This window comes from Poeciliopsis prolifica, unplaced genomic scaffold, assembly GCF_027474105.1.
Source record: "Poeciliopsis prolifica strain line A6 unplaced genomic scaffold, Auburn_PproV2 SCAFFOLD091, whole genome shotgun sequence".
Classification (NCBI taxonomy): Eukaryota; Metazoa; Chordata; class Actinopteri; order Cyprinodontiformes; family Poeciliidae; genus Poeciliopsis; species Poeciliopsis prolifica.
In genome coordinates, this window is record NW_026562466.1 from 818,252 (window position 1) to 1,102,473 (window position 284,222).

A 284,222-nucleotide genomic window follows, 5' to 3' on the forward strand; every position below is an offset into this window, starting at 1 on the left:
GAGTAAATTGTGTTAATATAAATGGAGGAGAGGAAGTTTATTCATTTCAATGAATTTGGTTTGGAAAACAGTGAAATCAAAAGAATCACCTTCACTCAGTTTTTGTTCCAGAAAACAATAAAAACCTGATGGTTGTCATTAAAGGCTTTGCAGGATGAATCAGTTTTACTGCAGTTTGATGCAGTAAAGCTGATTTCTGTAACAGATCAGGAGTTGAAAGGTCGTGTTTGAGTTTTTGATTTGGAGCCTAATTGTTGTAATTAAAAGCCAAAGTTAAAAAGACACGGTCAGGTCAGAGTCGTCCGTCTTTATCTCCGACTCCCATTAGCAGGAAGCGCCTCAGATTCCGGCTTTTCATGGGTCTGACATGTTTCCAGTGATGCAGAAAGGCTGGCAGGCGGAGAGACGGAGCGTGATCAGGTCTGAGGGAGATCTGCAGCAGCATCATCCTTAATGTGGTCACTGATGCTCCTCTGATCTGAGACCAGCTCTGCCTCCAAGACGTTCGGCTCCTCTTCCTCGGCTCCTCTTCCTCAGGACCTTGTTGTTGTTTTGTTTCTCTTGGGGGGAGAATCGCTCGGAGGTGAGCGGAGAAGCGGGTGTTCTCCACTTCAAACCCGATAAGATCTCTGATTCGCCTCAGAGTCCGACTTCAAACTGGCAGCGAGTCTTTGAGAGCAGATCTTGTTGTCGGCGCTACAGGCCAGTTTCATGTCTGCTTGTGCGTCCAGGATGTTGTTTTCCCCGACTTCCTCACACACAGAGGTCAGCAGGCGCCACAAACCGCTCCACATACTTTTAATATGAGAAGGATTTGGTTTGAAGAGAGTGGATAGTTCAAAATTACCTGATTTATTGGATCAGGCTGTTTGTCTCCTCAGAAAGATGTTGAGAAAACGCAAAAGAAAACAGAGATAAAGAAGAAAAACATAATTAACAAAATAAAAAATAATATCTGCTAAAAGAGGCAAATTAACAAAACTTAAACATGGCTGCAAAAAAGATCAAATTGATACAAAACCAAACAAAGTGATGCTTTTAATGGCACAAAATAGGCTTAAAAAGAGAAAAATTACTATAAAAATAAGAAAATTAGTAATCAAACTGCCTTTGAAAACATCCAGCAGGTCCACGAAGTGTAAAAATAAAAGAGGAAACATAAAAATAAACAAAAAAACAGAATAAAACACAAAAACTGCAGAAACACAGAATAGCAAGAGAAGAACAGAAAGTACAAAAATAATTTGTGAAAATACAGGAAAGGAGTAAAACAGAGAGAAAGAAATCTGCAACAAGGCAACAAATTGACAACAGAAAGACACAAAAACTACAGATTAGAAGCAGATGCAAAGTGATAAAATGTCACAAAGACAGAAAATCCCTAAAAGAAGACACTAACTGGCTTCAAAGGTTAGAGAGACACTGATAAACATGGTGATTAAAAAGGAAACCGTGTTAAACAGGCAGAAAATGACAGGAAAGACTCGGGTAAGGAAGATGAAACGTCTTCAAAATATATGAAAAAAGACGAGAAAAGTTGAAACAAATAAAACATCAAGGATTCAGAAAAACAACCAGAGGAAAAAAATAATAAACGACCATAAAAAGATTAATTTATATTAATGTTTTCAGAGAAAAACACAAAAATATTTAACACACAAGCAGTTTTAAAACTAATAACTGATTCTAAGTAAATTAAATTTAAAATATCTCTGAGCATCGGAGGATTTTCATCTTATGTACTGTATGTACACTATAAAAACTCAAAATCTAGTGTTTTACAAAAATATTGATGTTGATATTAATTATCTGAGGTATACTAATAAATTCATATCCAGTGGCATTGGATACAGAAAAGATTAGTTTGTTTTTTTCACGTAAATGTTTTAAATCAGAGGAAAATCCATAAAAAAAATCCAATTGAATCATCAATTCACTGATTAAAATTGAATTTAGAGCCAATAAAACTAATGTTTAGAGTATTAGCATAATCTTTCTGTTCAGACGATGCAATGAAGGTAGAAATGCTTCATCTTTAATCTTACCAAATGTTTTTGGTGTTTCTCTTAAGATAAGACTAAACTAACGTACAAGTTTATTCAAAGTCAATATTTCCTTGATATTTGTGAAAAGATTGTAGATTACATTAATAAAAGAAGAAAAATGTTCTGTTGAAGTGAAATAATCTTTATTTTCCGGTATCATCGACTCGTATCTGTTGTGTTTTTGCAGTGTAAAGTTTAGCAGCAGAGTTTGCGCCGCCGCCGCCTGCGGAAACGCCGCCGCCTGCGGAAACGCCGCCGCCTGCGGAAACGCCGCGGCGCTTTGGGGAAAGCCCAAAGTCGGCCATCTTCTCTGTTTTGGCCTTTCGACTTTGCAGAACACGCGACCCGATCTGTTTGCTCCTGTTTGTCCGCCGCGGTGAAACTAGGTTAGACTTTGCTGTTGGGACATTTCTGTGACCCCTGGCCCGCATCCCGCTCCCCTCCTCCCCTCTCTGGGAGCGGGGTCAAAGTTCACAGGCAGCCCGGAGAAGCTATCACATGGTGGCAACACTCAAACCGCTGCCTGCGTTTCCCCAGAACGCCGTGGCGCCGCAGTCGCCGCCGTCCCGGTTCTGTCGCAGCGAATGAGCGGGTTCTCCCCTGGGATCGGCCCGGTGTCATGTTGACAAACAGAACGGCGGCCATGTTTATGCAAACCGGGCTGGAGACGCTCCGGATGAAGACGCTGCAGGTCCAGAGTGACAGGAAGGCGGTTCGGGCTGAGCGCTCATTATCTCATGTTTTCTAACACGTCAACAAACTCGTCCGGATTAAAAGTTTGTTTTTCTGCTCTTTAAAACCTCTGATTTCTGCAAAACATCCCATAATTCCAGCATAATTCCAGCTGAGTTTTTATTAGGAATATTTCACTGAGAAAAGAGAAATTTAGTTCATAAGATCTCTTCAACAAAGTGTTATTATTCCAAAAACACAAAATATTACTAAATATTTTAGTGAAGTTTCTAATGCAAATATCTGAGTTCATTTAAATAAAAGAAAAGTGACTTAAAAATACATTTTCAGAATTTTGTTTTATGCTAATAAATCCATAATATTGATAAAAAAAATTATTAGTTCACTGCTTGATTTCTTCTCTGTTGTATGTGAAATAATCTGATAGTCGAACAGCAACTTTTCCATCAATATTAAGAAATGATTCACTTAAATGAAGCTCTTATGTCTAGATAAATATATTTATTTTTGCTTTAGATTCAGTGTAGAAAAATATTTGCATTAGAAACTGGAACAAACATTTTTGGGTTTTCTATTTCTACCTTCCACCGAATTTTCTTGTTTATGTTTCAGTTTGAATATTGATGAAACAGAACAATACTGAAAGTTATTGACTTTACTGTCATTTAACAATTATTCCACATATTTAAAACACTGAAGTGTTGAAAAACAAAGAGAATAATTTGAGTTGAGCTCCTATATTTTGGTGAAAAGTTTCTTCTGAGTTTAATGTTTTTGAAATCTTTGCAATAGTAAGTAGACCCAAGTACTTGGTAAAAAGTAAAGTTTTGCAGTGTACATGCACTCAAAGTGCAATAATTTCCTATAAAATAAGAGAAAAATCCTCAGAAGACTCAAAAAGATGAAGTTTATGTGGTAAATTTGACTGTTTAAATGTTTATGTTTGTTCTTTTTTCCCATATAAGGGAATGTTTTCTGTAAGGGGAAATGATTTTTTAATGCTACTGTACATGAATGTGTAATTAATCCCTGAGCCTTTGGTCTCATTTTAAAACCATTTGCAGCTTTAAGCGCAAAAACCTGCGGATCTCTGAGGCCTGCAGTAAAGTGCAGTAAAGTGCAGTAAAGTGCAGTTGGGCTCCTGAGCATCTTGAGGTCAGAGGAGCGTCAGGGAGCCGTTGGACAGAAAGTTGACTCGTTTATAGGAGTCGCAGCGATTGGAGCCAGAACACAGGACTGTTTAGTCAGATGGCGTACACAAAGCACTCGAGGGGTCGCGTCGCCGGGTCGTCCGACGGTTTTAAGAGGCTGGTTCTGGGTTGAAAACAATGAGCAGTAAAATTGTTTTAAAAAGCCTCGCTGGAGAAAAATAGCCGCTTTCAGCGCCGCTCCCGGGGCGAGTGTTTACACGAGCTCAGCTGGATCCGCCGGACCCCACGCCGCCGCCGCCGACCTGCGCCACGGCTGCAGATAAACAGGAAGGCCGCAGGCGCTTGGACCCGGTCCACGCTCATAAGTCACAAAGAGCCGCGCGGTTCCGAGGCCGCGGGGACGCGTTGCCGCAGCCGTCGGAGCGGCGCCGGTCGCTTCCGAGCGTTTGAGAAGCGGCCCAGGTGAGCCGTTGGTTTGGAGGAGAACCGTTTAACTGCAGATGCTGTGGAGGCAGCAAGGATGGAGCTGGCGTCCCTCAGGGCTCCTCCACCGGCCCCTGCTGGCTTCATGCACCGTAGTTTTGGATGCGTTGACGGAAATTAGTGATATTTATTCCTTAAAGGGGTCTAATGTAGAAAGTTGTCATCTTTATGCTTCCATTTGTGTTTCTACTGCAGCCCAGCACTAAAAAACCAGGAAAATCTCCCAGATGTTTAATTTGCAGAACTTTGATGTTTTTTGGTGTCTGGAAAATGAGCCGTTTCTAAACGATTTGAAGGATTTTGATTAAAAATCAAAATATAGAATGTTGATTTCATTTGCCTTTGGGATCAATGAAGTTTTTTTGAATTTTAAAATCTCCCATCACATGTCACAGCTGTACCGTTACCTTGGTGGTCGTGCAGGAGGCTCCACTTATGCTTCTCAAAGGTGTACACTAGTATAACCGTCCATCTGTTTGGATTTAAAGTGAATGGAGCCCCTAAAACGTGTCACTCTGAGACAGAGCCGACTGAAATCTCATTATCTAATGAGGATTCGGTTCCAAATAATACAATTAAAATGTTTTGTGTAAAACATTTGGCTTTTAAATTTACATTTTGCACTTTTGGTGACGTCTTCCACTGAAAACACGTTTTTCAACACATTCCCATTAAATCCTTCATGTTTCAACCCAACTTTATGGAAATATTAGCTGGTATTTGTAAGAAAATACACATTTTTAGATTTTTTTTGGTTCTAAAACTCTTTAATGTTTATAATTTCTGGAACATATAAGTTGCATTAGTTAAGAAATAAAAACCAAACCCCACATAAATCACACCACCAGTGAATCTATAAAGAAACTCATTAAAAAGTATCTCTTACTGTATTTTTGACATTTTTAAAGTATAAATATGGAAGCAGCTCTGATAGGCAGAAAGTGTTCAGTGTGAAACAATAGCAGCAAATTGGCTCCAACGCCGCCGTTTTCCAGGCTCTTCAAGCCGACTGACTCCCAGTTTTCTATGTTTCTGCCACAAAAATAATAAAAAACGCGTCCGGATCTCTTTCTGCGGCTCTTAAACGCTCAGATGTGCGCAGCCAACATGAAAAGCCATCTTCAAAAGCATCTTTATCCCCTCCGCAGCTTCAAGTGCCCAAATTAAAGTTGCATACGGACGGCGCTCTGGGAGATTAACGACAGCGCCGATCGGGACGCGATAATCTGAAATTGCCTCCTTTCACAGATCTCTAAATCCCGACGGGGCGACAGCGGAGAGTCGCTGCGGCGACGTCGGGCGGTCAGTGCTGCTGCAGACGCTGATCCGCCACGCCAGTCAGCATCAGCGGCGAGTCAAAGGCCGGGAAGTTAATCTGAAGTTGAGGAGTTGATTCCTGGTAGATTAGAGGTTGTTAGATTATCTGTGGAAAAGCTTTAAGGGTTTAGATTTGTGTGGGAAGCTTTTTATTTAAGGTTTTAGAGATTTACTGAACTGCTTCTCAGTTTAAACTTGGATTAGCTCCGGGTCTGGACCAGTTCACAGACCAGCAGCTACTGGGATTGATACATTCTCCCTTTATGGAGCTTTATGAGCTCTGATCAGTCGGATCGAACACAGGAATACCTGGATTTACAGATCCTTAAAATCTCTTTAATTCATTAGGAAAAATGTAATTTGGCCTTAAAGACCTGAATCAAAAACTTTAACTTCACTATTTGATTTTGTACATTTTCTTATTTTTCTTCTTGGACTTTCCTGTTAGCCAAAGGTTTGAGTCATTACAAACTTATTGAAATGTATTGCGACTACCGCTAACTCGCTGCTATTGAACACTAGCTAGCTAGCTAGCTAGCGTACGTGCAAAGAAGCTTTGCATAATAATATAATATTTTCAATTTCTTTTCTTAATTTCTGTCTTTCTATAGGTCTTAAATGTCATTCATGGTTTCATAAAAGGTCTTAAAAAGTCTTAAATTCCAGTTAATGAAACACAGAACAATAATTATTTTTTTATGCTTTTCTTCCTCATTATATTTGTTAGTTTTTGATCTTAAAAGTAAGATTAGATGCTTTCAAGAGCCATGAACCCAAACACTAAAGGTGGAGGCTGAATTAGGACATACCAGCCTCCACAGGAAATATTTCCTGATTAAATACGCAGCAGGATGGCGGTAAAGGGCTTACAAAATGCACCTCTTTTGCAATATAAACAGGGTTTTAATCTAAATTGTGTACACAGTGGCGATAGTTCAGCTGGAGAGCCTCAGGTCTTAGCTCACTAATATGGCAAACAGCTTCGATGCAGATATCACTCACAGGAGCCCAAAGTAAATACAGCTCTGCGATTCTTCCAAGGTAACAATCGAGCTTGTGTACGACATGATGGAGCGCACAATCCCCCGCCATTAGACACTAGTTCAAATATTTAGATTTCCCCACGGTGTAAATATAACAGAAAGTTTCACAGTTCTGGCATTGTTTGGAAGGCCGAGGAACACGTTTGAGTTATAAATGAGCGGCCGGTGACAGGTGGCCACGCAGAAATGAAGAGCGTCGAGGGCCTGAAGGTAAACAGAGCGCCGCAACAATACGGGCTGACGTGTTTGGGTCCAGAATGCCGGTTCCTTCTCTCCACATACCAAAGGACACAGTTTCAAAACGTTCCCTTTTTCTGCTCTGGATGCAAACGGCTCCTGCTGGCTTTCACCAACTCCTACATTCACCCACAAGTGCTAGTCAGAGTCGCATCGGCAATAGCATCTAGATTTCATGATTATGGCTCTTCAGTGGAGAATGTTGTTTAAAACTGATGGTTTTTGATTGCAGAAATAGATCAATAAGTCTACATGGAAGGGAAACACTTTATTCTTAATACAAGAATCATTTGTCAGTAGAGAGATAGGCAACGCTAACTACAACGCTAGCCATGCTAACCCTAAAAAACTAACCCTAAACATTAGCTTAACAATAGCTAAAGCATATTATTAGCAGAGGATAATGTAAAATCACTATGCCAACATTGTATGTAGCATAGGCTAATGCTAAAGCGCTATAGCAACTTGGTCTGATCAGATGCTAATTACAAAGAGCTATGCTAACATTATATTTAGCAAAGGCTAATGCTAAAGCTCTATGCTATCATTGTCTTGATTGTATTTTGATGCTTAAGTGCTCATTTTTATGAACTGATTCCAGTTGGATGAAGGAATCGGTGAGGTATCTCAGTCGGGTTTTAGGAACCTGCCAGCATAAAACCAAACCGGGCCTAAACGCGATGTGACCCGATGTAACCCGATGTGACCCGATGTAACCCGATGTGACCCGATGTGACCAGATGTGACCTGATGTGACCCGATGTGACCCGATGTGACCCGATGTGACCCGATGTAACCCGATGTGACCCGATGTGACCTGATGTGACCTGATGTGACCCGATGTGACCTGATGTGACCTGATGTGACCCGATGTGACCCGATGTGACCCGATGTACCCGATGTGACCAGATGTGACCCGATGTACCCGATGTGACCCCTCCAGAGGCCTCGGCGAGCGTCTCCTGCTCTGAAACTTCAACCAGCAGCAGAATCCACTTCTCTCAAAGAAGCAGAGGTTTGTTACAGTCTGATGTGAATGCGCCTCATTTGTAATGCAAACCTTGAATACTCCTGACTGAGGAGGCCTGACATGCTGAGGTGTAATGTCAGCTATCGATTGATCGGCGGTCGGGTGTCTCGGTGTCAGGCCCCATTGACATTCTCTCATCTTACGATGAAGGGAACTTGTTATATCTGTTTACGGCCACACGGACGTGCCAGGAAGCGGTCGTCTCAGCGGCCGCTCGCTCCTCCGTCGGCCTGCTTTCTGGGAAGACATCGTAACGGATCTCGCAGCGTGTCGGCCGCGGCTCGGCCGTTGACTGTAAGTGCCAAGACAATTGATCACCTTCCTCCTCCTCCTCCGACACAAACTCCCATTGATAATCTGAGATCCGCATCGGTTTGAGTTGCAGGGGCAGCGTTTAATCTAAATATAAGTTTTTACACATAATAGGGCTGTTTAAATAGATTTCTAATAAAAAGTGAAACCCGGTATGGAACCCCCACAATGCCACAAATAGTTAAAAATTGAACCTAAATATAATCAAGCAGCTCTAAGCATTCCTTGCAAAGAAATGGTTTAAAAATGTGCATTTTATATGGAGCCTATTGTGTGCCATGTTTGTGTGACATTATGCAAAGATCAAAAAGTTTTTAAAAAAATTTATGTTTGCTCTACATAAAGTTCAACTCTGTATGGAATGGCAAAAAAATCTTTAATCAAAGTTTAATCCAAATATAAAGAAGCAGATTTAGATATTCCTGAAAAATATAAATAAAAAATATGCATTTTGTATGGAACTACAATTTTCTTGAAAATATTCATGTTTTTCTTCAAAATACATAAATTTTAGTAGGTGTTAATATACTTTAAAAAGTGTTTTCTTGTGTTTATGAAGTAAAACTTACAACTCTGTACGGAATCCTCACAATGCCACCAATATTATTTCAAAGATATATAAATCTAAACAAGCAGATTTAAGAATTTCTTCTTTAGAAAAGCTATTTAAACATGTTTGTTTTGTACGAAACCACTTGTGTGCCAATGTTTGTGTGGCATTCTACAAATTATATCATTTTATAATATTTATTCAATAAAAAGTACAACCCTGTATGGAACTCCCACAATGCCAGATTTATGATTGAAAGTTGAATCTAAATATGAATCCCTCAAGGTCGTGTGCTCGGCCCCATACTGTTCACATTAACATATAGTTGTACATAAACACATGGAGAAAAACTGCAGTTATTTTCCAGATTGTAATTCAGTTTATTGATAATTGTAACAAATTGTCATTTGTAGTTTTTTTTCCAGGCCTTTGAGAATTTTTTTTCCATTTTTCTCTTTTCAGATATTCTTATTATGTGTGATTTTATTTTATCTTCTATCCTGTTGCGTTTTGTTCTTCCTGCTTCTTTGTTCATCGATTGATTTGTTTCACGCCTCAGGGCCGACATCGTTTTACCTCGCAGCTTTCCTTCTTTTTATCCAAAATCAAACTCCATCCTTCCGCTCAGCTGCTTCCTCTTATTGTTTTATCCGTCCTCCTCCCTCTCTCTCATCGCTGACCTGCAGTTTATCTCATCGCGCATCACACCTCCAGAGCTCGCTCTTCATGCATGCATGCACTCCTGCACACGCCGCATATGTATTTTCTCAAAACAAACACACCAACACCCGGAGCCAGCATGTGTTGTTAGGTGACAAGTCGGCCCCCCCCCCCCTTCCAGCGCCGCTATAAAAATAAAAGCAGAGAGGAGGTGCGCGCCCCGCGCTCCGTCCCTCTTAGCGGGAGTTATCGATTGTGACGTGCGCTCGCAGTGCACCTTCCCAGTCGCCTGTCAGCCAGATGCGTCCTGGCAGGTCCGCCCCCTGACAGCTCCGTTGCGGCGGCGAGGTTCCAGGGGTGCCAGTGGTGTCAGAGGAGGTTGGGTGGGGGCAGAGAGACAGAGGCAGCTGGCGGGGCCCTGGCCCTCGTTTCTGTCCCTCAGCCCGCAGAAGGTGAACCTCGACCCCCATCCGGTTTGCTGCTCAGCTGTCGTCGCTACAAGGTGAGCGCAGCTGCCTGCGCCGGTTAGGCTCCATGTGACGATGTCCCGGTTTGTCGTTCTCACCCCCAGAAGACCCTCAGGAGGAGAACGAACCGCTTCGGTTTGCTTTTCAGCACCGCGTTTAGCAGAACAAACTCCCCCCCCAACCTCCACCTGTTTAATGCCAGCGCCTCCAGAAGGTGCATCCTGTGCCGGCGCAGACAGGTAATGAGTTAGCTCGGGGGATGACTGCACGCCTGTGAGAGTGTGAAATTACCTGACACGGCTTTCATCGGCGTCTGCGTGTGTCGGCGGCCATGGGATTTCTGCACACATGTTCACACAGAGAGAGAGAAAACGCAACATATGCTGCTCAGTGAACGCCTCAGTCCAATGCCTGTTTTCACGGCAGCAAAGAGACGCTGTAACCGCGGAGCGAAAAACTTTGATTTCATACTCAAGTGTTTCCAAGAATCAAGAGATGTCTCTGAAATTACAGGTCAATAAGTTTATGTACAAAATAAGAGCATTCAGCTTCTCTGCTCCACAAATCAGGAACAAGCTTCCAGAAAACTGCAAAACGCCCGAAACACAGACGGTTAGAGAACACTTTGTATTTACCATATAATGAAGCAGTTTAGACAGAACTACGTCATCCTAGCAGCAAAATGCTTGCATGGAAAAGAGTTTATTAATGAATGGAGTGTATTTCCACATGGGGTAAGTGATCGTTCATTAGCAGTGAACATCCTGAGCAGTGAGATTAATAACCAGGATGGATCAGAACAACCCAGAAACGCCAAATGCTTCATAAATAATAATCAGCCGAGAGTTCAGAGGATAACCTCCATCCTCTCCTCGATATCTCCGTCCATTCGTCTTGGAAAAGGAAATTACTGGATCCAATACAGTTTGATAGAAATCAGTGTCGGGGTGTTAACGCTGCCCGATACAGGCGGCGGTTTCCGGCCATCCGTCATCCCGGGGTCGCTCTGCTGGTCAAGCTGTCGGACGCGCTGAAAGATGGCCGCTCCGCGCCGCCATCCGTTAGCGGGCGAGGTTAGCAAGTTGTTAAAAGTCAAAGAAGCGATTTGTATCTGTACTGTGGTTCAGATCACAGTATTTAGTAGTTTGTTTGAGAAACAAACGGCGTCTAAAAGCTTTTAATGGACAATTTTATGAACAGAAACACAAAATTCAATCAAAGAGTCAACAAACATTTAAATCCAATCCTTAGGAAACAGTTTATGAGATGAGTTGGTTTTAGTTTTTATATGGAGGAATGGATGCTCTGCTGATGTCTGAGCCATAGTATCTGAGTCATGACCTCTGGATGCTAGGTCATGACCTCTGGATGCTAGGTCATGATCTGTGGATGCTAGGTCATGATCTGTGGATGCTAGGTCATGATCTGTGGATGCTAGGTCATGATCTCTGGATGCTAGGTTATGACCTCTGGATGCTAGGTCATGACCTCTGGATCCTAGGTCATGATCTGTGGACGCTAGGTCATGATCTGTGGATGCTAGGTCATGATCTGTGGATGCTAGGTCATGATCTGTGGATGCTAGGTCATGATCTGTGGATGCTAGGTCATGATCTCTGGATGCTAGGTCATGACCTCTGGATGCTAGGTTATGACCATGTTGTGTGTTTCCTTCTCCAGTTTCATCCCAACATCAGAATCTGATTCACAGTGAACCATTTAGTTTCTGTCTGTGGTTCTTCTGATCAGAGGGATCAATCCTCGAGGACGGGTGAGATCTCTGTGGTCCGACCTGAGCGGCGTCTGCAAACCGTAAAATGTTCTGGTGTGGATCGGACCCGGCTTCAGAGAACTCTTCCTCTCAGACTTGTTGACGTTTTTCCTCCTGGTTCAGGATTTCATGCATTTTTAATTCCATCTGAAGGCGAACGAGGAGCCGGAGGGTTTCTGTGATCACTGCCACGTTTTGACAGACCTGACCTCCCCTGCTCGGGTCGGGGGGGGATTACCGGGAACAAAAGTTGGCCCGGGCGTCGCCGCGCCGACGCTTACAGCGCCGCGGACACGGATTAGCAGGAAATCTTCCACCGCCATCAGGAAATGGTGAGCAGACATAATGAAGACGCTTTCATGAAGCAGGGATCATAAATCTTTAGTAATGCAGATTTCTGGATGTTTGTCTCTCTCCCTCTTAAAGCAGGTCAAAGGTCACCGGCGTCTGGGTGCTTTTCTGCTCTTTGCAGTTTGTTGCTCAGTTTTCCATTTTATTATCCAAGAGAGACTCGTGTCAACACAACCTGGACGGACGGACGGATGATGGATCATCAATCTTCAGTAATGTAGATTTCTTTCTCCTAAAGGAGGTCAAAGGTCGCTGTCGTGTTGTTCCAGCCTTTCTTTGCTCTGTTTGTTGCTCATTTTTCCGTCTTATTATCCCGCTCAGCCTCATGTCACCTCATCCTGCTCTCAATTAGCTCCCAGTGCTCCCAGTTAATGGAGCTTTTGATTGGGGGAACTCCAGTTTCCCGGTTGACGGGTTGCTGACCCTCCTTCTTATCTGCCGTTGCAGGAAGACGAGTTGCTGTGTTGCTTATTGCAGCCAAGCTCTACAGTCTCTGCATTTCCCCTCACGGCAACCTGCTGCTGAAGTTGTCAGTTGCCATCTGTTGTAGCAACAACGACGTTTCTGTGTGTTTTATGTTGGCAATAGTAGAAGTTGCCGGACATGTTGACCAACAAACTTTATTTGTGTTGCACGTTTGAGCAACAAGGCAGTTGCAGTTGCTTAGCATCATAGAAACACCAATAACAGAATGGTCACTTTGAAATCCCATGTTGGGAAATGGTCCAGTTGGTAAATGTAAGTCGTTGGGGTTTTAATGGCGGTTTGCGGTGTGGCGGTTGCCCAGGGCGGCATAAGAAAAGGGTTTCAAAACCAAAAGCATCTTCAGTTTCCTGCACAAATGATCAACATGGAGAGGAGGAAGTTTCCCTTATTGCTGAATGTGGCAACTTATTTCTGCTACCAGAAGTCAGAGAATGTCCAGGATTTTAATTGGTTGGACTGTGGAGGGGGAGGGGCTTATGGAGACGCCATCACTGCATCCAACCATCCGTCCAACCATCGCCCGCCGGGCCTCCATTTGGACACAGTCACAGACGTCTCAACTCCTTCAGAGTGAGGAAGAGTTCTTCCTCTTCCTCAGGTCAGAGGTCAGTGAGTCTCTACTCATGAATCCTCAGCCTCGCAGGCATCTTCCTCCTCCTCCTCTTCCTCTGCTGCTTGTCGGCAGCCATGTTGGAGGCAAAACATGAGAATCATTTCTGTAGTTTCCAAAGAGCGGCTGCAGGTGGAATCGTCCTGCAGTGGGGGATGATGCTGCCACTTCTTCTTCTTCTCCTGCGTTTCCTGAACGCTCTGGCGAGGAGGAGGGAAACAGGAGTGGAGTAAACAGAAGACAAACAGCGAAGAAATGCGCCCTGACAATCTCTCCTTCCCTGCGGCGGCCGGATGCCAGAAAGGAGTTTGTTTCCTTCTGAGAGTCGTTTCCCTGGAGATGCCAGGAAAAGAGAGAGAGAGAGAGAGAGAGAGAGAGAGAGAGAGAGAGAGAGAGAGAGAGAGAGAGAGAGAGAGAGAGAGAGAGAGAGAAAATGAGAGAGAGAGAGAGAGAGGTCATGAGACACTCGTACATAAACTGGTCAGAATCACCAGACATCACTAATCTCTATTATTCTGTGTTTCTGTGTTACTTTGTTAGTGGAAATCCTTAAAACAGAAACAAATCTGGCAACCAGTTCCACTGATCAAAACGAGTGGAAAGAAATGTAAAGGGATCAGAGCTTTTATTGATTATCACCATTGTAGAATCAGAGGAAACTAAAATGAACTTTCAGTGAAAATAATTGAATAAAAAATGAAATCAGTGGAAATTCAAATCAGAAATCTTCTAGAAAAAAAATCAATAAATAGTGAGTGTTAAAATAGTGAAAGGATTCAATCATTGTTTTCAGTGCATCAGTCAAATTAGAAGCTAACTTGTTATCACAGTTCCTCCTTCCACAGAATTTTCCATGTAAATTCTAACATATAAGAGTGTTTGTGTTTGCAGCTCTTCCTTCTTGGTGAGGGTTACAGTTACTGTTTTCTGCATCACTTTCCAATCCTCTTTCATAGTGTTGTATATGAATTAATGACCCACCATACTTTTTCCTTCCACTGAATTTTCCATGCAAGTGATAGAATACAGTACATACATCACTCACTTATTATTTAGGTGCCAGGCTTCATTAGAAAGGATGCACTTACTGTTTACTGGAAAACTCTGAGATACCTTTCAATAGTCTTAGTTGGCCTCCTACAGGTTTTCCTTCCACTCAGCTTTCCAGCTATGTGTTATTGTAAACTTTTAATTCTTTGTAGTTTACCTATTTATTCATTTGCAACCACATTTTTTCTTCCACCAAATGTTCTCTAGAAATGCTGAAAACGCAGCCTCCTCTACCGTTTGTTCCTGTCGCTCTTCTTGTTTGAGCTCTCAAATGTAATTGCAGTTTTTTCTTTCAATTAGAGTTATTCCCTCCACTCAACTTTCCATTCAAATGGTCAACCTATCTGCTGTGGAAACAGGACAGCTGCTTGCTCCTTTTATGTACTGTTATTTCTGTCCAGCTATGTTTTTCTTCCACTGAACTTTCTATGGAACTACAGCATCTTTCTCTCCTGTTTGTTGCTGAATCTTGTCATGTTGTATTTCATCTTGCGATTGTTGGATTTAGTAATATGGTGATAGAAATCTATATAGGAGAGCAGCTGGTTTTCATGTGTTTGAATCCAATAATGGATATTTTCTCCATTCATTTATATGAAATGATCTCAACTTGTTGGCAGGTTTGTGTGAGTTTTCTGGATTCTCTCTGTGATCTGCATCTTTATGTCCTTTAAGATGTTTTTGCTTGTAGAAATGTGAAGACCTTCTGCCATGTTTTCCTCTGGAGGACCAACTCTGATGTTCCTTAGTTTCCCTCAAACATTTTGACGTAAAAAGGAATCGTCCCGAAGTTTCCTGTCGTCGTCGTCTCTGCGCTCGGCCCGCTCTGAATAATTCAGCGTCCGTCTGCTGCAACGCAAACAAACGGAATAAAACATGGAGGCAAAAGCGAACAAACGGCATCCCAAAGAAACAGAGAAGAAGAAGAAGAAGAAGAAGAAACAGAGAAGAAGAAGAAACCCAGATCGCCTGGCGTTCTGCAGCGACAGTGTTTGAGTGGCTGGACCAGACATCTTCCTCCTCCTCCTCCTCTTCCTCAGCGGCGATGAAGCCAAATTACATTCAGGACTACAAAGCTGCAAAACAATAACTGGGATTCAGCAGCAGCAGCAGCAAATTGCAGTAAAATCTGAGTCTGTTTGTGTGAATTATTGATGAGGAACAAACCTAAAAAGACAAAAGCAGATATGAGCGTCGGAGGAAACCCTAAAACCGTAATTACACCAGAGAAGAAGAGGCAGAAACTGGAGCTGTGAGCGCCATGCTGGGAGAAGTTTGATCAGGTTAGCAGAATAAGATGGAGACACTGAAAAAACACCAAATCATTCACTGTAAATATATGCAGAATCACAGTGAACTTTGTAGCAACACAGATGAGCTTCAATTCAGGCCATAAATCCTGAATCTTAAAGGTCAAAGAGTCTTTAAAATGCATTTAAAAACAGGTGATTTGCTGTTAGCTTCTATGTTAGATTTCTCTCATTTCAAGTATAATAAGATATTAGGACCCAAAATAGATAAAAATGGAAAAAAAGTAATGATTGTTTTTGCAGTGTAGTAATTATTGCATTTCTATAGTTAACCATAAATGCCAATAGTCTAATGAGGTTCATCTTTACCAGAAGAGCAAATCTTAGTGTGGCTTTTCTTTAAATAAAGTAAAAGAAACATAAAAGTAAGATTTAGGAGCAGATAGTTTTATGGTAATAAAATGATTGATGTTTAAGAATTATCTTATTAATAATGTGAGCAGAAGTTTAGTAAAAAATGAAACGCTTCAGCAACGATGTTCTTCACTCAGGCTGCTGTTTATCCTGCAACAATTGAATCTGCAAGATGTTTGCAGTCAGTTGTAGATAAAGTACTTGCTTTGATGTTTGCTTTAGTTATTGTAGTAGTTAGAAAATGTTCAGGAATGTTTCTCCATATTGTATGTATTGAAACAGAGATTTTAATGCAAGTAGTTAGAAGGTAGAAAAGTTTCACCTTTACTTTTTCCAAAAAAGAATCAAAGCAAGAAGTTTAATAGCAAATATTTTAATATCCTTTAAATACAAGAAACTTTAGCAAGAAACGGCGGAGTTTAAAGTGAATAAAATGAAATCATCTGCTTGCAGATAATGGTAGTAAAAAGATTTAGAAAAGAAGTAAAGAAAAGAAATAATGTGCCAGCTCCTGTATGTAGCAGAAACCTTATTTCCAATGCTCTGTTTTTTCAAGTGTGCTAAGATGATAGCATGAATCTGTAGATAGATTGTTTTGTTAATTGTTTGTGTTTTTACAGTGTAGCTTCTGGCTTCGTCACGTCGGTTCTGGAAGGAATCGGGCTGAAAATGTTCAGAACCAACACGGAGGCGCTTCAGCAAACGGCTCAGCATGTGAAAGGTTGGGAAAAAAAGAATAAATGATGAAGTATGGAAGGAAATAGGTGGAAAAAATCCCCACCTCATTATAAATGGGAGCAATCAAAGCAAATCACTCAATGAAATAACAGTAGAAATGTGTAGGAAAGAGGAAATCAGATGTAATTTGATGGATGAATGAAAAGTCAGTTGTTTCTGTAAATGTTTGTCTTGGTTTCATCTTTTAGGCTTCAGAATCTCCCATATTGAATGATCAGAGAAAGTAGAAAGAGCAGAAGGATTTCAATGTGTAAAAGAAAGTTTTTCTCTTGTTGTTACGTCAGGATCGGTTTCCAGCCTCACAGAAAGGAAATGTTGTATCAGTGGAGAAATCCAACAAACAATTAATGAGAGACAGTTTCATAGATCAGCAAAAGATCAATAAGTGTTTGGAAAATAGTCTTCTGCATATCTGTAAGTATATTTAGTAAAAATTGCTTAGTAATCTATGTAATGGTTATTGTCAGTATAGAAGTAAATCAAATCTTAGAAATCAATAGTATAGAAAAGTCATGAAATATTCAGAGAAGCTGTAATTGAATAGAAAGTGTCAATGAAATGAGTGGGATTAATCCAAGTTGTTGCACAATTGTAGTAATCAGAAGTATTTATTTGTCACTTTGAGGAAATATTTATCATATTTAGGAAAACTCAACTGTCATGTAACGTAAAGATTTATTTCCACAAGCTGTGAAGTGTGAGAAGAAGTGAAATGTAGTGATGATGACATCATGCAGGTGTTGCAGCAGGTATTGAAAACAGGATCCTTTAGTTTCTTCTGAGAGTTAAATGTTGTGAACTAAACGGCTGATAGAGATGTTAGAGATCTGTCTAGAAACAATAGTTTGATTTTTAAACTGGTGTTGTTGTTGCTCCAGCATTAAGAGAAAATGTTGTGATGTAAATGAAAGTAAATAAGTTGTGATGTAACATGAGATCAGAAGTCATGTATTGATCAGCAGTTGGTTTCTGATCAAAGTCAACATGTTGTTCAAAGTGTAAAGATGAATTTATCATGTATGCTAACAAAAACAAGAGAATTACAATTAGAGATATGAATGTTAGTAACTTTCAGCAACTTAAAGCATTTCAACTGTTTTTATGTGTTTCTAGTCAGTAATGAAAACGGAAGCAGCAGGAAAGTGGAGCAAAAAACTGAAAAGCAAATCATTATTGTTGACAAGAATTCAAAAGGTTTTACAAGTTGTTTAATGTGTAGAGATTCTTTTCATTTTTTCATGACTTGCTAAAGTTGTTGGTGACATGGAGACACACACACACACACCGTGTGGCCCGGTTCTGCTCACAGCAGGAAGCGGTGTCCCTCAGGGATCCAGAACCGACCAGAGAGCCGACGGTGGAGGAGTGTGTGGGCCTCAGTCTGTGTGTGTGTCTGTGTGTATGTGTGTGTGTGTGTTTCTCTGTGTTTCTGCGTGTGTGTGTGTTTGTGTGTTTGAGAAAGACGATGGTGAAACCAGGTGGATCAGCTGAGCTGCAGACTCGGTCGTGTGTTTCCTCCATTTCCTCAGTGATGTGATGGTGGATCAGTGGTTACAGGTGTGTCATCTGGTCCGGGTTCTGGTTCTGGTTCAGGTCCTGGTTTCTTCCTCAGTTGAACAATAAGAATGTATTTTCAGTTGATGTTAAAGAAATGCAAATGGCGGCTGGTATTTGTGTGTCCAGTAGATGAAGGAGGTCAGAATCATCTCTGCTGCAGGGTTAGTGATTCATGTTTTACCTGATTTGACTCCTTTGAAGTGTTTCTAGTAGAGGTTAAAGGTCACAGTGATGGTTGCTGTTTGATGGATGCTGCTGCTACTGCTGCTTGTTTCCTGGTGTTATTCTGGCCTCTAGTGGTGGATTTGAGGAAATGCAACATAATGTGATTTCCTAAGTAAAGGTTTTTCTTAAATGTTTGTACTTATTAGTGATATAAATTGTCTGTCATTTTGTATAGCATGTAGTCACCACAGATAGTATCTGTGATGCTTTTTAGGCATGAAATTCAAGTTGTGTTTATTCAATCAAATGTTATTGGTATAGCACACTTGAGCAGGAAGGCATTTTGAAGTGCTTGACATCCTAACAAACACAAAAGCACAAAGTCATGTAACAACACATGAAGTCAAGTTTGATCCTGATATGTTTATTTGATTATGTTAGAAATTCAATTCTAAACAGGTGTTGAGATTGTAAGGTTTCAGCTGTTTAACATTTTTCTGGAAGTTTGTTCCCAATTTTTGGTGCATAGATGCTGAAAGCTGCTTCTCCTGTCTTGGTTCTGGGGATGCAGAGCAGAACCAGAACCTGAGAGTCTGGTAGGTTGATACAACAGCATCAGATCTTTGATGTATTGTGGTTCTGAACCATTCAGTGATTATTCCGATTAATCCTCTGATTTGTTGAATTTTCTCTGAAAAGAGGCTGGAAATTGTGCGACAGGCAGCAGTAGATTGGAGTTGAGGTGGTAACGTCACAGGAGGGTTTGTGAGCCAGTCAACTGTAGCCAATAAAGTTCCAGCTGTGTTCATGTTTTAGTTTATGATGTCAGCAAGGAATGCCTTTCTTGCATCTCTTAGTGTTGCGTGACAGTTACGTAGTGTGTCTTTGTAGATGTCACTGTGAACATGAGCAGGTATTCTGTGAGGTCACCGCTATGCAGTGGGTCTATCAGAGAAACAATGAAGAGGGAAATCTGTGCAGCAGTTGTGGTGAAGTTCAGGCTGATGTGACATTAGAGATGATGAAGTTTCAGCACTCTTGTAGTTTATCTGTTGTTCTTTTTGTTAAGATGATGATGAAGGTGTTTTGTTTCCTGTTTGTGTCATTCAGTTGTTTCTTGGTGGTCAGTCAAAGCCCGGTGAATCAAAGCCTGGTGCTTTGTGTTGGTGGAGGTTGGGAGGAAACCGGTGAAGAATAGAATAGAATAGCATTTATTGTCATTGAACAGGATTCAACGAAATTTCTATTGAAACTCCCGTGCAAAAAGTCAAAAATACAATATTAAATAAACACACACAATAATAATAATAATATATACAACTAAAATTAACTAAAGGCACTCAACCACACCAAAGAAGAAGCAGCAGGTCCAATTATGGTAAAGTGCAGATGATGTGACAGTGCAAGTGCAGAACAATATGGCTGTGGGGGGGGTGGGGGGTGTATGTGAGGTTATGATATGTGTGGGAGGGGGCGGCAGGGAGTAATGGCTCTGACGGCTGTGGGGAAGAAACTGTTTCTCAGTCTGTTTGTTGTAGTCCGTATATTCCTGTACCGCTTGCCTGATGGCAGCGGCACAAACAGACTGTGGCCCGGGTGGCTGGAATCCATGGCTATGGATCCAGCTCTCTTCTTGACCCGGCCCATGTAAATAGAGTCCAGGTCCGGGAGGGGGCATCCCACAATGCCTTGTGCTGTTCTCACCACCCGTGTCAGTTGTTTCCTCTCCAGTGATGTGCAGCCACCATACCACACAGTCACGTTGAGGCAGAGGACGCTCTCGATCGTCGCCCTGTAAAAGTTCACGAGCAGCCGTGAGGAAAGTCCAGCCCGTCTCAGTTTCCTGAGGAAGAAGAGCCTTTGTTGTGCTTTCTTCACCAGGTGGGAGGTGTTGGTATTCCAGGAGAGGTCAGAGGTGATGTGGAGGCCCAGGAACTTGATGTTGTCCACACGCTCCACCTCTTCTCCATCTATGAGAAGGGGAGAGTGACCCGTCCTCCTGGACCTTCTGTAGTCCACAATGACCTCCTTGGTTTTCCCTGTGTTCAGCACCAAGTCCATGTTTGTGAGGAATCAGACAAGAAGCGGTGGATGGAAACCCAGAGCGCTTGTCAGAACCACAACATGTCAGAGATTCATGGCCTTCATGGCTGTATAGTTATGGTGTTATCATGAAACATCTCATCATCAGCTTTATGTAAGGTAAAGCTTGATATGTACTTTGTTTTCTCCACTGTCATCAAAAGGTCATAGGTCGAACTGTACTTCCAACCAACCGAGTCACCCAGCAGTCATCCAGTCCAGCGTCTTATTGGCTGTTTGTCCTCTGCGTCTGACTTGTGATGGATGTTGCAGTGGAGTTGTAGTGAGAGCTTTGGCTGATCTTCTTTCCTGTAGGTTTTCATGCATCTGTTGTTGTCCAGCAGCAGACACGGTGTGATCTGTAGGGAGCTGTGAGATGGGAAAGAGGAAGAGGAGCTGCAGACTGTTGCTACTTCAGGTGATGATGAGAGCAGAATGTGTTGGATGTGGGAAGCTGAGACCTCTGTGTTGTTTAACAGGTGTTTGTTTGTGGAGCTCCAGGAGAAAGGCTGCAGCTGCAGCTGTGAGGAGATGCTGTGGTGGTGACACAAAGCCAAGCGGTGAGTCATGAAGACAAGTCAAGATCCAGGTCAATTTAAAGTGCACATTAGTGATGTGTTGTAAATGATGTTTGATGATCTGTGAATAGAAGTCTCTTTGAAAGGAAAGATTGCTCTATATGTATTGGATTGCAATGAGGAGACAGTAAGTCATTAATGTTTGTGGCTAAAGTACTAGAAGCACATCTGTAAATGTTGCAGTATCAAAGTGTTTCTAGTTAATGAGCTCAATCTTATATTTTCTTGGTATCTTTATGTTGGTTCTCAGCAGCATTGAAATGTATCTTAGTGAGGTCAGCAGCACCAAGTGACCCAAACAGCACAGCAGTGTTTTTCTCTGTAGAATCCATAGAGGTTCTGTAAATATCCTGCAAAGTCATTGATGTCTTTTATTGTTATTTCAGGATGTGAGGTGATGCAGCCGTTATCATGGTTATCATCCCCTTATTCCCTTATCCCCTTATCCCCTTATCCCCTTATCCCCTTATCCCCTTATCCCCTTATCCCCTTATCCCCTTATCCCCTTATCCCCTTATCCCCTTATCCCCTTATCCCCTTATCCCCTTATCCCCTTATCCCCTTATCCCTTATCCCCTTATCCCCTTATCCCCTTATCCCCTTATCCCCTTATCCCCTTATCCCCTTATCCCCTTATCCCCTTATCCCCTTATCCCCTTATCCCCTTATCCCTTATCCCCTTATCCCCTTATCCCCTTATCCCCTTATCCCCTTATCCCCTTATCCCCTTATCCCCTTATCCCCTTATCCCTTATCCCCTTATCCCTTATCCCCTTATCCCCTTATCCCCTTATCCCCTTATCCCCTTATCCCCTTATCCCCTTATCCCCTTATCCCCTTATCCCCTTATCCCCTTATCCCCTTATCCCCTTATCCCTTATCCCCTTATCCCCTTATCCCCTTATCCCCTTATCCCCTTATCCCCTTATCCCCTTATCCCCTTATCCCCTTATCCCCTTATCCCCTTATCCCCTTATCCCCTTATCCCCTTATCCCTTATCCCCTTATCCCCTTATCCCCTTATCCCCTTATCCCCTTATCCCCTTATCCCCTTATCCCCTTATCCCCTTATCCCCTTATCCCCTTATCCCCTTATCCCCTTATCCCCTTATCCCCTTATCCCCTTATCCCCTTATCCCCTATCCCCTTATCCCCTTATCCCCTTATCCCCTTATCCCCTTATCCCCTTATCCCCTTATCCCCTTATCCCCTTATCCCCTTATCCCCTTATCCCCTTATCCCTTATCCCCTTATCCCCTTATCCCCTTATCCCCTTATCCCCTTATCCCCTTATCCCCTTATCCCCTTATCCCCTTATCCCCTTATCCCCTTATCCCCTTATCCCCTTATCCCCTTATCCCCTTATCCCCTTATCCCCTTATCCCCTTATCCCCTTATCCCCTTATCCCCTTATCCCCACCGGTTTAAGAGAGGAAAGCAGTAGAATTATATATATACTAAGTGTTGAAGGTAGTTTTGAAGGAAGCAGAGGAGAGAGAAGGAAGGGAAGGAAGGAAGGAGAGTAGAGGAAAGGTTGGAAGAAGAAGAGTTTAAGTTCAAAGACTACCAACAACAACAAGTGATTGAAACCTCGAGTGTTAGTCTTTACTCGAGGTTTCAATCACTTGTTGTTGTTGGTAGTCTTTGAACTTAAACTCTTCTTCTTCCAACCTTTCCTCTACTCTCCTTCCTTCCTTCCCTTCCTTCTCTCTCCTCTGCTTCCTTCAAAACTACCTTCAACACTTAGTATATATATAATTCTACTGCTTTCCTCTCTTAAACCGGTGGTCATAAGAGCTGCATCACAAACTGACCTTGTTTGAACTTACCTTACTGTGTTGATAATAAAGATGAGTTGGAAAATCAAAGCTGGTTCTCTTGTGCTTCCTTTCTCTCTGCTCCTGACATTAATTTTTCTTTATTGCACTGCCAACCTGAAATAAAGGTCATGACTTTACAAACAACACAACTCACCATACAAGATGTAGCATTGCTCTTGGGGAATTCAGGCCTCTAGCTCCTGAAAAGAGAAGACAAAACACCTGACATAGCACAGCTAAAGACCTGGGTCAACACATGAACTCACCTGCAAGCCAAGGAAGATTTGGGTGCCACTGGTGGAGAGAAGACATTGACATTTATGGTTTAACATTTCACAACAAATGATACACTGACACATATATAAGGAGTATGATGGCTCCATCCTAGAAATACCCACCTCCATGCTGATCTGATGCAGCTGCCTTCATGGTTGATTGCAAACCTTCTGGTGAGATGCAAGGGAATCCTTCGCAGTTCCTTTGGATGATGTCAAAACCTTTAGACTGCAAGACATGAACTCAACTACTCACATTTGAGGTCTTTATTTGCTGTGTTTTACAAATAGACTTCAGTCTGTCCAAATACTTCCTACCTCTTAACTGAGTAGAAACTCACACTTCCAATCATTACCTGCCCCAAAATGAGAACATTGCTTCTTACCTTGTCTGATAAAGCCCATTTGTGGCAAGCACATCATGAGCTGAACACCAGATCTCACTGCTAAACTAACGAGTGATGCAGCTTTGAGAAAGAAAGTTCTGCAAACTCCCACTACTTCCATTGGCAACAGCCAACAGAAATAAAAGTAGTGAAGAGCAACTGCAAGGCTTTCCAACTACATACCTGATAGCAGCACAAAGGCCTTCCAAGAAAACTCACCATGATGTCCAAATGCTCTTCATCCCTTGAGTTGGAGTGAATCACTGCTGACCTGCAAAAGACAACAACTTTCAGCTCCTTACCTGCTTCCAGGAACAGCAGGACCAACTGCCACCAACAGCAGCCAGCCAACTACTGACCTTCCTGAGCCTCCTGTGGCCTTTTATCCCCTTCGACACAGCTGACTCCAATGACCACTGATTACTTCCTCAACAACAGGGACTCAGCTGCACCAACACTTGATGATGTCATCGCCTAAACGAGGCTCACATCCACAGAGATTAGCAACACAATGTGTATCCCATGCTGAAGAACTCACTCATGAAAATAAAACACTACTTTTCTCCATATAAGATGCATTTATTACCACCAGCACATGTCATACATTCATTACCTTACATAACAGATAGAGGCTTGGGATTCTCACATCCCAGCTTGAAACACCTGGCAAGCTACATATCTACAGTTTGAGAGGAAAGAGAAAAACTTCATCACATCTCATCTACTGAAATTGATTCTGAATCAAGACTGGAGTACATGTTTCCTACTTACAGTAAACATCCCTCGTTCATCTTGGTTAGGAAAACTCTATGGAGTAAGTGCTCCATCTTCAGTTACTCAACAGTGGTTCAGTACAACAGCAGAACCTTCTGAAGATCCAGTGATAACGTCTACAACATGTACAAAATGTCAGATTGAAACTCATCCAAACACTTTCACTGAAACTTCATTATGCTGCTCACAGAGATCAGAACATGATTTCTACCTGTCAGGTGAAAAACCATTGCCATTTACTATTAGTTCTTTTACTACCACTCACTTCCTACATTCATAACATTCTTTGCACTTTGGATGAACAACAGTTGCAGTTCTGATTCTTTACTGTTACACAAACATCAAGTTGCACCCATTCCAGGAAACCTCTCATGATGCAGAGTACAATTACACTTTAAACCACAGATTCCACTCTAGATCTTCTGCACTTATATTAAAGTGAATTAGCTCATGTTACAAATGCCTCTTCAGAGTTTTCTAGATTTAAATCAATACATTGATCTCTCACCGTGACTTCATGGAACATTAAAGAACTTTGAATCTTTTCTGTCTCTAATGGATCTTATGTTGAGCTGCACACATGCCTTACTACTTCTACAAACATCTGCACAGTGAAATCCAACAACACTGTCACAAAACACTGGGAATCTGAAATGACTACAGTTACAAATTAAACTGTGATTTGGCTTTCATACACCTAAACACCAATGTTTGATTAAATCGATATAAATGCACACATATCAGAATCACTGTGTTATGTATTAAACATTATACAAATGCAACATACCAAAATAAAAATTATGTTGTTATTGATTTAATCTTCCCAAGAAAATAGGAACAATTTACTGATCTCCGTCTGACTAAAATGACAGACTTAGTGGAATGCTTCTTCTGGATGACTGACACATCATCCTGACCTGCTCATTACATTCCTTATATAAATGCAACACAAATCAATACGACAGAAGCAAGAACTGATCACCACCCACTGGAGATTCACTGTCATGTGAGAACCACACATCACAATGTCCCACACTGCTACTGCATGTCTGCTCAAACAATCATCACCTGTTCAGGGTCCAAATGGGTGAGGAACTAAACATTTACCAAACATTTACCAAACACATTTGTCTCTGAGAAACTTCTTACCTTTTGGTGCCTAAAACAGCAGATTAGACCAACAAGGCCTTGAACTGCAGTCATTCCTCTTGCTAGATCTTCACAGCCCTCCTCCATCCTGGATCAGACTCATCGGAAGAGATTCAATGAGTTTGTCATGTTGTGATCCTGCATCACCTGGTTGGAGAGCAGATTCACATCAACTCCTCTATGTCCACACAGACAGGAGAGCTTACATTGAATCTTTACTGAAACCGGTTGGAAAACACTAACACTGACACATCTCTACAAAAACTTTCACTACATTGTAGCAAAGACTACAACACTTACAAGTACAGCACATTGGATCCACAGAACAGATTTAGCTGAAGGCTGAAAAGGAGAAAATAAGGATTGCTTTTTAAAAATGCCTGATCTCTCCTTAGTGACCTAAATGTCCTCAGCAGATTGTCAAACATACCAACTGTGCATAGAAACACCCACTGAAATGAAGTTAAAGGATTATTGATAGAAAACCAAACCTTGTCTTCTCCTGCCTGGTCTGCTTCTTATGACATCATCAAAAACAGCTGGCTCTTATCTGTAGTACCTCCATTCCGCCACTAGATGGAAACAACTCAGCACTTCTACACTATGAAGCTGTGCAATGTCAACAAACTGATATACAAAGGAACAAAAATGACTAATCTGCTATATGGTTACCATCACTTAGAAAATATCTAGCAAATTATTATTCACATCACATTATGGGGATCATATGAACTACATCTTCTATCACTTTACATTAAACTTCATAGTCTCTAACAACTGCACAGCTCATCATACCTCGACTCAACATTTAGTACAATATATGCTCAACTAAAATCTTCCAACTTACACAAAACCTACAGCACAACATAGACACTTACATAAAAGATAAAGAATCTCCTGGAATAACCACACAGCATCACTTTACATATCCTATTGAAAGTATTTACTTTGGTTTGGGATTCATACTCAGCTTTTTCTTTACTACTGTAACTTCTAAGAAAACAAAGGGAAAAACATGACTTGCCACATTACAATGCTACAACTCCTATATCAGACTTGATGGATCACAGCTACATGTTCACTGCTTTGAGCTGATCGACATAAACACAATGACAATAAACACTGTCACACATCATCAATCAACAACTCTGCTTCCCCTCAATGATGTATAAGCAATATATGTAGAATTACTTATAGATATACTTTCATATATGTATAAGTAATTCTACATATACACTTTCATTATTGAATAACAAACAGATGATTCATGAAGAACTGCTGTGAGGAAAGAAAGACTGGAAAGAAGACCTGTAAAAAAACAAAGACTGATCATTCCACTTCCCCATGATGGACATTAACACCAAATAAAGTTACCTTTACAATTAGTCACACGAGTGAAATCTAGACCCAACAGTAGACCCAGACTGCAATAAAATAAATCTGGCTGTGTTTTGTTTTGTCTCCTGTTAACTTTCATTTTATTATCATTATTTTTAAAGCTAATCATAACAAATCATAGAGAGAGAAAGAACAGATTTCATTAAAAAAGAGGAAAAAAGTTTCCACCTTGCAGTTGTCTAAAAATAGAAAAACAGTTTGAAAGGATGACATTTCAACATTTGGAGGAATTACACTTGTGGGAAAACTTACAAGTAAAACAAGTCACTGTAACTTTGATATGAAATAATAATAAAAATAATCACTTGTGGTTGTCTAACAATTATAAATTCCTATTAAATCAAAGACACTAAAAGGAGTATGCTTGTCATTTTGACATTGAACTTGAAATGGTGTAAAACATTTAACTGCTATTAAAGATCACTGATGATGTGTTGGAGGTACATAGCAGGTGAAAGGTCAGGGGTCAAATGGGGACTAAAGGGAAAGTAGAGATGAACAACACCTTATTAGGACATAGATTGTTGAACAACTTAAACGTGTCAGAGAAAAGACATGGGAGGAACATTGAGCAACCCTGAGACATTAGCAAAGACATCAGGAGAAAACCTCAAACACCTTTCAACCTGACAGATGATACAAGTCCTTCTGTCCAAACAAGGAAGCACAGCAACAGTATTAGCAAATAAAAATGCTCCCAAATCGAGTATGAACCCTAGGTAAAGGGAGAGCAAAAGAGGAATCTTTGGTTGGATCCTCCAGGCAGCTTCAACTCATGAAGAAGAGCCGGGGCCACAGAGCCAAAGACTGTCCTGGTCATGGGGTTCAACCCGTCAGCCCAAACACCAAACTCTGTTCGTCTCTCAAAAAGGTTCCCTTTTTAGTTCTTAGTATCACCGATAGGGAAAGATAGGCTAGATCAGTGCTTCTCAATTATTTTCCGTTACGCCCCCCCTAGCAAGAAGAAAACTATTCGCGCCCCCCACTCCCCACCGTGACTATCCATCTCTGCATAACATTTTTTCCTTATTAACATTTTTTTCGCTGAAAAAACTCTAGCGGCTTATCGGCGTGATTGGGATGTAACGTATTTAAGTGACGCGCTAATTTATTTGGCTTCATGCTGTCCGCTGCGAGCATTTTTAGACACAGCAAACACACCGGTCTTTCCTCTTCTCCAACTGTAGTCACAGTGAAGCCAAGCGCTAAATACGCTTCGTCGTATTTCCTCTTCTTAGCTTTCGGTTGACTTTCTGTTGTCTCATTATCTTTGTCTCTCTCCGCTTTTCTTTTCATCCCTGTGAAAAACTTTTTCATGTTGGGGGTTGTTGAATAACGGACGCCATAGACTGAACGCAGTCGGAGCTTTTTGTTGACTTAACACTGCTAACCAAGGCAAACCTGTTGTCTTGTAAGTCGTAAAATGTTGCATTGTCGCAAACGTGACAGAAGTAACAATGAGAGCGCCACTGCTGCCTACTGTGCGCAATTACACTTTATACTAGTACGGCCAAAAAAAAGCCTGTTCCCCAGGATCACACGCCCCCCCAGGTATCGCACCGCGCCCCCCAAAGGGGGCCCGCCCCACTATTTGAGAAGCACATAGCTAGATGATTGATTAAACTAATTTGATTATTTCTGCTACTTAATTCAGCTGTACTGACTCTTACAAAACTGCTTTACTAATAAAATATTTAGCATAAAGAAATTCTAAAACATGTTGTGGACATTCAATTAATGAGTCGCCTCAAAGTTCTTGGATGGCAGTAAAATAGCTGTGATGTTTGATTCTGGGGAAGAAAACTAGGTCGTGTTTTATAGGTTGCTTTAGCCCAAATCTAAACTACTAAAACCAACCTGACTCAGTTACGAGTGCTAGTTGTAATAAAGAGAAGGAGCGACCGTTAACAGATGTGCTCTGTGGAACTAGTTGGCTGCTCAGTCTGGCTGAATCACAGGGGGAAGAAGGACGACAGATCTGGATGGAGGTTGTAAAAGTCTGGCAAATACTTTCTCGAAACCAACTGAAACAGAGTTTCCTTCAGTTCTGGACAGGGTAAATCACAGCACATTTGGGGAAACTCAATTGACCCATTAGATGGAGAGCTGGTAGCACATCTCCCCTCTCAGAAGAGGAAGTAGTGACTGAGAGAGGAGAGAGTGAAAGAAGGGGGCAGGGGGGTCACAGAAACAACACACCAAACCTCATTACATCCAAGTCAAGCTGCTTTTCTACTTTATTCTAGATTGCCTTCATGATTCCATTACCAAAAACAATGAACACAACACTGAAGATTCATCTATCATGAAAACATGACTAAAGAAGAAAAGACGAACCGATACAAATAAATTACAAAAACATAAACACCCCAGTGCTGAAACTATCCCAACATTAGCAGGAATTGTCCTGAGGAAAGACTTTTACCCTGTTGGCTTTTATTTTGCTGTTGTTAAATACATTATAAGAGCAAGCTTGAAACTAGCAAATCCATTTACCTTCACTACTTTCATTCTCTACTAGACCTTCATCCCTCACTTATCTCTTGTGCCCTACTAGAGTGATTAACATACATTTGGACCTGAAAACACCCCGAACTACATGATACACACAACCTATCCATTGATTTCTGCTAATATGTGAAAACTATTTACAAACATTTCTGATTCCATCTATTGTGGACTCTCTAATGGCTACAGCAACACATTTCAGCTTTCAAAGATTAGAAACGTTCATTTTGACATAAAGAGAGACTTATGCTAGAGAAACACCTCTTAAATATACACATTTTACTGACAAACATTGTGTTATGTGTACAACATGTATAGGCCCTACAGATCTTTCATTAAACATCAATCAAAGCTTTGGTTAGTATTGTGTAATAATTTCATTTTCCCACAAGATGGCGCCTATTCACTCTTATGTGCATCTGAGACGCAAGAAAATGGATATTAGATTCTTCACTGGAAACCTGATGGTGAACATCAATGCAGCAAATGCAACATGAGATAATGAATGGATCAGCTGTACGTTATGAAACATGTAGGCTGACATTATGCTTACCTGCTCATTATATTCCACTGGACAGTAAAAACTGACTGTAAATACATATACAGCAGCAGCACTAACCCACCGCCACTACCACAGTTGTTTCACTGTAATATCGGAAGAGAAACTCCGTCTTTGCCAGAAGCAATGAGTGTCCCACACTAATACTGCATCTCTATGAAACACAGCCGAAATCTATGATCAAATGTTACTGGTGAAAATGGGTACAAATACATAATTTCTACAAAAAATGAAGAAATTTGACAATCTAAACTTACAAATTGAGTTAATGAAATTACTAATTACATTGTAACATCTTACCTTTACTTTTTCCTTTCTAAGCAAACTGTTTGGATGAAGAATCCAGAATTTCATGTGAAGCACTAATTCCTCTTCCATGAATCCAATTCCTTTAGACGAATCCTCCAACCTGGACTGGATCATTTCTGATACATTTAATGAGTGAAAAAAAACCTTCTGATAGTTTATAAGATCATTTCAACATGACTTTATGTAGGAACATCAAATGTCTCCATATAATATCCACTACATTGTCTAACAAGTTCATAGCTGATCATTGCTCTGCTGACTTTTGATTACATATATTGACATAAACAATGTGTGATAATACAAAACCTATAACACAAAGATATTCTCCTAAATATTTAGAGTACATGAAACACTTTTTGTACGTTACTTAAAGTTTTTACTATTCCTCTTATTTTTTACATACATTCAGCATGTTTCTCATTAATCATGCCTATTAGAGAAGTATGTGCTAAACGCCATTTTCACACATTACAAGGACACGACTCCTATATCAACCATTATGCATAATAGCTACATTGAACTGCTTGCAGCTATATGATATAGACGTGATGGAAGCTACATACAGTCAAACATTTGCCGATCCACTACAACTATGTTTTCCCACTAATGTGCTGCTACTGGATGGTTCCTCAAACATCTGGATAAACACTGCCATGACACAAGTACTTATTAAACTTTAATGACAAATACCTCATACAAAACTACATAAACCCATTGCACATACAAGCAGGAACAGCACAAAACAGAAAAGTGATCCTGGGAAACAGAAAAAAGGCAAACAGGGAACTAACAGAATTTAACTGGAAAAACCAGAAAAGAAAGTGGAGGAGAAATTCATGAAGAAAACCTGGAGTTACTGTTCAAACTTATTGGGTCTTTTCTTATTGAAATAGTGGATCTGTTGATGTTTAGGTACCATTATTTACATATATTTCATGTGACTAATTTGATCGTGTTTTACTGTCAATGACTTCAATTTGTACTTTGTATGTTTTCAAGCTTGATTTGCCAGTTGGACATTTAGGAACATGAGGTGTACCGTGCTGGAGCATCAACAAAGGAAAGGCAAGAAAGAACAGAAGCCACTGCAAGTAACAGAAACAGAACCACATGATCTGTTTGGTGGAAATTATCTAGGATTCAATTGCTCTTGTAAAGCATCACAGAGACACAACATGGAATACATTTTGTTTGCCTTCTTTACATTACAGCATTGTGAAAGTTTCTTGTTTCCTCTTCAAACACACAAATTCCAATCAGCAAGGAAAACATAATGATTTATTCTTAGCCCAAATATCCCATGCAAACTACACTGAGGACTAGTAACTCCATTTGCAGGTACCACTCCACCCATACAGAGAGAGTTTTGTATTACGCCTTAGAGACAAACATCCTGTTAGGACCAAGTGACTGCAAACTGCTTCACCAGATGTCAAACATCTTGTTGCCCTTAAAAGGACTTTTGTTCATGATGTTGTTGTTGTTCAGTCTAGAAAAAGAGCAAAGCAGAAACCAGATCTTAATCTTTGACAAACAACACCATGGATTGATCTGCTGTAAGGATCAACTCCTCCACTGAAGGAGCAATGTTTGCTCACCTCACTGAATGAATGTTGGGGTTCAAGAAGAACATGTGGAGTAAAGAATCAATGGAGAGATCAGTGATAAGATTGTGACTCAGACTGAAAAACACAGAAAACAGAGAACATTATGTAAACATGTTGATGATTTACACATAGATCTGAAACACTATAGAAAAGAGAACAATACTACTGACTTTGCTTGATCTGCCTGTACTTTTTACATTACAAACAATACAACACTTCGTAATGACCCATTCCCCAGCAGCTGAAACAATAATATCCTACTCTGACCTCTCTGTTCAATGCCTGGAACCAGCTTTTACCTCACATGGTGAGATTTCAAAGTACATCTGTGCCTCATCTACATATTGATGGAAGATAATCTTATATTCTCAAGTGAGAAAATGGACATCTTTCATAAAACAAGTCCCATAATTGAACATATGGGTACCCCATAGAACTTCTGTCTACTCTGATGATATGTTGTCTCTTGACTAAAAGTACCAATTCATAAAGTCATAATGAAAAAACATTTCTGCACCAGAGCGTCAGAGAAACTCTCCAGTCACTTCAACGATATGTGATATTGAAATCATAACCAATGATGCACTGATAGCCAATGAACATCTGCACTGCAGTCGTTCCACAGTCTGTATTCATGTACATGTGAGAAACAACTTGGAGAAGCTCTGTCTCAGAACTGTGGTGAACACCAACACCAGACTGAAACCAGTAGGTCATCTCTGTTCAACTGTCACCAACTGTTCACTGTTGCATGTAAATAGTGTTGTTTGCATGTCCTGGGGGAAGGAGGTGGATAGGATCCCTTTCTTGAGATGGAGTGACTCAGATCTTGATTGGGTGATGCTTGTACCTGGGTTGACATTGCAGTAGCCTAACAATCACCTTCCTACTCACTGCCACTCAATTCTAGTCTCACTACAACAACTGACTAGTGACAAAACATTAATTCAGCAACATCAAAGCAGTTACCTATAATTTCTCAGAGCTTTGAAAACAGAGACCACACTGAATAATCAACTGAAAAACTGGAAGGACATAGGAAGAATCAGAGGACAGGAGATTGATTCCTAATGACTCTGTTATCATAACCTTACAGAGACTGTGCTGAGAGAAGGCTAACGTGATTCACATAATAGAGCAAGGGAGCTAATGTTGGGAGGTACTCCCATGATGCACTTGAATCCATGACATAAGACTCAAAGAAACAAGTAGGATCCCCCATAGCTGAAGCCCAAACACACAGACTGAGCCGAGAGTCCAGTGGACAAAATAAAAGAGGACATGGCCTACACAGGCTAATTGGGGAAGAAAAAGGAAGAAAGAAAGCGATGCTGGATAGAGCAGTCAGCTCCACCAGCCCTGACACATTACCAATAACTGCTTTTATAACCTGGACACTCCGAGGCCCAGCACATCCTGGATGACATTACTTCCAGTGTGCCTGAAAATGACAAGACTCCACGTAAAGGGAACGTTACAAGTGCCCAGCTTCACAAGGGGAATCTGATGAGTGATACTTGAAAAGCTGAACATAATGGTGAGTACAGCTGTACATGGGGTTGGAAATGGGTTAACCTGTGATGAAATCCAGTGGGGAAAAGGCAGAAGGCAGAGAAACCCTTCCTCAAGATGGAAAGCTGGGAACAAACCGAGGAGTCTAAGACTAATTCCTGGAAATTCCCGGTCATGTTTCTCTACCAGGGTATGACTTGACCATCGTCAGAGTTTCTACACCACTGGAATGACTAAGCAATCTGAGAAATGTAAAACCTCAACAGAGTCCGTGCCTCTGATATAATTCATCTGAATAAAGAAAGGTTTAGAATAAACTGCTGGTTTTCACCGAGCTAATGTTGCACTGGCAGCATGCAGGTTTCTCCATCACTACAGTTCTCCCTGTAGTGATGGACCTGGAGCTTCATACTTGAGGAAACCTTTCCATGACTTCCTCCTTTCTCCCTTTGGCCCTGGAGGCCGAGGCAGTGGCTCAGTTTCCACACACACTTTTCCCCTATTGGAAAATCTCAGAGAAACCTAAAATATTTACTTCACACATCAATATACACACAGGTGTTTGACGTCAGGCGTCTTCAGATTCGGTCTGGTTGCCGCTACATAGATCTTCTATTAACTTGTAACTTGTTGTTTTCTTATGCTGTTTATCACTATTGTTTCTGTTTTATTGTTTTTCTCTTTCTGCAGGTGAGAAGGAGACGTATAAAATGTTGCCCACTATCCTCTCTATTATTCTGTCTCTCCCCTACTCTTATCTCTTCTCTCCCTTTGAACCTCACTCCTTTCTTTCTTTAACTCGTTAAATACATTTTAAAGAAACCTGATTAAGTTGAGCATCATAGCAAAAGCCAAAACGCTCGAATAGTAAAAATAAATCTGTTGGGTCTCACTTTGATTCTGACAGATTTCTCAGTACCAACCCCCACAGAAGAAAACAATGTGCATTATCTACGTCAGAAAAATGATAGGCTCTGCATAACTTACTCCAGGATGTGGACTTTGTGCAGATGTGCGCTGAGTTGCAGCAGCAGCTGGTCTGTCAGCTGGCAGTGACTGAGGTCCAGCTCTCTTACGTCTTCACAGTAGTCCAGCAGCAGAGCCACAGCTCCACAGAGCCTCTGATCCAGTGGACAGTGACTCAGGTCCACTTCTCCTCCCAGGGCTCTGCACAGGGACGCCGCCCGTCTCGCCGTGTCCCTCTGATTGTTCACGGCCAGCAGAGACAGAAGCTGGACCAGGACCGTCTTATTGACTCTAAACAGGAACAGCAGAGCAAACCACATCGACGTCAACGTCTACAAACTTCTCACTGCTTCGGCTTCCTCGGCTCTATCGCCCACCTGAGTCGGACTCTGTCCAGGACAGGAAACAGCAGGTCCAGCCCGCTGTCCTCCACCTCACAGTCTCTCAGGTCCAGCTGTGTGTCCCCGCCGCTGCTGAGACTCAGGACGGTGGAGACGGCCCTGCAGTCGGCGGCCGTCAACCTCAGAGGCTCCGTCTGATCCTCCTCCTCTGGTAGCTCCACGCAGGAGGAGCAGGAAAGATCCAACCTGTGCTTTAGAGTCCTCAGCAGACCTGATGCTGCCCCCTGCAGGCTGTCAGAGGCAGCGCAGCAGTGGAGGAACCTCAGCAGGACATTCCTGTCCACACTGGTGGAAACACAGAACAAAGAAAACCAGCCAGGTGATGAACAGGAGGGAATGTTTCATCGTAGGAAGGAGGCCTGAGGAGCAGGATCTGATATCTGACCTGAGATCAGAAACTGTGTGCAGCATATAAAGGATGGACTGGATTCCCTCTGCTGGGATGGAGCTCCACACCAGCTTCAGTCTCAGTTTCCTGTCGCTGTATCTGAGGATGAACAGCAGAGCATCACAGTCCCTTGAGTCCAGCTCAGTGCAGTTCAGGTTGATCACATGATCCAGTGACCTCAGCAACCAGGGTATCGTGTTACTGGGGTGAGTCCTGAAGATCTCCCTGATGGACGTCCTGACAAAACTCGGACTGGGCCTGGAAGCAGAGAGAGGATTCACCACAACGCCGTTAGTTCCAGGAACCACAAGCTGCTGATGGAATATCAGAGCAACTATTGATTAGAAAACTAAACCTCCACCTTAGAATCAGCAGCCTGTGCAGGAAGAGCAGCAGCTGAGCAGCTCTCTCCTCTAAGAATTGGTTCTTCCTCAGGTTCACGGTGATGATCTGGGCTGTCGGCTGCTGCAGCAGGAAGTGAAGAAGCTCCCAGCTCAACCGGCAGGAGCTCAGGTCTCCGCCGACCTTGTTCAAGAGGGACAACGTCAGGTTCTGGTCCTGGACCTCGTGGAGGACACCCAGAAGCTGCTGGAGTTTCTCTTCCCTCAGTCTGCAGAGATCACAGGTTCAACTCTGACTGTGGTTCTGATCCGTTTACTTTCTGACAGACATGATGAAGACGTTCACCTGAGTCTGAGAGGAGCATCGTGAAGCAGCAGGCTGAACAGGCTCTGAGCGGGGAGTCCGGACTCGGTCAGGTCAACCGGTAACCGTCCCAAGACCGCAGCAGAGACGCCAAACTGCTGCCCACCTTCAACAAGACTCTCTGTGGCTGAGCTTTGGTGGAAACCACAGAAAGCTCTTCCAGGACCAGAGGAGAGGTCACTCTGCCTCTTCTCACCCACTGAGACAGGAACAGGACCAGACTGTTGGAGAGTCTGGATCAGAGACAAGATCAGAGACGACGGACATCAAGAACTGATGGTTCAACAGCAGATAAGTGATGAGAAAGAGACTTTGTTCTTCAATTTCCTGCCTCAGACTGTTGTGTGGTAGATCTAAAGAGGAGAGCAGCTCCTCTGGCGGACATCCGGCTGTCTGTGAGGATCAGATCCACTTTAGATGCACAGAGAGGGAGAACTTTTCCCACAGAGCTGCAGGTTTTCCTGGGTAAAACTCCAGTTAGCTGCAGATTGAAGGTCAGAAGATGCAGGAGAGAAACCAGCTGCTGAATCTCCTCTCTGGATCTCACAGATAGAGACGAACAAACACTCTGGAAAAACCCTGGAGGAACGCTGGAAGAGAGAAGTAAGAAAACATCAATTCAGAAATACAAACAGCTAAAAATTCTATGAGAGCATCCGACTGTACCTGAGATGAGAGATAAAAGGCAGACACTGCAGGAAACTCCTCACTTCACTCTCTCCATGTGAGCAGTCTGTCAGCTCCACTGGTTTCTTCTCTGGTTGGAGTTTCATCACTTCCAGGAGGATGGAGGTCTTTCTCTCTGAGAGCTTTATGGTCCACAATAAAGGAGCTGATTGGAAAACTGACTGTAATGATGGAAGGAGACTCAGACCTGATTTAGTCTCTCTGTCCTTCAGCTGGGAGTACAGATCCAGCAGGAAGTCACTTCTATATTCACTTATATATTCATAATCAGCGTCTATGTCATCAAAAGGGAATGTTTGATATCTACAGACTGATGTTAACATGTCCAGCATCTTCTCTCCTGTCTGCTGTTCTCTCTCTGCTGCTGCACTGAACAGATTCACTAAGAACCTGGTTTGTTCATGAAGATCTGAGATCTGAGATCAAACCTGGAACAACAAGAAGGAAACATTTAGTGATGATTTGATCTGAGCTGAATCAATACAACCACACACTGATGGACTCCATCTTGTCTCTCCTCTATGTGATGAAATCACATCTTCTACATGTCTGATCAGAGCAGCTGTTACTGACTCTCAACTCAAACTCTGATCCTGTGCTTCACATCTCTCAGTTATCATCCTCTCTGGGATTTTAGGATTTTCAATTAAAACATCCAAACTAAAACCAAACATGAGAGAATCGACCAAAACTTCTCTTCATCTCATGAACAACAGCAGCTAAAGCTTCACCTTGATCCTCATTTCACATATAAATCTCAGTTCTGCTGCTCAACATCTGCAGCTGGAGACACAAAGTGATGAAGACTCCTTGGTGTGTCTCATCCTAATGTGTTGTTCTCTATGAAGCTGCTAGGATCTTCATCACTCTCAGTAAAGTTCACTGCAGTCACAAGTTCAAATGCAGCTCAATGTTACATCGTCTGTTTTCCTCATGTTGAGTTTAAAAGCTGTTCAGTGAAACTGAAATATATTCTTCTTCCAGCCAGCATGCAAGCAAGCTTGCGAGGGAGGAGTTAGAGAGGATGGACTGGAGGATGAACCTCAAAACATTGAACCTTCATTCAGACTGGAGTCGGTTCTGTTGAAGCAGGAAGAAAATGAATAACCTGAAGCTGAACTAACAACATCTAGAAACTCATAAACATGAGATCACATCCTGGTGGTTTACTGGGAAATAAAACGAAAGTGCAGTGAACTGAACTCCTGTCAGAAACTTGAAACTCAAAGATAATCAGAAAATAAAACTGTCAAATTAATATATTTATGTCAAGAGATTAGATTTTCCTCTGAACTATGAAGGAGATTCAAACTCTGTGTGACAATATGGAAAACATTAGTCATATTGGACAGCCAAATTAGAGCTGTGGTTAAGTCCAGTTTTTATCATTTAAGGCAATTGGCAACAGTAAAATCTTTTCTTTCCAGGCAGCATTTTGAAACAGTGATCCACGCTTTTATTTCGACTCGACTGGATTACTTTGACTCTCTATATCTGGGAGTCAGTCAGTCACTGCTTTCACGTCTGCAACTGGTTCAGAATGCGGCTGCACGACTTTTGACAGGAACTGGAAAGAGAGAGCATGTAACCCCTGTCTTGGCATCACTTCACTGGCTGCCTGTTTATTTTAGGATCCATTTTAAAATTCTCTTGTGTTTTAAATCACTGCATGATCTTGCCCCGGCTTACCTTTCGGAGCTTCTTCACCCTTACATACCTTATCGGTCTCTTAGATCTGCAGATCAGTTGCTCTTGGAGGAACCGAGATCTAGAAGGAAGCTCAGAGGGGACAGAGCTTTGTCTGTCGGGGTCCTAAGCTATGGATGACCTGCCTTTGTAAGTCAGAGAGGCCCTTTCACTGTCCACTTTCAAAGCTTGTCTTAAAACCCATTTATTTCACTTGTCTTTCAATTCCAGCGAGATCTAGTTTTATATTGTAAGTTTGTTGTTTTAAACTGTATTTGTTTTTATCTATTTTATGTACAGCACTTTGTTTCAGCTGTGGTTGTTTTAAAGTGCTTTATAAATAAAGTTGGTATGGTATGGTATGGTATCAGATAACTAAGAAGAGATAAGTGTTCATTTTATTGTTGCTACGAAATGAAAATAAATCCAAAGTTTTAAACATTTAGACTTGTTTTTTATGCCAGTAATATGTAATATAATGACTGTACCTGAGCTGAGAGATAAAAGGCAGACACTGCAGGAAACTCCTCACTTCACTCTCTCCATGTGAGCAGTCTGTCAGCTCCACTGGTTTCTTCTCTGGTTGGAGTTTCATCACTTCCAGGAGGATGGAGGTCTTTCTCTCTGAGAGCTTTATGGTCCAGACTTCAGGAGCTGATTGGAAAACTGACTGTAATGATGGAAGGAGACTCAGACCTGATTTAGTCTCTCTGTCCTTCATCTGGGAGTACAGATCCAGCAGGAAGTCACTTCTATATTCACTTATATATTCATAATCAGCGTCTATGTCATCAAAAGGGAATGTTTGATATCTACAGACTGATGTTAACGTTTCCAGCATCTTCTCTCCTGTCTGCTGTTCTCTCTCTGCTGCTGCACAGAACAGATTCACTAAGAACCTGGTTTGTTCATCAGGATCTGAGCTCCAAGGATCAAACCTGGAACAACAAGAAGGAAACATTTAGTGATGATTTGATCTGAGCTGAATCAATACAACCACACTGCTGATGGACTCCATCTTGTCTCTCCTCTATGTGATGAATCACATCTTCTACATGTCTGATCAGAGCAGCTGTTACTGACTCTCAACTCAAACTCTGATCCTGTGCTTCACATCTCTCAGTTATCATCCTCTCTGGGATTTTAGGATTTTCAACTAAAAACATTCAAAATAAAACCAAACATGAGAGAATCGACCAAAACTTCTCTTCATCTCATGAACAACAGCAGCTAAAGCTTCACCTTGATCCTCATTTCACATATAAATCTCAGTTCTGCTGCTCAAACATCTGCAGCTGGAGACACAAAGTGATGAAGACTCCTTGGTGTCTCATCCTAATGTGTTGTTCTCTATGAAGCTGCTAGGATCTTCATCACTCTCAGTAAAGTTCACTGCAGTCACAAGTTCAAATGCAGCTCAATGTTACATCGTCTGTTTTCCTCATGTTGAGTTTAAAAGCTGTTCAGTGAAACTGAAATATATTCTTCTTCCAGCCAGCATGCAAGCAAGCTTGCGAGGGAGGAGTTAGAGAGGATGGACTGGAAGAGGAACCTGAAAACACTCAACCTTCATTCAGACTGGAGTCGGTTCTGCTAAAGCAGGAAGAAAATGAATAACCTGAAGCTGAACTAACATCATCTAGAAACTCATAAACATGAGATCACATCCTGGTGGTTTACTGGGAAATAAAACGAAAGTGCAGTGAACAGAACTCCTGGACAGAAAGACGAAACTCAAAGATAATCAGTGAATAAAACTGTCAAATTAATATATTTATGTCAAGAGATTAGATTTTCCTCTGAACTATGAAGGAGATTCAAACTCTGTGTGACAATATGGAAAACATTAGTCATATCAGATAACTAAGAAGAGATAAGTGTTCATTTTATTGTTGCTACGAAATGAAAATAAATCCAAAGTTTTAAACATTTAGACTTGTTTTTTATGCCAGTAATATGAACATAATGTCTGTACCTGAGCTGAGAGATAAAAGGCAGACACTGCAGGAAACTCCTCACTTCTCTCTCCATGTGAGCAGTCTGTCAGCTTCACTGGTTTCTTCTCTGGTTGGAGTTTCAGCACTTCCAGGAGGATGGAGGTCTTTCTCTCTGAGAGCTTTATGGTCCAGACTTCAGGAGCTGATTGGAAAACTGACTGTAATGGAAGGAGACTCAGACCTGATTTAGTCTCTCTGTCCTTCAGCTGGGAGTACAGATCTAGCAGGAAGTCACTTCTATATTCACTTATATATTCATAATCAGCGTCTATGTCATCAAAAGGGAATGTTTGATATCTACAGACTGATGTTAACGTTTCCAATCATCTCTCTCCTGTTGCTTCTCTCTCTCTGCTCTTCATTAAGAACTCATCACGATATGAGCTCTTGATGTTCAAAACCTGGAACAACAAGAAGGAAACATTTAGTGATGATTTGATCTCAGCTGCATCAATACAACCACACACTGCTGATGGACTCCATCTTGTCTCTCCTCTATGTGATGAAATCACATCTTCTACATGTTTGATTATAATTATCTGATCTTCCAGACTCAACCGTCTAAACTAAAAGTGTGGAGCTGCTCATGTGAACACAATCAGTTTTTACAATCACACCAACAACCAGATGAAACGTCTGAAACTAAATGTTCAAACTCAGATTAAGACAGAAAAATATAATCCAGAGAGCAGCAAGTAGGATTAAAATGGTCACTTGGTTCATTAACAGACTTAGAAACAACTTACAGAGATAATAACACATCCAGGTTTATATATGTATACAGAAAGGTCACTGAGAAAACTTAGTGTGACTGTTGAACTTTGACCTTTCATCATAGTCAACATTCTAAACCTCGGCTGGAATAAAATGACCTGTTTGGATTCTGATTCAGAGAAAATCTCCAGTAGGATGATGATAATCTGAGCAACCAAAGGTTTTCAGTTTCTCTCTGTGAATTGATCTCCTGATCAGAATCCAATCAGCCTGTAGTCATGGCGATGGAGCATCTGGATCCAGGATCCGGTTCTGTTCAGAGTTAAAAGCGTCGGGTCACATGAAGCCCGACTTCCATGCTTGTGTCTTCTCCTGAAAGTCACCTGGCCAACAAACGATGCCTCGCGTCACATTGGACACGCCACTGCTTCAAAGTCGCTTTTCAAAATAAAAGCATCACCAGCCGTACTGCTTTCTGGGTCGTTGGAGGTACTTTGGTACCGACCTTTGAGAAGAGTATTTTTCATCAGCAGATGCTGACATGGAACCGACAAAACAGAACAAATCTCCCCAAACTGGGAGAACTCTGAAATGATGCCAACCATCACTGCACTTCTAAGATACTAAAACTATTATCTTTATAGTCAACTCAGTGCAGAAGATCAAAGAAAACACAAGCTCAGCTCACAGCCGACTGCAGGATGATTCAGCTCAGTTAAATTGGGTTCAATATGTCAGATAGATGAAAACGTTATTGTGAGATACTCACAGTATAACCAACTATGTAATAATATGTGTAGTGGCGATTGTTTGTCAAACCAAACATCCAATAAAAAGTTCCATCAGCCACTATGAGGCACTGGGGTCCAGATTCTTAACACAGGCAAAAGAATCCCAAGGTCCAAACTTGTTGATTTTTGTTGCTTTTATTTTCCTTTTATGCAAGCAATTACAATTATCAAACTTTTCTTTGTTCTCTGGCACTGCTCTCTCTCTCTGATCTCTTGCACTGATCTCTTGCACTGGTAAAAACCATAGGCCCAAACCCAAATGCCTGTTGGTCCTTTACCAGGCCCCTACATTTATAGAAGGTGGACTGACCCGCCTCACTTCCTGTCTAGCTTACAAATGATAAAAAATAGGAAAAAATAAGAAAACAAAACAAAATATAAAATCAATTATTAACCTGCAAATAAACTCTGTAAATAATGCAAAAAATAGAAGTTTAAGAATAAACTAACAAAATTCAAATAGATAAAGAAATAAAAATAAATAGCTCCAACAATATGTTTGGAAATATGATTTGAGTGAGAAGATCGTCACAGTTACAGTGAAACAGCAGATGTCACTAGTGAGAAATGAATGAAACAACAACAAACAGCTCAGTATCCTAAGAGTTTTCTCCTGAAATGGATCCATTCATAATGAAACTGGATTAAAACTCCAAGTGAATAAAGTCTCAATGTGTGAATATAACAGGGAATAGATATAATAGCATAAAAACATCCCCATGTTGAGGATGATTTTTAAATATTGAAGATATTTTGTGACAACTAAAAGGTTATTGAAGAAGTAAATCAGTAATATGAACATAATGTCTGTACCTGAGATGAGAGATAAAAGGCAGACACTGCAGGAAACTCCTCACTTCACTCTCTCCATGTGAGCAGTCTGTCAGCTTCACTGGTTTCTTCTTGGTTGGAGTTTCAGCACTTCCAGGAGGATGGAGGTCTTTCTCTCTGAGAGCTTTATGATCCAGACTTCAGGAGCTGATTGGAAAACTGACTGTAATGATGGAAGGAGACTCAGACCTGATTTAGTCTCTCTGTCCTTCAGCTGGGAGTACAGATCCAGCAGGAAGTCACTCTGAGATTTTGCACTAGAATATGAAGGGAATGTTTCATATCTACAGACTGATGTTAACATGTCCAGTATCTTCTCTCCTGTCTGCTGTTCTCTCTCTGCTGCTGCACAGAACAGATTCACTAAGAACCTGGTTTGGTCATCAGGATCTGAGCTCCAAAGATTAAACCTGGAACAACAAGAAGGAAACATTTAGTGATGATTTGATCTGAGCTGCATCAATACAACCACACACTGCTGATGGACTCCATCTTGTCTCTCCTCTATGTGATGAAATTACATCTTCAACATGCTCAAACATCTAAACTAAAAGTGTGGAGCTGCTCATGTGAACACAATCAAGTTTTACAATCAGATATAACTTAGTTCATCCCCCCTTCATGAAGCGACACACCAAGAGGTCCTGCCCCACAGGTTTGCAACCAAATCCCACATGATAAACTGGGATTTTCATGAGAAAAACCTTGTCTGTTGAAAACACTTTGCCCTTTTCAAACCAGCTCTGCAAAAGCCTAACAATCTCCACCACCAAAAAGCATTGGCCCGTCTTTCCTCACATCATTCCTCTACAACTCGCCATGTGCCACTGTGAACTGAGCGAGTTGATGAAGCTCCTGCGTCCTGGATGAAGTGAATCACTTCTGCATGGAGGCCTGTTGCAGATTTGATCTTCTGGCTCTTTGGGCCTCATAAATCATCAAACCCCCTCAGAAATCACCAGCTGCTTCATTGTAGCTGTTTACTTATTGGTCTATGTGCATGATGGCTCACATCAATGAGCAATTATTCTTCTTTTATTGTCACATTAGGAGAAATTAGTACTTTATGCATTTCCTTTTACTTTGCGTCAGCTTGAATCCAAATAAATTTAAACAAACACTGCTTATTAGTTTCCTATGTGTCATCAGATCAAGAGAGAAACATTTCAGTTCTAAACATTTGTTTCTTGTTTTGATACATGAGCTGTTAGGAGCTGCTTAATCTGGATTAATATAAATGAAATGTTTTCAGGACAATGTTGGAGATCCTCTCTTGTTTTTCACATACTGCTGAAAAACAGCAGTATGTGACTTAATAAGCTAGTTTCCACACTAACCAAGGACACTTGGTCTTCTGGGGTTTTCTGAAGAACTTTCTTCCACAGACAAACGATAAAACATTCAACTATTTTTACTCTTCCTGTTCTTCTGAACCATGAACATTCCAGGTCCATGTTGACCCAACTTGTTCTATAAGACCCAGAAGGAACAAGCTGGAATTGATGAACGTTCCTACGAATAGTTCTCATGATTCATTTTAACAAAAGTCATCGCTCTGAGGCCGTAAATTATTCTTTGATAAACTGCATTTTTTCAGGTTTCTACAATAAACTGTATCTCTGTTTAACAAAGCGACTATAGATTTATAATTACTTCATGATGATAATCCAGAAACTGAACTCATCTGAAACAAACCTGAAACACAATGACAACAATGATTTTTCCTGAAATGTCACCAATTAGGAAGTAACCGGAAGATGAATCCATGTTCATAAAGTCTAAATGTGTTCATAAAATATTTAGTAAATATCAAAGTATGATATACACAAAATAACCCTGTTGATGATATTTATGAATATTCAAGACTTTTGATACGAACTCAAATGTTCTTCAATATTTACATCTAGAAAATGAAATATAATGTCTGTACCTGAGCTGTGAGATAAAAGGCAGACACTGCAGGAAACTCCTCACTTCACTCTCTCCATGTGAGCAGTCTGTCAGCTCCACTGGTTTCTTCTCTGGTTGGAGTTTCATCACTTCCAGGAGGATGGAGGTCTTTCTCTCTGAGAGGTCTATGATCCAGACTTTAGGAGCTGATTGGAAAACTGACTGTAATGATGGAAGGAGACTCAGACCTGATTTAGTCTCCCTGTCCTTCAGCTGGGAGTACAGATCCAGCAGGAAGTCAACCTGATCTTTACCACCGTAACATAAGGGGAATGTTTTATATCTGCAGACTGATGTTAACGTGTCCAGCATCTTCTCTCCTGTCTGCTGTTCTCTCTCTGCTGCTGCACAGAACAGATTCACTAAGAACCTGGTTTGTTCATCACGATATGAGCTCTGAAGATCAAACCTGGAACAACAAGAAGGAAACATTTAGTGATGATTTGATCTCAGCTGCATCAATACAACCACACACTGCTGATGGACTCCATCTTGTCTCTCCTCTATGTGATGAAATCACATCTTCTACATGTTTGATTATAATTATCTGATCTTCCAGACTCAACCGTCTAAACTAAAAGTGTGGAGCTGCTCATGTGAACACAATCAGTTTTTACAATCACACCAACAACCAGATGAAACGTCTGAAACTAAATGTTCAAACTCAGATTAAGACAGAAAAATATAATCCACAGAGCAGCAAGACAGATTAAAATGTTCACTTGGTTCATTAACAGACTTACAAACAACTTACAGAGATAATAACACATCCAGGTTTATATATGTATATATGAAAGGTCACTGAGAAAACTAAGAATGACTGTTGAACTTTGACCTTTCATCATAGTCAACATTCTAAACCTCGGCTGGAATAAAATGACCTGTTTGGATTCTGACTCAGAGAAAATCTCCAGTAGGATGATGATAATCTGAGCAACCAAAGGTTTTCAGTTTCTCTCTGTGAATTGATCTCCTGATCAGAATCCAATCAGCCTGTAGTCATGGCGATGGAGCATCTGGATCCAGGATCCGGTTCTGTTCAGAGTTAAAAGCGTCGGGTCACATGAAGCCCGACTTCCATGCTTGTGTCTTCTCCTGAAAGTCACCTGGCCAACAAACGATGCCTCGCGTCACATTGGACACGCCACTGCTTCAAAGTCGCTTTTCAAAATAAAAGCCTCATCTGATCTCTGGGTCGTTGGAGGTTCTTTGGTACCGACCTTTGAGAAGAGTATTTTTCATCAGCAGATGCTGACATGGAACCGACAAAACAGAACAAATCTCCCCAAACTGGGAGAACTCTGAAATGATGCCAACCATCACTGCACTTCTAAGATACTAAAACTATTATCTTTATAGTCAACTCAGTGCAGAAGATCAAAGAAAACACAAGCTCAGCTCACAGCCGACTGCAGGATGATTCAGCTCAGTTAAATTGGGTGCAAAGGACCAAATGTCAGATAGATGAAAACGTTATTGTGAGATACTCACAATATAACCAACTATGTAATAATATGTTTGGAAATAGGATTTGAGTGAGAAGATTGTCACAGTTACAGTGAAACAGCAGATGTCACTAGTGAGAAATGAATGAAACAACAACAAACAGCTGAGTATCCTAAGAGTTTTCTCCACAAATGGATCCATTCATAATGAAACTGGATTAAAACTCCAAGTGAATAAAGTCTCAATGTGTGAATATAACAGGGAATAGATATAATAGCATAAAAACATCCCCATGTTGAGGATGATTTTTAAATATTGAAGATATTTAGTGAAAACTAAAAGGTTATTGAATAAGTAAATCAGTAATATGAACATAATGTCTGTACCTGAGCTGAGAGATAAAAGGCAGACACTGCAGGAAACTCCTCACTTCACTCTCTCCATGTGAGCAGTCTGTCAGCTCCACTGGTTTCTTCTCTGGTTGGAGTTTCAGCACTTCCAGGAGGATGGAGGTCTTTCTCTCTGAGAGCTTTATGATCCAGACTTCAGGAGCTGATTGGAAAACTGACTGTAATGATGGAAGGAGACTCAGACCTGATTTAGTCTCTCTGTCCTTCAGCTGGGAGTACAGATCCAACAGGAAGCCTCTCTGAGATTTAGTACTATAATATGAAGGGAATGTTTGATATCTACAGACTGATGTTAACGTTTCCAGCATCTTCTCTCCTGTCTGCTGTTCTCTCTCTGCTGCTGCACAGAACAGATTCACTAAGAACCTGGTTTGTTCATCACGATATGAGCTCTGATGATCAAACCTGGAACAACAAGAAGGAAACATTTAGTGATGATTTGATCTGAGCTGCATCAATACAACCACACACTGCTGATGGACTCCATCTTGTCTCTCCTCTATGTGATGAAATCACATCTTCTACATGTTTGATTATAATTATCTGATCTTCCAGACTCAACCGTCTAAACTAAAAGTGTGGAGCTGCTCATGTGAACACAATCAGTTTTTACAATCAGACCAACAACCAGATGAAACGTCTGAAACTAAATGTTCAAACTCAGATTAAGACAGAAAAATATAATCCAGAGAGCAGCAAGTAGGATTAACATGTTCACTTGGTTTTATTAACAGACCTACAAACAACTTACAGAGATAATGACACATTCAGGTTTATATATGTATACAGAAAGGTCACTGAGAAAACTAAGAATGACTGTTGAACTTTGACCTTTCATCATAGTCAACATTCTAAACCTCGGCTGGAATAAAATGACCTGTTTGGATTCTGATTCAGAGAAAATCTCCAGTAGGATGATGATAATCTGAGCAACCAAAGGTTTTCAGTTTCTCTCTGTGAATTGATCTCCTGATCAGAATCCAATCAGCCTGTAGTCATGGCGATGGAGCATCTGGATCCAGGATCCGGTTCTGTTCAGAGTTAAAAGCGTCGGGTCACATGAAGCCCGACTTCCATGCTTGTGTCTTCTCCTGAAAGTCACCTGGCCAACAAACGATGCCTCGCGTCACATTGGACACGCCACTGCTTCAAAGTCGCTTTTCAAAATAAAAGCATCACCAGCCGTACTGCTTTCTGGGTCGTTGGAGGTACTTTGGTACCGACCTTTGAGAAGAGTATTTTTCATCAGCAGATGCTGACATGGAACCGACAAAACAGAACAAATCTCCCCAAACTGGGAGAACTCTGAAATGATGCCAACCATCACTGCACTTCTAAGATACTAAAACTATTATCTTTATAGTCAACTCAGTGCAGAAGATCAAAGAAAACACAAGCTCAGCTCACAGCCGACTGCAGGATGATTCAGCTCAGTTAAATTGGGTTCAATGGACCAAATGTCAGATAGATGAAAACGTTATTGTTAGATACTGCAGGCCCAACTACAGTCATATGAAAAAGTTTGGGCACCCCTATTAATCTAAATTATTTTCATCTCTAAATATTTGGATGTTTGCAATAACTATTTCAGTTTGATATAACCAATGACTTATAGACACAGTAAAATTTGAATATTGAAATGAGGTTTATTGGACTACAAGAAAATGTGCAGTACACATAAACACAAAATTTGACAGGTGCACCTCAACAGAAAAGCGACATTAATATTTAGTAGATCCTCCTTTTGCAACAATAACAGCCTCTAGTCGCTTCCGGTAGCTTCTAATGAGTTCCTGGATCCTGGATGAAGGGATTTTTGACCATTCTTCTTTGCAAAACAATTCCAGTTCAGTTAAGTTTCATGGTCACCGAGCATGGACAGCCCGCTTCAAATCATCCCACAGATGTTCAATAATATTCAGGTCTGGGGATTGGGATGGCCATTCCAGAACATTGTAATTGTTTTTCTGCATGAATGCCTGAGTAGATTTGGAGCGGTGTTTTGGATCATTGTCTTGCTGAAATATCCATCCCCGGCGTAGCTTCAACTTCATAACTGATTCTTGAACATTACTCTCAAGAATCTGTTGATATTGAGTGGAATCCATGCGACCCTCAATTTTAACAATATTCCCAGTACCAGCATTGGCCACACAGCCCCAAAGCATGATGGAACCTCCACCAAATTTCACAGTGGGTAGCAAGTGTTTTTCCTGGAACGCTGTGTTTTTTTGCCGCCATGCATAACGCCTTTTTTTATGACCAAACAACTTAATCTTTGTTTCATCAGTCCACAGGACCTTATTCCAAAATGAAGCTGGCTTGTCCAAATGTGCTTTTGCAGAGCTCAAGCGACTCCATTTGTGGCGTGCTTGCAGAAAAGGCTTCCGTCGCATCACTCTCCCATACAACTTCTCTTTGTGCAAAGTGCGCTGAATTGTTGAACGATACACAGTGACACCATCTGCAGCAAGATGATGCTGCAGGTCTTTGGAGGTGGTCTGTGGGTTGTCCTCCACAGTTCTCACCATTCTTCTTCTCTGCCTCTCTGATATTTTTCTTGGCCTGCCACAGAATGGGTTTAACATGTACTGTCCCTGTGGTCTTCCATTTCCTCACAGTGGAAACTGACAGTTTAAATCTCTGAGATAACTTTTTGTATCTTTCCCCTAAACAACTTTGTTGAACAATCTTTGTTTTTAGATCATTTGAGAGTTGTTTTGATGTGCCCATGATGCCACTCTTCATAGGAGATCCAGACTGGAGAACAACTTGCAATCGGCCACCTTAAATACCTTTTCTCATGATTGGATACACCTGGCTATGAAGTTCAAAGCTTAATGAGGTTGCCAAACCAATTTTGTGTTTCAGTAAGTCAGTGAAAAGTAGTTAGGAGTATTCAAATCAATTAAATGATAAGGGTACTCAAAATTTTGCACCTGTCACATTTTGTTTTTATGCATATTGCCCATTTTCTATTAGTACAATAAACCTCATTTCAGTACTGAAATATAACTGTGTACATCAGTTATTAGATATATCAAACTGAGATAGCTGTTGCAAACACCCAAATATTTAGAAATAAAAATAATAAAGATTAATGAGGGTGCCCAAACTTTTTCATATGACTGTATGTAATAATATGTTTTGAAGAATGATTTGAGTGAGAAGATCCTCACAGCAGAAGTCACTCGTGAGAAATGAATGAAACAACAACAACAAACAGCTGAGTATCCTAAGAGTTTTCTACAACAATGGATCCATTTATAATGAAACTGGATTAAAACTCCAAGTGAATAAAGTCTAAATGTGTGAATATAACAGGGAAAATATATAATAGCATAAAAACATCCCCATGTTGATGATGATTTTTCAATTTTCAAGATATTTAGTGAAAACTAAAAGGTTATTGAATAAGTAAATCAGTAAAATGAAATATAATGTCTGTACCAGAGCTGAGAGATAAAAGGCAGACACTGCAGGAAACTCCTCACTTCACTCTCTCCATGTGAGCAGTCTGTCAGCTCCACTGGTTTCTTCTCTGGTTGGAGTTTCATCACTTCCAGGAGGATGGAGGTCTTTCTCTCTGAGAGCTTTATGGTCCACAATAAAGGAGCTGATTGGAAAACTGACTTTAATGATGGAAGGAGACTCAGACCTGATTTAGTCTCTCTGTCCTTCATCTGGGAGTACAGATCCAGCAGGAAGTCAAGGCGACATTTTAAACTGTCATCATCATCATCATCATCATAACCTGTTAATTCATCTTCACAGATGTTAACATGTCCAGCATCTTCTCTCCTGTCTGCTGTTCTCTCTCTGCTGCTGCACAGAACAGATTCACTAAGAACCTGGTTTGTTCATCAGGATCTGAGCTCCAAAGATCAAACCTGGAACAACAAGAAGGAAACATTTAGTGATGATTTGATCTGAGCTGCATCAATACAACCACACACTGCTGATGGACTCCATCTTGTCTCTCCTCTATGTGATGAAATCACATCTTCTACATGTTTGATCAGAGCAGCTGTTACTGACTCTCAACTCAAACTCTGATCCTGTGCTTCACATCTCTCAGTTATCATCCTCTCTGGGATTTCAGGATTTTCAACTAAAACATTCAAAATAAAACCAAACATGAGAGAATCGACCAAAACTTCTCTTCATCTCATGAACAACAGCAGCTAAAGCTTCACCTTGATCCTCATTTCACATATAAATCTCAGTTCTGCTGCTCAACATCTGCAGCTGGAGACACAAAGTGATGAAGACTCCTTGGTGTGTCTCATCCTAATGTGTTGTTCTCTATGAAGCTGCTAGGATCTTCATCACTCTCAGTAAAGTTCACTGCAGTCACAAGTTCAAATGCAGCTCAATGTTACATCGTCTGTTTTCCTCATGTTGAGTTTAAAAGCTGTTCAGTGAAACTGAAATATATTCTTCTTCCAGCCAGCATGCAAGCAAGCTTGCGAGGGAGGAGTTAGAGAGGATGGACTGGAAGAGGAACCTGAAAACACTCAACCTTCATTCAGACTGGAGTCGGTTCTGCTAAAGCAGGAAGAAAATGAATAACCTGAAGCTGAACTAACAACATCTAGAAACTCATAAACATGAGATCACATCCTGGTGGTTTACTGGGAAATAAAACGAAAGTGCAGTGAACAGAACTCCTGGACAGAAAGACGAAACTCAAAGATAATCAGTGAATAAAACTATCAAACAAATATATTGATGTCAACAGATTACATTTTCCTCTAAACTATGAAGGAGATTTAAAGAATGTGTGAAAATGTAGAGAAAATTCATATCAAACATGGAAGAATCATGGCTGCTAAATTTTTTGTTGCTAAAATTAAAAGTTTTACAGATTAACAGTACTATATTATTTATTTTCTATGATAGTAAAAAAGTGACTGTACCAGAGCTGAGAGATAAAAGGCAGACACTGCAGGAAACTCCTCACTTCACTCTCTCCATGTGAGCAGTCTGTCAGCATCACTGCTACCTTCTCTGGTTGGAGTTTCAGCACTTCCAGGAGGATGGAGGTCTTTCTCTCTGAGAGCTTTATGATCCAGACTTCAGGAGCTGATTGGAAAACTGACTGTAATGATGGAAGGAGACTCAGACCTGATTTAGTCTCTCTGTCCTTCAGCTGAGAGTACAGATCCAGCAGGAAGTCAAGGCGACATTTTAAACTGTCATCATCATCATCATCATAACCTGTTAATTCATCTCCACAGACTGATGTTAACGTTTCCAGCATCTTCTCTCCTGTCTGCTGTTCTCTCTCTGCTGCTGCACTGAACAGATTCACTAAGAACCTGGTTTGTTCATCAGGATCTGAGCTCCAAAGATCAAACCTGGAACAACAAGAAGGAAACATTTAGTGATGATTTGATCTCAGCTGCATCAATACAACCACACACTGCTGATGGACTCCATCTTGTCTCTCCTCTATGTGATGAAATCACATCTTCTACATGTTTGATTATAATTATCTGATCTTCCAGACTCAACCGTCTAAACTAAAAGTGTGGAGCTGCTCATGTGAACACAATCAGTTTTTACAATCAGACCAACAACCAGATGAAACGTCTGAAACTAAATGTTCAAACTCAGATTAAGACAGAAAAATATAATCCACAGAGCAGCAAGACAGATTAAAATGTTCACTTGGTTCATTAACAGACTTACAAACAACTTACAGAGATAATAACACATCCAGGTTTATATATGTATATATGAAAGGTCACTGAGAAAACTAAGAATGACTGTTGAACTTTGACCTTTCATCATGGTCAACATTCTAAACCTCGGCTGGAATAAAATGACCTGTTTGGATTCTGACTCAGAGAAAATCTCCAGTAGGATGATGATAATCTGAGCAACCAAAGGTTTTCAGTTTCTCTCTGTGAATTGATCTCCTGATCAGAATCCAATCAGCCTGTAGTCATGGCGATGGAGCATCTGGATCCAGGATCCGGTTCTGTTCAGAGTTAAAAGCGTCGGGTCACATGAAGCCCGACTTCCATGCTTGTGTCTTCTCCTGAAAGTCACCTGGCCAACAAACGATGCCTCGCGTCACATTGGACACGCCACTGCTTCAAAGTCGCTTTTCAAAATAAAAGCCTCATCTGATCTCTGGGTCGTTGGAGGTTCTTTGGTACCGACCTTTGAGAAGAGTATTTTTCATCAGCAGATGCTGACATGGAACCGACAAAACAGAACAAATCTCCCAAACTGGGAGAACTCTGAAATGATGCCAACCATCACTGCACTTCTAAGATACTAAAACTTGTCATGACTTCAGCGTTTCTGCTCCACCTTCTGCGCTGATTGCTCATCACTCTTACCTGCACTGTGCTGCTCCCTATTTATACAGCTGATTTTCTCCGGCTCAGTGCGAGATCGTCTGTTGCCCTTGTCACAGCTTTCAAGCCATTGTTTCATGTCCCAAGGAGTTTTCTGGTTTACTGATCCTGCCTGTTTTTTGACCTTAGATTCTGCCTTGTCCTTCGGCTACTGAAAGTACTCTGATCTCCTGTTAAAGAACCCTGCCTGTCGCCGACCCTGCCTCCTGCTTGCTGTTTGCTGGATTATCTGTGCCTGTTGCTCTCCTGTGCATGACCCTGGATCGTCTCTCTACTCCGTCTCTGGTTTGTGGACTTTGCCCCTGTGGTCTGTTTGTTCTCTGAGCCCCCAAGACTGTCTGTTGTCCTGTCATCCTACTTCGTCCCACCCCCGGCTGGATCCCTGTCCCCTGGGGACCCCTCCTCCCTTATCTGCTCATTTTTTCCCACCCCGTTCAGTCCCATCGAAATTATTATTTTTTGTCATTAAAACTTCTGATTTAACTTTCTCCTGTGTTGGCTGTGTTTTGGGTTCTGGCTTAGTTTGCTTACCATTACAAAAACTATTAACTATATAGTCAACTCAGTGCAGAAGATCAAAGAAAACACAAGCTGGGCTCACAGCCGACTGCAGGATGATTCAGCTCAGTTAAATTGGGTTCAATATGTCAGATAGATGAAAACGTTATTGTGAGATACTCACAGTATAACCAACTATGTAATAATATGTTTGGAAATATGATTTGTGAAGTAGATTTTTCTTTCCAGAGAAAATCTTTTATTTGCATCATACAGTAGCATAGTCAGTATGTTTTTTTCGTGCAGCTGCAGAAGGTGTACAAACTAAATGAACAAGATGTGTCTGTTGAAGTTCCCCAGACGGGTTATTTGGGAACTTGCTGTTTTTCCCTGCATGGAGATGGAGTGTTTAGTTTTCACATCCAGTAGACATGATAGTGAATGAGTGTGTCAGGTTGAACTGTTCCATCTGTTTGCCTTTGTTTCTTTTGTTTGGTCTTCAAAGATTGAGTCCCCGCCTCTGTTAGCAGAGAAAGGTGAATAAAGCAACTCTAAAACTCTGAGTTTGTTAGAGCAGAATGATTTTCGCCTAATGTATTTTTGCTCTCCATCTGCAGATGTATTAAAGATCTTTTTGCTCCCTGACATTTGTCTGGACCTCAGTCTTGGAATTTTGTACTTCACAGATTTGAGTGAGAAGATCCTCACAGCAGATGTCACTCGTGAGAAATGAATGAAACAACAACAACAAACAGCTGAGTATCCTAAGAGTTTTCTACAACAATGGATCCATTTATAATGAAACTGGATTAAAACTCCAAGTGAATAAAGTCTAAATGTGTGAATATAACATGGAATATATATAACAGCATAAAAACATCCCCATGTTGAGGATGATTTTTAAATATTGAAGATATTTAGTGAAAACTAAAAGGTTATTGAATAAGTAAATCAGTAATATGAACATAATGTCTGTACCTGAGCTGAGAGATAAAAGGCAGACACTGCAGGAAACTCCTCACTTCACTCTCTCCATGTGAGCAGTCTGTCAGCTCCACTGGTTTCTTCTCTGGTTGGAGTTTCAGCACTTCCAGGAGGATGGAGGTCTTTCTCTCTGAGAGCTTTATGATCCAGACTTCAGGAGCTGATTGGAAAACTGACTGTAATGATGGAAGGAGACTCAGACCTGATTTAGTCTCTCTGTCCTTCAGCTGGGAGTACAGATCCAGCAGGAAGTCACTCTGAGATTTATTATTATAACCGAAAATAGTTTGATATCTACAGACTGATGTTAACGTGTCCAGCATCTTCTCTCCTGTCTGCTGTTCTCTCTCTGCTGCTGCACAGAACAGATTCACTAAGAACCTGGTTTGTTCATCACGATATGAGCTCTGACGATCAAACCTGGAACAACAAGAAGGAAACATTTAGTGATGATTTGATCTCAGCTACATATATTTTCTGACCTTTTTATGTTCCTGACTCTCATGTTGCCAACTTCCTACCCCAACAGATGATTACAAAAGAGAATGAATTCTCAACAGACATCTAGAAAACATGCAGCATTTGGTTGCAAACACTAAAGGACCTAAGCTTTGTCAATAATAACGGTTTCCCTTTGTTGTCTTGTTGATGAATTGATTGTTGCATCTGCAGTTCAGTCTGTTGTGAACATCAAGATATTTATTTTCCCCAATCATCTCCAGTAATTTTGCCATGGAAATTGGGGTTGTCTTGCTCCTGTTTCTTTTTGATTGTACTATCTTATTTGTCTTTCTATTTAGATGGATGTTTCCCGTTGTGATTGTTTGAGCTCAATCAATTTTTTCATGTGTACTTTAATTACAAATTGCATAACTTAGACATAAAATTATTGGCCTTCTGACTAATTGAGTAAAGTAAGGCCCAATGTCAAAAGGCTTCCCTTAATGTTATCTGCTTTTCTCTTGAAGCATTGGCTGCAGTTTGTTTTTCTTCATACCAGCAGTACAACTATAATTACATAGAACTGTATATGCACTGATTTTTACATCTGTATTAAAATGTCTGTTTCTGATCATTATTAGCATTATTTAATTATTATAATAATAACTGAACAATAGGTTCACGTTCATGTTTTTATTTATTGTACCACACTTTATTCTGGTAACATGGTCAGAGAGCTGGCCAAAGAAACAGACTTTTCCTTTGCTCGTTCCACAAAGCTGTTTGCAATATTTTGCTGCTCTGCATATTTTGCTGCTCTGCATTTGGTCTTCCTGTTCTTCCACACTCTCAGACCCGACCCTGAACTCACCTGATTGGTCCGCTGTTCAAGCTGCTTCCTTTTCTGTTTGCAAAGATGGCAGTTTCCCTCTACACCGTGAAACAGCAACAACTACCAGCTTTGTTCTTTGTAATTTCTGTACAGTAAAACTATTAATCTATAAATCAATGTAAAGGTCTATTAAAAAATATCATCCATATTTCTATATTGTATGGCATTAAAAGGATCTGGAACTTTTGTTTTTCCACTGAAATGTTATGGACGATACTCTGATGTCCACCTGCCCCTGACTTCCCATAGGATCCATCACTCTGCGTTTCTGAGGTCTGAGGCCGGGGACCAGATATTATCTTTACACCTGTCTCCATCCAGAATGTGTCTGGCCCCCGGGTTCTGCAGAACAGGACATTACCTGTCCGGATCACTACAAGAGAATTTACAAAAACCAGAAATATGAAATACAGCGGTCCTAATTCAAACCTCAGACTGATCCCCTGCCTAAAGGAACCTCAGACTGAAAATCTTTTGGCCTCCAAGCCACTTAAAGTAGCTCTTTTAAATATCAGATCACTCTGTGCTAAAGCTTCATTAATTGATGATTTCATCACTGAGTATAATGTTGATGTTATGTTTCTGACAGAAACATGGTTGAATGACGATAATGACCAAATTGATAATGACTAATTGAATCAGTGCCTCTTGACTACAATTTTTTAAGTGAGAATAGAAAACATAAAAAAGGAGGAGGCGTGGCTTCTATATTTAAGAAAACCATTAATTGTAGTAAAATCTCTTTGGGTCATTTCACATCTTTTGAGTATCTTGGAATTCAAGTTAAAGGCTACAAACGAACTTTGACACTAACTTTATACAAAACACCAGCATATGTGAAAAATTTCTTTACTGACTTGAATGATCTTCTTTCTCTCATATGCATTGATTATGATTGTTTAATAATTGTTGGTGATTTCAACATTCATGTGGACAAACCCCAAGACAGAGGAGCAAAAAAGCTCTCTGATATTTTAGAAAATTTTGGTTTAACACAACATGTTAAACAGGCAACACACACTCAAGGACACACACTGGACCTGGTTATCAGTAAGTGTGTGAATATTGTCTCTGTAATTGATGTCGCCCTGTCGGATCACTTCGCTGTTATCTTTGAAGGTTCTTTATTCTTTGACCCACTTGGACAAACAGCTACTGTCACAAAACGTTCTTTCACAGAAAACACAGCAGAAACATTTAATCAAACTATTCTTCCTCCTCACCCTTAAGCTGTAATGATGTAGATCAGTTGTTAGATGATTTTCAGTCTATAGTTTCATATATCATTGATTCTATTGCTCCAATTAAAGTAAAGGTTGTGTCTGGTAGGAAGAAATCTCCATGGAGAAAAGCACAAACAGTTCGTTCTGCAAGACAACTCTGTCTCAGAGCAGAACAAATGTGGCGTAAAACTCAACTTCACGTTCATCACGACATCTACAAAGAAAAACTACGTAACTATCACTTAACACTAAAACATGCAAGGGAGGCTTTCTTTGCAGATGTCATAAACAAAAACATGAACAATGCTCGAACTTTATTTGCAACAGTTGACAGGCTCACAAACCCTCCTGTGACGTTACCACCTGAACTCCAATCTAATGCTGCCTGCAACAAGTTTTCCAGCTTCTTTTCAGAGAAAATTCAAAAAATCAGAGGATTAATCTGCACATCAACTCTAAAGCCAGAACCATTGCTGTACCAAAACAAAACAAATACAGGAAAAATGACCCATTTTCAACTAGTTAATTATAAAACCCTAGAAGAAATTAGTTCAAGCTCCTGCTGTCTGGATGTCCTTCCCACACATTTCTTTAAGAAAGTCCTGCCTGTTATTGCTACTGATCTGATCCAAATTGTAAACTCATCACTTACATCAGGAGTTTTCCCCCAGGCCTTAAAAACAGCAGTTATTAAACCACTGTTAAAAAAGAAAAACCTGGACAAATCACTACTGCAGAATTACAAACCAACCTCTGACCTTTGACCTCCCATTTATCAGCAAAGTTATTGAAAAAACAGTGTGTAAACAATTACATAGTTTCCTCATGATGACCAACTGCTTTGACTCCTTCCAGTCTGGTTTTCAGGCTCACCACAGCACGGAGACTGGCCTAGTCCAAGTATTCAATGATATCCATATAAATATGGACTGTGGGAGAACCACGGTGCTGGTTCTGTTGGACCTCAGTGTTGACCGTGACATATTACTGAATCGACTGGAGAGTTGGGTTGGACTCTCTGGTTCGGTGCTCGACTGGTTTGAATCTTACATAAAGAGCAGGGATTTCTTTGTTTCAATTGGAAACGTCTCATCAAAGAGGTCAAAGGTCACATGTGGGGTACCCCAAGGTTCAATCCTAGGACCCCTCTTATTTAATATTTATATTCTCCCACTAGCTGAGGTTATAACAGGAAATAATATTAATTACCACAACTATGCGGATGACACACAGCTCTACATTATGATGTCACCAGGTGACCTTTGACCCTATTCAATCACTGAATAAATGTTTAGAAAAGATAAATGTGTGGATGTGCCAAAACTTTCTCCAGCTAAACAGAAACAAAACTGAAGTCATTATTTTTGGACCTAAAGAGGAACGATCTAAAGTCAATGCACAGCTAGGCCTATCACGATAACAGATTTTGCTGGGCGATAAATTGTCTCAAAAAATTATTGCGATAAGCGATAATATTGTTTGAAGACCTTTTCACATTGATTTAATGGAAATTATGTAATAATACATGCGATTTCCTGCCAAAGATAGATACACTTTACTTTCAAAAGAACACTTAACACTGGGACTGATACACAAAATAAATAAAACAACCAAAAATAAAATAGATTCTTAGTCTCCATTACCAATAAATGCACTTGCTACCGGCGTTGAGCCCTGGCTTCCGCTCAGCCGTGCTGCCTGGCCGCGGACTCTGTTGACTGTGTTTTTGTGGACTTGTTTTCATTAAATATTCACTACTCACTTTACCTGGGTCTCCAGCGTGCTGCCTCACCACCGCCACCACACCACTTTATGACAGCCAATGCTTCAACATGATCTACAAGGAACCTGAATAATACATCGAGAGGTGCTGGGCCAATAAAGGTTGATGAACTCTGCTCTAGATCATGATGCAGCATCAACTACAGCCACCTTCCTGCAAGCATTGCATCCCATACAGGAACTACTAAAATTAAATCCAGAGGTTGTCTAATGCCATGTTGTATGGGAGCTTTTGTCTGCCTTGAGAAGATAAGAAAAGAATTAGAGACCAGTTTCATGTGCAAACCAAACACATGATGGTGTTTTAACCCCATCAAAGCAATAAAAGGCCTGGTTTATCAGTTAAAACATGAGCTGCTGAAGAACCAAAACGCCATCAACTTTGTCCCCACCCATTTACAATGGTCAGTTAGTTATCCTCCCAGGTTTACCTCCCTCTCTCTGAATGTATTCATTGACTCTTGAGTCAATGGGTTACTGGTCAGGTGTTGTTACCACTAACGATCCAAACGAATCCCTAAAAATGTTACCTCCCCCCCCTTTATTTTACATGAAAATAATTTACCTTTCCCAGAGCAGCTGACCTCAGGTTACGCCTTGCTAACACCCATAGTGCAGCCCTGACGCTCCATTTCACAGAGTCTCACACCCTGAGACATGTAAACAAAGCAGCGCACATCTTGGTGTCATTGAGGACTTGTTAGGATCATCAGAGTCAACAGAACTAACAGGGAATTGAATAGAGGTTTTAGAGCCAGATCCATGGAACCTTGATCGTCTCAATAGTGATTATAATGGCTTTGTTAGTGACCTATATTGCTTTATCAGAGTGAATGTTTGTGATGATACTATATTACCCTGATATTTTCAAAACAACTGTCAGAACTGAAGACGTCCATAAGATAAGAGGTGAAATGTCTTCAAGATAACAGAAAAAGTACATTTCTCCTCATTTAAAATACCAAACATCTGCTTGGACAGAATACTAAAGAAATACTGTTTCTTACCTGAGATGATGTGTGTATGGCAGCACCTGTAGCAGGGATTCACATAGACTCTGGCAGACATGACCTCTTTGGGTCCAATGGAGGCAGACATTGACCTTTGTAGCTGACCTCTGCATGACCTTCACAGCTCTTTCAAACAGCAGCTTTTCACCTACAACTGGAAGATACAGCTGGTTTCCACAGCGATGCAATAATGTCATATATTCTGTCAGCCCTTCACTGAGAAAGACAACAGTCCACAACTGCAGAGGGAGAGGATCAACCCTGTAATTTAAAAAAAATAAGTCACTATACAAAGAAGTAATAGAACATAAGCAGTTACAAAACTTATCTTGAATAAATTTTGTCACAGTGTATGTCCTTATCAAAGCAATGAATATGAAACAAAACATGTTGAGTCATACCACTGAACATTTTCAATGCATCCAAACAGATGTCTCATTCCTTGCTCAGACACCGTCACATCCTGAAGGTTCAGACTTATTTTCCTCTCCTTTGACTGAGTGACCATAAAGGCCACAGCACAGCAGGAATAAGGGTCCAGATTCTCTCCACTGAGGTCAAGATGGAAGTCCAGGTTCTCCAGAAAGGAAATACAGTTTTCAGAGCTCTGTGACTCATATAAACATTGGCATAAGAATAATATATCTACATAACGTTCAGTGTCTTCATTTTTGGAGAAAAATATGTCAATCATTTCTTTGAAGAACCATCCAGATGTTTCCTTGATCTCCTCAGCTGGAATCAGACAGCTCATCAAACATGGACTCTTCTCATTCAACAAACGGCACATGAACGGGATCAGATGCTTCATGTGTTTCTTCTCCTCAGTGAGGCATTGCTGCAAAACTTCGCTGATCTTATCAGGATTCTTCAGAAGCCACAGAGCTGCAAAAAACTCCTGCATGGTGTAATGGAGGAAAGCATTGAGAGTTATGGTTTCAGTAGGAGGAACTTTGCCATGGAGTGTTTTCAGGAAGGAAAGGACGCAGGTGTCTTCACAGGAAAGTTCTCCCAGGTTCACAGTTTTTCTTTCGGTTGCATTAAAAGCAGCTTCAGCCAGAGACAGGATTCCATTTCTCTTGGTTTTGATGAACTGACTGAGATTCCTGATCCTGGTTTTGTTGCTGTTCATCTGAAGGCCAAATCTAACAATATTGATGTATATTTCAGTCACAGTTCTGGGCTGCAGAGAGTCTGTAGATGAAAAGCTGGCAGCCACCATCAGTGCATACATTGGAACATGACAAAGGGTCAACAGCTCCAGGTTACTCAGGACCTTCCTGTGATTTTCACCCAGAGTTGAAGACAAATATGTCTTGATTGTTTCCTCACAGAAGCCTTTCACCTCCACTCTGAGCCAGTCTTCAGGAGATAAGTTTTCCTCATCTTCTGGTCTGCAGGTAATGATGATTTTAGCATCAGGTAAGAAATCTTTGTCTACAAGTTTCTCCACAACCGATGGAGAGAGATCAGTGACTCCATCCAAAATGACTGTAACATTATCAGAGTTGCTCTTTATATCTTGCAAAACTTCATCTTTGCCCTCATCTGGTTCACTGCATGCAGTGAAAAGAAGATCCTCCAAACTCCTGATTGGTGGGATGTTGGTTAATTTCCTCATGTCAAAGTAAAACATGTAATCCAGCTCCTTATTGTCTCTTTCTGACCACAGTCTCAATATTTCATGACTCAGCGCTGACTTTCCAATTCCAGGTTTCCCAACCAGGAGGATGTTTTTATCTGTTTTCAGCAGGTCACTGGGGGAGATTTCTGGTTTATTCCCTGGAATATAAGTCCTTAACTTTTTAGGACGGGACTTCTTGCTTTTATTGTTTTTGATTTTCTTTATCTTGGATGGAGAAATCTTTCCTTGGATATCAAATACAACTGCACTGTGAAACAGATCAGGCTTCTTGTCTTCTGCAAAAAGATCTTTACTTGCCCTCCAGAAGTTCTCTGATAATTTTTTTGCTTTTGATTTTAACTTCTTCTGATATTTGCAGCATGGCCTTGGACCTGAGATAAAAATAACAACTGGTTAATCAATTAAACAAATTTGGGAATTATTCAGTAGTATTATTCTCTTGTAAGACACACATTAGATATACCAGTAAACAGATAAAAACATCACAACATTAATGCATGACTTGATAAAAACCACTAATATACTGGATGTTTTTCCTGCATTCCTTGAAGTGTTTTCTATAAATTACCTTATACATTCTGGCAGTTGCCGTTTTAGTGACCAAAAATACTAACTGATGTATCACTGCAGTGACTAATCGATTGACTAACAATCAAGTGATCAAAAGGTTAGTAATTTGAAATTTGGAAAATTAAATAAAACATTACTTTCTAATAACTTTTTTACTAGCTGATGGTAGCTGATCATATTTTCTGTTATAACCTGAGCTTGTGGAAGCATATAGATATTGAATAGGAGGGGTCTGGAGTACCCTGCACGCAACTTCTGTCTGATTTCATGCAAAGTTTTCTATTGTAGAAGTTAAGGACTAATTCTGCATCATTCAACATTTTTGAATACTAACGAATACCAAGGAGCCTAACCTACTTGTAAAAACCTAGTTTGTCAAGACCTCAGGTTGAGGAAGTGAACCATTTTGAGTAAAAGAGTAATTTTTGGATTTTTTTCACTTCTACAAAATTCTTCTGGGAATTTTGGTCAAAGTGCCCTTAAGGGATGGAGGATTAAACGTTATCAAAATATTAAGGGTCTGTGAATTTTAAAGGGCAGTACTTTCTTCCCCAAAATTTTAACTGGTATAACTTTCAACGGCTGAATTACATACTTGTAGTGAATGATCCTTTTGATGTTCCCAACAACGTTATGGAGCGAGACCCTCTTGACGTTATCAACATGATCTTGTATCAGAAGACAGATAAGTTGCTCTCACACGCTTCCAAGCACAGAGATTTTTCACCTAAGCCTGTGTATTGGAAATCAGTTCCAATACATTTGGCTCTAAACGCCGACTTAAAAAAATAAAAATACTGAATACCTTTTTACTCCCAGCTTCATACATCAATTGCATTTTTACGTTTTCTGACATGTGTATTTGTAGTTTAACTTTCTACTTATTTGTAGTTTAAATTACCTCGTATGTAGTTTTGCTGTATTTCTGCATCTTCTTTGAAAGGAAAGCAGCTGATCCAGTGGTGCAGGTCAAACTCTGTACCCTCAGTTGAAGCTTCATGACTGCTCTTGGAAAGAGGAGTTTGCCTCTCTAAGGTTCTCCTCCTTGTCTGATCAATAATCCTTAGAAACACGTAGCAGGCTGCGTCACCTTTTCTAGTGACTGAGTCCAGTATCGCTCTGGTTCTATCATAATCATCTCTCTCTGCATTTATCTTGCTGACCTCTTCATCAATAAGAACTTTTTGTTGATACAAGTTCTCAAGAATCACTGACAGATTCCTCAGTTCTCCAACAAGGTGAGGTCTGGCATTCTCAACATATTTCAAGGCTGACTGGGATGTGCAAGCCATAACTTCAGACGTTTGTTTTCAGACACACCCAACTTCACTGATCTGAAAAAATAAAAAAACAGTTTAAAGAGGATTTTAGCTAAGGCAGCACACATGAACACAAACAGCACATTCATTATGTTTAGAGTCCCCATAAACTAGTCTGCTCCTTTAATAGTTACTGAAACAACAAAGTGAATATTTCTTGTAGTTCATCCCACAAGTAAACATTTCTAATTCAGCGATATGTATGTTATTATATATTTTTATTTTTTTAAGTATCTAGTGATGTAAACTTGTAACATTACCCAAATACTCTAATATCAGCTTCAATACATTAATTATAATTCAGTGTCTTACAAACACCACAGACTTAACACATATTTCACATAAATATATTAAAGCATGTAAATACACATAGAATTCAGAAACACAATAGTCACCAAAAATATTTACATTTAAAGATACAAAGTCTGAATATTTCCAAAAGATAATTTTGAACATGTCCATGTATGAGTGTATATGTATGGTTGTTGATATAGTGTAAGAACGCAAGTTTTAAGTCAGAATATCCATTACATCTGATATAGCCGAATCAAAATTCAATCACATGTAAAAACGTCCTCAGTCATTTTGAAACATATTTTAAAAGACAAATAACTCTCCAGCGTTGATTTTCCTTTAATATTTTCCAACAAGAGAATCCAAACCAACCTAAACATAAAACACACAGGGTTGGAATGGCAGTGAAACGAGCTGTGACGTGTGAAAACACGATTCATTTCACTGGTTTCAGGTGAATTTCACCTGAAGAAAGGAAAAGAAATTCCAAATAAACATTTGCTTCTCATCGCAGGCTGCCATTGTTTAGTCAAATAAGCAGAACCACTCACATACAGATATTTCCAGAAAAGCAAATGTTACTCTCACTGGCCTTTAACTTCCGGGTGACGTAAAGAACCGTCACAAGTTACAATAGTTTATTTCTAAGGAGGGAGTCTAAACACTGAACACATGCGCAAACTGAAATCCATTAAAAACAGCTTCAAATCTTACCTTCATGTCATTTGCGATCACGAAAAGATTCATTGTTCCGCATTTCCGCATAACCTGTCGACAGGTGTTATCCCGAGAAACGCACGTCATAACGCCTGTCGGCATAACACGGTGTACCTTCAGGAGTGTTTTTTTAGTTTGGAACAAAAACTATTGATTTTAGTGTTTTTCGTGTAATGAACCATAATTAAAAACTGGATAACAAACCAAACAGTTGACGGATTTCCAACTAAAAGAAAGTGAAAGTGGTTAACTAAGATCCTCCTCCTCCTGGGAGGATCAGGAAGTAAGAAAAGTTAAGAACTGCATTTCACTAAATGAAGCTTAATGGTAAAAAGAATCAAGATAAAAGATCTGTTAATGCTAATGGATAAAATAACCTAATTAATATTATCTTTTGATCTATCAAATCTGAGCAAGGGGAAAACTTAACGAGTCAGTCTAATAAACCTACTCAAAGTCATAGAATCAAGCTGACATATAATCTGTCATGCTGATGGATAATATTCAGAGTAAAACACATAGTTTTAGTAAGAACTATGTCCTGCTAGTGAGGGTAATGACTAATCAATCCGGCCTCTTGATTGGTCGGAATCAAAGCGGCTCCTAATAACATGGTGGAACTAGTGACTGATAAAAGATAAGTTTAAACATGTTCAAGTTGGAGAGAAACTGAACCTGTACCCCTCCAATCAGCCATTGATTCTTTTTGGACTCATTGATTGATCAATCGGAGCAGACTCTGGTGTTTTATAATTTCTTTAATGAGACTTTCATCTGTCATTAACAAGATGGTTGCATATAGACAGGACTTTGCAGCACACAGGGCTTGATGTGGTTGCTGACTGATGTTGTTTTCTTCTCACTTTGGGTCTATCTGCTGCTGCAGGCGGCCAGAGCTTTTCCCAGTGTTTCGATGAAGCGATGCACGTCCCTGAAGGAGTTATAGAGCGGCACCGGAGCCACTCGCAGCACGCTGGGCTCCCTCATGTCACACTGCAACAGGAAAAACGCCACTCAGAAAAATAGATTTAGCTCCAGATTTTAATAAATAACACGAATTTATCTTTCATCTGTTCACAGTAAACAGGATTTTAATTTACCAAAATATAAATACATAAAGGTTTCTGTAACTTTTCTAATGAAATAGGCATGTTCAAAACAATAATTGATCAAAAACAATTATGTAAAGAGTGACATGTCAAAAATACTGATTAATTATGCTGACTTTCACATATTAATTACTTAAAATGTCTGAGAAATCTAATGAACTAATGTTGCCTATCTCTTAAATTTATATCTAACTCACTAGAACTGTGAAGGTACGATGCATGTTATGGCCAATGTAGGTAGAAAAAAAGGAGTAAATTTATGCCAATAAATTTCAGAAATTTTCTATAGAAATTCAAGGCAATTTCCAATGAAAAAAATGTATTCAACCTCTTTAAAAATATATATATAGTAATTTTTGGAGTTTGAAAAGTCAAAACATTTGCAGAGAAAAAGCTCTAATTTTCAGATTAATGTGAAAAACTTTGTAGAAAACCTTACTTTTAACCTTTTTGGTGAACAATGGCCCTAATATACTGATGTAAGAGAAGCAATAGTTCATAAGATTGTTCTCATACAAACACATAAACAATACAGTAAAACTACTCCTATAAGTATCTTCCTCTCCCCCCTCCAGCCAAAAACAAAAATTGTTATTCTAGTAAAGGTAACGAGTACGACCCAACTGTGAACATGGACGACACAATTACCATCTATTCTTGTTAACGAGCTAAACATGATCTATTGGCATGGGCTAATTAATCAATCATTTAGTTAACATCCAGCTGCATAACTCAACTTACTCTGGTCATAAACTGCAAAGTTCTGTCCCTACTGCTGATCTGCTGCCATGTTTCTAACACGCCGGCGTGTCGCTCTGCACGGCGCAGCTTGTCTCCGTCGCTGACCGCTGGTGTAAAGCTGGCAGGAGAATCTTAGCGCTCATGTTGTGTTTAAAGGCAGCTCGGAAAAACACGTTACGACACGTTAGCGACGGATTAAACAGTTGTAACAGCTGGAAAAAGAGCAGGACCCCCTACTGTATGAAACAGAGATAGGAATAATAGAAAGATGCCCACTCTGAGGTGAAAACAAACAAATAGCATCCAGGCGAGGTGCTTACAGCGACTCCTCTCTTCTCCAGCTCCTGGAAGACTCTCCGGATCGGGATGGAGAAGGAGAGCGACAGCTGGCAGCCTCTCTGCTGGGGGTCAGAGGGCGTGAGGATTCGGATGTAGGCTTTGTGAGGCTGGGCCGGGTCCTCTGCGTAGTACTCCTTTATCAGGTACTCCAGGTACCCGGTCAGGAGCACAGACTTCCTCCGCAGCGACTGCATGCTCGCCATGTTAAACACCTGGAACATTTTATAGCCGACTTTAAAAACAACTACTTTTTCACTCAAAACATGAATCTATGAAATACGTCTTGTAAAGTTCAATACTTCTAAGCTGGCCTGCAGAGGGCAGACGAGAAGAATGGGCTGATTTGAGAGTCTGAAGCCGCTCACTCCAGGCTGCAGCTCCATCACTGAAAACAGTAGAAACATACATGTAACACAATACTGATGGAAGAGGATTAGGGCCACTGAAAAAGAATAAGTATTCTGAGTTTAACCTCAGAATTCAGAGATTAAACTCAGAAACCTGAAGAAGTCGAATCAGAGTGAAAATTTTGAGTTTAAAGTCAGGATAGTTTTTTTCCAGTGGCCCTAATTATCTTCAGTACAACTATTTTACAGCCTGAATAGCAAATTTTATTGAAGGAAATGAGATTTTCCTCCCACATTCATCAACACAGCTCATGTGATACCAAAAATGGCCACAAGATGGTAGCAAAAAAACACATTTTATATAAACTTGTCATTACATAAAGTGGAAGGTTTACCGTTGGTCATCCTAAAGCGAGTTGCCAGGTCGTGACCCCACCATCCTAACAGCCTGAAGGACACACAAATTAAACAATTAAAGAGACAGGCCTCCTTTATTCTAATTGGCCTGTATTTGCAGCTTAAAATTAGTTTGTACTTTAAACTTTGGTTGTTTAAAAGTAAGATCCAATTCTGCTATAAATTAAAAACAATTCTGTTTTAAAACAGTTGTGTTACTCACGCCGGCTTGATGGTGTCTTTATGTTTTTCGTGAATGAACGCCCCGGCGAGGCCGCCGGCACCTGAGTTCAGATACTGGAGAGCAATAACACAATCATCATCAACAGTTTCCTTCCTTAGATTTCTGTCTGATTCAGGTTCTCCTCAGCAGACCTTATAGGAGCACCAGCAGGCAAAGTCAACATCCCAGTCATGCAGCTTCAGATCTGTGTTTCCCACTGCATGGGCGCAGTCAAATCCAACAAAACAGCCCTGATGATGCACAAAAACATACCAGTCAGTTAGCTTTTCATGTAACACCTCTAATATCCGCATGAAACTGTTTTTATAGTCTCCCTGAGGAGTTTCCTGCTACCTTCTTGTGGCCAGCCTTCGTGATGGCGTGCATGTCAAACAGCTGACCGGTGTAGTACTGAACCCCGGGCAACATCACCATGGCGATGGCGTCGCCTTCTTTCTCGATGACGTCCAGGATGTCCTCAGTTCTCAGAGTGTCTTCACCCTAAAGAGAGAGAAGAAGATGATATTTATGGGAACTGATGACTGAATGGATCAGATTCGGGTGTTGTGGACGCACTGGTCTGGGCGACAGCATCAGCATGCTGCTCTCGGGTGAAAATCCTCGCAGGCGGATCTGAGACTCGACAGCATACTGACAACAGAAGAAAAGATTCACAGTGAAGAGTCTGAAAGTCCAGCTTAAAAACAATTATTCAAAAAATAACCAAGAGAAATACTCAGAAAGTCAGGCCACAAACATCCAACATCTTTGTCTTCAAACATACTTGGGCACACACATCCATTATATTCAACTAAATACAGCAATGTTTTTTTAAAAAAAAATCTCATTTTTGTTGCTGGAAATTAACTAAAACATTTTATAGACCAACAAACAAGAAAACAATTTGCAAATAAAGTTAAATACCTATAAATATTAACTTAGAATATCAAACTAATACCACTTGTTTCATTTATTGTTGGCCAGGCAAAGTACAAACAATTCACAATTAAATGAGTTTTGTGTCTTTGATCGGAGAGAAAATCTCATTTTGGCCACTGAAGATTTTCAACTTGGGCACTTTGGACACCACTGTGTCACCTGCTGTCATCTGCTCATTACTGTAGTTTGTTTTGGGATTTTTATTGTATTTTGTGTAAGGAAGCCGAAGCAAACAAAGGAGGGTTACAGACATACTCACATGATCCGAAGGGAAGGCTTTGCTCTCCAGAAGGATTTTGTATCGCGTTGGAGTGGGTTTGTAGAAGGACAGCTGCAGAGTGACACCATCAGATGACTCAATGTTTCCACTTTACTTTAGAGACATTTCTGCAAGGCGTTACCATGAGGAGATGCAGATTAACCGTCAGGCCGTTCATCAGCGCTACCTCCCCACTTTTCGCTCCTGGAATGAAACAAAATGTTCTTATTAGTTCAAGTTGGTAAGCTTAGATAACCAAGCTGCTGTCAATACATTCAATGTTGTACAGAAAAATTAATGTGGAGTTCCTGAAGGGTTTGGGTAAATCTGCTGGTTTAAACTGATTTGGTCAGCCAGTGAGTTCAGGGTCTGTCTGGTCACTGACCTTCACACCAGAGGCACAGATGTAACTAAACAAACTTACCTGATGTTTTGCAGCTTAATGTGCAGAAGATACAACTTTAGATGGCTTTGAAGTCAGTGCTATTCTTTGGAAGTTATCAAGAATTCATTGTTGTCTGAAATTTGGCCAAGATGTTTGTATAACTATAGAAACACATCCTTACTTTCAGACCAAACCTAAACATGTCTTTAAGAACTTTGGAAAAAGGAACGTTAAAAAGAAAAAATATACTTTGGAATGATTGAGAAAGGGGAATGTTTTTACAAGATTTTCTTCTTCCTGCTCCTTTTTCACTCGTGTTAAGTTGTTGTTGTAAGAGTTTGTGTTTGTTAAATTGAATTACTGACCTTATTGATTGAGTTTGTTTCTTCTTCCATTGAACTTTCTGAACCAAACCCACAACTAAATATTTTTACCAGACTTCCTGACATTCTTAGATCTTCCTCACTAACCTTCTTCAAATCTCACAAAACTTGTGTCAAATGTTTTTACTGCGCAACTTTTCTCTCATGCTGCTAATAAGTTTCCAGAAGTCACCATCAATATTTTTAATGCAAAAGCAAAACTAAACATTTTGCTACATGTACCAGCATAAATGTAGCCGAATTTGCTAGATTTTGTCAGAGTGACCTCTGATGACTTGCATGACCTTTTGACCTGCAAACTTTCAGTCAGATTTTCATAGCAAAAGGTAACCAGCACAAATGTAGCCGAGTTCATAAACATGAAATGGTTTACCTTCCATGACCTCTGGTAACATTCATAAATACATTTAAAATCTTTGTTGCACAAACTTCTGACATCAATTTTATTCTACTTGAAAGTCACCAACCAAAATTTCAATATATATTTCCAACGTCATTCAACTAAAACTTCACAAAATAGTTGTGTAAATTGGCACCTCAAAATTTAACCGAATAAGTGTCATAAATACTGCAAAAGTTAGTCAAAATGCCAAACTAACATTTAGCTCTGCTATTAGCAGATGTAGTGTTCCAGTCATTGAGGGTAGGAATCTTATAAGCTGGTGTATTTTTGTTTTATCTGTAAACTTTGTAAGCACATTTTAAGTTAAAGGACAGTAAAGTAATGGAAATGCAAAGGTTGTATTATGTAACGCTTTTCTTTTCCTCCCAATAATATTTCTTTCTTTTTTATAGAAGGTTGTCACTTTAAATTGTTGTTCTGTATTTACATCTTCATTTCTTCCTAATTTGTTTCAGTGCATTTCGAGGGTTTCTTGCTCATTTCTCTCAACTCACCAACAATATTCGCCATGAGGTTTTCAATGTTGTTTTCCGCCCAGGCCCAAGGCCTCGAGCCCACAGTGTGACCATGAATCGCTCTGTTTAAAGGACAGCAAGAGGATGTGAATTAAATACTTTAGTAAAAAAGTTAATAATAAAACAAACTAACATCTTAGCCCAGTTGTCTAGCTCCTCCTCCAGATATTTCCGTGCATTTTTGGGTTGCAGGCCCAACGAGTTTCCACACAGGTAGATGCATTCTTGGCTCCCGTCCACCAGAGAAAGATCAGCTGCAGAGAGTCAAACTGAATCATCACCACAGTCCAGCTTCAGGCCAGCAGATCTCGACTGCAATATTTTCTACTCACTGGGAGGCAAATCTGCGATTCTGGGCACCAGGAAGTTTTCTCTGAGGTGCCGCAGTTTGTCGTGTTTGTCAAAATAATCGGCTACTTTCTCTGAGGTTGGACTGCAGCCCAGCAAGGCGGACACTCGTGTCACCGCCGCTGTGGGACTTAGGTCAAAAAGGTCGTCCATTGGTGAGGAAGCAGAAAACTCTAAGAGGTGAACCAAGAGAAGCAGTGGGTCATGTGACCTGATGCATTAAAGGATTTCAACATCACTGCAAACACAATAAAATCTTAGTGACTAATTGTGGTAACATTAAGTTTTTATTATTTCCATAAATGCTGCAACACAAATAAAGCTTTCTGTCTTCACTCTTTAAAGTGAAAGTTGCAACTCACTGCGGTTTGGTGGGTTACAGATGAGTTTGCTTTCTGCTGGCAGGACAGAGGCTGACTGAACCCTCGGAGACGCTCTTTAACCTCTCTGTGCTCACTCTCAGGTTAATCATTGCATCAATGCACTGACCTCCAGCTCCAGATAACAGCTAACCACCTCAACAAAACACCTGGATCACATACACTTATGAAAAAAGCTGCTTCCTCTCTCATGTGGTTTCAGTTTTGAGTGTGAAATTTGAAGACAACAGGGTGAACTTCCTCATAAAGAGCCAATCATCGCAGCTGCCGTTGCAAAAACAGCCAGTAGTTCCACCGGATCTCAGCCAGACAGCAAGGATTTGTTCCCATTTACAAACTGGGAAAGCTAGTCTTTGTGGAGCTTAAGGCACAAAGGGAGAGACACAAACTGCATTCATGAGGCTTGACGCAATATTTTCATCCAGTTTTCTTTTTTATCTGGTAGGATTCATTTAATAAACTCAGTATTCATCAATCTTTAAACGTGCAATTAATAAAGACCAGTAAAATTCACTTGGAAGAAAGGTTTACCTGTTCTCCACCAGAGGGCAGAAGAGGATATTTAAATTGTCTTCACTGATACTTTAAAGGGGTAATTTTATGTTTTAACACAAATAAATAAGTATATAACCTTCAGTTGTTATAAACATTAATATCAAAGCATCAGCTTCCTAAAATAATATCCAACATCATATTTTGGGAACAAAGAAACATAAATGACTAAGCAAACAGACTAACAAGGCTCTGATGTTTTGCTCAGTAACTCAGTACTTCTTTTCAATATGATTGTACTCTTAGTTAAGTTATTTTTTGGTCGGATACTTTCTACTTTTTTTTTAATCCAAATATATTAAAGTAGTACTACTCTGACTTGAATAAAATCTTTGGCTGCTCCACCCATCTCTGCACCAACCGGGTAGGTAAGAGTGTTTGTCCGATTCCTTTGCAGGAAAATCCAGAGATTTCAAAGAGGAGTTCACAGAAGTTCCCTGAAGCAGTTGGCCAGTCAACCAGCAGGGATCTTCAGTGTGTCGTCCATCGGTCTGGCTCACCATCACATCCAAACTTCAACGTCAGTTCTCGGGCTTCAAAAAATAAAACAACAAAAAACTAAACTTTAGAGTTCAAACAACAGAAATGAACTAAAATCCAGTTTTAATATCATTTATTACTGTTTTGTCAGTCTTGCTATAGCACTCAACTTTCTACAACAGAGGCTAAATATAAAATATACCTAAATTTTATGTTTGGAAATGTTTCTGTATACACTTTAGTGGACTAACAACAAAACACTAATTTAACAAGAGAAAAAAATCCCCAAATTTATATATCATTTTATGTATAAAATATAAGATGATCAATAAGTCATTGAGCTTTTAGGAATAATAAATAGTCATTAAAAATTCTAATAAATTGTAAGGTAAATTACCTTCCTGCTCAAATTAAATGCTTAAACACAATATACACAAAAAAATGAAAAGGAAATTTCTGGCACTTAAGTTTAATCTGATTTCACTTCAGAAAGTTTCAACTGTAAATAACACTTTTCAAATTTAATCACATATTAGACTACAATTATATTACAAAAGTGTGAAGTTTGAATATCAAGCAATTTTCAAGCATTTTTTTAGGGAAGTTTTTCAACTTTTCATATCTGTCCATATTTTATATAATTAGCCTTATGAACACCTTTAAACTACGTAACATCATGAATTAAATATTAAAGATTTCCCTAAACACTCCAATTGTCAGCTCGCAGGTGGTTAGTTAAAGTAGTTACCTTAGCTAACCAACCTTGTCACATATTTTTTATCATATATTCCAACTGCTAAAACGGCTAGCGCTTAGCTAGCTAAGGTAGCCTACTACTTTAGCTTAGCCGTTGGCTAGCTAAGGTTGCCAACTGACACTTTTCCACCGTCACCATTGGCTTGACTCACCAGTTTCCCGAATAAGAGAAACTTTTCAACCTCCGCAGTTCTTTAACGACGAAATAACTGTCCACAATTCATTTTTTACACACTGTCGTATTTTTCTTGTCTTGTTTTTCCGTTCATTTTGACAGCGAGCTGTCTGTCGCTGATCTCGCTCGCGGGGCTGAGACGTTGCGCGCTCTTTACGTAGGTACGCACAAGCCGAAGGTGAAGGGTGCCCCCTACTGGCGCTACCGAGAAACACAACAGTTTTCATTGTAATGTTTTTAGTGACCAAACGCTGTTAATGTGTGGGTTACATTCATTCATACACCTCTATTTCCCCTCGTGATCCCATACTAGGATTTTCCAGTAAATTTTCCTATTATACTAATTACATGCGTCCTGCTCTGACTGTAGCAGCGGACAGTTGAACCAAATGCTTTGGTCCTTTTTTGCTTCCTGTCTTGTTCTGCGTCTGGTCTCGTCTTATTTCTGTTTTTTTCTTGCAGTAGTATTGTATTTGAGTACCAGGGTTGGTTTCAAGTCTTGGTTTGGGTCTTCTTTGCTTCCAATCTTGTCTTGCGTGTTCTCTGGTCCTTGTTTTTTTCTGGTTCTGTCTTGCACTGTCTGGTCTTGGGTGAATTCACGTCTTGTTTTGGGTTTTGTCTTGCTTCAGGTCTCGTCCTTCATTTGGTCTGGTTTTATTTTTCTCCTTCGTGGGCTGCCATCTCATCATGGTGGCGAGGTTCGAGTGTCCCAGAGATCCCTGGAGCCCTTAGAGGCGTCCTGCCACTGGTTGGGTCAGTCTGCTGATGCAATCGGCTCAAAGCTCTCAGACCAAGAGTAGCCCAGAAACAGACTGGAGATAGAAAATGTTCCTGCTTTGAACTACAAAGATAGAAGTCAGGTTTTGCCCAGTGTTTTTTCAGCATGGTCGGGTCAACCAGGTATATTTTCCCCCCACCAGGCTTTGGGTTATTAATTGGGGATTTTTCAGTAATGATGGATGAACCTTGAGTTTTATAGATGAGGGATTGAACTGACTGACGGTTATGAAGTTATGAATCAGTCATGACGTCCCTTCAGCTGCCTGTTGGCTTAAATATTCTATTTCTGAATCATGATGCTTGGTGGTTCTCCCCGACTTTTTGTAATTTGATGTTTTTAACCCAAACCCACAGCAGGCAAGCTGATCAATGATCTTAGTGACCTTACCACCGGGCTCTGCAGGTTTTCAGGAAGTCTTCCTCTATGATTCATCCTGATCCACTGCTTCATTTTGACATGAAACTTTCTCAGCAACCTCCATTAAGGATTTGAGGAATACTGCTGTGATTTAAGTGATATTTGCTTGCGTGTTTTTGAAAAGTGGAGATTTCTGTCCGGTCTTTAAAGGGTTTGATGTGTCCTGTCCTGTTGCGACTTTCTTTAAGCATTTAATTTGATCAGGAATGTCAGATTTGTTGCAACATCATGATTATTTATTATTTCTAATGGTTCAATCAAACACTGTCTTATATATTTAAGTTGGGGTGTGTGTGAGAAAGCATACAATTTTGTCATTTTTTTAAATTTAATCAGTTGTAGAATGTGGAGTACTAGAAGATATTATGAGTGATAAATGAAATTGAAACCGTTTTAAGTCTAAAGCTGGAGCTTAAAGTTTGAAAACTTACCTAGAAAATGGTAGAACATGCCTGAATCCTGCTGCATTCATCTTATTTCGCGTCCATGTTGTGGCTCAGACTGAAGGAACAATGTGGCTGCAAGATGTTTGCAGGCTCCCCAGCAGCTGACATGCCGCTCGCTCTTGTTCCTGCAGTAAAACGAGGATGTGGGACATCTGGTAGCAGTCAGGAGGGAACAACGCCGCGCTCCTTCCCCTCACGGACGTTTCTCTGGACGCTGAAGTCGAACCAGGAGGTAGAAAATCTTCTCTCTGCTGACTTCAGAAGATTCAAGGGAAAAGAGAATAAAATGTAATTAATTTATAATGTCCACTAAGAAGCTTTTCTTTGCAGCAAATGTGTTGCAGAAAAGCAAACTGACGTCACATCATGTCCTATTTAAAACATCTCATAAAGGAATTATGAAAGGAACCAAAGAACCTTGATTTTTGACTTTACACACATTTTTCTCTGAATCATTTATAGTGTTAATTATGCATTTTATTCTGGAAAATGCTGAGTCTGCAGTTTGTTGCTGATAAAACCAGACGCTGAGCTTTATCAATGTGAGAATTTTCAAATTAAAGCTGTAGATGCCCCGACACGTTGCTTTTTAATCACCAATACTTTCATATTTAAGTTATTACGTTCAACTTATAGATAAAATCTGCTTTGCTGATAAAGTGAGGTGTTTCTAGATGTAGCATGTCTTTAAAAATCTGATTTATGAGCTTATTTATATATGTATATAAAACATGCTAATTATACTATTTGAAACAGAAGTACAGGAAGGGTTATTCTGGAACTGTTTCTCATAATGTGAATTATTTCCATGAAAATGAGCAGATTATTCCATTTTCTTGTTGTTTTTAAAGTTTGCAGGTTGTTTCTCACGGATCTGTCAGTGGAACGGCGAGTCCAGCACACCTGCTGCTACACTCAGGTCTTTTATTTAGTGGAAAGGTATGTGTTTTCTCTCCTTTCTGTGGCCTCCAGCACCTGATATTTACCCCGGTCAGGAGGCTAGCCCACCCCCAACCCTCCTGCAGGGACATCGGCTGAGTCACAAACCGCCTCCAATCACATGAGATCCGGTTATTTAAGAGTTTTACTGAATGTAAAACCCAACAAAGGAACAAGAAACTAAACAACACCAAATTCCATTTTATTCTCATGTTTCTGCAAAGTCAAAAGCCATTCGGCAGCCAGGCGTAGCGGACCGATCCGGACTGGATGAGGAACAAACTTTGGCTTTATTAGTTTGACACCAAAAACGTTCATGCAGTTTAGACAGAAAAAAGCCTAATACTTTTAGATAAATATGTACTATTTGAAATTTTGTCTCATTTTTAAAGGACCATTATTTTATTTATTCTTTAGAATTTAAAATAAACATCAAATTTGGCTAAAAATGTGAATGGAAAATGAACCTGCGTTTGGTTAAAAACTAAAAAGAACCCGTTTTTCTTCAAAGTTTACATAAAATAAAGATAAGAACCTTTGTGGAAAGACAAAAGAGCCTCTTAAATCAGAAAACATTTTAAAAGTTAATATTTATCTAAAAAAGTTGACTGGTCAGACTATAAAATCACACTTCAGGCTGTTAAGTTTGCAGACCAAATGTTTTTAAAGTAGATTCGGATACAAATGTCTTAGTAAACGGTACTAGTTGGCCCCCTGCTGTACCTTGTTGTTCTTTTTTATCGGCTCACCAGGTCCATCTCTCTGTTAATTGTTTTGGGATTTAGTTTTTTTTTTTTGATAGGGGGATCGACGGTATTTAACTCTCTTTCTGTCTTTACAGAAAATCAAAAGCAGCGGAACCAAAAGGAAATTTCTAGAGATTTTAAATAACAAGAATATTTGAACCGCAAATATACTATGCATTACTTTGTGTTGCCCTTTCATGTAACCAATTGCATATTGTGTTCATTGTGTTTTAAGGGGTGTGAATATTATGGGAGGTGATTCTAAGCAGCTGGAAACACAGAAAGAGCCTCATGTTTACACGAACTGAACCTGGGAGGAGAACGACTCAGAGACTCTCCAAAGACCCTCCTCCAGCAACAAGCGCTGTCCTGCCTCCTCTTCCTCCTCCTTCACCTCCTAGCCAGTCTCCTGAGAGCCGGACGCAGAGTTCAGTCTCTTATCCTCTAATTAACAGAGCATTTTCTGCCATTTCTGCAATCTCTCCCCCTCTGCTTCCAATGGGCCACAGAGACTGATCCAGCTGTTTGCGCTGCACACATGGATTGTTGCACCTTTGCTGCGGTTCTGGGATGTTTACGCATCGCGCTGCTCTGGGCTCTGCAACTAGGAGCGCAGGCGCAACATGGTAAGTGCAGTAACTGATGTATGCATGCAACCTCACAGATCCGAACCAGAACCTGATAGCACCGAGAACTAGGAGCAGAGTAGCTGCTGTCAAAAGGTTAAAAATCTGGGTCTGCAGAGCGTCTCAGAGCAGATCAAAGCTGATTGTAAGACACTTTAAAGGGCCTCAGGTCATAAAATGAGACACTGAGGGGCAACAACACCAAACATGTGGGGAGCACAGCAGGACGAGCTGGAGTAACAATAACTGTCTATGAAGCTCAGAGACATTTTGGACTCATCACTTCACCAAATGACAATGTAAATGCCTTACTGATAGTCAGTTATTCCAGTTCCAGCTGCTGTGGTTCTCTTCCTCACTGCATTCTGTCAAACCAAACAAATCCTGTGACCAACCTGTTCCCCTCCTCGCCTGTGGGGGCGCTGCACCAACAGCCACGCAAGAAAACAATATTAAAACCTCCGAGTCCAACTTCCTTCATCAAAAGTAAACAAAACTGGAGTGGCATCAGTGGCTGTTTTTGGAAAAAGACTACAAGCCATTTTTCCTGCTAGCACAAGACTAGCACGCTTGTTTTAGTTGTTTTTACCCAGAATGCCATGCGGTGTAGTCCACTTCCTGTTTTTATTGTGGTCTCAGGGCCGCTTGGTGTTCACATCTTCATTTGAATCGTTCCAGAGTTCACTTCAATCGAATCGAGAGTGTTTTAGGAGGACCAGAGTTCATTTTTTAGCTCCAGTCTGCCACCAACACGGTGCTGGACTGATCAACAATATTTGATTAATTTCTTTTTAATCTTCATTCTGTATTTTACCTTGAAGTGTATTATTTTTCCTGCACAACACAGACTAGGACTTTGTTATATAGAATGAAATTGCACATAAAAATAAAGGCATTCACCTTTTTCAAAGCTGCATTGACGCTGCAAATGCAACATATATCTGACTCCTTCTAACAATCTGATTTGTGCCACTTGCAGTCAGAATGCTCGTCACATTTTATTCGACTTTTCATGCGTCATAAATCTGGAGCAAAAGACGCTGAAGCTTTCATTTTTCTTAGCTCTCTTTGTCTTTTTCAAATTTTGTGATCAAACTATAAGGATTTGCTCCCGCTGCTCAACAACTTTAAAAGTTAGTCGGAGGAACAATGCAGTTCTTCAAAATCATAAGTGAGAATCAAGAACCGTTTGAATTTAGCCAAAGACAAATGTTTTGGGTGAATAGATTTCCATTTTCCTGTTCAAATATGTTTTCTTTGAAAAGGATCTGGAAGGTTTATTTGAAAACAGTCGCTTCATTCATGCAATCTGTTCAGCTTTAGTTTAAATCCCAGGAGACTTATGGTCCCATTTACTGGGACAAACTGGTTTAGATTTTGTTATGATTCAACACAAACCACAGCAGATGAAGAAGCTGAAACAGACTGGTGCAGGTATAAAGTAGATAAATATTCACATTTTATGCTTTAATTTCCTTCTTGCATTTTGTGTAAAATCCACTTTTTGAGCTTTCCATCACGTTATTTAATTCTTTCATAATGTTGCCCCTTTAAAATAAAATAAACTCATTTATGGATCAGCTGATCTCCAGATGGTCCAAAAGAGTTTACTGGTTTTTCTCTCCACCTATTCATCAGTTCTATAAACGTACTAATCCAGGGATTTAGCCTCCCGCTGCAGTCTAGTCGACCATCATCCTCCCTGAAGTCAAGGCTGTTTGGATGACCTGTGACCTCTCGCCTGTTCAGAGGAGCTTCCAGACGGGTCGCACGCTCAAACAGGCAACAGTGTAAACAGAAGCATTTGCTTTAAAGAAGTTGTCAACAGGAGGGTCGGCTGTAACTGTTTGAGACGTCCTGAATGTTTGTTCAGAGGAAGCGGAGTAACTCGGTCTGTTTCAGATCGCTGCTTTGACAACAAAAGCACAAAATTTGCAGGTTCGTCTTCACCTTAACGTCATGTGAGTCGCCCCCCGATGGACTGAATGTCGGTTCCTGAGGCAATCCAGGAGAGGAATATTATTCCTGGGACTGACATCACCTGAGGAGGTGAAAAGGTCCTTCCTGTTACTAAAATCAGCAATCCTGTCTCTGTTTTCCTTTAACTACTGAATTCTACAAGGTGAAATGTGAAGTTGTTCATTTGTTCTGCAAATCCTTATATAAATAGAACATGACACATTTTATATTCGCAAAAAGGAAAGGACTATCTCCAGCAAACACTCAGAATATCGTTTATGAAACAACCTAGTGAACCTAAATGCATCTTCAAATTGGGGAATGATTCCTGAAAAGTTTGGGAATGCGTCACTCCTCTCCTAATTGGATCATTTTTCCTCTCATGCTTGTTTTAAATGCACAAGTTGCTTGTAATTTGAAACCATCTCAATTCTGCATGTGGACCAAATGAAGTCCAGATTGGACCGTCTCTTCTGGGTGCCTGAATCGTAATGAAGCATTTCTGCTGAACCCCAGAAATACTAGGGGTTCGTTCCCACAAGCCCTGTTTAATCTGCTTTAACCGACTCCGGTCCGTTTGCCTAGAAAGTCCGGTTCCTTTGGGGAAGTGTGAATGCGTTATCCAACTCTGGTCCGCCTACAAATCTCGGTCTTGGTTCGGTTGAAGTGAACTTTGGTGCAGTTTCAATACATATGTGAACGCCAAGTGGAGCAGAGATTGCTCCAAAACCAGGAAGTGGACTGCAGCGCAGAGCATTCTGGGTAAATACAACCAAAACAAACATGTGAGTCTGGTTGTGGTCTTTTGCTTCCACTGCTAAAATATGAATTTACTCCATTTGTGTTTAAATTTTGGGAAGAAGGGAGTTGTCCTCAGTGTCTTCAGAGGTTTTTATGTCGTTTCCTTCATTTTTACATATTATGAGAAAACAGAGCAGCAGAATCCTGAGAAAGTTGGGCAATAATTACAACAGTTTGTCTATTTTTGTGTTATTTTGACTTTGTCATACCACTATTTTCTCGTAATACTAATCCCTCATAATTATTTAAATATTAGTTCTTGTTTCTATTATGTCGATTTTGTCGTAAAACTTTTTTCTCATAATGACTCGTAAAATCCTAGCCTGACCCTAATACTCTTTCCCAGTGTTCAAGTGAAGATAAATAAGAAACATGAAGTACCTACTGTTATAAAATTCATTTATTTTTTTATTATTGAAGGCTATTATTGAAGGATAACTGCATTTAGCTAAAATCCGCTGATTTAAAAGCCAAAAATGTTTTCTAAACTCATATTTTATTATATAAAACTTGGGATTCCTCTGATATTTGGAGGTAAATATGAAACATTTCTGAAATACTCTGAAGAAATGCATCCGGACACACTGAGTTTCTTCACATGTTGGCTTTGCCCAACTTTCTCAGCAGGATTTAATTTAACTGACATTTCAAGACCAGATGTTCAATCATGTAAGAAAACAAGCCAGGGGAAGTCACAGACGAAAAGAATAAAAGTCTCAATAAAGCCAAAGAGTTTCTAATCCATGTGCTGATTCCCACGGGTTGGTTTTGTTTTGTCTACCATCTGAAGGTCCATTCTGCAGAAAACAGCCGTAGATAAAGTCCTGACCTAATTATGGTCTCAGACTGGAGTCTGCAAGGCTCAAGGAAGGGATTTTAGGTGGAATGATACCGACTCAAAGTACAAAAGCAGACCCAGTCATGAGAACGTTTACAGCATTTCGTCATCCTTCTTCACAGCTCCAGAGTGTTACCCTGCAGGACATCGGATCTTACGCAGCCCCTACCGCAGCACCGACTTCGACTCCACAGAGATCCAGAACACGGCCATCCAGGACCTGATCTGTGATCACTCACTGTTGGCCGGCTGGTACCGATTCTGGATCAACAACAAGCCGGCAGAGATGCCAACCAGCTGCATTGAGGTTGGAGAATAGCAGGCAATGCTGCAGACTCCAACAGTGGGCCTTAAGATGTGTAAACTCATAAGTGTCACATGTTTCTGTTTCTGCACCGTAAGCAGACTGAATTAGATTTTGCTTTTCAAATCATACCTACAGAGGTGGGCACTGCTAACTAAAGAGTTAGCTGTGATAAACCTGAAGATCTAATCATAAACATTACATCATGTATAGTGGAAGCTAATGCTAAAGTGCTACACCAACATCGTATTTAGTATGAGCTAATACTAAAGCATCACACAAAGACAATCTTTAGCAGAACTTAATGCTAAAGTGCTACACTAACACAATATTTAGCATACGCTAATGCTAAAGCGTTTCCACCCAGATGAACAATATGGAGGCAGAAATCTACCAACATGCATTAGGAAGAAAATCAATAACGCATTAGTTTTAATGGTTTATCAAGCTCTAGACTGACATAGTACGAATATTCAGTGAAATAAATGCTTTGTAATGTATCAATATTTTTCAAACTAAACCACTTGACAGTCATTTGTGCTCAATTAAACGATTGTGGGACAAAAGATCGTTTCACCTCAGTCTAATGCAACACTGAAGGACTTCTGCACGAGTCTTGGTCAAAGTCCAACTTCACTGTAGAAGGGGGGGCTGGTTCCATCACCTGAACTTTCTCATGGTGCTTATTAAAATCAGCAGACTGGTTTAATAAGCACCTTCATTCCAGCTGCAGGGAATAACAAGTTCCTCTTGTAGATAATGACTGGTTCTCGATTCTCCACCTGCAGATGAACCGCTGTGGTACCCAGGCTCCAATCTGGCTGTCGCTGAAGGACACTTCTCTGCCACGACCCGGCCAAGTCCGCCAGCTGTCCGCCTGCGCCACATGGCAGTTCTTCCACGGCAGCACCAAAGACTGCTGCCTTTTCCGCATCCCCATCACGGTGAGGAACTGCGGCGACTTCCTGGTCTACTACCTGCAGCCGACGCAGGGCTGCATGGGATACTGCGCTAAAGGTGAACAGCAGGAGATTTCTGTTTTCTTAAGGATGATGCTGGTTGCGCCCTCAAAACTCAGTGTTTACACTCATACATGAAAATGGCTGCAATTATACAATCCTTCATCTTTGAAAAGCATTAGTAGAGCCTCCTGCACAAACATTAAGAATGCAGCAAATGGTTTCTGAATGGTAAGTCGACCTCAAAATACTTGTATTTTCCAGCAGCCATTGTACAGCGGTAAAAACAGCTGGAACTAAGCTTGGGTTGCTAGGCAACGGGCTGGCCTAGGCTGGGGTTGCTAGGCAACATTGCAATGAAATGCGACTTAACATTTGGGATGTTTTTCAAACGACTCAAAAAAATTAGCTTATTGGCAAAAATCCCAATGTGTGTTTTTTCCTAAGAGCTTGGACTTCTTTTAATAGCGGTTGAAACCCAAATGTAAGTTATTAAGTGTACAAAATATGCATTTTGCATAATAGGTCTCCTTTACCGATGGTGATGACAACATATTTGGTTGAACTCTTGTTTCAGTTACTCCAGAATCGGGATTCAGAGTTTGTTTGCCAGGAGAAGTGGAAGTTAACGGACAATGCAAAGGTAGGACTTACGGGAAACTAAAGGAAGGAATTCATATTTCTTCCAAATACCCTCAAATGTGTACATCTGTCTCCAGTTTTGGTTCCGTCTTTGCCTTCCCGGCCGGTGATCACCCCAGAGCCCATCGGACACAGCGTCCACCTCCGGTGCTCCTTCATCCCGCCGCCATGGAGCCAGACGCTGGGCTTCCAGGTGGTTTGGGCCCGACACATCGGCCACAAGATGAAGGCCGAGATCAGGCAGGAATCGACGCTGAAGCCCTTCTCCCTGGTGGAGATGGACGGCGTCCACTTCAGGCTGGGAGAGACGGTAATTCCCACCAGATTGTACTGGGATTACTGGACGCAGGGGAGCACATGTGGAAGGCCTCAGCATGAGACTTATTTCAATATTTTTTGACCAAGCAGGGAATGTCTCTCAGATTGAGTTAGGAGAGAGCAAGTGTAAGGAGGGGAAGTTAAATCAGAAGCAGGTTGGGAAAGCCGTAATCCACATGGGTTTCATTCACAGTGGATTCCAGGGAAGCTCTTTGAAACACAGATGGTGCAGAACACCTCCGTAGTGGACAAACTTCAGATAACATCCAATAAAACCGGATGTGGAATAAAAATGCCTGAAGGAACAGGAAATGAAGACACCTGAAATGTTTACAGCTTCCAGTGAGTGAATCCAGAAGCACTAGGAAGGGAAACACGGATACCAGGAACAGAGTCCAAACCGACAGAGGAGAGGGATTTTATGGCCTTTTCTGGTCGAACAATTTAATCTGCATTTCTAATAAGACTTTAGAAAAAGAACTGCTGAGATCATCAGAACCGTGTCACAGTTAGAGAGAAGAAAAGCTAAATAAAAAAATATAAAACAATAAACAAGAAAGGAGAGAGGAAAAGAAAGAGCAAGACGATTTTTGAAGAAATAAGAACAAAAGAAAATGAGAGGAAAATAAGGAAAGAGTGAAAGAGAGCAGAAGAAAGGAAGTGAAGGAAAGTCATTCAAAAAGTAAGGCAAAACTGAAAAGGGAAAAATAAAATGGAATAAAACAAGAAGATTAGGAAAGAAAAATGCAGAAATGAGAGTAAAAAAAAAGAGAAAATATTTTCACAAGCATAAAAAGGATATAAAAAGTTAATAAAGTAAAAAAATGACTAGGAGAAAGAGAATCAGAAAAGACATTTAAATGATTTCCTTTCAAAAAATTAAAAGCAAGTTAAATTTGTTTGAATATTCTTTTCATCTATTAGGCTGACTGACTTTTCCTTTTCTACCAACTTTATCTGAAGCATTTCAAACAGCGCAGGTCAGATCTGTAGGACAGAACCACTAGCCATGTTTTGGGTCTTTAAAGACTTGTTTCTTGTAAAACTCAACGTGAGCAGAAAGCAGAAAGGACGTCGTTACACATACATCTTCCAGCTGGAGTTGCCTCAGCTTTGACTAGACCTAATGGTCAGTTTCCTGTCTCCAACATTCACTGTCACTACTTTCCAAACATCCAGTTTTCATTTCCTGCAGGAATTTTTCAACACCACGTTATCACCGTTTGTCTTATTTCTCCTACAAATCTTCTGTTTTCTTTGCAGTTCTCATGTAGTGTATCAATTTTCAAAGTTGGCTCCAACAACACCAGATCCTCTGCAAAGGAAAGTGAAAGTTTCTACGCTGGATTAAAGGTAAAACTCAATTTTTCCCACGTTCTTAATGATTAAACCAACTGTTCTCCAGCAGTTTTTCTCTTTACTTTTCCTCAGTTTTCTCCAGACTCTCTTCACATAGCAGAGAACAACATGGAGCATGAAGTGACCGTCCACAGCACAGTCCCCATTCCCTGCTTTAGCTCCAACCTTGGCCACCAGTGTGGCGTCCCTCTGGCTCTGCGTGTCCACAGTCCAGGTCAGGTCTGCTGGAAAACTAAAATGAAGTTGGGGAAAAGAAAGGATGCAAAATCCAAATTCAGGCAGTGAATAACAGTTTCAGCAGAAGGGGTAACTAAATACCCCTACAGTCAAACTTAACATGGTTTTAATTGGATAATCTCTGTTTTAAAGCAGAGATCATGATGAGAATGATAGTAAATAATGAATGTAAACATATAATACTCCCTGGTACTTGTTTTTGTATTATTCTCAACAATCCTGTAAATCATCACAGCTTAGTCTGCTGAGAAGCTGTGATTACGGTTCAGTCGACATCCGTCTGCTAATGCTAACTCAGCTTGGTGTTGACATCCACAGAGAGCCTGAGGCATGAGGTCCCCGATGTGGTGGTGTCGGCCTGCCAGGTGGAAATCCAGCCAGAAGCCTGCAGGGACGGTACCTGTGGCAGCGCAACATTTGTCCTCACCGCTCTGACGGATTTCACACGCGACGGAAATCGACCGAGCCTGGTCTCCGTTTTGCCTGGACCTGGTGCGCCGAGACTCTGGAGGAGCTATACCCCAACATCTCTGAAGGTGAACTCATATTTCTAGGGTCTTCCGATTAAAATCCTACTGAAGCCTTTTCAGTACAGAGTTTCCTTGTTCTTTTAGTGTGTCCTCCCCAGGTACTCTGCTTCTTCATGCAGTCCAAAAATGTACTGGTTAGCCGAACTGTCGCTTCCAAATTTCCAAAACGATCATTGAAGCATTTACAATAAGTTTACTAAAATCAAACCTTGAGGTTTAGACGTGTATCAGCCTTCATCTGCTCTTCCTCCAGGTCATGGTCCAAGACATTCCCACATCTATGTGTTACTCTTTGACTGATCCGCATGTCATCACACTTGATCGCAGGTAATTAATACCTCAAAAGAGATCCTAGAAACAGATCGATTCTATTAAATGTCTGCCCCTGCCTTACATCTGCTCCCTCCAGGCGTTATGAGAACCACCAGACCGGCACCTTTCTTCTGTACCGAAGTCTTGCCAGGAGGTTTGAGGTCCATTCTCGCCAGTGGGACTGTGGCAGCAGACACTACTCGGTTGCCTGCAATTGTGGTGTTGCTGTGCAAGAGGGGAACGACATAGCAATCATTGACATGTGCAATGGCCAGCTTCAAGAAACCCGACCTCAGCTTACTGTAAAGAGCATTGGAGAAGAGGGGAGTCGGGTTAGGATCCTGGAGTCCCATCAGGGAAAGAAGGTCACCGTAGGTATCTGGATGTTTTACCACTGTATTTTTGATTCTTTTGTGCTTGACTGGTGGATATTTTCTTTAGTTGAATCCATATTAACTTTGTGTTGGCTATGACTCTTGTGTCATAGTTGATGTTTCCCTCCGGGGCCTTTGTCAGGGCAGATGTAAGCGACTGGGGGATGAGCTTGTCTGTCCGAGCTCCAAGTGTCGACTTCAGCAACACTCAAGGATTGTGTGGGACCTTTGACCACAACAGCAACAATGACTTCCATGGTTCCAATGGTGACTTTTATGATCCTGATGAATTGGACCGCTTCATTGAGGACTGGAGGTCAGCAATTTAAGCTCACAATCTTTTTTCTTGACTCTGATGTGTCTCTAAAGTTATTTGATATGATGGTTTTCACTTCTTTCGTGTTAGGATAGCTCCTGGTCAGAGTTTATTTGACAATACGCCGCCTCCGATTGTGCAAAAGGCCAGGCGTCCTTTCTGCCAATGCCACAGAGAGTATACCCCATCTCAACAGTATAGCAGAGGGATGGTTCAGAGTCCTTTTTCACACTCTGACTGCTCTGCATTCGAGGATGTGGATTACACATCTGTTTTTCCCTCCATGGATACAACAGCGGAATACATCAAGAGTCCCAAAAGAGAGGAAAGCATCCTGGAAGAGTCTGCTTTGAGTAGTCATGCTCTGGAGGGAAGGCACTTGTGGATTAATGGACAGAGAAATCAACATGGGGATGATTTTGAACTGGATGGTGAGTTGAGAGCAGATCTGCTGCTTTCACCAGAAAGGCCAAAGAGACAGGCTTCCTTTGATTTTCAGCCCATCTTCGCTACCCAGAGCCTCAGCCAAACAGATTTGGAAAGGTTTGCCTACTTTTTTCCTGAAGATCACTTGGCAGAAGCTAGACCAAAGGTTCAACCCCAGTGGCCCACGCCGTCTGGACTGACCTCAGCCAAAGCCCTGGAGGTTTGCCAGATGGCCTTGGTCAACTCCACCGTTGGTGTCATGTGTGGAGGTCTGCTGGGACGCCATCTTGTTGAAGCAGTGGATCTCTGTATGATGGACCTGCAGCTAAAGGATGACCTAGGTTGGGACAAAGCTCTACTGCCATTTCTGGAAAATGAGTGTGAGAAGCAGCTGCTCAACAACCGCACCCAGCGAGCCATGGAGGTTCACACTCCACCAGGTACTTCAGGGGAAGTGGTGATGGCATTGCGCTGCCCGAACTTGTGCAATGGAAATGGAGAGTGTACCGAGTGGGGATGCCAATGTCATCCAAGTTACAGCAACCATGACTGCAGCCTTGCCATCAGTAAGTCTCTGTGGATTGTCTTTGCAAGTTTTCTAGTCCGTGTGAATTATGTCAATGATAAAAAAAACCAGAAAAATGCTGATTTTAGGAAATTTTTCATGTCTTCCAACAGGCCAGCCTATTGAGATAACCGATTTGGAAAACAGTGGACTATGTGACATCCGAAACTTTGACTGTCGCAGTGTTCGAGTGTTTGGCCTCGGCTTCATCGACTCTGCTGACCTGAGCTGCCTCACCACGAGACTAAAGGTGAGCCAAAGCAGTGCGGCATATCGAGCCAACAGCTGTTAACACAGGAGCGTAGTTGCTCATTTTTCTGAACTTCCTCTACAGTTCATGAACAACGGTTGGGTTCCAGAGGAGCAGCAGAGGACAAAGGCAACTTTTCTCAGCTCCAGGGCTTTGGACTGTGCTGTTCCATCACCGAGTAGTGCAGCTATCAGTACAGAGGACTTCATGATGGACGACCAGCCATATGCACGATGGGACATTAAGGCATTACCTTTACCTGCAGCTATTTTTGTTTTCCATCCTTCAAAAAAATCTATTTATATTTGCCCTTTTTTTGGATTCCAGGTGACAAATGATGGACTCCAGTACAGCCAGGCAAAGATGCTGACGATTTATGATGGTGTTTGCCAGGTCTGTGAGGCATCGCACTCAGGACTCTGTAAGTTAAAGGTAACTTGTTTTCCAAAGGGAGCAATGTTTTTCACCTACAGTTCATACCGGGGAGGAGTTGGTGTCCAAAGGTGCATCAGGGTTGTAATATTAGTGGGTCAGTTTGAAGTCTATGTGAAACAATACTATTTATGTGACTTCTGGATTCCAGAGGTCAGTCAGTGATCAGTTCAGGGTCTGGCGCTAATGAAACTGACCTTGGAACTCAAAAAATGTGGTGCATCTGGGCTAACCCATTATTTAACAAGGAGTGTGAGTATTTTCTCCATAAACAGCCCTGTTAGAGTGGAGGACTTTTAATTCGTAATACAATCACTTTAGGGGTGCACTGACTGGAGGGTCACTGGTCTTTAAAAAGTGGATTTTGGTTGATACCAATATACCAGGTGGTTTTGGATTCAAATCCCAACCTGGGTTTGTTTTTTTGCATGTTTGGTTAATTTGTCTCTAAATTGTCCTTGTTTCTGTTTCTGTGATGAACTAGTGATCTGTCCAGGGTGTACCGACAATGGACCAGATCCAAATCACATTCTTTTCTGTCAGTTATTGTGGCAAAATTGAATCTACAAGGGAAAATACGTTCTCAGACAATATGGAGGTTAAAATTGCTCCCAGATGGAAAATCAACTGTAATTCCTCCATTGGGGATTTCCAATTGTTATTCGCATTGAAATCAATTATACACAGAGAAAATGCTACAACTACGTTTAATCTGAGTTTCCAGTTGTCTACAGCAGCATCTTATTTCCAACTTCAGTTACAGTAACTGTGCAAAGACCAAATGAGAAGTTGTTGCTGCTGCTCTGATGTTTGGGAGGATTTTAGAACAAGGAGTTTTATACAAATCAGAAGGTGTAAAGTGGTAGTTTGTTCACACCTTCAAATGCTCTAATAGTCGGCCTGGTTGAAAGCAGAGACAGCTGGCTTGTTTAAATGGGCCGAAGGGGTCTCTGTTACTGGAAACACCGTTTTACTGGATTGCAATGAGTTAAAACACAAACAGCCGCAGACATGCATCAAAAGGATTTGCAGCTGTTTTGAAGAGGCTGGGATTAATTAAACAGCTCATGAAGTGTAAATAGAGTCCATTTCCTACAGCTAATGCAGAATCCCATTAAAACTGTTTCTTGTGTTTTATGGTCCTAGGAGAAGACGTGTAACATAGACGGGATGTGTTTTGCAGCCGGAAGCGTCAATCCCAGCAGCCCCTGCCTCGTGTGTCATCCCAACACCTCCAAATTCACCTGGTCTGTAAACCAAGGTAGAAACATTTCCTTGCAGCTGATGCAAAGTGAGGAAGTAGGAAAAACTGCAATGAAGTGAGTGAATTAGCAGGATTCCTTTTGGCTGCTGCCACTGCAGGAGTCCAGCTGGGATCCTGTTTGTCTCCATTAGCAGATCAAAGGAGTCTCCCCAGCATGTTCTGACCCGTCGTTTAACCACTCCTGGGTGAGGAGTGGGGGTAAATCACATGTTTTATCCACAGAGCAGCACTGAGGGACTATCATCCTGATGTAGTGAGGCTGCCCTGCAGTAAATGTCCAACTGAATCAAGAGTAAAAGCAGTAATTAGCCTCAGAACCAGATCAAAATGGAAAGCAATAGGAATAAAGTTCTTCAACATGACTAATTAAAGTCTCAACAGATTTTAAAGACTTGCACACAAATCAAATACAACTATTGGCCTTTTCACAGAGCTTAGCAATGACATCAACACCAAACTACTTCAGAGTGATTGAGTTCAGTTTCTTGGTTCTGCTGGTACCAAATGTCAATGTTTGACATTCTGTAAAGGATGACCAAGTCTTTCTAAAAGTTTTATGCATATTGACTCTCTTGTATGTCAGTTTTTCCAACTAACATTAAAAACATTGAACGCAGCTGTTAAAAGAAGCTGGTTTGTCAGATTTTTGTTGAAGAAGAGTAAGCCTTCACAAGAAATCCCTCTTAATTGTAATGAATCAATGATCAGTTAGGGAGGTGTACCAAAGACGGGTACAAAGTCACGTAAATAGGACATTCCTAGAACATCTTGCACATGTCGTTGGAATAAATCTTTGCAAGTCTCAACTTGCATGTTTACAATGATTCATGCAGGAAGGGTCTGGTTGTAAAGAGCCTCACTGAGCTCAGGAAGCTTCTGTCGTCAAATCTTTCTAGTTGGAGGACAGTAAATGAGAAGGTGGGGATAACCAGAGGTGTTGCTTTGATAAACAACTGGATAACGGTCAGGTCTCTGTCTGTTTTCCAGAAAACAAGCCTCCATCTTTCCACCGGCCTCAGAGCAGCCTGCGGACATTTGCCGGAGAGAATTTCGTCTTCCAGTTTGCGGCGTCTGACCCAGAGGGCTCTGCGATCCTGTTTCAGCTGGAGGATGGACCGGAGGGGGCTGCGCTGTCTCCTGCTGGCCTCCTCATCTGGAGGGTCCCCTCGGTTCTCCTGAAGGGTGAAGTTCATCAGTCCTTCAGTTTCACGCTCTCTGATGAGTGCAACGCCCAGAGCGCCTTCACGGCACAGGTAAAATTAAAGGAAACAGCTGAACTCATACAATCAATTCTTCGTCAACTCATTTTGTGTGTCACTCAGGTTGATGTGGTGCCATGCGGTTGCCTGAACGGAGGGACCTGCGTGACGGACGTCAGTTTTCCCGCCGGCAGTGGGAAGTACCTTTGTGTTTGTCCTGAGGGTAAGCGGGGCGAACTCTGTGGCGAAGACACGGATCAGTGTTTGTCGTCTCCATGTTCAGCCGGTAGGTGCATCAGCACCGGCAGTGGCTTCAGATGTGAATGTCCTGCTGGACTGAGAGGTAAGAACGGACACCAGACACGATCCAGTGTCTCTGCAGTCACTTCATCATGTTACCTTTCACAGGTTCAACATGCCTGGAGGACATCAATGAGTGTGAGAGGAATCCATGCTTTCCTGGAGTCCAGTGCATCAACAGCATTGGCTCCTTTAGCTGTGGTCCATGCCCCAAAGGCATGCTGGGAAATGGAATGGCTTGTACAGGTAAGAGGATTCCTCAAACAGGGTGGTATGGACCAGACAAGTTGATGGTTTGGATCAGGGACGGTAAAATATTAAACAGCAAAGGCCCAACATGTCAGCATACATGTTGAACATTTGGCCTGGATCGTTGTCTGTTGGTAGGAACTTTTTGTCTTTCTGCAGCAAAAGCTCAAACAATGAAAAATCTCCAACATCCCAAATAGTTGCAAAGCTAAACACAATACCCTTTGGTTCATGTTAGTGGTACAAATACACAACAAAAGCCATTCCAAGGAATTACACAAGACAAATATATAGTCAATCCAATCTATCCTAATCCAATTTAGGATCAATTAAACTGATAAAAAATTCTCTGTACAAAAGCCCATCTGATTCAGCAAATAAAAATTGCTTCCTTTCTTTTGATGAGATGTAAAGTAAACCACTTCAGAGTTTCCTCCATCTTCCTGGAGGATTTCACTTAAAGCTGATTTACCTAAAGTTTTTCCTGACCTGTAACTGACCTGCAGTGTTTCTGCTGATCAGGTTAGCAGCAGAAGAAACTGCTACCTGCCATGTTTTATGTTTTCTGAGTCAGATTTTGAAATAGAATCTGTGCAGAAGGATAAACATCGAACCCTCCCTCTATGCACAACAGCTTATCCAATAAAGCTGTTCAGAGGTTGTGGAACCACATAAAACTATCTCAGTTCACAGATTTCTTGACTAAATTAATTGTATTGGATCATATAGACTGTGATGTTGGTTTACGCTTCTCTTTTCCTGAGTTTATTTCCATTGAGGGAAAAACTTGGAGTCTGTCTTCTGAGAGGAAACTTCATGTTCATAAATGGAGCGCAGAGGAGTCTCCGATGAGCTTGTAGTGAATGGAAAGCAGATGTCTGATTGTATCCAATGCAGATGCTTTGCTCACTTGCTTCCAGCTAAGCTTAGTCTCTCTGTCGTCACATGTACAGCGTTCTCATTTATTCATTTTGCATTTTAAATCTCCAAAAAAATACTGTATTATCAGAACCAAAAATAATATTAAAAAAAACATTTAAGGAAAATGAGAATCCAAACAGATATGAATTTGTGTTAAGTAACAACAACAAATCTCTCAGACAGAACCTGTATGACAGCATGAAGTAGGCTAAAAGATCTCAGAAAGCAACACATCATGACCAGATCTAAAGAAATATAAAATCAGATTGATATCCTCTACCTCAGAAAGCGTTTCTGAGGTAGAGGGACTAAACAGAACCATTATGCACACAGAGAACCTTCCAAAGAGTCCAACCTACCAACAATACTGCAAGAGCTCATCAACGACTCATCCAGGTCGTCACAGAGCAACATCTAAAGCTTTGCAGGCCTCAGTTAAGGTCGGAGTTCATGCTTAAATAATAAGCAAGATGGCTGCATAGCTCCAAGGCCAGCACCAGAACTCTGACCCAAAACACAAAGGCCCAAAGAGATGAAAGCAGAACTTCTAAAATGGTTCGGGTAATGTGTTACCGAGCAAACCGATCATTAGGTTTAGGGGCAATTACTTTTTCCTGAAATAAATGGGATAGTTTGGATATTGTGAATATTGCAGCTTCTGCAGGCCTGCAACTGAAACAATCCTTCACCTCTTATGGTTTTAAGGAGAAACAAAACCACAAAAGGTCAATTATGAGTTGGACACTTTGTTTTCACCTTCTTGCTTCCTTTAGTGCCAAAGATTTGCAACTTTAAGCATCAGATGAGCTTGAATATTCTCCGATATTATGTATGTTTTGACTTTGAACATCAGAACTACCCAGACAAAATTCCCAAGCAACCTTCTTGTAAAAATAGGGTAATAAAAAAGTTTGCTTTCCAGTATATTAACCAATTAGTTTAACATAAAAAACTTTCTGAAAAATGCTGAAAATGCACTCAGTTGGTGCCCAGAATATTTAGCAGCGTTAAGCCAGGATAAATCAGATTTATGACTTTGACTTGATGATTCGTCTAAAACTTGTCGCCATAAATCAAATTCACTAGAGGCTCTAAATGTGTTGACAAGCCGTAAGGAACAATCAATGTTGAGACTTTTAAACTTCTGACCTGTTAAAAACTTTCTTGTGTCTCAAATCATCTCATTGTACCACTACATTCATAAAAAATGTCCTATGAAGTTATCAAGGTGAATTTCTTGTTTTTCCCCTCAAGCAGCAGTCTTTAGGCCGGATGCCATCATCCCAACACCTTTTCCTCTTACAACTGTTTACAAGAGAGCAGATGTTCTGCTGCGAGTCCCAACAAAGATGGACTCCTTCCACAGAGTCTCCACCTCTTTGAAGCCGGAGGTGGACAAAGAGACACCAAGAACTGGGACCAAAGCAGAGTCCACCTCTTTGAGGAATATCCCGGGAATTACCCCCAACTTAAAGGTCAGAACAATGGAAACCAACAAGAGTGTGGCAGCAGATGCTTCCCGAAACGCAGGTGGCCAGGCTAGAAAACCTCAAAGAGGTCCTTCAGTTTCATCCAAGCCCATCAGCAACACCTTTAAGGACAACTCAGAGAGTACAGCCAAGCGAGAGACACTGGACCAGTCAACAGGAAAGAATGAAGTCGGGAATACTTCCAATAAAACATCACAATCAGGTAAATGGAAGAATAAAAACTGTTTACATATCAGGAAGATGTTTAGTGTTTCAAAGTTAACACCATGGAGGAAGAATATATTCTTAAAACACCAAAGAGCAAGAAAATGGTGTAGCAACAGGTACCTAATGAAGCGGCTAACGAGTGTAAGTGATCAAGCATTGAATTCAGCACCATATAATTCAGATGTTATCTCTAAATGTGGCTGAGGGACCTGAGCAGGTGATAAGGCAGTCTTTCTCCTGACCGCAGGTCCGGTCCGGTCTCCAGCTGTCCCCGTCTCAGCAACATGTGCCAGCAGGCCGTGCTTCCCTGGGGTCCAGTGCATCAACCGCAGGCCTCCACACGTCGGCTACGTCTGCGGTCGCTGCCCCCCCGGACTTCACGGCAACGGTCGCATCTGCATGAAGACCCCCAAGGAAGGTTCGCCATGCAGTTACCGCAAGTTCTCAAACCAATCACTACATTTGGGGAATGTTTAATAATAAATTTACCCCTTTGACGGTTCTGTGCATGTTTTAAATTATTTTGTAAACTGAATCCAGTCAGACATTATATGCTGCTTTTGAGGACTTTTGCATTGTCTGATTTCCCCAATGTTTTCGGTTTTCTTTCATTCAAAAAATGTCATTTATTGCAGCACATAAATCAGTGAGTGGTTAGAGTCTGCCTTAATGTACTAACCACCCGGCCACAAAGTTTCAACAACAGATTGCTTAATGCTGTTGCTCTTAAGGGAGACCGGGGAAGTCTGAGCAGACAGTTTGATTCCAGCTTTAATCCCTTTACTGTGGATCTTGTTTATCTGGAAAGTCTCAAAGCAACTTTGGGTGTTTCTGCAGATGCCTCAAACCTCTAACAAGGCATAAATCGCTTGAATGGCTTTGTTTTCATTGTATTCATGGCAGCACTGATTAAGTACAAGCTCTGCTTTGGAAACATTCTCAGTTTTATGGCAGAATGGATAAAAGGCCTGATCCCTCAATGGGTTGATAAAAATATTTTGACAATTATGAACACAGCAAGTCTGATTGTGTTTCTGGTACTTGAACTTTAAAAGCACAAGAAGAAATTCAAGGAGAATATTTGCTGATTTGACCTCCTGTCTTCCCTCAGCATCCAATGTCCTCCCTCAGCAGCAGATGTTTGGTAAATCCAGCCGATATTTGCATGTAAGTAAAGCCAAACCTTCCCAACTTCACCTCCACCTGCCAAGCTTCCCATCCAGGCAATCTATCAGGCGTCCACTTTTATCAATGGCCACACAAGACAATCCACCACGTCAGGACTTATCATCACAGAGAGGCGGTGGAACCGGGAGAAGGGAAGCAGTCTCCTCGTCCTCCAGAGACACTCCAAGGACATCGTCCAAGGCTTTATTCAATCCCCACTCCTCTCATGAGATTGCCGTCTCCAGATCTGTCACCAGGACATTCACCAGGTCAAGAACTGCAACCTTTAGAGCGTCGGGTCCCAAGGTGAGTTAAAATGTTTTCTAAAAGACAAGGTGATATGAGTCTGAGTATTAAACTCCATAACATCTTCCTTAGATAACCCAGAAGTCTGAGCGATCCACAGCCCTTAAAGTGACGCCACCACAGGGAGTTCAGCCACAGCTCCAGTCCTGGACGCCTCCAAAGCCTGCGCTCCCTCTCACCGCCGCCCTCACAGCTCTGTCCTACGCTCTGTCCGAATCGGAGTTCTCTGCAGATGGAGACGAATTTGATCCCCTACCTGAGAGTCCACAAGCACCCCCAGCACCAACTCCTACACCTCTTGTCCAGGCAGTCTCAGGCTTCACACCACAGAAACCTCCATCCAATCATCTCAAAGTAACAGCCAACAGTCATGTGACAGCCTGCCCCAGTAAACCTTGCTCTCCTGGGGTCCAGTGTGAGCCGGCGGTGGGTGGGGGTTTCCGCTGTGGGAGTTGTCCTGCAGGATACATCGGAGATGGACACACATGTCGGGGTAAGGCGAAACCCAAGAGAGCATCTGTTCTTTTTTAGATGTGGTTGCCGTTCATCAAAGTGTGTAAGGTTATGGGCTAACAAGGTTCAATTTACATCCTATTGGAATAAATGGCTGGCCTAAAGGTCTAACCCAAGAGATTGACTTCATGTCAAAATGCAAAAATGCAAAAAAAGGCAAGTTACACATCAGGATGTAGCCAAACTTTGACTACACCATCATAAAATACACAACTGCACCCAAAATTCTTACCCAGAATCTGTCTGGGTGTCCACTAACTAAATTCATTTCATTTGTATAAATAATTGCATCTGATGTTTGAAGTCTGACCCAATCCCCAATTTCCAAATCCAACATGGCCGACTTGTGTATAAACCTTCTCAGTGGCGCCCCCTGTTGGTTTTTAAGCTGTATGCAGGCACACATGTGGCAGAAACATGGAGTGTGCTGCACCCAACACATGCCGCTGCAAACCAGGCTACACAGGATCAAACTGCCAGACAGGTAAACTGTGGAAGAACTATTTGATTTTTGCTCAGATCTAAACTGTGTTTTAACATTTTTAAAATGTTTTTCATCAGCGATTTGTGACCCAGAGTGTGTGAACGGCGGGGTTTGCGTTGCTCCAGGTGTGTGTCAGTGTCCCGGAGGTTTCCATGGAGAGATTTGTGAAGAAGGTGAACATAAAGCTGCTGTAACAGTCAGAAACCTGAACGTTTATTAGAAATGTTAGAGCTTCCTGTCTTCGCAGCTCTGTGCAGGTTTCCATGTGAAAATGGAGGCAGCTGTGTGGGACTGCAGACTTGTTCCTGTCCGTATGGGTTTGTTGGTCCCCGATGTGAAACCAGTGAGTCCAAAATATTCATAAAGTTTCTACAAAGAGTTTTATTAGTGGTTTTGTAACTATTCAGATTTAATAGTTACCAAACCCAGAAGTCCAGTTTGTTTATTGGAGTTTAGATCAAGTCTTTGTTACTCTTCAGAATTGATCTCTACCTCAAAATGTTCAGATTTTGTTTTATTTCATTTATAATAAATGTCTCCTCTGAATTCTTTAAATGGGAGAATCACAGTTTTACCATTTAGGTTCTCGTATAAAACTATGTTAAGTTCATACAAAACAAAACTGGATTAAAAAAACACATTTTCACGATTTCACGAAAACAGACTAAATGATTTAGAGTTAACATGTTGGCATTTCATTTGCACAGATTGCAAAACAAACAATAGTCTCAGAGAATGAGAAAGTATTCTTACCTCAGTGAAGACTTTCTGAAGGCTGCCGACATTTTCTAATCCGGTATTCAGCTCTCCTGGATAATCTGGATAAATGTGGAAGAAATAAAGAAATAAGAATGTGAAAAATATTTATATTTATAGACACAACTCTCTGTCCTATTGTCTAATCCTTGATTAAGAGAAAAATAAACTTGTTATGCCATCTGCTTTTCTGTCATCACATCCTCGCCTTCATATCAGTCATTTTATATTTGACAGCTCAGCTGAATGAGAGTCATGTGAAACTTAAAGAGCTTATCGAGCGTTTATATGTCAAAACAGAAACATAAAGTGCATTTTGCACCTCAAACTGGACTCTGTTTCCCGTTCTGGTGTGGCCCTGCCATCTTTATTTCTGTACTGACTCCACAGAGGCGCCCTCTGGTGGATGGAGGCGAAACTACAACACTAAAAGACGTTATTAATTGATCAGAACTAATTTTGATCTAACAAGCCATTATTTGCTTCCTCTAATCCAAAACTCAGACCTGAATCTGGTCTGATGTTCTTAATGTTTACTGCAGTGGTCTGCAGCCGTCACTGCCACAACGGAGGCCAGTGTGTGTCCCCAGACGAGTGTAGGTGTCTTCCAGAGTGGACCGGACCGTCCTGTGAGACAGGTGAGTCCCTGATGTCTTGGGGTGGGAACCAGCCAGCAGGTAACCTGTCTGTTTCCTCCAGCTCTCTGTTCGGCCGTCTGTCTGAATGGAGGAGTGTGTTCTCGACCCAACGCCTGCGAGTGTCCTCGCGGTTTCTATGGAGCGCAGTGTCAGAACGGTAAATATAAACCTAAACGCAACTTCATACGAAACAGGATTAGGACCAGGAAAAAATTAATTAAAAATTAAAAGAGTTTAATCCCAAAACTTTTGTTTCACATTATAATTCTGTTATTTGGTTATTTATCTGTCAAAATCCAAATAAACAACAAAATATTCTTAGGTATGTCAGTTATGTTCAAGTAAAATTAATAAAATCAGAAATATAAGATTTAATCACATTTCTGAGGTTACAGTCTGAATTCTGAGAAAAAAGTTTTAAGAATTCAGATTTCTGAGATTAAATTCAGCATTCTTCTTTTCAGTGGCCCTGATCCTGTTCTGCACCATCAGCTCGATGTTTTTTAGTTTAATATTAATCTATAATTATCTCCCTCAGCTGTCTGCAGTCCGAACTGTAAAAACGGCGGCGTGTGCAGGAGGAACAACCTCTGCTCCTGCCTGCAGGGATTCTCCGGGGAACGCTGCGAGAAAAGTCCGTCTTTTCTCTCAAATGTCTCTTTAAATGATCTGAAAACATGATTTCCACATTCAGTTACCTGTCTGCTGTCCGCCAGGTGTGTGTGACCCCGTGTGCATGAACGGCGGCAGGTGCGTCGGCCCAGATGTGTGCGACTGTCCGTCCGGCTGGCGAGGGAAGAGATGCGACAAACGTAAGAAAACGCAGCAGGAACTCTGGAAATACGACTAAAATCAGATTAAATTACCCGTTACTCCCCTTCTTCAGCATCAGACGGTGATGATGTCATGGCTTTGTGAGCTTCTGATAGGATAGTTAAGAGTTTGAATTGAATGTTTGAAAATGTGCTCTAGTGGGTGTCCAAACTGTGGTGCGGGGGCCATTTGTGGCCACTGGGATGAATTTATTGGGCCTCTTGTTTGAAATTTAATAATAAAGCTACATCTGGTACTCATATGAGCGTTTGATGATGGGCTGATGATGCGTTCTCCTGTCAGCCAGCTGCCTGCAGACGTGTCTGAACGGAGGGGAGTGTGTCGGTCCGAACACCTGCCTCTGTCCGCCGGGCTGGCAGGGACTTCTCTGTCAGATCCGTGAGTACGACCTGCTGCCGCTGCTGCCGCTGCTGCCGCTGCTGCAGCTGCTGCTGCTGCTGCTGCAGCCGCCGCCGCTGCCGCTGCTGCATGTGGGGGACGTTTCTCCGGTTCTGACCGAGTCTCAACCTATTTTCACCCTCAGCTCGCTGTGAGACGCCATGTTTGTTTGGCAGCCGCTGCGTTCGGCCGAACGTCTGCGCCTGCAGGGCCGGGTTCGCCGGGGCTCGGTGTTCACAGAGGGTAAGGAGCACTGCATGCTGGGAAACCCTTTAAAAAAGAAACAAACATTTAAATTAATCAGTGAAACTGATTAAAGTGAAAAATAAATACAGCCTTGAATGATTTTCAACTTGTCCTAAATGTCAGATTATTTTTGCATTCATAGATTTCACCTGGAATCATGTTTTTGTGTTTCAGCTCCTCGTCGCTCGCGGCTGAAGATCATTGGATTATTGACCCAAAACCTCTGACTACTGTAGAAACTCCTCATGTTCAGGTTCCTCGCCTATAATCTGACTTTCTCTGTCTGTATTTATTTATTTGGATGTTTTATATTGTCACATATCCTCGATGTATATATCTTAATCACTTTGTAATCTGCTGCTTCCCATCAAATCTTTGTTGACTGGATGTTTTGTAGGAGAATAAAAAATGTTTTATAGGCTTTCTGATGGGATCCGTCTATTTCCTGGAGCTTGAACTTTCAAATGATATGCTTAAAAAATAGTCTGTAATTCAAGGAGTAAATTCTTCTGACTAACTCATGGACTCTTTCCAGTTTTCTGAGATACTTGGTAAAAAATCGTAATGTCAGGAAATGAAGTCATAAAACCACAAGAATATTAAATATTAAAGTTGTGCAAGAAGTCAAACAAGAATAAAATTGTAATAAAACAAACACAAAAAAACATATGACTAAGTGTTGAAATAACATGAGAATGAAGTCATAATATTACCAGAATCAAGTAGCAATTTTAATGAGAATTTCTATGCAAAAAAGAAAATTAAAGTATCCTGAGAATCATTTGTTTCGGTTTTACAGATAATCAGGATTCATTTCTTAAACATATCATATTCAAATTATCAAATTTTGAGAACAAAATCAAAATATTAGTTTTCATCTGGTAATATTATGTTTTATTCTGCTAGTCTGACCTCAATACCTTGTCATCAAAAAGCTTTATTTAGAAATATGAGGAAGTTTTTGAGATTTTGAGATAAGATTATCACTGGGAATTTACCGCCCTCTAGTGGCGACAATAGAAAAAGACAAAAACATGACACGATGTAATAAATTATCACTAAAATCACAAAAAACAGGAATAACACTTCACTGCAAAGCAATATCATCATTTGTTTCAGTCAAGATAAATCAATATTTGCTGGAAATCGACAGCTTGAGTGTCAGTGGGAGCAGCAGCAGCAGCCCACATGAGGCAGATATTTATATCTGTCCCCAAAGATGGCACTGGAGCGGACGGCGGAGGGCACCGCCAGGTCCGGCCCGGTCCCACCTGGGCTGCTCACTCAGCAGGAGCTCAGAGCAGGCGGCCAAAGTTCGCCTGCAGCCCCTTGGATCCCGACAAACAAACACAAACACGCTGAGCGGGAGGATCCATGCAGACTGGGGCTCATGAAGGATGCACTGATCAAACAGCTGGACCACAAAAAGGTTCTGTTTATCACAAAACAAGACGTCTGCGTGCACAGCAGCAACTGTGAAGCATGGTGGTGGAAGCATCATGCTGAGGGTTTGGTAATTAAATGGATTTCTGAGGAAAAACCCACAAATGTTGAACTGTAACCTGTAATTACAAATGGAGTCCAACTGATTAGCATCACAAATGTAGCATCCAATAATGCCTGACCATTGACCTCAAAGGAGGAAGTTCACACCATCTCCACTGTGTATCTTAATCCCCTACTCCAACATCTTTCTGCTCAACTTTCTAGAAAGATTCAAAGAGGAGCAGCAAAAGCAAAGGAGGTGGATTAGCCGAGCTCACTGTGTTACTATGGAGCTGTTAGCAGGTCATGACAGCTGTGAGTCAAAGCAATGATCTTCAGTCAGAGGCTTCTTGAGATTCGTTGGAAGACTGACTGCTACTGGAAATCCTTCCTTCTCACGTCACTAAAGATTCTCAGATAATTTTTTCAGATTTAATTTCCATTTCGGGAGAAAAACAAAGTATTTTTGAGTTTGATCATGTCATGATCACCTATCATGATGCTGCCACCACCGTGCTAAAAAGATCAAACACATTTCCATTAAAAAATATTAAGACATTCAGGAAAACAATCAACTTTACTCCAAGTTTTCTTCACAATAAATTTCCGGTAATTAAATTTTTGTCACATTGCATCCAAAACTTTAACGTAGCTGGGACTTTATAGTTACGTTAAAACTATAAACGTAATTAATTCATTTAAATTAATTAATTTAAAATTATTTTTAAATTTAAAATTTATTTTAAAGGTCATTTTATTTACCTTTAACATTAGGTAATTAGAGACATTTCTCTTTTTTTTTACAATCAAACATCTGAAAAGTGCGGCATGCCTTTTTTGTGCAAAATAGTTGAAGTTCAGTCTAATTGTGTATGGAGAGATCAATTTTTGACACAGATTTATGTCTGACCTTTGACTAGGCCATTCTAAGGCTACTTTGATGTAACTGTGGCAAACATGTTCTGATTTAATCCAGTGGACTTTATACTTTAACAGGGGCTGCCACAGGCTGAAACTGGTTTTATTTTGGGGTATCAGAGTAGATGCAAGCATCCACAACAGAGAATTGGGCCCATTGCAAATAGAAATAGTAAGTTTACTCTAAAAAACTTTTTAAAATCTCAGGAATAAGGAAAAAGATTTGAATTTTCAGTGAAAAGTTTGCAAGAGGAGAACCCCCTCAGAGTTTGAGATTAATCTCAAAATTGTTGGAAATGTTGAAAATTTTTGAATTTCTTTTTTTTAAAACATATTTTCTGAGTTTCAAACGTCTGGAATTGGCAAGAACAAAACTGAAATTATTTTTTGTTTAAAAATTGCAAAAGTTTGACTTTTCAGACTCAAATATTTTTGTTTTTTAGCAAAATTTCTCAACTGATGAAAATGTCTATAACTGAATTCATACATTTTCATGATTTTTTCTACAAAATTTCTGATTTTTTATCTTGTAAATTTTCAAACTCGAACACAAAATGACCCTGAAAGTTGTGAGATGAATCTGAGCCGTTCTGCGCCATTTTGGCAGAAATCGACTCCTCCATGTCCATGACTTGTGTCTAATATGTCCCTGACAGGCCGTCCTACTTCCGTGACGTAGTTTGCAGGTTTCCAGTTGTGGGAAAACCTGAAGCAGCATGAAAACTGCAGAGTCTAATTTAGACTCCATCCTCAACAGGTGCCTCCCCTCCTCCACCTGTCTCCCCCTTCCGCGGCGCGCTGGCCGTGACCCAGAAAGCAGCCGTCATTCTGCAGAATGGCATGCAGCCCGCTCGGTTCGGTCACCGGATCGGCGGCAGCTGCTGGGCCCCGTCCCCCCCGGGGCTATTTTCACCCGCCGGATAAAGTGGCGCAGCTCGGCGGGATTCGGCGCAGAGTAGCGGCAGGATGAAGTCCCGCACAGACGGCTGCGCCTCCGAGCTGGACACCGACACGGACAGCTCCGACGGGAAGTCCACGGGCGGCTGCAGCCCGACCCGAGAGTCCGGGGAGAGACTGGAGGCGGAGGGCGGCTGCCCGGGCGCGGCGAGGCGGCGGCGGCGGCGCAGGAGCGGCGCGGGCGGCGGCAGAGACGCGCGGCTGTCCGGCGTCAGCAAACAGCGGCAGGCGGCGAACGCGCGGGAGCGGGACAGGACGCACAGCGTGAACACGGCCTTCACCGCGCTGCGGACGCTCATCCCCACGGAGCCCGCGGACCGGAAGCTGTCCAAGATAGAGACGCTGCGCCTGGCCTCCAGCTACATCTCCCACCTGGCCAACGTGCTGCTGCTGGGGGAGGACTGCCGGGACGGGCAGCCCTGCCTCCGGTACCAGGACATGATCCTGCACGGCCCCGCGGCGCTCAGCGGCCCCTCCCTGCGGCCCATCTGCACCTTCTGCCTCAGCAACCAGAGGAAACAGGTGGGGCGCTTTCTGGACCGCAGGGTCCGAGAGACGATGCACCGATGTATCGGCCCGCCGATTCGGCCGATACTCTACCTCAGCAAAGATATAATGTTTAACCTCTGCCCTCTTCTGCTCTCCTGTGGGCAGAAGAGGAGGGCAGAGAACTCAAAAATTACTCAAGTAAGAGTAGAACTACTTCAACTTATTTTGAATCAAGTAAAAAGGAGCAGTCAAGAAATAACTCAGATAAAAATAAAGTATTTTTTAAAAAGCCTACTCAAGTACTGAGTAACTAATCAAATTATCAATCATTTAATATTTAAAGATTGCATCATCAGATGGACTAAAATATAAAGTTCAGAGAAAATGTTGGTATTTAAGTACAAAATGACAATAATGCATAAGAAACTAAAAAAATATATAAAATCTGGCAAAAAAATAAAAAGTTTCCAAATCAGCTTCTTTCAATCAAAACACTCAATAAAAATGTTTTCACAACTGAACTGTGTCTAGTGAGTTTTTGGTTAAAATATGTCTGTTCTTCATTCAGTGGGTGGAAACTGAACCGGCAGGTCGGGCTTTTTAAAAGATCGGCGATCGGCCAGAAAACTGCAATCGGTGCAGATCCAGTCTGACCACAAAATTATTTTTAAAACGTGCAAATAGTTTTTCAAAAATTGCTTCAAAACTTAAATATTACATTGAAATACAAAAAGTTATATATATGGATTGATTATCAATATATAGTATCGTTTCTTGTTCATTCTCTATGGTGGAGCAAAAAATAATCTGAACTTTAGTTCAGTTTAGGAGTCCATTTAGGAATCATTATGTTTTAATTATTATTATTATTTTAAGTATAAAAATAACATAAATTATTTTATTGGACCCGATAATCAAACAGAACTTTTAACAAATAAATAAACAGAATATTTTTCTTCTTTCCAGTTGAAATACAATTTTGGTTTAATTTTGTTTGTATTTATGTTACATCTGAGCAGTGATGATGTCACAGGAAGAAGAATCAGATCTTGCTAATGCTAACTGAAGTGTGGAGGACGTTAACGCTGCCAATTTGTTTCTAATCTGTATTTTTTTCTTTACTCTTATTTTACAACTATAAAAACTATTTTTATTGGCCACAAAATAAAAAAAAAATAAATAAAAACCTCAATATAAAAATTAAATAAACATTTTACCCCAGCTGGTTTCTGATAATTACTAAAGAGTGAAGGAGATGGATATTTACATTTTTGATAATACAAGTGGAGCAAACTCAGCTTGTATTCACGATAAACACACATATTTCAGACATTTTAGATTAAATTATTAAAATAATGAAGTATTTATAATAAAACTGCACATTCCAAAGAGAAGAAGAAGAGTTTGTCAAAGGTTGGGATGAAAACCACAGTGAAAATATCAAATATTAAACATTTAAACACATTCATTATCATAAGAAAAATGTAGAGACGTCACCAGAGGTCAGAAACAGGTGGGGGAGGAACAGTGCTATGACAGCTGGAGAAAACTTTCATAACTTTGATGAAGTTCAACATCCAATATTTACGACTAAATGTAAAAATACTAAATCTATGACCAACTTTGATGGTTTTTATCACCTTAAATTGCCTCTTTAAATATAGTTTGTTTATGTATTGTTTCTTATATCGACTGCAGTTTTAAGATTATAACTTTAAATTTGTGGTATATGTTAATACAAATAAATTCTGTAGCATAGGTGTTAGTCATTAGCTTGTACCAGAACCAACGTCTTTATAAAGATATTTAAATACACAATGTTGGTTAAAAATTGTCTCTTTATCTCCACAGCTCAGAGATGGAGGGAAATACTCCTCTTCAGTGTGAATCGAAGCGGCTCTGGACAGACCCGGAGTCCACCTGATGTTTACAGTCTAAACTTTGTAAATACATATTTATTTATTTTTTAACATACTACAGGACAAAAATGACTTTTTTGAGCGCTTTCCGTCCAGCTTGGTGTGTTTCTGAACCTCAGTGTTTTGACTGAGACGTAACCTGAGCCCGTGTGCGCAGCTGCACCTGACGTGGGGCTATTTTGGTTCCCACTGATAGTACAAACTACCCCATGACCCACCACCACCAAAAACAAGCTGGTCACCTTCAGTGCAGTAGCTGCTGTCAGTTTACTGGTGGCTGCCTTCACCAGTAACAAGGCTGTCCATTACTACTGCCTCTACTGGTGGGTGTCAGTAACTGCATCTCTTACAGAACCAGGCAGTGAAGTGGTTTAACTTTATCCCCCAACAACCATGAGCTGAAGTTCTCAACATACTTCATAAAGAATCAGACACACTGATATTCTACCAATCAACAAGCTACAAAACCACCAATCATAGGAGAAAATCAATTGGTTACCTAGAGATGGGTTGGTTGGGCTGTTGTGGCTTGCAGGAAGACACTTCTGGGTTTTCTTTGTGGCTGAGTGATTTATCTACAGGTTCACTGAACACAAACATGGCTGTTAGCTTTAATTGTTGCTCTGAACCAGCAGAGTGTCCAACTCTAGTTCTCCACAGCTACCATCCAACTTCTCCTGACTGTCTCTGTATTATTTGGTATCTGGTTTGAATTACCGCCGCCTACTGGTATGGAGTGTGATTACCGGGTATTCTTCCCTTGTGGCCTTTAGATGACGATTCTAACATTTATTTACACCAAATAATTAAAAAATGTTAATTAAATCCTTCCAGCTTATACACACAATGCAGAATAATGTATTCGACTGCCTCTTCCCAATCACAAAACTCATAATTTATTCTTTTTCTCTAGTCTATAGAGTGCTGTTCAATTCAGTGAGTCCAAAACTGAGTTGGTTTTATTGTAGATGCAAATATGAACAGTGAGTCTCAAACCTGCTGAAAGTAACTGACTGGGAAGCATAGGGATTAAAAAATTACATTGTGCTAAAAAAATTATTGTTTATGTGAAAACAATGGATGTGAAAAGTTAAAACAATGAGTCTATTCTTAACCAAAACTTCAATATAACTAGCTAGTTATCAACACTGGAGCTAGTGAGTTTTCACTGATTAAACAGTGAAAGCTAAGTATTTTTTGAGGCTAGTTAGTTTGTAATATATCAAACTGGCTGCACTGAAGATAACTAGTCTACTAGATGCAGTGGTAGATTAACTGTACATTTGATTTATTTATGATTTTGAGATTAACTAAAATATTTACCAAAGTTTCTGAGAACATGTTGAATATCCAACATGGCTCCCTCCAGCCAGCAAACATCTTTAAGAAAAGGCAGGTTTGTAACTTTGATTCTGACGTACCAGAAACTCAGAAGTTTAGAAATGTGACATTTTGATCATGGGGGTTTTCTGAACCTGCTTCAAACATTTTTGATTTCACTGCACACTGTTCAGACATACTAACTGAAAGTGTTGAAAAGTTTACTACTGCAAAGCTGCACAGTCACTTTAACAGCACATGATGAGCATCAAACTGCCTTTTGCACTTTTATGGAGAATTTAAAAATGTGATTTTAAACTCATGTGGATCCCTTTGATATTTATAATACAGCACTAAACTATTACTGGCAAATTTTGCTCTACCTCAGCTCTGTGTTTTAAATACGAAGGCCTACCTCTGATCAAAATTAGCAACAGGACTGTAACAAATACTTGAATGTCAGACACGTCTGTCCTTTGCACATTGAATGAAACTGCTTGAAGAAAAATGTATTTTTGTACGAAACAATAAACTTTATCAACCTGTCTTTGTACATTTCTTTCATTTTTTGACTAACCGATCACTGATCAATACCACAATTTCAATCTACACTGATGTTTTAGTCACATGAGGCTTTATATTTTAGTTAATCTATATTTTGTTTAAAATAATTCTTAAGTTTTCTTAAAGTAACAAAGCAGATTAAGCGAATGTGGGCGGGGCCTGACCAGACCAATCAGAACTGGTTATAAATAGCCTGTGGAAAACTTTTTACTTTTATGAACTTTTATAACCTTCACAACATTTGTAAAATACAACAAAAACAGCAAATAGCATTTCAATAATCTTTATTTCATAAAAAAGTCAAATTGGTTTATATCAGATTAAAGAAAGTATAAACTGACGATAATCAGGTAGCTGGCGAGGCGTTTACAGGGCGGTTGGGGCGTTTCTTCAGATGGACTGAGCAGAAACAGGGAAAAAAGTGGAAATAAAAATAAACTGAGTTTTACAAACGGAAAAAAAAAAACGTAAACTAAAGCTGGACTAAGTAAAAAAAAACTTTGGCAAGACTGATTACATTTGTGAGCCTTGCAGTCGCACGGCTTTACCTTAAATATAAACCCAATCCTTCAGAACCAAGAGGCTGACATTACATCGAATCCTTGGATCCGGATTAGAGAAGGCGTTGGAGACGAATCGAAAAAAGAGGGCAGAATTCCTGGTTTTCCTGATTCCTGGCGGAGCCGCGGCTCCTCCAGGACCGTTTGCTTTTAAATACTGCTGAAAGGTTTCGGTGGTAGAGGTGAGTGTTTGTGGAGAGGAATCAGTAACAGGAGGTAGAAGAGGAAGGGCCGAGACATTCTACTGCTCCTGCTGCTACAAAACAAAACAGAACAAAAATAAAAGTGGAAAAGCTCGTCTGGTGATGAAGGTTTCAGTCCGCCTCCTCTTCATCAGATTCAGACTCTACAGAAAAGAAAATTTGATTTTTTAGTAAAAACTTTAGGAGCCCAATTGAGGCCAAGTTGAAACTGTTATTTAAATCCTGACCATATTCTATAATGGTCAGGATGCACGTTGATATTCTTTTATTTAGCCTTTTTCTAGAAAGCCCAGTAAATTAGCCGCTAGGCTAACGCACCTTCCTCTGCGTTCTTCAGCCACTCAACGAATTTCTTCATCTGCTCGAGGAAAACGCTCTTCCCCTTGGCGACGTGGGCTTCAGAGTACCACTTCATTATGGCCTCTTCGCTCAGTACGTCAGCTGGGAGACGGAAGACAAAGTTTCTCAAAGCGTCTGCTTCCACTCAGAGCGAACAGAAACGGGAAAACAAAACGTGGTGACTCAGACCTTTGTAGAGGAGCACCACGATCTTCTGAAACGCCTTCATGAAGTGGATGTTGTCGTAGCAGTACTCCTGGATCTTCAGCAGCAGGCTGAGCTCAGACAGACCCTGGGAGGTGAAGGCTTTCAGCAGAGGGCTGTATTGCTGCAAAACAAACATTTACAGGACATTTTACAATGAAACTGCATTATTTTTACTGAAACATCTTGGTTTTGGTCATAGATGGAGCCTCAGACTGCTAAATCATGATACGCTTTTCAAAAATACTCTATTGATCCCAAAGGAAAACTAAATGAAATTATTGAACTAAATGTAAATGAATTCATTTGGTTAACCTTCAAGTGTTTGATGGCTTGTTCGGTCACCAGCTCTTCCTTCTTGTTCCACTCCACGCAGCTCATCACGCTGGTCCAGATGATGCCGATCATGGCCTGCTCTGACAGGCCAGCCTTCTTCATCTCCTCCTTGGTGAAGGCGATGATCTGAGGAGCAAACTCCGCCCGGTCATCACCTGTTCCCCCTGGCTGTGGGTGGAGTTACAGCGGGAGGAAGCTCACCTCTTTCTGAGGGTCTCCACGCAACATCATTTCCTGAAGCTCCTTTTGCAGCTCCTTGCGTGCGCCGATGGATTGCTGGTTGCGGGCGAAGTCGGACAGCTCCTTCAGCCCGGCGTCGGTGAAGTACTTAGAAAAATGCTCACAGCTCCGTTTGTTGGCAGGAAAGAGTTCCTGAAGGAAAACAAATAAAACAATCTTAAAGCAGGCGAAGTCAGGCGCAGCTCTGGACAAACCGCTGGAAAATTCTCAAACATGGATGCTTATTAGCCTCGTTAGCTAACGGCATCGCAATTTAACTATCCTTCTGTGTTTATGCCATAGAACACAGAAGGAGCAATTTCAATAGAATCAAAACAGCAGCGGCGTTTTACCATCAGCCTGTTGTCCATGCCCACTTTGCGCAGACTGCCAGCAACAGAGTTGATGTCCTTCTCGTTGATCCACGACTTGAACAGCTTGACAGCAAACGCTGCAGAAACTCCTGGAAGCAGAACGTGAAAGAAGATAGTTACCATTACTCAGTTAGTTACTAGAGTAACTTCTTTTATTGAAAAAACGTGACTTTTAGGAGCATTTTTCATTTTTTAACTGAAAGGAACTGATTTGAAAAGAAAAACTTTTATTTTTGTTACTTAAATGAACTATTGTCATTAAGTACCACAATTTCCACTTAACTTTATAATTTGGTGTTTTTCAATATGACATGATTATTAATCAGTATTTTTACCAAATAGCTTTCACTTTTACTGGAGTAAAAATAAGTTCTACTCTTGAGTGAAAGTTTTGGGCACATTTGGGTCAAACAGAGGAACAGGAAGTGGTTGCAGCCTCACCCTCTTTGACGAGGTTCTCGTTGTAGAGGCTGCTCAGGATGGAGGCAGATATGCTGCCGTTGGCCAGCAGGATGCCGGTCAGCATGGCCAGCTTGTTGCGCTCAGACTCAGTGAACCCCTTTAGAAACAGCAGCAGCTGCAAACAAACAGCCGCAGCATTAGCAGGTGCTGCAGCCACGCTGCGGTGTCGCGTTGCGGCAATAATCCACTCCATCTATAAACAGCTGCACCTCCTCACCTTCTTGATCTCCTCCTCGAAGCCCTTCTCCAGGTACTTGTAGCGCCTGATCAGTTTGTTAAAAACCTGTTGAGGAACAAAAACGTGGTCAGAGTCCGTCATCTAAACCCAGCGGAGCGCTGCGTCGCGTCGCGTCTCACCTGAGCATATGCTTGCATGGTCTCCAGGTCTTCCTGCGCCGTAAAGAGGCAGAACTCGGTGCGGGTCAGGTCGTCAGACAGCGTCCCGCCTGGTGCTGCAGGACACACGCCGCCGCCTCCGGTTAGCTTTCAGGAAACTCAAACACAAACCGCCGGCGATCTGTAACACTTACCCAGCATGCCGCCGGCCACCAGGATGTCGAAGAGCGTCTCTGCATACCGGCGGTAGTCGAGTTTGGCGCCAGAGGCATCAAGGAACTTTGCGACCGCCTCCAAATCAGTGCCAGTTTGATTCAAGCCTTGTACGATACTTTCTTGAAACTGAGTAGGGTCAAACCTCTCCTTTTCATCTGCGGGGAGGGGAAATAAAAACGTTAATGAGAGGAAGAGAAACGGAGGAAGAAACGCCAAGGAAAGTGGTTACCTCTTTTCCTCGTTTTGAAACGCTGGCCGGTTAGCGTTGGCTTTTGCTGCTTTTGATTATTCATAAAAGACACCTGGGAGGAGAGAAAGACGGCAGTTAGCAGCCAAACCACAACAGAAGAACGTTTGAACAGTTTTCCTTCAAAATTTACTAAAACCAACATGACTTCATATTTCTGATAAACAGCAAAACTGAAACTGAGCAAACTGGATGGAACACAAAAACAAACCAAACTCTGCTATTTGTTTTAAAAATAAACCAAATTCAGGAGGAAACTGTCTCTCTCCTAAATGTTTTTAAAACAATTTCACACACGCTGTGTTGCGACACATCTTTAAAAAACATTTTAAATAGTAATATAGTTTGGCAACAGGAAAAAAAAAATTTGCTTTTGAGATTTTAGAAAACTAGAAAAATTCAGATTTTTACTCAAAAATTTTGCAGAATATCTTAGTTATATTTTATAAAAGAAAATATTTTACTATACAGAGGTTTTATCAAACCAAATTCATGTTTTTAACACTTCAGTTATAGAAATAAATATCTTTATGCAAAAGAGTAATAATCAAAATATTAATTATTATTATTATTAAAATATGTTCTACACTAACTGAATTTAACAAAATACAGAGTAATAAGTGAACTATCTCAACATTTAATTAATAGCAGTGTAATTATTAAAGTATCCTGACGCTCCTTCCTGTCATATTTTTCAGGTGTATTTCCGGGAAGTTCGGGTCACTTCGGGTCACTTCGTGCCACCTGACCCCAACATGTCTTCATACCTGAGCTTTTATTTGTTCAACGCTCAGAAACATGATTACACCAGATTGTTTTAAAACACACCACAAAGCTGTTTTGAAAGTTATTTTATGTCAAATGATCCGAAACAACGGATTTCAGTCAGTTTTTCCTCACAAAAGGAAGCAGGGCCAGACAAAAGGCGAAGCTGGGAGGTTTAACGGAGCTGGTGGGTGTCGGGTCGTGATTTCGAACAACTGCCGCCATTTTCGGCCTTTTTATTCTGGATTGTGCATAAATCCAACGTGGAAAGACATCAGAAATATTCCTGAACAATCTGATCGTTTATAAGCTGGGATCATTTCATACTAACGCCGGCTAACTGGGGGATTAGCTCAAGCTAACTTCGGGCCTCACCATGCGCCGGGCCGCAGTTGGTTAGCCGGGCCTGCTGCGTTACTGATCGGGCTTACATCACCAGTATTCTTCGGTTCAAACCTCACTGAGACCTAAGGACAGTTGATCTGTGCTTAAACACAACCTGCCATCGCAATGTCACGCCAATCCGTGACGCGTTGTTGAAACAGAGCAAAAGAAAGTGTGAGCGCAGCTAATGCTAGCAGAAAGCTAACTGAACTGGAGGAAACAGGATTCGCCCTCCGGCGGACCAAAACCCCCGGCTCTAATAAAGCCCCGAAACTTCATTTACAACAACTAGTCAAACATGCCGCCGGCCCTAATGAACAACCCACAGTTTGGAGAACACTTGAGGCAGCTGGTGAGGATACTCACCGAAATTAATGCAGATAAAAAACGGTTGTGAACCAGGGGAAGTGAAGCAAGTGTCGAGTCTCTGAGCGGTCCAAACAAAAAGACCTTCCCGTCAGGACTACAGCTGGCTCCGCCCACCGCGCATGCGTGGTGAAAGGAGTCGAGTAAAGGAGGATTACCAACTGTTTCACCCCACCCAAAGCTCAAAGTTTACATTTTATTGTCAATTTATTGAGTCTATTTATAATGTATATAGATTATTTCTATTTTTTATTTTTTTTGTCATATGGTCATATGCTGAATATTTTCTGGATACGTAAAATTAAAATCAAACTCAAACTAAAAGAATAAAGAAAATCAATTGAATAAAATCAAAGTTTCTACCATAAAGTACATTAGCACAATGGGGCTCTAAGTAAGGTTTTAGACAGGCAGTTAACCAGGGTGTGCAAAACTTTGGAAACATTGAATCTTTTGAATAAAAATCTTTTTTAACAGGACAAGAAAACATCTTTGAACATCAGTGTTGATATCAGAAAAAAAGACCAGTAAGTTCATTCAAATCCTTGAGTATACACACAATTTATTGTTTTTTTAAAAGGCTACCTACATTTGTATGTGGTTACAAGTTTTTACAATTATCCTCCAGTGAAATGATTAATTCTTGCAAAAGTAGAGTTAAAATAAATTTGTTTCTTTCACTATGCTGCTCTAGGAGCAAAAGCACGTAATCAATGTGACATTTCATGCTTGCAGATGGATTCATTCCTCTTGTTGTGAAAAGCATTTACAAAAAATTAGTACATTTGTTGAGTAAGGTTAATTCACACTTGATTAGGTTGTGGATTGATTGGATCTCAGATGTCTAAGGCCCAGGGTTTGAAGGATCCCGGCTCACTGGCTGGAACCTGTGAATGAAAACAGATTAAAGTTGTAATATCAAGATGAATCTTTCACTTTTAGGAGTCTAAATAAACCGTCCTCAACTCTACCTTCTTAATAAATGGCGAGGCACAAGCCAGACAGGCCCTCTCTGGAGTCGCAGGCGTGTCCAGGAGAAATGGGCCAGACAGACCGGAGTCGGAGCGAGCGGCTGCCACCGCGTCTTTGATGGCGAAGAAGACGGAGCTGCCCAGGAAGAGGGTGGGTTCTCCGATTCCCTGTGGCGCAGGAAAACAACCATGAGAGGCCAAGTTCAGGTCGAGATTCGCTTCAGCACTCGCTGCTGACCTTTGAAGAGTAGATGGCGTGGGGGTTGTAGGAGTCCGGCAGGAGGTAGACGTTGAACTTAAGAGGCACGTCGCACACCGCTGGGATCTTGTACTGGGATGGACCTCGGGAGTACAGGATCCCAGTTGGGGAGTACTTCAGCTCCTCCAGCGTGTAGAGACCCAAACCCTGCGTGAACGCTCCTTCAATCTGAGGAAGACGACAGACAAAGAGGTGAGGAAGTTCAAATATGTATGTTTTCGCTGTGAGGTCCTTTAACCGGGTCTTACCTGGCCGATGTCCACAGACGGGTTAATGCTTCTGCCGATGTCCATCACAATGTCCGTTCTCAGCGTCTGCAAGAAGCAGGAAGACACCGACGTTACTCTGTTTTCAACAAACCCGAGGGATGATCCAACGGTTTAGACAACAGGCAGATCCACACCCGGTAGTCTCCTGTGAGACAGTCCAGCTCCACCTCAGAGCAGCACACCCCAAACGTAAAGTAGGCGTACGGACGGCCCTCCATCTTTTCCCAGTCATAGTAAAGGTCTTCCCCTCTGAGGAGGAACAGAGGAGAAAGTTCTCAGCTGCTGCTTTAGTCAGGAACGACCCAAAGCACTATAGTTTAGACGTACCTGAAGAACCCAGTGGCTGATAAACTGATCTTCTGCAGATGAGCCTCCTTGATCTGCCATCAGAGCAAACAACCACGTTACAGACCCATTAAAACCAGTGGTGGGCACTGCTAACTAAAAACCTAGTTCTGCTAAAACACTAATCATAAATACAAGTTCTGCTAATGCTAACAGTAAATATTAGTCTCGCTAATGCTAAAGTGTGAATTACAGTTATTAATTCTCCAAAAGTTAAAGCTCTTATCGTAAATATCAGCTTTATCGTTGGTGGTTTCTCCTACTACTTAGGACTTCTAAACAGTTTCAAACTAAAACATTTTAGAAATTATCTGGACAAAAATAACTTAAGCTAAGTGTGCTAAACATTTTTGAAACTTGTTGAAGAGCTAAAGCGCATGGGAGAGCGCCACCCACTGGTTAAAACCATTCAACTTCATGTTTCCATGGGAGAGCTACATACCCAGCTCTCCCATGATCCTTTAGGGTCCTTCAGCCTGATCGGCTCCAGTCTGCGGTACAGAATCTCACAGGCTTCCTGAAAACAGCAGCAGAAATGAGCAAAGATAGCAAAGTGAGTCCACACAGACAACACAGACAGCAGGAAGCAGGCTCACCTTGACCGCCATGCCGTTGGCGTCGGTGCCGAAGGAGGCGGCGGAGGGACAGGTGTTTGGAACGGTGCCGGTGCTGGTTTCGCTCAGGAAGACCTTTGACGTCGGGATGTGAAGCTCCCGACTTGCAACCTGACAGCAAACAGGATCCCAGGTTATTTTATCATCCAGTTTTCACTTTGTTCAGACATTAACAAAGCAGATGCAGTTAGTGATATTCCTATTTTATTTGCATTACATTAAATAACTTCTTATTTTATTTACTTACATTAGCACATTTTAATTATTCTATATGCACATTAATACATTAATTATTAACAATTTATACTTTTACCAAGAAACTGTTTCTTTCAAACTTTACAAAAAATAGCTGAACTTCTATTGAATGTCTTACACATTCAATCCTTTATTATTTTTATATTTCTTCAGTTTTCATTTATTGAATCGTCCGTATAATATTATTTAAATAAACTTATATTATTTTATTACTACTTATTGTCTTTTCTGTGAAAGACGAAGTTTAGTTTTTCTCTGCTAAGAAACATTTTTCCACTAAAAACAATAATCAGAAAAACCTAATTTGTCCTGAAACCAGCCACATCCGGTTGAGTTCAGTACCTGCTGCATCTTGGTGTGGATCCCCTGACCCATCTCCGCCCCGCCGTGAGTCACCAGCACAGAACCGTCTTTATAAATGTGGACCAGCGCTCCGGCCTGACAAACACACCAACAGAAACCCTGAAAATGTTCTGGTAGTTGTCGTGGGTCCAGATGGAAGCGATGTGAACAGAACCTGCCGGACCTGGTTTAGGAAGCTCTCTGCGAAGGCGATGCCGTACTTGATGGGAATGAGGGCGACACCCCTCTTCCTCCAGCGGATCTGCTGGTTGAAGCGGTGGGCGGCCTGGCGCCGGGCGCTGTAGTCGCTCTTCAGCTTGCAAAGCTCCCAGCAGCGATGCAGGTTCTCTGGGCTGAACTCCAACTTGTAGTGAGTGGCTGACGGGCCTTTGTACATGTTGACCTCTCTGACCTGCAGAGCATTTCACAATCAGACGAAGGAAAGTTCTTCCTGAAGACCATCTGGGCACCATGATGACCTCTGACCTGGTCGGCGGGCCGTCCCAGCACCATGGCAACATCATTGACCATGTTTTCCACCACCAGCAGGCCCTGCGGGACGCCGAAGCCTCTGAACGCCGTGTTGGAGGGCAGATTGGTCCTGCAGGTGGCCGAGTGGCCTCTCATGTTGGGAATGTTGTAAACGTTGTCCAGATGAAGCAGAATCTTTTCAGAGATCTACAAGGCGGTCCAAATAAGCGATTCTGTTTATATTCTTGTAGGGCAGTGAAGATTTTCTTGAAGAACATAAAATCATTGACCTACCAGGACAGATTCATCCACAAAGCAGCCGCTGTTGGCGTAATAGTAGTAATCCACAGCCATGATCCTTCCATCGTTCATAAAACCCACCTGAAACAAGTTTCATAATAAACTCACAATAAATTGAGATCTTTGGCAGAAAAAAACTGACAATTTCTACAATTTCTACAAACTTGGAAAAACAAAAAAAGACTGCAGTTCTCATCTTTTCCACTTTCCCACTGCAATCCCTGTTCTGGCCAGTAGATGGCAGTCATTTTTCCAGCTGCTCCTTTAAATTTTGGGAAATTTCTAGACAGAAATGGCAACTCATAACTGAGACCAACTATCATTTAAGTATTGCAGATCAGATGGCTTCAGATGTCCTGGAATGTAATGTCTCACAACAGTTTGTAACTAAATGAGATTTTTGTGTTTCACTGTTGTTTACAGAACAGGATCCATCTTTTTTTCTAGTTAGTGGGTAATATAGCAAAATATTAATGGCTAATTCTTAGCATGACCAACATTAATTCAAAATATGAAAATAACGTAAACAACTATACCCAACTTAGCCAGTAGATGGCAGTATGTAATCGAAGAGGTTCCTTTAAACCTTCAGGAAAGTCCAACCAACTATTTCAAACACTAGATGCCTTGAGATAATTATGCTCTTGAATAAATACTTACCAAATAGTTGTACTTTTGTCTCAGTTGTTATTTCCGGGAACAAGATGTCTATAAATTGTATGTAAACAAAAGAGCTGGCTATTTTTATTTCCAAATTCCTTTTTGGAAATATTCACACTGCTTCTTTAATCCTGTTGGACTTTGTGGGCAGAAAGTCCAGTCAGGTTGTTTTTATCTCATGCAATTTTAGTCTTTCTTTGAGTTTTCCCTTACTTTGTATTTTCCCAGGACAGGATGGCGCCCCCCGGTGATCAGCATGTCCTCGCCTCTCTCCAGGACACAGCGAACAGCTCGGTTGGTTCTAGAAACAAACAAACAAATGCAAACATTCTGTTGAGTAATTTTCTGATTGTTAAATGTGCAATCTTAAATAATGTGGATAATTTCTAACTTTCTCTTTTCATGAGACTCACTTCCATGCAGCCACAGAAGTGATGGAGGCCAAAACGGAGGTTACAATCACCTTCCCTCCAAAAGCTCCGCCCAGTCTCTTCACATGACAGGTCACTCTGTTGGACTGAATGTCCAGCGTTTCTGCAACTGCTTCCTGAAACCACAAAATGATCTCCTCTAAGCTTTTGTTTGAGTTTTAGGAAAGCTTTTAATTCCTGGTCTGTGTACCTGAATCAGCGTGGGCCACTGGGTGGAGATGTAGACCTTGAACTCCTTCTCCTCGCCAACGGGAACAACCAGCATGCTCTGAGGCTCCATGTAGAAATGCTCCTGGCCTCCCAGTCGAATCTGTCCTGAGAGAGAAACACAACAAAAGCAATTAGATTCGCTTAAACTTGCTTATTGTTTACATCTTTAGACATTTACCTTCGTAAACTCCATCACAAGTCTTAAAAGCTTCAGTCACGTCTCCTTTGGAAAGCATTCGCGTCGGCTCGTAGTAAGACGACTTCTCGATGGCGTCCTGAGAAAAACGAGCGGCGCTGTAATGAGCTACGAGTGAACAGGTCAAAGGAGGTAAAAACACAGACTCACCTCTATGGTGAATATGGGGTCTGGCAGGTCGTCGTAGGTGATCTTCACGGCGGCTGCTCCTCGCTTAGCGTGCGTCTTTGTATCGGCCAGAACAGCACAAACCGTCTGACCCACGCAGAACACCTGGACCGAACAGGAGACACTCAGCATTTCACACTTGGTTTAAAAGTCCTTATCTTTATCATATGTTGGATATTTTGAGCTTGTAAAAAAATAGAAAAGGATGGATAGATGGATGGATGAAGGATGTAACCCAGAGTTTCTCCTCACCTGGCTCTCCGCCAGCAGCTCCTGCTCGTAGCCAAACATGGGCCGGGCTTTCTTCCCTGGAACATCATTGGCTGTGATCACGTCAACAACTCCTGGAAGCTTCAGGGCTTCGCTCACATCCAGCGCGCTGTCGGACCAAAAACATTCAATTATCTAAACAACATAAAAACTCCAACGAGCTGAAGGTTGCTGCCGGGATCCTCTCCTCACGTGATCTTAGCGTGTGCTCGAGAGCTGGTGACCAGAACCATGAAGAGCTCCCCGTCCGTCTTGGGAATGTCATCGCAGTACACCGCCTCGCCCGTGGCCTGGCTGATGGCGGAGCGGTGCATCATGGGACGCCCCACCGGGTCCTGACTGTCCTGGTCCTTCGGCACATGCTGAAGAAGAGGAGAAGCGTTATGAAGGTGGTTCCGGGTGTTTGTTGTGTGATTGACTGAGGAGTCCTGACCTGGAACTCCTGCAGACTGGGTTGGATTTCTTTCGGCAAAGGCTGCAGCTTTTCCGGAAGCTCGTCTTTAATCACATTCTGCCAAGAAATTAGGAAGTTAAAGCAGCTGGACGCTGTCCTGCTAGAAAAGCTGAAAGAGGAAATGTGTTTTACCGCTTCTTTGAGCTTCTGCAGAACCTCCAGGTTGAATTTAAAGAGGAGGCTGAGCGTCAACGACCGGCGAAACTCAACCTTCCCACCAGGAGCAGACGGAGGGAGATCCAGCTCCTCCAGGAGGGCGTCGTACGCCTCATTCAGGGTCTTCTCGTCCCATGGCCTGACGGAAAACCAAACAGGAAGGGATGAAACACAGACAGGGGTTTAAAACCACGAGAGAACACAATCATACCAACATCTGACCTTCCAGCGATGGCTTTGCAGGTCTTGGTGGCGTTAACGGTGGTTGGACCCATTCCTCCAAAGTACAGGCTGATTTCCTGGACCACTCTGGATCCCTCCGGGAAACACACTCTCATTCCAGTCGTCACTGTGGCGAAGGAGACCTCCTTCCTGGGCGCCTGTCGGAGAGCTCGCACATACTCCCCCTGCAGGTCAGACAGAGGTATTACATCTATGATCGCTGTTCTATAGCCCACAGTGGAAACATGACTCTTCATAGTTCAGTACTTGGAGATTTTTCTGTGGAGTGTAGCTTCAACTTATTAATGTAAAACCCACATTGCAAGATATGCTAAAACCAAGTTATGTTAAAACAGAAGTTAAGCTCGACTTGCTATAAGCCTGATTGATCCCTTGACTAAGATCATGTCATCAATACAGAACCTATCAGTCCTATAGACAGTGACTCGCTCAATGAAATGTCCAAATGCGATTGATTGAAGAAGAGTTCTGCACCTTTCTTGTGAATGGAATAAAAACTGAGACGACGACGTCTTCCGGCTTCAGGATGGTTTTTCCGAATCCAACAAAGAAGTCCTGATTCAGCAGAACCTCTCGTCTTCCTCCTGAAAGATTGAACCAAAACAAGCTTAGAAAGGATCTTGCTTCAGTAGAAGTGATGAAGTGGAGGAAGCTCACCGGTGGAGACGACTTTAACTTTGCAGTTCCCAGCAGCCAGAACAGGGTTCAGGTCTGAGTTGGGGTACGCGCTCACGATGTTTCCTCCGAGAGACTAAAGATGAAAACTAACATTTACACACTAATTCAACAGTATTTCCAACATGGCTGCTGGTTCTTTGTCACTTTTTGAGCAAAAGAATTGTAAGTTTTATCCAACTGACTGTTTTGGACTGAATTTCTGGAATGAAGTTAAGAAAGAAACCAATAAATAATTAATTGTTCCTACGGCAACATTGCGGATCTGCAGGCTGCCCAGGTTCCTCAGCTGCTGGATCAGAGCTCTGAACAGCTCCGTCTTCTCCTCTGGGAGCTGAGGAACCATTTTCTCCAGCAGAGACTGGAGCTCAGACAAACTGGAGCCGGCGCCGACCCAAACACCTGCAACAAAGACGGCAAGAAGAAATCAAAGTAGTTCAATTCAAGTCCTTATTAGCTGAAGTTTTGATGCTTATGGGTCCCAGAGAATGAAAACTCAAACTTCAGTGTCTCAGAAAATCAGAATTTTGTGAAAACTTAAAATACATAGAAAAGTGAGTGGAAGGAAAAAGTGTGGTGGAATATATTCTGTGAATTTGTGGGATCTTCATAAGCAACGATGAAGATGAGATGAAGGCAGGTTTTAAAACAAACTGGACTTCCTGAACATCAATAGAACTACAGGCTGATCTCCTCCATGCTACGCCGCACTGATGCAGTAATTAATGGAAAAGAGCCCAAAAGGAGTTTGAGTGCATAGAAATGTGAAAATTCTGTTTCAAATATTATGTTTCTTTGATCTGATGTAATATTCTGAGACTCATTTTTAGATTTTCATTCTCTTTAAGCCACAAAGACTTAAAATATTACAACTTGTTTAAACAATGCATTGATCTAATTTTTAAATATTTCTCAAAATATTCTCACAGTTTGAGCTGCACTGGTGTGGCACAGTGTGGCTTTAAAAAGTTCATCAGAACGTAATAAAAACTGGTACATTTTAAATCTAACTGTCAAAAAATACAATATTTTCTCATTTGTATGAGGTTTTTAAAATATTACAGCTGTAAAAACATTAAATGTGTGTAGAAAGAAGTGAAGAAGAACCCACCGTCTGCTCCCTCTGACACTTCGAACAGCTCTTTGACTCTCATGGGAGAGATGACCAGAGGATGCAGGACGCCTTTGAATTTTATATCTGGACCTGCAAAGAAAAGTCTCAAAGCTGGTTCATTCCTACCATCACAAACGTAAACTCTCTACTAGGTCTTTAAATGGACAAAAAAAAAAAAAAAAAATCAGGATGAATATTTCAAAAATTTGCATCTTAAAATTCCAGGTTTGATTTGTATTCAGCTGTTTTTATGACATTTTAGTGCAAAACATTCACATATTTTGTTTTCTTTATCTGCTTTAGATCTTTTTAACTCAAAAACCAGACTTTAGGTTTGTTTACAAATCAATGCAGAAAACTTTATTTAATCATATTTTTGTCTTTCTGGTAACAAAATAAGACATGAAGAACTAAAATCTGGAAAATCAAATCACTTTTTTCTTAATTATCAAGATCTCAGCTCTTTCCTAGACTGCATTGGAACTCTACTATGCCAAATGTAGATTGTAATATGTAATATAAAAAAACAAGACTGTTGGAGAGATTAGAGCGGACTTATAACTGTGGATGACTGGTATTGCGTTAGTGACCCCTGCAGACCTATGTTGGTGTTGCCCATGACCAGTGGAGCCTTTGGGTTCTTTGCCCTGAGCTGGACCAGCTCCTCCAGGGAGGTGGGGGACACCCAGGTCATCCTCTCCCCATGAAAGGTCAAAGTTTGGGAGTTCGACGCCTCAGCCATCAACTGCGGATCATCACACAAAGAGATTAATGCATATTTCCACAGAAAGGCTGGTGAGCTTCACATCGATGACCTACAATCAGTTCTGGAGGAAAGATCAGCTCCTGGGTCGGGTCCAGGGGAAGGAACTTCTCTTGGTCAAATAGTTGTGGCTTTTCCTACAGAGTGGGGAGTAAAATGTGGATTTTTAGAAACTAGTTGATGAAACAAGACAAGATCATTGGAGTAAAAGTGTAGAAAGAGATAAAACCTGTTGGACCAGAGATACAATGCAGGAAAAAAGGACAAGAAAAGACTGTAAGACGAGCTCACATCCTCTGATTCATTGGTTTTTCCTTCTCCATTCAGGCAACAGTTAGCTCCTCCATTGGCTTGGCAGCAGTTCCCTTCCTGCTGGCACAGATTAGACTGGTACTGTTTATGATTGACCATCACGAGGAAAACATGAAGCAGAGACAGTAAAAGTTAACAATTGCTGAATGATGAAACTCGAACCTGGCAGAAAGTCCTGCAGCCGTCAATAATGGGTCGATATCCAGTACAGCGACACAGATTTCCTGAAAATCACCAAAAACCACAATCTGGTTAAGTATAAGAAAGACTTTATGAGAAAGTTACTGATTTCTACTTTTGGTCTCTGGAGTGACAATAATCTACTCTGGGCCAGTGAGTGAGTAGTTAGAGTTTAATAAAGCAAACGAACCGCCCAGAGCCTGCGTGATGTCGTCCATGGTTGGCTTCGGCTTGTTCCTCAGCAGGGCGTACATGGACATCACCATCCCCGGAGTGCAGAATCCACACTGGGAGCCATGAGCCTTTGCTATTCGCTCCTGAAGGAATAACAGCAACTTGGTCCAAGTTATGCCATAACTTGGTGTAACTTCCAGAATCATTGTCTCTTACGATCTCTGGTACCGTTGGCCGCCAGATATCAGCTCCCCAGTCTCCTGGATCATCCAGTACTTTAGACCAGCTAGACTCTTGCAATACTTTCACAACCCGATGTACTGGTACCCGACAATGCCAGAACCTCTCCTTTAACTGACCTCCTAATCTTATTGGACCCAACTATAGTTCGTGAATGCCCAGGATATCCAACTACCTTTACGCTCCCTTGGTATTCCTGATCCTCCAGCAGTCTGGACTCTCCAGTATTTCTTGCTGTTGCTCTGCAGCTGCTGAATCTCTAGTATTCCCAGATCTCTTGGAAGTCTCCATTGCCCAAACCCTGGTAACTCCTAGATCCCTTTGTACTCAGAACTACCCTAAACTCTATTAACTTCTCACTGATGGATCTCGTGTTGGTCTCCAGACTACCCAAAGCCTCAGTACTGTTGGATCTATTGGGAGTAAATACTTCTTGAACTGTCGGATCTCCTGACTGTAAGATCTCTTGGCATTATGGCGTCTCAACAAACCCTTGGTATTTCTGGTTCTTCTACCTCCGTAACCTTTAGCTTTGCATGTGTTTTGTGTTTCAAAAGAAGTAAAGATCTGAATTTAAATAACAACAAACAGAAACTATATAAAGAGATCCAAAGACAGAGCACATGTATTTGCACAGTCATCCAGGTTTATACCATCAAGCCAGCTTCCTGTTGATGCCATAAAATCGCTGTGGGGCAAAGGTTCAGGTACGGGGCAATGGGACAGAGGCAAGTTTTAATGCCATTACTTTTAGTAAACAACAGCTGGTGTGATGCTTTTTTGTGCTGTAATTTTACTCTGAAATCCTGGAACATTTTCCTTGAAGCCTTTATGTATTTAGTCTCTTCTTGAATTATCTCGATGATTACATTAAATTTGCCTTTAGAACATAATTAAAAACCTACATTTAAAAAATGTTTAGAAAACATAAAGTTGCAAGTTTTTGGTGCTGAGGTTTTTTAAAATCTGACAGAAATACATGAGATATTTTTGGCATTCTGGGACTGACCTGCACGGGGTGGATCCTGGTCTTGGAGCTGCCGATCCCCTCCACTGTGGTGACGGCGGCTCCATAGAGCTGGCAGAGCGGCAGCAGGCAGGCATTGGCTGAGTAATGGCTGATTGTCCAGTGAAGGGAAACTGTTTTACTGGGAGCACTGGAAAACTTCTGACTTTATTAAAACAACTGCTTCTATTGTGATGAACCCAAAGATGTAGCAGTTTAACTTGGAGTGACCTTGATCCCTTTGTCTCCATGCAACATGCAGAATGCAAATCTGTTTTGCAACATGACCTGAGATCTGTTGATAAATTCTGTGAACTCAGATGAGATTTTATTACAGACATCCACCAATCCTTTCCTCTGATTATTAGATCATCGTTTATCTGCCTCTTCTTTAGAACTTGCAGTCAACAGCCAATAAAAATCAGAGAGGTAGCTTTTGTTGACTCATGCTGACAGACAGAATTTGAACTCTGACCTGCTCCAGATCTGCCTTGTGCAGATTTGTTTTTCAGTAGATTCCAAAATAACTCAAGTTGGTTCAAAGGATGAACAGAAGGATCCTTTAAATGTCTCAAACTCAACATAATAGGAAATAAAATGTAGTTTCTGACAATATTTTTAGTAATAAAATAAGGAGGTTCAGCAGCAGAAGTTTTTGCTTCTTATTCTCCGCCTGGAAAATATTTAAATTTCTTGTCTGCTGTGTTTTATGCCACTTTGTTTAATATAATTAAAATTTCCCCTGTTTTCCAACAACAATAATCAAATTTAAACCTTGTAAACCATTGCAGGATTAAATTTGAATTTGGAGAATCAGCAGACCTCATGCCAAAAATGGGCGGAGCCTAATCAGGCCATGGGAGCAACCAATCAGAGCGGTTCTCTTCTTTATACCCAACAATTCAGATATCTGCCATTATCTCAAGATAAAACTGCAAAAGCTGTTGGTACATGTTAGTAAATACCAAGAAAGGTATTGCTACCATTTTATTGATTTGTAAACTGGATAAGGGTTATTTAGGAATCAATGCGTTCAAACAATTTCAGAGGTGTAAATCTATTAAAACTAGCATATTTTAAATAAATTTACAGAAATGTAAACAAAAAGACAAACTGCACATTACCTTAAATTACATTCTTATGAAGTATGAAGTTCAATGCTTTGCTAACTGAAAGACAGTAAAGTCCTTTTTAAATTTTGAAAAACCACAGCAAGACTAATGAATGGGACATAAATAAACAGTTTTTGTTCATTCAGATTTTTAGATGTAACAGAAAAAAGTGTGGAAATTTCTACATTATCCAGACCTGAAAATGAGCGACTGAGATTCAAAACCTTTCAGAACTGAAATCCAGATGGACGTTTATCTTCGGTTTGTTTTGGGTTTTTAGATTTATTATAAACCAGATGTGCACATTTTAAATTAGTTCTGTGTTTTATGGATTAAGTTTTAAATTATTTTAGTTCCTTTCAGACACCAATCTCTTTCATAAACAATAACTTTCCTTTTATTTTGCGACAATAAGGATGTTAGCTTAGCATCTTCACAGTCCAGAAACAACCAGAGAATATTCTCAAATATTGATCAGCTTTAGCTTGGCTACAAAGTGCAGCTTTTGATCACTGTTACATATTTTCACATATTTGTTTGATGATTTGAAACATTTAGCAGAACATAAAAAGAAGATCTTTAGTTCTAATACCACAGAAGAAGAGGATGAAGGATACACGATGGTCTTGGTGGCGGGTTGGTAGCGTGACACCATCACAGTACAAGCCCCGCATCCTCCACCGCCGCAGCCAGACTTGGTTCCAGTCAACCTCACTGAGATAAGAGTCAGGAACAAAACAAACCTCCTTCCATAAAGAGAAACTTTAACAGGGAGGAGAAGATGGAGATGATCTGAAGGATACGTTTCTCCCTGAGGAAGGGCAGCAGCATCGTCTCAGGATCCACATGGCTCTCAGTCACCTGTGACCAGATGAAACCCACAACCTCATCAAAAACCTGCTGCTGCTGCTAAAAATGATCTGCTGGCAAAAATAGATCAATTCCAACATGTTCCAGAGGTTAACTTATCATTTATTTATACAGTTTGCACAATAAAAAAAAAACACAAAACTACAACATCTCAGGTTTACACCATTAAAAACTACAATTGTCAAGAAAAAACTAAGTTATGTAACAAATGTGTATCAGCACTGAAAATGTCTACAATCCTGTCATCATTTTTCCTTCTTAGCAACAGTTCGGTTCGGTTCTGATGAATAAAGTAAAATTATATTTAGCCCATTACGTTGGTTTAACCCTAAAGACGTAATAACTTTAAATCAAAAGAGGTTTATTTGATGAACCGAGTGACGTCAATCCGTCCCAGAATCTGAGCCCTGACAAAAATCAGCACAACACCGGAACTTCCCTTTTTCACACCTAACTGAAAATGTCTGTTTTATATAAATATATTCTTATATAAACACACGTTATGGCTCAGATCGGTGCTGCCTTATGCTGCAACATGTTTTCCTGGATATAAAAAGTAGAGGAAAGTCCGACAGCTCGGTCTGACTGAGGAAACCAGGATGTAAACAACCCAATCTGTCTGCAGGTTGAGACAAAAACCGCATAATTCATGTGAAAAATGACAATTTACCTTTTTCCCATTGATAAACACGCACAGAGCGTCTCCTTCTTGTTGTGCAGACATCCTGCAACTGCATGCACAGCTGCTGCACAAGTGCAACTTGAACCCTCTGGAACTTCCGGTGGGGCAACTTTCAGAATAAGAGTCTCAGGTCAAAGAGAACTGTAAATCACAGATTTTTATGTCTTTTATTCTATCCAGACTTTCTGAAGATGTTTTTTATTTATTGTTACTTGTTGAGGTTTGGTCCAGTTTATGGCTCGGAAATATTTCAGATGATGTTTTATTTTATTTATCAAACTGATCCTTTATAACACATTTAAATTAAAAAATTAACTAAATATAAGTGGGAATTCCTATTCTATGGATTGTGAGAACATGTTTTTGCAGTAGTAGTTAATGTCCAAGCCATTTTACTTGTTTTTCTACCAAATTCATAATAAAGGTGTATTTTATTTTAACTCACTTCCTGTCCCATCCTGCTGCTTAACTCTCATTTTATCAGACTTAATGTGACGCATTTTGTAGAGTAGAAACTCCCACCTAAAACTTGCAACCTGATCAAACATGGCCTACTTTAGCAATAAAAACACTTCAGATTATCACGTTCATCAAACCCAAACAATGAACTGACATCTTGAAGTTTTTCCTCTTGAGCGCTGCAGCAGATAATTAAAGTCACATTTCACATATTTTCTAGTAAATCAAATTAAACTGCAGTCAGCAGATCAAAAATCAACCAATAGGAGCTCAGAGTTACTAAAATAGTTCATAAACATTATTTCTTTATATCTGCTGTAAAGTGACCCGTCATCATTAACACTCATGCTTTGTTTCAGAGTTAATTATTCACAGTTTAGTCGCATTTTTATCTCATATAAAGAACAAAGATTCATGTCGGAGCGATAAATGAGGATTATTAGATTGTATTTACTGGTGGTAATCTGTTCATATTAATCTTTACATGTGTGAAGCGGCTGAGTCAGCAAGATGGACAGGGCAGATGTGGAGAAAAATTAATCTGACAAACGAACACAAGAGGGCGCAAAAGGGAAGTACACTGAAGAAATGCTCCGTGTTGAACCTAGAAAACAAAAATTCAAAAATTCGCATTTGAAATACTTATTGAGTCTCATTAATCCTTATAATGTCAATAATTTAATTCTGTTTGTCTTGTTTATCATGGTTAACAGCCGGTAAGCTTTTATCTTCAGTTTCTCAGAGAAGAATGTTACATAAAACCTGATATTTGAGATTTGCAGAAAAATACAAAATAAGAGATGTTAGACGAAACAAAGGGAGAAAATCAAAGGCAACAAGTAAATAAAAAAAAAACTTAAAAAAATTAAACAGCACGGATGAATACTTTCATATTTGAGATTAATATTGATAATATGGGGTGCCAGTTGTAAAGTTACACAATTTAAAATTAAAAGCAAAAAAAAGAAAGAGAGAAAAACGGCATTGATTTTTCTTTGTCGTATTTGAACCATGTTATTATCAATTTAGTTCAAAGAGCTAGTTTAACATGATGCAGTTCACTCTGAGTCCAGCAGAGGGAGCCAGTTTAACAGGATGCAGTTCAGTCTGTGTCCAGCAGAGGGAGCCAGTTTAACATGATGCAGTTCAGTCTGACTCCAACAGAGGGAGACAATTTAACATGATGCAGTTCAGTCTGAGTCCAGAAGAGGGAGCCAGATTACCATGATGCAGTTCAGACAGATCCAGAAGACATATATACCTAGATGTAGCTAACATAGACACCTAGATGTAGCTAACATAGATACATAGATGTAGCTAACATAGATACATAGATGTAGCTAACATAGATACCTAGATGTAGCTAACATAGATAGATAGATGTAGCTAACATAGATAGATGTAGCTAACATAGATAGATAGATGTAGCTAACATAGATAGATGTAGCTAACATAGATAGATGTAGCTAACATAGATACCTAGATGTAGCTAACAAAGATACCTAGATGTAGCTAACATAGATAGATAGATGTAGCTAACATAGATACATAGATGTAGCTAACATAGATACCTAGATGTAGCTAACATAGATACATAGATGTAGCTAACATAGATACCTAGATGTAGCTAACATAGATACATAGATGTAGCTAACATAGATACTAGATGTAGCTAACATAGATACCTAGATGTAGCTAACATAGATACATAGATGTAGCTAACATAGATACATAGATGTAGCTAACATAGATACATAGATGTAGCTAACATAGATACCTAGATGTAGATAACATAGATACATAGATGTAGCTAACATAGATACCTAGATGTAGCTAACATAGATAGATGTAGCTAACATAGATACATAGATGTAGCTAACATAGATACATAGATGTAGCTAACATAGATACCTAGATGTAGCTAACATAGATACCTAGATGTAGCTAACATAGATACATAGATGTAGCTAACATAGATAGATAGATGTAGCTAACATAGATACCTAGATGTAGCTAACATAGATACATAGATGTAGCTAACATAGATACCTAGATGTAGCTAACATAGATACATAGATGTAGCTAACATAGATACATAGATGTAGCTAACATAGATACATAGATGTAGCTAACATAGATACCTAGATGTAGCTAACATAGATACATAGATGTAGCTAACATAGATACATAGATGTAGCTAACATAGATACCTAGATGTAGCTAACATAGATACATAGATGTAGCTAACATAGATACATAGATGTAGCTAACATAGATACCTAGATGTAGCTAACATAGATACATAGATGTAGCTAACATAGATACCTAGATGTAGCTAACATAGATACATAGATGTACATAGATACATAGATGTAGCTAACATAGATACCTAGATGTAGCTAACATAGATACATAGATGTAGCTAACATAGATACATAGATGTAGCTAACATAGATACCTAGATGTAGATAACATAGATACATAGATGTAGCTAACATAGATACCTAGATGTAGCAAACATAGATAGATAGATGTAGCTAACATAGATAGATAGATGTAGCTAACATAGATACCTAGATGTAGCTAACATAGATACTAGATGTAGCTAACATAGATACATAGATGTAGCTAACATAGATATAGATGTAGCTAACATAGATACCTAGATGTAGCTAACATAGATACATAGATGTAGCTAACATAGATACCTAGATCTAGCTAACATAGATAGATAGATGTAGCTAACATAGATACTAGATGTAGCTAACATAGATACATAGATGTAGCTAACATAGATACTAGATGTAGATAACATAGATACTAGATGTAGCTACATAGATAGATGTAGCTAACATAGATAGATAGATGTAGCTAACATAGATACCTAGATGTAGCTAACATAGATAGATGTAGCTAATATAGATACATAGATGTAGCTAACATAGATAGATGTAGCTAACATAGATACCTAGATGTAGCTAACATAGATAGATAGATGTAGCTAACATAGATACCTAGATGTAGCTAACATAGATAGATAGATGTAGCTAACATAGATAGATGTAGCTAACATAGATACCTAGATGTAGCTAACATAGATAGATGTAGCTAACATAGATAGATAGATGTAGCTAACATAGATACATAGATGTAGCTAACATAGATACCTAGATGTAGCTAACATAGATAGATAGATGTAGCTAACATAGATAGATGTAGCTAACATAGATACCTAGATGTAGCTAACATAGATAGATAGATGTAGCTAACATAGATACCTAGATGTAGCTAACATAGATACATAGATGTATAACATAGATACCTAGATGTAGCTAACATAGATACATAGATGTAGCTAACATAGATACCTAGATGTAGCTAACATAGATACATAGATGTAGCTAACATAGATACCTAGATGTAGCTAACATAGATACCTAGATGTAGCTAACATAGATACCTAGATGTAGCTAACATAGATACATAGATGTAGCTAACATAGATACCTAGATGTAGCTAACATAGATACATAGATGTAGCTAACATAGATACCTACATGTAGCTAACATAGATACATAGATGTAGCTAACATAGATACCTAGATGTAGCTAACATAGATACTAGATGTAGCTAACATAGATACATAGATGTAGCTAACATAGATACCTAGATGTAGCTAACATAGATACCTAGATGTAGCTAGATGTAGCTAACATAGATACATAGATGTAGCTAACATAGATACCTAGATGTAGGTAACATAGATACCTAGATGTAGCTAACATAGATACCTAGATGTAGTAACATAGATACTAGATGTAGCTAACATAGATACCTAGATGTAGCTAACATAGATACATAGATGTAGCTAACATAGATACCTAGATGTAGTAACATAGATACATAGATGTAGCTAACATAGATACCTAGATGTAGCTAACATAGATACCTAGATGTAGCTAACATAGATACATAGATGTAGCTAACATAGATACATAGATGTAGCTAACATAGATAGATAGATGTAGCTAACATAGATACCTAGATGTAGCTAACATAGATACCTAGATGTAGCTAACATAGATACATAGATGTAGCTAACATAGATACCTAGATGTAGCTAACATAGATACATAGATGTAGCTAACATAGATACCTAGATGTAGCTAACATAGATACCTAGATGTAGCTAACATAGATACATACATGTAGCTAACATAGATACCTAGATGTAGCTAACATAGATACATAGATGTAGCTAACATAGATACCTAGATGTAGCTAACATAGATAGATAGATGTAGCTAACATAGATACATAGATGTAGCTAACATAGATACCTAGATGTAGCTAACATAGATACATAGATGTAGGTAACATAGATACCTAGATGTAGCTAACATAGATACATAGATGTAGCTAACATAGATACCTAGATGTAGCTAACATAGATACCTAGATGTAGCTAACATAGATAGATAGATGTAGCTAACATAGATAGATAGATGTAGCTAACATAGATACATAGATGTAGCTAACATAGATACATAGATGTAGCTAACATAGATACATAGATGTAGCTAACATAGATAGATAGATGTAGCTAACATAGATAGATAGATGTAGCTAACATAGATACATAGATGTAGCTAACATAGATACATAGATGTAGCTAACATAGATACCTAGATGTAGCTAACATAGCTACACAGATGTAGCTATGCAGTTCAATCTGAGTCCAGCAGGGGAAGCCAGTTTAGAATGATGCAGTTCAATCTGAGTCCAGCAGGGGAAGCCAGTTTAGAATGATGCAGTTCAGTCTGAGTCCAGCAGGGGGAGCTGATTTATCATGATGCAATTTAGCTGGACTCTGACTGAACTGCGTCATGTTAAACCAGCTCCCCCTGCTGGACTCTGACTGAACTTTATCGTGTTCGACTTGCTCCCTCTGCTGGACTATGATTTGCCAACAGTTGTTTTCTTTTATAAAGCGACATAAAGTCTGGAGGGTCTTCCAAAGATAACCCTCACCTTGAGTATGGTGTTTTCTCACCATACTCAAGTATGTCACAATCAGTAATAAATTTCATTTTTAAATATAATTTTTGGCTGCAGAGTCTCTCTAATCCATTTTAATTATTGGAGTTTAGTTTGTTGTTTTTTATATATTGGATAATTTTAAATAAAACTTATTTGATCTTTGATAACAATAACAAACAATATTATTATCACTTATTGCAATATTTTCTGGGACAATATGTCATAAAGAGAAATGTGTAATCATGATGATGTAACCATACCACAGAATAAGCAGATTTTTTGTCTTCACTTTTCTAAGCCAGCTGCCTCCCATCATCTGCTCAACAAGCCACTCTCCCCCCTCGTCTTTTACTCCGTAATTCATCTTTTCCTCGAGGGAGTGCGGCTTTCATTCCAGTTCCTTCTGGAAACAGCGTGACGCCGTAACCCACAGCAGAGGCGTCCATATTGGAAACCAGCACCGACTCTCAGCCACATGATGCATCAGCTAAAGACATAAACACAGCTTACATGTTCCAAGTGAGGAAGCTCCCACTTTTCTCTGTCATTTAAAGAGTCAGACTGAATGAAGTGAAGGGAAAACATTTAAATATGATGTATTTTAATACGACACAGACAGGCCAGGAGCTCTGGAAACTCATTTTCCTGCAGCCTGATGTAGTAAAATTGATTTAAAAAGCTTTCTGCCTGAGGAGCTTTCTGCTCCAGAACACCACAGAGAAATGGGCTTTTGTTTCTGAGCCCATTTATTTATTATTTACAGTCCAGTTCTCATGAAAAGCCGAAAGATTTAAGCAGTTTGGATGTAAAAGTTTAGTTTTTTTAAACTCTGTTCTGTATGAAATGTTTGTTTCATCATTATTTCTCTTGATCCAGCAGTAACAAACATATATTTTATGTTTTCTCGGAACAGGAACATCTCCCTGTCTAGACACATGATAAAAGACAATTTCCAACCAGTTTGGAGCTTTTCTGTCTCCCAGTATCTCGCCCAGTAGATTACAGAGGGGAGTCGTGTAATTAAACATGCTAATGACACGCTTCAGGTGCTGCAGCCGTCTGACGCCACGTGTTTCTCTTCTTCTGTTGAAGAAAAAAAATCATCATTTTTGATCAACTTTCAGCTACAGTTTCACAATCCAGCAGATTTTATTCTTCATTCTGACAAAAAAGGTACGTTTATTTGTAATCAACTGTTAAAATATCAGTCAGAATCTGTCCAGAGAAAATGATGAAACTCTGAAGATGGAGAAATGAAGTTAAAGTATTTAAAAAGTGAAAAGCTGTGTAAATAAAAAAAAACAGTAAAAGTAAAGAAAAATAAATAAAACTTCTGTATTATTATAACACTAAATACATCACAACACAATATAAGTGAAGTAATTTAAAAATGATATATACTATCAACATATATAAATAAATCAGAATAAATAAAAATACATTTGATCAAAACTGTATTATCCAACTAGCAAAAATATCAATAATTAAATAATAAACACAAAAGAAAATATGAGTAATCTAAGTAAAGAAAAAAGAACATTTTTAAAACTTGAACTGAACTAATGATACAAAACAAATACAGTGAGATAAAATAATAAACATTTGATTAAAAGCTAGAAAATGACAAGTAAAAAATAGAGCTACACTGCAAGGTTTAGAACTAAATGTGTTCATGTCTTAGAGTGGCCTAGTCAAAGTCCAGGCCAAACCCTGTTGTTTTTCTTGTAATCTAATCCTGAAAGCCATGTATTCTTTTAATTCGATCTGGTTGGTGTCGTAACTTGGAAACTGATCCGACCAGAAAACCCCTGAGGTCCAGTTAAAGCCCGCCAGGCTTATTTCAGGACAACATTGTCAGATGAGTAACTGCAGCACATAAACAACATGTCTGCTCTGCGGTCAGAAACACGACCAGAGTAATTACATGACTGGAGACAGAAAGATAAAACCAGAAAAACCAACGTCTGAGAGCTAAAACCTGGAAAACCTTTTCAATCGATCCGAAAAGCATCGAGATTTTACACAAATGACAAACACAAGCTCATTTATAAAGACTTTAATCCCAAAAATACTTCTTTTTTTACATCTTGGCACATAACACGTTTGGTCTCGCTGTATTTTGGCTTCAACACACAGATACAGGTAAATATTTCTGGAATCAGAGCGGCTGACATGCAGGAGCTGCAGGTGTTCACCAACTGGACCGACATGCTGCGGGTTCGGTCCAGACGAGAAGCTTTGACCCGATTCAGGATGGCAATCAAACGTCCAGTCCGTCTGATGGACAGGATGTGATGTCATCCAGTCCATCTGATGGACAGGATGTGATGTCATCCAGTCCGTCTGATGGACAGGATGTGATGTCGAAGATGCTTCAGGTTCAGCCTGCAGGTTTGCATAACTACAAGTTTATCTAAGGAAGACTGTTTGTGTCCTGAAGTCGCCATTAAATCAGCAACATTTGGTTACAATAAAATATTCTAAACAAATAATAATTACTAAGGATTCGGTGAGATTTAACTAGCAGGAACTATTAGAGATGGAACATTTACTAAAAGGATTTCTGGAAACTATCAAAACCAACAAAGGTTTTAGGGATTTTATCCAATTATGACTGATGAATATTTAGTGCAAATTATTCTGTTAAGCATCCAGTTTGTCTGAATCTTCAAATAAACCAAATGAATCCAGAGAGGAAGAACAAAGGATCCAAACCGTGGATATTTCTGAGTCCATCTATAAATTGATCCATAAATCTGATTTGATGATGAGGTTTTTAGAGCAACATGACAGTGTTAGGGCCAATGTGCATAAAGAAAAATGTTGGAGTAGATTGAGAAAACTCACATTTCTACAGGTCAAAAGATTTGTGAGAAAAAATCTTAGAAATCTGGAGCTTAATCTAATCTAGATATAATCTAAAAGATATTCTAGGTAAAACAAGGACATTTCTACGTTTGAAAAATCAAAAAATCGGTTAGAAAAGAAAAGAAATGGAGATTAATCCAAAAATCGCCAGGAATTTTATAGAGAATTCCTGAAACTAATCTCAGAATTTCTATTTTTTTTTCTTGCTAATTTTTGACTTGTGGATCTCTGAATTTTCCAGGTTTTTCCTGTAAAATTTCTGAAATGAATCTAAAACTGTCAGATTTCTTGTCTTGCAAGTTTTAGACTTTAGTAGCTCAGAATTGTCCACGGATCTCCTCCTGTGTTTCTGTCTCCAGTGGCTCTGATTGTCCTCCGGTCTTCTCTCTGCTACATTCTGACTGAGGGAATTAAATGTTTTCCTTCCACTAAACTTTCCTGGCAGCTCCTCATGCATCACTTCTTCTTCCTCTGTTTCAGAGTCTTCCTCCTCTTCACTATCATCTCATACAGCTTGTCCATGCCCTCGTCCAGCCCCTCTCCGATGATGGCGCAGGCCGGCTGGACGTGGTACGGCGTGGACGGGCTCAGCTCGGACAGGGCCAGCTGCCTCTCGATGTCCCCCACGTCCAGGGCCCGCGGCAGGTCCTGCTTGTTGGCGATGACCAGCAGCGGGGTCCCCTGGTTCTCCTGGAAGCGGGTGATCCGGTGCAGCTCGGCGCGGGCCTCCTCCAGGCGCTCCGCGTCCACGGAGTCCACCACGTACACGATGCCGTCCGTGCAGCGGCTGTAGGGCTTCCACAGGGGCCGCAGCTTCTCCTGGCCCCCCACGTCCCAGAAGTGGCAACTGATGCCCCGGGAGGCGCCCGGGCCGCCCAGCCGGATCCGCTCCGTGTTGAAGCCGATGGTGGGAACCGTGTTGACGAACTCGTTGAATTTGAGCCGGTAGAGGACGGTGGTCTTCCCGGCAGAGTCCAAACCCAGCATGACGATGTGCAGCGACTGGAAGGCTGCCAGACTGGACAGACTGGTCCCCATCTTACCGACTGGGATGGGGGGCAACGCGTGGAGAGGTGGAGGTGGAGGGCGCAGCCCCGGGTTGCAGCCAGAGCAGCCGCAGCATCCCTGGAGCCGCTCCAACCAGCGCACTCACTGCGCACTCACTGCGCGCAGCGCCGCTCCAAATGCGCAAAGTGTCCGATCATCACCACACCGCCGCTTCTCCCTGCTCACCTTCATGCGTGGGAACATAAACACACCCCGCTGATGCTGCGTGGGTCCGCCTCTAATCCGCGTCACGAAACGTCACAACATGTCGCATCCGGTGGGAGTTTCAAAATAAAAGCATTTCCTAACGATTGGGTCATAACTTAAAAGCTCGCATCGGTGGTTCATCTGTAAAACACCGCCTCCTGGTGTCCAATACTAGCAATTACAAGTGCATTGCAAAAACAACTATAAGTGCAAATGTTTAATTTCATACCGCGAAATGAAAGATTTTTATTCATAATCAGTTTGTGTAAATTTTATATATTATTCTGCATCTTATATTTGATTTTGGGAATTTTCTGGTTTTATATTTCGTCTTTTGTACAGAAAATATTGCAATAACTGAAGACAAACAATATTTTTCATGTGACTGAATCAAAGTTTTGCACTTTTCTTTGGTTTTTGAAATAAAAATAGGCTAATAATAAAAAACAAAGTAGAAAAAAAGAGATCAAGACTCCACCAAACAGCATGATTTTCTATTTCAAACATATTCTCAGTTTGCATATTTCACTTATAATTTTATATCTCATTATTATAAATTCGAAAGTCAAAATATCTATCTTCAATCTCATAATGTTGACCTTTAAAATCGAAATTATGAGTTAGAAAATCAAAATGTTTACTTTATTTTGTAATTATTACTTTAAAACTCGTAATTATTACTTTCTGTTGGAGTTCTGCAGCCAAGTCAAATAAAAATATACCTGAAACAATTTATTCTATTCCACATCTTATCGCTTATTGTCCGAATACGGTGAGGACTTACATGCTGTTCTAGCAGAGCGCCACCAGATGGCAGCACTGCAGTCTCTGATTGGTTTCCATCAGTGTTTTCATCTGATGTTGATCTGAGACGGATCCAAAGTTTAAGACAAACTATACACCGACATTTTTATCATTTTGCATTCCTGGAAAATAATCTCAAAAAGTAAAAAACTTTCCTTCAAAATAGGGAAGCCATGAGAACATGACATTTAATCCCAATGTGTTTTGTTGATATGAAATATAATCATCAAGATCTACTATTTCTGAGTCAGATCAGAACTTGTAGTTTGAAGCATATGAGGTATTTAGTGACATTTTTATTGAGTTATCTGCAGTAAATCTAGAAAACAACACATACCTCTCTACGTTTTGTCTCTCTGATGTTCACTGTGATCGACAGAATCTCCTGAATCTCATCATGACGTCTACGAACAGAAAGAAAATCGCTCAGAGCTCCAAATGTGGTGAAAAAATTATATCAGCATCTGTAAATAAACCTTTTACATACTTTGACTTGCCCTCAGCGCATTGAAGCATTTCATCACAAGTAAATCTTAAATACGACACTGGAATCCTCTGACTCCTTCCACTAAATTTTTGTCAGCAGCCTGGGTTACAAAACACATCAGTGATTTATACAATGAGTTTCACTGTTGTAATTGAATTAGCTTTTCCATAATTCTTCCAATTTATTGCCATAATTTGTTCAAGACATCATTGAAAATTGAAATGTATTTTAAACAAATTAAAGTGGATTTAATTTTCACTAAGATACAGCTTGCTGCTATGTTTTCACATTCTCTTGGCCACTTTTGAGCGAATCTCTGCGTCCAGATGCCTGTTGATGCTTATTTTACACATACAAACAATATTAGTCATCACTTTACTGCCATCTAGTGGCCAGAGAACGACCAACACATAGATGAGAATGTAAAGGATTCAAATAAATACTGTGAGAAAAACCTTTTCTAATTCTCTAAATTGTTGAAAATAAATTTAAAACTTATGTTGAAAAGAAAAATGTTTTTGTTTAGCGGTAACCATGGCAACGAGATTCTGACAAAATGCTGAGCTTTTCTGTGTCAAACACATCAAAGAAATAATTAAATTGGATTCAAAATTACCTTATTTATCCCAAAAACAAATGAAATGTTTCGTTATGAATGGTGATGCTGTAGCAGTCAGTATCACAAGAATCTGAAGAGGCCTCTGACTGAAGCCTGTTCTGACATGCTAACAGCTAAATGAGCTAAGTGAGCATCAGTTGTTAGCCAGCTCTGCTAATCCACTTCCTTTGCTTTTGCTTTTCCTCTTTGAATCTCCATCTGGTCTTTCAGTTAGAAAGATGTTGAAGTTGGGGATAAGATGCCCTAATGATGGATTTGTTTTGATATTTTCAGACAATGCAGCTGCAATAAAATCTTTATTTAACGATGTAATTAATCTACTAATGAACTTAGATTGCATTTTTTCACCAGCTCCAGCTTTTTGTTTGATTATCCAATAAAAGGCCTGAAACAAAAAGGCCTTGTTATGCAGAATAAGTGCCTGAGCAACAACAACAACCTGAGTCATCACCGATTGTCCTCCAGCATCGACTCCTCTCCTGATCAATGAAGTAAATTAGAAACACAGACGCTGAATTATTAAGATGACAGCTTGAAAACGATTCAAGCGCCTCCAGAGAGGAACCTCTGAAGAGTCGGGGCTCCAGCAGGAGTTTCATCCGTGGAGGCGGACAGGAAGTGCAGGTGATCGTCTGAAGGTCTGCGGCGCTGCTGGAGGCGCCAGGAGCAGCAGATGAAGGTTTTTCTTTTCTTTTCTCCTTCCAGGACAGAAAAGCTGCAGATGAAACCCGGTGACCTGCTTGTCCCCGAGCTTTTCATCTCAGCACCTGCTCTGCATTTTCAAAAGCTGCTTGAATTAATTAATGGAAGGAGGGAAATAATGTTTCCTCCCTCTGATCTGCACACTCACGTGTTTCTGTTGTATTTTGGTTTTATTGGTACAAACTGTCTGCGCTGCTTCTGCTGGATCATTAATAAAATCCTTATGAATGGAGAAAAGCAGAGAAAAAGATTTAAGATAAAAATGTTTCAGAAAGTTTAACCGTTTGCAGCCTCCAGCTCCATCAGATCGAAATGAAAGCATCTAGTTCAGGTCCGGACTTTGACTAGGCCTTTTTAACAAATGATCTAAACGATCCTTTGTGCCTCTGTGTTTGTTTATCCTAAATAAAAATAAAGCTGTGGGTGTTTTTCTCTTTAAGAGTCTTAGGAAGTTCTGCAGTTTTTGTAACTTGGAAATTGAATAAAAACTAAAATAAAACTCAAATTTTAAATATTGCAGCTGCAAAGGAATTTAAAACGTTTAAAAATTGTTAAAACGTGCATATGGTGTGAATTTAGGACTGATTGTTTTGGAATCATCTTAATGTAGGATGGATGATAAATAAATGTTATAAATTAGCCAATTGTTTTGTTTTTGAAGATTTAATTTTTAGAAAATATTTTTAAGTCACAGCAGGAATAATTGAAAATCAATTAAGATCATGAATCTTTTCTTTGGTTTGGACTAACTTCTGAACTACATTTCCCTGAAATGAGACAAAAGAAAAAAACTTTGAGAAAGATATTCCAAGAACAAATTTAGAAGGATAATCTAAAGAAACGAGTGATTATTTTTGGACTAGCTTATAAAATAAATCCAACAACAAAGTTAAATGCAAGCAGAGTTGTTGTTTAGTTTCAAACTGTCTCCAGGAGACCAGCAGGAATGTGGAGGGTGAGTCATGAGAGGCGAAGGACGGCGGTGAAGGTGGCCCGTCCTCTGAGCCAGAATAATTATCTGCTTTAATTAAGTCCATCAAACTCAGCAAGTGTGTGTGTGGTTGTGTGTGTGTGTATAAAGGAGAGGGGATTGTGCTGAGAAATGAAGGATTCATGAGCTGGAACATCTTCCTCTCTGGTGTTTCTGCTGGTGGGAAGCAGTTTTATGTGCGACGACGTAAAAACCATCTGCATGGCGATGAACCCCGAGAACAACAACCGGTGGAGGATTCGCTCTTATTGTTGCTACTGATTGAAAAAGACACCTGGTGAGCAGAATAACAAACGCTGTTAGTCTGTGAGGAGAGAGAAACATGTTCAGTGATGCGACTCAGAAACACATTTGCTGGTGCAGCACGAAAAGGAAACATCTGAGCTTAAATTTGGACATAAGCTTAGAGGGAAATACTATTTTATAACTTCAAATAAAACCTACAAGCTGCATGTTTTGATCTTGTGAACAAAAGATTAAGAGATTTTGTTGCTTTTTTTTTTGCAGGGATTTGTAAATATTTGCAACTAAATAATCTCTGGGTATTAGTTTTGCAATTGTTTGTCCCACCACAGATATAGTAAGACAGAAAATAAAACCAGAATCCACACACTCGGTACATTCCCACTTTATTGATACTTTCTAAACAGTAATACTGAATTCTGATATGCTACCCATCACAAGTGGTAGATTTTCTCTTATAAATCTGTCAATACTTGCTTGGTTTTCAGTAAAAATATAGAAATTTCTCGCTAATTTTTTCTTTTCATAGTGTAAATATCCCAAACACTGCAGAAGTCACAAGAGAAAAACCAATATAACAAAAATATGAGCAATTAATAAACAATAAGCACAGAAATCAGATGATTATTGTTGCTGAAATTACATTCAGAAACGTATTACAGCAGAACAGGTTTCTATAAATAAAACTGCAACAGAAAACAACAGACTCTCTTTGCTAATATTGGATTTTTTAAAGGCCTACCATTTTGAATGCGGTGACATCTAGTGGCAGAAAAGAAGATTGCTTCAAAGTAAATATCCCTTCAATATTTGAAAATACAAATTCATGTGTGAAATTATTGTGACCCTGATGGATTTAAATATTAATTAATGGAGTATTCGGTATGTAATTGATATTTATTTTTAGGACAAGATGAACGTAAAAATTTACAGTCTTTGCTAAAAATATAATTTTTTTTACCTTAAAATGATAAGAAACTTGAAATTAAAGGTTAAGTAATGATGTACTTGTGTGCTAGCAGACTACCTAGTAAAAAATGGTTAGTTATTCTCAACTAAAACATGATTTAAATGTAAATAATGCTCAAATTGTTGTTTTCTATTTGAAATAAACCAAATTTATAATTAGGCATAATTTGAAAATCAGACACATTCAACCGTTACTGTATAGACTGCTAATGCTAACACTAGCATTAGCTTAAATGTTTATTTTGGGACTCAGTGCAGGAGAATCAATGTGTTGATTTTCAACGATAAATTTATTTATTTTCATGTCAAAATTCTACATTACATATTCTGAGAAGCAGCTGCATTTGCAAATATTCATTGCTAGCTGACGTGCTAGCTAATTGTGCATTATCATTTTCATAAAAAGTGGGTTAAGACAAATATCATCATAATAAACATGATCATGATTACCATTAGTTTCAATTGGTTGGAATTTCAATACAACTAAAATTCAGATCAATTTTAGTTGGACTGAATTGTAGGATATCTCCCATTATTTTCAAAAATTGATTCAATAGCATCAAGAGGCAGAACATCTTTAACAATATGGACAGCTAGTGCTAACTGTAGCGTTAGCATTACTCAACATTATTATAATAAACATTATCAACAATGTCATTGTTTTTATCTTCAAATATAAACTCATGTTTTTCTGTCATGTATATATTGAGACATTTTGAATAGTATATACTGTATTCCCAATGAATTCATGATAGCTTACAAGCTAACACTCTTAGGTAAGCTAGTGCTAGCTACGAGTGTTTAAACTGATTTCCCACTAAAAGGTATTTTTTGTTTATATTACACTTCAGTTTTACTTTGAAAATGACGTATATTCATTAACAAAGTTAATCTCTTATTGTACTGATTGTAATTGCTAACGGCTAATGCTAACAATAATGTTAGCTTTACTGTTTGGCAATTTAGTTTCTAAAAAATTGAATCTTAATGTTTGAATTTATAAAACTGAAATATATAAATATGTTTTACTCAAGGGCTTAAGTTTTGTTTTTATAGAAGATAATTTTTGTGTTTAGAATCAACAAACCTGCCCAAGTACATAAACAGCTCGCATTGTTGTTTATTTACTGTGATATGAGAGGTTTTTTTATATTCCCCTGAGGGTAAAGAAAGGAAAAACCTAAAAACAAGCAACAATTAACAGACAGACAGTGACAGGAGCAGTTTACAATATAAAAAAAGACGCAAACAAGTCAAAGGACACAGTAGAAAGAAGTAGAAAAGCAAAAAAACAAACAAGCAGGGCTCTCAATGAAAGTTTCCACATATTCTGATAATCCGATGCAGGATAAAGCCTTGAGATTCGGCCATGTTCTAGTTTTAAAAATGGGTTTGAATTAGTCCCACCATGCGCTGGAGCGTTTAAATGTTTATCAAGAGGGACAGAAAGCTCAAACAGCAAAGTCCCCATAGCCGGTGGGGCAGAAAGCGGCACTGCGGAGGGTATCGAGACAGTTTACGAGGATCAGCGCCCCTGTCAGGTGTTTCCACCTCTTAGTGATGGGGTTCCTCATTTTGTCCAGGCCGTGGTGGAGTTCCTGGATCACGTCCCGGTAGCTGTCCCCAACGTGGGCGGCCCAAGTCAACAGGAAATCATACGCTGGTTTCCACATGGACTGAAGGGTCAGACAAAGAAACGGGATGATTTCAGGGGCAAAAGACCAGGGAGTGGGGTTTGACACAAACGAGGGCTTTTTTATTGGACTCCTATTTGACTGGCACCCGATGTGGACAATAGGATGGACAGAACATTTATAAGATCTCCACTCAATGGAAACACTTTCTGCAGCCTTTGGGGTGATAATTATGTTTTTGGTGGTGAAACAAATGTGAGATCAACTGAAATGTTTTTGATTTCCAGTAAAAATTCAAGTTTCATATCCATAATATACAAGTTTTACGCCAATGGATTTTAGTCAAGCGCATAGCTTCACCAAATTAAATATTATTTGTATTGATAGGACTCAAATTGTTTAATTGAGTTAATTACAGCTTCTGCAATTAAGCTGTATTTTATTTTATTGACAAAATAAGCAACATTAGCATTAGCTGCTACATGTGTAGCATTGAGATGCTATTTTAGGCCAGAATAGCTTCACTGATAGCACAATTTGAACACAACAATAATGCAATCAGATTGTTTTTAGAAGCAGAAATTAAATCCCAGTGGGCCGAGAGAAGTGATTTGATTTTTAGCGGATGTAGCTTGTGCGTCAGATTTGAGGGCGTACCACAAACAAACAAACACAAAAGTTCCAGATGGTTAAAAATATAGTTAATTGGCCTAAATGCATTAAGATCTATACAATGAATCAAAATGTATGCATACACACTTATTCCTTTCTCTTGTTTTAGTAGAAGGTTATTATAAATTACAGCTAGCTGCTCTGTTTTTCCATGCGAACTGATGTGTCCTCACCTCGTTGTCCAGGACGCCGTTCTTGTCGCGGTGCGGAGCCTCGTAAGCCTCCATCTGCTGCCTGGAAACTCGGGCTAGCTTCTCGGCCAGCTCCCTCCACCTGGACGCCACCTCCACCGCTGTGGTCAGCAAGACAAAGTCCAGCACCAGCTTCGCCACCAAACCCTGGCAGTCCATCTTCAGCAACGCCTGATCAGTGAAAGACGGACAATCTCAGCATTCATTCACAACTTGAAGACGATGATCCAGATGCTCCGTTTCTGGTGAATGACGGATGAACAAAAGCAACTCTTGGGATTGGATTTGGTTTTCCAGGGAAGAGCATATCTGGATTATCTTGCAAAGTGTACATTTACCCTAAGCTGGGTTTAGATGTGCTGTGAAACATGACCACATGAACGGTTAGGGGGCCTCTCGTCATGAGGAGAAATTTAAGCCTTGACATGCAACAGATCCCTGGAAAACCAATCAGAGGAGTCAAGCAAACGCCACAAACACCAGCAGGAGGATGATCCTCAGAAATAAATAGCTGGGCTCATAAAATCGTTATAAAAAGTTTTCCAGATTGAGTATTTTGGCTGAATTTTTGATTATCCTTTGATTTCCGTTAAACCTTTCAAACAAAACAGAGGAATCTGCCATGTTTGCTGTTTTTCATTTATTGATTTCCTTTTAAAACAGACACTAGCATGACAATGGGTTTATTAAATGAATGAATGAATGAATAGTTGGAAAGTCTCAATAATGTTTCCTCTTTACTCATCCAGACTTTAGAAACTCTTCTGGTGTCAGACGATGAAGGAATTCTTCTTCTGCTTCGTTAAAATAATTTCCCTGAATATCGGTTCCCCAGATTGTGTCCAGGTCAGGCTGTAATCCCCGTCTGATGAGCTCTGCGTCTCTTTAGACCACCTGCGGTTCTTCTGCTCTAAATATAAACTCTTTGAAGACCAAGTTGATCAAAAACATGCCGACTGCTAATGAACATGAGGCGTTCAGATGGAAATCTGGAGCTGGTTCCTGCTAGAAAAGCATTCAGGAGGAATTTACATCAAACATGGCGTCTGGTTTCGTCTATTTCTCACATTTTGTCAATTGTAATGAATCAATTCGCCAATTTAAACTGTTTCTATGCTGATGTGGGCCAATCAAACCCATAGTATGACTCTTCCACCACTGTGCAAGACAACTGCAAAGACTTTTTGCATCTTTATATATCAGAGTCCAGATAAAGCAAGTTTTCCTGACCAATATTGAGTCAATTTCTTATTTTTTCTCCAATTTTCATCAACCTAGGATTATAAATTAGCCAGTTTCTTTGCAAATTAAACATATTTTGAGTTGCTTGCAGCAGTAGCTGCTTCTATAGATGTAATGGAGACATTTTTATTAAGGTGAGTCGCAGATGTTTGTTTCAGAGATAAAGGTATGTTTTTAAATAAAAAATTACATCATTCAGAGACATTTTTGATAATTCATGACTTTCTGAGTTTTCTCTTTCATAAAACCACAAAAGATGTTGATAGATTTCACAAATACAATATTTAAGGATGAATAATAGGAGGTAGAGGTTTGCAGCTGGGTTTGAAAACCTATGAAGTGGATTCAGAGGCAGCAGCGCCGCAGAACATCCCTTCATCTGTTTCCAGCCTGGTTTGGTCTCCTGCTTATTAAACAACAACACGGTTGGGGTCTATAAATAGACAACGCTCCGCTGCACCAGGGAATACAGCATCGGTACGAGAAAACGCAGGAAGTCCCTGCAGCAGACGGACAGACGGCGCCGACAGCTGTCAGGAAAATAAGACTCCTCGACGCAATGATGGACGACGCTGACAGGTAGAGACGAGGAAGACGAGGAGGAAGACCTGCCAAATTAAAATAATTTGTATTCATCGTTGCCTTGATATATTTTAATATGTGATGTAAAAAAACAGGCTGATGATTTATTAGTATTATATTTCGCCAACCCCAACTATTTAGGTATTAATAGTTAAAGCTGCTGTATTTCTGGGTTTTCATCATTTACATAAACATTTTTAATGTAAAATTAAAAAATTAAATAATCTAATTCATCAAAAAGTACTTTAAAAGTTCAGGAGATTTCGAGCTTCATCACCGCTGCAATAAATATGAATTAACTGATGAACTTTCCTTTATTTCTTTTAATTCATTAATTTATTTGACGTTTAAGCTTTAAAGGTTTACCTTGACATGTTTTATAAATGTATTTTAAGAATAAAAAGTAATTTTCTTTGTTCAGGCTGGATTATTGATTTTATTTGTGGAATAAAACTATAAAAATATAAATAAAATCTGGATCTCTAACAACCACAAACATTGTGCAACACTTTGGAAAATTAAATATTAGGCACAAATAAAGCTACTATTAATTTATTATTTACTATTTTATTATATATTTTTCAATAGAAATTTAAATGGAAATAAAGTTCCAATGTAATAATATTAAAATTGTGATTTTTAATTTTATTTTAAATATACAAAAACTATTATAAACAAAAATAAATGTAACTAATAAAGCGACAAAGTTAAAAACAAGTATATTAAATGTGATGAAAGAATCAGAAAGGCTTTTCCAAAGACATTAGCCGGCACATTTCACAGCCATTTTTTCAGGATTTTTGATGTTTTATTTGGCTTGTGAAGCATGAACTTAAATAGGAATTAAACATTTCATTCTGACGTTTGTTTTTAAGTCATAACTGGACCAGAACCGGTTCTGGTTTGAGACGAAGACGAGCTGAGATGAGTGAAGGGCTGGTCTGTCAGCGATGATCTATTATTAACAGCTCTTTCTCCGGCTCACAAACACTAGCTTTCTTATTCTGCCCTTTTGTAACCCGACACGCCGAGATGAAAGGAGCTGCCGGGCGGTGTCGGATGACCCACCGGGCCTCCGGGTCCGTCCTGATCAATGCCTGCTCAGATTTCACACAGAGCACCTGTTGGCTTCGGGAAACATCTCCCGCTTTCAGCTGCGGCTTCCAGCAGAGCAAATATAGAGGAAACCCTAAAGAAACTCTGGCTAGATAAACAGAATCACTGTTACACTGATTTATGTTAAGAAATATTGATAGAACAAAATATTCCAAGTTTTTATTTCTTGTAATTTTCATGACTCTGGTTCAGAAAATTTGCGTTTTAATTCAAAATTAACTACAAACACAGACTTGTGCATCTAAGCATATTCAGAGAAAGTTTAGTGGAAGGAAGAAGTCTAGTAGGAAAAGATAGGAACAGGGATAACTGCCGTTTTGAGAGGACTGTCAAGCAGGATCTAGTCAGGAAGGAGTCAGAATACTGAGAGCCACAATAGAGGATACAAATGTTGCATTCCTAATGACAAACCACTTTCTGAACCAGAACCAGTCTGTTGCTCAGAGGTCCAAAGTAATCTTTTAAAATGAAAGTATAGAGAATGAAGATCACTGAGAGAGCTTCACTGGGGCAAAATGAGGCCCAACCAAGGATTTAGAGCAGAGAAATGAATATTAAGAAAAATATTTATATCGATTTGATATAATATTCTAGTTTTCAGAGTTGCACATTAATTTTTGTTCTTTGAAATGAAATGATCAATAACAGAAACAACTCTGAGTCTAACTGAAGTGAATGAATGAAGTATATTCAATTAGCCTGACAACAATGGATCTCACCCTTCTCATTACAGAGGTGACATCTAGTTAAGACATCAAGAGGCATCATCAATCATAAGCCTCCGTTGTTTTTTAATTAGCATAGAGAAACTGCGTTTAATGAAGCCAGGCTCTTCAGATTGTATCTTTAGAAAATAGAGCGATTTATCGGGCGCAGAGTTCCTCCTTTGTTCCTTACAAACAGATTATTGTGGATTTGGCGTTTCGCTGCAGGTCTTTTCCGGATCCAGGAAAAAAAAAACAGGTCATCAGGAAGCAATAGGATTTTAAATGTGCAGCTTTTCACCATCAGGAATGTCTGATTGAGTAACAATTACATAAGATTTCCTCCATTCCTTTAAGAAAAAGGTTTATTTCAATCGATGCAGAGCGGCTGACTCGGCCGTCTTTCTGCAGCCTCATGATGACAGTCCACCTCTCCTCAGGGAAAACATTGCATAAGACTTGTTGAAGCAGGAGCGTTTAGATGAGACTAGACATGAAGTCAGTCAAATCCACCCAGTCTTTAAAGAAAATGCTCAATAAGAGGAGCAGTCCAACTAACAACACATCTTTAAGAAATGTATGAGTTATTCTGGTGCTCTAGTGCTCAGGCCACTCAGCAGGTTCAAATCCGAGTCCAGACTTCTCTTTTGTTCTTGTTGCAGAGGTCCAACATGTGGAAAACACAACCAATCTGAAGAAAATTCCCTTTAAAAGGGATGTTTAATAAAGAAATGTTGGTCAATACAATCATAAGGAACGCCACTGACTTCAACTGTTAAAAATCTGCTTTCAGGTATCAGTAGAAAGTTTGGTGGAAGGAAAAACCTATTAAGAAGCTATGTAGAGATTCTTTGTATAGATTTCTGTATTGAAGCATATGAGTGGAAGGTTTAATGGAAGAAAAACTGGAAAGATGGTTCCAGATGGGGGAAATGTGGGACAACACATCATAGAGAACTGATAAGAAGCTGGTAAAAAACCACGAGCCATTTCACCTGCTAGTGCCAGAGTTGTGCGTTTGTTTTGGTTTGTATTTACCCAGAATGCCCTGCACCATTGTGCACTTTCTGCTTTTGGCGCAGAGTTCAATGAACCATTCACACCTCTCCAAACAAATTGAACTTTGTAAACAAACAGTTTGATAAAAGCGGACTAAACATGGCTGATGTCTCTAGGATTGTTTATTCTCTTTTTTGGGGGGTAAAAATCTATTTTATTGTCTTTGGAAACTGTCATGCTCCTTTAGGTTTTATGTCGGTTAACTCAAAAATTGTTCAAATAATTGACAAAATAATCCCAAAGACCAAAAAAGAAAGATGTTCCAGCCATTCAAAGATAATTACTTCTGATTTGACGCAAAATATGCACAAAAAGAAGTCTTACCATCATAAGCTCCCGTTGGAAGGACTTCCTCTCCTTGTTCTCCATGTTGGTACACTCTTCCTTTAGCTTCTCCAGAACCGACGCCACTCTCTCCGGCTCATTGTCCAGTTCTGTCCGACAAAAATAATTCAGGGGCAGGTTCCCGTATCCAAGTGCATCTGCAAATGCCCTCCAGCTGCCCACGTTCTCCATCAGGACCGTCCTCACAGTTGCGTAGATGTAGGTGAGGAACTTGCAAGGCTTCAGGATCTGATCCAGCAACATTGTGGTGGTGAGGTCTGGCCCACACCAGTAAATGGGCTTGACTTTACCAAGAACTAGAACGTTCTTAGCATGAACCAGCCCCAGCTTTCCCTGGTAGTATCCGATATACCACTCCTTGGTTCGAAGCTGCCCTCGTAGCTTGATTTTCTCCTCGCTGAGTAAGGCCATAACGTCCCCCTTCTTGTACTCCAGCAGGTACATGTTCTTATGCTGCCTGATCACCGTTTTAATCAGCTTACCAAACTTCAGGTTGGTAACACACCGATCCTGAAACTTTGGGTGTTTTGAGGTGACAGCCAGAGGCGACAGTACGATCTTATCAACCTCTCTCTTTTTCAGGAATCTCCGCTGGCCAGTGATCTTTGCTCCAGTTTTTGGTGGCGGCTGTGGCGTCTGGACACAGAATTGGGTCAAGATGCAGTCTAAAGCATCCTTAACCTGGACCCTGAGAGTAAAGTCTGAGATACTGCTGGGGTTGTGCGATGTGATCATGAAGAGGAGCCTGCTAACTTTCCCGAGCTTCACCTGAAACCCCCGTATCATCCCGGTTCCTTCACTCGCCTTCACCTGGTAGTTGGACATGTTGGAATAGAGTCCAATCTGCAGGTCCTGAGGGAATGGCAACACAAACTGATGCTTCCCCCACAGCTGCAGCGCTACAGGTGGAGTAGAGGCCGCTTGCCATGTTACATCATTCACCAACAAGGTTTTGGGGGCACAATCATGCCCAAACATAGCCACAACTGTCTTGAACGAGGGATGGATGTGTTTGGGTCCGTAAACACCCAGACTGACTTTCCTCTGCACATGGTCCCAGACTGTTGTGTTGTGTCCGACGTAGTGTGCCTGAACAACAATCGCTACATACATGCAAGGCTCCAGACTTTCCAGCTGTACCTGAACTGTGTCTTTGAAGATGTAGGCATTGGGTATCGGGGTGTAAGGTCCTTCCTTGCAGTCACTGCGCACACAAAGCACATCGGCAGCATGACAACTCTCCTTCTTCAAAGCCACTGCCACTTTTATCTCTAGTGTTAGGAACGACTTTGTCTCCATGTTGCTGAGCTTGATTTCCACCACTGGGCTTACCGTGGTGCAGCGGTTGTTGTTCAGCTCCAGAGGGGGGTCCAGTAAAGCCTTCATGGAAATTTGCTGGTAGTCTCCATGACCGACGTGACCCTCAGGGATGTGTACGCTGATGTGTGTGTCAGGAAGCTGAACAACTCCTCCGTTACAGTCCAGCCGGCAGACAATATTAGTTTCCACCGGTTGGGTCTGACCCCATCCGGGACTCTGGCCCAAAGAGTCCAGGTCATGGCAAGACCGAGCCAATTTTCTGTGGTTCAACCAGGCAGTCCTGAAATCCTCTCTGCTCTGAAACTGCTCCGGTAAAGGAGCCGTCAGGCCCGTAAAGAACCCAGACGAAGGTAAAGTTGGATTCGACTGCGCCTGTAAGACAGAGAGTTCTGACAGACTGTGGGAACGTTTGCTTTTAAAATAGGGGTTTTCACTCTGGAAGTTGGATGTAACCTCTTGATTTGGACTGGTTGAGTTGAGGCTATTAATATGGCAGCTGCTGAACCCGTTGCTCATGATTGAACAACTGTTGGAACAAGACGATGGAGATGCCAGAGACTCCAAGTAGATAAGATCCGCTGAGTTCCTCCCGCTTACGTCTTTGGAGTTTTGATTTAACGGACAGATGAAAGGATTCACAGAAAACGGGGTGTTGTTGTAAATGGTGGAGGGCTTCAGGCTCATCCCCATCCACTCCCCAAGACCTCCAAACTCCTTCCCACCGTCATCATACCCTTCCCCGAGGCTGTCAATCATCCCACTGTCGCTTAGTGAAGAGTTCCTGAAATTGACTGGCTGGACGTAGGCGGCTGGGATGTATCCCATCTCCGTGTTGTTGTGGGCGTACCACCATTCCCCGCCTGATGTGTCCAGAACATAGAGGCGATCCCCTTTGGAGAACTTCAGGGTGGTGAAGCTGCTGGGGCAATAATCCTTGATAGCAACCACCTCCTGAGCAGCTCCGAGGGAGTCTTGACTGTCAAGCTTTAAGGCACTGGGAGAAGGCACTGAAAAGAAAGGAGAGGACAGAGTTTTTCATCTGGATGGTTGGATGGTTTTCTATGTGCTCCAGTGTTTTTCTCCAGTAATTAGTGGGTTATTTACGGCGCTGCAGTCAGAATCGAACAGTAACAATGAAACAGCTACGCTAATCATATCGGGGTAATCTGGGTCACACTTGGGTAATTGGCTCAATTTACATACAGATAATTTGGACAATCAAAACCAACAAATAAAGCAACTATTACATCACTTCCTGTCATCTGTTCCAGATCATTCTTTTCCAGCTTCCAGATACAGAATAAAGTCTGAAGATAGTTTTTTCTGTACTCTTATTTTCTTTTTCTTTCGCAGAACCTTATAACCCTGAACTCCACTTCCAGACGTTTCACGTAATAAATTCAAAGTGTAATTGAGTTTGAAGTGCAATGAGACTGACCTTTAACATCACTGAGACTGGTCCCGGCCGGCCCCTCGTCCAGCTCGATGAGCGTCCCCTCAGACTTACAGCGAGGGAGGATGTGATTGTTGTTCACTCGAATGATTCGATGGGCAGCCATGGCCGCTGCTTATGGAGTCATCGGCAGCTGGTGGCCTGAACGGCACAGACAGACAGACAGACAGACAGACAGAAGGGGCTTCAACATGGACGACTGGAAGCTCGCATGTTCACCCGAGCAAATCTGAAACAGCTTCCAAACACTGCTGCTAATTTTCTAGATCAGCAATGGAGCTAAAGGTCAAAACTGCAGTGCTGGAAAATAAGGCTGGCAGAGAAATGAGATTTTTCTGAATCAATGAAAAGAGCAGCAGAGCTGAAGCAAAGAGGAGATTTATATGGTGGAGTCTGCAATCATTTGAGCTAAAACAGTGCAGTTAATTTCAACTGAATGGTCTGATCTCCATCAAAACAATGCCTAGAATGAATTCAAAATATCTCAAATTCATTGATTTGTTCAGGTATCAAAATAAAGCTTGTAATCTTGAGATCTAAAAATAAGTCAACTGTGTAAACAAAATCATTTTTGCATTAACAATACATTTTATGGACGTGAATATCTGATCAACAGCAATTTTATTTTTTACAGAATTTGAACCAGGTGAAGCTAAAACTATCATTTCTGGGTAAAATCTATACATTTATACACTTTTTCATTGACTACTGCGGTGAATATGTTTGTTTATCTCAGTTAACAATTAATCAATTGTTAAATCAGCTAAAGATTATTTAAATAATTGATTAATCATTTTAGATGTAAAACTGTGACGTTTGAAACTAACTGTTAAAATGACCTGTGATAGAGCGTTATCTAAACTTTTGTAAGTTTAACCACTCTTAGTTTAGATTATTTAACAACCACGGCTGCATTAAACTCGTCAAGGCCTCAGCAGAGACGGCTTTAATCTCATTAGTAACGCAGCAAGAAATTGTTTGAATTCAAAACTTCCCAAGTGCCTTCATTACCCCTGCAGGGCGCGGCGAGCGTAAACAGTGGGGACAGTTGTGTATTTGCACATTAATGACACCATTTTAATTTGATCCAAGCAACACAGGCTGCAGGAGCTGATTATCGTCATTAAAGACGTAATGTGGTGGAAAGGAGGGAGTTTCATTCCCACGCAGGTGTTTGTTTTCATAAATTTATAGTTAATATTCAGAGCAGCAAGCAGAGTTATAAACTTTAGGTAAAGTCTGCTGTGAACCTCCAGGTGAAAAGTGTCAGGACTTCACTTAGATCTCATTATTTTATGCAATGAATTTATGAAGGGAGCCATTAAAATGAGCAGACATCTGACTGCAGCTCCAGGCTTTAAAGGGGTTTAAGAGTCAGGCTTCAATGCTCTTATGAAAGCTCTTTACATTAAAGCCCAAATGTTTTACCAAAGGGACAGAATGACACGCCATTTAAAACCTTTATTTGAATGAAGATGTGTGTAAAGCGTTGGACAGAAGAGGGAAGCATGAATCTGATTAAGTGCAAAGTGAGTCCAAACGGTTTCAGTCGATGAGCTGATAGATTTCAGACTGGAGACGGTTTAAATATTCATGGCCGACTATTTTCAGGACTTTATCAGGTCAGACCGTCATGGAGGGAAACCGGGATGACAATCGCCATAGCAACATACTCCAAGTCCTCGTGATTGGGTGATTGAATGGATGGATGTTTGGATGGACAGCTGACTATTTAAATCTGCCTCTAAATCCAGCGCAGCCGGATTGAAACCAGACCGGTCTGATCTGATCTGGACTGAACCAGAACCGGCTTTCTGTCTCCATCTGGGCCTTTAAACAAACATCCAGCAGCGTGAAGCTCCAGAACCTCTGGGCGCCTCGTCCTGCAGCCGTCGATAAAACGCCTCCTTCAGGACAGGAAGTGAGCAACATTGATCTCTGATCAATAAACTCATATTGACGCAATCAAAGATAAACACCGGAACTGGAATCTGCTGTTTGACGGGTCGAATCACTGGAACGATAAAGTCCCTGAAAAAAGCTGAAAGTTTATTTTTTAATCTGAGGAAGCCCAGAGAGAAACAGCAGCATAGACACATTTTCCTTTTGTTTTACATCAGCAGAGAAATTTCCACTACAGAGGGAAAAAATGCGCTTTGTAGCAAACCGCCGGGAGAGCTGCTGGGTCTGACTGTGAAAAACACAAACAGGGGATTGGGCTCACATCCGAGTCAGTGTGTTAGGAACCCATTTTCCGTCAGGCTGAGAGATCCGAGGAGCGGTGAGCATGTCGGAGAGTTTAATTAACCACGAGTCGGCTGGTCCTAATCCCTGAGTGACTGTTATTACAATGACTGTTTCTAGGAGCCAGAAGCTGCAGGAAGAAGACGCAGCAGCAGATATGGCCGTCTTTAGGCAATGTCTTCAATTCATTTCAGTCTGGAGCTGAACTGAAGCGTACCAGATCCAGTTCAGAAAAATCTAACACTGAGATGATCTGAACCCTTCAAATTGCTTTGACTTTCCTCCATTTAGATGTGCTTAGGCGTGTAGTTTATGGCAGTTATATTGATTTTCAAGTTAGAAGTTGAGAAAGATGTAACACACCCCTGTTCAGTCCGCTTTAGTCAAATTCCAGACGTTTTTTCTACGAAGTCTGGTTCATTTGTGGAGATGTGAACATGTAAAAACTCTAATGCAGACCAAAATAGCAAACTCTGGTACGCCTATTGTGGTCTCAGTTTGGTTGAAGTGAACTCTGGTGTGGTATACGACCCGGAAACGGCGCCAAGAGCAGGAATTCTGGGTAAATACAGCCAAACAAAATGCATTAGCTGAAATACTTAAAAGAACATGCAGATTGGAAGCTAAAGTAGCTAGCTACAACGCTTCTTGACACGCTATTGGCTGGTATTTGCAAAGCAGCCAATCCAGAAGCACCATTTATTTTCTTCGTTGCTCATTGGCTGAATCCCAAAGAACGGAAATAAGGAACACCGGAAATGCAAACTTCTCCTATAATGTGGTTTCTACTGTGAACATTAATACATTTTAAAATATATTTATGTGTGTGAACTATTAAAATACTCAGTTATCAATATTTTTAGAGGGTGTCTCAAATATTCTATATATTAACAGTTGATCAAATACGAAAATCATCTCTTGGTTTAAGAACTATTTCATTATTTTAAAACAGAAACTGTTTCAAAGAAAAATGCTCCAGTACTTAGATAGACTACTGTCTACTGCAAGAGCAACAAAGCGATAATAAACTTTCAGTTTGCAGAAACACCACCACCTCTGTTACAGCTGCTGCTTTCTGTCATTTCATGGTCAAAAATACCCTCTTGTCTTCAAAAGTGGTCAGATATCACAGCACATATTCTTTAAGTTATATTGAGTGAAATCAGATTAGATCATAATATAATTTCCTGCTTGCATTTGTTTTGTATTTTTCCACATAAACTGATCATTTTCACCTGGAAATGTTGCTGCACCACCCTCGAGAAAAAATGAAGAACCAGAGAAGGGAAACAGACAAGGAAAATGAATCACAGACAAGTTTGAGGATAAAATGAAGGCGATAGAGGAAGAGCTGTCTGCAGGATTTAGGAGGAAGAATGAGTCCTTGAGTTGAAGAGGAAGAAGAACAGAAGAATGATGGTGAAGAAAAAGCACAAATGCTTCTTCTTAAAGCTTGTGGCAGAGACACAGAGGATTTTCAGCTTATCAGATGACCTTATTGGCACAACTGAGAAGGCTCTGAACTCTTCATACACTCTATGATGCTGTTTTTAATACAATCAGTTTTCCTGCACCTACTGAGTAATTTCTGTCACAATTAAACAAAATGGCAAATGTTTCAATGTAATGTAAATATTTGAAATATCAGGCAGGTTTTACCAAAAGAAATATTTATCTACATTACAGAAACACAAATATCGAGATAAAAAATGAGAGGCACTATATTTACTGTAATTACTATGAAACAGCAGTTCACAAAGTAGATATATCTGTTTATATACAGCAACAGAAATATATTTATATGGTAGGTACAGCCGAATTCATCCACACAAACTTTAGTATTAAAAACATAACAGACAGAGGCAGAAGAAGCTTCTCTGAAAAGGAAAAGAAGTAAAATGTAAATTTTGTGTTAATTTGAACTGACCTCTGGCTCGCTGGAAGCGCTCCCAGCACAAAGTGTCGGGACCTGAAGGAGAAGAAGATTGCTACTCTTCTGCCTCTCTTTTGACGTTTCTTCTCGACTCATTTGTCTCCGGAAAGAAAAATAAAGCAAATTTGAAATTAAAGTGACAAACAGCGCATCTCATTTGGAGTCGGCGAAGTTTTTAGCGGTGAAAACTGAGCAGACGAGCCATTTCTAGCGGTTACAGCTCCGGTGTAACGGAAAACTGAACGACACGCTCCGCTCCTGGAGGGGAGTGCGTGACGTCATTGGAAGGGGCGGGGCAAGAACGCCAGTACGTCAGCGCGTACAGATTCAGAACTGTTCAAATTAAAATGTCTTAAAGACAAAATTACATCAATATTCATTCATCTAATTTTAACAACAGATTAGTTTCTTCAAAAAATTATACATTTCAATTATTAAATTATTCTCAAGCGACTTTTGAAAAAATTGTTTCAAATTACATTTAAATTACATTGTAAATTCAATGTTTTAAGTATATTAAAACAAGCTAAATGAAGTCTGTATATCAAGATTAAAAAGTATTTAGTGACCCCATCAAAACGTCAGAGGCATATGTAGAACAAATGGAAAAATCAAGTCTTGAATAAATATTTTTCAAAAGTGTTGGAATAGTTGTATAAAAATAAACGGTTGCACAAAAATTATAAATGAATCCAAATATACGAAGAAAGCAAATAAAAAGTAATTTTGCAATAATAATAATAATGAAAAACTTTACAATAAAGGTAACATAAAAAGTCATAACTATTTTCAATGTTTGAAATATCTATATATTTTATTTTATTGTTAAATAGATGTTATTTCACAATTTTAAATTGTGAAATAACAGATACATGACAGATACAAAAATAAATAAATAAAAAACAAATCATGGAAAAAGAAAATCCCACAAATCCAAGTTATTTTTGAGACCAGAAGATGACACAAAATATTTTTTTAAATAAAAACAATGACTAATAAATGTATAAAGTTGTTTTTTTTATATTGTATTCAATATTAAATATTTTTAGGCACCTCAAATGAGGTCTTTGAACATGTATTTTTGTTTTTCCTTACTTTAATGAGCACATAGCGACTCTTTATCACTGATGCATGGATCCAAACACAGCTGAAAGAAAGCAATACATTCTGCCCTCAGGAGGTTTTAATGGTAAATGCTGCATGCATGCATGTATCTATAAATAAAAGCGAAAGTTTAATGATGTGTGCAGCCGGACTGTCCAGTTAATGAGCCGTGGTTCAGTGAGGGTCAGATTATTAAGCGCTGTCAGCGAGCTAAACTCCCTCTGTGACAGCACTGATGGCACCAAAACGCAGCACAAAATCGTTTAACATCTCTGGATTGTAACAGCAGTGAAATCGCTGCAATTTCATGGCGCATTAGTTTGGCTTACAGGAAATACATTTACTGTAGAAGCATCTAAGCAAACCTGAACACTGGACTAATACATTATGAAAACACAACAAAAACAAGTACATTTCAATCTTCTTTCAGTGGTCCCTAACCTAAAGGTGATGCATCTTTTTCCATTTGCACGCAGATGCTTTGATCAATTCTGCAGCAGCTTTACCTTATGTCTGAGAGAGATGCGATTTATTACTTTATTTCTGTCAGGGGAACATGATGAATACATGCCAAGGCCAGAGATAAATAAATACGAGAGTCTGATATCTGCTCAGAGTGCAGGAGTCACCTTGGAAACTTTTAGAGGAAATACAACTAAACAAAAAAGGATGATGTTGTTATTTATTTCACTGGTGAAATCAGTCATTTTGAATGTTTACTTCAGTCAGTCATGAATCATTAAGGTTTTTAACATGTAGTTTCATTTATTTTCCTCATATCTAAAATATCCACAGGAAATGCAGCTTGGGAAGCTGAAATACCAACATAATACTATTAATTTTCCTTGGTGCTGATTGGCTGAACCCATAAGGCCAAACATAATTAATGTGTTATAGCTGCTGTGGTGCTGGTGAAACAGTTTCTACTGTGCATATCAATGCATATTAAGGCATATTTTGTGCTTCAATTCATAAATTAGGTATTATTTTTCAAAGAGTTGTTTGCTGTAAATGAGATCAGGGACAAGAAGGAGCTAAATTTATTTTAAATTTATTTAAAATAATGACTGCAGTGTTTCAGAAGTAGAAAGGGAACATGGCAACACTCGCTTCTCGCTGCTGCAGAGACAATTTCTGCTTCACCTGTTGTTGCCAAAGACTCCAAAAACAGTAAAAAAGTTGCTACAGTTGTTAGATGTTGTTTTTTTCAAATATAGTTATAAATGAGAAAATGTTGTCATTACAACACTCTGGCAGCTGAAGTTTTCCTTATAAGTCTTTTGAAAACAGTTTTCATGATACAAGGACTGAGTTGTTCGATGATGCTGTAGTTTGATTAATTTTATTACTTACTTGAGTAAAATTTGGTGAAAATAATCAGCTGGGTATGAAGTCCTTGAAGCAGCTGTTGCTGACCCCAGAGTTCATCTCTGATTGGAAACCCAGACTGGTTTTGACGGATCTATTCATGCAGGTTGAATGGGAACTGTGTGAAGAGAGAAAAAGGGGAGCCTGCTATTCATGGTTTTATCAAGGAGCCTCGATATCAGCGTGCCTCACTTTGCATCAGAATAACTGGACATCAGCTTGTCAACCAGGTAGACTATGGGAAAGAACTCCAGGAATTTGCTTGGATGTAAATCCAAAAGAAACCCCTTGAAAACCAAACTGTTCTCAAAGCAAAGCTAAACATTTTGTTTGGATATATGAATTAAAAGTGTAAAAAACAAACAAAAATATCATCTACTTTTCAGCTAATAATTTATCAGTTTTCTAAAAGTGATGATTAGAAAGTGACGGAATGAACTGCAAAAACCTGAACTCTGAATTATTTATCTAATCTTTGCAACATTTTCCATTTAGCATTTCTCCGCCCCGTCCAGCTCGTCTGCTTATGCTGCACAACCCGTTTCTCTCAAATTAGCTATTCCTTGCTTCAGGATTGGAGGGAGGCATGTGTTTGGTCCTTATGCAGCATTTTCTAGGATTTACAGTTAAACCCTGATTGCATATTTGCATTTCAGGAGAGCACACTTAATTTAGAGAAAGCTTTAAACGTCTGGACAGATTGCTTCAAATTGTGGTTTATTTTGTATTTCAGGGAGATTTCTTTAATCTCTAAATGAGGCTGGAGATGGAGACGAGACGTTTGATAACAGCAGCAGTATTTAAACATTAAACCTCTGGATATTATTGCAATTTTAAAGCTTGGTTACTTTGAATGAGCCACATTTTACCTCCACAGCTGCTTTTAAGTAAAACAAATTCAGATGGAGGAGCCTTGTGATGTTCCTGTTTCTGACAGGTCAGACTTTACTGTTCCTGTTTCTGACAGGTCAGACTTTACTGTTTGTTTCCTTCTCATTTTAATATTTTTGGAAGTTGTGCAAAATGCTCTTACAGTCAGAGTGAGGTCAGTTTGGGAAACTCAGTGGAGAACAGAAAATAAAACAAATGAGCTCCTCAAGATAAAGTAAAAAAAACACCTGACAGGTTTGTTCTTACAAGAAACATGCAGATATTTAAACGGATGACCAGATTACATCAATTTTCTTTTGAACTCTGACGTCCAGCTCGGTCCTAATCCCTAAAGATGGCAGCTGAGGTGCTGCAGCATCCAGGTTCCAGCCGTCTTAAGAGTTTGAAGATTTGCTCTCTGACCTGTCGGCAGCTTAGTTCCACCATATGTTGTTGTTGTTTTAGATCACAGAAGAACAATCAGCTTTTAGAGGCTTTCTGCAAATATTTTGAATGAAAATGCAGATTAAAGGCAGATTAATTGCAAAAATAGGAATTAAATTATAAAAAAAACTGGAACAGAGTTTGTCACTTATCATGAAAATAAGTCAAAGTAAAGAGAATTCAGCTCAACTTGTGAAATCTGACCGATTGGCAGCATCCAGGTTGTATTTAAAGTTATAAAACAGATATTAAAGGACAATAAGATCCTTTGGAAAATAATTAGGTTTTCCTTTGATAAAGACAAAAAAATCATCTTTAAGTTCAAATTCATGTCTAGGAAAGACAAGTTTGCAAACCAGTTGACTGCCTACGATGGAGATTTATTTCTGAAATTAAAATGACAGATTATCAGTGGAAAATTTTGAATTATTTATTCTATGTTTGTTGTTGAATGAATTGTTTTGGTGTGTGAGCAGGAAGCAGATATTCAGCCAGCAGGTTTCTGTGTGTGTGTGTGTGTGTGTGTCTCTGTGTCTGTGTGTTGAGGTCAGCAGCCTTTAATCCGATCGTGGGGGTGGTGAGAGTGCAAGCAGGGGAGGATTACGGGATTAGGCAGAAATGCGACATGAGATGGCCAATCTGCAGCCGTCGCGCGGTGGCTGCTCTGGGGTTGTCATAGTGAAGTAGAAACGGAGACACTAAACAGAGCCGGTTGTGTTTCTACTGAGACAGGAAGCTTAAACTCATTTAGCCGAGATAAAACGCAATTTAAAGTGATCTGCTGAAACAAATGTTCATTTTTGATGAACAAAGAAGTGAGTTGAAACAAATAATTAAAGTTATTCTCATCATTTCATACTTGAACAAAATATAAAAACATTAAAAGAGAAAAGTCTTTACATATAAGGTTAATGTTTGTGCTGAAAAATTCAGAAGTTTCTTTTTAGGGATAAATCTGTTAATAAGTCATATATACAGAGACCTTATTTATGTTGTTAATTATATCTGATAACATCATAGAAAAGCAGAAGACATATATTTTTGCAATGGAGGACAAAAAAAACAGTCAAATGTCCCAAATCAGAGAGAAATGTGACCAGTTTGTATCCTGCTGATGTTTAGGTTCACTGAGCTAAAACACAAAAGAAGGATTTCATGTCTCCTCTACTCCAGCAGACCTTCACAAATCATCTGAGTGGGTGTTTTGATTGCAGCCGTAACTGTTTATGCTCTGCACAACCCTGAACGTCCACAGGGAGAAAAACGATCGGTCGGCATGAATCCTCCAGCAGCAGGAGCAGAATAGTAATCAGACTCTAGAAAATAATCTAAAAAATCAGGCTTCTTGGCTGTAAAGGCCGCAGGAAGGACAGCAGTAACTTTGAGCGTATTCTAATATCTGCTGGTGCCCCCTAGTGGTGAAAAGCTAAGTCACACAAAATGACAACACGTTTAATGAAAATGTTGAAAAAACTTGACAAATGTTATCAAAACTGGTAAGAAGTACAAAAAAGTTCACAGAATATAAAAATGTAATTAATTATTTCGGAAAGCCCAGCAGAGACGATCAAGTTTAGGCTACAAAACAACAAAACGTTGAAATAACTTAAATGAGCCACAGAGCTTTGCAAAAATATTTCCTTAAATATTAAGAGAATACAGGAGCATAAAATAATGAAACACTGCCCCCTCGCGGTTAGACGCAGAACAACACTTCTATTCCAGGAAGTTGAAATAAATTAAAAGAAAATAATTTATCTATTTTCTACTAGATAAATTAGTTCTGTTTTAACAGAGCTTCAAAGTTTGGAAAAACCTTGACGTTTTCTTTTTTGTTTGTTTCACACCAATCCATCCTGAGAGAAATATTGAGCAATAAGAGGGCCAACATGGGGAATAAATGTCTACAAAATATTAATTTACTTCTCTCTTAGTATTTCCAATCATGTATTCTCTAATCACAGATTATTTAAAGATGTACCGGTTAAATATTTATTCTACAAATAATTAAGACTACTATATAAGGCTCTGTTTTAGCAGAATTTAACCAGTTTTACAAAAACAAACCATAAAATGTCAATATCCAAACTAATCTGTTTGATGACTTGATCACATTTAGTTCAACAAGAAAATAACTCGTAAAACTAACTCAGAACGTAAATAGTTTTCTATAAAATTATAAAAATTAACGTATATTTACTATATAATATTGTTCAACACGCTGCTGCCCCCTACTGGTAGAAACATATAACGCCTTTCTATCTTTCGTTGAAGTTTTATTCTTTCTGTCAGACTCAAATTGCATGCCTCTAAAGAAGGTGGAGAAAAGACTGAAAGGTAAAATTGTTCTAATCTTAGAATAAAAAGCAAAACAACCCAAACAGCAGTGGGCTTTGTGACTCAGCGGCCCGGTGGAGCTTTTTCCAGCCTGGCAGGAGATGCCAGCTGGCTGCTGTGGAGACGGGTGAGCTCATGGAGCCCGGCTGGCTCCCAGGAGGCCTCGTCTGTTTCCCAGGAGAGAAAATCCTGAAAGAGACACAAAACACAGAGGAACAAAGCTGCAGCTGAAGGGCGTCAGGAGAAACTGGACTGAGCTGCCAGATAAAAGAAAAACTTCAATAACCGTCACCAGTTAATCCTGAGAGGAAAACTAACCAGCATACACACCAAAATGAGAAAAACCAGGAGATACAATCATAAAATGATGTAAAAATTGGTTGAAAAGCTGCATTTTAAAAATTCAATTAAATGATACTTTACTGATGAAATCAATTTCTTTCTGACGGCTGTGGACAGGAGAAATCTCCTGTAGCAGTCTGTGTTACAGTAAATTTGAAGAAACCTCTGACTGAAAACTCTCTGTTGTTCTATGACAATCTAATGAAGAGAATGGACAAGTTGTCCATCATTTTCTTAATTTTATGCAAAAAAGAACATAATTTACCCATATAAAATATAGCTAATTTCAGAAAAAGTGTAAAAAATTAATATAAAGTTAATTTGTTTGATGATCTGTTTGATGATTTGGTGAAATCATCTTGTAATGCATCATGAAACTAAAGAACTCTAATTAATTGATTATTTGTTTAATCTTTTGTTTTCAATAGAAACAAAAGATTAAAACATCTTTTAATAGCAAAAATGTGAAATTTCATGTAATATTGTTTCATAATATTAACTGAAATTTTGATTTAGGACAATTCATACACAAATAAACAATTTTATAATTAAAATTTTCTATTTAAAAGAAAAATCTAAAGTTTAGGTGAGTTAAAGTGACAGATTTGCACTGATTGTGTCTCTTTCAGCAGCTACAGTGAGAACCAGTGGGCCTGAACGTGTGCCGCTGGTTTCCAGTAAGTTGGTTCAGTTTCATGCACAGACTCGGATTGTTTGAGGCGAACAATGAAGCGGCCGGCAGTTCGTCTGCGTTCATCACCAAACAAAGATGCGTTTTGTTTGGAGAAGAGAGCCTGAAACTTGCTGTGTCACGATGCCCACACATCACCAGAAAGTGGATTTAAAAACATCAAAATCCAGATTTAACAGGGAATATTTTCCCAGTTTGTTGAGGGGAACGTGTGGCTGTTTGTTTGCTCTCTGTGGGCGGTGGAGGGCACACGTCTGGCCAAGAGGAGCAGTGAAAAGAGCGACTTCATTAACATGCACAGCCAGCCACTTCCTCTGAAACCAGCCTTTGTGGCTCAAACACGACCAGAACTGGACCAAACAAATATGACTGTTTTTGTTTTCATCACAGTGAAGCAACAACAGATCATTTAAAAGCCAGATAATTTGAACCGATTTCCTAAATCTTGGAAAATTGTTGATCAACCAACTTCACAAAAGTCTGAAAGTCAACCTTTGTACTTTTTTGTTGGCAAAAATCCCAGAAATTAGCACGTTTATACTCAACGAAAAGTAAAATTACCAAATAAAAGTGAAAAATTATTTGGTAAAAAGTTCTGAATCACACTGACCAAAATATAACGTTTGGTATTTTATGGTTGTAATACATATAGTAACAAAACATAAAATCAGGCCAAAAAATGTTTTCCAAATCAGTTTATCTGGATAAAAAATGATAAAACTTTAACTGAAACTGCAGGTGAGTTTCTGTTTTTCATTCAGGGGTTAGAAAATCCTGAAATTTTATGCAGATAAAATCAGAAAGACTTCATAATAAAATTACTCAAGCGCAGTAAAAATACTCCTAAAAGTACATTTTTCCCAAGATGTAGCCAGTTACGACCCAGAGAGGTTTGACTGTTAGCCCCGCCCACCAGGTCAGGTCTGCATGTTGACAGGTAACAATGTTCCAACCAAACATTTATTTATTTTTTGCAGTATCTGCTGCTGAGGCTCAAAAACAAACGGCTCAGACAGAAAGGCAGTTTCTGCAGAGGCAGTGGAGTGAGGGGAGGCGCTGGGCTGTGGTTGGTCAGCGGTTTGACCGACAGCATGGCTGACCTCAGATCTGACCTCAGGTCTGTTTAAAGCCTGCAGCGCCTGCAGCCGCAGCCTCCACTGTCTGGAAACGCAGCCACACTTTGCATCGGAGCTACGGTAAGCACAACAAACCTTTAGACTGAAAAAGACTACAGAATACATGTATAGCAGATAAATAAGTTATATACTTTAAAATATACTCACATTTTAAGGTCTGTTTTTAACCCAAACTTTTACCTTTTTGATTTTGAGTTGTTTAAATATTAGAGTTATTCTGTATCTGTTTCTAATCTGTTTTAATTTATCTTTGGTGAAGACAGACACTGTGTCTGAAATGAGTTCAAATCAATTATTATTTATTTTTACTTTGCATCGAATATAATGATATCATATTGTATCAAGTTATCACATTTATTTGTTACATTGAATTATGAAATTATTGTAAACCTATCATATTGTATACCTTTGGTTTTTATTCACAAATCAAATATTATATTGTGTCAAATTAACATAAACATTGTGTGGTATTGTACTTTATTATGTTATAATGTAAGATCATATTATATTAATGTTAAATATTGTGTTATATTGTACCAGATTAATATGTTGTATTGCACATTAATATAATGTTGACTGTTTTCATTGTACAAAACTGTTTATTTTGAAGTTTCATTACATTTTATTAAATTACATAAATGTATCATATTATAAAATAATGATGTTATTATTTTATACCATATTATATTGTCTCATTTATTTTCATAACATAAAATATTACATTAAAATATAAATTTATCATGTTTGTGTTATGCTAAATGGCCTAAATTATTGTGGAAAAAAATACTGTGTAATTAATTAGTATAATGTCACATTGTATAATATCAAAATGTTTTGTAATCATATTTTATTGTACTTGAGAATAATGTATCTTATTGAATCAAATTATGAAATAGAGTGTTTATGTTAACATACACTGTATGTACATATACAGATGAATCCTGATAACTTCAAAACCTTTCAGTTTTTCTTCCTTTCTTTCTCGGTGTCGAAGGTCAACGATGTCTGACCTTGAGACCTCGATAGCCACCATCATCGGCGTTTTCCAGAAATACTCAGAGAGAGAAGGAGACAAGCACAAACTGAAGAAGAGCGAGCTGAAGGACCTCCTTCATGACGAGCTGCCGGACCTGATGGCGGTGAGACAAACTGTTGTTTTCATTCTGAGAGCTGAAACCAGAGCAAGCGCCTGACCTCTGACCTCTGACCCGGCAGCACGTCAAAGACCAGTCCACGCTTGACGGCCTGATGGAGAGTCTGGACACCGACGGCGACTCTGAGTGCAACTTCCAGGAGTTCATGACATTCGTCTCTGTGGTTACTGTCTGTTGCCACGAGTTCTTCGAGCACGAGGAAGAGTGAGGCGAGCGCGACGAAGAGGAGCGACAGCGAAATATAAAGAAATAGAAACCTAGCAACGCACAAACTGAGAGGCAACGCAGGAGGGAACGCATTTAGCTTCCAGTGCAAGTAGCAGCAAATAAAATGGAGAAGTTAAAACTTTACAGCAATAACAGCATTTTATTTTTAGTAGTTTTAATCGTTTGAAAGCAACTTCATCCCATTCAGAGGAAAAAAGTACAAATATTATTGAATGTTTCCACCTTTGACCAATATTTGTCATCTAAAACTTAACAGAGCTACTTGTATAACTTTGCTTCTTTTCAGCTGTTAGAAGAGATTAATTAAATATAGACTCATAATTAGCTAACAGCTAGTCTGGAAATGCCAGGATGTTAGCATAAACAGTTGAATGGAAATATTTTCTATTTCAGTTTGATTTTTCTTATTAGTGTTATTCTTCTGGAAAATGATCATTTTTTCCAGCTGTGTTTTTTTCCCATGAAAATCAATGTAAAAAGAGAAAAATTCATTTTTTAAGTGACTTGATGTAATTTATTGGTTTAAGGATTTACTTAAATTCAAAATTATTGCAAACTGAATGAATCAATTCAGCTCAATGTTATGACCAAAGGCAGGATTATTAAAATATCTTAATGAAATTCTGTGGAGATCCGTTTCATTCAAAACCAAATAACTAAATATTATCTCATGTTCCAGCCTCATGCTAGAAAAATAAAAGTCCAGGAAATACATGGAGTAACTTTACAAAATAAGTCTCACAAAATAAAACTATGAAATGAATAAATAAGCAGTGAAATGCTTCATCAAATAAATAAAATATGATTGACATTTGGTAAACAATGTATTTATTTTGTTTTTATTTCATGGGAACATTTATTCATTTGATGAAGTATTCTCAATTATTTATCAATAAAAGTATTTTATTTAGTTAAACAGCTTTTTATATAAGCTCTGGATTTGGCGTTCTTCCCACAGTTTTTAGTTTTTGTTCTTTATTAAAGCACCATGTACCATATTTTTATCTGTTTTATGTTTATGTTTATGCTGATGACTTCAGATTGAATTTTTATACATTATAAATGTATAATTTATGATGTATAAACAGGTCATCATAAATGAACATTTCCTTTATTTATCTGGAAGGACAGAACTCACCATGTAGGGATCAGGAGCTCCCCCTGCTGGACACGTTGAGACTACATGATATTCTGAAAAACAGAAAAATTTAGGAATATTTTTTACTATGTTGTACCTCTAACGTTTCCTTGAGTCAAGTTATTATGACATGTTTCTTCTCTTACTTGAGTAAAATTTATGGATTTTCTTTGTGAATGAAAAACAAACCTGTTTTAACCAAAAATACACACACACACACACACACACACACACACACACACACACACACACACACACACACACACACACACACACACCCACACACACACACACACACACACACACACACACACACACACAAAGCTGCAGTTTTTGTCAAAGTTACATAAGTTTTAAATTGAAAAAAAAAATATTTGGAAACATTTTCTTCTGACTGATTCTGTTATTTTCATTACTTCTATGAATTGTTGACATGTTGCTCCATAAAATACCAACATTTCTAATGAACTTTATATTTTGGCTCATCTAATGCTGTAATTTTTTAATTTTAAATGATTGATAATTTGATCAGTTAGCAGACATTTTACCAAATACCTTCTTACACTTCAATCATTTCTTGCATTGCTACTTTTTACTTTTACTTGATTAAAAACCTGTTGAAGTTGTGCTACTCTTACTTTAGTATAATTTTCACCATAAAATGTTGAAATGTTTCTTTTCCATCTACATTTAGTTCAACAAGTGATCAGAAGTTGCTTTACTCCAAGTCTAACCTCTTTCTCACAGAAAATCTGTTGCAGCAAAATGACATGAAATGTTTTAAAAGAATCAACATTTCATTGCATCAAAGGGAGCTTGACATTAATGCTGCATATTAATAAACAAGGATGATGCAAGAAAGCTGTGAGCTGCAGAGTTAACATCTGCAGGCTGTGGAGCATCACAGAGGCGGAGTCGGAGCGGCGATTGGCCCGATCTGGACCCAGGGGAGCAACACCACACCCAGCTGAGAGTCTGAATGTGTCCAAAACATTTTCTTCTCCTTCTCTGTTTCTTCTTATTGGATCATAAACTGCTGCAAACTGATCAATAGTAAGTAAAGGCTTCATTTTCTGTTCTATGTTGATGTTTTGAACTAATTACCAACAGTTTTAGCTTCAGTTTTCATCATTTTATAACAAGAAAGTGATAATTGTTCTTAAACATGTTGATGAAGTAGAAAGTTATTCATATATACTGACATTTAAGACTTGATAGAAAATATAACTACCACAGCAGCTTTCAGACTGAGGCTCATTTGTTTGTTTTTCTGCTGATGTTGTGCAGCCGCGTCAGAGTTAAGTGAAGCATGACTCTCATTGTGACAAACATTAACGCTCTCAGTTAACCTTTCTGTCTCTCTCTAGGGTTTATGACTCAGGAGGTGAAGAACACTAAATTCTTTTACAAGACTGGATTGTTCCATGATCCTTTGCAGTTTTGCAAGAATTTTGTCATCAGGCAATAAATAATGAACATCTGTGTTAGCTTTTTATTCTTTATCTTACAGAAATTTGGAAGTTTGAATGCAAAATATATAATTATCCTAAATTTAGTGCAAAACAAGTTCAGGTTTTCTTGCAACAGCTGCAAAACAAGATCAAAGATAAAAAAACAAATCACTTTATCAAATTAATTCATAAAAAGGAAAATAATGGTTTTAATTTACTTAATTTTATAAAGAAATGAACATCTTTCCCATCAAACTCCGACTGAAACCCGTTTATTTCCTCTCCAGGTCAAGATGAGCTCTTACTCGACTCCCTCTCCTCTGACTCAAACATCAACTGATGCCTATTCAACTGTTTCAGATCTTGTGACCAAGATCGGGAAAAAAGGTGCGTCCGTCTCCTTACAGATCAGTTTAATAAAACTGTGAGAGTTTAAGAGTGTGAACAGCTTCTGTCTGCTATTTTGAGTGTATGTCAGTTTAGTATTGACACTAAAGTAGCTGCAGAGCCTTTAAGGGGATGATTTGATATGTTTAATTAAGCCACAATAACAGCAAATGATGTGATGAAACAGAAAAGAGAGGATTTGCCTTTTAGTAAGCTGTAACATGTTAACTGGAAAATGTTTCAGCTTCATTTTCCTGTAAAATCTCAGAGTTTAGTTACGACGACACATATGGTCACAGAATTAAACACAAAAAAGACAAAAAAAACTTTTTTCTGCTTACTATCGTCCAACTAACCAATGCTAAGCTAATTATTAGTCAAATAAAACCCTCTAAAATCTGCTCAGCTAATAGTTGAACAGAAAAGTGATGCAAAAGTAAAACTAAATCTGTTCCAAGCTACTAAACCAAAAGTGGCTAAGCTAAAATCCAAGCATTGACTAGCTAAATGGTTCTAAGCTAAAAGTTGCTAAGCTAATTGCTCCTAACCTCAACTTCAGCTAGCATTTAAAACACTATAATTTTACCTCTTTAAATGCTGCTAGGATAAGGTCTAAAGATTGCTAAGATCAAAATACTGCTAAATTAAAAGATGCTAATTGCTGCTAACCATTTAGCATTTAGCTAAGAATGATGTGAGCTCATCAAATGCAGTTAATGCATATGTCTATATGGCTGCAGCAGGGAGTGTCTTATCAGCGTTAGGCCTCTGGGGCGTGTCGCTGTGGAGATGAGTGTCAAAACACTGATAGCAGCTGCGGTGGTTTCCACAGCAGGGGGCAACGGGTCCAACATGGGCTATTAGCAGAGATGCCCTGGAGAACTTAACTTATCACAATAAAAACACGTGAAATAAAACTGGTTGATGGTTTAATGTTTGGATCGTGAACTACAGCGAAAAGACTATTTCATTTTTAAGTAATGTAGCATTTACTCTGAAAATGATGTGTTGAATTGAAATAGATTTTGTTTTTACAGATATCTACAGCAGCACAGAGGATTTAGCTGCCTTAATCGGAGGTGAGAAGTTTTACTTTTGTTTTGGTTCAACTTTCTGAAACAATGAAGAGTAAAAAGTTTAATTTTGAGTCAAAAAACTAAACAACTTAGTTTAGTTATTCCAGATATTGATGAAATTTAAAAAAGCTAATTCCTCTAAAATATATATGAAAGTTTAATTTATCGTAATCTGTAAATGAATTTTTTCTGATTTATTCTCTACTGGAATAAATCAAACTCTGATATCAATCTGATATCAATTTCACCTGATCATATTGGATTATGAACATTCGATTAGTTTTATACCAGATTTGATTCTTTTTTCATGGAGTTCTTGCAAAACGTGTTGAATTCAACAGGGATGGACTTCAGTGTTTACTGTTATCATGTCTCCTTGCAGGCGTCATCACTGTGGTGCTGCTGGTCTTCCTCTGCACCATCGCCGTCTTGCTGTGGTGTCTGTCCAGAGAAAAAGGCTCGTATGTCACCAACGAGACGGAGGATGATGAGGAGGAAGATGACGAGTCTGTGGGCTCCGATGTGGCACTTCAGTCCAAAGAGCCTCTAAAGACGGACAAAGACGACTGAAGAGGGACAAACAAGGACTGCTGAGATTCTTTTTTTTACAATAAAAGCATAAAGATAGGAACATATTTTAGCATTTTTTAAAACTAAACATCTTATTTTGTAAGCCAGTAATTGTGCATCAATCCCTATGAGATGTAACTTGTTGTAATTTCTTCAGCCATTCAGTTGTGATTTGTTGATTTATTCTCTGTGCAAATTTACTATTTTATTATTTCTTGTGTTCAACTCAATAAGTTGACTTGGAGTAAGTCTTGGATTTGACTTGGTTAGTTTGAGGCATATTTTCTCTCCAGGGAAGCAACTTGAAGAAATTTATTTTTACAGGAACAGCAGAGATTATAAATTGTGTTTAGATGCCGGTGAGAACTCAGATAAAGTAAATCTGGGAAATGGTTTCCTGCTCATTTTTATATTTTTAATGTATAAAAAGTGGTGTGTGGCTGTTTATTGGTGACGGTAGTTTGTCTAATAGCGCCCTCTGGTGATCTAAAATACAAACTACATGGAGGTGATGTACCAGCTCATTCTAAATAAAGCCGAGATCCAAGCGAATTTCATCCATGTTAAAATTAAATTATTTATGTTCATGGGTTAGCATGCAGGCGTCAAACTCCTGAAGTTTTAGATGTGCCACAGATACAAAACCCTAGAATGAAACGGTTTAATTACCTCCTTCTTGTAGATAAGAGCTCCAGAGTTCTGCTAATGACCTAATTATTCTATTCAGGTGTTGCAGCAGAGGCACATCTAAAAGCTGCAGGACACAGGACCTTGAGGACTGGAGTTTGACAATTATGATCTAATCTCATCCATGCATTTATGTTTGTTGCATTGATATCTGCAACATTGTCTTCTCAGGTCTGCTTATATAAAATATAAAGATATTTGAAAAATCAATCGTCCACTTAGTGTTTCTCTAAGGATTTAACCTCTGGTTTTAGCGTTGCCTTTAATTAAAAACAACTGGAACATTAACATATTTGATGATTTTAGTGATATTGATGATGGCATTTGATGAAATGTAATGTTAGTGTTTTAATCATTTGAACTCCCTTGCAGCTCAAATGATTCAATTGAGCATCACGTGACCTTGATCTGCTTCACACACCTGATATTGGTTGCTGATAAACGCTGCGAATAGTTTGGTGTGTTTTTGGTCCAACAGTGCCTTCTAGTGGATGTTAAGAGTTTCGTCTTCAAAGTGAAAGTAAAAGCGCAAAACAATATTGTCAGAACGAAACACAAAGGGAAAACAAAGAGACCACACTGGTAAGACTAAAGAGTCTCCACGGGTTTTATTTTCGTGTGTTTTCACTGAATCGTTCAGATTGAAGTCGAGGCAGGAACTGTTTAGATGTTGACACAAATGGAGCCCCATAGCGAAGATGGTGTTTTTATACTTTAACTCTGTAAAATTGGATGGATATCTTTACCGTTTATGTTGTTGAAGCCCAAAAGAAACGCCTCGCTGAAACGACTAATTAATCTCTTGCGTCTTGAAGGAGGTTCAGGTGAGGTTTTCTACTTCCGGTCGACTGTCTACGTCATTTCAAAACAAAAACTTCCCCTGTCATTAACTGACTTTGATCATAACTGCAGAACTTCCGTGTAAAGGTAGGACAAGGTGTTTATTGTGATTCATTTTCTGTGAAAGACGATCAGAGATCTGTAAACATATTTTCAGGAGTTTAAAGTTTAGCTCAGTATGCTAGGAAGGTAATGAATCATCATCATTTGAAACCTTAGGTTTACCCTTAATGTAGACGTTACAGGTAAGCTCTACATTTAATGTAGAAATTACGTTGGGTAAGTTCTAAATTACGCACCCAACTTACGTAAATGTTTCTACATCTGGTTTATGTGCAGAAGAGAGGTCAAGTGTCATGGCTTGTTCAAATCAGTCTGCGAAAGATTACATTGCCAATGCCAGAGTTTACCTGGTTGGAGAACTGAGGAATCTGTCAGTGATTCTTGAGAACTTGTATCAGCAAGACGTTCTCACTGATGAAGAGATCTGCAAGATAAATGCAGAGAGAGATGACTATGATAGAACCAGAGCGATACTGGACTCAGTCACTAGAAAAGGTGAAGCAGCCTGCTACGTGTTTCTAAGGATTATTTATCAGACAAGGAGGAGAACCTTAGAGAGACCAACTCCTCTCTTTGAGAACAGTCATGAAGCTTCAACTGGGGCGACAAAGTTTGACCTGCACCACTGGATCAGCTGCTTTTCCTTCACAGAAGATCCAGAAGTGGATGAAAACTACATACAGGGTAATTATTGTCACATTTTTGTACTAATTCTTTAGTGGCATTTGTGACATAAATGCTTCCATCTGTAATATGAATGTTTTTTTTTTCTTTTTAGAATCAAGGCCATGCTACAGATATCAAGCAAAGTTGAAATCAAAAGCAGAAAAAGTATCAAAGGACTTTTGGAAGAGAAGTGATTATCTTTTTGCAGAAAACAAGAAACCTGAACTGTTGTACACTTCACTTATATTAGATCTTCAAGGGAAGAATTTTCCAACAAAAATAAGGACATTTAGAAGAGAGAAGCCCCGTCCTAAAAAGTTAAGGACTTATATTCTAGGGAATAAACCAGAAATCTCCCCCAGTGACCTGCTGAAAACAGATAAAAACATCCTCCTGGTTGGGAAACCTGGAATTGGAAAGTCAGCGCTGAGTCATGAAATATTGAGACTGTGGTCAGAAAGAGACAATAAGGAGCTGGATTACATGTTTTACTTTGACATGAGGAAATTAACCAACATCCCACCAATCAGGAGTTTGGAGGATCTTCTTTTCACTGCATGCAGTGAACCAGATGAGGGCAAAGATGAAGTTTTGCAAGATATAAAGAGCAACTCTGATAATGTTACAGTCATTTTGGATGGAGTCACTGATCTCTCTCCATCGGTTGTGGAGAAACTTGTAGACAAAGATTTCTTACCTGATGCTAAAATCATCATTACCTGCAGACCAGAAGATGAGGAAAACCTCTCTCTTGAAGACTGGCTCAGAGTGGAGGTGAAAGGCTTCTGTGAGGAAACAATCAAGACATATTTGTCTTCAACTCTGGGTGAAAATCACAGGAGGTCCTGAGTAACTGGAGCTGTTGACCCTTTGTCATGTTCCAATGTATGCACTGATGGTGGCTGCCAGCTTTTCATCTACAGACTCTCTGCAGCCCAGAACTGTGACTGAAATATACATCAATATTGTTAGATTTGGCCTTCAGATGAACAGCAACAAAACCGGGATCAGGAATCTCAGTCAGTTCATCAAAACCAAGAGAAATAGAATCCTGTCTCTGGCTGAAGCTGCTTTTAATGCAACCGAAAGAAAAACTGTGAACCTGGGAGAACTTTCCTGTGAAGACACCTGCGTCCTTTCCTTCCTGAAAACACTCCATGGCAAAGTTCCTCTACTGAAACCATAACTCTCAATGCTTTCCTCCATTACACCATGCAGGAGTTTTTTGCAGCTCTGTGGCTTCTGAAGAATCCTGATAAGATCAGGGAAGTTTTGCAGCAATGCTTCACTGAGGAGAAGAAACACATGAAGCATCTGATCCCGTTCATGTGCCGTTTGTTGAATGAGAAGAGTCCATGTTTGATGAGCTGTCTGATTCCAGCTGAGGAGATCAAGGAAACATCTGGATGGTTCTTCAAAGAAATGATTGACACATTTTTCCATCAGGCTGTTGCTAATGAGCTTCATGTTGACATGAAGCTCACTGTAGACAGATTGTTTGTATACCAGTGTTTGTTTGAGTCACAGAGCTCTGAAGTCTGTATTTCCTTTCTGGACAAACTGAACTTCCATCTTGACCTCAGCAGAGCGAATCTGGACCCTTATTCCTGCTGTGCTGTGGCCTATGTGGTCACTCAGTCAAAGGAAAGGAAAATAAGTCTGAACCTTCAGGATGCGACGATCACAGCACAAGGAATGAGACATCTGTTTGCATGTCTTCAAAATGTTGAATGGTATGAATGGATATGCTTTGTAATACTTACTAGCATACTTTATGACTGAGGCTCTAAATAAACATTTTCATGCATTTGCCTTTTAATGACAGGTACGATACTCTCAAACAGCAGCTGTGGAAAGTTTTTCTTCTCAGTGAAGAACAGATGGATTACCAAACCTTACTGGGTCTCAGTGGGAACCTGCTATGCCTCCCAGTTGTGAGTAAAACAAAGCTGGTTGACAAAGCTGTGAAGGTTTTGCACACGATTGCAACAGAGGTGAATGTTTGCCTCTACGGGGACAGAAAAGATCCACTGTGCCCGATTTTGCGCAGCGCTCTTTTAGAGACTTTACCGTACATCAACTCTCTCAGGTCAGTTCATTTGCTTTCTTCTAAAACATTTAAAAATGTTTTATATATGTTGATTTTACATTTCTGATTGTTGATGAATGACGGTTTAGCCATAATTCCTTGTCAAACCAGAACTCCCATGCAGTTTTCACAATGCACTTCTATATTTGCAGCTCAAATGTAAATGTCACCATTTAATGCTCTTTACCAGATTATAGCACAAGCTAATTTATACCTGCAGTCCTGTATGTGCATGAGTTCAGATTGTGATGCACTGAACTAAATCAAGATGTTTAATTTATGAACCTTCAGGATTACCTACAGATCTGCAGGTTCAATGAACCAGGAAGAATGCAACAAAACAATGGAAAAGGATCAGAAGAGCATGTTCCTGGATTTATGCTTCACAACAGCACTGCACAGCACACAAAAGTTTCATACTATGATGCCTAAACTTGTGGCAATTTGTCAGATTAAAACTGACTTGGTGAATACTCTTTTTGACTTGCATCAACATGCAATTAGCAGAGGGCTTTCCATTGACTTTCCAACCCTGCGACCAGTTTTCCAATCAACCCCTGCAGACTGGCTCATAGATGTCTCGGAGAGAAAGGCCTCCAGCCTGCTGGAAATGCTCAAACTCCAATCAGAGAAAAAGAAAGTGGGGCTGACAGGATGCTCACATGACCAGAGTGAAATGAGAAACTTGCTTCAGTGTCTGCCTTATCTCTCAAAGCTCAGGTACTTCCCAATTTCAAACTTGAATACTTTCTCTTTTGGTTTGCAGATTTTTTTACTTAACTTTTGTTTTGTCTTTTACCAGTTTTGTGGCTGAGTCATCAGAGAGCATCTGGTTCTTGGAAATGTTGCTCTGTGCTGCGGCAGAAATGAAAGAGCAGAAAGGAGTAAATATGCTGGAGCTGTTATCAGTTTGCATGTATAAAGGAACCCCACTCCAGTGGAAATGGTATGATTTCCTGCTGGACCTGTACTCTTCTAGGACTGAAACAGGCCGGACGTTTTCATCACTCACATCAGTCCTCCAGTCAGCAGATCCTGCAGTCTGGTTCGTTAACCTCTCAAAGACGAAGGCCTCCATGCTTCTGGATCTTCTAAAACTTCAGTCAGGGAAGAAACAAGTTAATCTGACTGGCTGCTCGCATGAAGAGGCTGGAGTCAGGAGTTTCCTCCAGTGTCTGCCTTTTATCTCACAACTCAGGTAAATGAGTTTGATATTATTCATCTTATAATGTATATCATATCACATTTTAAGACAGAGCTTTAATAATACCAATGAGTTATGGGCAAAAAAGTCACTGTATAATATTTTTTATTTTGCTTTTTCTACTATATATACGGCCTCAAAGTGAAGTAAATGTGCTAAAATTACAAAAGGCAATAGAGATTGATTGGCTAAATGGTAAAAGAAATTTCAGATTTAATTTATGATGAATTACGTCGTCTAAATGATATTTTTTCTTCTTGTTGTTGTTGCAGTGTGGTTCCTCTTTGGTCCAGCTCTGTTGAGCAAACCAGGTTCTTAACCAGGCTGTTCTGTGCAGCAGCAGAGAGAGAAAAGCAGACGGGAGAGAAGATGCTGCAGATGTTGGCATCAGTCTGTAGTTACAAGCATTTTCCCTTCAATAGCAGATCCATCGATGAAACATGTAGGCGTGACTTCCTGCTGGATCTGTACTCCCAGATGCAGAACTGTGAGACAGAAACAGGTCTGAGTTTCCTTCCATCAGTACAGTCAGTTTTCCAGTCAGCTCCTGAAATCTGGACTTTAGATCTGTCAAAGATAAAGACCTCCATCCTCCTGGAAGTGCTGAAACTCCAACCAGAGAAGAAACATCTGAAGGTGAAGGGCTGGTCATATGAAGAACGTGAAGTGAGGAACCTCGTAAAGTGTTTGCCTTATGTATCCAAGTTCAGGTACATCAACTGCATTTCTATTTCTATTGGAGCAGGATAGTTTTTAAGAATCAAACAATATGTTATGATGGTTAAATATTAAAGTTGGTTGTAAATGTTTTTCTTCTTTTGCTCTAGTTTTGTTCCTGCGAGGTCAAAACCTCATGAGCAAACCAGCTTCTTGGTGACTCTGTACTGTGCAGCCGCAGAGAGAGAACAGCAGACAGGAGAGAAGATGCTGAACATGTTGGCGTCAGTCTGCACGTTTAGAATAACACCTGTGAGCGAAGCAGATATGAACGAGCAAGCACAGAAGGCTTTCCTGTTGAGTTTGTACGGTCAGGTGAAGGACTGCGAGTTGAAAACAGGCCTGAGTTTGTTTCCCTTGTTGAAGTCGGTTTTCCAGTCTGTTGCTAATGTCTGGATAATGGACCTCTCAGAGAGAAATACCTTAATGCTGAAAGAACTGATCGTCCAATTGGAGAAGAAACAAGTGGTTTTGAAAGGCTGCTCACATGAAGAGCGTGAAGTGAGGAGTTTCCTGCAGTGTCTGCCTTTTATCTCACGGCTCAGGTACAGTCATTTAGTTTTGAATCTGTATTATTTTTATATAATTAGTTTAACCATTAAAAACAAATATTTTTGTGAATTATTTAGCTTTGAGCCTTGGGTGTCGGAAGCTTCTGAAGAAATCCATTTTCTCCGGAGTTTGTTCTGCGCAGCAGAGAAAGATAAACAAAAGGAAATGAAGACGCTGAATATGTTGGCATCAGTATACATTTATAGAGAGGCACCTCTTAAACAGAAATGGTCTGAATTCCTGCTGGAGTTGTTCTCTTATGAGCTTAAAACAGGCTTGAGTGTCCCGCCGTCACAGAGAGCCATCGTCATACTCTTCAAAGTGCTGAAGCTCAAGTCAAGCCGGATACATGAATCCAGGTAAGTCAACTGCTCTTTGCGTTTGAATCAAATGATCCAAGATTTAGCAACTTCCATATATAATGTAACAGAAGAAGACGAAGCGTTTTGGAAAGACCAGAGAAAAACTAAACAACCCAATATGTCAAAAAGACAAATGAAGCATCTCACAGTAGCATAATCGCAACAGAGAAATATGTAAAAACACACAATCTTGCCAAGTATTTTGGTCAAGGTGTGCATTGCATTATTACACTTGAAATAAGAGAAACACTAATTGATTCCTTCTTGTTACAGCAGTGCAGCTCTTCCTGAACAAAGGAGCTTCTTCGTGAATCTGTTCTGTGCAGCAGCAGAGAGAGAACAGCAGACAGGAGAGAAGATGCTGGACATGTTGGCACCACTCTGCACATATAAAGCATTCCCTTTTAAAGCTGGTGATAAATACCAGCTTGACTTCCTGCTGGATCTGTACTCCCAGCTGAAGGACAGAGAGACTAAATCAGGTCTGAGTCTCCTTCCAGCATTACAGTCAGTTTTCCAATCAGCTCCTAAAGTCTGGATCATAAAGCTCTCAGAGAGAAAGACCTCCATCCTCCTGGAAGTGATGAAACTCCAACCAGAGAAGAAATCAGTGGAGCTGACAGACTGCTCACATGGAGAGAGTGAAGTGAGGAGTTTCCTGCAGTTTCTGCCTTTTATCTCTCAGCTCAGGTACAGACATTTGACTCCATGTTGCTTTAACTTGAACCTTTCGACCCCATCATGGTTAGATGAACACACCCAGTGCTCGGTATAGTCTACTTATTATTTTAAAGAGTTATGATGATTTATCTTTTTTTTTTAAAGGACATTTTATTTTTCTGGGGGTCGACACTGATTAATTTGAGGCCAATATATGTAATATAAAGGCCACTGTGCCCTAGTGGAGAAGAAATGGCACTGCGCGCCCAACTAGCTCATAAAACTTGCAAATATCTATTAGATTGTAGAAATGAAGGCATTTGTCATGAAGCATCAATCACCATGAGTCTGCAGTATGCGGGAGCCTCAGGTCGAGATACAGGCCAGAGTTTCATCCATCAGTAGCTAGACTGCTTGTTTGTAGTTGGAGAAAGAAGTTATTTCAATAATTCAGCTGTAAAGTTGGGATTTTTTGTTAATAAATTCCCAGCCGTTATTTGAAATAAGAGCGCCAGTGATTATTGTGGTTTGTGTGAAAAGTTTTTTTCTCCCCATGGTTCTAAATTATTGTGCCCCAATTGAACGAAAGACTCTTTAACTTTATTAATAATGTAATTAGTATTGTATAAAGTATAAAGACTTCTTATGTGTCAATTTTTTAAAACATAATTCACAATTTGTAACTCCATTTAAAATATTCCACCCTGCATTCACTTCGGCATTTTCTATGTCTTTCCTCAACATCACTGTGTTCAACTTGAAGCAACCACCTCTAGATATCAGTCTGTGTCAAAGTGCTGATAAGGCAGCAAGCATTACAAGATGGAGTAAATTAATAAAATCATTCATTTTTCTTCACTTTTCTAGCTTCAATTTGGATGACTGGGATGATTCCAGTTATGATCCTGATAAACAGTCCAGGTTCTTAGTGGATCTGTTCTGTGCAGCAGCAGAGAGAGAACAGCAGACAGGAGAGAAGATGCTGGAATGTTTTGCATCCGTCTGCAGATATAAAACATTCCCTTTTGATGACATCCATGCTGATGATGAAGATAGAAGTGACTTCCTGTTGGATCTGTACTCCCAGATGAAGGACAGAGAGACTAAATCAGGTCTGAGTCTCCTTCCATCATTACAGTCAGTTTTCCAATCAGCTCCTAAAGTCTGGATCATAAAGCTCTCAGAGAGAAAGACCTCCATCCTCCTGGAAGTGATGAAACTCCAACCAAAGAAGAAACCAGGAGCTGACAGACTGCTCACATGGAGAGAGTGAAGTGAGGAGTTTCCTGCAGTGTCTGCCTTTTATCTCTCAGCTCAGGTACAGACATTATACTTCACTTTGTTTGTATTAACACTGTTATCCTGTATATGTGTAAAAACAATGTTGAGTTGCTCAAATCATCACTAAGTGTTTCCTTCTTGTTGTTCCAGTTTGGGAGACGGTGAGGAGCCCAGCTTAGATCTTCATGAACAAACCAGGTTCTTAGTGAATCTGTTCTGTGCAGCAGCAGAGAGAGAACAGCAGACAGGAGAGAAGATGCTGGACACGTTAACATCAGTCTGCAGATATGAAACATTTAGTTTTCAAGAAGAAAAAACGGAGAATGATGGTGATGCCACCAAAGATCGCCTTGACTTCCTGTTGGATCTTTTCTCCCAGCTGAAGGACAGAGAGACTAAATCAGGTCTGAGTCTCCTTCCATCATTACAGTCAGTTTTCCAATCAGCTCCTAAAGTGGATCATAAAGCTCTCAGAGAGAAAGACCTCCATCCTCCTGGAAGTGCTGAAACTCCAACCAGAGAAGGTAGCAGTGATGCTGACAGACTGCTCACATGGAGAGAGTGAAGTGAGGAGTTTCCTGCAGTGTCTGCCTTTTATCTCAGAGCTCGGGTACAGTCACTTTATTTCACACTGATTTAATTGTAGTTCTGACAACAACACTTTAACCTGCATACACAGCATATTCATGGCAGTATTTTCTGTCAAACTCTAAGATTTGTTTGGTATAAAATTCAAACTTCATTCACAAGCAGTCATATCTTAATTATGTTAAAAGTAAATTTCAGAAGAAAACATTGTTCACAACAAATTTCTGTGCCAAAAAAGATTGAAAATTTGATGGTTTGAGATGAACATGTGAAAAATTAACACCAGGACTTAATAGAAATATGAATCATGAGAGTTCAGTTATTTCATCACAAATACAACATAAATTTACAAGTTAGCCAATCAACAGTGTCTGGTAAATGTTATCTTATTTTTCCAGGTTTGTTCCTGAGATCTCAGATCCTGATGACCAAACCAGGTTCTTAGTGAATCTGTTCTGTGCAGCAGCAGAGAGAGAACAGCAGACAGGAGAGAAGATGCTGGAAACGTTAACATCAGTCTGCAGATATAAAACATTCCCCTTATGTTACGGTGGTAAAGATCAGGTTGACTTCCTGTTGGATCTTTTCTCCCAGCTGAAGGACAGAGAGACTAAATCAGGTCTGAGTCTCCTTCCATCATTACAGTCAGTTTTCCAATCAGCTCCTGAAGTCTGGACCATAAAGCTCTCAGAGAGAAAGACCTCCATCCTCCTGGAAGTGCTGAAACTCCAACCAGAGAAGAAACCAGTGGAGCTGACAGACTGCTCACATGGAGAGAGTGAAGTGAGGAGTTTCCTGCAGTGTCTGCCTTTTATCTCACAGCTCAGGTACAGACATTATATTTAATTATATGAATACTGTACACTGCATTCTCATTTAATTGGTCGTGTGCATAAATTCTCCTTTGCAACCTGATTAAAAAGGTTAATAAAGGAAGTTCTTCCTACATGAAGTCAACCTCATGTCTACTTGTTGTTACAGGTTTGATCCTTGGAGCTCAGATCTTCATGAACAAACCAGGTTCTTAGTGAATCTGTTCTGTGCAGCAGCAGAGAGAGAACAGCAGACAGGAGAGAAGATGCTGGAAACGTTAACATCAGTCTGCAGATATAAAACATTTCCTTTTAATGACAGATACATGGCTAATTTTAAATATGGACACATAAAATATCAGAGTGACTTCCTGCTAGATCTGTACTCCCAGCTGAAGGACAGAGAGACTAAATCAGGTCTGAGTCTCCTTCCATCATTACAGTCAGTTTTCCAATCAGCTCCTGAAGTCTGGATCATAAAGCTCTCAGAGAGAAAGACCTCCATCCTCCTGAAAGTGATGGAATTCCAACCAGTAATGGTGACAGACTGCCCACATGAAGAGAGTGAAGTGAGGAGTTTCCTAAAATGTCTGCCTTTTATCTCACAGCTCAGGTACAGTCACTTCAAACTGTTTTCATTTTTCCAAGTACTTGTTAGAGCCTAATACCAACTTCATTGCAATGTTTCATATCACATCGTCAGATTTCAGTTGCTTTTTATAATTAACCAAATTTTATGAAATGAGCCCTGGACTCCTCTAGATATGTCCAGACTAATTTTTTCTTCCACTTCGTTGAGTTCAGATTAATAAGCTCCCCGACTCTGAAATAAGTCAGGGAGCCAAACTCCTATTCTAGCCTGGCCAGCTAGAATCTTTCGGTGTCTTGGGATCCGGCTCAAAGGACCAAATTAATGTCAGGTTCATCTACATTAATACCTAATCATCCTCAAACATGCTTAGGTATGCTTGGTATACCTCTTATCTTCCTGTTTGAAAAGAGACAAATGAGTTTTAGATTTACTTGTGCAAGGAGAAAGGACAGAAACTTGCTCCAGTTACATTTTCTACCCGTTCTGAAGCACGCTCTGCCTCACCCTCTTTTTATTTCCTTAGGGCGGTCCTAGTTACATAACCTATTCGGTTAATCTCATAGCGTTGCTGGTTCTTCTGTTCTCTTGAGTCACAGGCATGTTGCACCTTCAGGCTGCCGTAATGTAGAGTGCAAGGTTCAGAGTTCTTGTTCACTTCCTTATTTTGAAAAAATGCAGGAACTGATGAATCCACAGAACAATGAGGTGTCTTGTGCATCCGTGGTCTCATGTACAGTTCCTGTGTTTCTGGTTCATAAACTTTGACCCTTAATTATTTGTTGTTTATTCTGCCAGGCCAGTTATCATTCTTGCTGCAGACCATCTGGTATCTGCTTGTCGCTTCCAGCAGAACATTATTTTAAGAAACTCACATTCCAGGAGCAAACAGACAGAGTATTTATATTTATAATTTATTTAAACGTATCAATGAGGAAAACAGTTTAAAAAAAAAGATCTGTTACTGGATGTTGAAAGGATTTTTGTGTTGATTATTACAAAATGTGTTATTACATTTTGAAGTCAGTTATTATCTGTTATTGCTTCATTATAACATGATGCGGTGGCACCGGTAGATTCTGGTGAGAGCGCTCTGGCCTATTACTCCAGGATTTATCCTAGAATAACACAAAGTTTTGTTTTTCTTATCTTTCCATGGTTTCTCTGTTTCAGGTGTATACCAAGGTTTTTCCAGAGTGTTTGTTCGTCTCTATCTGTGAGATACAGAGAGGAAATCCAGCAGCTGGTTTCTCTCCTGCAGCTTCTGAACTTCAAACTTTTTCTAATAGGAGAGTTGAATGATAAAACCTGCGGGTCTGTGGGAAAAGTTCTCCCTCTCTGTGCATCTAAAGTGGATCTGATCTTCACAGACAGCCGGATGTCCGCCAGAGGAGCTGCTCTCCTCTTTAGATCTACCACACAGCTCCACAGTCTGAGGCAGGAAATTGAAGAACAAAGTCTCTTTCTCATCACTTATCTGCTGTTGAACCATCAGTTCTTGATGTCCGTCGTCTCTGATCTTGTCTCTGATCCAGACTCTCCAACAGTCTGGTCCTGTTCCTGTCTCAGTGGGTGAGAAGAGGCAGAGTGACCTCTCCTCTGGTCCTGGAAGAGCTTTCTGTGGTTTCCACCAAAGCTCAGCCACAGAGAGTCTTGTTGAAGGTGGGCAGCAGTTTGGCGTCTCTGCTGAGGTTCTGGACGGTGGGACGGTTGGACCTGACCGAGTCCGGACTCCCCGCTCAGAGCCTGTTCAGCCTGCTGCTTCACGATGCTCCTCTCAGACTCAGGTGAACGTCTTCATCATGTCTGTCAGAAAGTAAACGGATCAGAACCACAGTCAGAGTTGAACCTGTGATCTCTGCAGACTGAGGGAAGAGAAACTCCAGCAGCTTCTGGGTGTCCTCCACGAGGTCCAGGACCAAGACAGGACATTCTCCCTCTTGAACAAGGTCGGCGGAGACCTGAGCTCCTGCCGGTTGAGCTGGGAGCTTCTTCACTTCCTGCTGCAGCAGCCGACAGCCCAGATCATCACCGTGAACCTGAGGAAGAACCAATTCTTAGAGGAGAGAGCTGCTCAGCTGCTGCTCTTCCTGCACAGGCTGCTGATTCTAAGGTGGAGGTTTAGTTTTCTAATCAATAGTTGCTCTGATATTCCATCAGCAGCTTGTGGTTCCTGGAACTAACGGCGTTGTGGTGAATCCTCTCTCTGCTTCCAGGCCCAGTCCGAGTTTTGTCAGGACGTCCATCAGGGAGATCTTCAGGACTCACCCCAGTAACACGATACCCTGGTTGCTGAGGTCACTGGATCATGTGATCAACCTGAACTGCACTGAGCTGGACTCAAGGGACTGTGACGCTCTGCTGTACATCCTCAGATACAGCGACAGGAAACTGAGACTGAAGCTGGTGTGGAGCTCCATCCCAGCAGAGGGAATCCAGTCCATCCTTTATACGCTGCACACAGTTTTTATCTCAGGTCAGATATCAGATCCTGTCCTCAGGCCTCCTTCCTACGATGAAACATTTCCTGTTCATCACCTGGCTGGTTTTCTTTGTTCTGTGTTTCCACCAGTGTGGACAGGAATGTCCTGCTGAGGTTCCTCCACTGCTGCGCTGCCTCTGACAGCCTCCAGGTGGCAGCATCAGGCCTGCTGAGGACTCTAAAGCACAGGTTGGATCTTTCCTGCTCCTCCTGCGTGGAGCTACCAGAGGAGGAGGATCAGACGGAGCCTCTGAGGTTGACGGCCGCCGACTGCAGGGCCGTCTCCACCGTCCTGAGTCTCAGCAGCGGCGGGGACACACAGCTGGACCTGAGAGACTGTGAGGTGGAGGACAGCGGGCTGGACCTGCTGTTTCCTGTCCTGGACAGAGTCCGACTCAGGTGGGCGATAGAGCCGAGGAAGCCGAAGCAGTGAGAAGTTTGTAGACGTTGACGTCGATGTGGTTTGCTCTGCTGTTCCTGTTTAGAGTCAGTAAAACGGTCCTGGTCCAGCTTCTGTCTCTGCTGGCCGTGAACAATCAGAGGGACACGGCGAGACGGGCGGCGTCCCTGTGCAGAGCCCTGGGAGGAGAAGTGGACCTGAGTCACTGTCCACTGGATCAGAGGCTCTGTGGAGCTGTGGCTCTGCTGCTGGACTACTGTGAAGACGTAAGAGAGCTGGACCTCAGTCACTGCCAGCTGACAGACCAGCTACTGCTGCAACTCAGCGCACATCTGCACAAAGTCCACATCCTGGAGTAAGTTATGCAGACTGTTTCATCTGGGGAGCCCAACACAAACATTCCCTTGGTTTTAATCCAGTCAAAGTGGAGCAGATGACCCAGTAATACAATATTTCAGCCAAATTTAATAACTGACCAATTCAGGATTTTCACTGACTATTTAGCTGGATTTCTGGAGAAGACGTGTTTTGGTTCTTAGGGGTAAACTATGACCATCCTCTTTCTTCCATGACTCAGCCAGATCGAGTGACCATCAGTCAGTGAAGTTTCACAAAGCACAGTCGTTAAACGTCCGCTTTCCCTCCATTACAACTAGATCTGGACACTGATGCAAGTAGGTTTTAGTGTCACACGGATGTTGTTTTAATAACTTTGGGCTTTTTAAAATTCCCATAAATTTACAAACTTTAAACTGAGACTATTGTACCGATTAATTTAATGTCCACAACTCCTCTAAAATTTCAAATGCTTCTTTAATCTGTAAGGCTTTTTAGTGGATAATGCAGCTGAATTTCCTTTTTGAATACCAGGATGTAGGGATTGATCTCACCTAATTTCAACATGTTCCCAGTAGAACCCCACATAATGTGGAGTGTTGCATTTGTGTTCCAGTCTGGGTCACAATCAGATCACCGATCTCTCCACTGATTGGTTGCTCCGCCTGGTCTCCATCAACCCCCTCGTTGGTTCTGTGAGGTGAGCAAACGTTCATCAGAGGAGTTTATCCTTGGTGTTTCTGAAAGAATCACATCTATTCCCTGCTTTGCTTTGTTTCTAGACTCTTCAGCAACAACATCATCAACAAAACTCCTTTTAAGGACAACAGGAAGTTTGTAATGTCTTGACGCAGCTGTCAACCAACAGGAAGTCCCTGTCTGGACCATAAGATGGACATTGTGGCTTCTGACACTAAGCCAGTTTACAGATGGATGTTCCATCAAAACACTAATTTAAATGCAATTTTTTAAAATTCTTATATCTGAAAAGAAAGTTTTTGACATGTTTATCTTAAAATGTAAGTTTTGTACACATAAGCGAGTGAGTTGTTTACTTTATTTTACAAATTGAAAAGGTTAATGAGGTTTTACATCATGTGGTAATTTATTTTCACTTTATTCTGATGATGTGCAATTTGATGACATAATTTATGTACTAATTTCAGGTCAACACTGAATCTAAAGAATTTTGGAAAGATGTTGCGGTTTTCAAATCAGGGAATATTATTGCTGGGATGCTTTATTTATTCAGACTCTACAGTCTTTTTTAAAATTTTTGAATAATTTTACTGTGCAATTTTCTTTTACCACAAGATACAAACCGGACCTCAGATAGATGTGCTGTATCTTATTTATTTATCATGTCATTTAATAATTATGTTAAAATGCTGGTTCCTGGAATATGGTGATTCAATAAAGTTATTAATAATCTTTTTTTCCCCCCCTGTGCTTCATTTACTGCACTCTCATGGAGAACTCAACAAAAACAACTTTTATGAGATTTCCTCTCTTTATTATGTTAACATAGTTTGAACTTTTTCATAGATTCAATGTGGGATCAGGTTGATCTCCTGAAAAAGGTTTAATTAATACTGTGGTTACCTTGTGCAACCACCAGATGGCAGCATGTACTGTGCTCTGCTTTAAGAGCAACGCAAATCTTTATCACAGCTTCATTGTTTCCAGGGCCTGCAGAGACCACTAAAGGGGCAGGTGCTCAAAAAAAGGGCACATCTAATCGCATTTTAGGACAGAATATTAACAAAGTCACAGCTTTCTGAGTTTAATTAACAATGATAAATTACAAAATTGTGAGACATAGAATCTAAGAACATCTGCTTCGGTTGCTGTACTTGCAGTGGAGATGAAGACGGTCCATTCAGAAAAACAGCTGCATCAAACTTTAACATGGAACTGTAGAAAAAAAAAATAAAAGCAAAAATTTAATTAATGCGTGTCACTATGAGAAAAGACTACTCTATTTGTGTTTTAGTGTATTTTGTAAGTACCTATGTACATTTTCTTCAATCTTTCCTCTTCTTTTTTTCCTTTGTCTCATCTTCTCTGTGTTGAGTGAAGTCTTGTTTATTTCAGTCTCTTGCCTTTTAACTGTTTAAAACACATTTCAAACTTTTAAGCATTTTTTGCTATTTTTGTTCTCTTTTGTTCATAGCAACAGTTTTCTGTTGGTCATGTCTTAAAAAATGTTAATAACCTCATTGTGAATGATTGGTACAGTCGACCTAGTTGGTCAACAATCCACTGCCTTTCTTTTTTGTTTCTGACGTCTCTCTTTACGTGGCGTCTTTGAACTGAAAAAAGCAAAACAAAGAATTATGATCAGAACACTATAATAAACCACACTACCAATTATTTAGCCTTATGTTTAAACCAATATGTTTTTCAGTCCATAGCATAACAATATTAAGTTCAGAGAAAATGAGACCTCTTCTATGGAGTTCAATTTGTTTCACAATTATTCAATTAAAATACTAACCTCAATTAAATAATATAAAATTGTGATCAAGACATTTTGAATTGTAACATTTTTTAAACTGAAATCACAAATTTTTATCTCATGAAAAAAAAAAATTATTTGCAAAACAAACTTATTTGCGCATGTCAGAAATCTTTGCTTGTTATTCAAAGTTTTTCTTGCGATTCTCACATGAGCCTAAAATCAGAACCAAAGATTTCTGATGTGTGCAAATAAAAGTTTATGTTTGCCCCTTTATTAATGACATGCTTTTATTGGACAGAAGCAGTTTGATTATTACATACATTATATCTATTATGGTAGTTCAGGATGAGTTATTTTTCATTCTAAATGAATATCCTTGTTGGACTTTTATTTAAATTCTCCTTCAATATATATTTACCTAAATGCTAGAATAATGAATGTACATCATTCACCAAATAAAATGAGAAAATCAGACATATATCCATGATGGAGATGATTCTGGTTTTGGACGGGCGATGTGCCCCTATTGCATAAGTAATACTGAAGAATGACTACTGTTATTAACAATTTAGTTATCTTGCTTTGCTAGCAAAGTCATTAGCTAGCAGCTAGCTCATAGCACAACAACAGCGTAATATCTGATGATAAAAATACTGGATCGATAGATTAGACCAGCTTTTCCTCACCGGCTGCCTCCTCCAGTAGATATTCAGAGAAAGGCGGACTTAGAGACTTATATTTTCCTCTTGTTATATTTCATTTCTGCTTAAACCGCGACTCCGTGCTGAAGGAGAAACGATACAACATTTAACGTTTTCCGTTATCTGACAGTAGCAAGCCGACTCCAGTTTTTTCACCAAAAATATTTTTTTCAGTTCACCAAAAACTGTTTTGTGATCTGGAACGTTCGCTAGCAGTTAGCCGCCTCATCTCACCGCGCGAGAGGCAAGTGCGTCGTACGTCACGGGCAAAAGGTCAAAGGTAACAATGTGACCGGAGGGCTTATTGTGTTTTTTTCTTTTTTTTTTTTGCAAAGTAATAATAATAATAGTAATAATAATAGTAATATAGTAATAATTGAAGTACATGTGTAAGAAAAAAAAAAGAGCAAAAGGGCACTTGGGGTCATGGAGCAAAAGGGGCAGGTGCTCAAGCCCCTTTAGCCCCCCCCTCTGCACGTGCCTGAAAATCAGTGAAATGAAAACCAGGGTCAGGTCGCCATGTTTAAAGGTGCTGAATTCAAACTGCAGTTTGCAGTTGTGACCAGAAGAGGGCGACAGAGGCCGCCACAAAACAAGAGGAAACTTCTTCAAACCAAGTCAAAATAAGCAAATCTTTTCCAAATCTACAGGATGTGTCAGCATCCAGAACAACACAGATTTATTTCTAAATGAGTTTATCTGATGAGTCAAACCTCATTTACCTCAACCAGACCTCCAACATCTGTCCTCCCAAATCAGCTGCAGTCTGCTGACGGAGCCGCTGCTGATGGACCCGCTGCTGACGGAGCCGCTGCTGACCAGCAGTGTGTGAAAACTCATACAGCTCGTGTGAAAGTGGGAGACGGCAGCAGTGATGGCCGTTCACACCCAACTGTGGATCCGTCCTGGCAGCCGAGGCGGAGCGGGGGGACAGATTGTCCCTGCCGCCATCAGTCCTCAGTCAGGACTGAGACCCGTCAGAAAACACACACACACACACATTGGCTTATTATTACTGTAAAGTCCTAAAGATGTAGCTGTTTGCTAGAATCAAATAAAGGCCCAGATTTCAGAAACACTCTAAAAACACCTGATTTCACTTCTACCAAGAATATTAAAAGGTGTTTGAATAATTTTGATTTCGTTTTAGAAAACAAAAGTTCATAAATAAAATCCTGGAATATTTGAATTTCCTGAATGAATTAAAATCAACATAAGAAAATAAAATAAAAGTTCCTGCAGAAAATAAAAAACCTTTTAAAATAAATAAATTCAGATCTAGAAAATAGTGTAAATAAAAACTAAGAGTTGGACTCTAGAAAATAAAACCTGGTCTAAATAAAACCTCATTATCCACACAGAGAAACCATCATGAACTGGTTCCCAGTAGCTCACACGTTACCAGACCCCTGAGTGGGTGTGAACCCATTTATCAGAATAACCATCATCACTCCATCATCTTCATCATCACCAGCTCCACTGGGATCTTCTGGTTTCCTCCCATTTTAACTCACTTCAGGTCCGACCATCATCAACCAGCAGGAAGTCTGGAGCCAAACTGGAAGGACTGGAAGAAAATGACAGATGAGCGAAAGAAAGATTACTGGTTTAATCCTGAAGCCCTTCCACAGGCTCCAGTGTGAGGTGAGTTGATAAAGAAACTGGTTGATGAAGTGTGTGTGTGTGTGTGTGTTTGAGACACACACCGAGTCTCCAGTGGTCTGTGTGTCAGTGTGGATCCATCAGACCAGCAGCAGGAGGTCGTGACCTCCAAACCAGCTTCCTTCTTCCTCTTCTTTTCTCCTCAGGTTTGTTAACTAGGTCAAGGTTGTGTTTCTGCTTTCCACTGCAGACGACACACACACACACACACACACACCCACACACACACACACACCACACACACACACACACACACACACACACACACACACACACACACACACACACACACACACACACACACACACATTCTCCTGAACACAAACTCTGAGTTTTCTGCAGCCAAGCATGAGATCGGCCCCTGAGACGCCAGAGCTTTTATGTCAGCCGGAGCTTCTGCAGCTTCCAGGAGAACCTGTGAATAATTCAGCCTCATCATGTTGAGTCGGCACAACAAACACAGAGCCGCATTACAGCCGCATGTTTCAGCACCTGTTGGCCCCGCTGCACAAACTGCAACCGGTTCTGATCCAGAGCTGACTGTGATCATCAACACAGAGGCGTGTGTGTGTGTGTGTGTGTGTGTGTGTGTGTGTGTGTGTGTGTGTGTGTGCGTGTGTAAGCTGTCAGTCAAACATGCGATCCGTGATGCGACCTGAGCGCCACGCTGAGGCGGCAGGTCCAGCAGCGACGCCCAGTAAAGGTCAGCAGAGGCGAAGGCAGAGCGCCGCAGCTGCACACGTACACACACACACACACACACGCACACACACACACACACACACACACACACACACACACACACACACACACAGGTCCTCTGCGACCTTTCAGACGCTGCATGTTGAGCCCAGCTGCAGCAGGTTTTGTGGAAACACTGAAAGTGGAGCTGATGGATCTCAGATGGAGTTAAGGAGCCGAATGGATCAGATCAGATCCACCAACCGACCCGATCAGAGTCCAGACTGTCGGCTCCCTGCAGGCTGTTCCAGATCTTAAAACACATTTCAACCTCAGTGAAAAACAAAAACGATGATTTCTTTCATTACAGGAGAAAAACTGTTGGGGCCAGACTTATTTATTCTTATTTATGAGAATAAAGTCGTAATATTCAAAATAAAGATGCTAAACTTCATATTAAACAGGTTTCTGAAGCTGAAAGTTTTCAGTTTATCCATAAAATAGCAGACAGCACAAATATCTGCTGGCGTCCATCTGAAGCCATAAGATTCAGGAGGAATGGTTGAATTAAAACAAAATTAACTAAAAGTTTCAGAAAACAGTGAAATATAAGAGCAACAGATAAGTTTATCAAAGGTCAGCAGATAAAATAATGTGAAGGATTCACTAAGTAAATGAAACCTTTAAATTATTTATGAAAGTATTTTGAAACAGTCTGGAAGTTTATTTTCATCTCATTTTAGTATTTCACTAAGTACTTGGAAGTACAATTTAATCTGCAAAGAAAGTGTTGTATGTTAAAAAGAACATGTAAGTTCAGGAAAAATAAACTTTAAGTTTAAGAAAACTAGACAGAAACTTCAAGGAAGCTAGAAATATAATTATATTTCTAGAAAATATGGGAAAGTCACCTGAAAGTTGTGAAAATGATTAGAAGAAACATAACTTGCATGTTTTGGAAGAGGAGCTGGAATCAAAGTAAGTTTTAGAAAGTTTGTTTTTATAATCGCTTTTCTCAGCTGAATATATAAACTGCTTTAGACTGAATGACCTTTGACCTTTTCCTTTCATTTTCTGATGTTTATAAATGGTAACAGTTTTGTTTCGCAGTGCTAATAAACTCCTTTACTCTGGTTTTTCAGACAGAATCAGCCTGGATGTTTCTTCCTCACCTTCAGCCGTTCGTGTTCCAGGTTTTGTTTCTCGTCTGGACGTTTCTGTGCCAGAGCCCCTCAGGCTGGAGGCTTTTAAACAAACACATTACATGTCGGGGTATTTCTGCACAGACGTGGACATTTTACGGCTAAGCTCGACTCCTCGTGTCGTTTCTCCTTAAACTCCACGTTTGCTCCGTAGCGGAGGCCGACAGGAGCCCAAATGAAGCCGCTGTTCATTATTCATCGAGCTCTCCTGCTGCGCAGCCGGGTGTTTTACCTTGGTGGTTGTTGAGGTGGAGCTAACGCGCTCTGACAGCCCGACGGGAGCAGGCTGGCTGCACACAGGGAGAGGAGCGAGTCCTGCTGCAGAGCCACACAACACCAAGAGACACAAACGGAGATCAATCCGTGTGCCATCGATCCGAACTGCAGGGCCAGCATTTCAGGAGGAAACTCACTGGAAGAGAGAAACTTTCCCATGAAATAATTTGATGCTGAAAGAAAAAGAAGAGCAGGTTTTAACAGAGCGTCATCCTGAAAGGAGGTCAGCGCCTGCACAGGAGCAGCAGCGGCCATATTTCCATCAGGCAGAAGGCCCGAGTGGTTAAAGACGCTCGATGAATATTTCAGATCTTTTCTTTGCAGCAGCAGCAGCGACTCTGAAAGCAGACCGAGGTGTTAAACACTCAGATGAGGTTTATTTGGTTACAGATTCAGCAGCTTCTCCACCAACAGGACAAGTTAAAGCCATCGTCTCTGTTTCTGCTTCCACATCGACACCTCGGTGTTTCAGCGCCTGTTCCCGTCTGGGATCTCTGTCTTCCTCTCCAGCCGTCTGTGGGAGGCAGGAACTAAACTGGGACACACAACATCTTCCTTGGATGATTGATCATGTCACAAGAGGGCAAAGTTAACCTGCACACAACCGCAGCACAAGACAAAGTCTCATGAAACATTCAGGGACAGCAGACTGCAGAGACGAAGCTACATCTCTGACTAACTCACATCTTTATCATAGATTACACTTAAATTTTTATTTCTTCTTTTGCTGTAATCCAAACAAGATTTTATGGGAAATTCATTGAGGTGTTTAAATCTGTGAAAATGAAACTTATTCTCTTCAAGCCATTTCTGTGCAGAGCTTCGTTTTCGCTGCATCATTTTCTTGGGTTTTATTGCTGCTAACTTTGAGTATTTTTATTGTTTCTTTAGATATTTATAGTGGAAATATTAATTTCTACAGAAACCGGATTCAGTGGTTCTGTTCTCTGTCTGGGATGAATCAGTTGACTGGATGCTACTGTTTTATTTTCAGGTGCATCAAGCAACTAAACTGAAGAGAGGCTGTGTTCCAGGTTAACCTTTAACCTCTTGGTTTCTATGGTTTCTATACTCTGAAGCAACTGAAACCATTTTGGTAGAAATATTTACAGCTCCCAGTTTTCCCGGCGGCCATGTTGGACTCTGGTGGACTGCCCTGGGATTCAGTGTGTGTTTGTTTGCTTTCGGCTGTGTGTGCATTCACACATCCGCGGTGCAAAAAGCCGAAAGAAAGAAGGGCAGACGATGTGTTTGCTGAAGCAACAGCAGCTAAAAGCCTCCTCAGGCTGTTGTTGCTGCTGCCCTTCACTTCAGCTTTCAGGCTCTCAGGGATTTTTTTAAACAGACCAGACGTAAACACAAACAAAAAGTTGCTGGCAATTAAGTTTCATCAATTTAATCCTCTCTGTCGGTTTAAAGACTCGAGTTTGAAACAAAGAACCTGATTATAGACGGACAGATGGATGATCCTAAGGAAAGCGGTTTTGTGATTTAATGGGGTCAGGACAAACTGTTTTTCTGAACTTTTTGCTTCGTCATCGTTTCCGTGCAGACGTAACGCTGAGTCACTCCTTAAATTTAGGCGCCTCTTTGTGCCTGAAAGACTCTCATTTCACAGTTCGATGGTTTATCTGGGACAACAGTCAGGACTAAAAATGAGTTAAAAGCAACAAAAATCCCAACAAATGCCTCAGTGGATTACAGGAAAATTTTGACTGGAAGGAGGATATGAAGAAAGATTTATTATTTCCTTAATTTCTCACCATAAGTTTCTTTCTTTTGCTTCCTTTCTTGCATTGAAACATTGTTTTTCCAGGGCCCAGATTCAGCTGGGGTTGGGGGCTACGCTGACACCTGGTGGGCAGGTGAGGAACAGCAGTTGGTTGCAAAGAGGCAACTAATGAATGTGGTTGCACAAAATCCTTTATTTCCAGCATCTCAGAGCACATTTCGAAACTCATCTCAGAGAAAAACTGCATTTTTTTTCTTTTTCACAAAAGTCTGACAAACAACTACGAGGTTTAGTGAAGAAAGGTTGCAAAATAAATGAGCTAACATGGACAAAACGGTGTGAGGAAAGTTTGGTTTCATTAACAGCCGGACAAAGTGGGTTTGAAGAACATCAGAAAACACATTTTAACACATAAAATGCTGCTCTTGTGCCCTTTTTATTGTGAAACACTGAACTAAGCAAGCTTCGGCTCACTCTTATGGCACCATTTTTGTTTCAGCTAAAGTGACAAACTCCCCAAAACATAAAACCAGAACACTATAACAATATTTCTACATAATAAAATGCTTTTTTTTAGTTCCTTCAGTGCTGGGGAGAGTTTGTAAGCACAGTGATCATAAACACCTTTCCAAACACTTGACACACACATACACAACCATCCTGTTTCAGCCTCTTTGAAAACGATGCTTTGCTTTATAATTTGTCTTCATACAGCATTTGATCTCATAAGTGCTCTTAAATAATCTGCTTTATAAATGAAAAATGACTAAAGTATAAAAGCAATAAACCAAACGAGGCAGATCAATAAATGCCTGTTGTTGTCGTATTGATTGTCGTCAGCTGGTTGCCCTGAAGCACCGACTTCCTGTCACGTAAAAACTCTGAGAACATTCAACACCGGATCTACTCCCTGTTCAGAATCTGAGTTTTGGTTTCCGACTTGGTGCTAAATGCTAAACGCCGACCCGTCTCGGTACAGAACCAGCTTCCGAGTCAGAAAGAAGATGGCCGGGTGACGGACTCTGCGGTTCCTCAGGAGCAGCGTGTCTGGTCCGTCACAGTGGGAGGAAGGAAACATGGCAGCAGCACTGCTGGGGCGTTAGGCTGTTCACACCTGGTTCTACTGAATGGCAGTTTGAACCCAAAGATCTGAACCCAAACGGCTCCCGTCCGAAGACACATCTGATCTGATGTGAACCACATCTGTAGAAACACTAGAGATGGACTGAAAGATGCCAACAAACAGAGTTCCTGCTGCAAGAAGCCATCCAGACAAAGGTCGAAGGTCAGGCAAGGAAAACGATTCAGCTGTTTGGTCACAATAAGAGGTTTGTTCAGAGGAAGTTGGGATGGATACAAGGTTTTGTGTTGCTCCTGGTCAATGATCCAGACCGGTCCAGACTGGTTTAATGCTAATCTTATCGTTTGGAAATGTCCACCGAAGGCTCTGATCTTAACCAAGCTGAACATACCTAAAAGTGGAGTTTGTGCCAGAAAACCAAGACACATCTTTGAAACTTCCAGACGGTTTGCGCATCTTTCAGAGCAGTAAATGTTGGAGTAGCTCTGCATATTTGACTGGACCACCTCCTTCTGGCTGTTTGGTAACTCCAGATTCACTTGGACTGGAAACGGTAACCAACAGAGACTCTTCACTTCAGAGAAGAGGAGCTCTGACGGCGTTGTCTTCCTCAGGGTTTGGTTTGAGCCTCCAGCTTTAACCGCTGATAAAGTAGCACCAGAATGTAGCACAGAAACATCTTGGTTTTAAATACAGTCAATTCAAAAGGAAAGTGCACCCTGCGTTAGTTTTCAGGATATGCTTTTCCAAAGTCAAATGTGAGCATGTCTGTAATCTACGCAGAACAGCTGGAAAAGTAAAGAATCAAGGTGTTAAAATGGCCTAGTTAAAGTCTACACCTCAACCAGTGCTGTGGTCAGACCCTCAAACCTCAATCAACATATTCTAAAGTTAAAAGCGGGTGTAATTAATTTCTTACCCTGACTGAACAGAACCCGTAGAGCCGGTCAGTGTTTTATGTGCTCTCTGTTGTCAATTCAACACTCATGGAAACAAAAAGCAGAAAACGTATTTACAGTTCGGTCCTCCTGGCTGCCCAGGCTGTGAGTGCAGTTGGGTTTTCTGCCACTCGGCAGGTGTTTGTTTCCAGGAAAGGCATTAACTGGAGCTCTGTTCACGCCTCCAGTTTGGAAACCAAACAAACAAATGCTTTTCGATTTTCTCCCGTTTCTCTGACTGCGTCTCCACAGAACATCTAAGTCATCTCATTAGCCTTCTGCTTAAATCTCTTCTTAATTTAACACCTAATGTTCTTGAAAATACTACATATACTTTCATTTAAAATACTGCAGATTGTGGTCCAGTTTTCTTCTGATAGGCCATGAAGACGGTTTATCTCCTGCCCGTGTTTGCACCACGTGACGACATTAAACTCTTGACTAAAGCTTCTTGTTTAGACGATTTAAATGCTCTCTGACTCTGAGCTTTGCAGATTATCTCAGACTGCGCTCATATTAAACTAACATCTGTTTGCATAAGAGGATATTAATCTTAAAAGGTGGGATAGAAGCAGCAGTAACGAGGAGAGAGAACCTCAAACCTTCCAGCAGTTGCTCTGAGTGGAGGACATCTGATTCGGGATGTCCCCTCACTCTGGACAGACTCAGTGAAAGAGGTCTTCTCCTGGACTTTCCTCCTGACTAAAGCAGGTTTATGTTGAGATGAGACATCAGAACCATGGTTGTGAAAATGATCTGGTCCAAAGTTCCTGATCATTCCCTAAAACGCTGACGTCTGTCCCACCTCTGTCCTGCTCTGTCCGGTCAGAGGAAGAATCCAGACTTCTGGGCCTCCTGTAAGTTGGAGACTTCATCAGCCTCCACTCCATTTGGACCAGGAATTAGACACGTCCGGACGTACCCGACATTGGCGGCGCTGAGGAGGCAGCCGTTCTCCACCTGGAAACAAACCACACTTTCCTTCAGATGGTTTCATTTCATTCCTTATCATCTCCTCAAACGCTCTGCTTCCTTCTTTTTATGAGAGTAAAAAGAGTTAGAAACAAAACCGGAAGGTCTGAGCTGATGATTCACACGACTGGTTACAGGAAACTAAAAGTCGACACCAGAACCATCCAAGTTCTGGTCCAACTGGACCAGAACTTTGAACAAAAATCTACTTTTAGTTAACTTGTAGAGTTAACTAAAAGTTACTACTTGAAGATGCTTAACAGTTTGGTTTTCAAAACTTTGACACAGACAGTAAAGTTTATTCAACTGAAAGTTTAAGAAGCAGTAAATTAGCGCCAACAGAAAAGTAATTTAGAGGAAGCTAAATGTTTTCAAAGCGCTAAGTGGAAGCAGAAGTGTTCCTGCCGCTGCTAAAGGTCCCATGTTTGGTTTAGGAACCTCAGGGTCTCGTCTGAGTGTTGGGCTTCCTGGATCCCACCTTCTGCTGGCCGTGATGTTTTTCTCTCGTCTTCAACATTTTGGTTGAGTTTTTGGTCAGGAGCAACAGGAGGACAGAGGGATGGAGACTGAGGGGAACTTGCTCCAGTCTGCTGCATGAACTCTGCATTCAACTCTCCTCCTCTCATCAGGTGATGGATGGATGAACAGATGCCATCTTCAACTATAAGGAAATTGCGACATGGAGGCGATGTGACAGTACAGACCAGGAGCCCAACGAGACAATATGAGACACTGTGTTCTGGTTAAATAAGAGATAACGTATCTCTGTGTACAGACAGTTTGTACAGACAGTCTCAGCGCTTCGAGCCGTGTCTCTCTGCACGGCTGCCTCCCCCGCCCCGGCCTGTGTTTGCAGCATTAGGTAATGATGACAGATAAATTGTAGGTCAGCGGCGCTCATGCCTGACTGGCCCCCATGCCAGTATTTTTCTTTCAGCGACAGCCACTGACCCCGAAGAATAACAGAGGAGCCTGAATAGGGCGGGGATGGAGGGATGCCTGCTGGGCTCGGCCGTCTCTGGGGGCCAGCCGCGGCTCTTCCCGGCCTTATTCTATTCATTATTGTACTCACTTTTCTCTCCCGTCCTCACTCATAACTCATTCCGTCTTTATTCCGATCTGGCAGTTTGTTTTCCCCGTTCAAACGCCGCTGTCATGCTCGGAAAGACACGACTCACTGAATGGCAACAGGGAGGCCCAGCTGATCCGCAAAACTGGAACATCATGAATTACTTTACATCACACCAGCTCATGTTTTCTATTCCTGTTTGTGGATTTGAAGCCAAGCTAAGTGTGACTGCCTGCTGGAAGATAAACCTCAGGGTTTGGAGTTTTTACCATTTTAAATCCTTAATGTTAGAAATTTATATTTTCAAATGGAAATAGTCCAACTAACTGCTTCTGGTCCATAAAATGTCAACAAGTTAAACATCAGCCCCCAGTCACACAAATGTTGTAAATAATATGCTGGTTTAAAGTTCTTGGTTTGGTTTGACCCATTAAACCCTCAAGTCTTTACTGACCCGTTCACTTAGTGTCCACCAGAACCAGAACCACAAGAAGCCAGAAATAAATGTCTAGGAATTTCTATTCCATTTAATCAAGAATGAAACCTTCAGTGTTTACTGCCAACCGTCCTGTGTGTGTTTGGTGCTGCCCACACACATTTCAGCCCAACGAGACGAGAATCCTGCAGGGCAGCACCGGATCCAATCAGCACCGCCAGATTTGGATAAATCCAGCACAAGTCAAGATTATTCACCAAATGCACATGCTGTGCTTCCACTGAACAGTCAGCGCAAAGCAAGCTGAGCTTCCGCTAAAATGTGAGGCTCCTGAATTTAAACTGACTCAGTGCTGGCCCGGCCCATCTCCTCCTCATCTTATTTACACGACACGTCCACTTGCATCATGGCGGTTTACTCTGAGCTCCACGTCGGCCCCGGGCCTCCTGAGCCGACTCGGAAATCAAATAATCCATTTTCCCGACAGGGAAAGGGAGCAGCACAGAGCTGCAGGGATGCAGATCCAGCAGCTCTTGGTGTGTTGATGTTCAGTTACATTTCAGAGCAAAGAAGAAGAACCTCGGCTTCCTGGGGCAAAAACCATGGAGTACGAAGGATGGACGGACAAATTTAACCTTTAATCTACCAGAATAAAAACATATTGAGATTCAAAACTTCCTCTTCAAGGGAGTCCAGACCAAGAGGCAGCAACAAACACGACACAAAATGTTGAGCTATTAAAAACACGGATGGATGGAGCTGGACTCTGGCAGCTAACAGGAAATGAAACATCATGTTCGCATCGTCTCACCTTCCCCTCTGCTGCGGGGCCGAACACGCCGCGCCGCTGCTGCTCCAGATGCGGCGCTCCGTGGGACAAACAGGAAGCTGGGTTCTGTTTCTGCTGGCCCAGATGTGTGGGCGTGGCCGCTGTGGTCTTCCCATCCTGATGCTGATGCACACCCAGCGTCGCCTCGCCGTTCAGCAGAGGGGTGCATGCGTCTAAAGAGTAATCTGGGACGCTAATGTTCAGGTTCAAGGGGAAAGTCGTGTTCTGGTTTGGAAGGTAAGATCCGTTCTGGAAGCTCGATGAAGCTGTGCTCTCGGTGTTTATCTGCAGTTGCCATGCTGACTCCAGATGTGGGTTTAGACGCTCAGCGTCCAGCTGTGGACCAGTTAGTGGGGTCTGAAGATGGTGGTCCACCCAGAGGCTGTCAGATAAACCAGCTGGATTCTCGACGGGATGCGAGGCAGCCTGGATGTGCTGCTGCATCTGCTGCGACAGCTGGACGATGGGCTGCCTGAAGGCGGCGCCGTCCAAAGCGGCTTCAGGCATCAAACATGGCTGAGTCGGGGTCACGGCGGAGTCAGGGTCTGAAGACGGGACTTCGTTCTCCATCTCACTCTGCAGAGTGTCGTGGACGTAAGTGAGGATCTCGTTATTGGTGAGAAGGTCGGTCAGAGTGGGAACGCGGTTGGGGTCCAGCTCCACCTTCATCATCCGCTCATCCAGCAGGAGCAGCTCCAGGTCGTCTGCGTTTAGGCCCAGACTCTCCAGAGCACTGAAGAGCTCACTGTTAGAGCAGGTTTCCTCTCCGTCCAGTGACAAAGAGTCCAACGTCGACAGAAGAGGGTCAAAGCTGTCTCCGTTGCATGTCCCCATCTCCCGGTTGGAGACGATATTCCAGCTGGTGCTGCTCAACAGGTTATCGGACTCGGCAGCACTGCTGCCATGATACAACGTCCGAGACTCTGCGTCCGGCTGGCAGACGTACACAGACTCATCCTGACTCATCAGCGCCCCCAGCAGTGAGTTGGGCTTCAGTTCATCCAAGGAACTCTTGTCCACTTTGCCCTTCTTGGACTTGCTGCCTCTGGCTTTGCCGTGGGAGGAATCAGGGAATCCGTGCAGCGGGTGGCTGGTCTGGTACAGGAGAGCCTCTCCGGTGGCAAAGGTGAAGGGAAGGTGCATAGATCGCTTCCTCAGGTGTTCTCCTCCTTCCTCCTCCCTGTGGTTGAAGGAACAGACATGTCAGTGAAGGAAAACTCACAACAGAAGCAGCAGAATCTCAAAGGAGCACTAACGCCAGAGGCCTCTGGGTGGCGATGATGTAGTCCGGCTTCCCGTTCTTGTAGACGAGTCGGGCGTTGGCCTGGACCCACTTCCACCGGTTGTCTTTGGTGAGCAGCCTGAAGACGGTCAGCCCGCTCTCGCCCGTCTTTATCACTGAAAGCACATGAGACAACACGACGAGCTAACAAACTTATGAACAAGTTCAGTGATTCTTTAATCTGCGATTCGGTTGTTCAGCCAGCTGAGATGGTGCAGCTGCGTTTGGATGTGTGTGTTTATTCAACCACAAGTAAAGACGCAGCAGGAAGGTTCAACAGTCACGACCACCAGCAGCTGCAGTTCGCTTTCATTCTGCACTGTCAAACAAACCAGTTCCCCCTCTCGCCTGTAGGGGCGCTGCATCAAGAACCACGAAAAGAAATGACACAAAAACCTCTGAAGAAGACACTGAATACAACTTCACAAAATGTGAACTAAAATGGCCTCAAATTTTAGTGTTTATCTTCGGCAAAAGATTTCAAACCCATTTGTTTTGGTTGTATTTACCCAGAATGCCCTGCGTTTAGTCCACTTCCTGCTTTTGAAGTGGTCTCCGGTCTGCTTGGCTTAAACATATGCATCCAAACCACATTATAGTTCACTTCCTCTAATAATCCAACATTTAGCATCCACTGTCAGGAGGAATCTCAGGGCTTTAAACGTGGATGTTGCGAGAGCATCAGCCTGGTTTGAAGTAAAGCTGAAAAATGGGGATTATTTGTTATCGGTGATTAGTTCCGTGACCTTGTTTTGACTCGTGTTCTGGGAGATTACAGGGATAAATACTAAAGATTTCCTTCTGCTGCATGACTCCCATTATGCAGTGATGTTGTCTGTAGGCAGTAAAAACATTTGTCGGGTATAAAAACCAGCAGAAACAAACTTTTTTCATCTAAGAATCATTGAGCGGTGAAACGTCTGAACACAAAACAACATTCCCAGTGGTGGGATCTCTGGGATGAATGTTTGGGAATGTGTGTGCAGGTTTTCTCTGTGCACCACAGCCATGCATGCACCTGATGACCCGGTTTGCATTAACTAACCGGGTCATCAGTGAAGTGAGTTCCAGTCATTTGCACCAGCAACCCTTCATCAGGCGGCAGCAGCTGGGACTTACTTCTCATGTGGTTTTCAGCGCAGTACATCATGTCAGCGGCGTGGATGAACTGGTAGCCGGATCCTCGCATCCTCAGCTCAGCCTCGGTGTAACCCAGAACGATTTTCCCTCTGAACCAAGAAACCGACACACCGTTAAACTCAGAGCAACCAGAGCGCGGACCTTCAGGACACAGCAGGACGTACTTCGCGTCGCAGGCCATCGGCGTAAAGTCCAGTTTGTGTTTGGTTCTGAAGATCATGTTCTTGGTCCGGATCTCCAGGATGGCAGGAGGCTGTAGCGGCGTTGCCACAGCGAACAGGGCGAGCTGAGGAGGGCTGCTCCCACTCTGCCGACTCTGACCGTGGAGGAACTTCAGTCTGCCCTGGATGCTCAGCGGCTGCAAGGCAGACATTTCATCATATCACTGTGTCATCATCATCATCAATAATCCATAAATCCAAATGAGAGCAGAGCAGAACTCCTTCACGTCAGATGAGTAAGAGCTGTTTTCTCTCAGCCCGTCGAGCACAATCAGTCTTATTTACCTAAACCACTTTACATAGAGTGGAAACGTACTGGCAGGAATGGTTTGGCTCTGGTTATACACACTGTTAACTCTAAAATCCCAAAGCAAATTGTAAATATTTATTATTTCACCGTGTTTAAGAAGCAATCTGTGCAAATAGAGTAGAGTAGAAGTCAGCAGAGCAACTGGATAGCAGTCAGATGTTGCCTGTTCGCTAAATCATGAATTAACCACATTCACTGGTAAGATGATCTCAACTTTACGTCCACATCTACGTCTTATTACTGCAGGACCAGCAGAATCCCTTGACTGGACCTGATGAAGTCCAGTAAAGGACAAAACAGCACATCATGCAATGTGTTCAAGAACTGATCTGAATAGAAACAAAGTCGCAGACATCTATCAGTCTGGACAGACAGATGGCTGAAGCGTTCCCAAAGCTTCAGGATGACAGGGAACCTCGGCCAACTCAACACTGTTTCAAACTCTTACATGACCCTTCTCTCATCACACTGCTTTATAGTAGAGCTACAGGCAACCAATCACATTCATTCATACATCCATATGCAGATTGGCTGCAACTTGGGGTTAAGAGCTGAACATGTGACTGGAATCAAACCCACAACTATCTGGTTGCAAAAAAAATACATTTCCCACTGCGCCACAGTCACTGTGGAATAATAAATCAATCTCGGAATTAAAATATATTTTTCCATTTTATTGGAACAAACACTGGCCTCCTTTTCTATCCCCACCCATTGAGCTCTGGATGTTTAACATCCTGCTGGGGAGGCAGGTGGAGCTTCCCCACTCACCAGGAAGCCAGAGGAGTTATCCAGCAGGCAGCGGAAGCGGCAGACGAACGCTCGCTCCAGGAAGGAGGAGTTTTCCGGTGGAAGCTGGTCGGGGTTGTAGCTCACCGGGCAGGAAGACGTCAGCTCTTCACCTGAGCAGATACAGTTTGGTTAAAAAGTGTTGAAGAAGTGGCAGTTTATGGGAGGACAGGCTGACCTACATCTGCTGCTGCTGTGTGAAGCTAATGCAGAACGACAGCTGCTAAACTCCAGTGTACAGTAAGAGCATCTGAGAGCATGCTGCTGCTGCTGCAGCAGCTGCTGCAGCTGCTGATGCGACCTCTCAAAGGTCACCGCTCCTCGCCGCTTCCTGACTTCATGTCTGACTCCTCTTAAGGTTTTAGTTCAGCCCGTTTGCACAGAAAGCAGAATATTTGTGGGACTGATGTTTGAGGAAACAGACCTGCTGGATCAGTGGGGGGCTCCAGGCTGACTGGGGGGTTCAGGGCCCAGTGCAGGTTCCTCTTGAACTCCTGCTGGTCTTCAGTGTGGATCAGCTCAAACACACTCTGGTGCATCACATCAGTCTGACGGGAAAACAACACAGCCTTCAGGACAACATCTCCAGATTTACACTAACATAGTTCTACTGAGGCTCAAATATCTACATATCTTCACCCAAACCCTAAAATTAAAGGTACTGAAGTTTCTTCAACATTTTCCAACTCGGTTCTGATCAGTTAGCTTCTGATTTGGGTTCATAATAGTTGGTGGTTTCATAGCAAGGTTTTCAAATGTACAATGCAAACTTTCTCCACATCCTTTAACTGTACTGGACGACCACTGGAATACTAGCGGACTGCTATAGACCACCGCCAGACCACAACTGGACCGCTACCATTGAAGGCTTTCTGTTTGACTCGCTTCAGATGGTTTTCATTAAGAATCTTAAACATTTTCCACTGGATGTCTTTCACAATGATTCTGGAGGTCTTTAACAATGACTGGAGGTCTTTAACAATGACTTTGTGGTCTTTAACAATGACTTTGTGGTCTTTAACAATGACTCTGTGGTCTTTAACAATGACTCTGTGGTCTTTAACAATGACTCTGGTGGTCTTTAACAATGGCTCTGTGGTCTTTAACAATGGCTCTGTGGTCTTTAACAATGATTCTGTGGTCTTTAACAATGACTCTGTGGTCTTTAACAATTACTCTGTGGTCTTTAACAATTACTCTGTGGTCTTTAACAATGACTCTGTGGTCTTTAACAATGACTCTGTGGTCTTTAACAATTACTCTGTGGTCTTTAACAATTACTCTGTGGTCTTTAACAATGACTCTGTGGTCTTTAACAATTACTCTGTGGTCTTTAACAATTACTCTGTGGTCTTTAACAATGACTCTGTGGTCTTTAACAATGACTGGTGGTCTTTAACAATGACTTTGTGGTCTTTAACAATGACTCTGTGGTCTTTAACAATGACTCTGTGGTCTTTAACAATGACTCTGGTGGTCTTTAACAATGACTCTGTGGTCTGTAACAATGACTTTGGTCTTTAACAATGACTCTGGTGGTCTTTAACAATGACTCTGGTGGTCTTTAACAATGACTCTGGTGGTCTTTAACAATGACTCTGTGGTCTTTAACAATGACTCTGTGGTCTTTAACAATGACTCTGGTCTTTAACAATGACCCTGGTCTTTAACAATGACTCTGGTCTTTAACAATGACTCTGGTGGTCTTTAACAATGACTCTGTGGTCTTTAACAATGACTCTGGTCTTTAACAATGACTCTGGTCTTTAACAATGACTCTGCTGGTCTTTAACAATGACTCTGTGGTCTTTAACAATGACTCTGTGGTCTTTAACAATGACTCTGTAGTCTTTAACAATGACTCTGGTCTTTAACAATGACTCTGATCTTTAACAATGACTCTGTGGTCTTTAACAATGACTCTGGTCTTTAACAATGACTCTGTGGTCTTTAACAATGACTGGTCTTTAACAATGACCCTGGTGGTCTTTAACAATGACTCTGTGGTCTTTAACAATGACTCTGGTGGTCTTTAACAATGACTCTGGTCTTTAACAATGACTCTGGTGGTCTTTAACAATGACTCTGGTCTTTAACAATGACTCTGGTGGTCTTTAACAATGACTCTGGTCTTTAACAATGACTCTGGTGGTCTTTAACAATGACTCTGTGGTCTGTAACAATGACTCTGTGGTCTTTAACAATGACTCTGGTCTTTAACAATGACCCTGGTGGTCTTTAACAATGACCCTGGTGGTCTTTAACAATGACTCTGTGGTCTTTAACAATGACTCTGTGGTCTTTAACAATGACTCTGTAGTCTTTAACAATGACTCTGGTCTTTAACAATGACTCTGATCTTTAACAATGACTCTGTGGTCTTTAACAATGACTCTGGTCTTTAACAATGACCCTGGTGGTCTTTAACAATGACCCTGGTGGTCTTTAACAATGACCCTGGTGGTCTTTAACAATGACTCTGGTGGTCTTTAACAATGACTCTGGTGGTCTTTAACAATGACTCTGGTCTTTAACAATGACTCTGCTGGTCTTTAACAATGACTCTGTGGTCTTTAACAATTACTCTGTGGTCTTTAACAATTACTCTGTGGTCTTTAACAATTACTCTGTGGTCTTTAACAATGACTCTGGTGGTTTTTAACAATGACTCTGGTGGTCTTTAACAATGACTCTGGTGGTCTTTAACAATGACTCTGGTCTTTAACAATGACTCTGTGGTCTTTAACAATGACTCTGGTGGTCTTCCAGAAACACGAGGTGTTAAGATGAACCTTTAACTCTCTATCATCCACCAGACATTTCTAGACAGGAGAGCATTGAAGTGAAGCCAAAAGAAACCAAGTGTCGCTTATTATTTAGTTCAGATGGCTGAAACCTGCTGGGACCATCCAGAACCAGCATGACCCAGCTGTGGACGTGAGCGGACCCGCCCTCCCGGTGGGGAGGAGTCACGGCCGGGTCAACAGAAGGAATTTTGACAGACTGAAGTGTTGTGTGAAATGCTTCTTAAATATTCCTGGTGGTCGTATCTGGACCCTGTCCGGTTCACTCAGATCAGAACCCAGTGAGCTTAACTGGGTTCTTGTTATTCTTCCACCTGCAGGAAGACTAAATGTTTTGGTTATTTCTCCAAGTCTGAGGTAAAGAATGGATGTATTCTTTACCTCAGATGATCCCATTATATTAATCTCCACTGTTGAAGCAGATCAAGTGTCTGACAAGCTTCAGCACCTGATCCAATAACCAACTTTAAGCTCCAATCAGAACTGTGCTCACTCTCATTACTCTGGGTTCTTCCTGCGTCGGGTTGTTTCTCAACAGGAGGAGACGGGCCTCAGGCGGGCGGCTGAAAAACCAGGGGTGAAAGGTGATGATCACACCCCGATGCTAAACGTACGACCCGACTGTACGCTCCTATCCAGGGTGTGAACATGAACCACAGCGTCCAGTCCAGAGTTAGACGCTGGCGCTGGTCGGGATGGTGTGAGACGGGCCGGCGGATCCAGGCTAAATTTGTAAGCATGTTGTCTGAAATAAGATTAGGCTGAAGGAAGCAGCGCTTTGTTGTGACGCTAACTGGATTACACCTCATGGCCCATATGTGCGTTTGGTCGGCTCCACGGCCCACTCAGGAACAAACAAACTGTGGATTCAGCACCAAATATTTACCAAAATATTTTCTTCCGCTTCATCTTTTTTGTTGTCTTTACAATAGAACAAGATTTTGCTTTTGGATGAAAAACACAACAACAGTAGGGTTTAATATTCTGGCTATTGTTACTGAACAACATGGCTAAGATAAAAATGACAATAATGAATTTCTGCCTTGTGAAACATCTGCACATAAATCACTGCCACACACTCAGATCAGAGGTTCAGATTCTATAGAATGCAGCTCAAAATTATTTTGGGAAAATTCATCTTTTTGTACATTTTCCATATTGCATATCTAAAATATTCCCAAGAAAACATAGAACTATTGTTAAGGCATGTTAAACTACTAAAACAGGCCATTTTTAGGAGTATTTGGAGATTCTGTCCATTTGTTCTTGGTTAGACTGCACCAATATATCACCCGGCTGATTTCCATCATTTTGGGAGATCAACGATCAACTGATATGAATCCAATCTTGTCTTCATCTATAAAGGTGTGATAATCAGTCACTGTCAGGTGTGATCAACAACAGTCGCCCAACTTTGTTGCTATATTTAGCGTCTTTTCAGACGAGAACAAAAACAGTATGCGTGGTTTGAACGGAGATGTGACGCGTGGTGAGTGAATACCTGATGGAAGCCCAGGTAATCCTGGATGGTGTGAGAGCAGAAGAAGATGTTTCCCTCAGATGTGACCACCAACACGAAGCCGTTCAGAGCCTGCAGAGAGAACAGCATCAAGCCGTGACTCTGTTCACCGCGGCGTCAGAGACCAAATTAGGTGAAACACATGAAGGGAAACATGAATCTGGTTCTCTGGATGCTGAATAATCCCATCTTTAGATCAGCTTACTCCAATGTTTTGTTTTTATTGGATGGGAAAGGCATAAGCGTAATCTGTGTGCAACCTCTGGTTCACCCTGTGCTTTTTGACTCAATCAGACTCCAGTTGGATAAAAAAGCCTTCAGATAAGAGAGAAGAAATGGGCCAGCGGAGGACAAAACAGGATAAAAGAGAAAGCAAACTGCAACTGAGGAGATGAGACTTCAACCCCAGGCTGACAGGGAGGAGGAAGCATCAGAGCGGAGGTCAGGTCAGAAGGTCACCGCGGGATGACTAACACCTCCATCGCCATCTTCAAGGAGCCTCCGGGTTCTGAGAGGAGGTGATGACACTGGATCCACATCCGTCTCACTGATGAAGATCATGTTCACAAGCTGCTCACCCGATCCGACACATATTTCCACTTTCCTACTTTTTCCAAAGCAGATTTTTCTTTTAACATTTCAACTTTTTGTAAAACATCAAATCTTATTTTGGTAATCATATTTTGTGACAGAGTGGAGCTGAATTCAAAGTCCTAATAAATAGATGCTGTAAAACGCAGCTGTAAAGCAAGATGGCCGCCTCGGGCATGCTGATTTCACTCAGTAGCGCATTATAAAAAAGCTAAATACAAACTAAATTTGTGTTCCTGCTGTGCAGAGCCGCCGCTCCTCCTCCATCAGACCAAAACAAGCAGCAAAGTTTCACCAACGCGCCGTTTGAGACCCAGAAGTTAACAGACGAACCAACCTGAAGCAGAAGCTCGCCCTCTGATAAGCCGCCCTCTGCGCCGCCGCCGTTTCCATCGCTGCTCTTGCTGATGCCATTGGGATGTTGATGCTTCAACGCCTCTGCAGCAGGAGACAGAAACCAGTTAGAGACGCTGCACCAAAGGTTCCTTTTTTAGAGTCGACAATAAAAACTCACCTAATAAATAACTAAAATTATACCATGAGCTTTTCTAGGAGCTTGTAGAAAAGTGAGACTTTCAGCTGCTTCCATCCACAGCATCATGTTTCACTCTACAGTCAAAGGAAACCAACATGGGCTGGTTCCCTTCCATCAGATCCTTCTTGTTTCACCATGAATCTAAAACTGTAGCATCTTATATGCTTCCTGAAAGACCAGCCCCCAGTATGACGCTGCCACCACCAAGCGTGCTACCGTGTTGAAAGCTACAGGATTTGTTTCCCACTATCCAGTCCATCCAGTTTATTGCTGTTCTGAAATTTCACAAAAATCTATTGTGAGTTTATTGTCAATTTTCTGCAAAAATGGTCAAAAATGTTGAATTTAGTAGACGCTAACTCCCACCTACAGATGGTGATATCTGTGATCAGTAAAAAATACTGACATCGTTAAAGAATGAAAATGTTTGAGTCCAATTCATCTGCTGTAATTTTTCTCATATTTTTGTTCTAAATTTTGTTTCCATTTGGTGAAGAAGGAAGTTTCCACATCCTTGGTTCAGAAATAGAAACAAACAAGCAAACAAAAAAATCATGTTTGGTTTTTAATTAAGCAAAATCTTCTATACAAATGTTCAGGTTTTGCTTTCTTGAGGTTCCTTGATGCCAAAAATGAATCATAAAACAGTAAAATCTTTAACTTTTCATCGTCTTTGATGCCTAATTGGAAAAGCTGAATATTCAGAGAAGACAGCATGTTTTAAAAAGACTGGCTCCTTTGTGCCCTTTGACCTTTGATACATTCAGTATGGCTTCAGAAGCAGCAGGTTCAGACATTAATGGAAGAGGAAGTCTTTGAGAATCCAGAGGTCAAAGGTCAAGCTTTCTCCTGAACCTTTGAAGCTGATCTTTCCGTTTCCAACAGCAAACATCCCAGACCGGCTCAGTCTCGCTACGATGGCAGCATTTCATCTGGACTGTCACTAATTCGGAGCTGGAGGAGGCGGAACGGGCTTTTCAACCGCCTGACGTCAGGAAGAGAAACCGCCTGAGGCCGGCGGCGGCGGCGGATGGGAGGGGACGTGTGTTGGCACAACGCAGAGACGACGAGCACGAAAACATCCATTAAAAACGTCACACAGACGACACCAGCCTGGTGAGGACAGAACGCCACTGATGGAGCCAACGGAGATCTGTGTTCTGCAGCTGGAGCTAATGTGAGCGACAGTTCATCAGCAGCTGTTTGAGGGGATGGTGACACACCGTGACCTGAATAACCCCCCTACTACGCTGCACTAACGGCGCTGCAGACCGGAATGAATTATTCAGAAAAGAAGAGCGACTAAAGCTGCTCCGTGTTTCCGTCTCACGTTTATTTTAATGTGGCAACAAACCCTGAGCCTCAAAGGTTTGGTTGGTTTGATGAGCAGAGAGAAACAGAACAGGTGTTATAATTTTGGCCCCAAATCCAAAACTCTTCAGATTATCAGGTGTGAAAACAGTTTTAGTGTCGACTCATCCAGACGCTCTTCCCATCACATCGACTCAACGTTTACACATGAAAGTGACTGCAAGCAGATGCACAATTATACAACCGTACATCTTGGAAAAGCATTAGTGGAGCCTCCTGCACAACTAATGAGAATGCAGAAAATAGTTCCTGGATGGTAAGTCAACAACCAAACACTTGTCTTTTCCAGCAGCCATTGTACAGACCATGCAGCCAATCAAATGTGCTGGAGCTCCACTGGGGTTGCTAGGTAACGGGCTGGGCTTGGTTGCTAGGTAACAGCGCAGTTTCCATGGACTCAACGATTGGGAAGTTTTTAAAACGGCTCATTTTCTAGTCACAAAAACAATAATTTATTTCCAAAAAGCGGCTGGATGGTTGTTTTTAGGAGCTCAGACTGATTTTAAAAGCAGTAGAAACTTGAACTGAGGAACAAAAAGGTAGAAAATGTTGATCTTACATAACTCTTTAACTTTCTGACTCATGAGAAAACCTCAGATTCAGATTCACCAACTCCTCTGACCTTCCAGGTTCATGTTCCGCAGCGGAGAGCAGACTGTACTTTGTTCACGCCGCGCCCCCCTCCCGTTAAAGGCCCATAAGCCTCCCCTGAGTGGATTATCCCCCCGCGTTTCTGTTCTTTCATCTCCTCAGCGCCCGCAGTAATGGGTCCGTCTCCCCAGACCCACATTACTGGCTGGCTCAGCCTTCAGGACGGGGTCGGCTCCTGGCCACGGGCGAGAAGAGGCCGAGTCCTGGTGGGTTTCTCTGCTGTCTGGATGGAAGGAGGTCGAGCAGAGTTCAGCCACTTAGATGGAGATGACCCAATTCTGACATGGAGGGCTAGATGTGTGTTCAAAAAAACCCACTATCAAAATGGTCCCCACATGAAGAGGCGTTCTGGTTGAGAACGTTGGAAGATCCGCAGGTTTATGGAAGAATTTGGACCTGAAAACATTTAACCAGGCTGTCAACGTTAAAACTTTAACTCATGTGATTAATCTAAAAGGTTTAACCGAAAGCCTCTTACAAAGTTTACAACACAGTTCGCAATTTGACATTTCAAAAATAAATTTGCTTCATAAAACACGCCAATTAAAAAAATAAATACATTTTGCTGCTTGGATGAGGAGCTTTTGGTTTATTTAGTGAAACTAAAAGACTTTGTGTCACATGATCCACAAAGCATGAAGAAGAAGAAAACAGGAAGTAGTTGTAGGACCATGGTGCAGTGTTTGTAAATGATTTATTACGGGAATGAACTAATTTATGAATTTAAATGCATTTCTTATTGGAAATTTGTTGGGTTTTTTTTACATTAGCTGAACATTGACAGAGTTTTGCACACATCTGTTATGGAAACGCAGCTGCTGTCTTATTCTGCAGGAACAATGCAGAATCTCAAATGTCTTGGATGAATTATTAACATCCACACTTTAAGACTCACAGTGGAGCCAAATCTAAGCTAAAGTAGCTAAAAACAGAAGGAAGCAGCAGGAGACTCGGTTCGTCTTCACTGGACAGAACCAAGGCGGTCCGTTTCAAAAACCCGAGCCTCTGTCTGGACTCAGCCAGCTTCGCTCAGCGCGTCTCTGCCTGCGCGTTCGTTCCCCACCTGAGAAGAAGCTCTTGGTGCGCAGGAAGCTGACGCTGAGCCTCAGGATGGACAGCTTGTCCAGGCTGGAGATGACCTCCTCTGGGAAGGGCAGCAGGCTGGCCAGCCGGTCCAGTTCTGAGTTCAGCCGGTCGCGGTGCCGTTTGGAGGGGTTGGTTTTGGTTCCCTCAGTGGGAACGGGTTTAACTCTGGAGGTCAGGAAATACAAGCATCATATTTAGGAACAGAAAAAAACTAAATGTTGCACATGAAACATTCTGGTCAAAAAATGTGGTGACTTCTGATGAATGTTGCCTGGACTGGGCTTTATTTGGGGATTTCAGAGTAAAGGGGCATGGATCCATCAGTAAAACAAGAGAAATCTGTAAAATAATCTGTAATTTAAAAATCGAAAAGACCCTGATTCTGACACAATGAAGACGAAACAACCAAAAGCTGCAAAACGAGGAAAAATCATCAAAAATATTAGGAAAGAGAAATTACCCACAAAAATAATCAGCAAATGGACAAAAGGATTAGACAAAAAATAAAAAAACCCCAGCAAAATATCAAGAAGAGACAAAAACATATTATATAAGGACAGAGCATTGACAAAATGACAAACAGGAATAAATAAAGAATATATCAATTTAGTTAGAAAAAAACGCAAAAAGGTCAGAAAAGGCCCAAGAGTCCAGAAAATAATCACATAGATGTTTGGAACAATCTAACAAACATCATATCTAAAGAGGAAAAATATCTACAAAACGATAAATAACCAGAAAAAGAGGAAATAAACACACATATCCAGATTAAAAAGGTTAACTTCTGGCGCAGCGATGACTAAATAATCTGAATCTACAACAGAAACAGAGACGGTGTGGGGCCTCCTGCGCCCCGGGGCTCTAACATCTCTAGATCCGCTCCTGGATAAGCTGATAATTAATGACGAGATAATTAACTGTCTGAGCAGAGCGGCGCTGCCGCCGCGGCCAGCAGGGGGCGCCGCGCGGCCCCATAAATCCAGGGAGATAATCCCATGTTTACAAACTGTCTGCCGCTGCTAAACAGGGACGACTTAAAGTGTAACTAATACGTCTTACATGTCCGCAATTAGTGCGGACTTTTAGGACTCACCCTCTTTGCGCCGGTTTTCTGCGCTTCCTCCCCGCGTACATGTTGATTCAGGATCGGGTCAGAGTCGGTGAAGCGGGGTCCGTCCCAGACAATCCGCCGGCGCTGCAGCGACGTTTCTCCGTTTCCACTGCGCCGGTTTCACTCATTCCGCACCGGTTCCGCCAGAAACGGCGCCAAAAGTCCGACTGCGGCGGTGACTAACGCACAGAACCGGGAGTCCAGCCGGAGCGCAGCTGGTTCTCTGTTTCTGGCGCAGTTTTGATGCTTTAACGGCGCATCCCGCAGCCCGGTGAGCTGATCCCGGTGGAGGTCAGGATCCTGCCTCCATCTGCGCCTCTTCCTCCTCTCCCTCCTCCTCCTCCAGGAACTCTGCCGCTCTGTGGCCGGAGCGCGCTTCCAGTGATCTGATAAGACCTCGGGAACGCGCGCGTGACGTCAGAGGAAAATTATGTTGAATTAAACTTTGAAAAGCGACAGAAATGTTTCAGTTTCACTCAGTCAGCAGATTGATGGCTTTAGACCGGAAGTTAAATCACTTTAAAATAAACGTTTACACCAACTTCCGAATCCATGCAGGGAACGTTCTCTAACAGAACGTTCCCCAACAGTTCCCTGGAGGTAAACTGCATAACGTTGAGAAAATCTCCTTTACAGAACTTTGGATCCGGAAGCTGGAGCGCAGCCTAACTGGGTTTTAGGCAATAAAATGATTAATGTCTTGTTAAATACATAGTTAAATTGTTTAATTTACTACTAATATTACAGAAAAAATGCAGAAGTGTCAACTTTTTTATCGTCTGAATAATCTATTACTATAATAATCACTGGTAGTTTAGAATAATTATTCCAAACTACCAGGTACCAAAATAACACAAATGTTCCTGCAGTGATGCACGGTGGTGGCAGCTTCATGACTGGTGCAGCTGGAAATAATGGGAAACCATTAAAGGTTGAACTTTAATGCCACAACTGCCTTAAAGTGGCTGCACTGCCACCTGGTGGACACAGGAGACCATCACACTCAACCTGTTTATGTACATTTTAGATTAGTTTTTTTTTTAAATAATACATTTTTAGATAACGAAGCTGGAGAAATCAGAGCAAACGTTGAGCTGGATGAGGAATAATATTTCATTAACTGGTTTGATTAATTAGAAATAATCAATAAAGTGTGTAAACCTGCAAAACAAAAGTTTAAACCACTTTGGAGTTGTGTTGATATTTGGACAATCCAGTGTACGAGATGTACTTGAATGCACCACCGTGCAACCATAGGTAGCATTTACATATTCAAACTAAACTGTAAATAAAATGATCAATAGTTGCGTAATCCCTCCTGATCGGTCCTGATCGCGCTGAGCAGCCGGATCTGGACCGGAGCTCATTTCTGCTCCAGTTTCAGAAGATCCAGATCCGACCCAGTTCTGGTTCGGATTTAAAATAAAACCCTGAGACTATCTGCAGTGATCAGATCACCTTTAATATGGTGGAGATTTACAGTCTGACTCAAACACTCAGATACAGATTTAAAGGTCAAATATTGAGACACAACGAAGCAGAGAAGCCAAAAATACACGAGAGCAGGAGGTTATGCATGAGCTGTGCAGAAAATGTACAAAATAACAGGCGTGGGTCAAACAAAGGCATTACATTATTACAATGCAGGATATATGAATGATTATACTTATGAATGTATGTACAAACAGTTAGATACTGCATAATGGAGGCTTCCTTAGGTCTGAAGCATACAGGTCAAATCTTAAAGACTTTTTATAGTGTAAGAGCGAGTAACAATATATATTTATATCTCTATACAAAGAATACTTTGTGAAACAAAGGCACTGAGGATGAAGCGCTTCATGCTGGGTTTGGATTTCTAACTGAATCTGAACTCCAAACGTTCAGGGAGTTTCATTCATTTCCAGAAGCTGCTGAATGCAGGACAACTACATTTCCCAGAGTTCCATGTCTGCCTTGTGCAAAACATTTAAACCAACAGGAAACCTGGAGCAGATTGGATAAACTTTCAGTGAGACCTGAGCGTGTTTTTGTGGTTAAAATGTTTTAAAAATGGTTAATTGAAGCCTAAATGTTGATGGAAAATGTTAATTATGTTCCATTCCCTTTGGTATCCTCAGGAGTAAAGCTTCTTTGATGGCTTTGGTTACAAAAGTTTGGTTGAATTCAAGTCTGTTTCCTCTAAGATCTGATGAAAACGATTCGTTTTTCTTATTCTGGAAGAAGCGCTACTAAAGTTGGCTCAGTTTGGGCTGAATTATTAAAACTAAGTCAATTAAAAGGCATCTATGAATGACATTTTCCATTTATTTCCTTATATATACATTAGCTGCCTTACACTGTCTTACTTCTGTGTTTTGCTGCTGGACGGGTTTAAGGATGTGGAGAAAGAGGAGAATGTGAGCCTTGCTAAAATAAACTTTCATCTTTAAATCTAGTGCAAACAGATCGCAGCGAGAGTTACTCTTTAAAAATTAAGTGCTAAAGTTTTAATTTGTGCCCGTTTCATAAAGTGGCTCCAGGAATCTAAAACTAAATATTTCTGTGCTTTGGCAAATTAAACATCTTAAAGTGAAACAAATCTCAACGTTTGGCTTTAAACTAATAAATTTGGTCAATTTTAAAATATTTTCCCTTTTTCAAATCTTTTCTTTTCTTTTTAAAGCTCCATCAGTTTAAGGCACCGTCGTATTTTACCCCCCTGACAAGAAAAGAGCAAAACATCAGAAGAAACAAGTAAAATAAACTAAAATGACAGAAAGAGAAAGATCTGGCTCAGAGACAAAGCTTTAAAATATACAAACAAGCAGCTGTTTTCACTGAATCCACTCGACTTCCAGGCTCGTAGTAGGATGCTGACGTCACTCTGTTGTGCGTTTATGTTCATGGTTTCATGTTATGTCCCGTCTGCTTGCAAAGCAAATCTTCCCCGCTGCGTGACAGTTGAAATGACCTCAATGGAGACGGATTAGAACAGCAGCCAAACATGGAAACAGTGATGGCGGACCCGGCTCGGCGTTCGGGTCGGAGCGGAACATTTGTGCGCTGAACACGACAGTGGGAAAAACACGCGGCTGGTTCAGTGTTCCCGTCGTTTTCTTTTTTTAAAATGCGGATAAAATGAGCAACAAATGGGTCTGGAGCGCAATACCACATCTGGCCACTAGGCGTTGGTTTAGATTGAGTCACTCAGGTTTGTAACTCCTGCCCCCTTGTGGTGAACCAAACTGCTCGCATTCGGTCCCGTTTTACTTAAATTCACTTCCAACCACCTCAAACTGCCCGTGTGCATCACCAGCGACAAAAAGTGTTTTAAATAAATGTTTTAATGCTTTATGAACACTCCACACGACTTTATGTTGCTTCTCACTCTTAAATGTGAAGGAAAATGACTCAAAACATTTTTCTTCCTTTTTTATGGTTAATTTGAAGACTCCTAATTCCAATATGAGGAAGCATTGAGATGGTAATAGATGCTGATCATCCAAATTGCTTAATAAGTCCTATAAAAGAGGAAATATTTCTCCAGCTGTTATGAGTCCTGATTGTCTTCTCGAGCCAACACCACCAAACCTGAACCAAAGCTGAACTTGTCCTTCGCCTGTTCTTCAGTCGAACCCTCGTTAGTCGCTCCAGGCTTTAAGGTTTCCACGGATGAGTCCGAGTTTCAGTCCAGGTTGGAGTCCAGGCGTCTGGGCGGTCCTATTTGTTCTCTGTCAGGCAGGGTTTCCCGTTGGGCAGCGAGGTGAAGGGGAATCCTCCGTTCCCAATGATGGGATGGTTGTCCATCTGTGGAGACAAAACACATCGATTCAGAGACCTGGAACGACCCGAAACTGAGCCATCGGTTCAGGAAACCTGTGGTAAAGTTTGTATTTTCCTGATTCAACAGAATTATTTGGGTAATAAAGCTGAGAGTCCAGATTTAATCTAGAAAGCTTAGCAGATGTTGACCAGCAGGGGGAGCTAAATACCTGTAAGTTTCGCTATTTACTATTCTTCTACACAAATGTGCATCAATAAATATCAATTAATATGAAAATATGATTCAATGCAGATACTGTGTGCAGTTTATTGATAAAAAAACACTAATTAATGTGACTGGTGCTGTAAATGTGAAACAAAATAAAATAAAAACAATCCTGACTGACTGCTGTGGTTTTACGTTTTAGTTTTTCTCCTCATTTATTTTAGACATTATTTGTAAAATTAAAGATATAAAAAAAATCTCTTTAAAGTTGAACTGAACATAAAATTAATTATTCATCATAAATCGTTGTGTCCTAGTAACTGCAAAGTCTCTCCAAAGGGCTGATGGGAAAACGCCACTATAAGCCCCGCCCCCCGACGTTGATCAAATAAATTCATGATGGAACCACAAAAAAATAAATACATAATTAATTCATTTTCTGCATCAGCAGGTTTGAATTTTAACAATTTAATCACATTTCTGTGTAAAATAATTATCTAATTAATGATTCCATGAAGTATTTTTGTAATTTTGTCCCTATTGAGGTTCCGTACCCCAGTTTTACATAAACATCCAGTAATTTATTTTTCATATTTTTGTGGTTGTTGTCCTAGTCAAAGTAAGAAGGAGAAGGAGTCAACCTTTGTGTTTTCACTGAAGTGTAGAAAGTGTTGTTGCATTGTCCGGCCGTTGGACTTGACCTGGTAGGTCAGCGCCGCCTCTTTATGCGGTGGCAGCGCCGCCGCCGCCACAGCGCCGCCCATAGGCAGCGCCTGGTAGTAGCAGGCGGCTTTGGCCGGCATCTGGAAGGAGTCCGGGTCGGTTCTGCCCTGGCCGTGATGGACGCCGTTGGGAAGCGGAGCGGCGGCGGTTCTGAACATGCAGTCCAGCTGGTCGGGGAACGGGGCGGGCTCGGGGGTTCTGAAGGCGTTCTGGATGGTGGGGTTGGGCTGGAACCCAGACAGCGGCGGCTGAACGTCGCTTGAAATATTCGGGGCGAAGGGTTCCACAAAGTTCTGGGCTGGGCCCGACTCACCCCACTGAGAGCCTTTAAAGATAAATACTGGGTTGACGGTTCCGCCCGCTTTCTGGTCTGGATCCGTTAACTCTGCAGGGCTGCTTTTAAATACCCGGTGCTGACGACACGAAGGGTTAAAGGTCACGTTTGAGGCGCTGCCCAGCTGAAGGGAAGACGGAACCGGAACCTGCAGGCCCAGGTTGAGCTCAGCAGAAGCCGTTTGAGGGAAGTCCAGGTGGCTGAGCTTGGCCGTCCCAGAGAGAGGCGGCGGCTGCATCTGGATCTGGTTCTGGATCTGGTTCTGGTTCTGGACAGGCCAGCTGAAGTCCTGCTGCCCGGCCAGCTCCGGGTTGTGGTTCTGGGGTTCGGGGAAGGCCAGGCCGCCCTCGCTCTGGAGCTGCTCTGCCACGTAGGTCAGGATGTCGCTGCTCAGGATGTCGTTCAGGTCGTCCTTGAACACCTGGTTGCAGGCGGTGAAGTTCATCAGAGAGTTCTCCCAGCTCTGCAGCTCCTCCGGCCCGACGTCCACGGCCTCGACCAAGTCCGCGTCGCCGAACAGCTGCTCCAGCGTCTCCACCATGTCCTGGATGGTGGGGTCCATGCGCAGCAGCGGCACGCTGGGCGCCGGCTCCGCCTGCAGCTCCTGGGGGACGCTGACGGTGGCGTGCGTGTCCTGGAACGCCACGTCGCTCAGCATGCCGATGCCGTTGGGGTTCTCGTGCTTGCAGTAGGCCGCGCAGCCCTGGCTCAGCAGGCAGCCCAGCAGGGAGTTGGTAGATTCTGCCTCCGTCTTCCGGAGCTTGGGCGCGGAGCAGAGGTCCGGGACGTCCAGGCTCTCCAGGTTCAGCGGCAGATCGTACAGCTGCGCCTCGCCTGTGGCGAAGTTGAAGGGCAGCTGCAGCTGGCGCAGGCGCAGCTGCTCCTCCCCCTCCTCGTTCCTGCAGAGCGACAAAACCAGCCGGGTCAGGAGCAGATCCACGGACAAGTCCGAGTCTCCGGTCCGGACCAGGACTCACGTCAACGCTCGCTGCCGCGCCACGATGAACTCTGGCCGCCCGTCCTTATAGACCAGCCGGGCGTTGGACTGGACCCAGACCCAGCGCCGATCTTTGGTCAGCAGTCTGAAGAAGGTGAAGCCGGTTTCTCCGGTTCTCATCACTGCAGACAAGAAACACCATTTAATTAATCACCATCAATTATTACACATTCATCAGGATACATCTACTGACATGCACCAGGTATCAATATCTACAAACTAACACCCTTATTTATTCAAATATATCCGTACTCAACTAAATGTATCAACATTTCTGAAAATTATCAATAGTCACCATTTTTAAATCAAAATATTCAGTATCTATAAAAATGTCAGACATGAGAATTTTTATAAAATTTGATCAATATTTATACTAAAAAACAAGTGTATGATGATAATGTATCAATATGCATAAAAATAATCAATGTTTATAAAATAACTTTAAATATTTATAAAATTTTAATAAATATATCAGCATTTAGAATTGATCCATTTTTATGAAACTTTCAATATTTGCCAAAATGTATTTCTGTTAAACAAATCAATTTTTCTCAATCTGTATCAGAATTGAGCTTTTACTTTACAGGAACATCTGGTTCCACAATGATCTGAATTGTCCTGGAATATTTAGCAGTTTTTAGTTCGTTTTACTTCGTATGTGCTTGTCGGCGCAGTACATCATGTCGGCGGCGTGGATGAAGCTGTAGCCTGAACCCTTCATGCTGATCTCCACCTCGTTGTAGCCCAGAACGATCTTCCCTCTGCGGACACAAAAACACGTCAGCTTCCTGCAGCGGCGTCCCGACGATGTTTTAACTCACCTGCCGTCGATGCCGATGGGCGTGAAGTCCAGCTTGTGTTTGGTCTGGAAGATGAGCGTCTTAGTGCGGATCTCCAGGATGGACGGCTGCTGCAGCGGCGTTGCGATGGCGAACAGAGCCAGCTGAGGCGGAACCAGCGACCCGTTCTCAGACACCCGGTTCTGACCGTGGAGGAACTTGAGCCGGCCGCGGAAGTTCAGAGCCTGAGGACGAAGAGAAGCAGCTCAGAGCGACGATCTGCACGGCGGCTTCAGGAAGAAAAGGAGGAAAGTCCTACCAGGAAACCAGACGAGTTGTCCAGGAGGCAGCGGAAACGACAGCAGAAGTTTCTCTCCAGGAAGGACGAGTTCTCAGGAGGGATGGTCTGGAGGTCATAGGCCACCACGTTGGTGCTGATGTCAGTGCTGTTCTGCTCACCTGGATGGCGAGAGAGCAGACAATACAGTCAGGAAGCTTCAAACTAGAATTACACTTGAAAAAACCTGACGTTTTTCTGCAGAGTACCGTGTAAAAACAATAAAACCTACAAAACAAACTAAAAAAAAGAAGAGAAGCAAAACAGCAAAGTGAGCAACAACAAGAAGGACTACAGCTAAAGAAGCAAACATCATTTAAAAAAAGAACTTAGAAGAAGCAAAACCGAAGTAAACAAAACTAAAATCACCAAAATAACAAAAACGATTGTCAAACTAAACCTGCTTCCACAAAAACAGAAAAAGAGAGATACATCAAAGTGGTTCTGAGCTGCATCTCCGACCCACAGAGAGAAAACTCTGAAACATAACCATGAATCAGAGTGAAATTTATGTAAAACAAGGAAATTACAAGCATAGAAAAACAAACAAAACAAGGCTGGTTGGAAGAGCAGAACGAACACTGGAAAAACAAAGAAAACATTTTAACTAAACACAAAACAGATTCAAAGCTGAAGAACAGACGAGTTTCTGCTAAACAACAAAAAAAACAACTAAACACCAAAAATAAATGCAATCAATGGGAAGTCATTAATTAAGTACTGTGGCTGTAAAAGGAAACACTGAACAGCAAAGAGAGGATGAACGGTTCAGTTACGTTGTCAGACTTACTGGGACTTTCGGAGGATGAATGGTGTGTGTGTGTGTGTGTGTGTGTGTGTGTGTGTGTGTGTGTGTGTGTGTGTGTGTGTGTGTGTGTGTGTGTGTGTGTGTGTGTGTGTGTGAGGCGTTCAGGTGCGTCATCCTGTGTCAGACTCACTGGGACTCTCAGAGCCGTCTGAGTCGGGGTCGAAGGAGAAGTGAAGCTGCCGTCTGAAGAGCGCGCGGTCGTCTGCGTGGATCAGCTCAAACACGCTCTGGTGGACGACGTCCGACTGAATGACAACAACACAAATCAGTCATATGTTTCTGTGACTGAAACATATGACCCCCTGGTGTCTGCGTGCTAAACATCTAAAACACAGAGTTTGGTTCCTGCTTTCATCTCCTCCTCAGCAGATCTCAGATCAGCTCCAGAAGAGCTGAAACTAATCACCACAGCAGCTGGTTTGCTGCTGCAGCTGCTGCTGCAGACTTCCTGGATCAGCTGAAAACACACACTGTGTTGTGTGTGTGAGAACCACGTGTTTCCCCCCGGGAACAGTTTTTGTCCCCCACCCCGAGCCTCAGATTGCAGACAAGTTTAACCCCGGTTCAAACGGATGTGTTTACGAGTCAAGAGTTCAGAGCCGACAAAGAGGTTCGGTTCTCACGCACTCTCATGCGATTCAGTAGGAGTGTGTGTCGGAGTGTGTGTGTGTGTCAGTCAGCGTGTCGTCCTTCATCTGCCACGCAACCAGAGAAAACACTTGTTTTTAGAGTTCTGATGGAAACAAAACAGCTAAAAGTTGTTTAAAACTCTAATCTGTGCATTTATGTTTGGAGGAAGTAATGATTTTGGACTTTAACTGAGCCAAACACTGAGTTTCTCCTGGTGGGTGAAATTAACGGTGAACATGTGAGAAAGCTTCTCCTGTGAATTGATGAGCACGGTGGAGGATGTGTGGTGATCAGGGCTGACTGACTGATGTCTTCCTGATGATCTGAGATGTTGCTGTGAGGAAAGGCGTTCCTCCAGGGTCTGTGCTCGGCCTGCTGCTATTTTCCAACAGTAATTTGGAGTATTGTAATTTTTGTGACTATCATGTGAAAACAATGAAAAAGTGAATGATTTAGCAGAACATGAGGGATGCATATTTGCGGCAGCTGCTGTGTTGTACCTGGTGGAAGCCCAGGAAGTCCTGGATGGTGGGCGACGTGTAGAAGACGTAACCTTCAGCCGTCACCACCAACACAAAGCCGTTCAGCGCCTGCAGGCAGAGAGGAGGCATGGTTGCTCTCTGAGCCAATCACCTTTGAGCTGCAGCTCTGAGGCAAAGCCAAACCTGCAGCAGCAGGTCTCCCTCGGAGATGCTGACTCCGTCGATGGAGGTGGTCACTGCGGAGAAGGCGGTGGAGAGCGACGGCGGCGCGGCGCTCTGGACGTTTCCTCCAAACAGCAGCTCCCGCTCGCCGTTCCAGCCGGAGCCGTTCGGGCCGGTTTTCAAGACGGCTGCAGGAGAAAAACACAAACATCTTTAATGTTGATCAACCTTCAGCTGATGGAGCAAAGGGAAGAGCTTTAATCTGTCTGCATGTATCTATCAGGGAGGAGCAGCCTGATGCTTCCTGCATCTCTTCCTCCTCTTATCACACAGACAGAGCGACTCAATAACAGCGGAGAAAATAACGGCTCAAAATATCCTCAGAGAGGAAGCAGGCGGGCTGGGAGACGGAAAGCAGCTCAGATGGATGATGGAGGAGAAACTAAAGAGAAGGGAAAGCTGCAGCTGCAGAGTGAGAGCTCTGAAATCCAACGCCGCTCCTCTAGAGGCCAAACGAGGAGAACAGGCGGAGCCGCAAAATTACCCGTTGGACTCGCCGATCTGAACTCAGCAGGGAAGGGGACTTTTTGGGGGAAGAACGGCTGCGTGTGAAGTGGTGGACGGAGGCCTGCGAGGCTCACAGAGACACCCCATCGATCGGGAGGCACATCGCCACCGATGGAAACAATCCTGAAGGAATGAAATGTGTAATTTGGAGGCAGTGGATGGAAACCCGGAGATTATAAGTCCTTTAAAAAACAACAGACACTCACAGTGATTAGGTCTGACAAGCTCAGACTCTGGAGGAAACGCTTCACACCGAGGCCTTTGTGACTCAAAACACAAAAATGTGGCTTTTTAAAAATCCAGACACTTTTAACAGAGGCATCCAAAAGAAGAGACACTGACATATACGGCAAATAAACTCCTTAAGGTGATGATTTTGCCAAACGTAAACAATGGAAGCACATTTATTCACATTATTACAGCCGTTCCTCTTCCTGTTCTGCTTTTTCAGATTGGGAACATTTAAAATCAGGCTAGTAATTTAAACCAAGCAAATCTGAGGTTTTAATTCAGGCCTGCTGCTTCCTGGTCCTCTGATGAAAACAGGTGGGGGATCCCCAGGGCGACCGCTGAGTCAGCATTCTCTGAGGCTGTGGTTTTAACATGACTCAGCAGTTTGGCTTTTCTTATCTTTTCCAACATCAAACAGTTTTATGACTATAAAAAGAGACAAAAAGGTAGAAAATGTCAATAATAACTCACTCTTGATTTTATAAATATTTGTTTTATTGGCAGATAATGTGGAAAAAATTTTTCTTAAAGTCAATTATTAACGAGTTCCTATATCTGTCTGAAAAGTTACTTAAATTAGTTTCGTCTTATTTCAAGTGTAATAAGATATTTGTATAAAAAAACTGGACAGAAATATTCGGCATGTCTTGGACAGTCCTGTACTTCAGTGGGTATTAATCCATTTTGTTTCTATTTTATAACTTTATATACTTTAAATACTTAAATATTCTAAAAAATAATTTGGGCCAAATCAAAGTTGTGATTGAATTTGCTCCTCAAAGAGGCAGAGAAAGCAGAAAGATAAAGGTGTGAGAAGTTTGTATTTTCTTCTTCTTCCAGGCTTTTTTTGAGTTTGGACGGAGAATCTACTGTACGAAGAGGGAACGCTGGAATCAGTTCCCTTGTGAAGCGCACAGAGCTCCGGTAATCCCAGAAAATGTGATAGTGGACGGCTACAAAGGCAGGAACAACCAACCAGATGGCCTGCTCTAAAACCAGCCACAGCACAAAGGAGGGAAGCGTCCCAGAATCACCCTTTAAATCTCGTAACTGGGAGTTTCCTGCTGCAGGAGCCAACTTTAACATTTTATACCAAGGAATCCACATTCATGTGCGCTTACACAACTCTCTGATTCACAAAAGCAAAATATGAAAAGGGACACTTGATAAATGATGACACAGCCGGAGCTGAATACCAAGGCAGCCGCAGGAACCGAGACAGAAACTCATTAGAGACAAGAGGGCCTGCCTGTTAGGACGACAGAAAAAGTGACGCTCCTTGTGATGATTTACGCTGCTGCATGTTTCACTTACTGTGCTTAATGGAGCTGCACATTCCCAGAGCTCAGCTCTGTCTTTTCACACATGTTGAGTGCTGAACGACCACCCACCAACACCAGCTCACACCCAGACCACTCCGAGCCACAAAGGTCTCCCCAACCTAATCGTGAGTGATCGTCAACACGCCGGCTTCCTCTGGAGCGACAACATGCAAAGATCACATAAAAACACACTTCTCTTTAATCCCATGCTCCTCCGCGCTGACTCGGCTCAGAGGGAGTTTCCTTTCAAATGTTTTACTGCTCCCAGTGCGCGCTCCGCACGCCACTCAACTCCATTTATGCCAAAACTCAAGAGCAACAATCGATTTGATGCTGTTTCCCCTCAGCGGTCCTCAGGCCGTCTTCCCACTGCTGCAGCTCTTCTTCATGACTGGATGTGTTCAGACCTGCTTTATGTCTTTATTTACTCAGAACTGATTTTATAGAGCTGAAAACCTGATTTATAGTTTTCACCAGCATGCCTCCAAACGTCTAGAATCAGACACTTTTTAGATCCAATCGCTGCTAATTAGGTCATGAAATCTCTGATGAAAAACAATTATATATTAATAATAAAATGAATGAGATGTAATGACAGAAACATATGATTTTAAGGGACTTAATTCATAGAAGACAGGCAGAAAAAACTAGATTGATTTCAATATTAGAAAACTTTTCTACAAAACGTATAAAGAAGATGAACATGGGTTTCTAAATCAGAATATTAACAGGTTGTTGCTCTGGAGCTGAGGAGTCACTATTACGATTACTAAGTAATCAATCTTTTAGATTATTATCTGAACCGAAACCAGCTTGTTCATTTTTAAAACGGTCCATTTTGAAACCTTTCATGTTTCAACTGCAGAATAGAGAAAAGCAAAATGACGTTCAAGAAACCGCCACCCTAAGAAAGTCACTTCACAATAAAAGTATTGGAAAATAGTTGTAGTTCTCACTTTTCTATAGCCCTGGTTTACAAGGGATACCTCAAGGCTGTGTACTCGGACCTATTCTCTATTGTTTACAACTGGCTTTAATTTAATTAACTTAGCAGTGATACGAATATCTAGGTCACCGCTCACGTGTCCTACACCCTTAAGTAAAATAAACTCGAGCTTTTGTTTTGAATAGTAATCGTTATCCAAACACACTTTTCAGAGTGTGGCTGATTACTGGTGATGCTCAGGAAACAAAACCTCTTGATTTATTCGCTGCGATGTCAGAGCACAGGAACGCCTGATGACACACCAAAAACTTCTAGAAATCAAAGAGAGACGCATTTCAAACAGAAACCCAACACGACCGACGCATTCAGTGAAAGAGGAAGTCTGAAAAATAATGTGAAGATGCAAACAAACGAGGAGCAGCTGAATGTGGTGCGCGAGAGCGACGACGTGTTGTTTTCTCCATGTCTTGGGTTTCGCTGTTGCCTCACAGTGGTTTTGGTCCGGGCATGCTCAGAGCGCTGCGCCTCGACACAGTCATAGCTGGAGGCCATTTGGTTTAGTGGTTCTGTGTTATTACAACAACCCTGAGCTATTTTAGGCCTGACAAGAAGAATAGAGTCTGATCCAGGTGTGAGTAATTAGCAGAAACTCGGTCAACCAAACAGGAGACCAGGTGAGGACAAAATACAGGGAATGATAAGATTCTGATGGAGGACAAGAGTGCAGGTAGAAGTGAAAGGCGAGGACAGTGAAAGCAGCACAGGTGCCTTTAGAAAAGCCCAGTTCTCCTTCTGTTGGAGCAGAAACTGACTTCATGCTCCAGAACCGCCATTTAACCAGAACCAGCTGACCTCCAGAGCGGTCATAAAGCACCAGAAACCAAATCCTCCTCTACGGCTCTGTGATGAAGAGGAGGCCCCGCAGCGCTGCGTACGGCTCCTCTCCAGACTCATTTGGCTGATCAAAAGACCCGTCTGGTCCTGAACTCTGACACAAACAAGAACTGATCCTCTGGGTCTGTTATGACAGAACTACAGAGAATTCAGGAACATTGAAGAAAACTCCAGATCAGAGGCCTGCAGCCTTTTAATTGTAAAGAGACATTTCGCTCTCAGGTCGGCCAAATAAAACTCACAGCTGCCTATGTCACAAAGACAACTCCAGCATTTCATTTCTAATTTTAGGATTTAAATGAAGATGAACATAAAAGAGGATGTTTTTTTTTTCTAAACAAGCATTCCTTTAATACCAAAGAAAACAGACCTAAATGCACATTTTTGGTACATTTACTGTTATTCTTTGTGGAAATCCGATGCAAATATTGCAGAAAAACTTTGAAAACTTAATTCTTTTGCATTGTTAACCAGAGTTATTAAGAGTAATTTTGTAAGATCCAAAGAGCCGCAGGCTGCAGACTTGGGGCCTAGAAGAAAAACCTAAACATGAGTTTTTGTGTTTTGAAGGTTTTCAGCAAACAAAACATGTTTTTCTTAAATTAGAGAACAACTCGGTCAGATTTCTGGACAAAGCGTTTTCATCTTTTTCCCGTTTCAGAGAAACATCTTCAGGCTCTCAGACTTTCCAGCTTTAGCTTTTCATCTCGCTTCTTGCACTTGTTGACCCCAACTGCAGGCCTCCTCGCCTCTCCCTCTCCTTCATCCCTCCGTCTTCCAGCTCGGGCTCTCCTGCACTTTGTGGTTTCTCTTTGACTTTGAAATCGGAGCGCTGAAAGGAGCCATTGTTCTGCCTCTCTTTGGGCTGCAGGATGACGGAGGCGGTGGGGGCCGGGAGTATGACAGGAGATCAGGATCACCGGCGCTCGCTCCATGCCTTTCGCTCTCACATGAGCAGGAAGCGCAGGTCTGGACATGAACGCGGGCAGGTTTCAGATTGTGAGTTGGTCTCTGGTTGTAAATCATCTAAATATCCTTCATCTGCTGTGCCACTTCCTGTTTGGCTCCCGTCCCTTTGATCAGTGACAGCTGCAGTGATCTGCACCACCAGAAACCATTAAATGGTCAAATATTTCTTACATTTTTCCACATGCATGGATTTCCTGTTTAGTTGCAGATCCGAGGTAAAGTTCCACACCCACCCGTGACAATAAATATATATCAGCTGTTGATGCTGCAGGTTTTTCATTTTCCCTCTCAGGACAAAGAAAAAACAATTATAAACAGTAGAATTTAAAGTTTTAACCTGACTCTTCTGCCTGAAAATCTCAACCACTCACTGAATTATACGGCTACAAACCTGGAGGCCCAACAGTAAATGACAGGGTAGCGTCTGTTCTGCGTTGGTCCCGACTTCAGGCGACTAAATATACACTCTGGAGAACAACAACAGAGTCTGAGGCAGATGGAGAAATCCTGAACGGCAGCTGAATGCCGCCATCTGGACATCAACATCTCAGTATTTTGGGTTATTGGAGTGGACTCACATCTGATAGGAGATTCTGAATCAGGACAGACATGTTCTCTTCTGACCTGAGGGGCTCCGCAGGGCGCAGTTCTTGGGCCCATCTTTAATTAGCGAGCTTTACTCAGTCTTTTTCTGATACCTCTGATTAACTATGCAGACGACATCAACAGGTTCTCGTTTTCTGCTACATGAAACTGATTAGCTGATTAGCATCTCATCAGCCAAATTAATACCTGAACTATGACCCCAAACCGCAGAGGGCTTCATGGATGCAGCCTTCACACTGGGCACAGATTATATCCCAACTCCACTATCTCAGATGAGCAGCAAGAGCAAATGAGGTGGATCAGCAGTGTTTGTGTTTCTGTGGAAAATGGTCTCATTCGTTATCATGTCATGAGCAAAACAGTAACTGTCTTAAGTCAGAGGCTTTTTCAGACTTGTTGCAAGACTGACTGCTACTGGAGATCTTTCCACGACTGTAAAAACCTTTGTGACAACATTTAATTTCCTTTTAGGATCAATAATACTGCTAATAATTTACGAGTACGTTCTTCTGTATTATATTAATAATTAATATTACCTTCGACATGCTAGTGCACAAACCCAAACACACTCAGCGGAGGATTAATCTACCAACAGGTTGCAGGTGGATCTCAGACACTATTTACTTGAATGATTCGGCTCGCTTTGTTTTCTGACAATACAGTCCCACCCACACCTGACCTCTGACCCCAGACCTGCAGCAATAAGGTTGAATGTATACACTCGTCAAAGTGACTTTCGAGTCAGCAGTACAGATCGTACCCATCTGTCAGCGGGCAGCTCCAGCTCTGGACTCCTTCTCCTTCACTGAGCGGATTTCATCACTCAGTGTCTCTCCAACAAGGAATTAAAATTCCTGGCTGCTGTCAGAGATTAGCTCCACGCTGCAGGTGTGTCCCACCCTCAGGGGCCAGGCTCCAGTTTGGCAGCTCAGCTTTGGAGCAAGATAAAATTAGAAGCTTTGCTGATGCTAACCTTCGTGCTACGTCTGTCATTGAGTTTAAAAAGTTGGAGAAACTTAAAGAGTCTTGACCAGAAAATGTCCTGATGTCTTTCTAGTCAAGCAACTGAAGAACTTGAGAAAATATGTTTTATAATTTTAGTTTTATTATCAGATGAGCGTCTGGCTTCAGAAAACAAGATGGAAGAGTTAGAGGAAGGAAACAAGGTGGGAAGGAAGGAAGAAACAAAGGAAGGGAGGTTCAATAAAAAAACTGAGGAAGGCAGGAATGAAGAAGAGAAAGAAAGGATGTAAGGAATGAAGAAACTAAAGGAAAGGAGGGAAGAGAGAACGGAACAAAACTGCAAAGAAGAGAAAAATAATGATATAATAAAAGCAACAACGTAAAGAAGAAAGAGAGGAAAAAGAAAGAGAAAGAAAAAAGAGAGAGCCATGTCTGATGATCAGGAAGGCTCTTTGTTCACTTCAACACAACTGTAGGAAATTCGGATAATTTACCGTAGTTACTGCTCACTTTCAACATCTACACACACACACGCACGCACGTACACGCACACACACACACACACACACACACACACACACACACACACACACACACACACACACACACACACACACACAGCTTCGCGTGCGAACTTTCAACCCCGACATCCTGAGCTGAAAATGGAGAGGAAGGAGACCGTCGGAGGAGAGGATGACGAGAGAGAGAGAGCGAAAACATTCAGCATCATTATTTTGGGAGCACACACACACACACACACACACACCACACACACACACACACACACACACACACACACACACTGCTAGAGAAAATGTGAGCAGCTGCCAAAAAGTCTGATGTCTGGCTCTTCACTGGTTTGCATGATTACATGTTCTCCAGTTTGGAGCTGCTGAATATTATAATGCTGATTGGAGGAGGAGAAGAAAGAGGAGGAGAAAAGGATGGGAGGATGAGGAGGGGAGCAATCGGGACTAATCTGTAATGGAGTTGGAAACATAATGTAGCTCCGGCGCTCTTATCGCTGTCGTGCCATGGACTCATTGAGGACAGGAAACACAGCCCCCCAGACACACACACACACACACACACACACACACACACACACACACACACACACACACACACACACACACACACACACACACACACACACACACACACACACACACGTACTCTGAAGTGAGTTTTATAACTAATGAGAGCAGGAGCTGGAGGGAGCTGTGAGGGCTGCCGTCTGTCCAGCTTCTGGGTCTGCTGTGGGTCTCACTTTCAGCCTGAGCAGTTTGGACAGTTTTCAGTAAAACTACATTTAAACACTTTTCATTGGCAGATACATGAAGTGTGTAATTTGTACAGAAAGTTCGTCGAGGTCGTCCACTTCCTGTATCTACATTCAAACAGCACCAGTTACCTTCAACCGAACAGAGAGTTCATGTTTGCAGACCAGCAGAGTTGAGGTAATTCAGCTTTTCAAACTGCATTTTATTTATCACACACTCTGCAAATACACACATTTTCCATAAATAAAACAACAAAGCTGCCAGTAAACCAAGGGATGTAAAAACCCAATCAAAGTCTATCCTCTTTACTGGAAGGAGTAGGAAGACTTGTGAGATAAAATACTCAAAGTAAGTAAAAAAGAAGAATCTTTATTTTCACACAACCAGTTAAACCTTCAGTAAATGACTTCCTGTCAGGAAAGCAAAAACCAAACTCCTAGTCAGCAAATTCCTGAGTCCATTTGCTGCTCAGCAAGTTAAAACCAGTCTGGGAAATTAACCAGAAGTTAAACTTCTCACTAGATCAGCATTAAGTGAAATCAGTAAAACAATAGTAGCAGTCAGTGATCTGCAGATCTATAGATCCACCAGATCACCTCAAACCAACGTGTTGAACATGTTCCTGTGTGTTAAAAACTCAAACTGCAGCAGACACGAAAGCCAAGCCAGCGCCAAACGCAGGAGGAGCTGATTTGTTTCTGGCCTCCATGGAGACTCTATCAGTTTGATCGGCTGTGTCTGATCATGTTGGAGCCGCAGACTCGTCTGCGTCAGCGTCCCTCTCTAACACGCTTACAGCAGAGCAGGCCTCTGGTAAACTGCTTTTCATTCATGTGGACCGATCATTATCAGTGATCACTGTCCACTTACAGCCGTCTCCATGAAAACATCAGGCTTTGGGATGGTTAGCTAACAGCAGCCCAGGCTAACCATGATCCCTTCAGAGATCTAGCTAGTAAAACAGCATATTGTTCGGTATTGGTAGAGGAGTATTGTAGGTTTTAGTGATGCTAGCAGTTCTGACCGGGTTCTGGTGGATCCCGAGGAATCGATTCCTCTCCGTCTATCAGGGTGAACATGCAGCGGCATGACTGTGTGATCAACAGTTTCTGAAATGTTAGTTTCGTGCCAAATGTAACAAAACTCGGTCCAAAGATGGTTTCTCAGAAATCTGTGGGATCATCAAGATGTTTTGGGTAAATGTGGGACGGACTTGTGTGTTCTTCTGGGTCAGAAATGGTTCTGAGGCCATTTTTACCCAGTCTCTCTTTCTAGCTGTTGAATCATGACCTTTGACCTTTACCGAGGCCTCCAGAGCTTAGAATATGCTTGATCCATCCATTGGTGTTGGTTCCTGATATACTCTAGTGTAATCTCTGCACTATGTCTGCTACAGCTCCAATTATGTAAAATTAAATTGTCTCATAAAATGGAACATTTGTTCCATCCTATTTTACGTCTTGACAGAAACCAAATGTTTATAGATTTATATTCATAAAGAATATAAATATCAGTTTCATCGGCTGTGTCTGATGATGTCGGAGCTTCCGATTTATAGAAATTAGATAATAAATGATGGACATTTTTGTGACAGTATGGTTTTGATTACATGTTTCGTATCTGTTCTCTTGCAGCCTACTTCATGCTGTCAGATGGGTCGCACTGTGTTGCTTGATTCTACAAGTCTGGTAAAAATCTGAATCTTCAGAAGTGATTTTAAAACCGTAAGCAAATACAGAATAAACCGAGAGGTGTGTTTTTTCCTCAGGTAAAGTGATTAGAGATGAGGTTTGCTGTGATTTGAGGCTTTATTTAACCAAAGCGATGGGAGTGAGATTACGTGTCGGCTCACAGCAGAAATCAGCCCAGGATGGATTCCTGACACTCTCAGCTCTCAGCTGCTGTTTTGCATGTGAGATAAGTTCAGGTGGAAGTGACATTTCCCGGTACCACCGGGCCGTTCTGCGCTGCTCTGCTCCGCGCGCTGCCGTGTCGCGCTCAAATCTATTAAATCAGAGGAAATCCCAGCCGACCTCAGAAGCTTCCTCCCTCAGTTCAGCAGTGGGCGTAGAAACCAAGCGGAGCTTCTGCAAACTGACATCACCAACGGCGTGATTGAGCCGTAGCCGCAGGTTACACACTCATCTTTAAGGTGAGGCCACCGCGAACACCGCGTTACAAAAATAAGGAACGTGATTAATTTAGCTTCCACCAGTGTGAAGATGGTTTGAGACGAACCATTCATCATCGTCGGTTCACCACCAGCAGCAGCCTGCAGCTTTAAAATCCTGAAACGAGCCTGCTGCTTCTCACCAGCTGTGGGCGCCATGAGGCGGAAGTGGTGGCGCCGAAGCTGCCACTGTGGTGAAACACACTCTCCACGAAGGCAGCCGATGGTTCATCATTTCCACTAACGCTGCCTGCTTCCTACCAGAGCGGGACGGCGGGCGCACGCCGACAATTCACAGCTTCAAGGAAGTTAAACCTCCTGAACGGGGAAATGTGAGAGTTCTATGCAAATGGCCGTCTGTCATTAAAATACCCAGATGATTCATCAGAAACTCAAGATACTGATAAACGCAACAACAAACGTCTGCAGCAGGTTTGCTGCTTCTGCAAGATTCATATCAACGTTTATCACCATCCTGCAGCAAGAACAAGGGCTAAAGGTTGTGGTTATTATTACATTTATAAAATATTTATTATTAAAAATTATATGTATTAAAATTATAAAAATTTATCTTATTAAAACTATATGGCAATATTACTACAATCAATAAACATATAAATATATTTTAAAATTAATATTAAAACTTTAAAATGTAAGAAAATACATTAAAATATTATTCCAATATTAAGAGATATTATGAAAATGCTTAATACAATTAAATTGTTAAAATAGATCAAATTAAAACTATATTTTTATATTTTAAAAACTAATTTCAAAACATTAAAATATATAAATAATATTAAATATTTAAGTTGCTCATGTAACATAAGCAAAATGAATATTTTTTTACAAATATTACTAATATCATTAATAATTAAAGTGATAATGTGCGTATGTCCATTTTCAGATGATTTCTCTTTATTGTGTAATTTATATGCAAAAACTGCAGAAAAATTATTAAATATTTTCTGCTCCTAAACTAAATTTAGCCTGATTTAAATTATCCTGTATCAGCTTTGGTTTATTACTTTCTCTTTTCTTCTTTATTTTTAAAATATTTGTTTACAGAAATACACAAAGCAGCTCCAGGTTTGGTTGAATCATTTGGATCCAATATTTCAGTTTCTCGACATGAACAACAGGTTGGAGCAACACAGGGTTCACTGCTTGGACTAATTCTGTTTTCTGGTGATATTAGACAAACTCAGAGCGGCGCAGGAGGTGAAGCAGCTTCCCGCATGTTGCTGCAGAAACAGGAAGGGTGGGGACAATCTGCACACGTGCATGACTGCAGTCCGAATACAACGACGACAAACACCAAGAGTCGGCCGAGGATGAAACAGTGAGGACTAAACGGGAGTCACACCTGCATGGTGGGGAGGAAGAGGATCGTCAGCCATGAAAGAGAAAGAAAACAAAAAACATCATTAGAGATGAGCGGCTCACATTTCACACAGCAGAAATCAGGTTGTTCAGGTCGTCAGAGAGCGAGTTTACATGAACTCCAGTAACCTGCCAGTCAGGAAGCTGCGTTCTGCCTCAACGCCGTCCTGGCCTCATTTCTGCTTTCTCCTCGCTTTCTCCACAAGGTCTGCTTGTGTTTCATAAATGAAACACGAGCATTAAACACAAAAGCCACTGAAACGCTGATGGTGGGCAGGAGAAGTCGAGCTACTGGCTTCAACACCAGAAAAGTACCAAAATATTCACTCTTTACAGAAATGTGAAAGAGTTCCTCATGAAAACCTTTCAACTTGTTAGCTCATGATAGACACAACTGGACCCAAAACGATCACATTTATTTCCTTGTAACTAATCTTTGCATATTGATGTGATCAGCGCAGCAGGAAGCCGTCTTCAGCTCTTTTCATGGACTTGTTTTGCCTTAAAATGAAAAGTTAGACGACATAAACCGGAGCGCCAGTTAAAATATTGAGTAAGAAACGTTTCCCAGAAACGATATGATATTGTTCTTAGTCTGTTTAAAAGCATCATTCCTGTGTTTGGATTAACAAACGTTATTAAATTAGAGCTAAATCCAGCTTTAAAACCAAAACCAGGCTTAAAGGATTCCGCTTTACTCCATCCGTCTGAACGGGATTCCTGATCAGGAATGTTCCACCTTCCGCTCCAGCAAGTGTTACTTGCAGATCCCAATTTGTCGGCCCTAAAAATAAACGCTGTGAGACTAAAAATATTCTGGAGGACTGCAGCACACATGGCTGCTGATTGCTGCAGCTGCTGCTCCATGCAGCCTCAATAGGAAACACATGAGTGTGTGAGCAGCCGCAAGGGACGGGGAGCCACTGCAGCTACGTTTACATCCTCCGCTCTGGAGGCTGCATAGCGGACGCTAAATGGTTAAAAGGTAGCGGTTACCCGAGCGCTGGCTTTGTTTCGGTGTTTGGAGCTGGACGGCCAGTTTGCCGACATGTCTGAACCAGATGGAAGGAGGCGCCGGCTCCTCTTTCATCTGCAGGAGCACGGTATGTAAACAAGGAGGCTCTGGGGCCGCAGAGCGCAGAGACGCAGGTTTCTGGTTCAGTCGGTCAAAACTCCTGCTCCTCCAGACTCACTGCCACTTACACGTCAAAACAAAACCTGCACCACACTGGGCGGAAACGTAGAAAGACTCCCAGAGGAGTCATTAAAACAAAACTGGAAAAATTCACATTTTGCATTTAAGATGCAAAAAAATAAATAAGTGTATCTAGAAATATGTTCTAAACATAGTTTTATCTTGATGAACTATGGAAGGGGAAGTGGAGTCAGGAAGCAGCTTTGTCTTCTGCATCCTGACTGAACATTTCTGAGCAACAACTTTTCATCTCAAAACCTTTTCACAGATGGTGAAAGATTGAGTAAAACTGAGTCTTAACCAGCAGGAATTGCTCCTGCTCAGGGTTAGCCTGATGCTAACGTAGCAGCCTGATGAGCCTCAGACTGAGCGATGCTCCAGCAGGAAGCTCCAAGGCTGTTAATCACCCTGAAGACTCTGGCGTGAATCAGCGGCTGGAGATAAGCGGAGTGTGTGAAAGCGCCGTGTGTTTTCTGGCAGCTCCATGTGTCTTTAACGATCCACACACACTCGCCCGACTGCCTACATAAACTCTCATTCATGAGGACAGAGGCGCGGCAGTCGCGCTGCCAGTAATTTTCCACCATAAAAATCCGACCAAACTGGATTCCCTGTCATTAGAACGGCAGCGCTGCTTTCCCAGAACCTCAGCGGCTGCTGGGAGATCCCAGTCAGTCCGTCCCGTTCGCCGCTGTGCATGCTGGGAGTGGGACTCTGCAGCAGGTGCATGATCGACCTGCGCAGGAGAAAACAGGCACTGAAACACAGCAGCATATGTTTCAGTCTGCGCTTCTATTTTTCATAAACATGAAAACTGTGACTGAAGTTCTTCCCTCAGGTTTCCTCATATCAGCAGTTTGGCTGAGAAAAAAACCTAATCTAATCTGCCGTCCATTACAAGAAAATGTCTCGGAGTTACCTTTGGCTGGACTCGGTTATATAAAACACATCCGTCTCCAGATTATCTAATGAAAAGAATCGCTCTCTTTGACACATCTGGGTGGATGGAAGGGGAAGTGGAGTCGGGAAGCAGCTTTGTCTTCTGCATCCTGACTGAACATTTCTGAGCAACAACTTTTCATCTCAAAACCTTTTCACAGATCGTGAAAGATTCAAGTTAATATTTAGAAATGTTAATGTGAAAATAAGCGGAGATTTCACCAAGGAGGTGAAAGCAAACCTCAGATCAGCAGGATGAGCTGCAGATCTTAATTCTGGATCAAAGTAAAACATTAGAAACATCTGATCACAAATTAGTTTCTGAATACCACCGGGTTCGTTTCTGCTGAGCCGATGTAAAAAATGTACTTATCAGACCAATAACAATATGTTAAAAATGACTAATATCAACATGAAATGCTTGATGGTTGGACAAAAGAAAGATCAAACATTTGGAGGAACCAGTGTGAGGACTATAAAGCACAGTAGTGGCAGCAGCATGCTGTGGACATTCACCTCAAATCAGCAGCTGGACGGTTGAAATGTGAAAACCGTGGAGCGTTCAGGACAAAGACAAACACACATCCTGACTGGTTCTGAAACGACTAAAGCTTCTAGGATGGCCTAGTTAAAGCAGAGGATCTGTGAACTATCAGCTCAGTCTGAGCCACCCTGCAGCACGACTGAAAGCCAGCAGTCACCGCCAACATTTTCTGTCGAAAAAACTAAATTGCTTCCCATTTAACTGTTTATGCTGGAATATAAATAAAAACATTTCTGAAGGTGTAAATGTGACAAAGGGAAGAACAGCAAGTCCTGGGATGTCTTTGAAGTGTGTGTGATGTTTATGATTCTAATAAAAATCAATTAAAATGTGGATTTTATTGAATTGGAGTGCTTTAAACACAAGCGTGAACACGTTTAGTGTCAGTTAGAGGAAGAACTGCAGCAATGAAAGATCAAGTTTTAATTTGTGGATCTGAACTTAGCACCAGTTAACTTGCACAACGCTGCAGCTGATAAGAGGAGAAAAACACTCAGGAGAGGACGAAGCACAGCCAGCTGCTGATAAAGGCTTCAGTTCGGTTCTGGTTCAGTCCAAACCCGGGTTTACCTCCAGCTGACACCACCAACATCGCCCCAGGCACTTCCTCTGACAAACTCGACTTCCTGAGATGAGTCGGCATGTTTTACAGGTTTCCCTGATGATGAGGCGAGCCGCCGCCGCCGCCAGATCCGTCCCGTCCACACGCACTGCGCCGCGGGGAAATCTGTGTCTGCTGCCGCTCTCAGGGCTTCCGCTTAACCAAGCTCTGGGTGAAAGTTGCTTTGCGGTTTTGACTTTCAGTGACAACCAAAAAACTGTTGGTTTCAAACAGACACCTCCGAACTGAATCCAACAAATCTGACCCTGAGTGTCAGCTTGGAGCCTCCAGGGGATTCAGAACATTTCTCCATGAAATGGGTGAGAACAGTGCAGCAAAATGAAAATGCAAATCATTTATTTGCATTGTTGGAGATCAAGAGGCAGATATGGCTGGCTGCAGCCTTGCCACTGTGTCTCATGGTAATTAGCTACTTAAAGCTCAGCTGTCGGTTGTTGGACGCAGAGACAGAGTGGAGACAGAGCTGTTGGTTGTCTGGCAGAGAGACACGAATGCAGCTCGTAAAACGAGGAGTGGAGTCAGAGTGACTCTCGATCTGTGTTTGCTCTGAATTAAACCGTTTGTTCAGGGAAACGTTCACCTGAACAGAAGTAAAAATGTGCGAGGCGTTCGGAGCTGAATGTTCAGCTTTTTGGCCACGTCATGTCACTTCCTGCGCAGCTCCAGGAACTGCTGGAGCGATGACATGATGAGCAGGTTGTGAAATTTCTTAGGAAGTAGAAAGAATCACCGTGCTCATTCCAGTCAGAGTTAGCGCTTGAGACATTCTGAGACAGAGCTGTGGGCTTTTACCGCCCAGTCAGGGGATCACTTTCAGATACTGTCAGACAAAAACCCAATTCTACTTCGACGCAAACATTTGATTTTTTTTGTTTTTTAAGAGAAAATAGCAAATAGTAAAGGCTTCTGATAAATGAAGCATCAACGCCTTTAAATGAGAAAAGGGTTTTTCATGACTGTCATCTGTGTTGACAGTCATGAAAAACTCCAGATCTATTCTGTCTTTTTAGAAATTCCTGCAACATTTGACATGTTTTTAATGTTTGTCTGACTCTGGAAACACAGCAATACTTGTCCATGTTGTGCATCAATGTACTTTCACAAACTCATGTGTAATTCAAGGGTAGACGAGAGATTGCTGCAAGGATCAGGACTCCATGCAATCAACCATCCACTGCTGCAACATGCAATGCTCAGGAGAGATTCCTGCAACAAGTGGAATCAACTGTCCAGTTTCACACCATGCTCAGTCAGACAGAGGGATTGCTGCAGCTTCATGCACTGTTGCATCATGGTCGTTCAGGAGAGATTGCCGTGAAGTGAGCAGGTCGATGGAGTCAACATGTTGTGTTCATCACAGGGATTGCTGCAAAAGATTTGATGCAATCTCAAGGGCTTATTTAGGAAATCATTTGTTAACTGGATGTGACGACTACAATCCAACTGATTGAGGTCAATTCATTCTGATAAATGAGAGAAATGACGCAGATCAAACCAACATGGCCAACAGTGACCGCCTGCTGCTAGGAGTCAAATAGCTACACTTCCTCAGGAAGATGACTTTAAGGTGTTGCTTGAGACAGAAAGTTGATCGGGCCTTTAAAAGACACGACTAAAACCAGAAGTTGAGTAAAACATTTGAACTCTAAGCAGAAGAGGTGCTTGCCAGTGTAAAGGTTAATCAGGACGATGCTTATCTCAACAGTCAACTTCCTATGACTCTGACAATCCCTTTATAAACAAGTACAGTTGTGTTTTCTTTAACAGGGTGTCGATCTGGAGCTAAAAACAAACCCTTATCTCACTTCATGCTAAAAGTTTCGACTGATTCATTCAATGAGCTCCTCCGGTTGATTCTCAATGGAAAATAATAAACTGTTGTATAAAGTGATCTGGAGACTAAAGAGCCAATAAGCAGATTTGAAATCAGTGCTGGCTGCGGCTGCATGCCTGCGTGCTTCTGCTGCTCTTCCTCACATGCCTCTGCAGGTTTCTACACGACGCCCGGCTGCCGTGTTTTGGCTGCTCTCCTCTGAGCCGAGGGTCTGCAGGTCCGATGCTATCGCCCACTTCTCCGCACACACACCTCCATCGCTCGCATTACCACAGGAATAAAGCGCCTCCTCCTCTCCTACCTCCCCTGTTTTATTCTGTTGACAGAACCGGTTTGCTGCAGTCGTTTAAAGGTCTTCTTATTGGACTTTGTCTCCTCTGCCAATACAAATATTGGTGTACAGACTCCAGCAAAAACCAGTTCTGTCTTTTTCTTTTCTTAATCCTCTTCCTCTTCCTCTGCCCTGAACAATAGGCCACACTGGATGAAGTTGCTTCAGCAGCAAACTAACCAACGACAAAGAAACTGAGAAACAAACTGATAGAGAGAATAGAAATCTTTAAGAATAGCTTTTGTTGATATTTGGCGAGAGCCTGTAAAGGTCTGGAGTCATTCCTCATTTATTTCAATTTGACAGCATTTTTTAAAGGGTCAGCTTGAAAACAAGGAAGCAGATCAAATCAGACCTCAAATCTGAAAATTGTGATTTGGCAACAAACTAAATGATTCATCTAACATTGTGGGAAAAAAATAATAAAAAAATTAAATATATATATATATTACGGGAAAGGAAGGAACAGCAACTGGTCTCATACTCAATAATCAATGCAGAAATGAGTGAAAAGTTGGACTGTTGGCTGTTTTTAATCATGCCCATCAGATCCAGAGAGTAGTTTATTTAGCTTTTGATATTCTGGCTCAAAGATGCTGCAACGGCTAAATCTATAAATACAGGTAGTGTCTGTTTATAACCGCTGTCCGGTTGGCTAGTATCACCAACTAACACCTGCTGGCAGCATTTGGAAATTCGTTTTGGTTTCAAAGTGCAGGAACCTGGAAGGAAGGATGTTTGGTTTGCTGTAGAAACGCAGATCACAATGGAGATAATCAAACATCGACATGAAGAAACGAACCTCTGAACGATTCCTGAATCAACTCAGACATGTTCACTGACAGTTACTTCACGTATTTGCACTTCAGTCTGTTGGAGATGAGTTCATTTGTTTTCTGGCTAATATACTGCGTTGCCATTTACGCCCCGACCTACTTCCTGTTTTAATTGTGAACAGACCCGCCTCGATTCTTCCTGCCAACCCTTGTGAGCTGTAAAAATCCACCAGACTGTATCCCCATCACAGCGTGCGGCTGCTTTAATTCCTGTATGAGAAAGAAGCAGGCATGTGACGGCCGTGGCAGCCGTCCAGTAACTCAGCAGTTTAGCAGCAGGGAAGCCACTCAGCTGACCTCTGATCTGGAAAAACTCCCTAATATTCCTGGACTTCTATAACCGGCATAAATCCTGAGACCAGAATCACTTCAACGTGGCTCATTTCTCTCCAGGACGTAGACGGGTCCCGACTGAACGGGGGTAAAGCAGGCAGAGAGCCGAAGCAGCTGCTGCGCTGAAAATGGTTGGTGTTTATGTAACGCCTGCTCCAAACCGGGCTGTTTGCGTCTGTTGACACCTCATGATAGCCTGTCAGTCAAAGAGCAGGGAAAGCAGAAGTGGAAGCACAACGGGGACACTGTGTTCACACACACACACACACACACACACACACACACACACACACACACACACACACACACACACACACACACACACACACACACACACACCACTCCTTTGTGTTTGTCTTTAAACGATCAACACAAGTGGGCCGATTTCTGAAGCAGTTTCAGAAAGTTGAATGTTTTTATCAGTGAGAAGCAAATCATGACAACAAAGAGAAAACCTCCATCTGGAAACCTCGTGAGCGAGAACGAGGAAGGGTGTGTGTACGTTCAGACGGAGAAAAATCAACGCACAACAAAGAGAAAAAATGTGTGTACACAGAACTGAGAGTGTGGCTTTCCTAATGCGCAGGGAAGGAGGGAAGTTCAGCTGAGCTATTAAAAGACCACAAATTACAACTCGAGGCAGCCAGAAACATCCTCAGCGCCGCAACCAACACTTCAGAGCCGATTCGACCCGATTCGACCCGATGCGACCCGATGCGACCTGATTCCTGTTATCCCGCTCATGTTGAAGGTGTTTTCTAAATCCAGAATCTGCAGGACTAGTCGATCCGTGTTGTTCTGCTTCTCCGCCTGATCAGTTTAGCGACCGTCCTGCTCAGGACGTGTTTTTACTTCTTCTGGTTTATATTTTCCATATTTCTGGTATTCTGGTCGGTCTGTTTTCCACTCGGGGTTTTGTTTTTAGTTTTTTTGCCGTCCCACATCCTCCTCTCTCAGTCACTCAGCGGAGTCCAAAGTTTCTTCCATTAACGCCAAAACAGTTTGGAGAATTCAACGACCAGGTTTTGTCTTTTTAATCAAAACTGGAAAGATTTACGTCTGGAACATTAATTGTTTTTAATCGCTGTAATAACATTATAATTTAGGAAAAAAGCAAAGCAGTCTCCCAACGTTGACGAGGATTTATTTGTTTTCTGACTTGCTGGATTTAACATGATGTCATCAATGACAACAGAAACAGTGCTAATAGTGGAACATTTTTGATGACTTCTTTCTCTTTAAGCCTCTTGGCATTTTTTTATATTTCACATTCATTTGAAAATCCTCCTGTTTTGTGGAACATGCTTGTCTCTTTTTGTTTGCTTTATGCATCATGTGAGACGTTTAGGAATCTTTTTCCGTTCCTTCCTGAAGATTTCTAAACTAAGTTTCCTTGATTAGTTATGATTGTCGCCTTGTTTGATTTTATTGTTAGTATTTTCTTTAGTTGTTTCCAGTTTTAATTAACCGTATTTTACATTATTGCTATTCTCTGTCTGTCTGGCCTGTTTTGGACCATTTGTCTTCGATGTCTTTCTAACTTCATCTCTTTCCGTTTCCTCTTTCTCCTCTGTTCTGTTGGTATGTGGGTCGTATCTGACTTGTCTCTGGTTGTGCTGCAGGTGTTGTGAAATGTTTCCATCCTTTAGCAGTTTAGGCACATTTCTGGAACAGGTTTGGTGAGTGTGTTGGAATATGTTCGTCCCTTTCTGGTTGTTTGCCTCCTTGTTTTTAAAGACATTTTATGTCCTTATGGTGCGTTTCAATCTGTTTTTCTTTCTTTTCTGTAAACTTTTCAAACATTTTTGATTCATTTCTGATTGTTCATCTAACGGGGAACATCCTTTAGTGATTCTCAACGTTTCTCGGTATTTGCTGCTGTGTTGTCACTCTTTGTGTACTGTTTGAGTACAAGGGTCAGTTACAGTTGTACCCTTTGGGGCCCCTGTTGTTGTCCTTGTTTAGTAATCCATCCCAGGGCGTGGCGTGTGTGTTTAGATAACACATGAACAGTGTGTCCTGCAGCAGGTCTCATGGTGTGTAGGTCATCTACCAGGCTGTTTCTAGTCGTGAAGTGGCTCAAATGAGTCTTTGCGGTCACCAGAAAGACGACACAAAGAGAGAAGACAGACGGAGACAGTGAGGATAAAACAGAGCTCTGTCTGAACATGAAGGAGGTCTGCCTCAGAAACTGGAACAATGGCTGCGTTGTGAGCTTTGGATGTGAGATCAAACCCTCTGGTGTTTCCCAGCAGCCCCCAGTCCCCAACCTGCAGCTCCGCCCCACTCTCGGGGACAAGTCGGAGACATGGAGGACACGAAGGACAGACAGAGAGCTCCTCTTTCTGCAGCAACACTGGCCTTCCCATGAGGCGTCACACAACCAAAGTTTCGCCTTCGGACAGCCTCACCAATGAGACGCATGCGAAGGCTGCGCCGTCGACATGCGGCTCAAAGTGCTGAAACAGAGTGTGGAAAATATGCAGCGTTCCCCCGACGCCAAGGTTGAGTTTACCCTGCGGAGGCCGGAGGATCAAAGCACTTCCTGCTTAGTTACTGTCCTGGTCCCTCATCACTAAGTGGGGTCCTGACAGGCATCAAGAAACAGGAGGGGGAGGGGGGCCAGGAAGACATGGGAACGTCTTCAACGCTCATGATACTTTCTGAAACTTTTCCAGAACTTACAGATTATATTCTGGACCTCACAGGTTACTAAAGTAGTTTATATATCTGATGTGAAATCAACATCCAGAATAGCTTTTGTCAGACTTTTGAAACAAAACATATATTTTGCTAAATTTCAGAAAGTAACTAGTTCGCTGTGGGTAAAGTTAACCTCAAAGTTATCGATAACCCTGGAAGGTTTAGTTCCTTTTTATTGAATTATGATGTTTGTTTCTGATAAAAAAATTAGAAAAACATCTCTTAAAGGATAATGAAACATAATATTAAATCTGTGGAGGAGTCACATCCAGTCAAAGCAGGAGAGTCTGAAAGAAATCCTGAACTCTATCAGAGCTTTATAAACTTAATTTTATGAAGTGACTTTCAGCTGTTTAAAGTCTGATGTTTTATTGTTTTCAGTTAAATCTGACCTTGTCCTTTCATCTGGTCCACCTTCAATTGTTTCCTGCCTTTAATCTCTACTTTTATTTGACTCTTTGTGGGTCTTAAAAGCTCCCATGTGAACATGGCATCAAAATTACAGGGGAGGGAATGAACCTGCAGAATGATAACTTATGGCAGAAAATTATTGTCATTACACCTCCACACATCCAGCTAGCTCCACTCACATCCAGACAGAGAGCCGTGACTGCAGCGGCCCCCAGTGCTGCAGCGCCTGCATGAACCGCGGCGTCGGCCTGACGGTAACCAGACGCCCCGCGCTGCCAATAATTGATGATCCCGAGGCAACAAAGCTGGCTGTGCGCAACGGGTAGCGAGAGAAGAGAACCAAGAGCCAAAAGGTTCTATTTTGGAGAGGAAGGGGCGTTAGTCTTCAGAGAGAAGAACAAAAACTCCTGTTGATGCAGAAGCAGTTTCATTTTTCTGTGATGTGGTCATGCTTCACCTCCTCCAATCACCATCTGCTTCTCTGAAGCACACATATCTACAACCGGCTGGTGGACGGCTGGCCGCCTCCTCTGCCTCATATCACACCTGCCCTGCTGAGGAGGCCAGATTTAAATGTACGGTGAGCCAGAGGGGTCAGACTCAGCTGCGCTGCGCTCCGGCTTCGCCTGGATGTGATGTGAGCAGCAGAACAAAGTCAGGAAGTTTCCTGGAAGCTCAGCAGCCAAACCCTCGATGATCTTTGGACGACACGCGATGATGACAGAAATAGAGGAGGTTTTACTTTCAAATAAATAATCAGCTGAGCCCCGGAGGACGCATTTGTCTTTTCAAAAGGAGTCAGAAAGTATCGTTCTTCCTCTGCTTCGCTAACAAAACAAACCCTTCCTCTGCTTCACCTCTTTTCCAAGAAAGCAGCTCCAGCTTTCTTGGAAAAGATCTGGGCTCAGTTTCTTCTACATGGCAAAAACACAAAATCTAAACAAGTATTTCTGTCTAGTTTCTGGGAAAAATGCTTCAGTACAATTGAACTTAAAAGCTTCTTTTTAGCAAGAAATATGAGTTTGTTTTAAGACAGTAATTCCTTAATGTTGATGAAAAAGTTATTTCACTTATAAGAAGAACTTTTTCATCAACATTAAGGAATGATTTACTAAAAACAAGCTCCTATGTTGAAAGTCATGACACGGATTCTCAGTGTTATTTAGATCAGGGCTTTGACTATACCATGCACTGTATCTCAGGCTGCGTTCTGCTGACCCAACACTCACCGTTAAAGAAGCTCTTGACCTTGAGGTAGCCGACGCTGAGCCGCAGCACCGACAGCTTGTCGAGCCGCGCCCGCACCTCCTCCGGGAACGGCAGCAGGCTGGTGAGCTTGTCCAGCTCTCCGTTGAGGCGGTCCCGGTGGCGTTTGGACGGGTTGGACTTGATGCCGTCGGGCGGAGGCGGCTTAGGCCTGCGGACAAAGAGACAAAGAGCAGTGAGAGTCCGCTCGGTTCCCACATCGGAGCAGCGCGGCTCTCCGCTGGGAGCCGGAGGTCGGCTTTGACTGAGAAAGGTCGTGAAGACCAGAACGAGCGCTGAAGGTGCAACTGAAGCGGACGTCTGCGTGCGTCAGAGATCCACAGCTGCTTCTAATCGGCGCTTCGCCGCAGGAGGGACAACATGCAAACATCTCAGAGAACTGGGGGCATCGCTCTTCATTTATTGTGATATTTTTCAATTCATGGTGAGAACTTTGATTCATTCTCATGATTAATTCATGTCAGATTTAATAGTTTTACTATTTTCTCTGATTTTGTTCAATAAAGCATCAATAAATAAAAAGGAGTAAGTAGGAGTGTTTATAATAATAATAAATAAATCAAATCATTATCACAATATTACCATGAAGCAATAGGCTCGGCCCTCCTGCTGCCCTTTCAGTTTAAAGTCACAAAACGCCTCGACGCTCTGCAGGGCGCCTGCTTCAGCCCCGGTTACCAGGGGAACCAGGTGAGCGGGAATGAGGTCAGCTGTTTTCCAGGACTTGTTTACCGCCTCCTGACGGAGAGCAGATCCAGAAGCAGAGCGTATCGACTCATCATGAACTGCCTCTTTAAATCTCCCTGGCAACCACAACACACATGCTTTTCCTTAAACACCAAAAAACTATAAAACAGATTTCCCTCGGGTTTTGGCTGCGTTGTATCCGACCCTTGACCTCACAGGTGGGGCTCACACAGAGATAAATCAGCTTCAGAGGAGAATGCTCTGATGGGTCAGAGGTCAGCTGAGGCTGCAGCAGAGCAACAAGTTCTGCTGCAGCTTATTGAAGCTCAAAACCCATTAACCTGTTAGCTCTCATGCTTCAGATTTTAGTCAAAACAGATTCAGCTGTTTTAGTTGACAAAAAAACCACAAAACTCCTCAAATAGAAGAGAAAAGCTAAATAAGGAATAAGAAGAGCCAAATATTTGACTAAGCAATCAGAGATGATAAACAAACCTTGATTAAAGTCAACTTTTCACTTTTAGTAAAACTCTGACATGCTGGTTTTAAGTTACACAGCTTCCAGCTGCTCTGCACAATAACAATGAATAAAACAAGTGGAGAGTTAAAGCTGCAACGCTCCACCTGTGGAAGGAAATCTGTCAGGTTTCTCCTGGGAACTCAAACAGACTGATGAGTCAAAAAGAGAAATTAAAAAGAGAAGGAAAATAATAATTAAAAAGACAAAAATAAACAAAATTTACATCTTAAAAATTGAGGGAAAAATGCCAGAAATATTCAAGTAATTTCAGAGTAGCAATTGTCACTGTGTTAAAACAAGCTTCTCTCTAAAACTGAACCTTAAAATAAATGAATAAATATATTTATCTCTTTCTTTTGACAGTAAACTGTTTTGTGGAACATTGTAAATGCTACAGTGCAACTGAATGAATTAAATATTCACATTAAGAGATGACAGAGAGAGCGCTGCTGTAATAAAATAAACCATTGTTTCAATCTCAAACAAAAACAGATAAAACTATCACCAAGGAGACGTTTTGAAAGGTCTTAAATCTCAGACAGGAGATCTGTGAGTCTTACTGTTACTCAGAGTTTCTCAACCGGCTGCCAACGTTTATAAATCATGTTTTCACATGAGTTTCTTCTTCTGACTTCACCGTTTGATCCGGAGACCTGCTCTTACTAGAACAAACTGGCCACCTACTGACGGTGCATTCACTGGCTGACAAAAGATGGGAATTCTCTGCTTCCACCGGTTGAGCTCATCAACCAGTTTCAAGATGGCTCCCAGTGAGAGTGTATTTTATCATCCATGATCATCTGATTCCAAAATAAAATAAAAGATGCAACAAATATCGGCAATCTGAGAATCAGGGCAGGGCAGTGAGTTGGGTATAGGAATTGGCCCAAATATTGGTGCGTCTCAAGCCAATATTTTTCACAATGCCAGGAAAAACCAGGAGCCCAGAGTGAAACTAACACAGTGACCAATGTGTGTGAACATTAAAGTCATATTAAGATTTCAGGGCAAGAAAACCCACAAATCCTGACAACATTAAATCAGTCAGTCTGGCCTTCAGTTGTTTTCTAAAGCAGAACAGAATTTGAAATGCTTTTTTTAAGAACGACAGCGCTTTGGGAGGTAAAACTTTATAAAATAAAACAAGCTGTATAATATATGAATGATGAAAAACCACAAACTGAACCAGGCTGATGCTACAAACTGAAAACAGGTTGCTTTCTTCACAGAGCAGAACCTTTATATCCAATGTCTAAATGTAATTTTTCACTTTACATCTAAAAAAAACCACAAGAACAAATTTTCACAAATACAAATCTTGATTACACACAAATTCTTATCTATAGAAAGATAAAATCCTCCACCATTTAATTTACAAGGTTATAAAACTGTCTTCACAGCGACATCGTCTGATTTACAAGCACAAAATATTTATGACCGAGATAAAGTCAGACGTTCAGCTGTCGCTTTCTTAAACCTGCTCTGAGGAAATGGGGATGTGGAGTCACAATGCCGGTCAGAACCTGAGCAGAACTCAAGTGTTTTTGTCACTAGCTGTCATCTATCACACAGGTTAAGTCTTTAACTCAGCATTTCTCCTCCAGGATAAATAAATCACAATGTGTCACACACTCTGTTTAATGTGCAGCATTAAAATGTGTATTTGTGTAAAATAAAAGTGTAAAAAGTGTCCTTTCCTGTCTTGTTAATAAGACATCTGTTCCAAATAAAACTGTGGTGCTCGACATATCTGGAATCAAGGAGAGATGACTATCGCTGCATTCCTGACGGCGTTCCCTGTAAGAACAATGAGCAGCCAGTGTTGTTGCTTCTCGTCTTATCGAGCAGATCTGTCCTGGAAGGGGCGTGTGCGCTGAAGAGTGTGTGTATGTGTGTTTTAGACTTTAAGAAACTCTCTCCTGCGCGTTCACAAAGGCACTTTGTCCATGACGGGGCAGCAACACCTTTCCAGAACAATAGAAACTAAACACGGTGTTCTCTGCTGCAGTTATGATCCAGAAACTACAGGAGGATCATTTGAGCTCATAACAGAAAACACCACACCTGAGCTAATAAAATACCTGCAAGCCAACACTCAGAGTATCACAAATATCAGCAACAATCACACATATTGGCTGTGTGATGATATAATGCACCTTTTTACAGAAAAACAGGGAGATATTGTGAGGAATTTATTGGTTTTTCAGCCTAAAAGCATCCAAATAGTTTCTGTTTTACTGGCTGCTGCTTTAAAAGCAAAGTGAACTCAGAAAAGGTCAAACCGTCTTTAAAATCTCTGTTCAAATCCTCCACACATCGCTTTCCTCTTTATAGCATCAGCTCTTAAGCACAAAGAGTCCTTTCAGCTTGTGTTTGGTCAGAAAGCTGAGGGCCTGATTTTCATCACATGTCAGTCATGAGAGACAGAGGGAGACGCTGCGTCTGCTGCAGCTGTCCCTTCACTTAACATTTTACACTCACTGCAGCGTGACCTCGCCACAAACCCAAACCAAACACCGGCGTCTGACCGCCAAGCTGCACAAGAACCCGCTCCAATCGGAGGCCAGAAGCGGGTCAGCTCAGGTCGTTTATTAGAAATGTAAACCAAGACGTTTTCAGACCTTATCATCTGAAAGAAATGCTGCAATAAAAGCAAACAACCTGCTTCCTCCTCTGACCTGAACCTTGTTTTTATGACTAATTGTATTGTATTGCAAAGTTCTGTGTTTGCGGAATGAAAACTGCAGATAAGTATTACCAAAGAGCCTGATTTCAATGTGGCTGAGCTCTGTGGTTGATCTGGGTAAGCCGCATTTGTTCACAGACAATAAAAACTGGCAGACGTCACGTGACACATCTGCAAAACAATCAGAGCCATTCTGGATCAGGTGCTAAGCTAACCTGTAAACACCTGCACAGGTACTGAGCTCTAAACCCAATGGATCCCCTCAAACAGAAACACACACACACACACACACACACCTCCGTTTTACCTGCTTTCAGCATTCAGAAAGTCCCAGCGTCTCTTTTGGAATCTTTCCAAGCCAATAAAATCTCGTCTAGAGCAGAATCACTGATCTCACCTTTATATTAAAAGAACACACTCGTTAAAGTGTTGCAGAGAAAACACCTGGATGGAAACCCATCTGTAGCTGGAGCAACTTCAAGAAACCTTTCAGCTCAGTTTCATTCAATGTCCTGCTTTTGTTGCTTTGTATAAACCGTCCAGGTATTACCCATATCAGTCAGATTATACCCCCTTCATAATTAGTCTGACTCAATGAACCTCTGCTAACTCATATTATCAAACTTTGACCTCTTCCTGTTTCAACCTCAGCCTCACGTTCTCCTCCAACACCAGTGTCCGACCTCAAATATGGGCTAAAAAAAAGGGTAAAATCTGTGTGAAGCCTACACACACTCACACACACACACACACACACACACACACACACTCACACACACACTCACACACACACACACACACACACACACACACACACACACACACACACACACACACACACTCACACACACTCACACACGTAACCACAACCAATAAATGTGGTTATTGCAACTTTATTGTGTTTAAAATCATGGCAGAAATACTTCAGCAGCTTCTTTGTCCTCCAGATCGATTGGAGTGGATCTAAATGACAAATCAAGCGTCTTATCTCTGTAAAGGACAGAAAAGTCCGCTGTCAGAGAGGAAGTGAGTGAGCAATCTCCAAAGTATTCAGCTGCTGTGATGACTGTGTGGGAGGAAGCTGAGCAGCCTGCAGAGCCGTGACCTCAGCCTCCAACATGTTAGGGATGAACTTTCACACATCTGGAGCCTCCACCTGCGTCCAGGTGTCTGTTCAGGCTTCCCCTTTCTGCTTCATGATGCTGGTGTATTTACTCACACAGAAATCACCACAAATGGAAACTTTTCTGCTCGTGTTAGAGCGAGTGAGCGCAGAACTCGCCCAACCAGCTCCATTTCCCTACAAATAAAGAAAGATAAACTCCCTGGGAGCCACTTTTCCTAAAACCCCGAACATGGCAGACTTATGTAACGTTTGCGTGACACAAAACTATGTTAATTTGAGTCGAGGGAGGGAAGAAAAAAACACCCCCCCCTCCTTCAACAAAACACACAAAGACATAAGGAAAGACAGGAAAAAAAGTATGTTGTGGCAGTCAGAGGAGGAGGAGAAAAATAGTGAGCGAGTCTCAGATTACGCCATCCTCCCGCTCTCCCTCCTCCCTCGTGGAAACATTGCGTGAGAGCGCTCTAGCTGCACGTCCTGATTATGATTAATGCAGGTAGCGCCACACACACACTGAAACCGCGGTTCTGGATGGGGTTCTGCCACGGATCTGCGCTCAGACTGTTCGGAGCGGCTCGCGTTTGCTCTGCTTTTGTTGAGAAGTTGAACTATAAACCATTTAGATGAGAGAGGAGGAAACAGAAAAGGGTTAAAGAAGCCTGGAGCGGCTGGAGGACGGCTAAAAATGACTTTTATTACTCTCTGAGAGGCTGATGTGGTTTTATTTCTGCACATCGATCCCTCATTTTGGTCCATACAGACCCATTAGAATCAGCGTTACATTCGACTATCTGTTGCTTTGCAGCTTTTTGTTAACTAATAAAAAAAAACAACTTTTAAGTTATGAATACTTAGCAATAAAAATACACAATTACCCTGTTATTAAAACACAATACAACAGTCTGGGTGTTTATTTTAATCCTTCAGGAGGCAAATCATCTTTAGGTTTGGTTGATTTAATTCATTGTTTGGTTAAAAATATTATTTTGTTCACTTAGTTTTGTTATTTTCAGATCCACTTTTGACTACAGTGAAACTATGTCTCTTCGAGGTTCAGTTTTTACAAAATATGCTGATTTTTTTCTGAAATATTCTCAGACTCAATGCCACTAACATACTATATAATCCAGGAGCATCATTCATTTCCTTGGTGATGATTGGCTGTAAGAGGTAAGGAAGACTGTAGATGTTAGCTTCTGCAGTAGCGCTAAGATACATTTTAATCCAAAGCTGTGTAAATTTGGCATTTGAACTATAACAAAAGGGCAGTTATGAGGTCTAAAGTTTTCACTGATGGTGCACTGTAATGAACACTGTAACAGAACACTAAGGTTTGTTTTTCTAACTTTAATATGCTGACACAGCATCATTTTAGACCAAAAGCAAATCATTCAAACCAAAAAGACAGATCAGAAATAAAAGATCCTCATTAGCTGGCCTGAAAAACACAAAATTAAATCCTCTCTGAACGAATGATCAAACAGAAAAACTGTTTTAGAGATTTTTTAAAAATCTCTGACATGCTACAACAAATTGATTCCTTCTGGTGCAAACCTAGAACGTCCTATGTCACTTTAAAGAAAAGTACAGAAACTAAAGGACTGAATAATCAGTGTATCCACTTTGACCAGTGCACCAGAATGGCCATAATAAGCAGCATATCAGCACAACCACCTCAAACCAACTGGGAAGCATGGTGGTGGAGGGGTAGTGATGTGGGCTTGTTTTGCAGCAACAGGACATTTCTGCTCCAACCAAACAGGCCGTGGTGTGTTTGGCAGAAAAACAAGTCAAATCTGTTTAAATAAGGAGAACCGGCGGCCATATTGGCTTATTGAAGCAGCATGGGATGCAAATCCAAATCCAGAGGTTCGAACTGAACAGAGGACCACCACCAACTGGTTTTATCACGGGTTTACTGAAATCAACACAGTTCACATTAACCCGATGTACAAGGAGATGTGTGTGAATGTGGTCGTTAACAAAGAGATCCTGTTACTTATTCGGACAAAACTCACCTGAAATATTCAAGGTTCATCTCGCATTACGCTCAAGGACCCTTCAGAGAGTCCTCAGAGGGGAAATCCAGAGAAAAACACAAACATGTTTTGCTTTCATAACTAGAAAACCAAGAAGGTTTCCCCTAAAATGCGGAACCAGCCATGCGGGGATAAATGGATCGAAATGATGGCTGGGATATTTCCCAACACACAGCGTGCAGCAGCTTTATTACAGCTGTATAACTGTGTAACAACAGGCTGCTGCAGTGCACGGACTGGTCTGGATGTGTTTGCACAGCGGAACCTTCTTGTTTTGAAACCCGAAAACAAATAAACAGATTTTAGCGTAACGCTGTTATTAAAACAATCAGATTCTCTTCCTTAGCAGCCCAAAAAAGCACAAAACTGGGAATATATGTTTGAATGACTGTTATTCAAACATATATTGCAGTTGTTAAAAAAAACAATGTAGTGAAGTTATTCTCCAGCCAACTTACGTTTTCTGCACCGGCTTCTTCCGTTTCTTCATGGCGTACTGCGCCGTCGGCAACATGGTGAGGCAGCGACGAGTCCAAACTACTGAAAAGTAGAGCTTTCCCGACTTTAAAAACACCTAAACACGCCCAGACCGGTTTGGAAAAGGCACATTCCCCGAAAAATATCAAAATGAAACCGATAATAACAGCGAAAATGGAGGAGAAAACTCGACGGCTAGAACACCCCGTTAAGCTCGACTTGTTTGCTTCGGACCGCGGAGACTTTTCCGGACTTTTCTCGCTACGGCGACATGGCAAGAGGTAGCAAACCGTCACAACTTGTTATACTCGGGTTGTTCGAGCGTTTCCACACCGGTATCATCCGAAAAAAGTCCGAACTTGGAGCAGTTGAAGGTGTTCCCTCGGAGGGCTTCACAGAGAGGATCCCTGTCTGCGGCGGCGGCGCCCCAGTTGTGATTTGACGGAGCAGAGCAGCGGCGTAATGTGTGTCACTGTAACATCAGAGCGGAATTATTTAAGGTAGACCGACCACAGCCGCACAGGGACTACACAGGCACTATCTCCCTGGAAGACCTTAAGAAGAGTTTTGTAACAATTACACTTGGACAACTGTTCAACTTGGAGAATCTATACTTTCATAATGATAAATACCTTATTTGATGTGTAAATAAACAGTTATAGTTTATATGTAGTACAAATTGTTCTTTCTTTTGGTTTTTGTCACACTTAAAGCTGCTGTATGTAACTTTTATATGTAAAAAGAGGTTTTTAACATATTTGTTAAAGCTATTACCATGTTGTGACATTATAATATGAAAAAGATAATCTGAGAAGAGGTCTTCCTCCCTGGCCTGCTATTGAAATCTGAGGAAATGCACAGCTCTGGTAAAAAAACAACAACAACTAGTCAGAACCAGGAGGAGGGTCTTAGTGCTGTCAATCAACCCTGTGAATGTGTTGCTACATGTGTTAATGGTGAATAACTAACTTACTTGCCGTCATTGGTATCAATGCTAACGTGTCTTAGCATTCACAACGGGCTCTGGTGATTATCTGTATCCCTATACAAATAAATAAAAAATCTATTTTTAAAAATGTTTTTAGTTTTACTGCAGCTATAAATGTTTTAAGATCATTCGAACAAAAATATGAATAAAAAATGATGTAAATAAACACAAAAAGCAGTTTTCAAATGTCTTAACTTTAGTCATAAAATCATAAATTAATTAAAAACTACCTCTTGTCATTACTATTTTGTATTTACTGATTTTTTTTTTTGATGATTTGAAACATTTTAGTGTTGCAAAAAAAATCCAGAGATGTACTTTTTTCAGCACCTAAACAGAAATAATTACCTAATACTTTTGAACAAAAACAGTATGCAGAAGTTTAGTCCTAATGCACAGCTCTGTGTTTGAGAAAACCAAACCCATCACGCCAAAAGGCAGTGGATTTTTGTACAATTCACAGATTTAAATAGTTTTGCCACCTGTTTTTTCCTGTTACTAGTTAAGCTAAAACATTCAGTTTCCAAAAAAAAAAAACATGTTTTTCCACCTAACATCTTTTACATTGCGATATTCTTAATGATTAATGAGTCTAATGCAGCTACTGAAGACTTTACTGTCTAATGTGTGTGGGATTTTCTACAATCAGTCTGATTTCATGTATTAAAAAGAACAAGATGGCTTCACAGACTGTAAATGAGTCATTCTTTCTGGGGACAATCAGCAGCTGAAGACTGAACTTCTTCCCCTGTGGCTGAACTCTTCCTGCGCTGGCTCGAGGTTTGTAATCACGAGGTGCCTGCTCATATTTATTTAATGTTTGGGTCGTTTGGCAGTCACTCACCGTATCCTCCTACGCTCTGTCACACTGAGGTGCATTGGCTTCTACAAAGCTATAAATGTGAAGGATTCCTGTGACGTTCCTTTTATTCAGTGCAGCCAAAGTCGGTGTGATATATCACTGTTGTTGTTGAGAAAAACCTGCTTCAGCACGCCAAAGACTAAATTTACAAAACCAAAAGGCAGACAGACTCACATCTCGGGGCTTTCAGGGTGAAAAACAAGAACCTTGGTATTCGCTGGTCCTCACATCTGACGTGTGAAGCAGTTTTTGCTTGTTTCTGATTCAAGACACCTTGTAGGGATGACTCAGGTGGTGTAATGTTTCAGGAATTCAAGACTGCAAAAGAAGAATTATCACATATCAGGATGCAAACAGTCCTGACAGAAAAGCTTGTGCAAACAAAGACGGCAAATATGTGCAAAAATCAATGAGATGACAGAAGAGAAAGCTGCGATAATGTCCGGTCAGTGGACTCAGACTGACCAAGCTGCCAGCTGTTTATCCAGGAACGTAAGGCAGTCTGAGGCGGACGGTTGTGGTGTGATGTCTGCTTTGCCGCAGAACATGATGAGATGCAATGAAAGGCGCTGAAGCAGAAACAGCCTTGAGATAATTTGTGCTTTGGGAGCTGATGGCCCTGTAACATTAACGACTAAGCAAGGTACAAACATATGGTCATTAACCAGGCGAGCAAAGAAACACGACAAGGGAAAGAAAGAGGGAACAGGTGGAAGACGCCATGAAGCAGGTGAAAACAGAGATGAACCAGGAAAGTAAATAATTATAAAGAAGTTAATACTTTTCTGAATATTTTCATTATTTCTGTGATGTCTTTAAAGGAGCTTCATTGGTCACTGGTGGCTGAAATCTGCTGACATGGAAACTTCAAGCACGAACTGAAACTTCAAAGATCTGTTTAGTAATAATGTAAATTTCTTCAAACAAAGAAGAAGTAACTTTCACCCTTCCAGTTTCAGTTTTGCTGCTGCGCTGAAGGAAACTCTGGTCACACAAAGCTGATTGATCTGGACAGCTCAAGCTTTTAAACAGCCTTTTCCTGTAATTAGAGCAAATAAAAGTTCTTAACGGAAGAAGTAAAGTCTTTGGCTGATGGAGAGACTGAAGTTTTCCTCTGATCAGAGCTTGTCCCTGGATTAGGGAATCTGCCTGTTTCTTGTTGCCGGGATTAACTGTACAGAGAGCAGAGCTGTCTGAGGAGCCAGCAGCCTTTGTTTCCCATCATTAGCCGCCCAGATCCATGACTAAACGGCACCGTTTCAAACACTGGCAGCACCAAAATGTTAACTTTCCACTGTGCCACCGCAGACCACCGCAGCATTTTATTGCGACATGCAGAGGTGGCATTTACATGGCAGTAAAAGCTCCAGTAGGTCTGGGTACAACTTGCTAATTTTCTCCAACGTGAAGCTGGTGAGGCTTCATATCAACAGCTGTTTGTCAATGCTCAGCAATTTCAAGAAAAGGTAATCCAGTTACTCCAGGAAAAACGTAACAGTTGATGATTCAGCTGCATCCAATCTGCTGGAACGGCTTCAGAGAGTTCGGTTTGGCCAGAAGATCTTCTTCCTGATGGCTCTTTGTGCTTTTGTTTTTGACATTCAGTTGTGTTTTCTTACTGTTGATTCATGTTTAGCTGCAGTTTTTCTGATTCTATCAGTTGTATTAGTTCATTCTGTGGACTACACTTAGAGGATCCAGCATTCACCTCCCCAGTCCAAAAATCTGCTGTTCACACCCATAATTCCACTTCCTCCTGAGCGCCTTCTCTACCTTTTGCTTAATGTTCCCAATAAATCTACTTCCTTTAGGTCAAATAACTAAATACCCTGACCTTGAATAAAATCCATTACTTTAAAGTGGTGGAGCTGTTTAACCCTCCTGGGTCCACTTCACATTTCACATAGCATTGATGTTTTCATGCAGCCTGCAAAAAGCTGAAGATCTGCTCCGTATTAAAAGTAAACCTTGGGCTAGTGGCATAAAAAACATTTTTTGGAACCAATGTTTGTGTTTTCTGAACTGCCAACTCATCTCTGCTGCTTTGTGTTCAGTTTATAAAACAAACGATGGAAATGTGGAGCAACTTTCCAGACTCACAACGTCTCAAATTAACTTCTAGGAATAAAGTTGGCGAATGGGGAGGTGATTATAGGTTGTTGAAGCGGCGGGCCGGTCCTGGTTCTGTCCTGGTGAACAGAAAACCCAGCAGGATGAAGATCTGGTTGAACCGCTGGTTCAGCCAGGCTGCTGGTAAATTAACAGCAGATGTTGCTGAGTTTGGATGTTGAGTTTCGAGTCGGACTGGACTTTATTCCTGAGCGACAAACAAAGAGAGCATTTTTCCTCCTGTTCTTATTTAATTGGGAAATGTAATTCCTGCTTTGGCCTTAATGTTATTAAAAAGGTCATTTAAATTAAATTAGGAAAAGTCAGGAAATAGGTGCCCATTTTTTACAATGAAACTCTATTAATTGCATGTTGCAGGTTGTTTTTAGCAGTTTTAGAACATTTTTGGAAACTGCTAAAACAAGAAGAGTTCAACGAAATGGATTAGTTACTAGTGATTTGTTCAAAAACCAAACCTTGTTCAAACATAAAGGCTGCATGTCTATAATATCCCAACCTCTGGCAAAGGAATCTGTTTGTTCAATATGAAAATGTGTGATTTTTTTCCTCTCAGATCTTACTTGTATGATGCTTTTTGTGTGTTGAGTATTTATGAAGATCAGACAGGAAAATTTGCTTCTTTTTGGCCCCTTTAGCCTCCCATAACTGAGTGGCAGATGGTTGTTAGCCTTAAAGCTATGGTTCAGTTTAGAACATGATGTTCTGTGCAGGCACAGAGATGAATAACCACTGTTCAACTTTCCGAGTTATCAGACAAAAAAACAGTTGAATGTGAATTTGGAAGAGTCTTTGAAGTGTGTCGGATGCAAATCTAAATCAGAAGATATTCAAATGGTTCTGAAATGGAGAAGGACGCTTTCAGGTTTCAGAATGACTTCCTCTTCTGTTCAGGATGAATTTGCACCAAAACAGAAAGTTTTCGTTCCAAAGATCAGGAAGTTGATCCAATTAATCAGGTTGGATATGATTTGAATTTTGCAAATTCTTGTTACTTACTTTCACTATTTCATATGAACCTGATCAAAGTTGGTGGTTTGAAGCAAACTTTTTGCATAATCTAATAAAAATATCAACAGTATACAGACATCCTTCTAAAACCACAACATTTATATAGGATAACAGCTTATAATTTATGACTAAACTAATTACATGTTAGCAATAGAACCATATTCCTCCTGCTAGCAGATGTCTGTGTCAACATGTTATGTATTTTATTATGAAACATGTAAAAACATCTGGATTTGATGAGCATATTTCAGCTGCAGCAGCTGATTCTGATGGTAGAAAGGATCTGAGAATTTTAATCTTTTGCAGATTGTAAACGACTGGCTGAGTGATGCAGGAGTTTGAAAGTTTAGCAAACATCTCCACAAAAACATGAAAATACTTACAAAACTCTGCAAATGTATCGCTAAGGAAGAGACAATAATTCATGCTTTTGTGTCAAATTTAAATGCTCCAGAGCAAACACATTTTAACGTCTGACAAAAAAAACTTGAGCCAATATCACTTGATCAAAGTTCAGACTTTGACTAGGTCACTCCAAAACCTTACATTTTTGGCCATGAAGAAATATTTTGTGTTGCTTTTTACTTTATTATATCTTTAGTGAATATAATCGACCAGGATTAATAGTATATTTAGCATGTGTAATCCTAATTGTTATTGAGATTGCCTGGGAAATGTAAGTTATTCTTTCTGAAACTGAAACTATTATTTATGGATGTTTTATAGATTAATGTAGCCTTTAAAACAATTTTAATCTAAGAAAGGGAGCAGCTGGGAATAAAAAATAAAAGCAAACTTACAAATGGTGAGAAGAAACAGAAGAATCCATCAGTTAGTTAATGAAAGTTTAAAACTGGGAGAAATGGGAGCAGCTGAGAGTGGAGACCAGGCAGGCAGACTGAGGGAGAGCAGCAGAGGAAGAGCAAAGACAAGAAAGTTAAATACAAAAAATGATGATATCTGGGTTTAGCTTAATAGAACACAACCCAAAATAATGATTCTTGGGATAAAGTGAGACAGAAAAGAGTTCAGATGTTTGAAATGTTATGAAAGCTGAAATAACTCGATGCTGTCGAATCAACATGCTACCAAACTGTGAAACAAGCTCCCAGCTGGAAGTAAATGTGTCAGCGTGAAAGTTTCCATCATCCAGCGTGAAGCTGTTCTTGTGCTCTGTGGGAAAACGTCTTTGTTTGGTGATCCTGGTCTCTGATGCACTTCAGGAATTCCTGATGCGGAGAACGATATTCTGGAAACAGAAATATGAGAAAATTCACAGCTCAGAGTCAGACAGAGATAAACCAAAACATCTGATCTCCTCCTGGTGTGAAAACATCTCAGCTTCTTCCTCAATCAGACCCAGAAACAGAAAAGTAAATCATTTATGGGGAAAATCACATATTTCATCCTCCCACTTCATTCCTGGGATATCAAGCCGTCGCCTGCATCAGAGCCGCAGCGTTTTCATTGTTTCTGATTCAAATATGTGGAAACAAAACCAGACGAGCGTCAGATCGTTTAGTTAGAACAAACCGAAGATGTTCTGGTTCCTACTGGTCTTACTGGTTCTGTAATGAGCTTCATCCTGGGAAACAAAACATGTCATTTCTGTAAGGCAGCAACTATTAATATAGTTATGGATTAATCTAGTAACTGGATTTTAGAAATGGAAACATTTAGCAGATTTTTCATTTTAGCATTTTTATTCAAGATAAGAATAAAAATGCAAATAAAAATTTTATAGCTTAAATGCAACAACACAGCTAAATAAAACCTTCCAACATCAACATGTGAATTAATATGTCTCAATAAGCAATTAATCAATTTACTGAAGGATAAATAAAAAGTTTGATCATTTACATTTTGATGATTAATATTTTTTAAGGAAAATGTTGTTAATGGAAACATAAAAATACATTTTATTTTATTTTATTTCATTTTATTCCAGTTCCAGACTCAAGTCCTCTTTTCAAATTTAAACTTTATTAATGTTACTTGAAAGTAGTTTTTTTTTAAATGACATTATTATTTATCGCAATGATTTCTGGGACAAGTTATTGTTTAGTAAAATGTATCATGAAGGCCTACATGTGAAAAACCCAGCATTTATGCTTTAATAATGATGAATAAAAGATTTTTTTAAAGATAATTTGAAACATCGATGCCACCCGAGTGTTTTGTAGAACATATTTAACGTTAATTGTAAATATTTTTGGACAGTTTTGGCTTCATTACTGCTCAGAGTTTGTTGTTTTTTTCAGTAAATTGCCTTTTCTTGAGTCTGTAAACTCCAGTTAACGATTATTTGATGAGTTGACGGTTATTTCAGTAATCAATTAATGACAATTAATTGTTTCTGTCCCATTTCCTGGAAGAGTTTCCAGAAAGTTATGAATCTTGAACCCATCAGATGGAACTGAATGAATTACAATGACTTTAGTTTTCGGGATGTTCTGCCTCCAACACGTCGTTGTTGTGGGAGTTTTGGTGTAAATCCACCTTAGTTTTCATAACTTCTGACTCATCGGATTAAACATTGTAGTCAAAAACAAGATGGCGTCACGGCGGCCAGAGAGCTGGGAAAATGTTAGGTCATTTTTTAAATGATTCATGATCAACTGAGTTCACTGAGAACCGCCGCAAACTTCCAGGAATAGTTTTCTGTTTCTCTAATTACTGGAAAAACTTCTGGACCTCTCCTCTTTAAAACAGAGCTTCCTTAATGTAGAGGTCTGGACTTTGACTAGACCAGAGGTAAGCAATCCTTACAGTCCAAAAAGTATTTTTTGAATTCAGTGAAGTGAAATAAAACACGAGCAGAGACAAAAAAATTTTAATCCAGTTATTAGGAGCTGTTGTGGAAGCGACATTTATTTCCAGAACTACAGGATGCAAACCCTTGAACTAGACCACTGTAACGCCAACAACTGTTTTCTTTTTCAGCCATTTTGTTGTAACCTTATATGGAGTGCAAATAGGGACAAAATTAAGAAAATTACACACCCAGCAGTGCCTCTGTTGTATCCAGCTACTGATCTGATCAATGATATTTTGGCATCAGTCACAAAACGTCCGCTGCTAGCCACTCCATTGCACGTTCATTAGCATTGGAGTGGCTAACAGTTAGCATCAAAAATGTATGTCAATGGATGTAATGTATGTCTTTTGCTAATATAATATGTGAACCAATTTTCTTTCCAGTCTGCATGCTACTCATGCTACTCATGCTACAATGCTATCCATGCTAACATGCCACTCATGCTAACATGCTATCCATGCTAACATGCCACTCATGCTAACATGCTATCCATGCTACCAGAAGCAGATCAAAAACTGATCATTTTAATGAAAATGTAACCAAAAAAAGGCCTAAATACCAACGAGAGCTAAATCAGTCGAATTAGAAGATTGTTATGATTTTTTTTTTATTGTTTATACATTTTTGTTGATAATCTTTTGTGATTTGTGGGTTTATTTTCTTCTATAAATTAACCTTATTAATGAAAAGCTTTATCTTTGATGCTAATTGAAAATAAATCAAACTCCTGAGATTTTAAATGTATAAATATAAATTTATTCAATGGGAAAAGAAGGTAAATAATGTAATATTGATACATGTATCAAATAGACAGTTATAAGTGCTGATAGATGGAAATTTAAAGAGGTTTTCTTCTTAAGATGCAGCTTTTTCAGTCTAGTTCAGAGTTTTTTACACTTTGCCAGATTGATGGCAGCAGCAGTTGCTTCTTAAAACTCTTTGCTGATGTCTTCCCATCCTGGCATCATGTTTAAAACAACAAACTCGTCACCTCAAACTTTTAGCTACTGTCTCAAAGCTGAAAGAAAAACAACATTCGGGTACATCACGGCAATTAGTCCCGTTTGACCTCGAAGGCATGACTCACTTTGAGTCTGAGAGCAGAACCGTTTGGCAGCCGGGTCTGTCAGCGAAGTACACACTCGTGCAAACACTCCCCCTCCGAATGAGAGTCGGTGAGGATCGTTCTCACGCAACGTCTCGGCCCTCCTCGCATTCACTGGGAGTGTGTTTCACCCGCCGCCTCAAGATCCTGGGACGGAGTGAGCCAGCCCAGACTGTTTTTACCCCTACAACACACACACACACACACAGGCAGAATGGGATTCTGCTCGCCATCTGGGACTGATTAGCATCCCTACTTTCCAACAACACACACACACACGCTTTAGAGGATGTGATGACGGCTTAAACCCAGTCACCTCTTGAAAACATCTCCTTTTGAGCTCTCCAACCATTTCCTATGAACGGCTTTGGCGTGGCGTTTTGTGCCACTCCTCGTTTCCTCAAATCACCATCAAGAAGGTGGAGAAAGAAGAGTTCACACAAAAACAACATTAGCAGCAAAAGCCTCTTTGCGTGATTAACAGGCAGCAGGTGGATGGAAGAAGGTTCAAAACAAAATCCAGAACTTCATACAAGAATCTGGAAAAAACAAGGATTAAAATATTTGTCTATCTGAAGGTAACCAACACCAGACCGACAAACATCCACTGACGTTATTAAACAGCAGAAAAAACTGAGAGGAAACTGAACACAAATGGGAGCAAATATCAACAACTAGATAATAAGAAATGTTTTTTTCAAAATGGCTGCCAAACGTGCTAAACAAACTTTTACCAAGATGGATGTACAGTATATAAATATTATTAATTACAATTAACCTGCATGGTTTTCACAGCAGACTATCAGAGGTTGCTAATGATACTGATTGCTAATGTTAGCTTCAGTGCTAACAGCAGCAGTTATCTCTCTAAATGTCCACAGGTTAAAAAAAGTCAATAAGTGGATCAAAAATTATATTTTGAGTTTTTGTTTTCTTCCTGAAGATTTGCTGTTCTACGTTCCTCTTGCAGACAGCTGTGCTGCGCAGCCAACATTACATCAATAAAGGAAGGAGAAGTTTTCTCAGAAATATACAATGAACTTTGACCTTTGGTCTTAAGATGCAGCTCTAATATTCTTGAACCAAATAGAAAACATTCAAGCTAAAACTGAAATGTAAATAAACCATGACAACAAGAATATAAAGCAAAATAGCTCTTTAGAGTTCAGATGCTTTACAATTTATTGACTTTACATAAAGACGTAGGTTATAAATGTTTTGATTGTTTTGGAATAAAAGTTGAGGAGGAAACAGAAGTGAAAAACGATCCGGACCATCAGGCTGAATTCAAGTTTCCATTCTAATAAAATGCAACTCATTGATTTTGTGGCATTTAATTTCCAACAGAATGAAGGTTATTAGTTTTCCTGAAAGCTTAGTGAAAGTTTTGAGACTGTCAGCAGGATGAATACATTTCTTTCTGAAGCTGATGCTTTTCACAGCGTTTAATGATCTTGTGGTAAATTAGTCGCTGCCAAAGCTTTGGTCTTGTGGAAAACACGGCGGTGAAGCTGCTGGGAAATAACCCGGCTCTGCAGGAAACCTTACTGACAGTCCCATCTCTGGTTTCTCTCTTCAAAGAAAACTCGACTCGCTTGTTGTTTTTGGCTGCGGCTGATCTGCTGTCAGAGACAAAACCGTGAGCTCAACAATTTCACAAACAAGTTTTTGAGTCGCAGAATCATAATCGTCATGCTGCGGGCTTACGAAGTGGAACGACCCAAACGTTGTGACCTCTGCTTAGATGAGATGATAATTATGGATTTAAAAATATTTCTATGAAACTTATAAGTACAGAACTTAAAAACGCAACGTAAAGATTTTGAGTTCAGTTTTAGTTCCTCATCCTCCTCCAGTGTTGATGTTAACCAGTTTTCCCAAATCTTAATAAATATGATCTCTCTAAAACAGCTTCATTTTCAATTTGGTTCATATGAAAATTATTAATGTCCTCAAATGGCCAGAAAACCTTGATAAAACTTGTTAGTAAATTGCTAAAATATGCCTCCGCACCACCAGGGGGCCCCCAAGAGCATCACTTATTCATTTATTATTTTGTACCTTAAAGATTGCACATTTTCACCATGTTCCACATTGGTTCCAAATATTTCAAACAAATGCGTTTTAGGCCACATAAAAAGCACTGGTGGGCCGGATTTGGCCCCCAAACCTCAAGTTTGGCAATATTTAAGTCTTCAGTGCATCATTGCAGAGATTTAAAAAGTGAATATTTGTTGAATTTTACCTTGAAAATATCAGAGGTTTCCACATTTTGGTTGATTTGACTCTTCAGCAGGAAGTCACCAAGTCTGGAAGAGGCAGCGAGTCATTCATTGGATGCAGGTGTGTTTATGTCCTACCTACAAGTTCAACATGAAAAAGAAAAGATTGTAAAGATGAAATGTTTACAAATCATAAATCACGTTTCTTTAGCCTTAAGCAACGTGCAAAAACAATTCTATTGGAAAGATAAGTGCAAAATATTTTAATAAAACCAATTAACTTGGTTTTTATACAGAAAGAATCTTAAACTATTTGAATTGCACTGAAGGTTGGCAGTTCAATTCCCATCCTGAAGGTTGTGATTGTTGAGATTACAAAACATTTAGCTTTCTGAAATGTTGGTGAAGACTAAACAGTTTAAATAAAGAGTTTTGTTTGCGAGATCAACAGTTTTATTTTCTCTTAATACCAGAATGTAGCAGGTAACTGCAGCTGTTCTAAATTTATGGACCAAACACTGATCCACTCTAAATAAACTGCTTTTATGATGAAATAATTAGAAAATTAAATGCGTTATGTGTGCAGGAGCAGTTGCAATAATTTATGTGAGTAGCAATTCAATTTACAGATGAATTCACGTTGAAGGCAATGTAGATCATGTAAATTGTGTGGCAGTTCCCATTTGTGGATTTCAGTGTGTAATTCCAGCTTGTGGCCACAGGAGGGCAGTAGAGAAACAGAGTTTATGGCAAAGAAAATACAACTGTTAAAGCAGATCAGGGCGATTTTTGCCATCTGGTGGACATAGAAGGTAACTACAGCTGTAATTTAGGCAGAGCAGAGCGATTTCTGCCCTTTTGACCCCTTCATGGGTAACTACCGCGGAATTTAAGAAATCATAAATATTTAAAACATTTTTATAGTAGATGTGGTAGAGTACAGAAATCATAACATGGAAATTAACATGTTTTGACTAAAAGAAGAATGAAACTGAATATCTGTTTCATCTCTTATTTTCTTCATATTTACCATCAAAGGAACCTGGAAAGATCTGAAAATTATTTTTAAAAAATGTAAAAAAAACTTCTTTTTTTCCTAAAAATGAAAGAGAAGCTATTGTTCCTAAATTTAAATATAATAAAATAAAAAATCTGTTCTTTTTAACAGTTTTAAAGGTTATTTCTATACCATTTGCATTGAAATACGTAACATGCTTCTAGATATGTTTCTGTAATTAGATTATAATCTGCTTTTTTTCTGTTCTGCATAAAAAAGATCATTACAATGAAAAATAAATTATTGTCACAATTGTGACTCTAAAGGTTTGTTTGACTGACCTGAGGATAAAAACACTTTTTGATGCTTTGACCAACAGATGTGCAACATTTTCAGTCACTTATCTAACAATCATCCATCCACTGTCAAGGTTTCGCTCCAGTGATGGGATTATTGGCAGAAAATTGTCCCTTTTTAACCTCTTGGCAGCAGAATATCAGGATGAAAAAGTTGTGTCTTTAATCGGGGCGATAAATCCAGTTAAGATCTGAAACCTGAGCGATGATCCGCTTTTTTAAACCCTAATAAACCCGATCTGTCAGTGAACATGGCAGGATTTCCCAGTTTCCTGATAATCTCAGCAGAAGTGGAAAGTAATCCTGCCGTGCAGGGATTAGAGTTTTCATGGAGTCTGGAGCAGCTTTCATGATCTTCAGTAACTCCATTTTACCTTAATCCTGCTGCTGTCTCATGATCTGACAGCTGCTGACACACACCCTGTGAACATCTGGACACATCTGGACTGTAAACACAGATTTGGAGCAGCAGCGCCGGCACAGCGACTGGAAACATTCTGCAGGAGTTTGTGGCTCATCAGTCGGACGCAGCGGTGAAACCGAACCCAGCAGACACCCAACACCTGAGAGAGGAAACTCCACAGTGGGTCTGCTGTCGACCCGCAGAGCTTCAGGCTGCAGTTCGATGATGGCTGGGATGATGTTATTTAATTTAGAATAGTCCTCATTGAGCGCAGAGACAGCTTTATTATTATTTTTATTATTATTTTTATTAAAGTCTGTGTTTGGCCCAATTCCATTTCATTAACACATTTATAGTAAAAACTGCTTACAGGGGCAGAAACCCAGCGCTCCAGTTTGCTGGAGGTACCATCAGATTTAATAATAATAATTGCATATTTTGCTAATATTCTACTCTATGTTAGAATTATAAATCCATATCAGGGGAGGTGAGAAAACTGAATTCATTTGAAGGCATTTGGAGTTACATTCAGTTCAAAAAACAGAAAAACAACTTTAATAAATGTATTTAATGTAATTTGGGTCTAAACTGATCAACTGGACCATTATGGATTATTGGTGATCTTTATCTACCTCTAGAGGTTTCACACCATTTGGAAAACCTTAAACTACTACACTTTTTATCTTCTCATTAAAATGTGTTTGTCAGATGTATTGCAGTGACCTTTGACCTCTGCCACTGCTTCTAATGTTGTGGGATTAAAGAGCATCAGACCAAATCTCCTGGTATCTTCAGATCCAGAAGAAAACGTGTCGTTGCATCTGATCCACTCAGTCTGGAAATCATGACTGCATCCTGAAACAGACGTGATGTAACATGTGATTCTCTCTGGGGGAAAGATTTTCAGTTCATCCAAGTTCATCTTCACACAGAAACGACATTTTGTTTGCTGTTCAGGAGCTTCAGTTGGTTAAATGTTGAAGAGCATCAGCAGAACTCGCCTTTTTCATGGATTATTTAAAGGAACATAAAACGGTTTGTTGGAGCTGATTGAATAAAAGACTCCCTGTTAGGTTATTCATCCAGCCTTTGATGTGATCATTTAAACTCCTGCATTAAACGTCAAGACGAGTTCTGGTGTCCCTCCAGGATGAGTTCTCGGCTCCCAAATTTACATTCTGACATTAAATCATTTGATTCATAATGAAAATATTCTGAATAATTTGACAATAAAACCTAGAGATGTTATTTATAGCCTGTTTTTCTAAAATCAAGCATTTAGTGACACAGAATTTCAGTATTTGTGATATTTTTACTTATTTATTACTTTGCTTGAGGTTTTGTTTGGTCTTTGTCCTGCAGCCTTCTCTTCTTTTCTAAGACAAATTTCTCCCACAGGAGACAAATAAATAATTTTACCTTCATTATTTCTATTTTTAAAGGGCTATTATGAACATTTCCGGTAGAAATGTTCATAAACGAGACTGAAGAACAATTGTTTAATTTGTGAAAGTTTCAATAAGACGTTTAGTTTAAAACTCTTTTAGAAAGTTGTTGCAAACACTAAAAACTCACTGCTTTTGCAACTTTGAAGTTTTATTGATTGAAATTTGAGATCTTTCTCTCTTTAAACTTCTGCAGCCTTTCTGTAACTAAACAATCTTGAAGAGAAATGAAGCAGGACATAAACATGCAATCAATGAAATCTGTCCAGAGCTTTTAATTCTCAGCTCCTGTCCCAGTTTCCTTCAATCTCTTAAAGCTTTCCTCTCTAACTCCTCCCACATGGCGCCTGCAGCGCCGGCTGCCTGCCTGCCTGGTGAATAATTGACGAGCTCTCCCTCCTCTTTTCCATCCTCTGCCATTGTGGCGTCGCTCGTCGGGTTCTCCGGGCCGTGACAGACCGCCCTCCCCTCCTCCATCATGTCCAGTTTCCACCTGCTGGCCGGATGGTGACAAACGCACCGGGAGCAGCTGCTGGTAAGACCTGAGGACAGTTTGATTGGTTTTGGGGAACAGAGGTGCAGCAGAAACTCTGGATCTTTTTTAATGTTTTACCTTTAATTGTTGATTAATTCTGGGTATGAATTGTTGGATCTGTTGGAACTGCATCCCAAAGTTTTTCTATTTTAGGAAAACTTGAACCTCTAGTTAAATAATCAGAAGCTAATCTAATCTTTCCTTTATAATTCTGTTGGGTTTCTGTCTGAAACTCACCTGAATGCTTCTTTCAAATGTTTTTGCCTCGTAATTCATTCAAATCAGATTGAAGCTGGAGACGATTAGATGGATGAAGCTCATCATTTTCTAGTTAGATAACTTGTTGCTTCCTGCAGATGGACTCAGGTGATGCTGGATGTTTTCTCTCTAAAGAACAAACATCTCATCGTTGTCATCTGGTTGGAAAAAGTGGATCTTGATTTACACCAATTTCTACAATGAATCTCCAGTTTTACTGAGATCCAGACAGTTTTCTGGCTGTTTGATTGAATTCTTATTGTTCTTATCTGCTGATTGTTTCACTCAAATGAATCTTCGAATAATGCAGATTGAGTCCACTTTGATCCTTTTAATCTTTTAGCAACAGGAGAGGACAATACAACAGGACTTAGTTGAGATAAAGTTTCTGATTTTGTCTCTTTTCTGTCCTAAAGTTTCAGATCTCTGGAGTCATGAAGGAGTTCCTGTTTGTCCTCCTGCTGGTCGCCGAGTCGTCCTGCGTGTTTCTGAACTGGACGTGTAATCGAAGCTGCGTTTGCCATGGAGACCTTAAGTTCATCACCTGCTCGCATGATGACCTCACCCAGCTACCCGTCAAGGTCCCGCCCTCCACCGAACTCCTGGACCTGTCCAACAACCTCATCTCCGTCGTCCCCAAACACGTCTTCAGCAGCAACCGCAAGCTGAGGGTTCTGCTGCTGCAGAACAACAACATCAGCCTGGTGGAGGACGGTGGCTTCGCCCAGCTGGAGTTCCTGCAGAAGCTGGACCTGAGCTGGAACCGGCTCTCCGTCCTCACTGAGGGATTCTCCGTCGGCCTGGCCTTCCTGCGGGAGCTGCAGTTGTCCCACAACCAGCTGACCGGCCTGGACAGTCGGAGTTTCCTCCACCTGGACGGCTTGCAGAGGTTAAACCTGACCAACAACAGCATCCAGAGCATGGAGGTGAGGTCGTTCTCCTCCATGAGCGGCCTGCGCCAGCTCCACCTGCAGGACAACCAGCTGACGTCTCTGCGGAGCGGCACCTTCTCTATGCTGCGCTCGCTGGAGGTCCTCAACCTCGCTGGCAACCAGATCCATGAGATGGAGTTAGCGGTGTTCAACCCGCTCACCAGCATGACCTTACTGAACCTGGCAGACAACCAGCTGTCCACCGTCTGCTTCAAGACCTTCCTGAGCATCCACACCTACAGCACCCACATCCTGCTGCGGGGAAACCCCTGGAACTGCGACTGCGAGCTGCAGAGGGTTTTCCGGAAGCTGCGCAGCATCCAGAGGATCTTCCTGGACGACTACTACAACCTGACCTGCAGGGAGCCGTCTGTCCTGCACAACCACCGGCTGATGGAGGTGGACGCCGAGCTGTGCATTGCTGAGACCGTCACCGTGCTCATCATCACCATCACCGTGGTGATAACCGTGCTGGCCGCCATGCTTATGGGCGAGAGGAAGAAGAAGAAGAGGAGGAAGGGGCTGCACTGGACGCAGCAGGGGGAATTCTCAGATGACTCAGATTTCTGAAGCTAACTGGTTTATTTACAGCTAAAGTGAAACTCAACGGTATTCATTTGCCTTTAACTCTTGATGTTACACGGACAAGCCCCTCCCTCTGCGTTCTCCTAACCAATCAAAATACAGGAAATCTAAATTCTTGGGTGGTCAAAGGAAGTTCAAACCTGCAGGGAGCCTGTAAAATACTCTCCATCTTCATCCAGACTGAATAAAAACAGCTTTCAAAACAGAACTGATATGGTGGGATGGTATGGATTTATTTTGTGATATTATTGTGATGACAATAAGAATTGTGATAAGAATTTGGTTTTTATTGATTTTTGTCCTGGATTTTGCTCCATTCATTTTTCCATTAACCGGAATCAGTTTCTCACAGCATGATGCTGCCACCACCATGTTTCAGAGTGAAGTGTGCTGTTAGTTTTTCTCCACACATGTAAAGTTTTGACCAGAACAAACATGGCCTTTTGCATTTCAACAATTATTTTCTTCTCAACCAGATTTGTGGAGTTCACCTAATAGTTGCCATAATCTGTTTATTTCTGGACTTATAAAAACAATAATGCAGGATTATATATAAAGGTATCCAAGTCACAAAGTGGTGAATATTTATGTAATTCATACGTCCAGTTTTCCAAAATTTCTATAAAATGCATTGAAGTTGTATGAGAGGTTTCTGGTTCCCTCTGCAGGTGAAGAGGACTCACTGCAACTAGAGGTCCTCTGACGTCATCAGGTGATTAGCTTTAAGCAGCAGCTGGGTGTGGTTTCCGGGCTTTCTGACGGCTTATTGGGCCCTCCAGGAACATTTCCCTTTCAGAGGAATCAGGAATGAACACAGACCTGTTTCCACACCTTAGCTTGGAGTCAAAACCTGCCTCTTATGTAGGAGTTAAAGACAAATGAACTTTTAAAATATATGCAAAACGTCTCGTTTCATTCACTATTGCTAAGAAACTCATTTTAGTGATCTAATAACTTAAAGATTTTCGGTTTGTAAAATAACATTTAGATAGAAAACTGGATTAAAATAAAATTAAACAGAATTTGTGTCTGTCTTGCACAGTAAAACTAATTTACGGAGTAAATTGCTTGTATTTTCAGAGATACAATAAAAATCCGTTTAGTCTCTTTGTGACTCTGAAGCTCTGTGTATTTTATTCTTACTATCATTAAACATTCTCACCCATTGGTTCCTGGAGTCTGAAAGCTTAGATCTTATATTACGTAATTTGCCTCTAAAATTAGTGGCAGGAATGCTTTCAGACGTAAATACAAAGGTTAATGGAAGTTTCCCTTTAATTGAGACAGTATAGCCGGTTTTAGGCGTGTCGGTCCGACATTTAAAACGGTCCGAAATTTACTATTGAGACAACCGGATGTAGCTGATTTAAATGCACTTACATATCATTTTTTATCACTTTTATTCTTAATTTGTGAGCAGTTTGTTTAATAATCATTGTCTTAGCCTATTTGAACGAATTATGTGTTCAGTAGGCAGCTTTAAATGTGTTGATTATTTCAAATGTAAATATTGTGCTTTTATTTTGAAGGGATTTTACCGGAAACTCCAAGTGCTACTAGCTTGCTTTGTAGCTGACGTCTGTTTCGAGACAGGTGGATTCTCCGGTTTGACGAGCCGCTGTTGTTCTCACAACAAAAGGGATCCGAACCGGAGAAACGTTTTAATTTCTCTACAGAACGCAGACATGGACTCGTCATCGTGAATTTAAACAGTTTGGACTCGTTTTTAGCATTAATTTTCGGGGTTTTGTGTGAAAACAATGTCCCAGGAACAACAGAGAAATTCAGGAAAACACTGCGCAGTCACAGTTTAATGGGAGCGGTGACCTGAGCAGGTAGGAAAACCACGAGTTTGTCCTTTATTTGTTAAAGGAAGACAATTGAAATGTTTAAATTGGACTTACAGGAGGAGAAAACTTGACGTCAAGAGTCACTTCCTGTTTAACCACCTTATAAATGACTAACTGATCTTTTGTGAGGATTTTCCGTAAATTCGTCATCATTTCATTGATTTGAATCGCAGCATGTTGAAATAAATGATGTTTTAAATAAAATGTGAGGAACTTCCGCATATGACCTGCAGTGTCAGACAGGAACAACACAATGGGTCTGAACATCTGGTCCGTGGGCTTTCAGAGGGTCCAGCCTATTTGGATTTTTAGGCCCAAATTCAAATCAAATATCAGATTTTCTGGTTTATTTTATTGTTGATCTGTGAACCAGAAAAACTTTTTATTTTGATGTTTTTTCACTCAAATCACATCAGAATCAAAGCATTGCCATAAGAGAATGCATGAAATCTCTCTGAGGAATATTTAAAGAATCTGCTCCACAAGAGTTTCAGGTTTTCATGTGTTCTTCCTGGAGGCGCAGGCCAGGCTTCATGTTGGACTGAAGGAAGAATGTGAGCACTGTTTAAAACTGATGTTCCTCAAGAGACAGTCGTATTTATAATCACATTATTATATGTCTGAGCTCAGTATTGATGTTGATGAATGATTTATCTGTGAGAGAAAGATGGAGGACAACAGGTGATCTCCAGAAGGCTTTTAGTTTTCTTGTTGAGTTTCTGCTGGACCTCCCAGCTCTTCTTCATTTGGTTTGTAAACCAACCGTTTCTCCTCCTCTTCCTCATTTTCTTATCTTCCAGATATGCCTGCTGACGATAAGGTTGCCATCCTGACGGACGATGAGGAGGATCAGAAGAGGAAGTATGTGTTGGCGGAGCCGTTTAACACCCTGTCCACGGCGCAGCAGGAAGGCGTGTCCACGCCGGCGCCGCCCGAGCCGCTGCCGGCGCCGCAGCCTGACCCGGTGGACTGCTGCGAGAGGATGTGCCTCCGCATCAACAGCCACCTGCTCATTTCTAAAGTCTTCTACTTCTTCTTCTACGCCGCCTACGGTTCGCTGCACCCCCTGCTGGCGGTCTACTACAAACAGCTTGGCATGTCGGCCAGTCGGAGCGGCCTGCTTGTTGGCATCCGGTACTTTATAGAGTTCTGCAGCGCCCCCTTCTGGGGCGTAGTGGCGGACCGCTTTAAGAAAGGGAAGGTGGTTCTGCTGTTCTCCGTCATGTGTTGGTTGGTCTTTAACTGTGGCATTGGGTTTGTCCAACCAGCGGAGATGAAGTGTGTTTCTACGGCGACGGTTCCCCCACCCACCACCGCTGTTCCTCCTGGGAACGTCACCAACCCGACCAACTCCACCAACCAAACCAGAAGCCGGCGGAGCGTCATGGACTTCCCCAACGTTCCTGAAGTCTTGCACAGTTCCTTCAGTATTCCCTACAGGCAACATCGAAGCATCGACAACTCGACGTCCATCAACGCCACTGAGGTTCCACGCAACACCACCCTACAGACCACCACCACCCCCCCAACCACAACCGCCAACAAGGACTACCACATCATCTACAACCAGGACCAGGTGGAGAGCATCTTCCTGCTGATCCTGCTGGTCATCATCGTGGGCGAGTTCTTCAGTGCCCCCGCTGTGACCATCGTGGACACCGTCACCCTGCAGTACCTGGGGAAGGCCCGCGACCGGTACGGCCTGCAGAGGATGTGGGGGTCCCTGGGCTGGGGCCTGGCCATGCTGGCGGTGGGCATCTGGATCGACCACACGCACATCACCGTCCTGATCGACGGCATCGGCTGCGTCCTGCCAGAGTACCGCCTGCACAACTACCGCCTCGCCTTCATCATCTTCGGCGTGCTGATGGGCGTGGCCTTCGTCGTGGCCACTCAGTTCTACTTTGAGAAGAGCGAGGAGTACCGGCAGGAGCTGCCGGAGGTGGTGGAGGACTCGGCAAGCGGCCAGGCCTCACCAGACTCCGGCTCGTCGGCCCAGACTCCGGCCGTGTCAGAGGTCACCCAGGAGTTCCACTACAGCGACCTGCTGAGGCTGCTGTGCACCGTGCGCTACAGCTCCGTCCTCTTCGTCGCCTGGTTCATGGGCTTCGGCTACGGCTTCGTCTTCAGCTTCCTGTACTGGCACCTGGAGGACCTGAAGGGGACCACCACGCTGTTCGGGGTCTGCTCCGTCCTCAGCCACATCTCCGAACTCGGCGCTTACTTCACCAGCCACAAGTTCATTGAGCTTGTTGGTCACGTCAGGTAGGAAACGCTCAACTTTTAACTCAATCTGTGTCCGATTGACGATTTTTATTCTACGGAGTCTGAAGATCCAACACTTTAGTCGACAAATCGACACCGTCTGGAATCACGTCCCTCTGTTGATGACCGAACAGAGGAATGTTCAGCCTGAAATAATCAGATGTGATGATTAAAGTTCTAGTCAAAACCTTGGTAAGGATTAATTGTTAACTGGAGTATACAGACTCAACCAAAGACCAAATGCTGAAAGAACAACAAACAGCAGTAATTAAGTTAAAACTGTACAAATATATGTAAATGTCCCATTTAAGATGAAAACAAACTTTGTGAATCTGTTTATTCCTTAAAGTGACAAAGTTTTATCTTCTCCTGGTTCATATTTATCACCACTCATCTGGACAGTTTGGACATTTCTGTAGATATATGCTTTTTAAATTTCCTTCATAAAGGTCTTAAAAAGTCTTAAATTTGGGTGGGTGACGAAAGCAAACCAAAATATTAACTTTTTTTTGGAAGAAATGGTGGTGGATCTGGGAAACGGTGCAGCTGATTGTTGGTCGGTTCCATTTCACAGACCGGTTCTCTGGATGATTTCTACAGTTTTCTTCAGCTTAGTTTACCTGCTGCTACAGAAGACCCTGTTCTGTTGTGGTTGATGTAATGAACATGTCTGCCTGATATTCAGTCTGGATGTGGAGAGATTCCCCGCAGTGAGTGAGCCGATGGCGGCGTTGGCGGCGGCGCGGGTCCAGCAGAATCAGAACGCGGTTTTGTTCTGCGGCCGAGCGCAGAGACAAAGCTGCCATTGATGCTCCGGCTTTCCGTCCAGCAGGGACATCTGAGAGCGACGGGTTGGATTTCAGGCTGCAGCTCTCAGAACCGGGCCGTGGTTCTGCTCTGCTCTCTGGACCGGGTTTATAATAAGAACCTAATGAAACCAGAAGCTCTGCTGAGCGACGCTGAAGAGACTCAAGTTAATCAATAACTGAAGGAAGCAGCAGCAGCACATGAGCTGCTCTGTTGGTTTTCAAACTGCACATTTTTATATTATTAATGTCACATATTTCTAATTAATCATGATTTTTAATGTTTGTTTGTTTTAGTAAGTAATACTTGGATACTTACAAAATTAGTTGACAATTGTTTTAGTCGTCGATTAATCAAAATTAGTCCGATTAATTGTTTCATTCGTAGCGTTCAGTTTAGTTTGTTTTTGTTAAGGTTCATCTCAGAACCCGGCTGCAGTTTCAGTACCGCCTGTAGACGTTACCACAACAACAAAGATCGTCCAAACACGGTTTCTGAGATTCAGTGAAAAAACGCTGATGAAAGCGTGTTTCTGAGTGAGAATCTGAAACCGACATGAGGTTCAGTCAGAGTCGGTTGGAGGGAACAAAGCTGCTGCATGCAGAGTTTCCAGACGCAGTTAGAAACAGAAACTTCGCCTCGGCTGAGTATTCTTCACAGGAATACTCAGAAAGTTTGAACTGGTGGAAACATTTCTACTGCAAGCATGTGGTGACAGTGGAGAGGAACATGAATCAGAATCACCTGCTGCTCCTGGGAGGATTCACTGTAAAAACACACAATTTAGCCTCTTTGTTTAAAATCTTGTTTCTAGTGCAAATAAGTTAGAACATCTGAAAAATGAAAACTAGACAACAAGTAACTTTTCTGCAAGCTTTAGGAGTCAATAATTACTCAATGTATAAAAAAACTAAAAAAGTTCCACTGGCAGATTATTTATATTTCAGTGTCATAGTAAAATAATCTGCTGGAGAAAGTGTTACCTTTTGATTCATATTCAGGAATAATTGAAACAAGTTATTTTGTTTCAAGTCTAGTAAAAAATTAGCAGTAAAAAACCAAACAGATTTAGATTTAGCAGTTTTCAGATGAGCTTTTTGAGTCAGTTTTAATTTCTGACTGAATAAATAAAAGTTTACACTTCTGCAGACCTTTTCTTAACTTTTGCAGCTCAAACTGACGTTTTGTTTTTGCAGTGTAATGGGATTGTTTATTTCTACTCTCCTGTCACCAGAGGCTCATCTTGACCTCTTCAGGCTCCAGATCGGCATTTATTGGAGCGATAAAACAAACGCTGGCATCACATCCAGAGTGTCTGGCAGCTGTTGACTCTGAATCAGATCCGCTTGTTTGCGTCTGTCCCATGGTACCTGGTTTTACAGCCATATATTTGTGTGAACTGTGGTTTGTTCATGAAGGTCTTGATTGAAATAGTCATGTGTTGCTGCTTATGAAGACGTCTGTCATCTAAGTCTGTGTGTTTGCAATAAAACCTCCATGAACAAACAGTGAAGTAATCCCATCACGAGCTGCAGGGTGTGATGGGTGTGAACCAGTGAGCAGGTCTGTGAGTCACTCTGGCTCCGTCTGTCTGTGTCCCTCAGGGTTCTGTACATCGGCCTGGCCTGCAACACGGCGCGCTACCTCTACATCTCCTATCTGGAGAACGCCTGGATCGTCCTGCCCATGGAGGTCCTGCAGGGTGAGTGAGGGCGGGGTCAGCCTGTGTTGACCCAATAGGACGTTTATCAGGCGGCGACTTGGTCAACAGCAGGGAAGCAGGATCTTCTCTGGAAGCAGACACGCCTCATGGGAGCAACGCTGAGCAATATCCGTTTACACTGGAGGCCAGTTTTAAAGGAAACATGTCTGCAAAATTCACTTTTTGAATGTTTTTATACTTTTATTTGGGTTTTGTTGACTTTCCATCCAGAAATGACTGGTTGTGCTGAAGGCTTTACTAATGCTTTTCAAACATAAGCACTTTGACATTTGTGCTTCTGCTTGCAGCCATTTTTATGTGCAAGTGTAAATATTGAGTTGGGGGCGTGGCCAGCTGCAGCTCATTTAGATTTAAAGAGACAGAGGCTCTAAAACAGCAGAAATCTTTGTTCTAAAAAATGTAATGAACTTGTTTTCTGTCCTAACGTGTTTAAGGAACACAGTAGGTCAGCTTTAAAGTTTGATGTTGATGTATTGAAGGGCGCTGAAAGCAGCTCCCTGTGGGACGCCACAGGAAGCGGCCCACAGGGTGGCGTACACGTGAGCAACGAGCTCACATTTCTTTGTGGTGACATGAAGCAGCGCGTTCAGACTGCAAGCAGGAAGTAGAGCTCAGCAGTTACTGAAACGTTGAAACCTGGGAGGTTCATCTGAGACTCACAATTCAAAAATATCCTAAATTTAAAGAGAGACAGTTCGGCTGCAGGTTTTCACTGCCTTTGAAAAAAGACTCAGACAATTTGAGATGTTAAAATGCAACAGAAAATATTAATATGGGTTTTTATTTTTTATTTGATTTAATTTCTTAGGAAAAAGACTCTGAACATCCACTGATGATTACTGAAAATGCAGGCTTTGTTTAATAAACCATTCAAATATAATCGATTAGAATATAAAATAGAATCAATATGTAAAATATTGTTTGTTGTTGTTTTTAATGTTTTTAAATCATCTAATGTTTTAAACCTGCAGTAATTTATAGATAAAGCTTATTTGACCACTGTGAAAACACAAAATATTTGCAGTTATAATTAAGAAAGATGCTAAAAAGTCTGTGACTTCTTGACCCGATGTTTCTGGGCTCCATGTTTGAGCGGTTCTGCTGTGAACTGTGTGTCCAGGAGTGACCCACGCCTCTGTCTGGGCCGCCTGCATCTCCTTCCTGAGCGCCGCCGTCCCCCCGGCGCTCAGGACGTCGGCTCAGGGCATCCTGCAGGGCCTCCATCTGGGCCTGGGCCGGGGCTGCGGCGCCATGGTGGGAGGCGTGTTCGTCAGCTACTTTGGTAAGAGACTGACTGCGTGGAAGTGACCGGTCAGAGATGTGATGGCTTGAACTGCTGATTTGCTTCCTGCAGGCGCTGCGGCCACATTCAGAGGAATCGGCATGGCCTCCCTGGTCATCCTCCTCATCTTCTCCTTCATCCAGTGTCTGACCGGAGAGAACGAAGGAAAAGGTGACAGAAAAATGACACATTTAAACAAAAAACACGTTTATTGCTGTAAAATCAGGCTTTGGTTTAAATCCTCAGATGTTTTCTTCTGTTAATATTTTCACAACATATCTGTAAACATGCAGTTTTGGGTTTTTCTCCAGAGGACAGGATTCTGGCGGAGAACATCCCAGTTCCCTCCAGCCCGGTCCCCATCGCCACCATCGACCTGGTCCAGAGCCAGAGCGCCCCCGGCAGCCCGGCGGCGCCTCGGCCGCTCGCCACGGCGCCCGTCAGGAAAACCAAACACCAGGAGGACCAGGAGGACGTGACCAAGCCGGCCTGGGTGCTCTCCGGCGCCCCCTGGGTCACCATCGCCTTCGCTCTGGTACAGATCAGAGAGATGATGAACATGAAGAAGAGCGCCCCCCCTGCAGAAAATCAGCCACTGCAGGTGAACAGCAACACAGTGTTCACTACATCATCCAGACACCAGAGAGTTTTCACCATAAAACTGAAGCCAGACAAGACAAAGATGCCAGTTAACCTTCATATAGAGCAATAATATTTAATAAACTACATGCAGTGGTTGGTAGAGTGTTGTCTGTATGTCTGTCCAAATGATGAACAATAAAGTCTTTTAATTAAAGACATAAAACCTTCTGTTACCTCCAACTGCATGTTTGTTTCATTCACTGATGATAATTTTGTTTATTTGAGAATTTAGTGAACAACATGATGAGCTAAAGTTTGTAATTCAGACTTTAGCACTAAAGTTCTCAACCTGGTAGAAACAGAACATAAAGTTTCTCCTGAAACTCCTGACATCTTCAATCTTTATTTTATTTCAGTCTTTTCTTCTTGTTCTGTGAATTATTCTGTTTTTAACTTTTTGTTTTCCACTAAAAATTCGTCTGTGTTTATCTACTGATGCATCTGCTGCTACAGAAACGTTTTCACCTTTAAATCACGTTATTGCCACAAACTTCAGGGTATTTCATAACTAACAGACCAACAAGAAATGATTTACAACCAGAAATCTTAAAAGTGTGGCAAACATTTGCATTCTGCCCTCATTAACCAGCTTCTTCCCCAAATAAAAAACAAACCGACCACTAAACAGGATGTGCACGCATCCTTAAAGTCTTCAATTTATGCATTTAAAATAAAGATGTTTAAATCTGGTAGAATTTAAACATCTACCAGATGTGAAAGTTTTGGTTCAGGGATCTCAATGTGACTCTGAGAACCTGATGAAACCCAGAAGTTTAAGGTGTTATGCTAACGTCTGTAGCATCAGAGCTAACGTAGCCGCTGTTTCCATGGTGATGTGTGTCTTCTTCATGGTTTAATTTTCACTAACCAGACTCTTCCTCCTCTCATCGGCTGCCTGCTCAATCTGCAGAAAGGTGAGGCGTGTTGGTGGAAAACCTCCGTGTGCAGGGTGGCGGTGGGCTGAAGTGTGTGTGTGTGTGTGTGTGTGGTGTGTGTGTGTGTGTGTGTGTGTGTGTGTGTGTGTGTGTGTGTGTGTGTGTGTCCGTCCCTGCATGCTAACGTCTAGCACATCTGATCGATGATGTCATGTCTGGGGTTCGTCTTTGTGTTTTGCTGCCTGCTGACGTCAGGATTATTTAGCGTGTTGCTTTTAGACATTTTTCTTGGTAGCCGGTTCCAGAAACATCCTGTCGGCTCAGGCCGTCCGTCCGTCCGTCGTTCTGTTCTGTGACGCGTCTTCTGAATGCCAGAAACGCTGAGTCAGCATTAAGTTCACGTGAAACGGAGCAAAACCAGGCAAACTAGAGCCGGAGAGCTGGGTGAGGTCATGACGAGGATACAGAGGCGAACAGTGAGCTCTTCAAAAATAAAGCAGAACTAATTATGTAATGACAAAAACAACTGCAGGGAATGCGGCTCCGCTGTTTGCACATGAGAAAACATAAAAAACTAAATGACAAACAGGAACTTTTTGTTGCTTCAAGTCCAGAGAACAAGAGGAGGATTAAACCTGGTTCAGGAGGGAAAACATGAACCAGACTGCAGCTGAATCCTTTAATCACAATTTATCGATTATTGAAATATTAGTGGTCAATTCATAGTTCAGTGCAGATTTAAAAACAAATGCATAATTACTGCAGTCATTAGGCCAAAACTGGATAAAAAAAATAAACATTTTGGATTTAACATGAAAATCATTTTCATCAAGAAATCAGAGAAATCCTCAAATGTTAGAACTTCATTTGCATCTTTTAATGTAATTCCAATGTTATAAAAAGGCTTCAAATGACAAATATGCAGAATGTGAACATCTTTCATGCGATCAATCACCAGAATAATCGATTAATCATCATAATAATTGATTACTCAGATAATTGTTGCACACTTAATAATTATTTTTTAAATTTGTTGAGAACAAAGACGCAACAAAGTCAGATTTCTCCTTTTGACAGAAGTTTTTGCTTCTGATTGTTTTGAGATGATTCTTCCTTCAAGGCAGAGATTCCAGGTCCATGATGCAGCCACCACCGTGCTTCTCTGTGGTTATACCCCCCTCTAGTGGTTCACACCAATCAGACTTATTAAAGTCATGGCAGTAAAGTTAAACCGTGGTTTCCTTAAATCAGGACTCTTTGCATCTCGGCGGGAGATTTCAGTTTCTCTCCTGAACAGAGGAAAATATAAACACAAAACGGTTAAAAAAAGGAAGAAAAAACATATTTTATTTGATTTCTTGCCTCATTTTCAGCAGGTTTGTCCCAAACTGAATATGACTGACTGTGATTTAGTAATAGAGGAAACAAAGAAGGTAAAAAAAAAAAAAAAAATAAAAGCTTTTTAGGTCTTAAAATGTCCTATAAAGTTACTAAATTAATACAAAAAAGGAAAAAAGGAGAAAAAATCAAATTGAAAAAAATGACGGAAAATAAAGAAATTCAAAACTGTTAGAAAAATAAATAAAAAAGGCAACTATTAGTTACAAGATTGGAGCTAAGATGAACAATTACATAATAATGATCAGTTTATTGGTTTTTGCGAGAGCAAACTTGCCTTATTATCAATATATCAGAACATTGTGGGATCATGTGTCGTCGCTCGGCCTTACTGAATAAGAATCCAGTAATTAGTGACTCTGCATCATGTTTGGGTTTGAACGGCTGCAATGAATCAGGTTGATGTGATGAAGCTGGAGGTGAAACGGCCCTCAGATCCTCCTCATCATCATGTGATGAAGGCCTGTTGGGGCAGATTGAGTGACGGTTTGGTGCTGGATTATTTACCCGGTCTGAGTTGATCGTTCTGTGTTCAAGGAGCTGCTGGTTTGTGTTTGTTATTTTGCTCTGGCGCCCCCTGCAGGAAGCGCCCACCTTCCAGCCGCCGTCATCCTGTTTTCCTCTCGTTGCCAGGCTCCTAGCGGCCCGGCGGCGGCGGCGGCGGGCGAGTATGAGGCGGTGGCCACGTCCCACGAAGAGCAGAGCCAGGAGCCGGACTCCGCCCGCCCGGATCCTCCTGAATGAAGTGTTAAACCTCAACACCAGACTATAAACACTGTATTTATATATTTATGTCAAATCTCACGCGCCAGGAAATGCCTGGAAACTTAAGCTATTGGAGTTTTTCTCTTTTCAAGCAGTAACTTGAAGCGGAGGTGCTTGTTGTGGTTTAAACCGGTCCAGGTGAATAAATCCAACGCACCTTCTCCTCCCTGTGCACTGTATTTACTGCCGCTGGACTGTGAAGGACGTTCGCGTGGAAATGTGCTTCTTCCTAGAAGATGTTTCAGTAAATTCATCTGGGTCGTATTCAACGTTTAAAAGAAGTGATGAAGAGAGAATTAATGGTTTTGATTTTCTGCAGACTGGCTGCTAAAACCGGTTTCAAACTTCTGGTTCTATAAATCTGTTACTCATCATGGAGGCTAATTTAATACTTTATGCGACTTTGTTCTCTTTTGACAATAAATAAAGTGAGGATTGACCTTTAATGACCTTTAATCACGGATCACAGTTTGGCTGCAGGCCTGAAAATATTCAAATCTGACCAGGATGTGGTGATTTTACTCATTTCTGAGTTAAAATCAGAAAACACTTTTTCTAGACCGGGGTTCTGAGGGGTAGCTGTGAGTCGTCACTATTTTACCTGCTGCAGACTCTGATTTTATTCATCCAGTCCTGATTTAAATGATCGAGGAAGAGGAAGAGGAAGAAGACTGCTGGCTGCTTTTAACTTCATTAAAACAAATAAAACTGAAAGATTTTTAAACATTTACATGTTTGGACAGAATCTGTGCTGAATCCATCCTCACTGTGATCCTTACAGATATTTTCTGAATTATTATAAATTAAGTAAACTGGACAGAAAACAAAAAGGGTGAGTTAATTTTGCTTTTGGGAGGAAAAGTGCCTTAGCTGGTTCTTTAAAGGACAAATTAATCAAGTAGATGAGACAGTTTAGTGAATATTAAATCAAATTCAGAGGCAAAGCATAAAAATATTAAATATGAGCAGAAATGCCTCTAAAATCAGATTTTTATGCATCCAGACCTGAATAAAAAGCTAATAATCAAACTGAGTTTTTCAGAGTTCATCACTTCTTTTAAAACTTTTGTCTGTTTTGCCTTTTTAGACAAAGACTGATTTTCTGCATGTTTGTATATAAAAGCACACCGGAGGAGCTGTGAAGACGAAGGAAAAGTGCCTCTTTTTTATTTAAAGCTTCTTCCTGTCAGTCAGGAGAAGCAGAGACCTTTACTGTTTCTCTCCCACTGAGAGATCTGCGTCTTTAACACAATATTCTCATGCTGCAGACTAACGCAGCTTTCTGTTTGATTTTCATGCCAAATGATTCCCAGTATTCAGCGTTTCTGTGGAGGAAAGCCTTAAGTTGAAGACTGTTTACTTACTTGGTGTATATAGGAATAAAAAACGTTTTAAAACTCTGAGTTTGACTCTTATTTGCAGAATTGTTTTAATCCAACAACATCTTGCAGGATGTGTAACTTTTTCAGTTCTATTTTTTTTCAAATCCTCATAAAAAACAAACAGCTTTTTGCATCCAAAGGGTCCAATTCCTGCACTCTGATGAAATGGTTAGTCCACAACAAGTTTTATGTCTGCAGTCCAAAATAATCTGCTGCTGAAAACCTTTAAAATTTTCCTTTTCAGATAAAAATTGCCACAAATTTAAAGGTGAATGTCCAGAGATCAGTGAGTAATCAGTCAGTGGTTAGAAAGTAAAGTGTAACTTAAACAAGGATCTGGGATTCACCTTGATGGAGCTAAAATACTTTTTCCTTCATTTTTTATTGTGATGTTTGAGGAACATTTACAGATTCTACATTAAACATAAAAGTGTTGTTTTTTTTCTGCGAAACGCATTTATTACTGATTTCCTAATTTTATCCACACATACAAACAAGTGCAACTAAATTGTTGCACAAATAAGTTTCAGCTTGTCAGAGCTGATTGACAGCAGCGGCTCCAGGACTGATTCCTCCAGAAAGCATCCAGCTCCAATCAGAGGTCAGAAAAATGAAACCTTAAATCTGTCAGAGTCTCAGGAGCAGGCAGCGCTTTAAAGAGACTCTTTATCTTATTGTAAAATAAGACAAACTCGTATTTAACGCTCATTAGCGGTTGGTAAATGTAAATCACAATGTGCTTCCTCAGTTGTAGCGGGTGCAGTTCCGGTGTGCCGCCACTTGATGGCAGTAGCGCTCTGGGGGCGTCACTGCAGGCCCAAATGAACCCAGTCAGCCTCCCTGTGTGTGTGGAGGGTTATTGAGGGCTTGGTGTGCCTGCTGCTGATGGGTGTGTGTGGGAGGACAGTAATAGGCTTCCTCAAAAACTAGACTGTCATAAAAAGATCCAAAAATCAAACCTTGGCACGCTGAGGCTGTCTGATATCCATGCAGGGAAGCCTTCAGCCCGCTGCTGCTGCTCTTCGCCGCGGTAATGAACACAGTGATGGTGTTGGGTTTCCATCGGAGGTCTTCATCAGAACCAGGTTTTAATTCAGGCGACCCGGAAGATCTTTGACATGTGAAGGAACTGATGCTTCATCTCAACCAACCTGCTGCTCTCACCTTTATGTCCAGATGTGTGAAAGACGAAGCCATTCCCATCTACCTGCTCCTCCCTTTTAAAGCGCAGGGAGTTTATTCCTGCCCAGATACAACCTGAGGCTATTTATAGTGGTTCTCCATCATGGAGGGTGGAGGTGTTGAGCAGCGGTGGCGGCAGCTCCTGCTGTCCCCCCGGACCTCTTAAGGCACGATGAAGACTTTCTTTTCCATCACAAAAAGCTTTTTGTGGCATCAGAGTCTTTCTGTCTGTCCATCAAACATGAGTTTTCAAGTTTTACCAGATCTTACTGGAGGCGTTCAAGGACTCCCTGTTGTCAAGACCTGAAACTCTTTATGTTTCCCTGAACATTAGGCCTTAATTCCCCCGACTGCCTCTGCTGCCTTCTGTTTGGCTCTTGAGAGCAAAATATTCTTGTAACCCATAATTTTGGTCAAAGTTTGCTGTAAATTTAAGGTTTTCAGAGGCTTGAGACAAAAAAAAAAAACTGGTGATTGTCACTTTTTATTTTGCTTCAAAGTCTTGGACTTTTATCAAAAGTCTTACATTTTGGACATGTTGTATATTTTATGCAGTTTTTCTCTTCATCTGACTTTCTGGCAAAAGCTTGAGTCACACTTTGTGTGTCTCTGAAGGCTGAGGTCAGAGTTCATCCTGTAAAAACTGAAGCTGTGCATTGATTAGACCGTTCCTCTTTAGGTCCACAGATAATAACTTGAGTTTGTCTGTTTTGAACACAGGAGCAGATCTAGAAAAGAACTGTCAAAAAGTCAAGACAGCCTAGTCAAAGTCTTCAGAAACTGAAAAGAACTGAAGCTTGAAGGTGGTTCTGCTAAATGTTACAGTTTGTGTACAGTCAAGGTCAAATCCACATACATTAAGATGATACAGAGCAGGTCTAGTCTATGATGACCTAACAGACTCAACAGAGGTTGTTACCGTATTTAAGGCCGACTGACGTTTCTGTGATTAATTTAAGACTTTTTAAGGATGCACACGCCCACATATTCAGAGGGCAGAAGGTCACATATGAACCAACCCAGGTTCATATATTACCAGGTGACCCTGATGTAAGAGTCAGTCCGGATCCAATCCCCAGAAATCCTCCAGCAGAGCTGAACCCCCGTCATGCAGAGGGAGACTTCACCCAGTTTCACTACATAAACCCATCAGATCATTAAATCTGCGGCCCTCCTGCAGTCATGCAGCTCAGAAACAAAAGCATTCACGTTGTTCGTGACGCTGCTGAAGCCACAGACCGCCGTCACGTCGTGTTTTGACTCCCAGGGGGCTTCGCTGTGCTGCGTGAGGCGTTTGCTGGTAACAGAAACCTGCAGACCACCAAGATAAATGACTAAAGTAAGGAGGGCAGCAGAGCAGACAGCCGAGCCGGGCCCCTCCCTCGGCCCGGAGCCCCCAGCAGGGTCGTGCTTGAGTCAGACTGAAGACCACAGAGAGTCATGTTGTTGGCAGGAAGCTGCAGACTGAACATCACATGGCTGCACGCCTCTTGTTCTCGTCTTGGATGGAGAAATTGGAGCCTTTTTTTAGAACAGACTCTCTCCTTTTAGTTTCCGTGAATTTCCCAAGTGGTGCCGCCGTTCTGCACTGTTTATATCACAGCTTTTAATCAGAACAACACAATCCCTGTTCTGCTTCAGCAACGATTCACACAAGATTCAATTATCACCAGTTGAAAAAACAAATCAGCTCCAGGTTGGAGAGTTTATAGTTTTTATTTAAGTTGTTTTTCATGTTGAAATAAAGGTTTTGGCTCCACAGCGATGCATCAGGCTGCAGAGTTTCTGCAGAAAACTAACATGTATGAGAGCAGACAGCTGTCATGGTCGCTCTGCCATCACCCCGCTGGCTCGGTTCACACGACCTTAACTGTTCTTGGAGGACAGGAGGACAGAGAGGACAGAGAGGACGCTGCAGCGCTACCTGGAAATCCTCTGACACGTTCTGTCTTAATTTCTCCAAAGCTTCTGTGCTGCTTTAAATGATTTCCCCTTATTTTTGTCTCTTTTAAAAGAACCAAAATCACATGATGCTCTTTAAATAATCCCCTTTTTAATGTGAATCAGGATCTTTAATCCGGAGTTCCTCAGGGAGTTGCTCCCGGTCCCGCTCCGGTTTTAGTCTTCCAGGTCTCCCTCTGCTCGTTCTGCTGCGTCCCACTGTGCAGCATTTGGCATGATTTTAAAAAACAAGGTCTTAAGCACATTACAAGCACCACATTCTGTTTGTTTAATCACATTTGGCTACGACATGCATCATTATCAAGGGGAGCAAATTAACATTTTCATCCACTGGTCACAATAGCTGCTGTTTGTTCAGGATTTTTGACGTTTGCATCTGAAAACAGCTGAAATGTGTTTCAGTTTGTGAAGCTTGTTGTTCTGGATTACAGGGCAGACACAGGGCTTATCGGGACAGGAATTTTTAATCACAACTAATCAATAAAGCGCTGCCTCGCTGTAGAGCTGCTCCGCAGAGCGGTTAACGACGGATTAAGAGAAGTTTCACTAATTAACATGAAAACCTCTCATGTTTTCCAGAAGATCCAACATCTGGAGCAGAAGCTGCTGTCAGGCGGAGGACAGAGAGCACGTTTCCATGGAAGTGAGTTTTTATTCCCTCTGTAGATGAAACTTGATTCGTTTTGTGAAATCTGAAGGATTGAAGAAGCTCAGTGATCAGGGTCTTCATATGTCAGATGAACAGGATTCAAAAAGATCAAAAAGGTTTGAAATGTCATGTTGAAACACTACCAGTGAAAAACAACCAGTTGTTTTCATCCAATCTGTGTCTTCCTTGCATAAAAAACAGCCAATCACAGCCAACATGTCCAGGAAGTGACAGAAACCCCAAAACGAGAAATGCTGGGTTCAGGAAAACACCAGAAACGAGGAAACACTTCCTGTATCCGACCGGTGATGTCATTATTAGTTTAGTGGGAATAAACATGAATAATCAGACTTATTGACCTGCAGTCAGAACTGACCTGGAGTCTGTTAGCGAGTGCTGAAGAGCTCCTTCAGTCAGGGAGGAGAGAGACGATGATCCTCTGCAGAGACTTCCTGAAGTGGAGGAAGTCGTCACGCTTTCAGACCAACGGCCAATTTCAGATTATCATGTTGCTCTAAAGATAATCTCAGGTGAAATTCCTGTGGTGTGTTCAGGGTGATCCGGTTCAACATGTTGGGTTATCTAAGCAGTTTTTTTTAATCCAATTAATTGCAAACTAAAATAATGATTAGTTGCATCTTTGCATCAGCCAATAAATCTGTTACTGCAGGAACGTTTGAAACAAACTGGAGCCTCAGTTTATTATTACAGTTAATTAAAGTCCTGGTGGTTTTTGCAGTAAGTAAAAGTTTCCACACTTTAAGTTTCCAGGCTGTTTGACTGTTGAGACGGCGTCACTCCCACGCCTCCCCTGCAGCTGATAAACAGCTCTGATGTGTTCAGAGGAGTGAAGGATGCACGCTTTACAGCTGTGACCTTTGACCTTCTCCTGGCACACACCTCCACACTGAACCCAGAGCAGCCAGGCGGCGTTGCTGCCACCCAGCAACACGGCCTGGACTTGAAAGGAGACGCTGCTGAGACGTCAGCGTCGCAGCGGCACAAAGTTTAGCTCCTCGCTTCACACTTTCCACGTCTTCCTCACTGCAGCGATAATTAATGGAAAGATAAAAATATTATTGTTCCATCTGCTGTGAAATATAACATCCATGTTTCTGCGTCTTCCTGTGTCATTCGGTAGATCCTATCAACCTTAATCAGAATTAATCTGGAACCTTTTGCTTCGAAGTGATTTTTCTGTTTCTGCATTTTGACAAGAATTTGATGCAAAATGTTCCAAATTCAAAAACATAAAATCTTAGTAAGTTCTAAATGCAAATATCTTTGGAGACTTCAATTAAGAATATAAATGAGTTTATTTAAAGAAAAAATATTTCCATAATATTGAGTTTTTTAAGAATAAAGTACAACTTCCATTGTCAGATTTTCAAACTTTCTGCATGGGAATAAACAGTTTTTATCAATATTTAGGATTTATTGACTTAAAACTTGTTGGTGAATAGCTAAAAACGTCCCATTTGATTAACACTGAAGAATATTAATTAGACAAAAACATTCGGGCTTTCAGGTGTTTTCTATAGTAGTAGAGATGTGGAGCAGCAGCTGGAACAGTGACTGGTTTTGTCCTGACTGGGATCAATAACTCCATAGATGACGCCCACCAAGCCATGCCTCTCCGTGGGCGGCCCAGTCTGGCCCGGTTCGGCCCGGTTCGGCCCCGCTGGGCCCTCCTCCGGCCCCCGCAGCCTTCACAGCAGGGTGCTGCACTATGAACACTTTCTAGTTCAGTGGAAGGTCAATGAAGGGAGCAGAGAGAGAGAGAGGCTTCCTTTACAGCCAATAGGAGACCAGTTAGAGGAGGAGGCTTGTTCTGATTGGACGGTTTAAAAGCTCAGGGTATGGGTTTCAGTTTTCCCCAAAAATATGAAGATCATAAAATGATATTCAAGCAGGACTGCAGATGTGAAACCTCAACAGTCTGTTTCCCATCCATCCAGTCATTCAGA

General features: G+C 41.0%; 17 protein-coding genes across 24 annotated transcripts; 9 read left to right on the forward strand and 8 right to left on the reverse strand.

Annotated features, from left to right (window-relative positions):
* Positions 1-30,881: 30,881 nt before the first annotated feature.
* On the reverse strand, positions 30,882-64,276 carry LOC129353465 (uncharacterized). Its single transcript, XM_055022813.1, has 19 exons — positions 64,053-64,276; positions 62,627-63,059; positions 59,912-61,526; positions 59,508-59,771; positions 54,157-54,582; positions 51,229-51,669; positions 49,760-50,134; positions 46,286-46,714; positions 44,434-44,862; positions 38,659-39,108; positions 36,129-36,387; positions 35,780-36,030; positions 35,454-35,702; positions 35,270-35,350; positions 35,090-35,191; positions 34,681-34,989; positions 34,325-34,594; positions 31,817-31,900; positions 30,882-31,707 (listed from the first exon to the last, which is right to left on the reverse strand). Exons 2-19 carry the CDS (start codon positions 63,015-63,017, stop codon positions 31,641-31,643), a joined length of 6,492 nt encoding a protein of 2,163 aa, XP_054878788.1. The 5' UTR covers positions 63,018-63,059; positions 64,053-64,276; the 3' UTR covers positions 30,882-31,640.
* Positions 64,277-64,793: 517 nt separating this feature from the next.
* kynu (kynureninase) lies at positions 64,794-97,979 on the reverse strand. 7 transcript variants are annotated; one of them, XM_055022806.1, is made up of 18 exons: positions 97,723-97,979; positions 97,555-97,642; positions 96,216-96,280; positions 74,415-74,684; positions 71,736-71,907; positions 70,427-70,615; positions 70,228-70,348; positions 70,074-70,156; positions 68,551-68,612; positions 68,409-68,480; positions 67,787-67,861; positions 67,565-67,711; positions 67,363-67,461; positions 67,211-67,284; positions 66,987-67,039; positions 66,544-66,629; positions 66,226-66,456; positions 64,794-65,048 (listed from the first exon to the last, which is right to left on the reverse strand). In XM_055022806.1, the coding sequence occupies exons 5-18, from the start codon at positions 71,875-71,877 to the stop codon at positions 64,926-64,928; spliced, it is 1,557 nt and encodes a 518-aa protein (XP_054878781.1). In that variant the 5' UTR covers positions 71,878-71,907; positions 74,415-74,684; positions 96,216-96,280; positions 97,555-97,642; positions 97,723-97,979; the 3' UTR covers positions 64,794-64,925. The 7 variants fall into 7 exon arrangements, 6 of the variants coding, with proteins under 6 accessions (XP_054878781.1, XP_054878780.1, XP_054878784.1 ...); XR_008605019.1 differs by lacking the exons at positions 74,415-74,684; positions 96,216-96,280; positions 97,555-97,642; positions 97,723-97,979 and adding exons at positions 65,906-66,141; positions 72,763-72,936 and having other exon boundaries at positions 64,936-65,048; XM_055022805.1 differs by lacking the exons at positions 74,415-74,684; positions 96,216-96,280; positions 97,555-97,642; positions 97,723-97,979 and adding an exon at positions 72,763-72,936.
* On the forward strand, positions 76,406-98,737 carry si:ch211-246m6.5 (von Willebrand factor D and EGF domain-containing protein). Its single transcript, XM_055022804.1, is given in 34 exon segments — positions 76,406-76,570; positions 76,572-76,740; positions 80,461-80,645; positions 81,431-81,659; positions 82,179-82,244; positions 82,321-82,553; positions 83,825-83,914; positions 83,993-84,134; positions 84,476-84,693; positions 84,941-85,014; positions 85,097-85,370; positions 85,487-85,689; positions 85,780-86,681; positions 86,794-86,930; positions 87,015-87,176; positions 87,258-87,362; positions 88,509-88,623; positions 89,614-89,879; positions 89,949-90,168; positions 90,234-90,371; positions 92,553-92,987; positions 93,240-93,410; positions 94,104-94,465; positions 94,538-94,958; positions 95,367-95,462; positions 95,540-95,635; positions 95,710-95,805; positions 96,761-96,856; positions 96,918-97,013; positions 97,395-97,490; positions 97,573-97,668; positions 97,973-98,068; positions 98,214-98,311; positions 98,489-98,737. Coding segments are annotated over 34 exon segments (6,369 nt in total). The 3' UTR covers positions 98,510-98,737.
* Positions 98,738-101,446: 2,709 nt separating this feature from the next.
* On the forward strand, positions 101,447-105,955 carry si:ch211-246m6.4 (transcription factor 15). Its single transcript, XM_055022811.1, has 2 exons — positions 101,447-102,196; positions 104,015-105,955. Exons 1-2 carry the CDS (start codon positions 101,684-101,686, stop codon positions 104,048-104,050), a joined length of 549 nt encoding a protein of 182 aa, XP_054878786.1. The 5' UTR covers positions 101,447-101,683; the 3' UTR covers positions 104,051-105,955.
* A 278-nt stretch (positions 105,956-106,233) lies between these two features.
* bzw1a (basic leucine zipper and W2 domains 1a) lies at positions 106,234-111,100 on the reverse strand. Its single transcript, XM_055022838.1, has 12 exons — positions 110,978-111,100; positions 109,445-109,517; positions 109,194-109,370; positions 109,021-109,115; positions 108,881-108,946; positions 108,643-108,778; positions 108,181-108,290; positions 107,810-107,980; positions 107,588-107,734; positions 107,258-107,396; positions 107,048-107,170; positions 106,234-106,872 (listed from the first exon to the last, which is right to left on the reverse strand). The coding sequence occupies exons 2-12, from the start codon at positions 109,506-109,508 to the stop codon at positions 106,841-106,843; spliced, it is 1,260 nt and encodes a 419-aa protein (XP_054878813.1). The 5' UTR covers positions 109,509-109,517; positions 110,978-111,100; the 3' UTR covers positions 106,234-106,840.
* Positions 111,101-111,519: 419 nt separating this feature from the next.
* Positions 111,520-124,786, reverse strand: aox6 (aldehyde oxidase 6). 2 transcript variants are annotated; one of them, XM_055022818.1, is made up of 35 exons: positions 124,708-124,786; positions 123,971-124,028; positions 123,785-123,881; positions 122,059-122,167; positions 120,826-120,952; positions 120,618-120,679; positions 120,435-120,512; positions 120,200-120,280; positions 119,981-120,125; positions 119,378-119,470; positions 118,517-118,668; positions 118,249-118,342; positions 118,066-118,175; positions 117,571-117,755; positions 117,325-117,487; positions 117,172-117,249; positions 116,931-117,100; positions 116,721-116,847; positions 116,451-116,573; positions 116,283-116,379; positions 116,085-116,209; positions 115,877-116,010; positions 115,677-115,764; positions 114,798-114,884; positions 114,512-114,710; positions 114,217-114,437; positions 114,033-114,128; positions 113,418-113,546; positions 113,264-113,338; positions 112,804-112,856; positions 112,611-112,725; positions 112,456-112,521; positions 112,187-112,375; positions 111,949-112,116; positions 111,520-111,864 (listed from the first exon to the last, which is right to left on the reverse strand). In XM_055022818.1, the coding sequence occupies exons 1-35, from the start codon at positions 124,759-124,761 to the stop codon at positions 111,814-111,816; spliced, it is 3,999 nt and encodes a 1,332-aa protein (XP_054878793.1). In that variant the 5' UTR covers positions 124,762-124,786; the 3' UTR covers positions 111,520-111,813. The 2 variants fall into 2 exon arrangements, with proteins under 2 accessions (XP_054878793.1, XP_054878792.1); XM_055022817.1 differs by having other exon boundaries at positions 117,172-117,487.
* A 7,473-nt stretch (positions 124,787-132,259) lies between these two features.
* Positions 132,260-134,559, reverse strand: arl4ca (ADP-ribosylation factor-like 4Ca). Its single transcript, XM_055022837.1, has one exon. It carries the CDS (start codon positions 134,122-134,124, stop codon positions 133,543-133,545), a length of 582 nt encoding a protein of 193 aa, XP_054878812.1. The 5' UTR covers positions 134,125-134,559; the 3' UTR covers positions 132,260-133,542.
* Positions 134,560-138,555: 3,996 nt separating this feature from the next.
* Positions 138,556-153,904, reverse strand: sh3bp4a (SH3-domain binding protein 4a). The gene is made up of 5 exons (XM_055022800.1): positions 153,645-153,904; positions 149,459-149,614; positions 146,680-149,027; positions 141,635-141,823; positions 138,556-140,831 (listed from the first exon to the last, which is right to left on the reverse strand). Exons 2-5 carry the CDS (start codon positions 149,577-149,579, stop codon positions 140,607-140,609), a joined length of 2,883 nt encoding a protein of 960 aa, XP_054878775.1. The 5' UTR covers positions 149,580-149,614; positions 153,645-153,904; the 3' UTR covers positions 138,556-140,606.
* An 8,008-nt stretch (positions 153,905-161,912) lies between these two features.
* On the forward strand, positions 161,913-163,447 carry s100b (S100 calcium binding protein, beta (neural)). The gene is made up of 3 exons (XM_055022802.1): positions 161,913-162,002; positions 162,937-163,081; positions 163,158-163,447. The coding sequence occupies exons 2-3, from the start codon at positions 162,944-162,946 to the stop codon at positions 163,302-163,304; spliced, it is 285 nt and encodes a 94-aa protein (XP_054878777.1). The 5' UTR covers positions 161,913-162,002; positions 162,937-162,943; the 3' UTR covers positions 163,305-163,447.
* Positions 163,448-165,377: 1,930 nt separating this feature from the next.
* Positions 165,378-168,843, forward strand: LOC129353455 (cell adhesion molecule 2-like). Its single transcript, XM_055022801.1, has 4 exons — positions 165,378-165,515; positions 166,201-166,300; positions 167,338-167,379; positions 167,759-168,843. Exons 2-4 carry the CDS (start codon positions 166,207-166,209, stop codon positions 167,944-167,946), a joined length of 324 nt encoding a protein of 107 aa, XP_054878776.1. The 5' UTR covers positions 165,378-165,515; positions 166,201-166,206; the 3' UTR covers positions 167,947-168,843.
* Positions 168,844-169,669: 826 nt separating this feature from the next.
* LOC129353466 (uncharacterized) lies at positions 169,670-171,051 on the forward strand. Its single transcript, XM_055022814.1, has 3 exons — positions 169,670-169,718; positions 169,813-170,220; positions 170,315-171,051. The coding sequence occupies exons 2-3, from the start codon at positions 169,830-169,832 to the stop codon at positions 171,049-171,051; spliced, it is 1,128 nt and encodes a 375-aa protein (XP_054878789.1). The 5' UTR covers positions 169,670-169,718; positions 169,813-169,829.
* Positions 171,052-171,084: 33 nt separating this feature from the next.
* On the forward strand, positions 171,085-177,303 carry LOC129353475 (uncharacterized). The gene is made up of 10 exons (XM_055022823.1): positions 171,085-171,935; positions 172,028-172,291; positions 172,583-173,011; positions 173,094-173,489; positions 173,768-174,205; positions 174,323-174,757; positions 174,842-175,123; positions 175,400-175,816; positions 176,654-177,104; positions 177,218-177,303. Exons 1-9 carry the CDS (start codon positions 171,415-171,417, stop codon positions 177,057-177,059), a joined length of 3,588 nt encoding a protein of 1,195 aa, XP_054878798.1. The 5' UTR covers positions 171,085-171,414; the 3' UTR covers positions 177,060-177,104; positions 177,218-177,303.
* A 275-nt stretch (positions 177,304-177,578) lies between these two features.
* Positions 177,579-183,705, forward strand: LOC129353467 (uncharacterized). The gene is made up of 11 exons (XM_055022815.1): positions 177,579-177,677; positions 178,054-178,482; positions 178,637-179,080; positions 180,230-180,493; positions 180,592-180,843; positions 180,921-181,169; positions 181,273-181,557; positions 181,629-181,937; positions 182,024-182,293; positions 182,891-182,974; positions 183,057-183,705. The coding sequence occupies exons 1-11, from the start codon at positions 177,601-177,603 to the stop codon at positions 183,121-183,123; spliced, it is 2,730 nt and encodes a 909-aa protein (XP_054878790.1). The 5' UTR covers positions 177,579-177,600; the 3' UTR covers positions 183,124-183,705.
* A 7,457-nt stretch (positions 183,706-191,162) lies between these two features.
* ahr1b (aryl hydrocarbon receptor 1b) lies at positions 191,163-210,072 on the reverse strand. The gene is made up of 11 exons (XM_055022839.1): positions 209,707-210,072; positions 208,591-208,778; positions 205,308-205,408; positions 204,362-204,451; positions 200,481-200,604; positions 200,039-200,169; positions 198,901-199,094; positions 198,716-198,825; positions 197,571-197,712; positions 196,297-197,494; positions 191,163-193,968 (listed from the first exon to the last, which is right to left on the reverse strand). The coding sequence occupies exons 1-11, from the start codon at positions 209,745-209,747 to the stop codon at positions 193,834-193,836; spliced, it is 2,454 nt and encodes an 817-aa protein (XP_054878814.1). The 5' UTR covers positions 209,748-210,072; the 3' UTR covers positions 191,163-193,833.
* Positions 210,073-211,165: 1,093 nt separating this feature from the next.
* LOC129353491 (aryl hydrocarbon receptor-like) lies at positions 211,166-249,275 on the reverse strand. Its single transcript, XM_055022840.1, has 11 exons — positions 248,811-249,275; positions 241,258-241,445; positions 218,968-219,134; positions 218,803-218,892; positions 217,803-217,917; positions 216,847-216,986; positions 216,570-216,772; positions 216,400-216,509; positions 215,729-215,870; positions 214,336-215,650; positions 211,166-213,513 (listed from the first exon to the last, which is right to left on the reverse strand). The coding sequence occupies exons 1-11, from the start codon at positions 248,864-248,866 to the stop codon at positions 213,427-213,429; spliced, it is 2,613 nt and encodes an 870-aa protein (XP_054878815.1). The 5' UTR covers positions 248,867-249,275; the 3' UTR covers positions 211,166-213,426.
* A 14,323-nt stretch (positions 249,276-263,598) lies between these two features.
* LOC129353474 (insulin-like growth factor-binding protein complex acid labile subunit) lies at positions 263,599-265,738 on the forward strand. Its single transcript, XM_055022821.1, has 2 exons — positions 263,599-263,698; positions 264,373-265,738. The coding sequence occupies exon 2, from the start codon at positions 264,391-264,393 to the stop codon at positions 265,456-265,458; it is 1,068 nt and encodes a 355-aa protein (XP_054878796.1). The 5' UTR covers positions 263,599-263,698; positions 264,373-264,390; the 3' UTR covers positions 265,459-265,738.
* A 1,287-nt stretch (positions 265,739-267,025) lies between these two features.
* On the forward strand, positions 267,026-278,483 carry LOC129353470 (major facilitator superfamily domain-containing protein 6-A-like). Its single transcript, XM_055022819.1, has 7 exons — positions 267,026-267,308; positions 268,124-269,588; positions 272,000-272,097; positions 273,239-273,400; positions 273,473-273,571; positions 273,712-274,001; positions 276,949-278,483. Exons 2-7 carry the CDS (start codon positions 268,126-268,128, stop codon positions 277,057-277,059), a joined length of 2,223 nt encoding a protein of 740 aa, XP_054878794.1. The 5' UTR covers positions 267,026-267,308; positions 268,124-268,125; the 3' UTR covers positions 277,060-278,483.
* The last annotated feature ends 5,739 nt before the right edge of the window (positions 278,484-284,222 follow it).

What these genes read in the sequence shown, in the direction of transcription:
- LOC129353467 (XM_055022815.1), top strand. Translation starts at nt 177,601, where the DNA reads ATGCTGACAGACTGCTCACATGGAGAGAGTGAAGTGAGGAGTTTCCTG. An exon ending in GATGCTCCTCTCAGACTCAG is followed by an intron (nt 180,844 to 180,920) that starts GTGAACGTCTTC and finishes TGATCTCTGCAG; the next exon opens with ACTGAGGGAAGAGAAACTCC. An exon ending in CCCCTCGTTGGTTCTGTGAG is followed by an intron (nt 182,975 to 183,056) that starts GTGAGCAAACGT and finishes CTTTGTTTCTAG; the next exon opens with ACTCTTCAGCAACAACATCA.
- bzw1a (XM_055022838.1), bottom strand. Translation starts at nt 109,508, where the DNA reads ATGAATAATCAAAAGCAGCAAAAGCCAACGCTAACCGGCCAGCGTTTC. An exon ending in GGTGGCCGGCGGCATGCTGG is followed by an intron (nt 109,116 to 109,193) that starts GTAAGTGTTACA and finishes TGTGTCCTGCAG; the next exon opens with CACCAGGCGGGACGCTGTCT. An exon ending in GCTGAAGAACGCAGAGGAAG is followed by an intron (nt 106,873 to 107,047) that starts GTGCGTTAGCCT and finishes TCTTTTCTGTAG; the next exon opens with AGTCTGAATCTGATGAAGAG.
- ahr1b (XM_055022839.1), bottom strand. Translation starts at nt 209,747, where the DNA reads ATGTACGCGGGGAGGAAGCGCAGAAAACCGGCGCAAAGAGG. An exon ending in AGAAAACCGGCGCAAAGAGG is followed by an intron (nt 208,779 to 209,706) that starts GTGAGTCCTAAA and finishes CCTGACCTCCAG; the next exon opens with AGTTAAACCCGTTCCCACTG. An exon ending in ATTACCTGGGCTTCCATCAG is followed by an intron (nt 200,605 to 204,361) that starts GTATTCACTCAC and finishes TTTTCCCGTCAG; the next exon opens with ACTGATGTGATGCACCAGAG.
- sh3bp4a (XM_055022800.1), bottom strand. Translation starts at nt 149,579, where the DNA reads ATGGCTGCCCATCGAATCATTCGAGTGAACAACAATCACATCCTCCCT. An exon ending in CAGTCTCAGTGATGTTAAAG is followed by an intron (nt 149,028 to 149,458) that starts GTCAGTCTCATT and finishes CTTTCTTTTCAG; the next exon opens with TGCCTTCTCCCAGTGCCTTA. An exon ending in TCCAACGGGAGCTTATGATG is followed by an intron (nt 141,824 to 146,679) that starts GTAAGACTTCTT and finishes TTCACTGATCAG; the next exon opens with GCGTTGCTGAAGATGGACTG.
- s100b (XM_055022802.1), top strand. Translation starts at nt 162,944, where the DNA reads ATGTCTGACCTTGAGACCTCGATAGCCACCATCATCGGCGTTTTCCAG. An exon ending in AGCTGCCGGACCTGATGGCG is followed by an intron (nt 163,082 to 163,157) that starts GTGAGACAAACT and finishes CTGACCCGGCAG; the next exon opens with CACGTCAAAGACCAGTCCAC.
- LOC129353474 (XM_055022821.1), top strand. Translation starts at nt 264,391, where the DNA reads ATGAAGGAGTTCCTGTTTGTCCTCCTGCTGGTCGCCGAGTCGTCCTGC.
- LOC129353475 (XM_055022823.1), top strand. Translation starts at nt 171,415, where the DNA reads ATGCAGGAGTTTTTTGCAGCTCTGTGGCTTCTGAAGAATCCTGATAAG. An exon ending in CCGTACATCAACTCTCTCAG is followed by an intron (nt 172,292 to 172,582) that starts GTCAGTTCATTT and finishes ATGAACCTTCAG; the next exon opens with GATTACCTACAGATCTGCAG. An exon ending in CCTTATGTATCCAAGTTCAG is followed by an intron (nt 174,206 to 174,322) that starts GTACATCAACTG and finishes CTTTTGCTCTAG; the next exon opens with TTTTGTTCCTGCGAGGTCAA.
- kynu (XM_055022806.1), bottom strand. Translation starts at nt 71,877, where the DNA reads ATGGTGAGCCAGACCGATGGACGACACACTGAAGATCCCTGCTGGTTG. An exon ending in TGATGCTGTCGCCCAGACCA is followed by an intron (nt 67,712 to 67,786) that starts GTGCGTCCACAA and finishes CTCTCTCTTTAG; the next exon opens with GGTGAAGACACTCTGAGAAC. An exon ending in CGAAGGCTGGCCACAAGAAG is followed by an intron (nt 67,462 to 67,564) that starts GTAGCAGGAAAC and finishes GTGCATCATCAG; the next exon opens with GGCTGTTTTGTTGGATTTGA.
- aox6 (XM_055022817.1), bottom strand. Translation starts at nt 124,761, where the DNA reads ATGTCTGCACAACAAGAAGGAGACGCTCTGTGCGTGTTTATCAATGGG. An exon ending in AGTGGCCCACGCTGATTCAG is followed by an intron (nt 116,011 to 116,084) that starts GTACACAGACCA and finishes TTGTGGTTTCAG; the next exon opens with GAAGCAGTTGCAGAAACGCT. An exon ending in TTGTGGATGAATCTGTCCTG is followed by an intron (nt 114,711 to 114,797) that starts GTAGGTCAATGA and finishes ACCGCCTTGTAG; the next exon opens with ATCTCTGAAAAGATTCTGCT.
- LOC129353491 (XM_055022840.1), bottom strand. Translation starts at nt 248,866, where the DNA reads ATGTTGCCGACGGCGCAGTACGCCATGAAGAAACGGAAGAAGCCGGTG. An exon ending in ACTTCCTGGGCTTCCACCAG is followed by an intron (nt 217,918 to 218,802) that starts GTACAACACAGC and finishes GTTGTCATTCAG; the next exon opens with TCGGACGTCGTCCACCAGAG. An exon ending in GCGCGGCAGCGAGCGTTGAC is followed by an intron (nt 215,651 to 215,728) that starts GTGAGTCCTGGT and finishes GTCGCTCTGCAG; the next exon opens with GAACGAGGAGGGGGAGGAGC.
- LOC129353466 (XM_055022814.1), top strand. Translation starts at nt 169,830, where the DNA reads ATGGCTTGTTCAAATCAGTCTGCGAAAGATTACATTGCCAATGCCAGA. An exon ending in GGATGAAAACTACATACAGG is followed by an intron (nt 170,221 to 170,314) that starts GTAATTATTGTC and finishes TTTTCTTTTTAG; the next exon opens with AATCAAGGCCATGCTACAGA.
- si:ch211-246m6.4 (XM_055022811.1), top strand. Translation starts at nt 101,684, where the DNA reads ATGAAGTCCCGCACAGACGGCTGCGCCTCCGAGCTGGACACCGACACG. An exon ending in TCAGCAACCAGAGGAAACAG is followed by an intron (nt 102,197 to 104,014) that starts GTGGGGCGCTTT and finishes TTATCTCCACAG; the next exon opens with CTCAGAGATGGAGGGAAATA.
- arl4ca (XM_055022837.1), bottom strand. Translation starts at nt 134,124, where the DNA reads ATGGGGACCAGTCTGTCCAGTCTGGCAGCCTTCCAGTCGCTGCACATC.
- LOC129353455 (XM_055022801.1), top strand. Translation starts at nt 166,207, where the DNA reads ATGAGCTCTTACTCGACTCCCTCTCCTCTGACTCAAACATCAACTGAT. An exon ending in GACCAAGATCGGGAAAAAAG is followed by an intron (nt 166,301 to 167,337) that starts GTGCGTCCGTCT and finishes TTGTTTTTACAG; the next exon opens with ATATCTACAGCAGCACAGAG. An exon ending in TTTAGCTGCCTTAATCGGAG is followed by an intron (nt 167,380 to 167,758) that starts GTGAGAAGTTTT and finishes GTCTCCTTGCAG; the next exon opens with GCGTCATCACTGTGGTGCTG.
- LOC129353465 (XM_055022813.1), bottom strand. Translation starts at nt 63,017, where the DNA reads ATGGCTTGCACATCCCAGTCAGCCTTGAAATATGTTGAGAATGCCAGA. An exon ending in CCATACACACATCATCTCAG is followed by an intron (nt 54,583 to 59,507) that starts GTAAGAAACAGT and finishes TTGTTGTTCCAG; the next exon opens with GTTTGATCGTCAGAGCTCAT. An exon ending in CCTTTTATCTCTCAGCTCTG is followed by an intron (nt 50,135 to 51,228) that starts GTACAGTCACTT and finishes TGTTCTGTGCAG; the next exon opens with CAGCAGAGAGAGAACAGCAG.
- LOC129353470 (XM_055022819.1), top strand. Translation starts at nt 268,126, where the DNA reads ATGCCTGCTGACGATAAGGTTGCCATCCTGACGGACGATGAGGAGGAT. An exon ending in GAGCTTGTTGGTCACGTCAG is followed by an intron (nt 269,589 to 271,999) that starts GTAGGAAACGCT and finishes TGTGTCCCTCAG; the next exon opens with GGTTCTGTACATCGGCCTGG. An exon ending in CGTGTTCGTCAGCTACTTTG is followed by an intron (nt 273,401 to 273,472) that starts GTAAGAGACTGA and finishes TGCTTCCTGCAG; the next exon opens with GCGCTGCGGCCACATTCAGA.